General features: G+C 37.3%; 1 long non-coding RNA gene and 1 pseudogene across 1 annotated transcript; one reads left to right on the top strand and one right to left on the bottom strand.

Moving 5' to 3' along the window:
- The first annotated feature begins 48,174 nt into the window (after window positions 1-48,174).
- Window positions 48,175-173,473, top strand: LOC116664932. The gene is made up of 3 exons (XR_004321480.1): window positions 48,175-48,240; window positions 103,363-103,428; window positions 173,289-173,473. It is a non-coding gene; the product is annotated as an uncharacterized LOC116664932 (long non-coding RNA).
- On the bottom strand, window positions 86,575-86,948 carry LOC102518361 (annotated as a pseudogene).
- Window positions 173,474-220,803: the final 47,330 nt, after the last annotated feature.

Raw genomic sequence — 220,803 nt, 5'->3', positions numbered from 1 at the left:
TCTACAGGAAATCGCAAAAGCTCTTTCTGAGAGAAAAATCAGGATTTTGATCGAAATATATGAGTTTTATTTATCTGAGACAAGCTTTTGAAAAATTTTGGACCCCATATATGGAGATGTCTGTGTCTACTGCCATTTGGGCCAGATACCTATGATTGTGTGCTTGTTAATAGTCAGTTCAAATTTGGTGGGTTTTAGAACTTGCTTGACATTTGTGTTATTAGTTGCCTTCATAAATATAATTACAATTTCACTGCCACTACAAGGGAACATCTTAAACCACAGAAAGCACCACACCAGTGTAACAAAAAGTCCACGGCCCTTGGAGCCCTATTGAATATTCATATTTTTAAAAAAGTAGTTCATATATTTAAGCAGTTACCAATGCTCCTAGAAATCTAATTTTAAGTCAGAATTTATTAAAATGGTACTAGCTGGGAGAAGTGTTTTGTTCTGACTGGGAAAACATTTTTATTTTATTCTTGTGTTTGAATCTTCCTCAATTATATCACAGCTTCTGGAGATGTTAAAAAAAAATCCTCCTGGGCTTTACTGAACTCCAAAGTCAGGTTGTAACATTTGTGTAAGTTTCATTGAGCAGAGTTGAAGCTGGTGTTTGTGGTATGAGAGTATGTGTTTCTGACCCCTTTTCAACAGTGTTGGGATATTGACTGTACATCATATCTATTGACTAAGAGGATAAGGTACACTCTCATACTTTGAAGTAAGTGTGAAGTAAATTAATGAACTGCTTTCTTTCTCTGAAGGCTGACGCTTACCATAAATGTCGTGTTTCTCCCTGCAAGCCACTCTGAATGATTTTAGCGTGTTGAGAAGGCGTGACAGGCCAGCCCAGAAGGAGGAAGGGGTGGGTGAAGGAGGGAACTCTGTTTAACAAATAAAAAGAGAATTAACTTCATTGCTTTGGTCTCCTTCTATAATAATATTCATTTTAAGGACCTAATAAACAGTTGTTCAAATTTAGGGTTTAATTCTAATCAATACCGTCACCCTTAAAGGTGGAGAAAAAAGCTTTAAGGGAAGACTTCCTTCTATGAATAGTTATTTATTTTATCTTTTTATCCTTGTATCTCTGGAAGGAAGTGAGGCAGGACTATTGAAAAGTTAAATGCTGATTCTGAGAGTAAACAGAGGCATTAACCACTGTTTCCTTAAAAAATGTTAGGAATTAGAAAAACTCAGCGTCATGTGATTACAATTTTGAGCTATCTACTTCTAAGATTTTATCTATATAAATTCACTTTAGAATCATGTAATTCTGACTATGACAATGGATCACAATGTTGATATGGATTTAATAAATATACTGGAGTCTTCAATTTGCATAAGATTGGCTTGCAGCATTTGAGGATTTTCACAAAGGTTTGTATATGCACCTTTGTTCATTAGAAAAAATACACTGAAGTTTTCAAACACATATATTCCATTTGCTCTCATTTTAAAGTTAGGTGTTTATTTCATAGTAGTATTAGTCAAAGGGCATTTTTTTCTTATCCTACTCCCCCTCCACCCCATCAAAAGAATTGGTTAGTATTTGTCATAAGGCATAAGACAGAGTTAAAAAGAATGACATAATTATATAATTGATTAAAAATTAAACACCAGTAATCTTGCTTCTGATTTCAATGAAACTGGTCTTAATGGCAGCTCTTTCCCCACTTTGGAAAGTGACTATTATTTTTGAGTCCCCCACAAGAGGGAACATCTGTAATCCATTGTAGATACAGCCTGTACAGCAAAGCATTTCATGGCACATACAGTTCAGTTTACCTTTTGTGATATTGATCACTAGTCTAGAGTATTATACCTCAACAATATAGAGATTGGAAGGGGAAGGGGAAGAAAGATAGGAGGTACAGGCTTCCTAACATTAATTAAAAGTTTCCCCCACCCCATATGAAGTTTAACATCCTGGCAGGGAGAGGGATAAATGGATATTCTGCTGTTTCTTGCAAACCTGTGGGATCTACTTTCAATAAAGCTAAAATCTATTAACATTCTGTATGCATCTGCAGCATAAATTTCATTTGAATTTCAAATTTAATAAACCAGGAGGTTTTTAATCATCCCTGGTTTTATTTGTTTGATATTAACATGCTTATTGACCGGGTCTGGTGACCAGTTTGATCATTACAGGACAGCAAAAAGTTAATTAAAACGACCACAGCCCCTTAATCATATCATCTGTCTCATCCATGTCGCTCTCTTTATTACGGGTGATGATGGATAGTCTCCCAGATTAATTTCTCTGTTTCTTCGATTTGGACAACAGCTTTTGGGACCTAATTTACATCCTGGGAACAACTTGCTCAAGTATATCTAACACCTTGCAGCCACAATATACATCAACATCTCCTTAGATGGAGTACGGAAGGGGAGCTTTTTTGCAGGCGGGTTTGAAGACTAATCAATGCTGCGATTTGGGGCGCTTACGCTTTCACAACCAAAGAAATAGAAGGTCCTAAAAGCAAATTAGAGGCCTCGATAGTAGCTTTTCCTTTTCAGGGAGTGGGGAGTGAAATATGCCTCTGCTGTTTGGTTAAATAGATTAAAATGTGTAGATACAACGACAAGTAAATAAAACCATTTGTAACCATTAAGTACAATTAGGGATTTATAGTCGAAAACATCAAAGTTACCCAGGCTTTCAAGTGTCCGGCACATCTACACCAAATAAGGTTTTGAACGTGTTAAGCGTGGTCCGGTATACACACAGTACTGAAAAAGCCTAATAGGGAGGAAAATGCACATGAACTATATAATAGGCGCGTACCTCTGCTGGGTACGTTTAAGCCGGGCTCTTCGCATCTCGGTTTCCGGAGCGTTGGCAGGGACGCGCAAGCTCTGGAAGCTGACCTGCCCGTGCCCGCTGCAGACCCAGGTGCCCCAGTAGGCGCCTCTTCCCAAATTGGGAGACAGCACCCAATCCCAGGCCAATATGTGGGGACCCCGCGCGTGGACGCGTTGGCTCCCTAAATAAGCGTGGAGAGGTGGGGGAGCGAGCCGAGCGCCGCCAGCGGCTGCGGGGAGGAGAGGGCTGGGCCAGGTTGCTGGTGTTTCCTCCCCTGGAGCTCTCTGGTCAGTTTCTTTCCTGCTGAAAAGAAAACCTGGCCAGGCGTGAACCTGTGGATTCCAAAGTGGTGCCCTTTTGCTGTTCACTTCTGCTTTCGGGCGGCTTTACTAGGAAGCTGCCTAACATTTCCTGGGAAGGGAGGTAATAAAGCCCCTCGCTGGTGGCAGATTGTTGAGCCGTAGGTGGGAAGGGATCAGTCGGCCAGAGCCTAGAGAGGGCTGTGTTTTCCTGATTGGAAAATGGGAACTTCCAAACTGAACAAAAGCCCCTATTAGTGAGGTTATTCGGTTTCAAACTGTCCGGCCACATTTACAGCCGAATCCCTACTTTCCTGGTACTGCTTAATTGGATGCATTTGTTGACCACAGCGAAGCAATAGTGACTCTTGATCTTCTTGCATAGGATCTCCTGCTAAATGCAATGCATTGCCTTAGTGACTCTTTTTAAATAAATGGGACCACTTGAGAAAGCATATTTTATCTTAATTGACTCGATTTTTTCCCACATCACACTGCTTAGTATTTATTCCTCTCTTCCACTTTAGAACATTCAAAAGTTAGGGACGTTTTAAATAAAAGAGACTTAACTCTTCTAACTTAGGATATTATATGCTTTGATTCCCTTTAGCTAGGGCATTCAAATTGCATATATTCAGAGGACGAGGAGGACTTTTACCATGTATCAATCATACAAATGTGTTGGTAAATTTATAGATAGGAAAAATATAAAGTTATTTACCAAAATATGTATTTCTTCCTATATTAAAGTAAGAAAATCATAATTCCTTATTTGTTATATTCATGCATAATGTTCATGTCCTCATAGTATATTGATATGATCGCCGCATGCTAGTTCTACCAGCAAGTATGCACTCTATGGTATATTTCATATTCATCTCCCTGCCAGCCCACAGATAGCATTGATAATTAATTCTACAGCACTTTGTATTTCCCCTTCATCATGTAAATGAAGGAAATACATGTAGGGAAAAGAGAGTTTGCTCATTTGGGGTAAATGGTTGTGTGTGTGTGTATTCTTGTGCAAGTCAAGAGCAAGAAAGCGAGAGGCTTAGACATTCATGTAAGTTCATTCTGATATTTTCCTATAGTGGGTTTTTTCTCCTTTGGTATTATATATCACTTTCTCACAGCTAACATGCAGAGTTAAAAACTACTAAATTCTTATCCTCAACACTATTGATTTCTTTTCATTTTGTTCTGTTACTAGAGGAGGTAATGCTCCCAGATTACCCCGTCGTCTCCTCCGGACAGTTGACAATTGCAATCGCTGTTTCAGGAAGGTAAATGTTACTTTGGGAATTGTGTTTAATTATAAATAATCTAGGAGCTGCACTGGGTCTCTGGGTTTAACCACACATGTGTTCAAGTCATTGTACAAGGTTTACAAATGGGTAATATTTGTGAAAGGGGATACAGTATTTACTTTTCTAAAGTCAGGGGACAAACTAGGATGCTCCCACTTGGGGTCTGTATAGAGATAACACAGACCAAAATAACACCAATAGCAAAAAGTGTAGGGCCTCGAAGTACTTGAAAGGTTTAAAAAATTCATTGGAGTTTACCTTCAGGTCAATTTTATTAAAATGAAAACCTGAAAATAAACCAGCCTTTGTTGACTTTTAAAATCCCTCAAGTAAAACCATTTTTTGTAGAAAGCATTTATGAGTTCACATATTCCAATTTCTTTCCTTTTCTTTTTTTTTCTTTTTTCTTTTTTCTCACAGTCCTGTAGATTTTCCCTGAAATAGCCCAATGGTTATTTTTTACAGTTCCTCTTGTAACTCAGCTGCTACCTTTGTGTGTCTGATTCTTTGCTTATATGGCAGCTCAATTAGTGTTTGTGTGTGTGTGCTCGCTTTTTTTCTAATAGTCTTATTAACAAGAAAAAAGGTGGCGAACAGGTTATTCTCTTAACCTGACCTGGCTGTAAGAGTAAGATGAGCAGCACTGAACAGATGTCCCCATTTAAGCCGTTCTTTTCCCACATGCCTGCTGGATATTGCAGGCGCGCAGGAAGCTCGCTTCAAACCTGGCCCATTTCAGGCCATAATGGCCACGTTATTTCGGCCCAGTGAACACGAACAAAATCGCGTGCTTTAGAATCATTCGACTCTGAGTCCAGGAAAAGCAGGGGGTGTGGTGGCAGTGGGGGTGGCTAGGGAGGGGTGTGTATGTGGGGGAGGTGGGGTGGGTAGCCGATTTCATCTCGGATCGCAGGAAGAGAACTTGCTCAAAAGAATTTTTCCCCAGCAAATATGGTATAATTTACAGCGCAATTTAATAATCCGAGGGGCAATGCAAAAGCCCTTTGCGTTGTAAACCGCTTCTAATTACCTGCCAGAGCAATTAGCTGACTATCACGAAGAAATTAGATCGCTCAATGTAGCATAAATAATGCGAATAATTTTGTAAGAAGAATGGAAAGCGAGACCTGGTGTTTCTTTATAAGGAAATAACACCTCGTACTGTACGAGCCTTCCATGAACACATATTAATGTCTAGGCATGCATGGCAATGAGTCCGAGCAGGAGCCCTCTGGCTGCGGTTCAGCACTTTTTCCGTTTACGTATGCGGGGTGAAAGTCGGCTTTCAGGCGTTCGATCTCCTGCCTTCCAGCTCACAGTAATTAACACATAGCGACTTCAATGGGAAAACCTGTTTTCCAGATGATTTTTACAATGCAGCTTTATGTCTCATTTGGCAGTTTAAATAGCTGGAGTTGTTTTCTGGCTTCATCTCTACTATCATCTGTTGAGCATATTTTGCTTAGAATATTGAATCCCACCTAAAACTTGGGTGCAGGGTTTCTCTAACTTTTTTTTCTTAAGAAGTGGGGGTACCAGAAGCCACTTTGAGGACATTAGGGCAAAGAATTCTCGTGGGGACGTGAAAGATATCTGCTTTCCTGAGCGAGGTTGCACAGTATACTGAAATATTTTTGTGTGCTTCGCTTGAACTTTTTTGTTTAAAAATCTACCTCAGTCATATTACTTAACTCATTTCTCTTGTCTGTTTCCTATAGGGGATTAGTATAGTGAGTTTACACATTTCTGAGCGAAGAATTTTAAGAGTAAAGCGAAAACCTAATTTTGGAGGAAAGCTGACAGTGCATTTGGGTGTCTGATGACACTATCAAGCTCTTTGAAATTTACTGAGTTTGTAAATTACAAATGAGAAGACAGCTTTAAAAGATGTTTGGAAATCGAATATGTGCGCCAACACCTACACACAACACACACACACACACACACACACACACACACACACACACACACACACACACACACACGCTATTGCCTAGAGCTCCACGCTTTCCAGTGCTACCAAAGTGAAGGGAATCACGGGCCCCTCTTTTCCTTGTGAAAGAGATGGGTCACACGTTTAGGTCAAGTTGAATCAGCCCGAGAGCTTCCGTGGTAATCGAACTGGACGCCTGTATTGGTCACTGCAAACGGTGTCGTGTGAAGCCGCGATTTGCTTGGTCCCGCACTGCCGTCGGGGTGAGTCCCGCCCCCGGAGCCCATGGTAGATTAGGGTGAGCGCCGCCACACCCTCACACCCCGCTTATCCCTACACACCGAAAGCTTCGGCCCAGGTCATTTCTGAGCACCCCTCACGCCTGTTTTCAGTGAGTTTTACAGGACTTCTCAATGGTCTTGGCCCGACCGCTCGCACACGCCCAGTTTCCTCCATCTGAGAAGACAGAGACAATCTGGCTGATGACTGGGGAGTTGTAGATGGAAACGGAAGGAATCTCAGTGATTAATTTCGTCAGCCCAGGCTACAAATTGGGTTACTGCTGTTTATGGCATCACGCCTATGCTGTCCTCCTTCCCCTTTAAATAGACAAGCGCTAGCCACCTTAGGTTCCTTCGCAGGAGCTCAGGGCTGCTGGGCTAGGAGGAAGGGTATACGCCTACAGAGAGGGGGACCCACTTGGCAGATACCGTCCGCACTTCAGAAAGCGTTCGAAATAAAGTATCTACATCAGCTCTAGGAATTTCGAGACGTGATGCGCTAATCACTAGGTTCAAGGGCGTCTACCATACCCTGTGTGAAGTCTCCCTTCCAAATCCAGACAGGAACGCCCATCTAGACGGGAAAACGGGACACATTTTTAAGTCTTGACAAGTATCGACTTCTGTACTCAGCAGAGGTTACTTTTCAAGAGGAAATAAAATCTTGATTCTTGCTTATGGAGTCTGGAAAAATAATAAAGTTTGCTCAGAGAACGCAATTTCCCACAATTGCCTCACCGGAACAATCCAACTTACTGAACTGCGTTTTGTAGCTCGGTTTCTCCCGAACACTTAAGCGTCACCCCTCCCCCAACGTTGCTGTGAGGATTCTCTCTCTTAAATAACAAGGACCCTGCTGGCCACCAAAGAAGGCTGCTGCTCCATTTTAATTCAAAACAAGGACCAGGACTACAGGATTTAGAGTGGGAAAGTGAGGTTCGAACTTTTTCTCCTTGAGGTGTCTGAACTCTTAACCCGCAATAGCCAGTGTAGTCCTTCTTTCTTTCTCCTTTGTCTTTATGTAAAAGTTTCTTTCTTAAAATTTTTGCAACCTTTCTTAAGGTGAGAGAATAAGCCGAACTGATTGTCATGCTTGTAATTGCTCTAAAAACATTTTCCAAAGGGGCCTCATAAGGCAAACACTTTGGTCTTTGATCAACACTGAAGAAAGCAAACATTGGAAGGACCAAAGCCCACTACTTTGGTTTCCACACTCTGCATTTACAGCCCTGAAATGGAATGCCCATTACCTTCAAAAGGACAGCAGCTATTAACGACAAAACGTTCTCATTTTTCGGTAGATGGTGCTTCAAGTAGTTTTTCAAGATTATACCTATTCTAACATAGGCATAATCCTGCCTTACCACCACCACCGAAACGATTTGACTAGTACTGTCCAAGATCAGTTTATTTGAAGCTTTCTGGATAAAAAGACTGGAAGGACTAAGGAATCCACTTCAAAACTTTTTCTGGTCTGGTTCAATAAGAAGCTTAGAGAACAAAAGGAAGACAAAAGTGATTTCCACAAATCTGGCATACTTATCAATTGGAACTCTAAGAAATGTGTAGCAAACTAATAAATACCAAAGTCAAGCCAAAAGAAGCATTGTTTGTTGTTGTTAAGACACCTGCACTATTGATTTTATTGACTGACTGGTATTTGGGCGTTAAAAAGAGTGTTTTCCTCAATTTTAGTGTTTTAACAGATTTTAGCAGATTTAACTGGAAATAGACCAATTAATATATGGTATTTAAAGTTTCAAAATAAACCTTAGGTAGATATGCACAACTAGTTTTACTAGGTGATTTACTGTTGATTGACCAAATATGTCAAAACTATTCTTTAATTCAAGCTTCGGTAATTCGAATTTCCTTCCCCTTAACCTAAGATTTAAGAACAGAAATTCCAAAACGGCCAGAAATAGGTAGGAAAATTGTAGGTTTAGAAATCTGCGGGAGGAAATTACAACCTGGTGTTGACTTTCAAAAGGCCTGATATGAGCAAGTTCATCACTCAGTTGGAGGGGAGAACTTAGCGGACCGAGGGTTCCAGAATCACATAACGCATCAGCAGCCACGACGCTCCGCGCAGGGCAAGACCGCCGTCGCCACAGGAAGTCGCGAAGATCCGGGCGTTCCCGCGATTTTCCCGGCAACATCAGAGGTGCTTTCGGTTTCACGTATACCTGAGGTGTTTTGCCCTACAGAGTGTACCATTGGTCTCGTGTCCAAGAAACTGGCAAGGAAAAACCCAAGGCTGTAGCCGAGGGGTGGGGTGGTGGCATGGAAGGAAGAGGAGAGGCTCCCCCTTCACATCCACCTCCAAAGGTGGCAACCGCCCAGCGCTTTCCCGGAGCTGAAGCTCCTCAGTCAGCTTAATATCCTGCCTTTGGGGACTCTAGGATAAAAGGTGAGTAGCGGACAACTTTCCCCACCCGTCGCAGAAAGGGAAGAGAAATGAGAGACTCTTGTCTGGGAGGCGTTCAGGAAGGCCTTCCCAACAAGGGGCCGTCGGGCTTCCTGGCGGTCTTCCGGAGCCTGGAGTGGGATCTCCCACAGCTCGGCAGTTTCCGCACCCAGCAGTCACAATATTTGCACTCCCCTTTCTTCCCTCCCTTTCCTTCCGTCCTCCCGTCGCCCCCCCCCCCCCCCCCCCGCCCCGCGACACCCGGCCGTCCCAGGGCCTTTCCGTCAGCCCACCAGCCAGGGCCAGCCCGGCGCGCAGGCCTGCGCCTTCTCGCACCTTCTGGCCCCGGGCGAAGGCCGCCCGCCGGGGGGCACACGCGTTCTCGCCCGCCCGCGCGGCCTGGGCTGAGGCGGCCACGGGAGTGGGAGGCGGAGACGCGGGCGCTCGGCTCCACCGCGGCCCGGCCCAGTCCCGCCCCACCCCACCCTCCGGCCCTCCCCTCCGCTTAGCCGCGCTCTCCCGCCGAGCCCCGCCGCCGGCTCCGCGCTCAGCCCGGGTTGGACACCGCCGGCCGCGCCGGCTCCCGAGTTTGGAAGGCCGCGTCGGCTCCCGCCAAGGGGGAGGCACCACCCCGCCCCGGGGCGGTTGATTCGCGGGGAATCCCGGGCCGGCCACAAAAGCCCCTTTCCGCCGGCCCGGCTGGACTGTAGTCGGGTGTGCGGCGGCGGCTCCCCACCCCTGCACTCAGCCTCCCGCCCCGCTCCTCCTCCATCCCTCCCCGGTCCCTCCTCCTCTCCCACCCCCCGAGGGCTCGCACACCCTGCGGGCGGGAAGGTGCCGCCCTCGGGGCGGACAAAGGGGCAGGCAGGGCGGAAGAGGGCTGCGTCCGGCACGCGCGGCCGCGGGAGGGGCTCGCTGCGCCCCGAGCCGCAGACCAGACTCCTGCTGGGCGGCCGGCGCGGCCTGGGGGCGGAGGGAGGCGGGCGGTGAGGCTGCGGGCAGCGAAGTGGGAGCCGCAGGGGGCGTGTGTGCGGGAGGGGGTCGCGGACAGGTCAGGGGGCCTGGGATCCACCCCACCCAGGCAATAGTTGACCCCCCTACTCTGCTGGTCTCCCCCGCTAGATCTTGACTGGACTGGGCTTTAAAGTTCCTTTAGAAAATTTATATTCTCGTTTCTCTGTCAGCGATAATACATCAGAATCACCAAAAGGGCTAGTTAAACGCAGATTGCTGGGCCCCAACCCCAGAGTTTCTGCTTAAGTAGGTCTGGGGTGGGGACGGATAATTTGCATTTCCAACTAGTTCCCACGTGATGCTGAGCTGCTGATTCGAGTACCACACTGGAGAATCACTGCTACACGATTCCTTGCTCACCACTCTTACTGTAGAAATGGGGAAGGGATCTCCCGCAGGGATTCTCAAATGCCCTGCTTGTGCTCTCATTGCCGACGTAGTTTTACCTCTTTTGGAGGTTGAGTACGAACTGAATTTTCTCGCCAGAAGCTCTAAATTTGAGACTGACCAAATGCTGAAGTGTAATCCCAGCGCCAATGGTTCCTGAGAAAGTGAGGCTGCATTGATGTGGACCAGAGAAAGCCACAGTTCAGCTGGTCATTTCCCCACATTCAAAGCCAGAACCAGGGAGATGGGTCCTGCCGCTCCAGCACAAATGCAAAAGGGAATCAAATAATTCCCTTTTGATATAATGATAATCTCCTGCCTTCTTTTCAAGTTTTTTATTTTTTCGGGACTATGTTCTTCATTCTTCTATTGCTTTATATTTTACTGAGGGACCTAGAAATGTTAAAACAGCAAAAGAACTAGATGAACAGAGAAGAGTTGAATGAAACTTTTTAAAAGCCCTATTACTGTTGAAAAATTTTCTATTTTTTTAAAAAGCATATCTATACATTTAAATGGAACACAATTAATCTTGCAATTTTAAATGCACCCTCTGGCCTCTCAAATCTGGTTTCTCCAAAAATTTTGTTTGAAAATCTAATGTGAAATATATTTTGGCATTCCAATCCAGTGAGATTAGTTGAGGAAAACTCCCCAAAAAGAGACATGGCTAAACTTTTCTTATCCCCAGTGAGAGGTGTTAATCATCTGGTTTGAGCCTTGTAGTTTTCATTGTCAAATAGTTGGGTTCTCTCAAAGGGAAGAAAGTTGGGGACTTGCATTCACTGTTTTTCAAGAGGAGATTAAACACAAAATCGATTTAATGGAGCATCTGTAATCTTAAATACAAGAAGTCAAGAGCTAAGGCTATAATAGAAAGGTTAGCTTTCCTCCATTGTTCACACAATCGAACTCATATTTTTGGAACTTAATTATCAATAAAAGCTACTACATCAATGCAATGCAGTATAGGCAAATTACAAGAACCTTTTACTTCTCCCAACTGGGTTTAAATTGCAAATCTTAACAGTGAACAGTGTGCTTTTGGCATTGAATATTCAATACAGTGAAATGTGTTTTAAGTGAACCACCCAAGGGCCCAGGAACATTTGCTTAATAATGATACTTTGCAATTCTATAGGGCCTTTCAGGCAAAGATCTCAAGTGGAATGCTCTTTAACTATACCCTGCATGGGAAACCTTGGGAATATTTTAAAGTGCTCACTTAAGGCCTATTGGAAAGAGTCTTTAGTATAGATTTCACAGTATGGTTTTAAGAAATGAGGTACTGCAGAATTTTCAATCTCAAGGGTATCATATTCATGGGGGTTTGATGGGTACTGAATATTTATTAGTTATTTTATGTAAAGTTTAAAATGTATATTTCCACCAACTTTTTATATTGAAAAATTTCAAACCTACAGAAAAGTTGAAATAATAGTACAAGACATTATAGTTCAGTGAACACCCATATTCCTTTCATCTAAGTTAACATTGTTAACATTTTGTGAGAATTGAGTTTCTCTCTCTCCCTTTAGACAGATAGATGTTGACATACTATATCTAAATATATACGTAGATATCATGTAGAATAAAATTATTTGTTTATTCATGTACATGCATATTGTTCTCTCCCCACCCATTTAAATTATGAACAACTTTGTACTTCACTGCTAAATGCTTCAGCCCAGTCTCCTGGTAAAAGGACATTCTTCTACCTAACTATAATGCCAATAGAAGGAATATATTCTTATTGTTGATTTTTAAAAACATCCCAATTACTTTATTTTTGAGTTCAGAATGTCCATAAATATTATCAGTGTTGTCTATGAACTTAGGAAATGAGATTTAAGCCAACACTGATATAAACAATCTAAACTACCACTGTATTACTTAGGCATCTTGGGAATTTAAGAACTGGAGTAAAGAATTACTAGAGAAACAATATATACTAAATGTTTTGAAATCATATTTCAAAAACAATATAAGAAACAGAAAACCTTTTAGACATGCTTAAGAAACATGAGGAATATTTATATTTCAATCCAAGCCCCTCTCCCCCATCCCCAAATTTAATCTGCTTTTACTTTAATTAATGTTTGATTTAAATTATCAGAATAATTTTTTAATTTATCCATTTCATTTTGCTAGCTAGTGTAGACTTGACCAAAGTGAAAATAGCATTGGCAGTTGTGTACTTTGAGAAGTGTATGTAGACAATTTACATAATTTAGCCAAAATGGCCAATTAATTGGTGTAATTATGAATGTCTAGACTTAGCTTTTATGGGTAGGCAGAAGAAGTAAAACCTCTCCTCTTTTCAATGGTTGCCCTCCTCTAGCTCTAAAGATCCACATTTTTCTTGTATTGCGTAATTTTACATTCCTAATTTAAAATATTCTCATATTTTTATAATATAGGCATGCTAATTAAAAGTAATTATCCAAAGACTATCAAGTACACATCTTGCCTCTTACGAGTCCTTGAATTATGACATAACTTAATGTGTGATTTATCCCACTTTTGGAAATGTATATAATTACAAATTTACCGCTGTAGTGTTAGTGCCTTTTACTTAATATTCACTCATTAGCATTATTCTCTCTTCTATACAAAGTCAACTTCTAACCACATGAAATTCCCGAAGCTTAAAGCCATCTTACAAATAAATGTTGATTAATTTTTGCAGTTTTTTAGGTGTGAAAAACATACATACATTCATACAGCTTTATGTAAAAATTAGCGGGAACACTACATTTTATATATACAATTACCTTCTTGAGTCAGAATTACTGTTACTTTGATTAATTAAATGTATTTAATGTTTTCTTTAATTCTTATGTAATTCACATTTTTAGACATGTCTTTCTACTGTATTTTGATAGTGTTTATCTTCTAAAGCTATTTGTCAAGGCAAAGCAAAAGTGCTAAAGGTTGTGTTAATCCTATTAAACAAAGAACTGCAGTATGAATAGTTTTTATCAGAATTTAAGCTTCAGAAATGTACAACCTAAATTATAAAACATGTTTTTTGACAGCTATTGTCTCTATTCCCTGGGAAATTTGTTAATACTAATCAACTTAAAGAAATTGAGAACCAAAATACTCCTTCAATTGATATACTTTTCTATACATTTGGAGAAGCTGGAAATACAATAAATAGTGACTTATAAATTGGGAAAATAGGTTTTCCAGTTTCACTGATTCTCTGTATTAGGTTAGATGACATCACTGAACCTCCTGGAGCCTCAGTTTTTTATTTATAAAATAGAGATATTAGTTGGCCTGCCAATTCCACAAGATGGCTCTGAGGATCCAATGAGATAAGGTATATGAATCATCCTATTTACAGAGCACCTACTGTAGGAAAAACAACCCAAACCATAAGCAATAGATGCCTGATTTCAAGATATTTACAGTCCCTGAGTAGGACAGCAAAAGTGCAGGAAGTCACCAGCACAACATATGGTGGAGAATTGAATATGTGTTTAATGAGTTGTACAAATCATTACTTTGGGTCAATAGGGAGTTGCAAGAAGACAAAACCTAGGGGTCTTTGGTAGATTATAAGTAGATACATGTAACAGATGTGGAACATTCTGAAGATTAAATTTTTTATTTTTCAGATTTTTAATGGGTAAACCTAAGACAGATCTAGAGCAGCCCTTATTATTTGACATATGTGATAAAGCTATGGATGGAGCCGTAGCATATAATAATGTATATCTAGTAATATTATATATACAGAATTAAAAGGTAATAATGAGTTAGGGAAACACTAATTGTTGGTGTTTTGCTTGGATTATCAGGTGAAATGGTGTTCTGAGACTTAATGAGTAAATACTGCCTTGTGCCAGTATCTTATATGTTAAAAAGACAGCTGGTTTAAAAAAATTTTATTGGAGTAAATGGGGCTTCAAGACTGTCATTCTCTTTTGTTTGTTGGGGATGAGGTCCTGCCCACTTTGGGGCACTGGCTCTGCATCTGTCATTCCATTCACCAGTGAGTCTCAAAGTCAGGACACTACAGCTGTCCTGCTCTTTTCAGCCTTTTCTGGGCTGGAAGAGATGAGACGACTGGCTGGCTAGTCAAGGCGTCATCGCATATTCAGCAAGTCTGTACGAGCACTATCGCGTAATTGTACTGTTCTTCCCTTTACTTGTAGAGCAGAACTTTTCAGTCTAAAAGGTCATTGGAATGTTTATTTTACTATGTGTCCCTATTTAATTATTTTGCTTTGGGTTGTATTGTTAATAAAACAATGGTGTCAAACTGTTAGCCATAATTTATGTTCTACCATGCACATGCATGCATTTGCATAGCCAGGAACAGTGAATGGAAGAGGAAAGGAGAATGTAGCTGGAAGATTCCAGTTAGGTTTCCTTCCAGATAAGGACTAATCTGTTGACCTTCCAAATAAGACATGAAGACTTCAGCAGAGAGTCTTTTGTGTTTGGAAGTAGCAAATTCTACTAATTCGGCGTTACTGACTTGGATCTGTCACAGGAACTTGAATGTAGAGAATCAAATGATTTTTCTATCAGTTGATCACTGTGCTGGTTCTGGCTAAACTCTACAGCACTGAGTTGGATGAAATTGGTGGAGACAAAAATCAAAGTTCATTTGGGCTTTCTTTTCCTTGGCTGGTGAGTGTTTGTGTGTGTGTGTGTCTGTGTGTGCGTGTGTTTGAATTAGTCCTTAATCATCCAGATAATTCTGATGGAAAAGTGTAATTCTAATTTCTAGCCTCAGAAATTGAGATCACTCCACATATGGGTTTGGGGCAGCTCCAATGAAACAGACTTTATAGCCAGCAAACAGTAAACCAAGTTCCTAGGAAGACAGAGAACACACATTTGGGAGAAACACATGAATTCTGAGGATAGCTTCCATTTGGAAATTTGAATTTATTTTCTAGACCTAAGAGTATTTTCCCAAAGAATACCATGCCCAGCTACTTATCTTAGGAGACTTAGTGACATAAATAACCAAGAATGTAAGATTTCTATACACACTAATCTACGGAGATTTGAGCAGAGTAGCTGGAATTAAAACTAAGTAAAACATTAAATTAGAAAAAGAAAAATGTTAAGACTTTTATTATATCTTTATAATTGTTGGGAAAAATGAGAAGTCCTTTTGTTATTTGGAAGATTAGTCTGTCAGCTATTACTCTTGTACTGTAGATTTTAACAAGATGGGAGTCATTTAACCTAAACCTAGCTGTGACCACATTAGAACTTCAGCTTCAAGTAACTCTTAGGTTTGCATATTCTTTTCCTTTAAGCTTTGTTCCTATTCTAAACTGTTAAGTGTTCAATAGCAGAGATCAGAAAAATGCCTTAATTACTCTACTATGTTCTACCCAAATCCCCAGGAAGCATTGTAACGAGACATCTCTAAGGGTGCTATCTGATAGTCCTTGCTCAATTGCCGTGAACTTGAATGCATAATTTTGAAGCATGGCCATTACATCCTTTGGCTTCTCTCTTAAGTCTCAGTTGTTTTTAGCCTTGCTGTACTTTCATACTCTCTCGAGAAGGTTTCAGAAATCCTACTGTCTGGGCTTGACAGTCAGAGGTTAATTTAATCGATCTAGAATGTGGCCTGGGCATTGGGATTTTGAAAACTCCTCCAAAGAATTTTGACAGATGGTTTTAACCTATAGCTGAGGCAGAGAACCAGTGACTCAAGGATGCACTATTTGGAGTATGTTCAAAAGCTTACAGTTTGGTAGCTCCTCTTCAGGTCTTTCCTGCAGGTCTTCAGGTAGGGCTGACAATCTCAAATATCAATAGGAGACAAACAGGTAGGACTAGTTACATAAATTCAGGATGGAACTGATGTAAGCAGGATTCAGAACACTATAGTTCAGTATCTTTTCTCATTTAATTACCTTAATATCCTGCACTAAACACCTCCATTTGTGTTAAAACTGCTGTCTTAGATTTTAAGCTCTTTTTTACACATGTGGAAGTGTAATTGGTCTATGATACTATGCACAACATATTGATTTGATATTTCTATACCTTACAAAATGATCCCATGATGGCTGTCACCATAAAAAGTTATTACTATATTATTGACTACATCCCCTATGCTATTTTCACTTCATCTTCATTAACTCACTTGTTTTGCAACCGTAAGTTTGTACCTATTAATCCCATTTACATATTTCATTCTTCTCCCATCTCCTCCTTTCTGGCAACCACCTATTTGCTCTCTGTATCTCTGAGTCTGTTTCCGTTTTGTTATTTTTGTTCATTTGTTTTGTTTTTTAGATTCCACATTTAAGTGAAATCATACTGTATTTGTCTTTCTCTGACTTATTTCACTTAGCATAGTACCTTTTAGATCCATTCATTGTCACAAATGGCAAGAATTCATTCTTTTTATGGTTGAGTAATATTCCAGTGTGTGTGTGTATACACATATACATATGTATGTGTGTGTGTGTATATACACACACACACACACCCCACATCTTCTTTATCCATTTCACCTATTGTTGGACACTTAGGTTGCTTCCATATCTTGGCCATTGTAAACATACTGCAGTGGACATACGGATGCATATATCTTTTCGTATTTGTGTTTTTATTTTCTTTGGGTAAATACACAGAAGTAGACTTGCTGGCTTGTATGGTTGTTCTATTTTTAACTTTTTTTGAGGAAACGCCACACTTTTTTATAGTGGCTGCACCAATTTACATTCCCACTAAGAGTGCAGTAGGCTTCCCTTTTCTTCAAACCCTCACTAACCCTTGTTATTGTCTTTTTGATGACAGCCATTCTGACAAGTGTGAGGTGATAGCTCATTGTGGTTTTGATTTGCATTTCCATGATGACTAGTGATGTTGAGCATCTTTTCATGTGTCTGTTGGCCATCTGTAAATCTTTGAGAAAATGTCTATTCAGGCCCTCTGCTCATTAAAAAAATTTTTTTTATGTTGAGTTGTATGAGTTCTTTGTATATTTTGGATATTAACCCCTTATCAGATATATCATTTGCAAGTATCTTCTGCCATTCAGTAGGCAGCTTTTTATATTGTCAATAGTTTCTTTCACTGTGCACAGCTTTTTAGATCGGTGTAGTCCCATTTGCCTTTTCTTTTTCTTTTCTTTTCTTTTTTTTTTTTTTTTTTTGCTTTTATTTCACTTGCTTAAGGAGACAGATCCAAAAAAGTATTGCTAAGACTGATGTCAAAGAGCATACTGCCTATATTTTCTTCCAGGAATTTTGTGATTTCATGTCTCACATTTTAGTCTTTAATCCATGATGATTTCTTTTTTTTTATGGTGTGAGAAACTAGTCCAGTTTTCCCTATACTATTTATTGAAGGAGCTTTCTTTTTCCCATTGTATATTCTTGTTTCCTTTGTTATAGATCAAATGACCCTGTAAGTGTGATTTTGTTTCTGGGCTCTCTATTCTGTTCCATTGATCTGTGTGTCTGTTTTTGTGCCAGTATTATACTGTTTTGATTACTGTGGCTTTCTAGTGTAGTTTGAAATCAGAGAGCATGTTTTTCTTTCTTGAGATTGAAATGAATGTGTATGTGGCTGCTTTTGGTTGGAATGTTCCATATATATCTATTGTGCATCTGGTCTACTGTATTATTTTAGATTTTAAACTCTTAAAGGACATTGTCATTTCCTTATATAATACCATGTACCTGGAAGCACTTGGCAGATGTAGTTAAATAATAGTTATTTTAGCATTTCTTTCTTCATACTCCTCCCCGACTCATGTACAATAGCTCAACCTAATGTTGTTATTATTAGGGAAGAAACACATAAGTTGAATATTCCTCCACAGGGGAAGGAATCGTCTCTCAGAACTTTATTCATGGAAACCAAAAGCTTCCTCTTGTACTGTTGGTCTTTATCTTTTGCTTTATCTTTTAAAAAAAATAATCTTTATAAATTCTTACAGTTTTCAAGTTAATCCTCTGAGGTTTTTTTTTAAGTAGTTTACTAGTAATCATAATTTGGTCTCTTCTTTAATCATAGCTTATGACCTCTTATCTGTAATTCATTTTGAAAATGGCAAATTTGTATGTTTGGCACTAAAATCTTACTTGAATGAATGTGAAGTTTGTTTTTATGTTTCCTCTTTGTGTTCCATTTGTGCATTTTAATGTAGAAAAATTATTGATTATAGAATGCTGCATCAGTTTCTGTTATTACATGATATGTAGTAAGTTAACTTTTCTAAAATATGACAACTTTTCAATTCTGGAATATATCCAACTCCAGAGTCAAAGAAGAAATGTGGACTATATTTACTCCTTTATCTTGATGTGTTTAGTTTTTGACCCCTTTACATTCCTATTTAATGTCTAAATCCCAACTTAATTTTTTATTAGAAATCTAATATAAAATTATAACTTTTGTGAGTGCATTTGGCACTAAGTTTCTTTCTAGTGATAATGAGAATGATTTTGATACTTTTGGTGACAGTGAAGTTGATTTGCCATGTATCTTCAGCAGAGGGAATAGCCACTGATTGCAACAAAAACTTTGTGTATTAAAGGAAAAAAATGTATTGGAAAGAGTAAAGTTGACTAGAGCTTGCTTTTATTCAAACATATTTAAATCCCTCATATAGAATCTGGAAACTAGCATGAAATAGTTTGTCTTCACTTCAGCTAACTGCAGGCCACTAGGAAGTTATGTAACTGTATAGCAGGTGCCATAACAATCAAATTATATACATAATCTATTCAGTTAGACTTAACTACTGGTAGTGACTATTTTAAATTGCAGTTATACTCAGCATTTTTTTTCTTTTTTAAATGAATAAAGACGACAAATCTAATCCCATTATCAAAAGCTACTTCAATGTAAATAGTTTCTGAAGGAAATGAGATTTAGGGATTTCTAGTTAAATATAGCAAATTGGACATGTATTCTTTCCTGTCCTCTTTCCAGAAACCTATAAAAATCAATGGAAGAATATGAGAGAGCGAAGTAGAACCAGAAAGTAAACCAAGAAATAGGTAGTCATGGAATTCAGGAAACAAACCAACCAAGGAAAAGAAGTGAAGGAAAGAGTGACAAGAAGTATTAGGTTTAGAGAGAGCCACCAATCCAGATTGAAACAGGAAGCTATGGGAGGGAAGATTTCAAGAAAAAAATGCCAAAGTAATGGATTATTTGATGTGCATAAACCTTTAGAAAAATTGATGAGCATCTGACAAATCTGTTATAGCATTTGGGAAAAAAAAATAGCCATAAGAACAGAGAAAACTAAACCAACGTGGAATCGATGAAATTAATAACTCCAGGATAAACAAAATGGTTAGTGACAGAGGAAATATAATAAGCCTATACCACTTGGCTCAATAGTAAACAATATTTATGTGGTTGTAATAGAATAAATATCAATGATTGATCTAAATAACATTTTTGATGTACCTGTATTGGGAGGATGAGGGAGATACATGTGTATTTTTTTGGAAGGGAGGTGAGATGGCATAAGAGAGCTCAGCCATCGTCCATATCATTATCATAGAAAATCAATAGGTAATATGAAAAAAAATTTATATATTTACAATTTGAAGATTTGTACTTAATTACTAAAGGTGGTTGCTTTGGGCTGTAGGATTTTGTGGAGAGATGTTGGAGAGAAGTGGAAATGGGATAAGGGAGTCTTTTTAATAATATTTGATTTGTATACTATGTGCATGCACTAAAAAGATAAAAATTAAAATTAAATACCTTTAAGAAAACCAAACATGTGGTTTGAAGAAACACTCTCAAACTATTCTTCCACTTCAAAGCAGCTAACAGGTACATGTGTGATTTTTTTTTTAAAGGCTTCTCAAATCATACTATTCTTTTCAGATTGTTACCTTTGGGGATGCTAAAGCCAAAGTCCTCATAAATTCAGTTCTATAGGCTTAGAGTTCCAATCAAACTATTAAAAAAAATAGGTTACAACAATGGAGGAAATAATTTAGTTTTGGTTTTATTCAACCTCTTTGGTTTAATGGCAAAGTGCAATAGAATCAACATTCCTCAGAGACCAAGCTCCATCACTTCCTGATTTTGTGATCTTGGGCCAGTGGTTTAACATCTTTAAGCATTAGTTTCTTCTCTAAAATCAGATAAAGAGTTTCTATTACATAGGGTAGTTGTGGAGGATTAAGTGAAATGAAGTATATTACTTAGCAGAGTGTTGGGAACATAACAGACATTACTTAGTGCTAACTACTATTGCTCTTCCTTTCCTTTCCCTTTTTCTTTCTTCCTAGAAAGCAGCTCCATTAATATATATTATCTTCTACTGCTGGGTAACTAGATGCTTTTTAACTGCCCTATGAGGTAATTATCTCTTTATCTCTACCTACTTTTATAAGCACATGAATTACGGACCATTATATGCTGTACAACTGAACCAATTTCTTAATAAGTGTCTTAATTATATATTATGCAAGAACAGGTAACTAGATTCTGATGTTCTGAGAGAGTAATATTAATTATAATTATATAGGACTTTCATTGACAAGCTTAAATTACTATAAGTAAAAAATCTGATTAAACCTTTGAGTAATTTATTATCCCCATTTGGCAGATGAGAAAACTGAGGTTTGAAGAGGGTATATAATTTGTTATAGGCTATATTGTGTAGACCTTTAAAAGGCACTTTGTTCTGTTATAATACAGTACTTTATATGCCTTAATCCATTTTAACGCCATCATTTTAGCACTATCATAAGTGCGTTTGAATAGGTAATAAGACAATGTTTCAGAACTTGAATATACAGTCAGTGATAACTTTGTGCCACAAATTAGATGGCATTTTTGCATCCTAAAGAGCTGTAGGGCTACTCTTGGTTGCTGCAGAGTCTGAAAGGATTTTCCCCATTGATTGCTTTGATTGGTTTGTTTGTACACTTGTTTATTCAATACCTACAGAGTGCTTAATGTCTGATAGGCACACTGCTTAAGGCTGGGCATCCATAGATGAAAAGATATGATTCTTACCCTCAAGCAGTCCAGCGGTGAGATCTGTCTGTATACATTTATAACACAGTGCTGTCAAGGACATAATGTAAGTGTGATCGAGGACCCCAGTATAAAAAGCACCTAGCTGTAAACAGAGGAAGTCAGGCCTGGTTGTGGCCAGTCCCTCCTAGACTATCCAAGAGAAAGGGACCTCTCCTCTGGAACTTGCCCTCCTCTCTCTAAGAGGTGACCCCAGGCAGACTGCGTTGGCCTCACCCTTTTAAAGTACTTTCTCCATGGAAAGGGCAGCCACATTTCCTGATCCTTTCTAGCAGTAGCCCTTTTAACCCCACTCAGTATCTCTAGCATCCTCTACCATGTAGAACAGATTTGTAATCTGTCTTAGCAAATGGGCCTCTATTTGCTAAGGCACTTGGCTTGTTGCCTTTGGATACCAATTTTCAAGTGAGTAGCAGACTGAGATGAAGTTTCTGGGGTCCAGCTCACGGAGGCACTTGAGAAACAGGACTACAAATTCCATGCCGCATCACTACATTATACTACCTCTGACTCCACGTTTTCAGTGTCTCTGTAAACAGAAGGAATATGGGATCTCCATAATGACCCCATAATGACTATTAGCTTGTTTGTGTTGCCCTGGTCTGTCCACTGTCTTTGTAAATTCTGGAGTGCCACAGAGGGATAGAGTGTGACCACATTGGCTGACATACCCTGAAAATTTTAAGGTGGAGTATACTGGCTGAGAGTACAGTGAGTTGAATATTGGCTCTTGTTCATGGTCATTTTGGGTGAATTACTTAAATCTCTAATACTCAGCTTCCTCATCTTTGAAAGGAGAATATAGTAGTATTAATTTGAGACAGTTGTGAAGAATAAATCATTGTAAGTACCTAAAACAGACTGTTTGGCTTTACTATTTGCTCTGTCCTAGCAGGGCATGAATTTTTGCAGAGAATATGGTGGGCAGTGGTTGCTAGCACTTCTGCCTCTTCCCTCTAGTGTGGTCCCTCAGAGGACCATGCTGTTTCTCCAGCATGTCTCACTTTCAGAGACAGGATCTGCAGATGGCGACTTTCCTACTGTCCTTCCATCCCTGAAATTGCAACTACTGTGAGATTTTATAAGTAAGTCTAGGAGATGTATTAATTCAGATATTGGGAGCTGGTTGAGTTTCACTTGTCTGGTGGTTATTTCCCAGGAGGCCTTTTATATTTTTATTTCAACTTATATCCAGAAGTATATCGTAGCACCAAAGAAAATTTATACAGAGCCTCAAAAATAGGTTCAGGTAAATAGGTTCATAACATCATTCCTGAAACTGTGTGTTTAAATATCATTTTTATGTAGTATGAAACATCTAATAATTAAGAATGTGACAATTATTTCTTTTTATCTATTACACTAATAAGAGTAATGAATCATTGTGACTCTGAAAATACAAAAGCAATTTTTTTGCAAGTAAGAATATAGAGGGGGAGGGTAAGTAGTGTGTGTGCTTAGCATGCATGAGGTCCTGCATTCAATCCCCAGTACCTTTATTAAAATAAATAAAAAATAAATAAACCTAATCCCCCCACACACAAAAAATATAGAATGTGGAATATTTTTTTAACCACAGACCTTGTAGAACTTTATTTTTTTAACCATCTTTTAAAATTGAAGTATAGTTAATTTACAGTGTTTTGTTAGTTTCAGGTATACAGCAAAGTGATCCAGTTATATATATATATATACACACATGTTCTTTTTCAGATTCATTTCCATTATAGGTTATTACAAGATATTGAATATAGTTCCCTGTGCTATACAGTAGGTTCTTGTTGTTTGTCTATTTTATATATAATAGTGTGTATATATTAAAACCAAATTCCTCATTTATTCCTCCCCTCCTGCCCCTAACCACTTTCCCCTTTGGTAACCATAAGTTTGTTTTCTATTTCTGTGAATCTTTTTCTCTTTTGTAGATAAGTTCATTTGTATAATTTTTTAGATTCCACGTATAAGTGATATCATATGATATTTGTCTTTCTCTGTCTGACTTACTTTACTTAGTATGACAAACTCTAGATCCATCTATGTTGCTATAAATGAAACTATTTCTTTTTATGGCAGAGTAATATTCCATTTCATGTTGATGAACATTTAGGTTGCTTTTCTGTCATGGCTATTTTGTAAATAGTGCTGCTATGAACATTGGGGTGCATGTATCTTTTCAAATTAGGGTTCTCTGGATAAATACCCAGGAGTGGGATTGTTGAATCATATGGTAACTCTATTTTCAGTTTCTTAAGGAACCTCCATACTGTTCTCCATAGTGGCTGCACCAAAATTACATTCCTACTAACAGTGTAGGCAAGTTCCCTTTTCTCCACACCCTCTTCAGCATTTATTGTTTGTGAACTTTTTAATGATGGCCATTCTGACTGGTATAAGATGATACCTCATTGTAGTTTTGATTTGATTTTCCTGATAATTAGTGATATTGAGCATTTTCTCATGTGCCTTTTGGCCATCTGTATGTCTTCTTCGGAGAAATGTCTTTTAGGCCTTTTGCCCATTTTTTGATTCGGTTGTTTAGGGGTTTTTGATATTAAGCTATGTGAGCTTTTTGTATATTTTGGAAATTAATCCCTTGTTGGTAACATTGTTAGCAAATATTTTCTCCCAGTCTGTAGGTCGTTTTTTCATTTTGTTTATGGTTTCCTTAGCTCTACAAAAGCTTTTAAGTTTGATTAGGTTCCATTTGTTTATTTTTGTTTTTATTTCCATTACCCTAGGAGATGGATCAAAAAAAAATATTGCTGCAGTTCATATCAAAGAATGTTCTGTCTGTGTCCTCTGAGAGTTTTATAGTATCTGGTCTTACATTTAGGTCTTTAATCCACTTTGAGTATATTTTTGTATATGATATTAGAGAATGTTCTAATTTCAATCTTTTACATGTAGCTTTCCAGTTTTCCAAACACCACTTATTGAAGATACTGTCTTTTCTCCATTGTATATTGTTGCCTCCTTTGTTAAAGATTAATTGACTATAAATGCATGAGTTTATTTCTGGGCTTTTTATCCTGTTCCATTGATCTGTATGTCTGTTTCTGTGCCAGTACCATACTGTTTTGATTACTGTATCTTTGTCTGAATTCAGTGAGTATGATTCCCTCAACTCCATTCTTCTTTCTCAAGATTGTTTTGGCTATTCTGGGTCTTTTGTGTTTCCGTACAAATTAAAAATTTTTTTTGTTCTAGTTCTGTGAGAAATGCCATTGGTAATTGATAGGGATTGCACTGAATCTATAGATTACCTTGGGCAGTATGGTCATTTTAACAATATTGATTCTTCCAATTCAAGAACACAATACATCTTTCTGTCTGTGTCATAAATGTGGAATATTTTTTTGAATCATAATTTATATCTTAATCATAGATTCTATAAAAGTCCCAACATATTAATGCTAAAATTTCAGCTATAAAATGATCACTTGATTACTTATATTTCAATAATAGATATTTTATATCTCTTTAAGAATTTTTTCTCTTAAACATAATTTTTATTAATTATATAATTTTATTAAAACTTTAATCAGCAAGTATAATTTTCTTGATGTCTACTGAAGTACTTTTTCCCAGTTTTATTGAGAAATAATTGAGTATATCACTGTATAAGTTTAAAGTGTACAGCATGATGATGGTTTGATTTACATATATTGTGAAATGATTATCACAGTAGGTCTAGTTAACATCATCATCTCATATAAATAAAATTAAAAAAAAATTTTCCCTATGATGACAACTCTTAGGATCTACTCTTAACAACTCTTCTATATATCTCACAGCTGTGTTAATTGTAGTTATCATGCTGTACATTATATCCCTAGTACTTACTTATCTTATGAGTGTAAATTTATACCTTTTGACCATCTTCCTCCAATTCCTCCTTCCCCACCCTCACTTTTGGTAACCACAAATTTGATCTCTTTTTCTATGAGTTCTATGGTGTTTGTTTTTTTGTTTTTTAGATTCCACATACAAATGAGATCATACAGTATTTGTCTTTCTCTGTCTGACTTATTTTATTGAGCATAATGCCTTCAAGATCTATCCATGTTGTCACAAATGGTTGGATTTTCTCGTTTTTTTATGGCTGAAGTAATACACACACACACACACACACACACACCCACACCCACACATATATACCACAACTTCTTTGTCAGTTCATCCATTAATGTATCTATAAGTTGTTTCTGTGTCTTGGCTATCATAAATAATCCTTCTGTGAACATAGGGATGAAGATATCTTTCTGAGTTAGTGTTTTTATTTCCTTTGAATATAGTCCCAGAAGTGGAATTGCTGGATCATATGGCAGATTTACTTTTCTATTTTTTGAGGACCCTCCATACCATTTTCCATAGTGGATGTTCCAATTTATAAATTCCCACGATAGTGCACAAGGGTTTCCTTTCCTGCATATCCATCCCAGTATTTGTTATGTCTTGCCTTTTTGATGATGTCCATTCTAACAGGTATGGGGTAATATCTCATTGTGGTTTTAAGCTTCAATACTTTCTTAAAATAGAATTTCTCATGAGACAATCTTAAAAGAAGAATATATGATGGAAATTTGGAATATTTGTTCCTCTTGAAAGTAGATCTGGAATCAACCTGAGGTCTAAATGATGTATGTATGAGAGTCAAATATGGTGTTTGTTGGATTACCAGGAGGCTAAAATTAATCACTTCCTAGAACTTTGTATGTCTGTCTTCCTCACTGATTTGAAAGTTCTTTGAGAGCAGTGACAGTATCTTAGACCTCTTTATTTTCCTCCTAGCATACATTATCTTGCCTTGCACATAGAAAATACTAAATGAATACTTAAATGAATTAAATGAACATCAAACATGATGAAATTGAGGGCTAAAATTTTTTGGACTCTAATTTAATTTTTTATCTGGGACTTATCCATTTCATGTTTAACCTCTCTCACTTTTGTTTAGGTTGTAGATCAAGCTTTGAGTTAATTTGCAACATTTGACAGGGTTTAGCATGCTGCTTAAAGAAAAAAAGTAGTAAAGTCCTGGGTTTGTAGACAAGTTTTGCTTGGTGAAATATTTTGGTGAAGATATTTTTCTTTAAAATATTGTAAAATAATGGTTTGGATGAGCATATGAAATCATTTGTGTAAGGGAGACTGCTTTTAATTCTTTTGTTTCTTTTGTAACACTAAATATTGGGCATAATATAGGATGAAATTAATATCCAAAATATCTACTGTCTTTGGTTCTTTTAAAATCATGATTTCTTTCTTTTTTTCTCTCTTTCTTTTCTTTCTTTTTAAGAGCTACTGTAGCACTTGGAAAATCATATACACTTCAATCCCAGGAATAGTGGGATTGCCAAAGTAAAACATCTATTTACATATAAATATCCTCATTCAGCATGACTGAATACCTTTCTCATCTGTAATGAAGTGGCAACAACCACAACAATCAAATTCTAAGACAGAGATACTAGATTAAAGTGACTGAGCATATCTCAGGATCAAAAAACAATCTTTCAAAAAATTCAGCCTGGTCCGAATGTATAATCCTTCTTAAAGCTATTTTGAATTACTGCCAGATCCCTGGCTATGATTTTACAATCCCAGCCAAATAATTCATAAGACCTTTGGAGGAGAATATCGTTACTTCCTGCCTCATCCAGTGACACAGAGGGAATGTTGATCTATTTTCACTGTAACATCTATCTTTTGCTGAGAGACCGATAGTTTGAATTTATAAAGTGACCTATAGAAGTCAATGAACATTGTGGTTTTACATTAACCACAATATTGTCATTTCAAATGTAAAGTACAAGTTCATCACAATCCACTTTAACCCATTTATGTCCACAAGGCAGCAGGAAGCCAGTTTATGTGGTCAGTTAAATGGCTGTTGACTTTGACTTCCATATTTTGTATCATTCTCTTATCATTGAACTTGAAATATCTTTAAAAAACAAACCAAAACACGTAAAAAACTGAGCACAGTTTATTCTGCAATTTTTCATTTTTAAATTTAAAATAATCCATGTATTAATTTATTATTTAATCTTTGAATAAATGTCATTTAACTATCAATCTCACTGACAGTTTAGCACAACCTTATAAATCATTTTCCTCCTCTTATACACATTTTTGTATCTTCCATTTTTGACTCTTTATCCCTTCATTGATGAAGCATGATTTCATAAAACTGTCAAAGGGCTAAAGGTATCTTAAATAGTATAAGCAAGAAGAAGTATTGGTACAGCTGATTTTCATGAATTCTACAGTACTTTAGCTCCTATAGTCAATGAATTATTTATTTTTAAAAGAGATTCCATACATCTTTGACTTCTGTAAGTGATGATTTCTATAGAAGGAATGATAAATAACCTGACTGGGGTGAGACTGGAAAAAGAATTATTTTGCATGTTTGAATCAAGTTCATTTTTAAAGAATATAGGAAAAATTAGAAACTGAGTTAAAGAATCTGCCAAGATTGTCCATTTAATATTAATACTTAAAATTATTGGTTTTGTATTAATATTTAATCACAGTTACATTTTAGGAATCTAAAGTATATGAGGATAATTATTGGTTAAGGATCTACCATCTGATCCAGTGGTATGGCTGATATGCTTAGATACATGGTCTAAACTAGGCATCCCCAACTTTACCAAACAAAGTGAATAGGAAAGTGGTTTTGCTTAAGCGAGGATGAGGATATTTTGAGCAGTGCAGTTGGAATTAGTGCCAGCAAATTTACGAAAAAATTAGAGATGGAGGCCTCAAGGCCTCAGGTAACCCAATTTCATTGCTCTGATGATGTTGAGGAATGTTCTTAGAGTGCATGGCTGCTGCAGAATTGAGGTCAGTATAGGCCACCATGACAACAGTACAGTGGGGTATAAGCAGAGGGTATGGTCCTAGTCCACATGCTCCAGCATGATCTGAGAGCTGCCCCTGCCTTGCCCTTAGAGGTTTCCATCATCCTTTCTATGCCAACTTGTGCCCCATACCAAATACCTCTCTGGTAACGAACTTTTAGTGGACCCACATAAAGCCTGTGATAAAATGGCAGAACATCACCCCTTGTTAAATTTTGCCATTTCTAATCCCCCTACTCTGGAGGTGGACAACTGGGAGGAGTGGAATTCCTTTTAAATGACATTATGGGTGCATGAAAATGAGGATCATATGCATTAAAGCATGGAACCACCTATTGAGTTCCCCTTTTGACTTGTTTAATATGGAGTGAAGGGAAAAGTCTTGGGAACCTAGGTGAGACAGAGAGTGGTAGAATATGGACAGAGTGAATACCCACAGAAGAGGGCGGTGAAGGTCATTGGTCCATTGGAACCTATGTTGCCCTGTAGTGGAACATGCCAACAACCCCAAGCCCTGGACTACGTTCTTCTGCTGGAATGCCTCACTTCCTCTCTTGCTTCGTGGAGTCCTGCACATCCTTTAAAGCCCTGCTTGTTGACACCCTCTTTAACTTTCTTCTTCCTTCTCCCGTCCTGCCCCATCATTGTCTGAAGACTTCCAGCCCTATCTCTTGAGTTCTTTCATTGACTCATTTGGGCATGTAGTGTTAGTTGGATTACTTTCTTTTTCAAATTGAGGTATCCTTTCAAAAGAGACCTTATCTTTATAAGCATAACACAGAGGGTGACGTACAGTCTACACATGATCAATGTTCTTATAGTGAATAGATACTCAGAATAGCTCTTTGACTCCAGAGAAAACAGAAAGGACTGAATTGCAGTAAGTTTCTTCCTAAAATGTGGCATGTAAATATAAACTACATTCTTTTGTGAAGTACAGAGACCCTGTTTGGTCAATACCTGGGAGAAATAATTAGCCAATGCCAAAACCATCAGACTCCATTGTCAACTACTAAAGAACCCACTGAATATCAACAAAGACCTTTCCATTAAAAATCATTCCACCAAGGAAACTAACTCCCTGGAATTTAGATGCTGTCAGAGAGAGGTCAGTGAAAGCCAGATTTACAAGAGTTTGTTAAAGTTAAATGAATCAGGCGTTCCTTCAGAAAAGAGATCTCTTAAAGAATAGTAGAAAATAGAGGAAGGAAGGAAGGAAGGAAGAAAAGGATTTTTCTACTACTATTTTCCAGGACTTTCCTATCAACTATTTTTTTAAATAATAGCCTTACTGAGCTATAACTCACATAGCATAATATTCACCTATTTAAAGTATGAAATTCTATGGTTATTAGTATATTCATAAGGTTGTGCAAACAACACCACAATAAATTTTAGAACATTTTTGTTACCCTCGAAGAAACTTTTTAGCTATCACCTCCCAAACTTCCCATCACCCACTCTCCCTCAGCCCAAAGCAATTCCTAACCCACTTTCTGTCTTTGTAGATTTGCCTATTCTGGACATTTTATATCAATGGAATCATATAATATGTAGCCTTAGTGACTGGCTTCTTTCACTTAGCATAATATTTTCAAGGTTTACTATGTTGTAGTCTGTACTAGTACTTCATTCCTCTTTATGAATGAATAATATACCATTGTATGGATATATGACATTTTGTTTATCCAAACATCAGTTGGTAGACATTGAGTTGTTTCTTCCTTTTAGCTATTGTGAATAATGCTGCTCTGAACATTCAGGCACAAATTTTTGTGAGAACATATGTTTTCATTTCTTTTGGGTGTATACCTATGCCCTTTCCCCAGGTGCTCAGCAGGCAAGCAGCCTCTACACATATGGGCCAAGGCCCTTCTGTAAGTTCAGAGGGTTATCCCTGTGACTGCAAACCTGACAGAGTAAGCCAAAATTTTACTCAGCCTTCAAGGCCTACTTAATTCATTCAATATTTTATTCAACTCCTACTCTGTGCTAGGCACTATGCTGTGTGCTAGGAATGCAACAGGAAACAACAGAAAGAAAGTTATTATCAGACCATATTTATGTTTTGACAAATAAAATTCTGATAACTTGTTGAAATGAAAGAGGATGAACTAGGATTAGAAAATTTAGGTTCAAGTCCTACACCCATAGTCTGCCAATCTCTTTTTACATAACGTTGGACAAGTGATGGAATTCTTCAAATATTTCCTAATCTGTGAAATACGCATATTTTCTACCTCATGGAGCCGTGAGGATTCAGTTTAATAATATACATGAAAACATTCTGTGATGTATAACAGCATGTTGCTAATTATTGTTCTTTTTATTCTTTTAGTCCCGATGAGACAGAGGAGGGTTTCGGTTAAGAGGGCCAGACTATCTTCATTGGATCTTAGCTCTGCTACTTACTTGCAGGGTTGTTATGAGGGAAAAAATGAGTTCATACGTGTAAAATATTTAGACTAGTGCCTCACCCATGAAAAGACTCAATAAATATTAGTTATTATTTTCTATGAGGTAGATTCACATAGTAGAATCTTCCTCTTTTAAATTTATATTATTTTTTATACAAAAGCTCCTCTCTTAAAAAATTCACAGTATTTCCCCTCTCCCCAGTAACTGCAAGCGTTTTTCACAAGGAAATATAAAGCAGCCTCAGACTTGCTGTGCCACAAAATCAGGGTTCTCACTTGTTGCATGGCCTGCAGTAGATGAATGAGGCTGAAAATTACCTCAGTAAGTGCATGAGTGTCAGACTTGACATTTTCCCAGGCTATTTTTTGGATAAACTTGGAAGTCATGGTAAAAATTCCAAGATTGAGTATTTCACCCTGGCAAATTGTCAAATGTTAACAATTTTCAAGTAAGGTCCAAATCTTTTCATGTGTGAAACACTGATAGCATTTTATTCCCTTTGTTTCTTAGTTTCCTTTAACAAACTATATTTAATTTCTTAAGATAACCAAAATTCATTTATTAATATTACTAACATTTTGAAAGATTCATGGATGGTTAGCATTAATCGTAATTGGATACCACTGCAAATGTGTAAACTTTGCCCCATTTAACAGTTATGACCTATATCCTCTATCTGTGTTCTCATAAATAGATGACATTCATTATCATGAGAAAAATCTGAGTCTTCAAGGAAAGTATATTATATTAGGAGTAAAGATAAGCTGATGTAACAGACAGATGTTAAATGCAATGGCTTGAAGAACATAGATATTTGTTTTCCTCTCTTATAACAAGGAGAACAATTCAGGGCAGCTTGGCTCCATGAAGCCATTCGAGGATCCAGGTACCTTTCTTCAGCTTGTACAAGCATCCCCTAGGGCACTGTTGCCATCTGCTTGGTCAAAGTGGAACTGTCTCCTAACTAACCTTCTTCAACTGGAAAAGGAAAAAAAGACATGAGGAAACATGTCTAGTGTCCTAAGTCTTGGGCCAAGTGGCATTTATCACATCTCCTCACATTCCAAGGCAGCACCTAACCACAAGGGATGCTGGGAAATATCCAGCTCGGGAATCAGGTGCCCAGAAAATGAAGGAAAATTGATTTTGGCAGACTGCTAGCACTTTCCACTAAATATATTATTCTATCGATTTGCAGAATTGTATCGCAAAGATACATAGTTTTTTATTTCAATAAACTCTTTCTCTGATTCATAGCAATTTAAACCTGCTTTCATATTCCATTGGATTGCTATTTTATCATGCTATGTGGTAAGCAAAACTCTTACTTGAGAGTAAAGTACTCACTGATTTGGGCTGAGTTTTCTCAAACAAAGCCAGATAGCCAAGGCATCTTTTGAATGAAGAATACATTTTCCTCAGGGGCCAAAGATAAATACTTACTATTTGGGGATATCAAAGAAGCTATAGTAAATATAAAAGCACTTTGGAAAATGTAAAGCTTTGTATAAATGCAAGATTGCTATTATTATAGTAGTATTATCACTTAGGTTAAAGTGTTATTTTCTTATAGAGTAGTATGTGTCTTGGCTCAACAAAGAGGTGAACTCCATATAAAGTCATTTTGTTCTTGACCTTTCTAGTTCACTTTTCCAGTCTATCCTAAAGAGTTCTGTGTTCTCTGCAGAGGTGACTAAAATGTGATCATAAATATAACAGCCTTTGTCACAGAAATGAATAATATAGCTAAACCCTAAGTTTTCATAGGGTTTATCATAATCTGCATCTTTATGTAGTTTTACCTTTTTGTTCTGAACTCATAAACTCTTCAATATTGTTAATATACTAATTTCCCCCAAATTATGTTTATTTCTTACAATTTGCCCTTATTCTTTTAGAAAAAGCTTCTTTAAAGCTTACCTTTGTTTACTGTGATACTGGCTTTTTCATCCAAGATTCTTATAATTGTTTAGAATGTTCTTTGGAGAAGAAACCCTTAATTTTCTTACAATTCCATAGACAGTGCTCCCAACAAAAGGAGTGTGTTTGTCCTGTGGCTGTGTGCCTACTCTAGTGGGTGAGAAGAAATCAGTAAACATTTTGCCGCTTCTTGGGAAAAGAAAAAAAAATTTTTTTTAAATAGCCAATTTGTTTTTTCTTATAATATGCTCTATTGTCATTGTTAAGTGGTGTGATTGTTAACAATAATTACTTCTTATAATTGCCTATCATTTTTCAATTTTGCACTCTCTCAAGCTCCAGGAAAGTGAATGAAAGAGGAGCTTTATAGTAATAATCATAGCTTAAGAGTGCCCAAGAGTATAAAACAGTATTAGGAGAGTGAATTATTTAAATTTTTATTAATTAGGTAGTCCCTGCATATTAAATAGAAGCCATGAAGCATGAAGAAACCCTTGCCTTCAAAAAGCTCACATTCTAATCTTAGAAAAATTGGACCAAGCTGAACAGATGAATAAAAGTTAGTTTTGTCCCTCAGGAAAAAACATTGCTTTTAGAAAGTACCTTTCCTGACTCATGAAAACATTAGCCTGGATCTTACTTGGGTTAATTTTATACACCACTCCTTTTGTTTTAAGAATGTTTGTCCTCTACAAATGTCTCTTCTTTCAAAAGTAAGCCCATTTGGGGATTATGGTAATCTTTGTTTCTGGTTAAAATTTCTCTATCTTGTTGCTTTGTATTTTACCTTTCACAGTAGCTTAATCCACATTCTATGGTTTTGTGATTAACTCTGAATATGGAATCTTAGTGTCGATTTCATGAGCTTCATCTGAGCATAGAGCACGTCTCTTTGTTTCATTTAAAATTTCTGTAGTGGAGTTGATTTACCTCTCCTTTAGTTTTGTTCACTAAGCAAATAATTTTCTTTTGAGGTTTTTTCCCCCCTTTCTTTCTTAATTGGTCTGCTCTGGTGGGCGATTTTGTGGATTTTGTTGTTGTTGTTGTTGTTGTTGTTGTTGTTGTTGTTGTTGTTGTTCAAAGCAGTGATCAGTGATTCATAAAACTGATTTTCCTTTTTTCTTACATTTGCTATAAGAGGTGACATTTAGCCATCTATGAACCGTTCCCGTACTGTCCTTAGTGTTAAGATAACTGATTAGTTCCACAGCCCTGCCAAACACCTCCCAGCATTCACCTATAATGGGTCATAAACTTGAAAGCCTCCAAGGCCTCTTTCCCTGTCCCTGGGCGAGACTTGCAGGGTGGAGGAGGGGCACCAAGCCCAGCAGAGAATGAGTGAGAAACACTGAAAGAATAACAGGGGGAAAGGAAAAAAAGAACTTAAGAGGATTATAACAAGAAAGGAAGCATTTGGAGTCCTGGGAGGTGATGCCAGTCAGGATCTCTGAATTGCTAAGAAAAGAGAACATTTTCCTTTCCACTTCTACGCCTTGCTCAGGGAATTTCTTTTTTTCCCTCTCATCTCTCCTTCTATCTTTCTTCCTGAGAAGTGATGGTCCTGCACGTCAGGATGGAAGGGGCCAGGACAGCCTCTTCAAAGAAGGATGTTTTCTTGAAAAGCTGGCGTTGACCTTACATTTCCATGGAGTAGGAAGGAGCTATCAGGAGAGGCATGAGTTTTAGCCAGATAAACTGATGACATCAGAAAAAGGCAGGCCAACATGACTCCTAGTGGAATGTAGAAAATTGCTATTCAATTGTAGCTATTCAATTTAGGGTGTTCTGAGAAGGGCTTTTCCACAAAAAGCCTTGAACTTTCTGAAGGAAGGTCAGGCAACATGGATCATTTAAATGAAGATTTTAATCTTGAAGTGCATTTTGATCATATTAGATTGTCTAAGTCTTTTTTTTTCCATGAACATGTTGCAAATATTCAGTGCTAGAGAATATTGTAGTTTTGAATTTAAAAAAATGATTAGAGTTGTTACTAATCACATAATTTTCCCTCATGAGTCTGTTTCTAGTGCATGTAATTTAGATAACAGATTAGCAAAAGTAGCAGAAATTCTAAATATGTATAATTGTTAACTGCAGAGGTGAGAACTCTATTCTGTTTTTTTTTTTAAACTACAGGAGATTGCTAAGGATTTGCTTAAGAATAGTGCCAAATATTTTAATGGAAGCCAATTCATAAATACTTATGGTATTTTAATGTCCTACAAAATCATTTTGAGGGACTGAGACAGCAGCAAAGACGTAATTGTTAAACACAATCCTTCAATAACAGTGGAGCATTGAAGTAGCGATGGGAGGAATTCCACTAGTAGCTGACAATATAGGAATCCACAGGGAAATATCCTTTATTTGAGACCATAATACTAACAGACATGTATGTCTATATGACATGACCATCTTTCCTAGATTTTTTTTTTAATTAAGAATTTATTTTTTAGAGCATTTTTTTTAGGTTTATAGCAAAATTGAGAGGAAGGTACAGAAATTTCCTATAGACCTCCTGCCCCCAACATACATAGCCTCCCTCATTATCAGTATCCTCCAACAGAATGGCATGTTTGCTACAACTGATGAGGTTACATTAGCATGCTGTAGTCACTCAAAGTCCATAGTTTATGTTACAGTCCACTCTTGGTATTGTATAATCTATAGGTTTGAACAAATGTATAATGATATGTATCCATCATTATGGTGTCATATAGAATATTTTCACAGCCTAAAAATCCTCTGAGTTCTACCTATTTATCTCTCTCTCTCTCTCTCTCACCCCTGCACAATCACTGAACTGTTGTTTTTTTTTTTTGTCTCCATAGTTTTGCTTTTTCAAGAATGTCATATAGTTGGAATCATATAGTATGTAGTCTTTTCAGACTGGCTTCTTTCATTTAGTAATATGCATTTAAGATTTCTCCATGACTTTCATGACTCAGTAGCTCATTTCTTTTTAGTGCTGAATTATATTCCATTGTACAGATGTACCACACTTTATGTATCCATTCACCTACTGAAGGACGTGACATCTTGGTTGCTTCCAAGTTTTGATAATTATGAATAAAGCTGCTATAAACATTCAATTTATAAGTTTTCAATTTCTTGGAGTAAATACCAAGGAGCATGATTGTTGGATTTATGGTAAGAATGTATTTAGCTTTATAAACATGCACCAGAATATCTTCCAAAGTAACTATACCATTTTGCATTCCCCCCAGCAATGAATGAGAGTTTCTCTTGCTCCAAATCCTCACCAACATTTGGTGTTGTCAGTTTTCTGAATTTTGGCTATTTTAATAGGAGTGTAGTAGTATCTCATCATTTCCTTAATTTGTATTTCCCTGATGACATATAATGTGGAACATTTTTTTCATATACTTATTTATCATCTGTTCATCTTCTTTGGTTAGGTCTGCTAAGGTCTTTGGCCCATTTTTTTAATAGGTTGTTTGTTTTCTTATTGTAGAGTTTTAAAAGTTCTATATATACTTGGATAACAGTTGTTTATCAATTGTGTTTTTTGCAAAAATTTTCTCCCAGTCTGTGACTTATACCTTCTCATTTTCTTGACATTGTCTTCCATAGAAGTTTTTAATTTTAATGAGGACAGTTTATCATTTCTTTCATGGATCATGCTTTTGGTGTTATATTTAAAAAGCCATCACCATACACATCTTAATTTTCTCTTATGTTATCTTCTTGGAGCTTTATAGTTTCATATATATTTGTAGTTTATAGTGTAGGAATTTATATTTTTAGGTGTGTGATCCATTTTGAGTTAATTATTGTAAAGGGTGTAAGGTCTGTTGAGATTCATCTTTTTGCATGTGGATATATACATAAGCGTACATAATGGAGTACATTGTTGGTATTATTTTTGTGAACAAACTGTTATCTGTTAGATCAATAACGAATAAGAAAAATAAAAGTTTAAATTTTACCTTTACTTATTCTTCTTTGATGTTTTCCCTTTCTTTATGTAGATCCAAGTTTGTGGCCTATATTTTTTTCCTTCTCTCTAAAGAACTTCTTTTAACAATTTCTTGCAAGGCAGGTCTGTTGGCCACAAATTCCTTCAATTTTTGTTTGAGAAAGTCTTTATTTTTCTTTCACTTTTGAAGGATAACTTCGTAGAGTACAGAATTCTGGGTTGATGGGTTTTTCTGCTAACACTTCAAGTATTTCACTCCGCTCTCTTCTTGCTTACATGGTTTCTGAGGAGAAGTTGGGTGTAATTTTTATCTTTGTTCTTCTATTGGTAAGGTTCTGGCTTCTTTCAGGACTTTATCTTTGATTTTCGGTAGTTTGAAAATGATATGACTAGGTGTAGTTGTTTGTTTGTTTGTTTGTTTGTTTTGGAACTTACCCTTCTTGGTGTTCTCTGAGCTTCCTGCAACTGTGATATGGTATCTGACATTAATTTCGGGGAAATTCTCAGTTGTTATTGTCTCAAATATTTCTTCTATTTCTTTCTCTCTTTCTTTTGTTCTGGTATTCCTATTTCACACACATTATACCCTTTGTAACTTTACCACAGTCCTTGGATATTCTGGTTTGTTTTTTTTCCCCTTGTCTTTGTTCTCTTTGCTTCAGTTTTTGAGGATTTTATTGATATATCCTCTAGCTCACAGATTCCTTCCTCAGCCATGTCCAGTCTACTAATAAGCCCATCAAAGGTGTTCTTTTACAGTCTTTTTTTTATCTCTAGCAAGATAGGTCCTTTCTTAAGATTTCCCTTTTTTTACTTACATTCCTCATGTATTCTTGCATTAATGAGGACAATTTATTATTCTTTCATGAATCATGCTTTTGGTATTATATCTAAAAAAATCATCACCATACCGATCTAGGTTTTCTCTTACATTGGCTTCTAGGAGTTTTATAGTTTCATATCTGTGTATAGTTTACAGTATAGGAATTTATATTTTTTATAAACTCCTTTAAAGTTTATTCATTAGAGCCCTTAGTTTATTCATCACAGTTGTTATAAATTCCCAGCGTGACATTCCTGCCATGTCTGGTTCAGATGCTTGCTCTGTCTCTTCAAATTGTGTTTTTTTGCCTTTTGGTATGCCTTGCAATTTTTTCTTAATAGCCAGGCATGATGCATCAGGTAAAAGGAACTGCTATAAGTAAGTATTTAGTAATGGTGGTGGTGAGGTATTGAGTCAGGGGAAGGATTCTGTAATCCTGTGATTAAGTCTCAATCCTTTAGTGAGCCTGTGCCTCTGGACTGTGAACTTTACAAGAGTTTCTCAGTTTTTTCCTCTCCCATTGGGTGGGGCAGTATAACTCGAGAGGCTGGAGTTGGATATTTTTCTTCCCCAGGGTCAGTTAGGCTCTGATTATACACCAATATGTTAGGGTCTGCTTAACTAGTTTCCCCTGAGTACAAGCCCTGTTAAGAAGAACAGAGCACTCTGGCATGTTTCAAAATGGTTCTGTCCCCTGTCAGAAGCATGAAGGGATCTTTCTCCAGTATTCACTTTGGAAACCTGGTGGAACTCCTGGAGGTAAGTTTCGCAATACTGTGGGAGTCCTGCTTATGACTCCCCCCTGTAGTTTCAAAATCTCAGACTTTTCCATACTGAGCCTCCAGCAATTCATCAACTAACAGTTCAGGTTTTCCTCCCCCAGCACCTGCCATGGTTTCTGCTTGTGAATCTCTGCCTGGGGAAGTCATGACTCCCTGTATTTGCCAGTCTTTCTCTCCAATCTTGGGAACAGCAGTGTGACCTGTGTCCTCCTCGCTCTTATGAAGCCAGGAAGAGTTGTTGAATTTTCAGCCCATTTAGCTTTTTTGACATGTTGTTAGCACCAAGTGGTAACTTTCAAGTTCCGCTAAGTCTTAAGGAAAAGTTTCCTAAGAGCAGCATTGAGAGTATATTCTTATTGAGGCCTGGTTCTGGATAGATAATGAGGATGGAGGAAAACTTTGAAGTAGAGCCCCTGTAATTATTAAATGGGACAGGCTCCAGTAGCTGGACATTGAGGAACATGATCTACACTAGTGCCTGGCACATCCTGAGTGGTCACCTAGCACACCTCTGTTGACTCATCCTCAATGGTCTGCCCTATCCTTTCATACTGATTAACTTAAAGGTAATAAGGCATGGTGGTCTTGGTTCAGTGGGCCCTCGACTCCAAGTTCATCAGCTTGGTTGTGATAGTTGTCAGAAGCCTCAGGACACTGTTATCAGTGAATTGCACTTGATCAGCGGCTAGGCTGCGTGTTGCTGCTGGGGTGTGAGATGAGGGTGTGAGATGGAAGTAGAAGCACTCCCGCCCATCTCTTCCGAAGGTAGGCCCTGGCGCCAGCCTCCGACCTTTCTCATTTCATCTTATGTGATTTCCTCCTGGCACCCTCGGCTTCAGCCTCACCACCTTCTTTCTATTCCTTAAATGGGCCGAGAACATTCCTGCTGCAGCACTTTGCATCAGTTGTTTGCATTTCTCCCTGATTTTCCCGTACATAACTCACTCCTTCTCACCAGTAAGTCTCAACTCTAATGTCATCTTCTCAGAAAGGTCTTCTGCAACTAGCATGGGAGTCCTCCCACCTCTCACTCCCAGTTCTGATCAAATTTCTTGGTTTTATTTTCTTCATAGCACTTATGGCTCTGGAAATTTTCTCGATTACCTTTTTTTCCTTTCTTTTTCTTTGATAGCATACCCTATTAGAATGAAAACTCTATGAATGTAAGCTTACTTACCTAACACTGAATCTCTAGTACCCAAAACAGTACCTGGCACCTTAGTAGGACCCTCATAAATACGTGTTTAATAAATGATAATCCTCTTTAACTCTGGGCCATTGCCCCATTCTTGCCTTTCTCATTCTTGCCTTTGTCATATTGGATTTTACATGCTCAAGCCATCCATTTTCCCAACCACTCTAAACTAAAACAGGTGTAAGGAAAACAGCCTCAGATCTCCTTTCAGATTGGGGAAGGGGGGTGGGGTGCAGTGCAGTGGTCACCAGCCCAGTGAGGTTCTGCAGATCCCTCTCCCCCATCGGGGTACAGATGCTTGTAGGCTGTTCTTGGATCTGGAATTCTGTGTCCCCAAATGACCTTGAAACTCTGTAGTGGTCCCAATTGTGCCCGCCTCCACTGGTCCTAGTTTTCAAAACTATGCTGCTACTTGTTTTTCTAACACCTCCATGTCCCTAGCATGGGAACTGAAGCCCCGCCCTTGGCAAGGATCCCCCTCCACTTGGACAAAATGCCTAGATGAAAACCATCTGCCATCCACTGGCTCGCTCTCCTTCCTAGCAACCTCTGCCCACCCCCAATCCAAGTAAATTACTGCTGACAGTCCAGAAAGTGCCTGTAGGCTGGGGAAAGCAATGCCCTTACTCAAACTTGCTATGAGTCGCTTGCCTTTGGAGAGAAGAAAAACAAGTTGATAGTAAATAGCTTCAGTGAAGCTTGAAGTTCTTGCTTTGCTTTCGGAGTAAGCATTTCTGTGTTGCATTTACTTCATTGTAAGTACAGTGAATACATGCAGCATTGATCTGATCAGAAGAGTCTAACAAATTGATGTTAGAATTTCTGATTTTTCATTTCTTTCTATCTCTTGCTTTTTATTTATTTTTATACCTTAAGAATATCAATGTAAAAAGCCTGATTCTCTCCCTAAAATCCAGCTTGTCTTGATATACCATGCCCTTTATGTACTAGCTTCTTTGGCTTCTGGTGCCAGCAGGTAAGAGGGAAGAGAGTGAAGAAAGGTACTTGTTCTCCTAGCCAGGAGAACAGGCAGGCCACAGCTCCTGCCAAGTGGACTTCCAGAGCTATAGTTGCTTCTTCTGGGTTCTAGAAGAAGGGGGTCTTCCCCTTGTCCCATTAGACCTAGGGGTGGTAGTAGTGTCACTTTCTGGGGTGCTTCACCCTTGTTGATTCCTCTTTCCTTTTCCTACACCCATAAATGGTCACTTTATTAAGATTTTTCCAATTATCTGTTCAAGTGTGTCATTTGTTTCTGCTGAGAACCTCAGTACCTGGAATATGAATTTAGATAAAAGTATTAGTACGTAGCATGTGGTATATGTGTAAGCATTTAGAATAAAGCATAGGAGAAAGTCTTCAGGACCTAGGACTACTTGAAGTGTTCTTAGATGTGACACCAAAAGCATAATTCATTCAAGGAAAAAATGAATAAATTGGACTTTCTCAAAAAAAAAAAAGAATTATCCTGTTAAATAGATGAATAGGCAAGCTACAGACTGAAAGGAAATGTTTGTAAGGCATATGTCTCATGAAGAACTCTGAAAACTCAACAGCAAAAAAAAAGCAAACAATCTAGTCGGAATCATAATGGCTAAAATTAAAAAAAATAGTGATAACACCAAATACTGGCAAGGATGCTGATAAACTGAGTCACTCATACATTGCCAATAGGAGTGAAAAATGGTACAATAACACTGGGAGGTATTTTGGCAGTTCCTTAAAAATCTAAACACACTCTCACCATATGACCCAGAAATGACACTCCAGAGAAGAGCAAACTTATGCCTACATCAAAATGTCTATGTGAATGTTCTTAGCAGCTTTATTTGTAATAGCCAAAAATTGGAAATGGCCCATATCTTTCTATGGATGAATGAATGGTTAAACAAACCGTGTTGTATTCATATCATGGAATACTACTCAGTAACCAAAAAAAAAAAAAAAAAAAAAAAAACAAAAACCAAAAACCAAAAAACAAAATACAAAACAACTATTGAAAGACATGCATAACTTGGGTGGACCTCATGATAATTATGCTGAGTGAAAAAAAGTTACAAATAAAAGGTTATATACTAAATTTATTTATATAATATTCTCAAAATAACAAAATTACAGAGATGGAAAATATGTGAGTGGTTGCCAGAGGTGACAGACAATCCCTGGGAGGGAGAGAGATGAATGTGATTATTAAAGGTACCACTAGGGATCTTTGTGGTGATGAAACAGTTCTGTACCTTGATTGTGTGGTAGTTACACAAATCTGCATGTGGTCAAATTGTATAGATTCTCACACTCACGATAGTACCTATCAAAACTGGTAAAATCTGAATAAGGTTGTTTATTGTACCAATGTCAGTTTCCTGGTTTTGATATTTATTTATAGTTATATAAGTTGCTACCTTGGAGGGAAAATGGGTGAAAGTTACATGAAATGTGGCTATATTATTTTTGCAGCTTCCTGTGATCATATAATTATTTAAAAATAAAAAGTGGAAAAAAAATCAGTCCCAAATTGGGACCATTAACTTGAGAAATATGTTCTTTCAGTCTTTAGCAGAGGGGAGGCAAGGAGATGAGGGAAACACCATAAGCACTTTGCGTCATTTCTAAGCTATCCCGATAGACGTTACTTGGCAAAAGGACTAAAATCAAGATCCCAATATTCCCAATGGGAAGGTTTTAACTTCAATTTTTGTTTAACTTAAAAACTTAAGCTTTTTAAAAATGGGTTTCCCATATATTATCTCTTTGTGGAAGCATTTGTAAGAAAAAATATAAAATCCATAGAAAATGTCTCACTCAAAAAATATAAAATTTCTACTCTAAAATACTAGTAATGTGCTCCTTCAGAATATTCAAACTTGTACAGAGATTTTACCCAACCGCAGGAGCCCTAGGCACACTTACAGAGACTTTCTAAAAAGGTGTCACTATTCAGTTAAACACTCCTCTCCGCACAGTGAAGTCAGGGTTCTCCAGACATTGAGAAGCTAACTTTCTCCACCCAGTTCTAATCTTCTCCTAGGTTTGTAGGAGACTGTTGTTGCCAGCCCTAATATTTCTCTGTGATAATCAAAACCATAGCTGCAAAGTGGTATGAACAGAACACAGGAGTGATAGATACACCCACTGAGCAGCGTGGGGTTTGAGAGAGGTTGTAGCTGGTGCCAATTTGATCTCATTCAGGGTGATAGCTTCTCTCTTTGGCCACAGACCCAGGAAAGTTTGCTTTCAAATCAGATTACTGACCCAGGGTTTGGACAAGGCAGAAGGTGGACAACATTTCAAACATCTCATCCATTCAGATAAAAAGTGGGGGGACATCAGTCTGATTTCATTAAACCTTAGACTAATATACAGTACCTCCCAAAGGGGGAGGTATAATATATCCATATAGATCTATTTCCAAAAATAGATAAGAAAATATGTGATAGCATTTCAGGCACTTGTATGCATTATTGTCATCATGTAAACAGTTCCTTGACAGTTTTTTAAAAGACCTCAAAATCATTCCCTAAAAATTGTTTCCAGAGCTTGGGGTGCATATTTTGCTGGTACTGCCACATTCAGGGGTGCTTCTGCAGTGCTTCATACTAATGTATTTTTCAAAGAACATCAGATATTTTCCTTGCAACCTTTATCTTCTAGAGACACAGAAATTCCTCTTTTTTATATACCCATGTTTTCATCCATCCAACTTATAAATAACTAATTTTCTGAATGAATTAATTAATGAATGAATGGAGTCCAGAACTTACTAAAGAGTTCCTATATTCTCCTTTTATGCATTAAAGAGATTTTACCACAGTGAAAGAATACCTGGATTTGGATACAGACATCTTTATCATCTGTGGGACTTTACAGAAGTTATAAACTCAGTGAGTCTTGGTTTTCTTACTAGTAAAACCTACTATGTCACAGGTTTTTTGGAAGGATGAGTGAGATCTTAACTGTTGAAGTGATTTGAAATGTAAAGTGCTTAAATTAGGACTGGAGTTAGTGGACTAACTCAAAGATGGAAGTTAATGGTCCTGACAGAGATCGGATTTAGGTTTTCCCAAATGTGGTTCCTTGTTTAATGTCATGCTCATCTTTTAACACTTTCTAAAGCTGGTTTGAGGACAGCAAGTATAGTCTTCTACAACATGACACAAAGAGTTCCAGAGCAAGATTATATCTGTCACAGACGAAAATACTGTATTTACGTGTCATAGTAATCTATTCATTGCTTTATGGACCCAAAATTCTCCAGGGGGACTCACAAATCCCCGTAATGTTTCTAGGTGCCAGATTTTTCATTTGGAGCTCTGATTTAGTTGACAGATGTGTAAAAATCATATGTAACCAAATGACTCTTCAGTCAGTACCAAGCTGATAGTGCTGAAGACTGGTTATTCCAGCTAAGATTCACTGGAACCTCCACCCAGACCATGCTTTTCAAATCTCATACTAGGATTTAATGTTATTCTATGCTAATGCCAATGCTTTGCTTCCCAATGCCACATGTTTAAAATATCATGCTATTTTCTCATACAAACACTGCCTTACGGAGAGAGCTCTCTTTGAGGAAACCAGAGGAGATCAATATCTGCATCCAGCCCCTCAACAGTCTCAGTGAAACTGTGGTTTGGAGATACACACACAAATCAGACTGGGAGAAAGTTTCTATTTAGAATAATAAACTATCAAGTCTTAAAATATAAGAATCAGTTGGACATTAAAAATTGAGTCCCCAGCTGTGCCCCATCACCAATGAAGAAGAAGGTCAGTGGAGGTAAGTTGACTTGCCAGGTCTTGCAGAAAGTAACTGGTAGAACTGGAGTTTGAATCTGGGTCTTCTGAGTATACCAATTTGAGTCCTCTTTCTGCTCTTACTATCCTTTATGTAAAAATATTAATTGTAAGTTAGATAATTCTGACAAGCGCAGAGGTTAAATTAATGCCAGTAGGCGCAAAATTAAATATCAAGAAGTCGTATTAGTCAGGGTTTTCCAGAGAAACAGAACCAGTAGATTGTAAATATAGATTGTGTATGTTATATATGTAGATTGTATATACACCACACATATATAGAATTATAAGGAATTGGCTCACACAGTTATGGAGGCCAAGAAGTCCCAAGATCTGCAGTCAGCAAGCTGGAGACCAAGAAGCTGATGGTATAGTTCCGGTCCGAGTCCAAAGGCCTGAGAACCAGGAGAGCTAGTGGTGTAAGTTCTAGTCCAAGTTTGAGTCTGAATGCAGGAGGAGAAAATCCCATGTTCCAGTTTGAGGACAGTCAGGCAGAGGGAGCAAATTTCTCTCTTACTCTACCTTTTGTTCTATTCAGGCCTTCACTGGATTGGCTGAGGCCCACCTACACTGGGGAGGGCAAGCTGCGTTACTCAATCTACCAAGTTAAATGCTAATCTCACCCCAAAACACCCTCACAGACATCCCCAAATTATATTTAAAGTATTTGGACACCCAGATACTTAAATTAATCATCACAGAAGTGGACAAATTCCTGGGTTGTTTTTTCCAGTACCAGCATAGCCTCCCTCTGAAAAAACAACCAAAGAGACTAAATCCTTATATTGGTAGAATTTCAGCTGCTGTTTGGCCATAAGTGGTAGGGTTTTGCACTGAAGACAGCCACTGCCAACTTTGCCCAATACATATGATTGATTTGGTTAAGGTAAAACCATGGCATTGAAATAGTTTGTATTTTCTTTCATTAATAAACATTTTTTAACCTAGTCTATTTATTTACAGTTAATTTTTGCAAGGAGAAAACAAATGTCATAGGTAAGAATGGTTAAAAAAGTGAATTATTACAATATAATTTGGCATCATGAAAAAGAAATTCCCCTACAGTGTGTGTATAGGTATGTCTGTATTTTGAGCTAGGATTGTTACTCTTACCAATATCAGCTAGTTTGATGGAAAAGCTATGTAACAACTTATTATGAATGTTAAAAACTGCTCTTAGATTAAATCCAACAGTCTCTCCTGGATTTATCATTTTATAAGATCTGTTTTCAAATTTTAACTGTAAGATTATCTGTGTAAAAGGTTGTCTCTGATGGTGACCACCAGCAATTCTTCCTATCTCTTTACATGCAAGCTGCTCCTTCCATCAAAAGGTGGGGTCTTGTTTCCCTTCTCCTTTCATCTGGTCAGTCCATGTGACTTGCTTTGATCAATAGAATGCAGCAGAAGAGTCTTAGTTCTGGGACTAGGTAGCCCGTAAGAGATTTCTACTTCCATGGTCTTAGAAACCAGCTGCCATGTCAAGAATCTTGGGTTAGTCTACTGAATGGTGAGGGACCATGGGAGAGAGGGCTACCACCAGGAGGAGGACTGGACTGCCACATTTCTGGTCAGCACCAAGGCCCCAGACTACATGAGTGTGAATACGCTGGTGATTAATTTACCACAACTGTTGGACATTAGAGAAGATGGAAATTTATTGGCTGAATTTCACCAAAGACCTTCTCATACTATTTTTGGGTGGGGTTGAAAAATGAGCACCATGATTTAGTAAGTGCAGACCAGTGATGCCCTTCTTCCATTTGGGAAACACATACATTTGTGAAAAATCTTTTTGATTTATAAAAACCATGTATCAAAAGAAACGACTTAGAATCAGACTTTAAAATCCTGTCACAAGGTGTTAAACCAAAATTTGTGAAACTATTTAAGTGTATTATTATATTAATAATTTCATTAATATTATGTTTTAGTGAGAATCATGTTTTTATATAAAACAAAATTGACCAAAAAAATTTTAAAATATTGCATGTTGTATTATCTTATTCCATAAATTTTTCTATTTGTATTTTTTAGATGTACATGTATGTAATTTAAAAATGGATCATTGATTATTTGAAGTTCACACTTGAACATTTCTTGTTGGAATGTGCTATCTAAATAGTCTGAGAACTAATGTTCTAGAACATCAAGGATATTCTGTAATATCTACCATGAATGTTATTGTGTAGGAAATAATGTATTTCTGATTGTCCATTGATGGAAGGTCTACTGAGCAGGAACGTAGTTTTAGGCTTTTCATAGATAAAAGACTAGGATTGTGGCTTAGGTTTATCTTCTGGTAGATCACTTGCATTTGATACTTCAGCATCTATTCTATGCAAATATGGCACCTTATGAGATTTTGATTTAGCATACACTACAAAGGATAACACATTTCTGAACAGGTCAGCTACTACTTCTATAGTCTAGAACTGATCTTTTCTTCTTTTTCTTAAAAATAGACCAAGGGACAATGAGAACTGGACGAAACAGACATTTTTATTCTACTTTTCTCTTTTTCTTTTTCAGCCTGATGCTCAGGATGGGAGTGGGGGGAAGTATTATCAGGGAGACGCTTCATCCATCAGAGTTTTCTGGTCATTTTAGCCTTTGGGAAGGGAATCTACCTTTGTTTCCCATTGTTCTCTGGGAAAGCAGGGAGGGAGCGTTTTAATGTAAGAACTTTTCATCTATAAGGTATGTAACAAGGGCATTGCTTAACAGGGGCACATGCTCGTAGGTGAAAGTATACTTCAGTCAGTGGAATGAAGCCTTGCTGAATTGTGCTGAAGCAATTTAGGGCTCCTCTTCCAATTCACTACTGGAGAATTTCACTATAAGGAACTTGACAAAGAAGGAGACTACAGAAAAACACTGGCAAGCACTTTAGATGGCTTATATAGTGTTGAAACGCAAGCTTGCTTTCTTTTAATTGATCAGGAATTTTCCCTTGATATTACAGATGCTGTAAAATTGAAAACCACAAATGCTAAACTAATTTAGCTAAAATCTATGTTACCTTCAGAAGCGGAAGGTGTAATATAAATAAAAAGAAATACCTTTAGAAAATACTTCCCATTCACACTTTATTACTTTTGGGTTTTTCTGTAATATATTTAAACAGCTATTACAGTTCACCCTACACATATTTTAAAATGCGGTCACCCACATTGTTGTCATTTTAGCAACTAGATGTGTCAAATTAGTGCTGGTTATTTACAGCCTCTTCCCACCTGGTGCCTTTCTAGGCCAAGGAGGAAGGAACAATCCAGGAACATGTTTTCTACTTGTTTTGTGGAGGGGCTATTGGGTGAAGATACAAATTGGAGAAATTTCTTTAAGAAGAGGACAGAGACATTAAAGGGAGGATTAGAGTTGGAGGGGAAAAAGGAAGAAGTTTCAGGTGACAGAAGAGGGAGTATAATCTGAGGGATTCCAAAGAAAGATAAAAGGGATCAGGCATAGGAGGGAAAGAGTTTTAAAGATTTGTTGAATGATCTGTTATGTAACTCCTTTCTCAGCCACGCCACAGAACCTCTAGTAAAGTTCAGTTGTTGGTCCATGCTTTTGGAGTATTTATATTTGTTTATGGTTCTGGATGTATGTATGAGGCTGGCTTTAAAGTTGCAACGAATATGAGAAGAGTGGAAACCTTTTAGAGTTTTGGTTAAAATAAGCGCTGGTGTAGTAAGAGGCAGAATGCAGTCATCTGGTTTGCTCAGGTAGGAAGGAATATTTTGTCATGAACATCATTTAGAATTTTCTGTGCAGGGTGATAATAAAAAGCAGGCTGTTTTTTATTTGCATGTATTTTGTTTTTGAATTTGCTCTAAATGTGCCTCCTGATTACAGGCATCCAGGCAGACTGCTCCTCCCACCCTCCTAACTTGGTCTGTCATTAGAAATAAGCAAACAACTCTAATTTAAAGTAAGGCAGGTGTTGTAGGAATTTCACTCAGAAGCTTATCCCTCTTTTCTAGATGTTCTGTACCAGCTTAGAGGACATCGCAGATAACCTAAGTGACCAGTGCACTTCGAAGTCCCTGGTGAGTTTGGTCCTAATTTGGAGTTGTTCTATTGTACTTAGAGAGCCCAGGCAGTTCCCAAAATAGGGAATGTGGAGGACGGTGTTCCTGCCTCCCTGTTAGCTGACACTCCTTTGTATAATTTCTTATCACGTGGAAAGAGGTCTGAATAGATTATTGGGCTTGTTTGTTTTTTTATTTTTTGTCCCTTTTCCTCATTTCTCTCCTCTTTTTCTTTCTCTCATTTTAAGTCTACCTGTTCTTTCTTGATAGCTTTCATTTTCATACCTAAAATAGCATTTATTGTCTGAGACAGTAAAGTTATGAAGGGACATAGCTCATAGTGCACCCACTGGTAAATTCTAGTTTCTTCTTCATCGCTGGTCCAACTGAAGTTTGATGAGTTTCAGTCATCAGTTTTCTTTTCTTGGGGTAGTCAAAAGGAAGAGTCAGGACAAAAAGTGAACGTGAGGGAAAATGAACTAGCAAAGACTATGGCCATGGAAATAAAGGGTAAGGCCATAAAAGTTACATTACTCATTGTTTCCAATCCACTGTCCTCTCTTTCACCATGTCCATACTTGTAGAATATTTTCCTCAAGATTAGGAATCTTAGTTGCTTGCCTTTTTGGATGTGAACTTAGATTCCCTCCTGCAGTCGATGACTGTGTGGATTTGCCAACGTTGGAGTTTTGCTGCTGCTTGTGTGGCTTCAGCTCCAATGTTGTAAGGAGGAGAGAAGAGCCAGTGACAACAAAGAGATCCTTCTCATGGACTCTTGGGTCACTTGTGCCTTGTTTCCTTCTCTCTTTCCACTTTTCCACGTACTGCTGAGGGGTCCTGGTCCTTTGTCATGCACCCTTGCTCCTCTGATAGGATCTCACCGAACTGTTCATGTGAGTGGCCTCCCGTGGGTGTGGCTGGTGGCCTGAAGCTAGTGCCTGGGCTGCCAAGACATGGAACTCCCACTTTCCTTCTTCATGCCAAACTTTGGCTACGCTATTTTTGACTAGATGCAAACAACTGTGAACTCTTGCTACAACAGGGGTCATCAGACTTTTTCCATAAAGAGGGGCCAGGCTTTGTAGGGAATATAGTCTCCGTTGTAACTATTTAACTTTGAAGCACAAAAGCAGCCATGGATAATATATGAACAAATAGGTGTGGCCGTGTGCCAATAAAATTTATTAATGGTCACTGAAGTTTGAATTTCACATAACTTTTACATGTTATAAAATATTATTTTTTTGATTTTTTCAATCATTTATGAATATAAAAGCCATTATTAATTTGTAGGCTGTACAGAAACAGGAAGTGGGCTAGATTTGGCCTGCAGGCTATAATTTGCTGAATATGAATGAGAACATTATTCTTTGCCATGTTATTCTGCACCACAAATTTAGTGGTTTAAAACAGCAACTGTTTATTTATTTAGCTTGCCATTTGTTGGCCAGCAATTTGGGATGGGCTCAACTGGGTGGTTCCTGACTAGTTTCTTGCATGTGTCTGTTGTCGGCTGTTGGTCATATAGTTGACTCTGCTTCTGGGGGTTCCTGACTATTGGCTGGAGAAATCAAGGTGGTTAAAGGCCACGTATCATTCATCATCCAGTATGCTAGCCTGTGCTTGTTCGAATTGTGGTCCTAAGAGCAGCCAAAATAGGCAAGCCCTGACGTGTGAGTACTTTTCAAGGTTTTGCTGGTTCCACATTGCTGCTGTCTCATTGGCTGAAAGAAGTCACATGGCCAAGCGGAGCACGTGGAAGAGGACTGACTAGGGTGTGGATACAGGCAAATGTGAACAGTTAGTGTCTTACTGCCCCAAGCTTGCACAGAAGGCTCTGCCCTGATGGTGTATAGCCCTTCCATATATCAGACACATTCCTTCCTCCTAAAACCCAGTGAATTTCATCCAGTTACAACATCCAGCTCGAAGTCCAGGATCTCCTGATATAGAATCACATCTGAATGTGACTTTTTTGGATGCAGCTCCTTTCAATCCAGTTGCACTGAGAAGATGTAATGTACAGTGTTAAGACAAGAACACAATAACTACAAAAGAGAGAACTGTTCAAAAGGGGAAGAATGGGGGCTACATAGCAGTCACTGGCCCATAGAAGTTCTGAAATCCCGTCAGGCATATATTGCCAGGTTTCCCGTTCCCCAGGGAAATTTTACTTGGTGAGGCTGAGACTCTGCTTCCTGGGAGTGTTTCTCCAGTCTCTTGTTTTCTACAGCTCTCGGGGAGGGGTACCCTAGTCCACTGTGCTTTGCAGTTCTTGACTCTGACCTCTGTGATGTCCTTCCCTATTTATAAGGAATGGCTTGTGTGTGCACCTGCAGATCGTCGTTAGTCTTCTTCGTTCCTATGGAGTGTTGGGGGCCCAGAGGCCCTTTTTGGTTTGAGCTGATGTGGTCTCTCAGTCCAAGGTGGCTGTGCTTTTCTCCATATAATAGACTTCAACATTTTGAGAACATCCGATGAATCAGTCCTGTCCGGAAGCCACATCCAAAATTCTTATTGAGACAGGTTTCTTTTTACTTGGATATGTCAGTCTGCTGGGGAAACACCCTTAAGAATTTTATAAGTGTTTTTTTTTTTGGTCTAAGAACGTCTCCTGTAAATGTCCTTATAAACTTTAGAGTTCTTAACAAAGGGAGTTAACACTTCGATTTGATCTTTATCCTGAAGCCATTTATTACTTTGACAATTTTTTTTTTTACTAACTGGGAAGACTGGACCCTATCATAGGCAGCTAAAAGAAGCTGATGGACAAGTTTAACCTTCTGTGAGGCCATCTCCCTAGCCAAGTCTCAGGAGTTTATTAGTTACTACAGGCAACATTTTTACTCATTATTTCATAGTGACATAACTTAGTCACTATTTTTCTAGCCCACTAGAGCAGCGTCCTTATCACTTTTGTAGGCTCTCCTGAAGTGTGCTCACCATTTCTCCAGTCTTCATAGTTTCTTTGTGGCTTTTCCAGGCTCTACAAACCACCTATTCCAAGACAAATGCCACATGTGTTGGGTGTTTGTCACAAAAGCACCTCACTTCTTGGTACTACATTCTTTATTAGTTACTGTTGCTGTGCAACAGTGCATCCCACAGCTTAGTGGCTTAACACAATCATTTGTGTTATAACACATAACATGTGTGCTGGAAAATCTGAGCTGGGTGCAGCAGGGCGGAACTTCGCCAGTCTTGGCTGGGCTCATGTGTACATCTGCAGTCTTTGACAGAGAAGAGGCTTGACTCTAGGTGTTGGCTGTGTTGAGAGGGGCAACAGGGAGACTGGGCCGTGTGTCTCTCATTAACAAGCTGGCTAGCCTGGGCTTGCTCACACAGTAGTGATGGCAGGGGTTCCAAGATCTCCCAGAGAGGACAAGCACCAGTGTGCAAGCCCTTTTAGTCTCTGCTATGTCACTTTTACTGTTGTCACATTGGTTGAAACAAATCACATGGCCAAGTCCAGACCCAAGTGAGTGTGGGAAGGAATTATCCAGGGGCTTACATTGAGGGAAGGGATGAATTTGGAAAGGTATGAACAAATTTGGGGCTGTTACTGCAACAATCTACAAATCTTATGCTAAATGGAGTGACTGCAATCTGACACTTAGAAAGCCTGCCAAGTCTCCAGAGGAGTTATGCTAGCAGAAGAGCTGCCACCTTGCTAAAAGTTCACTAAGTTTGCTCAAGTTGCAAGTTTTGAGTGACTGGTTATGCCAGTAGTTGATACGAAACATGGAAAATCAAAGTTATGGTTCTCAATGAAACTTGCTGAATATCAGGCTTTATAGATTTCTGTAATGTGCTGTTGGAGCTTGAGCTACCAAAAATGCCAGAGGATGGAAAGAAAAATGCTTCTGAGGGTAGGCAAATACAGAGTGAGAAATAACAGAAATCAATGTTATCTAACATTTACAGGATATTGACTGTGTGCCAGACACTGTGTTAGTAGCTTTTCATGAATTATGTCATTCTCTCTTTTAAAAACAGGAAAATTACCATTGAGAATTTTTTTTAAACTTTTTTTTTTTTAAGATCTAGGGAGCATATCCTGCTTTCAGTAAAATGGGAAAGCGTTTACAGTGTAGTGCTAAGGATTAGGGGGTCTCTTTTCAAAAATTGTTTGTTGGAGGTTAGAATTCATAGTAAAGTGTTAGTTACTTTGGAGTCTACAGGTCACTTGCCCAGTTTCCTAATTGCATAAGTATTACTGTTTGGGGAAGTTTCTATCTTTATAATGAATCCAGCTGAAACTCAAATCTTTTCCTTTTGCCTTTACTAAGTAAGACATCCTAGTATAATAATTGGCTCTCGGGAAGAGAGCTTATTGTGATTCTCTCTGTGTATTTCTCATCCATTCTTTATTGATCCCGAAATGCAAAAGAAGAAAATAACAGATTTTCCAGAATAAACTGTTTTCTTTTCATAATTAAGTTAATTTATAAGAATCCACAGGAAATTCAGCAAAGAAATGACAGGAGTTAGACTTGAGTTAAAGAGTAAAGAGGTAGAATTATTGAAGGTGTTTTTCTTGGGAACCATAGGTCAAAGTGGTGATTAAGGATGGCTTTCCTTTCAATGGGTAGAAAATAATGTTAAAACTCTCTGGCACACACACACACACACAGACACACTTGAGATTGAGAGATGGATGGATGACGGTGAAAGAAGTTTCTGTAAAGACACAAAACTGATAACCAAATTTTATTTTTATATTTAAATTCATTATGTTGGAAACAGTACTTTCCTCTATGAAAGAAAAAGGATTTTTTTTAAAAAGTTTAAGTTAAGTTATAGGCAAGAAAATAAAATTTGAAAAGTGTCTCAGATGTTCAAGTTTATTACTCTAAAGTGCAATCTGTAACTGGCTAACTATGGCAAAAGTAAATGAGGAACTTCACCAGTTAAGGAAGTACCTGAATTTCATTGCTTCTTGGCCTTTTGGCTAAGATCAAATAAAGAAAGTACCTGACTGAACAAATGGAAAATTCTTAAACCCTTACTGAAAAGTAAGCACATTGACAATATAGTTCAATGTTGAAGGAAGGGTAGTAAGTCCACTCAATTGTAGAATGCATTTTTTTGCCTTGATTTTCTCCTTTTCTTCAAAAATATTGATGCATTTTTCATTGTGATATGATAAGCAGAAATTCTTCTTATACTTATTAATTTAAAAAAATTTCAAATCTTAAGAAAAATTATAGAAAACTTTACAGAATTCTAGAACATCTATTTACACTTCACTCAGATTTATCAATATTTTCTCACTTTTTAAAAAAATTGAAATATAGTTGATTTACAATGTTGTGTTAGTTTGTAGTGTCCACCATAGTGATTCAGTCATATATACACATATTCTTTTTTATATTCTTTTTCATTATAGTTTATTCAAAGTATTGAATATAGTTCCCTATGCTATACAGTATGATCTTGTTGTTTATCTATTTTATATATAGTAGTTTGTATTTGCAAATCCCAAACTCCTAATCTATCCCTCCTCCCTCCCCCCCCGGTATCCATAAGTTGGTTTTCTATGTCTGTGAGTCTGTTTCTCTTTTGTAGATAGATTCATTTGTCTCATTTTTTTTTTGATTCCACATATCAGTGATATAATGTGACATTTGTCTTTCTCTGTCTGACTTACTTCACTTAGTATAATAATCTTTAGGTCCAGATGTGTTGCTGCAAATTTCATTCTTTTTCATGTATAAGTAGTATTCCATTGTGTATATATATACCACAACTTCTTTATCCAATTATCTGTTGATGGACATTTACTTTCATGTCTTAGCTATTGTAAATAGTGCTGCTATGAGTATTGGGGTACATGTATCTTTTTGAATTGGAGTTTTCTCCAGATATATGCCAAGGAGTGAGATTGCTGGATCATATAGTAACTGTATTTTTAATTTTTAAAGGCATTCGTATACTCTTCTCCATAGTGGCTGCACCAAACTACATTCCCACCAATGGTGTAGGAGGGCTGTCTTTTCTCCACACCCTCTCCAGCATTTATCATTTGTGGACTTTCAAATGATGGCCATTCTGACTGGTGTGAGGTGATACCTTAATGTAGATTTGCATTTCTCTGATAACTAGTGATATTGAACATTTTTCATGTGCCTATTGGCCATTTGTATGTGTTCATTGGAGAATTGCTTGTTTAGGTCTTCTACCCATTTTTGGATTGGGTTGTTTATATTTTTGTTATTGAGTTGTATGAGCTGTTTCTATATTCTAAAATTTAAGCCCTTGTCAGTTGCATTGTTTGCAAATATTTTCTCCCAGTCCTTAGGTTGTGTTGTTTTTTTTCCCTCGCATTTGTTTTACCTCTTTAGTGAATATGTATACAAATCATCTATCTATCTATCTGATCATGCTAAAATATTTGAAAATAAGTTGAAGATGTAATGACTCGTCACCCATAAATACTTATAGCATATATGTCCTTATAGCCTCACATATTAACTTAATATTAATTTAATACAGTTTAATTATCAAATTCAGGAAATTTAACATTAATATAACACAAATCATCTACTGTACAGTCCATATTCAGATTTTTTCCAATTGTCCTAATAATATTCTTTAAATAACAACAAACAAAACAAAAATCCTTTTTTCCTCTCCAGACATCAATCCAGAATTACATATTGTATTTAGTTATTGAATCTCTTTAGTCTCTTTGATTCCGGACCAGCCCATCTCTCCTTTTGTTTTTTTCATGACATTTGGAAAATAACAGGCCACTTATTTTGTATTACATCCCTAAATTTGTGTTTGATCATTTCCTGGTGATGAGATTTCAGGTTGTGCACTTTTGTCAGGAGTGCTGTCTATGTGGAGTTGTGTTTTTCTCAAGCATGTGACTCCATGTTGCTTGATGTCAGGTTATCTCATTGTTGTTGATGCTAACTTTGCTACCTTCTTAGGATGTCTGCTACTGCCTCCACTAAAAGAAATCATTCCCTTTGCTAATTAATATGTAGACCAAGAGGAGATATTACATCCTGTTCCTCAACTAACTTTTGCCCAGAGGCTATAACATTTAATGATAATTTTTGTCTAAATCAATTATTACTATGTTAGCTACTAAATATTTTTAAAAAACTTTTGATCAAGCAGAAAATTTAAAGAAAAGAATGTAAAACAGATTCTCACAGGGGATTAATACATCTGTAGACAATGAGAAGGGCACAGTATCACTCTAAGTAATTAATTTGGAAAGGCAAAAGTAAAGAATAATCCCATCAAAGAACAAAGCTATTGCAACAAATACTCTGAATTTTTCATCAAGCAGCAGAATGGCAATGAGTTAGGTCTATGAAGTGAAATGCATCCTTCAACATTTTCCCCCTGCATAATCTTAAACTGCTTTGCATTTATACACAATCATGCACAGTAATAATCAGGAAAATGTTTGGACTGTACAAAAAAGAAAAAAGAGCTTGGCACTAAGTACAATAGAAAAGAAATATGAAAACAAGGGAACCAGGTAGGGCAGTTAAGATTAGAAAATGTTTACATAAAATTTCTAAAGCAGTTGATAAATTATACTACTTATATTTCTAGTTTTTCTTTCTCCAATTCTGGCTCATTTTATTAATATACTATGGCTTTAGGTTATTCTTAGTTGCATCTAATGAATTCAAAAAAGAACAACTCTGCAATAAAGTATCTATCATGTCTTGCTGAATAAAATGTGTATTTTGTGCAACATGAGATTGAAGGCTTTCTAAGCTTCTTGGAGTTTTAAATCAGACAACCCCCTACTTCTTGCAGACACAGTTGCTTATTTGTCAGTTTGGATTTGATTTATCTCAAGCAGGAGCTAAAATTGTATTAAAATCTTCTGTTAAGCATGTAAGATTCCACATATATAGAGTCAGTAAGTTAAACAGCTCTAATAAAAGACAGCTGCGTTCTCATTGGAAGCAAAAATAGGGTAGAAAAAGATTTGTTTCTGTGAAGGATGATATGAAAAGTATTAGAATGCAGGTGGCTTCTCTTTATAAAATGGCACTGATATATAAGGCAATAAAAATATTTTTAATGATTTTTTTAAAGTGCACATAAAATAACCAGTGTATCTGTGTATTCAGCTATTGATCAGTTTAGTGATGGGCTGAAAAATTAGTGAATTAATGAGTGTCCTCTGCTTTATTATTATTTCACTGTATTTTTTCTTTCTCTTTGCATCTATGTGAGAATAAACCCAGAACATAAAGTTATAGAACATTGATGATTTTATAATAATTGCTTCCATATAATTTCTGAGATTATTTTGGCTTCTTGATATTTTTGTTTGCTCATTTATGAACATATTTTTAATTGTAAAAATCTTATTAGATAATTTAAAAATGTTATGAGTATGGATTTTTAGCCTTAAAGATATGTACCAAAGAGAATAACCCATTAACCCTAGAGTTGGTATGATATCTAATTAGCTATCTTGTAAATTTTTGTTCATTTTTATACCATCATATACATGAAAGGAAACAAAGGTAATAATTAATGATTTCATGTTAAGAAACTTTAGAAAAAATTAAGGCAGCATGATTTGATTACAGCTTAGTCTTTGCAATTCTGTTTTGGTTCACCTAATTATGGTGGTGCACTGAAATTCTAGGATTCATTCATTCATTCATTCATTCATTTATCTAGAACATTTATTTAGTGCTGACACGTAGAAATTATTTAATGACCAGTCATTATAATGTTTTTAATGCTTTATACAAATCCACACACATCCATACATGCATATTGCTGACTCCTCATAGATTGAAATTTAAATTTTGTTTTTATAATATATACAGTATGTTTTTATGTTTATTTCATGCATTTAGTAAATATTTTGAGGGCCTTCCATGAGCCAGGCACTGTACCAGTCTCCAGCAGTACATCTCTGGATAAGATGAGTGGACTCAGCCTTCAGGGAGCTTATATTTTTGTAAGAGAGACAGAAAAAACCCCCATGTAAACAGGTAAACAACATAATTAGGTATTTTTATGAGTGTCATGAAGAAAAGTGCCCAGGGTAATTGGTCTTGGTAATTATGTGTATGTGTGTTTGTGCCCCTGTGTGCTTGTGTATCTATATATATGTATGTGTTCTGTATGTGCGTGTGTGACCCTAGAACAATGTGGAGGTCAGAGGCACCAACTCCCCATACAGTCAAAAATCTGCATATAACTTTTGACTTCTCCAAAACTTCACTATTAATAGCCTATTGTTGACTGGAAACCTTATCGATAACAAAAACAGTTTAACACATATTTGGTATGTTATATGTATCACATACTGTATTCTTACAATAAAGTATGCTAGAGAAAAGAAAATGTTATTAAGAAAATCATAAGGAGAATACATTTATAGTACTGTTCTGTATGGATACTATAAGTTTACATCATCTGTTTAACAAGATGAATTGTCTGCCAGTACCTGTGTCAATATTGTGTTATAGGAAACAAAGCACTGTAGTTGTTATACCTATTACTAACACTAGACATCAAACAAGAAAAGATAATGCAAAAGATAAATTTATATTTATTTACAGATGTAATAATTCATACATTGATAATGAAGAAGCAGCAATACGATTGGTAGTGTAATCGACACAACTGCTTCCCACTAGCCCAGCCTATACACTAGTGAATGGTTATAAAATTTTTTTGGCATACAATATACAGTCATGTTCATAATACATTTTTTTGGAAACATTTTTTTAAAACACCACTTACCTGTGATGGTAGGCTGACATTCTATTTCTCCTGTTACGAGAGAGAGGCATACTGTATGGTAATATAATTCTTTGGAAGTAAAGTTATAAAAAACTAATAAAACGAACACATTATTCATTTTATATTAAATATCCCTCACCTTAAGCCTAAGTAAGGATAGGCTGTCCACTTCAATCCAAGTCTTGCACATGATGCTCTGCATGATGAATACTTGGGTGATGGTGATGAAGGCACAAAACATCATACAGTTGAAGCTGCACAGTTACTAGATTTTCACGTGAAGACACACACATAACATAATTTTAATATCTGTTTATAATGTGTTAATAAACACACATAACAGTTTATCTTTAAAAAAATCTTTTTTGGGGAGATTATTAGATTTATTTATTTATTTACTTACTTATTTTAATGAAGGTACTGGGGATTGAACCCAGGACTTCGTGCGTGCTAAGCACACACTCTACCACTGAGCTATACCTTCCCATGGAAGTGGGTTATCGTAAAGGTCTTCATCCTCATCATCTTCATGTTGAATAGGCTGGGGAACAGGAGAAAGACTAAGGAGTGGTCTTGCTATCTCAGAAGTGGAGGAGGTGGAGAAGGTGGAAGGGGAGGTAGGAGAAGCAGACACACTCAGTATAACTTTATGAAAATACACCTAATTTCTGCCTGACTTTTTTGATTTTTCATTTCTCTAAAAATGTTTCTATATGGTACCAGTCCTTCTTCTACCATTTCAGTTTTAGCTTTAGTTTCAGTGCCTGTATCATTGAAGGTTCCATGTTGTAAAAAAAGTCAAAAGCAGTCTTGAATAATTGGAAGTCTTCTGCCAGATTTTCTCATGCCAATTTGTTTTCTGGCACTGCTTCTTCTACATCTTCTTCCCTCATCATCTGGCACTGGTTCAGAACAGTCATCTCTGTCAGGTCATCTTCTGTTAATTCCTCTAGTGTAGTGTCTATTAGCTCTGGAATTTCTCCAAAATCCATAGCTTGAAACCATATACTCGCCATCTTTTTTGCCATAACCACAATCTCTTTCATGATATCCTTGACTGGCTCTATTGTAAATCCTGTGAAATCACGCACAATCTCTGGACACAGTTTTCTTCAGCAGGAGAATTTATTACTTTGGATTTGATGGTTTTCATGACTTTTTCTATAACAACGATGGTGTCTTCAATGGTGTAATCCCTCCAGAGTTTTATGGTGTTCTCTCTATCACGGTTTTCTTCCATAGCATTGAGAATCCTTTCCATAGAGTACCATGTTTAATGAATCTTAAAAGTCCTTAGGGTCCACTAATCTGGAGGCTCCATTGAAGTTGCTGTGTTTGGGAGCAAGTAGACCACTTTGACACCTTCTTTATTGCACTGATGGGGTTCTGGGTGGCCTGGGGCATTGTTTAATATCAAAAGAACTTTAAAAGGCTATCCTTTACTGATAAGGTATTTCCTGACTTAGGGACAAAGCATCAATGGAACCAACCAAGAAAAAGCGTTCTCACTGTTCAAGCCTTCTTGTTGTAAACCAAAAGTCTGGCAACTGGTGTTTGTCTTTTCCCTTCAAGACTTGAGGGTTTAGCAGCATTATAGATAGGGGCAGTCCTGATCATAAATCTGACTGCATTTGAACAAAATAGTGGAGTTAGCCTGTCCCTTCCTGCCCTAAATCCTAGTGCTTGCTTCTCTTTGTTACTAAAAAATGTCCTCTGTGGCATTTTCTTTCAGAATAGGGCACTTTCATATGCATTAAAAACCTGTTCAGGCAGAGGTATCTTTTCTTCTCAATGATTTTCTTAATGGCATCTAGGAACTCATCTGCTGCCTCTTGGTCTGCAGAAGCTGCTAATCCTGTTATCTTGACGTTTTGGTAAGCTAAACCTCTTTCTAAAATTATCAAACCACCCTTTGCTGGCATTAAACTCCCCAGCTTGAGATCCTTCACCTTCCTTTCACTTTAAGTTGTCATGTAATGATTTTGCTTTTTCTCAAATCATATTACTGTATATAGGTATGCCTTTCTTATAGCAATCCTGCTCCCACATAAGGCTGCATTTTCAGTACAAGATTAAAAGGTATTTTGCAAAAAGTGCAAGGTTTTCATGGCTGCTGGCATAGCTAGATGGACAGCTTCACGAATTTCCTTTTTTTTCCCTTTTAACAATGGTCCTTTCGCTGGATTCATTTGTCTTGAAATGGTGGGCAACCACAGCGGCAGACCCCAATCTATGGTGCATATTAAGCAATTCAACTCTTTCTTGTCATGTCATGACTTTTCTCCGCTTCTTGGGAGCATTTCCAGCATCACTAGTGGCAAGTCATATGGGTCCCATGGTGTTAGTCAAGGCTTACAGTATTGGACTAAACACAAAAAGTTAGCGAGAACCACAAGACATCACTTTTTGCTGTGATAGACAATTCACTGGCAAGACAAACTGCTCACGTGGAAATGATTAGTGTCACGTGGCATTTTAAGTAGATCTTTGCAACCCTTGAGCTCACTGCAATAGCAACAGGAGGTGGCTGTGAAATTATTACAGCAGTACAGGATATACCATAGTTACTTTTATGCATTTATGATTTAATACTGAATCTGTGTTTACATTTCTCTCAATGTCAGATGGGATCATGCACACTCTGTAAGTTTTTGTGTGCATAAGTTTTGATAAATGGTAACTTTTATAATTGATTAGTGCATATTTTATGGCAGTAAATGATAAAATAGAGTAGTATCTATATACGTATTTTTGCATTCATAACATACTTTTTTCTTATTTTTTTTTGATATTTCTAAGCTACGTAGTTTGCCTGTGAGTTTTTTTCAAATTGTCTTAAATCTCCAAACATTTTTCAAATATATTTGTTGAAAAAATTGTGTATAAGTGGACTTTTACAGTTCAAGCCTGGGTTGTTCAAGGGTCAACTGTATTTATGTATGTGATACTGTAGATTGGGTAGTCAGGAAAGTCCTCTCCGGAGGATGTCCTAATGATCTGAAGAGTGAGAAGAAAATCAATTACATAAAAAGGCATAGAATATTGTTCCAGAAACAATCCTCAGGATTTAATATGACTTTTATGATAATTTTAAATTTGAAAATAACCAAATAACTCATCTAGTCCTCCTGAGGCCCCCAAAGTTCAAGTTACCTACCCAAAGTTGCATTAGCCGAGACTGGAACACAGGGAAGACTGCTACTCCTTAAAACAGAGTCAATTAAGTACGTAGAGACATAAGAGCAGAAAATTATCACATGCAGTATTAAGAGAATGCAGTCGGAAGCTTAGAAAAACAGATCTCTTGCATCTTCACATTTTCCATTTCATCTAAACTCAGTGAAGAGTTTAAAATTGAATATAGGTAAGTTGGCTAAAAAACTATAATTCTGAGTCATCAACAGCATATCTGAAAGGAAAACACAGCCAAGACTGGCAGCTCCTATTTTTCAGATTAGAAATTAACTGCTATGTTGTCAGGGTGAAATGGTATGTTTTATTATTGAAAAGGCAGCTCTGTTAGCTTCTTTGGGCCACAAGGGCCCATTTATTTAATTACTTCTTCCAGGACACTAAGTGGATCCTTAGTGACCAGGTCAAATTATTGTACCTTAAAAGATGAGTGACACATTCACTTTGACAGATGGTAGGTTTTCTTTACTTTCCTTCCATTTATTTATTTTTTTCACTAAATGTATTATATAAAGGAAGGAAGCCAGTTTCTTTTTACCTCTGCTGAAAATTGCTTAGGACCAGAGCATTTTTTATTCACTTTTAATAAAATTAAATGATAGCTTTAGAAGTGAAAGGTAAGATAAATTCTCTAGACAAAGAACACAAGATTTGTTTTAGATTCCTATAAAAATTTCTTTAGTAGACTTTATTTTATAGAGAAGTTTTAGGTTCACAGCAAAATTGAGAGAAAGATACAGAGATTTCCCATATATTCCTCTGCAACTTCCTCTCAGCCTCCCCTGCTATCAACATCCCCAACCAGAGTGATTCATTTGTTACAATTGGTGGTCCTACATTGGCTCATCATTATCACTCTAAGTCCATAGTTTACATCAGAGTTTGCTCTTGGTGTTGTACATTCTATGGGTTTTGGTAACTGTATCATGACAGGTACCTACCATTCTAGTATGCCAAATAGTTTCTTTCACTGTCCTAAAAATCCTCTGTGCTCTGCCTATTTATCCCTCTCTCACCCATAACCTCTGACAACCACTAATCTTTTTACTGTTTCCATCATTTTGCTTTTTCTAGAATGTCATACAGTTGGAATCAAAAAGCAGGTAGTCTTTTCAGATTGACTTTTTTAACTTAGTATATATTTTAAGTTCCTCCATCCTCTTTCATGGCTTTGATAGATCATTTCTTTTTAGTGCTGAATTATATTCCAGTGTCTTGGTGTAAGATTTCTTTTTTCAATGCTCAAAACCTAATAGAGATTTTGAATGATAAGATTTAAAATCAGAGAAGGAAAAATAAATTAAAATTATTATTTAAAAATTATTTTTACAATAAACCGTGAAAGAATACATGGATTCTTATAATTAAGCATACAAGACTATAAATATAAGTGTTGTGTTGTAGAATGTTTTCCCTTCATTAACAAGGTTAAGGTAATGGTAAAATCTCAATGGAGTCAACAGAAAGGAAAGAATAATTATTAAGATATCTTATAATGTAAATGTAGGTAATGGGTAGATATCATAGTAGGAGAAAATCTATATCTTGAAGATATTTAATTGTGCCAGCAGATAGCCTTTCAGGCAAAGTTTCTTTCAAATTCTTTAAGTGTAGTTGATATTTAAACCTTGCCAGTCCAGTACTGAGCACCTCTTACTAATGGCTTCTGAATTTCATCCTTTAATTTTTAATTCCTAATTTCATATCCTATGAAACAGCGACAATTCTAATCCATTTAAATTAGTTTTCTTTGGTACTTACTTTAGTTGTTTGGGGTAAAAATATATAATATCTCATAGCATCCTTATGGAGAGGAATGAAATCCTTTCAGACATCACTACTTTTCAGAACCTTCCTATAAGGTAGGTGGGATATATTGACCACAATTCCTATTAGATGAATTGGAAAGCATGTACACAAGCTGAGAGCCAAGCTCTGTCAAGTTAATTCATAAATCAGTAGGGATAAGTGAGAACAGAAATTCTCTATTTTGATTCTTGGGATCTGGTGTTTTGCCTTCTGAATTTTGTGTTGTTGACTTCAGTTACGTACCAAATTGGCATGATTTGTATTTCATTAAATCATAATATATGACAGCTTTGGCAGCCATTTAAATTCTATTTGATTTTCTTTCCAATGGTGGTGTGAAGGTGATTTGGCATATTGCTTATAATTAAGGGGTCCAGTTTTGGAGCTTAGGCTGAAATCTTGACTCTGAAACTTGTTGAGAGTGTGTCTTGGGAAAGTTACTTAGGCTGTCCAAATCTGTAAAAACAACAACAACAACAACAACAAAAAACAGCAAGAGAGATATATACAACTACATCATGTAACACCTGTATCATAGAGTTTTTATGGAGATAGAACCAACTATTGGTTATAAAATACCTGTAGAGCACAGTGCCTAACAGATTGAAATGCCCAGTGAAGATCAATTCTTATTAAAATCAGAAGGTAGAAAATATTGTTGTTTTATAGATCATAGGTTCCTTCAGTAATAATGATTTAAATTTTAGCTTAAATGATTTGAATATAGGTATTTCTATAATTTTTAGAGTAAAAAAAAATTCTTCTTTATCTTGCTTTCTCTTTTGCACAGATTTGTGAGATTTGTGGAGGGAAAAAAACCCTCCTCTAAAACCCTTTTTTGTTCCTAATACCATATCCAAGGAATCTAAGCTTTTGTATTGGAAAAAATGTCTGGGTGGAGGGTGGGAAGGGATAGATGGGATTTCAAAATTGTAGAACAGATAAACAAGATTATACTGTATAGCACAGGGAAATATACACAAGATCTTATGGTAGCTCACAGAGAAAAAAATGTGACAATGAATAAATATATATATGTTCATGTATAACTGAAAAATTGTGCTCTACACTGGAATTTGACACAACACTGTAAAATGATTATAAATCAATAAAAAAAAAAGGAAATGTAAATAAAAACCACAATGAGAGAACAACAACAACAAAAAGTCTTTGTTTTCTCACCATCATGGCATAATTAACATTTTAACTACTGAGTATTTGTACAAGCATCCAAATTTTAAAACATTATATGTTACGACTTGAAGCTTGATTGGCTGCAACTAAAAATCAAAATTATGATTCAGGTAAAATGGACTGCAACTTTTATTAAGTATTTTAAATATTGGGGTCAAACAGAAAGCCCTAGTCTAAGTGATAAAATCAATGTGTTAATTTTAACACTAAATTGGTGGGGTTTTTTTTCACCGTTTAAACCATTTAAAAGTGTTCAGTGGCATTAAGAACAGCTTACATCATTGTGCACCCATCACCACCTCCACAACTTTCCATCATCCTCAGCTTAAACTCCACACCCATCATTAACCAGTGACTCCTCCTTTCCCCTCCCAAGCCCCTGGCAATGGTGTTTTTTTTTATGTTGGGAAAAGAATGCATCCCTATAGCCCCAAACAAATTAATGTCCTACTTATAATTTATTAACCTAAAGGCAGGACTAAATCCCACCTTCCAGTGACTGTCATTGACTACAAACTCAGTGAATATTTGTTGAGTTGGTTTAACATAATTCCGTTGTAAAGGGTTGACCTTATTTTATGGAAATTAGTCTTTAGTTCCCTGTTCAAATCACTGTATGGGCTCTAGGAAGACCTTTAAGTGGTTTGTTTTGTTAAATTGTGGCTTATCTGTTTTGCAACATAATTCTTATCTGATTGGTGGAGGGAGGTGAGGATGCTGTCAGGAGGAGGCCTCTTTAGGGAACTGACATTGAAACTGAGATCTGAAAGTTGAAGAGGAATTAATTAGTCCCAGAAGGCGGAAAAAAGGCAGTTCAGGCAGAGTGAATAGCATGTGCAATGACCTCAAGGCAGGAAAACCTTGGCATATTCAAGGATATGGATAAAGGCCAGGAATGTTGGCGTCTTTGACCAGGCCAACTCATGAACATGGCTGGTCCCTGATAGGCTATTTTCCTGTGCTCTGAGAAGCCATGGTTTGTCTTATGTGCAGTCCTGCTTATCTTCTAAGCATGTAACTCTTTTTCTGCTGATTTGTATAGGCCCTGTTCCATAGCATTTGACTCAGGGATTTTGCTCTTAAGGGATTTTTGACCAGAATCTGAATGGCACACATGCTGGTCACCTTGCAGCAGAATGATTTTGTTTCCTTAATAAAAGCTCCTTGTATTCCATCAGTGTTGCCTTTTCTCTTTAGTAGCAACAGGAATCTGAGGCCCAGAATGAAGTTAGTAAAAGAACTATGAATAGGTGAATTCTAGGCTTCCTTTGCATAAAGAATGACCAAAAAAACCAAAACAAAACCCCAGAACAACTCTCTTCAGGATAGCAGGTAAACTTTCAAGGAAATTTAAATTAAATCCATTTCTTTGCTGTCTTCTAAATATTGCCCACCAACCAGCCATAGCCTTAAATAGAGGCACAAACACTGAACGATTGAAGTCACACATGCCCCAATGGGAACTTAGAACTCTATTATAGGGCACTCATCCTTTCATAATAAAGAAATGCAACCCAAACTGAAACCAAATACTTTCATGCAAATTAGTCATAGGTCATAGACTATGAATTGCAGAAGAAAGCTCAAAGATGATGAAATTAAAATCCCCTCATTTTGTAGATAAGGAATCCCAAAAAGGTAAAGTGACTTTTATCTATGGGTGTAGATTAAATGACTTGCTTAAGGACACATAGTTTAGTCAGAGATGAGCTAGCTCTGGAACCAAGTACCTTAATTTTTTTTCTTTCCTTTTTTTAAATTGAAATATACTTGACATATAATATTATATTAGTTTCAGGTGTACTCCATAGTGGTTTGATGTTTGCATACATTATGAAATAATTATCATGATAAATCTAGTAAACACTTGTCCCCATACAAAGTTATTATAATATTATTGATCATCTTCCTTATGTTGTATATTATATCCCTGAGGCTTATTTTATAACTGGATGTTTGTACCTCTTAATCACCTTCACCTATTTTGCCAAATAATAGGGAGGTAATTTGATTTATTTATATTTATTTATTTATTTAACAGAGGTACTAGGGATTGAACCCAGGACCTCGTGAATGCTCAGTACACACTCTGCCACTGAGCTATACCCTCCCCTCCCCTTAATTCATTTATTCTAATCATTTTTGATAGCATCTTTAGGATTTTCTATATATAGTATCATGTCATCTGCAAATAGTGGCAGTTTTATTTCTTCTTTTACAACTTGGATTCCTTTTGTTTCTTTTTCTCGTCTGATTGCCATGGCTAGAACTTTGAATACTATGTCGAATAAAAGTGGCGAGAATGGGCATTTTTGTCTTGTTCCCGATCTTAGAGGAAATGCTTTCAGCTTTTCACCATTGAGTATGAATGTTGGCTCTGGGTTTGTCATATATGGCCCTTATTATATTGAAATATGTTCCCTCTATACTCACTTTGTTGAGAGTTTTTGTCATAAATGGATGTCAAAATTTGTGAAAAGCTTTTTCTGTATTTATTGAGATGATCATATGGTTTTTATTCTTCAGTTTGCTAATGTAGTGTATCACATTGATTGATCTGCAAGTATTGAACTATCCTTGCATCCCTGGGATAAAATCCCACTTGATCATGGGATATGATCCTTTTAACATATTGTTGAATTCAGTTTGCTAAAATTTTTTTGAGGATTTTGGCTTCTATGTTTATTAGTGATTTTGACCTGTAATATTCTTTTTTTGTAATGTCTTTGTCTGGTTTTGGTATCAGGATGTTGCTGGCCTTGTAGAATGAGTTCAGAAGCATTCTTGCCTCTTCAGTTTTTTGGAATGATTTGAGAAGTATAGGTGTTAACTCTTTTTTAAATATTTGGTAGAATTCACTTGTGAAGCCATCTGGCCCTGGACTTCTGTTGGGAGTTTTTTAAAATTATTGATTCAATTTCATTGCTAGTATTCAGTGTATTCATATTTTCTGTTTCTTTCTGATTCAGTCTTGGGAAATTGTAGGTTTTTAGGAATTTACCCCCTTCTTCTAGATTGCCCAAATTGTTGGCAAGTCATTGTTCATAGTAATCTTTTTTTTTTTTTTTGTATTTCTGTGGTGTCAGTTGTAACTTCTCCCTTTTCATTTCTGATTTCATTTATTTGGGTCCTCTCTCTTTTTTTCTTGATGAGTCTGGTTAAAGGTGTTTTTAGTTTTATTTATCTTTTCAAAGAACTGGCTCTTAGTTTCATTGATCTTTTCTATTATTCTTTTAGTCTCTATTTCATTTTTTCTTCTTTATACATATTTTCTTATTCATTAATAAAGAAATAATCTTTATTATTTTCTTCCTTCTACTAACTTTGGATTTTGTTTGTTCTTCTTTTTCTAGTTGTTTTAGGTATAAGGTTGGGTTGTTTAATTGAGATTTTTCTTGTTTCCTGAGGTAACCTTGTATTGCTTTCATCGTCTCTTTTCGAACTACTTTTGCTGTGTCTCACAGATTTTCAATTTTTGTGTTTCCATTTTAATTTGTTCCCTGGTATTTTTAAATTTCCCTTTTTAACTTCTTCAGTGACCCATTGATTGTTTGGTAGCACATTGTTTAGACTCCACTTATTTGTGTTTTGTAGTTTTTTCCCCTTGTAGTTGATTTCTAGTCTCATATCATTGTTGTCAGAAAAGATGCTTGATATGATTTCATTCTTCTGAAATTTAGTGAGACTTGTTTTGTGGCCTAATAACTTGTGATCTCTCCTGAAGAATGTTCCATGTGCATCAAATGCCCTAGTTTTTAATCCAGTCCTTTTCCACTAGGCCTTACAAATCCCCAAATAACCAAATTCTTATATCAACTTTTAAAAGAGGAAAACACTTATTGAACACAAAGAAAATGATTCCTAGGATTATGCCTTATCTGGGGTATCTTATTAAAAACTCATCGTGAACACATGAAATGCAATTTGTAGACATGATTGCCAGTTTTCAGATTTTGAAAATACTGATCACATCACACAGATTGTCAGCATTTTCTCATAAAATAGTGGATTGTATATGTCTGTGACTCTATGAATACCTTTCCTATGCCTCCCTGTCCCCTATCCTGGTCACTCTATGTACTTTTTGGCTCATTAATTTTCTTCTTTTGTTCAGAGGAAAAGAAATTCTGGCATTGTTTATGCTATGATGAATCTTGGCCTCTTAATCCCACCCTCTACTGATTTCAGTAATGTTATGAACTCTCAGAATAAAACCCCACATCTGAAACTACACATAATCTAATGTCAAGCAAATTGACCAAGTGGAAGTGTCTAGCATTATGGGTCATCATCTGTAAAGGAAATTGCCTAATCATATTTTTCATCCAGTTGTTGTCTTTAAAATTTAGGAAACTGACCATCTCTCAGGTATGTTTAGTGGACAAATACATTTAAGATTAAGGAAGTAAATTGAAATGAGATGGTTTTGTTTTATTTAGCAACCCTTAGTCAAATTAGGTCATATTACGACTATTGCATGAGCAGTTTTTTTCATTGCTTGAATATCTATATATATCTATTTTTTGAAGTATAGTTAATTTATAATATTACATTAGTTTCAGATGTACAACATACTGATTCAGTATTTTATAAATTATGCTCCTTTTAAAAACATTACAAAATAATGGCTATACTTTTCTGTGCTGTGCAGTATATCCTTGTTGCTTACCTACTTTTTGCATAGTTGTTTGTATCTCTTAATTCCATACCCCTATATTGCTCCTCCCCACTACATGTGTGGTTTCAGTGAAGGAAGGCATCACTCACTTCCTGATTGGACCTGGTGGGAAGATCTGCCTGTTTGTGCCCAAGTACCTGGAGGGTATATCTTGGGTATGCACAGTAGCCAGTTGAGATTTGCTTCAAAGTTATCTCTGACTCTGCATTTCTTCCATCTATTGCTTCTGTTCAGGGCAAGGGTTATTTGAAAAAAGTAAAACAAACATATCAATAAATATTCTCATTGAATATGTTATGAATTAATATTTTATAATATAGCATGGCAAATCTAAACTTCAGATTAATACAGACCTTCACACTCTCAGTATCTTCAGCATATTTTATGCAAATAGTTGTTAAGAATAAAAATTCTAATTTCAAATGAAGAAAATTCATGACATGCATCTTGGGTTGCGGTTTAATCACTGTATACCTAGGAAGGTATCGACAGTTGTCCTGTGGAAGCTATTAAAGTTGCTGTCCAAGGTTAAATAAAATTGCAGTTTATCAGAGCAGCATTGAGAAAATAAGGGAATCTGTTCATGGCTCTTGATTAATGCCAAGCGTGATCAACACAAGGGGGTTCATTAAGCCATACATCATGTGGGTAATTTAACATGTCATTGTGCCTGCTGTCTGCTTTGACTGTGCATAGCCCTGAGTTTCAAAGTTGTATCTCTGACACCACTGAGTTCCTCACAGAAGCATCCTCTTACTTCTTTTGCTACACATTTTTCATTAAGCATACTTATTTTTTAGGTATGTTAAGCATTTCTAGAAATTATTTAATATATTTTGGAACAAAAATATATTTTGTTTTTGTAACGGGTTTCCCTCATACTATATATAATAAAACTCAGGAAACTCTTCTTTTGAATTTTTCTTTTCCTTTAATCATATATATATCTTAAAATCTGATGTGATATGGAAAAAGTATTGAAATTATTAACTCAAACTATGTTAATTTTAATACTCTATTTATGTGCTGTGGTTAAAATATCACTTTCACAGTACATATTTACAAGTAATGTTTTCTCATCATTTTCTCTTCAGTGATTTTCTCATTACTCTTTGCTTATATAGCACCCCATTTTTAAAGTTGATCAGGTTTGGGCAAATATTAACTGCCAAATTATGACATGAAGTAGATTATTAGTAATTTTGTTATGTGTTGGAATGTCTGTTAAAAAGTAATTGCTATTGCAAGCATTTCCATGTCATTTTAGGAAATATACCAAACATGATAAGTGATAAAATGCTTTGTGTTTATATGTTTCAGAGATTTATTTTTCAATGATTTGAATTTTTCTGGACATAATGAAGCCTTTATCTAAAAGTATAAGAGCTATGATTTTGACTTCCAGTTTTATTTAATTATCTTCAAAATTAAATTTACTTTTTTTAGTATTGAATATAATTTGACAGCTTATTAAAGAAATAAAGTATTTCCATGTAAAAGGCTAAAAAACTATAATTGATCATTTCATATTATTTATTTATTTGTTATCTAACACATGGAATTCAGTATAATCATGCTTCATCACTCTGACTTAAAAGTAGACTCTTCCAGTCACCGAAGATTTATGGAATACAATGAACCTCTGAGGCCAAAATCTCAGCCATAACATCAGTGCCTGGTGCAAGGAAGAACATGGCAAGGGATGTATGAACATGGTTGAATGCAATTTGGATATTAAACTTTGTGGCTGCTGGAATTTAGTTAGTGGGTACCATGTTGTGCTTTTTTAGACTCCTGTGAGCTCATGCACAAATTGGTAATCTGGACAGAGCCCTAAAAACTTCCTAAAATATTTCGGTATGAGTTGTATACTGATGACCATGGTTTGGAATTTCCCAGTGTTTGGATTTATATGTCTAATGTCTTATAAAATTGGAAGCTTTAAGTTCTGTAAAAAATGGACTCCCATATGATATTGTAATGCTTTTAAGGATCAAAAAGCAAGGTAAATAATTTATAGGACCTAAATATACATATGAAAGAAACTATCATCACTGACGTGCAAAATATTGGATTATGTTTGTTGGGGGGTGATAATCTTGTTGGCATCTACTATTCTTAGGAAGAGATTAGAATGCCACTTAAGAGCTGATGAGACCAGATGCTTTTAAAGGCACACCTGAATGATGGAATGCTATTTCCATTTCAGTCTCTGCCTCCCTCCCTCTCTCTTCTTTACTTATTTATTTATTTTTTTGATGGATTGTGAATGCATTATCTATAATACCCTCAAAATAAACTGATTATTTATAATTGGGGTGTTTGAAAATGTATTTTAATTAGGTCCAAGACCAAATTAGGATGGTGTCTACTGAATACCAAGCATTTTCAAAAACAACACAGCATAAAGTGTTTTCTCTTCTGGTATGTAATGTGGGGAGGATGATTTCACTTGTCAGCTCTCAGTCACAACTCCCAGCCATTTATTGTAACTATATGGTGGGTTCCTCCCTGAAAAATGTGGCAAAGGTCATTCACATAGCCAAGGTTCTGTCTTTGAATACTTTTTTTTTTCCAAGGTACTCATTGTATTGTTTTCTGCTACCATTAATTACCAAGGGTTTATGTACAAGACAATAATTAATTATACCTCTGGGAAGCTCAAGAGTCAACATGAATCAAAGCAGGCTTGATAAGGAACATGGAAGTCTCACATAATTAAGCAGAGCACTGGAGACCAATTGTTTATAGAATGATTTTTCTGGAGCTAATTGACACTAATTATTTAATCTGATTTTCTTCTTCCTAGTAACTCTTCTGCAGAGTCACTGCTTTCTGCTCATGAAGCACAGGGAACCATCAAGGTGCACTATGCCTCCATTCGTTGTAGCTTCCCCAGTAGGAAATCGATAATACTTAGATAGTTTCCTAATGTGCTACAGAGTGTTATGTAAAACAAACCACAGAAGAAATCAGCAAGTCATCCATGGTAAAATACATACCAGGCGGTCACTTATATTGATGGCTATTACCTTTTCCTCATATAAGACTAATCCATTTTTCACTCAGGTTTAAGTTTAATTCATTTAAAATTTAAAAATATATGTAAACAATGAACTTATAGTTTCCACACAATTTTTTAAATGTGTGAGATGAGGTGGGAACTTTGGTATGATTGGGAAAAAAAAAAAAGCAGTTTATAAAATTGCTTAAGTAAAAAGAAATATTCCAACTGAGCATATAACAAAAACATAGGGAACTAATCATCTGCAAACATGCTACTTTTTACACAGGATTTACACTGATGGGCGAATGAAAACTTGAGACATATGGTAGCTAACTAAAAAGCATACAGTGTGAATTTCATGTCAAGTATCAGTGTCTCTGAATTTCTGCTTTTTCATCAGTTTCCTAACTTTCCACCCTATTCAATCTGCTATATTTTGTGTAAAATTCAGGCTCTGAATAACCTTCTGGCAAAATTAGGAAAAATGGAATCTCTGCCACCTTTGTAGTATTGTGAAGAAGAGTAGGTGTATTTTTGGATCCCTGTTACCCACTTCATCCTCTCTCCGTATTCCCATCCTTACCTTTCTAGTGATGTCCTAAGCTAGTCTGTACTAGTCTCTTTGCCAAATCATCCTCTCCTCCCACTTTATTTTCTTTCTCTGATACTAAACGTTACATATTCTATAATTTATCCCTCAATCTCCCATTTTCTGTTTTCCAGAGTGACAGGCAGCTAAGGAGTCCATGGTTGATTTTAAAGTGCCCATTTTCCCACATCATTGCTTGTTCAGGATTTTATCAATATTTTGTTCACCTTAGAGTGCTTGGAGAACTTAGTGTAGTGGTAGGACTTAGATATGAATAGACGTCTTTTAGGATATTTTGAGAAATACAAATGGTAGATTGCAGAGTTCAGAGTCCAATGACGTTTACCCAACCTGGGGATCAGTTAAAACATCCTATAAGTCGAGGAGCAGTTAGTCTCTCTGCTTACCTCAGAATTCAGTAAGCGTGATTAAAATCCATCCCTGAGTTAAGGACCTAAATAAACCAAAGAGACTTCAAAGGCAGTTCTCTTCTAGAAGATACTGGGAGACATAGTAATTGCCCTTTTTTAATGCCAGGCTCTGTTCTAAATGCTTTACACTCCTATATCAATTACTCTTTCCAACGGTCATATGTGGAACACAATTTTATGTATTTATTTAGTCATCCCCATCTTTTGAAAGCGGAGGCATTGAGGTTTTATGTAACTTATACAAGATCATATAATTGTTCAGTAGTGGAGCTGGAATGCAAAAGTGGTCTGGCCCCAAAGTTGAGCTCTTAAACTTGGTGCCTGAAGGGGACTGGCTCATATTTTTATGCCTGTGTCTTTGGTCAGTCTGCTTCTCAGTCCTGGATTCTCTTTAGAATTACTTCATTGGGGGTGGGGGCAGAGGCTGGATTTTAAAAGAAAACATCATCTCTGAGGGGTGGGGTCCAGACAAGGGCACTTTTATAACACCCTCTCATCAGCTCGCCCCCCACCCCCCCACCCCAGTGATTCTAAACTGCAGCCAAAGTTAGTAAGTCCTGCTCCAGGCCCTGGAGTGGGAGCCATTCTCTTCCCACCTCCTGTCCCTGCCCATCACCCACAGTTTCTCAAGGCTGTGAAAGCATTGTCAGTAATCCTCTGGCTGGAAGCAGTTCCTCAGGTGCCAATTCTCAGTGTCAGTGAGTTTAACTCTATAGATCCCAGGTCTCTGTATTTGTGAATAGATCAACGTTGTGGTAATGGTTAGCTTAGGACAGACCCAGAGAGAAGGCTTCCTAGATGTCTAGCCTGATTTACCACTGGTGTAATTTCAACAAGCTGGTGACCCTGGGATCCCTGGGCCCTTCTCCCTTTTATACCCAATCATTCTCCAGTATATCCTAACCATTTAATGTGCAAATGTACTTTGCACAGGTCTATGAAGATATCTTAGGATAAGGCCTTTCTAGGTAGGTAAATTTAAGTACACTCTCAGAACTTGATTTATTAATTTCAGAGGACTCTTTAAAAAACAATACCTTGTCACAACCAACATAATTTTAAAAATTGCTTATTAATATGCTTATCAAATTATGTCCAAAATGTCTTTTTAGAGTTAGTTTGCTAGAATCAGGATCCAGATAAGGTTTTTGCATTAAATTTGGTCTATGTGTCTGTGATATATGAGTCCCCCCACATTGGGCTGTTTGTTGAAAAAATTGGGGAGCATTTCTCCTATGGAATTACCTATGTTTTAGATTTGACCGATTGTATCCTCCTGTCATTCAACACACTTTCTATTCACTGTATTTCCTGTAAATTGTTGATAAGATCTAGACCCTTGACTAGATATGGATTCTGATTTTTTGCGAGCATAGTTCATAAATATGTGTATTTCCTACTGCAGCACAGCAGGAGGCGCATAATACCTGGTTGTCCTGCTTTAAGAGGATGGTAAGATTAATCAGTAAGTTCAAGAGTTGTCAGTCTGAAACCTCCGTTATAAACCTTTTATCTAATGGCTTTTAGACATTGAAGATGGTTGTGGCATCAGTTAATTTATCAGGGGTTGCAAATGGTGATATTCTAATTAAACCATTCCTTCTGCATTTATTAGCCACATTTTTTTTGTAAAGGAGAACTTTTGCTCATCAACTAATTAATCAATTTGTGCAGAAAATGCAGTAAAATTCTTGATATTTTGCCCATCAATTTTCAGAGTAATAAATTTGTTATCCTGGTAACTTATAAAAGAAACTCAAATCTTGGTTGTTGGTTTTTGTTGTTGTTTTTTTTTTTTTGGTACCATTATAAACTTATGGCTTTTAATGCATTGCATTGCAATCATATTCTTTTTGATACTTGTATTATCCCTTTTCCAACTGGAAGAACCACTTCAAGTTGATTGTTAGGTCCACTTGGTGTGACTCTAGTAGACCTTGATAGCATCCTTGCTGTTAGATATCCTATATACATTCTGTTTAATTTCTCCTCTATCCATAGAATTGACTCTGGTTTCTTTTCAGTGAGAAACGGTATTAAAGGTCATAATCTAGGCCCTAGGGGTGCTCATTGCTGTTGGGTTGTCATTGGTTTTATATCTTTTTATTTGGCAGATAAGATATATTTTTAAGAAAGAGAGAAATAGATTATAAATGTGGTACTGATATTTCCAATTCAAATATAAAATTGCTTATTTTACTTAATCCTTTTGATTTTATATTGGTTTCTTATCTCTCTTAACTGAAAATCTGGTTTCCTAATAACATTAATGTAATCCATAAACATTTATTTGCTTTATCCTTCCCCCTTCTCCATTTGTATACATATATGTATTTATATGTGTGTAACATGTATATAGTAATTTTACTAACAGATCTTAGTAAAAGACTCTTAAACTAATGCAGTTTAATATTTCATTATGGTTTCTTTTGCTTTTTTGATCCCTACTACCAGAACTGTAGAATTACTTTGTTTTAAAATGATTTTAAGCAATTAATATGGCCATACTACCACATTAATAAATGGCTAGATTGACTTTCAGTATGTTTTCAATTTTAAAGGATTCTCTTTTTAAAAAATTTTATTTTGAATTATGTGAAATAGTAATATCGTTCCTGAATCAAAACCGTAAGACAATTCAGGGTGATTTAACTTCTGTCTTTGTTCCCATCTTTCCTTTTTTTCTCTTCCCAGATAGGTAACAATTTTTATTTGTTTTTTGTTTACCCTTCCATAGTTTCTTTAGTAAATATAAGCATACATATACGTGTGTACACACACACACGCACATACAAACACACTCACAACACAGAATGCCCTTTCTCTGTCTTACATAAAGGGAGCCTGTAACATGCATACTCTTCTGTCTTTTGCTTACTCCACCTAATAATACATTCTGGGGCTCGCTCATTCCACTGTAGTGTTTAGAGTCCTTCCTCTTCACTTGTCGAAGCTGTGTGGTATGGGTGGCTACGTCAGGCTGTCAAGTCTCCTAGTTATTTTTAGTTCCAACATGATCTCTCACATTCAGCTCCTTTAGCCTCTGAAGTAGCCCAGTCTTTTTGGTCTGCCTCCACTTTTCTTGTCCAAACTGCCATCCACCACACATACAAAGCTGCAGCATTTTGCCTAGCTCAGAGTAGGCATTCAGTACATGTTGGGTGACTAGAATATATGCAACAATGATGTTTCCCTCATTTCACTCAGAGGGTCCCTGAAGTTAAGACTCACCTTTTTTTCCCTCAAGCTGCCCCTTATTTTACAGCCTGGGTGTCTTTACAATAATCTTATCTTTTCCTACTCTCACTCTTGCCTCTTTCTGAACCTCTCCTCTCTCTGGGCTCCCTTCCCCACCAGACTAATGGCTCTGATCCCACTTCTCCATATTCCTGGGTGGTAACAGATTTCAGGATATGGAGGGGCTTTCTTTAATCTTGAATGTTTCCTCACGTGTCTAGAGTCACCCCTCTCAGGAACTCAACCCTTCTTGGTTACAACATGAAGCTATCTTAAAATTTTTTTTTCAGTATTTATATATCTCTAGCTCATTTCAGAGGGGATTTTAGGCACTTAACTGTGACTATGTTATAGTTATTTAGAGACTGGTCAGAATATTGGAGGAGGATTTTAAATTATGGACACAGAAACTCATACATATACACCAGACAAATCTATCAGAAGCACTTTGATATTGAAATAGTTATTAAAGTGCTATGTAGTTATTACTAAATGAAAAAGCCATGTCAATAGTATAGATAATCATAACGTGTGGCTTCTAAAATTTTCATAACTCTTTAGAGGAATGTAATTCCTAAGGTTAATCAGAAGCTTCTGCAGTCTGTCTTCATCTTATCATAGTTACTCATTCATCTGAGTTTGGGAATTTGAATTATCTCAAAAGCTAAACTTTAACTAAATTCTTCAGTGGACTTATAAAAGACATTCTTGAGGGTAATTTAAATTTATTTTTTTCAAAAGAAGCTGCTTTTGTAGTGGATATAGAGACATGAAAGTTGAAAATATATTTGTTTTATTTTCCTGTAAAGAAATGTAAGAGAGCACCTTTGTAAGAATAATTGCTCACATTTTCTTCCCCTAATTTTTTTAGTTATGACATTGAAGAACTGCTAATGACACCTCTCCTAAAAACAAGAGCAGTCCTTACCAGGCCATCCACCTTCACCCTCAAATGGAAAGGGACAACCACTGATAGAAAGATCTCAGAGCAAAGTTTGTTTTACTGCAGTGGTTCTCAAATTGTAGCATGAATCAGAACCATGTGTTAAAACAGATTGCAAGACCCTATCCCCAGTGTTTCTAATCCAGTAGGTCTAAGATGGAGTACAAGAATTTGCATTTCTATCAAATTCCCAGAGATGCTGATAATGCTGGTCCAAAGACCAGACTTTGAGAATCCCTGGCCTACTGGATTTGAAGGACTCTTCACTGTAATCACACTGATGCCTCCCATTTGAATGAAAGGTGAGCTAGCAACAAGATGTTAAGTAGTGTTTATAAGGAGAGGTGAAGGGTGGTGATTACAGGTAGGGCTGGCAATAGATATTCTATGGAGACTAACCCAGGGAGAGGCAAAGTAGTGCAATAGAGTATGTGGTAGTTGAAGCTTAATAGCTGAAGGGGGGATCCTTGTGGCAATTGGCTGTCAGAGATGTAGTAGCTAAGCCTAGAGAAGAAGCCACCAGGTTAAGAGGCTAAACTGGCACCAGCAAAAGGCTCTTTACAGAATAATAATCTGTAGGTCGGTTATACATTGAACTAGTCAAATATCAGCTCTTATCAATTTATACCTTTCTCAACTAGTAATGCTACCTCTAGTTTTCTCTGATAATAGAAGTAACAGTGATAGATTGCTAATAGAGTGGGCTATTGTGGAACATTGGCAGGCAGGGAACATCTCCTTTTCTTGCACTTTTTTTTCCCACATAAGAATTTTTCATATGTAAATGATCTGCATCTTGAAGTACCTTCCACTTATAAAGGGAGTTCGATATACATACCGCAGTTCCCAGGAATATGGACAGGAGGAACTCTACTTCTCTACTTTATAGTTTTTGTCTCCTAGAGGCACTCCCTCTTGGTCAAGCTGCAGCCAGAGAATCAATGAGGAGCAAACCAGAATCAATTTTAATTGATTGTTCAGGTTTTTAAATAATTGGCATTCTTCCCTAATGCTTGACAGAATAACAACTGGAGTCTGAGGCTCTGTAATTTTAACTCCAATTCTAAATGCCTATTACTGCCTAGTAACTATGGCACCTACAAATAGCATGCTGCCCCGATGGTATGCCAGGGGACATGGGGGAGCAGAACAGAGAAGAAAAGTGACACAGTTGTGCTTATATGTGGTTGTTTACATACATGCACTCAAACACGTGGGCTCCAGCTACCATGGTCATGGCCAAGTTGTCCATCGCTGGTAATAAAAGAGCGTGTAGAGAATAAACTTTTGCAAGTATTAAATTGATATGCTTTAACTTACGCCTTAATTCATGTTTGCATACTTCTATCTTCAAGATTTTGTCATGAGGTTTATTGTTCCAAGGCAGGAGAGAACAGGACTAGCAGTAGTCTTGAAACCAGATTTGGATACTAGAGGACATTGGAAATCCCTTTAGCAAACGCGGCAGACAGCGTTGTTGCTTACCCATCAGCCATCCCCCCTTCTAATCTTGCTGACTGAATACAGACTTTGGAGTAACCGTTGTGCCCAGCTTCAAGGGATGAATTTTGAGTGTAATCCAAAATGACTGAAAACTACCCAGAAGGAACTGTATAAATCAGTGGTTCTTCATCTTGGCGATATATTGAAACCTGGACTCCACATCCATAAATACTGATTTAATTAGTCAAGAGTGAGACATAGCTTAACAGCAGCTATGGAGGAGAATCATTGGTTTAAGTTTTTGAAGTCATCAAATTTTAAAACAAATTTAGTTCCCCTTCGCACTTCCTGTTATAAGAATATTTAGAGACGAGATAGTGAAACCTGTGCTTCTGAGGTACGGTGTGAGAAAATATGTAGACCTTCCTAAATAACACCCATTTTTGAGTCCTGTCATTGATATTTTCCATATGCTCTCATTAAATTCTTACAATATTACAGAAAAGTGCAATTAATATCCCCATTTTATAGATGAGAACATTGAGGCTGCAGTTAGTGAAGTCAAATTAAGATTTCTTGAGCTCCAAGGTTCACAGTCTTTCCACTCTACCAAAACGCTTTTCAAAGACTTTCTCTTTCTTCCACTTACTCCCTGTTTATACAGAGCAAAGCCAAGACAGTAACTTGGCATTTCTGACTCTCTAGTCTGATCCTGCAACTTTTAAATTTAAGATTCAATCCAGTCATGACCCAGTCTTATTAGACTACCTTTTAGAATCAAGACTGTATCTATCAGTCCAAATCCTGAAGCCCAAACTCTTCAGCAACTAGGAGCATTCCAGTGCCTCCAGTCCTAGAGGCACAACAGAGATTCCCATAAGCTTTTTAATACAGTTTTAGAAGCTGCTTTTCACTTCTGGAAACTTTTGTTGTGAATCAACAGGAGTTAAATTCAATAGCACATTGTGTCTCAGTCCGCTTCGAGATATTAATGATCAGGATTGACTGTCTACATTCAGCAATTTGACTGGATAAAAATCAGATTTTAATTTTAATGAACTGTACCTGTTAATGCATTTTGCAAGGGAGCCCATGTTGTTCCAGGGCAAATTTGGTTCAATGTCTGAATTTCTTTTTTTTACCGCTAGTGGCCAAAACACACTAAGCCATTTGTTATTTGTATTTTGCTTAGCTGTCAACTAAATATGTTTTACCCATGATAAGTGTACATTTCTTGGGAAAAAAGTTCTCAAGCTGATATTAACTGACTTGATTTATTTTGTTTCTGGTATTTCTCTTTTCATGTTTCAGTCCATTGCTTCTAAGCTGTTGAATTCTATTAAGGAGGCCTATTTTCCAAAACATCAAAGTAGTTGTGAAAAATATTACAGTTAACATGAATTGAGGTACTATATTGTTCGGAAAGTTGTTTTGCACTCACTGAACATGCTGTTTTTTTACTGTGTAAATATGACAGAGGTATATTGATCTCTTCTCTTAAGTGCTTAATCAAACTCTATTAGTACTGCTAGCCATAAACTATCAGAAAGGCATAGTTATGAAATATTTGCATCTAATCAAAGTTAAATGAAATAATTTATCACAAGACTATTTTTTCTGGGCCTCCTGGGAGTTGATCCTAGATTTTTCATGCTGTGTTATTAACTTGCATGTTGGCTTTGTGTAATTCTATGTAAAGTATACTGATTTATTAGAATGCTCATTCTACAGTGAACTATAATTGGATACTCTTAAATAATGAGTTTCATTGATCTAGTCAATGACCACAGATATTACTGAAGTTAAACCTTTTAACAGTGTAGGGGGGTATTTTGGCCATGATCAATGTTTCTGAATCTTCACTTTCATTTTTTTGTTTTGTTTTGTTTTGTTTTATTTAGTACTATTTACATTGATTTAAATCTGCAGCAAAGGTTCAGTGCTAAATTTATCTTGACACAAAGTTTCATTACTTTTCTGAAGATGCAAAGTTTTCTTTGTTTATTATAGATTAAAAATCTTCCCTGACAGTCTTTGAAAATAATCTATTTGTACTTAAGTCAATATGCATCAGCAATCGACAATGAGTAAAGTGAAAAATTAAAGACATTGCCCTTAAAATAGTTGAATTGTTTCTTTAAAAAATTGCAGTTATCTACTTTTGTGCCTTCTAAAGGAATTCTGAATTTTCTAAAAACAAAAGGTCAAGTTCAACCGGTTTGAATCTTTCCTATATGCCTATGAGTGAGTAGAAATTGACAAGTGATGTGCTAAAGAATGAATATTGAGTCTAGTCTTGAGACAGAGCTCTTAAGAACCAGCTTTTATCACAGAGTGTGCTGGCTTTGCAAACAACTTTCTACCCTATTTAGCAACATTAAACCCAAAGGAAAAAAATCAGGAACTAGTCCTAAACAATGTGGGGTGTGTTTCAGTCTTCTGAATTTTACGTCATGAAAAAATGTAAAATATACAGGTTAGTAACATTTTATTAGAATTATAAGACAAAGAGGGAAAAAAAATCCCCACAGCATAAATACTACTGGTTAGACTAGAAATTCCTTGAGAGTGTTTGAGTTTTCTATCCTTCATTTTTTTGGGGGGTGGCAGAGGAAGGTAATTAGATTTATTTATTTACTTACTTTTGATGGGAATTGAACCCAGGACCTCTTGTATGCTAGGCACACAATCTACCACTGAGCTGTACTCTCCCCATCCCCATCCTTCATTTTAATGTCTGCAATAAGGTTAAAAATTTCCCTGGGTCTAAGAAAATTAAGGGGTATGATGTTTATTTGGTTTTCTTCTAGGAAGAAATATAAGCAGGCTATACATGCACACAGTGAAAAATTCAAAAGGCAGCAAAAATATTGGAGGTAAAAGTAAGCCTCTCCTATCCCATTCAGTAGCTAGCTACATAATCAACTCCCTGCAGGCAACTAGCTACCTGTTCTTTGTATATACTTCCAGAGACACATTCAATGCACTTACAACTGTAGTATCTGTATGTGTGGGTATCTACAAAAATGGTAGCACGTTGCACAGTGTTCTCCACCTTGATTTTTTGGTCTAACAATGCTTTTAAAAGAATTTTCCATATCATCACACCCAGAGCTGTCTCATACTTTAAAAAGCTGCATGATAATCCATTCTATGGATGTACTAAAATTTATTTAACCAGACCTCCACTGGTGGACATTTAGCTGATTTCCAATCCCTTGTTATATTGAATAATGTTATAATGAATATCCTTTTTCATAAATTATTTCTTGCAAGTGCAAATATATCTGTAGGTTATACTCAGGAGTGGAAATGTTGGGTCAAAGGGCATGTTAAACTAAAATTTAAGCAAGCAGGGTGATATCTGAATATTTAACAATTAGTACAGAACAGGCTCCAATCAATCAGAATGGGTGCCAGCTGTGGACAACTGATGAAGGTTGGATGTCAGATGAGAATACTGTCAAAGTGCCCTCCAAAGACATACTGATTGATTGGTCTGCTCTAAATAATCTTTATGAAACAGCATGCTCTTCCATTATTATTTCCATTTATAGAATTTGCTTAATCTCACTGGTTTTTGTATGAACATTGTTGCCCAAAAAACGTTACCTAAAGACACTGGTGTTTTGGAGTGGTAAAGGTGCTACATTCAGACTACATATTAATGTAGTCTACTGTGCATACAGTGACAAAGTCAGTATTGTCTGTCAGTATTAACACTATGCAGAGCTCCCTGCCAATGTGACTGAGTAGGTGACTAGAGTAGAGGTCTTACCTGCCTCTTCTCTTAGAAGGTAAGCTTCATGGAGCAGGAAGTTATTTTTATTTCCTACAATATCTTCAACACCTGGAAAAATGCCTGGTGGTAGTCAGAGCTCAAAAAATGGGTTTCTCTACTTATTAAATAAATGAATATTGAACTGAGAATCAGGAAGATAGGGAATCTTCCCTACAAGAACAGCGAAAGGTTGTGCATATTCACAAAGTAACATTTATTTTTCTAGTTATACCTATTTTCTGATTCCTAACGATTAGAAGTGGGTTACTCATTAAAGATGTATCCTGAAGTCGAAATTATAAAACCTAGATTTCATCATTAGATCTTTTAATTCAGCTCCTTGAGGTAGAGTATCTGTGTTTGAATATTCTTAGACCATGATTATTGCTAAAATTTGCACATTTTATAATGTGGTAATTGTATTTAGCTAGCTGATGTCTTTTGTTTGGGAGGCCTGGGGTGTAGATACTTGCAAATGTAGAATTTAACACCTGAAGTAGTAATTATATGTACTTAGAAATTACAGGGTAGGAATTGGAAATTGGAATGGAAAACGCAGGTTATAGAAAATAATATGCAATGTATAGATTTATGTGTTGAGTACTGTGGGGACACATAGCAAAAAATGCTTGCGGTACCTTAAAACAAAGTTGTTAACTTTCTTAATTCTCTCCCGCCTCCCTTCCACCTCCAATTCATGAGAAACAATGGGCAAAGTCATGCGACAAGATGATGATTCCCAAACACTACAGTATTAACATGGAATTCAGTGCTGTCTCATGAGTTCAGATTGTCTGGGAAAAGCATGTTCCGGAAATATGGTGTCACATAGAATACAATGTCTTCATAACAAACTGAATTATTTGGACTTCCTCTGTCCTACATAAATATAATACTATATTATAAACACAGGAACTTGAGATGACTTGAAAAAACAGCTCACAATTTCAGATGAGTGTATGTAATATATAAATGTCATAGTAAATGTATATAGAAACTCTTAAAGAGCATGAATGCTATGCAATTTTCTGGAAAGGCTTCCATGGTAAACTCCATGAGGACTGGGTTTATTTGGTTCATCGCCAAATTTCAGTACCTAGCACCTGACTCACAATAGGTACTCAACAAATATTTGTTAAATGAATAGGAAGAATATTCTTTGTGAGGCTAAAAGAGGGAATTGTCAGCAAAAGCAGCAAGTGGTCGGCATTTTTTAAAGTGTTGAACTTCATGAAGCAAAGGTGTTGAATGTTGAGTTATTAAATAATGCCCGTGATATCAAGCCTGGATCCCATTAAACCCCAGGCTAAGGGGTGAACAGTTAATTTCATAGCTGCACTAAATAGTTATATTGCATATCAGTCAAGGTGATATATGCCTCTAAACTCCTTGGAAAGCACCCAAGGGCAGAGGCCAGAAATCATTATAAGCTTGACTTGAAAAACTGCTGATAAAGTGGGTCAGGAAACTTTTTTCAATGCCAAGAAAATAATGTAACTAATGAGATTGCGTCTTTCCCCTTTTCCTTTGAAAATGCTTTTAGTATTAGGATCTGTTCAATCAGAGGATTTAGGAATAGTCTAACCGTGAGTGTTTCTGTGTTTAACATTCAGTACTTACTAAAGTGGATGCCTGATGAGTTGTATTGTCAGATTAAAATCTCTGTGAATCAAAGAGGAGAGAGAGGGTAGTTTATTTGGCTTCATAAAGATCTTTAAATTAGGAAAACTGATAATTACTAAAGTTTTATTTGAGGGTAGTAAATGGGAAGGTTTTCTGTGTGAGAATTGAATGTAGAAAGATAATGGAAGAACATTTAATAGATAAGGCTTTAGAATTTTACAAAGAGCTTTCTGTTATAATATGCAATTAAGCATATTGGAAAAGCTATTGAAAATAAAGCATAGTTCTATATTGTTAAAGAAATGAGGCCTGGAAGCAATATTCACAATTAACATCAGGTTAGTTCATCATTCCTTGATTTACAGTGATTTAACGATGTAGCGTGCACACATTTTTCAAAATCCAATTGCTAATCTATTTAAGGTCTAAATGAATTGGAACACTCTTAGAACTTCATCTTGATGTTCTGACCTGAAATGGAAATGCATGTACCAGTGCTCTCAAGCTTTCATTATTTCTGGCCATTACATATTGTTTCTGGACTGTGTCTCATCACGACTGTGCCTCACTGCCTTACGCCTTTTTATTTCTGGAAAAAGTAGCATTCCTTTTGAAGTAAAGGGCAGTTCTGCATGTGAGATCGTTGTGAGTTTCATTATGCATTGGGATTGAATAGGAGTAATTGGGATGAACGTAGAGTACTATTCCAGTCCTTTCTGTGTTCCTATTCTACCCAAAAGCATCTTGCTGAAGTACTTTTCTTCAACTTTGTCTCTTCACCTTCAAAAAGAAAAAAAAGGAAAAAAAAAGGCAATTGGGTGAATCAGATTTTCACCTCCTTAGCAGGAGCGATGTCAGTCACAAGGTGATTTAGCAGTTTCCAAGGATTCTTTGATTTTTGCAGAATGTGTTGAGAAAAGTATTGAATTCCCCACAGGCAGTTTCCCTTGGGACCATGTGGTGCAGGTGTAGCCTTGTTAACTGGTGAATGAGGCTGATTGACTGGAATCTCCTTGGAGTACTGCATCCAAACTTGACTTAATCCCCCCAACCTAAGGTTACTGGTTTGTGTGATGTAAAATTGTGGAAAGTAAAGGAGTGAAGACTTAACAGCTGGCCCCCAAATGCCTTCTTAGGTATTTTTAACGGCATCTGTGCTTGCTCCTTTAACAAGCAGAAAGAACTATGTAGGCACGTATCCATTTCTCCTCACAGCTGCTGAGCTGATGTAATCAATTTTAAGACATTCCAGTTTATGAAAATCCAGATTTAACCCGGTCTTCACAAAAGAATCATCCCTTGAAAGTCTGTGAGGAATTAAAAAATCTGAAGAATCTATATCCATTTACTTAGTTCTGAAGGGTTTTCTATGTTTTAAAATGTCTAAGGCTACTCTGAAGAGGTGGGGAGGTATGTTTCAGTTTGTTTCAGCCGAGTGCTTGCAGCCACCAGCAGATGTGTGGCTTTTCCCCACAACTATGGAAATCCAGCACTTCTTGTTGGATGGTGTTGGTAATTTTGGGGGTTGGGAGGTGGGCAGGGGGAATGGCAGTGGTGAGGATGTGAGAATCAGCTAGAAATAGAGTCCTGGGTTGGACTTTGGACCAGAAGGAATTCCACAGCCCTTTCTGCTATATAACAAGATAAATAGTAGTACTTCTTCAGCAGGATAAGACAACTCTTAAGAGCCTGGGAGGCTGAAAGGGGACTTCTCTGTGGGTGATTTTACTTTTCTCTTTATGGACATCAGTTCATGAGACTCAGAGGCAAGGACACCAAGCAGGGAGGTTTGGCTCCTACTCATGGTACTAGGGTAGATGATTAAAGAGCTCCAAAGTCAAGAGAGAGAGCAAGGGCAAGGTTAGGGACACAAGAGTCCACAGGTTTTGAAAGCAGAGCAAAGGCAGCTTGTCCTGGCTTTTATTGGAAACACACAGCAAGACCCAAAGTTGGAAGCTTCGAACTCTTTTCAGAGGCTGGAGGGGATCATGGTTTTGCAGGGACTGAAGCTTATGTAATTTTAGAAATACAAAATGGGATGTGGCATAGGGCCTCTACACTGAAGGTCTAAAAAGCCCTGTAGTTTTGGCTCTTGTCTAAATAGTTCTTCTGGTGAATTTCCAGCTCACAATTTGGAGGTGAATTTTCCTTAAGAGCATACAAAGTGCCAATATCTTCCATATTAATAAGCTGTTACATTATAAGTCCCACTGATTCACAATATAGTATCATATACCCTACACACCCCAAATTTCTGTCTTTCACAGCACATTAACAGAGTTATTAGGGAAATGGGACTACTTGTACCATTATGTGACAGAGGACACACAATTCTGATAGGGAAACCCAAGATCAAGGAGTGGTTTTCTTTAGTGAGCAATTCTACTGTATGGGAATAAAATTAATTTAAAGTGTTCAAGACATATTAAACACACAACTGTGACTCCAAATTGCCATTTGGTATGCTTCGTACTATAGGGTATAAAAACGCCCCCCTCTCCTTCTATGAAATGTTGGGCTGACATTGAAGACCATCAAAGCTTCACATAATTCAGTATTTCACTATTTTCTGGTTGTACCAAAAAATAAACTAGGAGCAAATAATTTCAGTTTCTACAAAAAAGCATTTACACTTAAAAAATACTTTATTGAAAGTATTTCTATTAAAAACTTCCACTAAAAAAATAGTTGACTAAAAATATTCCTCTGGGTTGTACAAAACTAGAGACAGGAACCACGGATAAGACCTGTCATATGACATTAATCAGATTTAGCTTCTTTCTGTCCTGTGTCATCCAAGGCTGGACCCTCCTCATTTCTAGTTCCTCGTTTTTTGGCAGGTGAGTCTTCAGTCTCTTGGTTACACACTTCAGCCTGTTTTCCCCTTTCCCCCCTTTTCCTTTCTGTAGTTTAGTCTGAAGATTTAACCTTTCCTGCTGCCATTTTTGGTTTCATTTCCGCTCTTGCAGGAGTAGGTTTAGCTGATAATCTCACAGTCTCCTCTCGGGCTTCTTCACTGCCCCTTGGCTGAGCTGACCTTCCTACTGGGCATCCTCCTGGTGGGGTGGCCCTGCTGGGTGCCTGGTGCAGAGCCTTTGTGAAGCTGGGCTGCCTGGTGGCTGCTGTTCCTCACCACCCCCCCAGGTTTGTTTGATAACGCCCATTCATTCATTCATTTGTTCAGTCAACAAATATTTTTTGAATGACCATTTGATGTGAATGACAGTTCTAGGTGAACAATGAAAACGAGCAAACTATCTCTTGCCCTCATGGAATTTACAATCTCATTTGTTAAAAACAAGGCAGTTTATCAATGCATAGCTGAAAGTTGAATTATCATTCACATTTTCCAGTATTTATTTTTATCTGTACTTTCAGCATTCACTAGATTTTAAAGGTATATCATATATATGTCTCTCTATTTTGTCTTCTGTATTTGTAATGTTGGGTTTTTTTTTTGTTTGTTTGTTTTGTTTTTGTTTTTGTTTTTGTTTTTGTTTTTGTTTTCTTGGATTATTGAATCCTTGAGACTAGGAATTTTTTTTCTGTCTCTAGTGGAACCCTGATTAAAACAAATATATCTTAATCAACCCTTGTTAATGACTTTGCATTTTAGATTCACACAATTTTAGCCTTATAAGATGACTTAGAGACATCTATTTTAATCCTCCTATTGTATAGGTGAGACAATAGAGGCTCTAGGTGATCAATTTTTTTTTTATAAAATACTGGAAAGCGCTTTGATCATTAATATCATTGCCAGGTCCACATAGCTAGTTTGTTCAAAAGTGGAGCCAGAATCTAGTTTTTCTGGATTTGGTTTAAGGTCTGTTATTTCCTAGCTGCACAGTTTTTTGCCAATTTCTTAATTTCTCTGAGCCTCAGTTTTGTCACAGATGAATTGGAGATAAAAATAAAGCATTCCTCTGAGGATTTTGATGAGGATTAAATAAAATATGATATGTAAAGTACTTGGCATACAATAACTCAAAATAGAGAGCTCTGATTGAATGGATGGCCTGATTTCAGTGTGGCTGCCAAATACTGGTGACAGAAGCCATGTGGAGGTGACCAAGGACATAGGTAGGCTCAGCATATTCTCTAGCTTTCTCTGAGAGACAACGGGAAACAGCACTTCCATCTTCAAACTAACAAAGTTAATCTGATTGTTGTAAGTTACAGGGTCTAACCTGGATACTGCGAAAACTCAAGTGACTGATTTGAATACTAAAAATATGTGGCTTTTTTTGTTCCCCAAGAAGGTGAGTTGCATCATACTGGTTACAGGATGGCTTTAACTACCATCAGTGGTTCATTCTAGCATCTTTCACCACATGGCAGGGATCATATGCCTGTCTTCTAGCAGATCTGAAAGTAAGCTTAAGAGGTATGACTTAGAACTATGAAAAGATAACTATCAATTCTTTCTTTTCATTGGAAGTTTTCATTATCTTATATCTTAATCTCTGAAATTGTTTACTGTCTTTTAAATAAACAGTACCAGGGAACTGAAACACAGAAACCTTTATGTTTAAAATTGCCTGATTATCCAGGCCTTTATTTGGAGGAGGAAGGAATTTGGCTGTGAGGAATAAGAAAGTAGGATATACTTGTCAAATGAAATAATATTTTTTTTTTCATTATCTTTGTCTTCACCAATCACCTAATCAAAGGCTATTTCTGAGAATGGAAATATTTAAAATATATCTATATAAGGTCAAATATGCCTGAATAAATAAGGTATAGTCATTCAATGGAATACAAAATTGTCTGAGACCTACCTGCAGTGAAATACTAAACAAACTATTAATGTGCATATGTTTCTAGATTAAAATGTTGAGTGAAAATTTTCATTGGATTTTTATTAATATAAAAGTATAAAATGCAACTATAATTTAGGAAAAACATATTTAAAAAATAGGTAGAAGAGAGGCTCATCAACTTCAGGGTGGTGGTTCCCTCAGGGGATGACAGGAATTGTGTGGAGGAAAGAAACAGAGGCTGCTTCAGTATACTTTTTTTTGCATTTTAAAAATATGCACTTAAAAAGTACCTTAAGATACCTTTAGAATAAAGGAAGTAATACCTTTAGAATAAATAAAAAGGAGATGTTTAGACTATCGGTCATTTTCTATGTTATTTAGATTAGAGTTGTCCCATAGAATTTCCTGTGATGATGGAAATATTCTATCTCTTTGATGTCCAGTCAGGTAGCCTCTAGCCTCACATGGCTACTGAGCTTTTGAGATGTGGCTAGTGTGACTGAGAAACCAAATTTTAAGTTTTGTGTAATTTTAAGTAATCTAATCTTAAATTCATTTAAATTTTAATGTGTCTAGTAGCTACCTTAGTGGACAGTGCAGATTTAGACCACAAACCTTCCATTTGACTTCTTTTGGAGAAGACCCTATTGCATTGTTTTTCTATTATGAATGTGAGTGTGAATATTTGAAGAAAACTCAACGATCTCTCGGTAATATCGAATATGGCAAAGGGCACCTGAAAGTTATTGAGGTATTGGGGGGAGGAAGAAAAAGAAATCTTCCTGACTGTTTACGTTTGTACAGTGGCATGAGTAGAAAGGTCACTATGCAGTTCCATTGGGTGTCTATAGAAAAGAAAGAATCAAAGCCCTCCAGGTACTCATGAGGGGTACTTCAGATTTGGTAACAGATTTGATAACTGAAGACTTAATTTCCCTAGTGACTCAACTGATACGGGAGGTTTTATCTTTTTCAGAAAATTAAGAGTAAACTGGCTGGCTCAATAGGCTTACTGACTCCAGTGAGATAAGTATTTGCTGTGTTTATTAAGTTGTTTATATGGTGTAATAATACAAGTGATTTAATAAAGATAAGACTTCAGATAAATGTCGACACACTTCCCACGCTGCAGCTGATCCATTTCAGGCAGTTAAAATAAATTAAAAGATAAAATACTGCTCTCAGAAAAACTGTCCAAGGGAAACACTTAAAATTGAAGGAAATCTTCCATTTTCAGTGCACAAAGACATATGCATATGTGTAAAAAATGAACCTCTCTGGAATCTAGAGAATCTTTACCCAGAAGGACAGGGAAAGGAAGCAATGTTGTGTAGGTGTTAGCCATAATGAGATGTAATTAAAAGATATTTATAGTTTGTAGACAGGTATTAATGACCAGTGTTATTTATAGCACAAACAATGGAGATCTCTGAATTAGATAAAATAAATGTTATTAATCCTGTTATTTATCCATCTTTAAGTACATAAAGGCACAGCTAGTGAAAGTGTAAGGCTACAAAATGTAGATGCTGTCACTGGAATTTAATGTAAAGTGGATCTGAATTCTACCCAATCTTCACTGTTTACATTGCTTTAAAAAACTTATGCTTTCACTTGTAGTTTCTCTAGGATATAATCTGATATTTGAAAAATAGCATAAAAGGGTGATAATGAAGAAAAAGGATGTATCTTTATGGTGGTCAAATCATTATTTCTTTTGTCTTCTAGATTAGGATGGATGAGATTCCTTTATTCTGTTCTCTCAAAGCACTCAGGAAAATTCTCTACCATTTCTTTTTCTTTTAATTTTTATTTTATTAAAAAAAATTTTATTGAAGTACAGTTACAATGTGTCAATTTCTGGTGTACAGCACAATGTCCCAGTCATGCATATACATACATATATTTGTTTTCATATTCTTTTTCATTAAAGGTTGTTACAAGATGTTGAATATAGTTCCGTGTGCTATACAGAAGAAACTTTTTAAAAAATCTATTTTTATATATGGTGGCCAACATTTGCAAATCTCAAACTCCCAAATTTATCCCTTTCTACCCAGTTTCCCTAGTAACCATAAGATTGTTTACTATGTCTGCGAGCCTGCTTCTGTTTTATAGATGAGTTCATATTGTCCTTTTTTTCTTTTTTTAGATTTCACATACAAGTGATATCATATGGTATTTTTCTTTCTCTTTCTGGCTTACTTCACTTAGAATGACAGTCTCCAGTTTCATCCATGTTGCTGCAAATGGCATTACTTTATTCTTTTTTATGGCTGAGTAGTATTCCACTGTATAAATATACCACATCTTCTTTATCCAGTCATTTGCCGATGGACATTTGGGCTGTTTCCATATCTTGGCTATTGTAAATAGTGCTGCTATGAACATTGTGTTACATGTGTCTTTTTGAATTAAGAGTTCCCTCTGGATATATATGCAGAATTGGGGTTGCTGGATCATTATGATAAGTCTATTTTTAGTTTTTTGAGGAATCTCCATGCTGTTTTCCACAGTGGCTGCACCAAACTGCATTCCCACCAGCAGTGTAGGAGGGTTCCCTTTTCTCCACACCCTCTCCAGCATCTATCGTTTTTGGACTTTTAAATCATAGCCATTCTTGCTGGTGTGAGGTGATATCTCATTGTAGTTTTGATTTGCATTTCTCTGATAATTAGTGATATTGAGGATTTTTTCATGTGCCTATTGATCATTTGTATTTCTTCCTTGGAGAATTGCTTGTTTAGGTCTTCTGCCCATTTTTGGATTGGGTTGTTTGTTTTTTTCTTATTAGGTCATAGGAGCTACTTATATATTCTGGAGATCAAGCCTTTGTAGGTTTCATTTGCAAAAATTTTCTTCCATTCTGTATGTTGTTATTTTGTTTTGCTTATAGTTTTCCTTTGCTGTGCAAAAGCTTGTAAGTTTAATTAGGTCCCATTTGTTTATTTTTGCTTTTATTTCTATTGCCTGGGTAGACTGCCCTAGGAGAACATTGCTAAGATTTATGCCTGAGAACATTTTGCGTGTTTTTCTTCTAGAATGTTTATAATGTCTGTCTTATATGTAAGTCTAAGCCATTTTGAGTTTATTTTTGTGTATGGAGTGAGGGAGTGTTCCAACTTCATTGACTTACAAGCTGCTACCCAGTTTTCCCAACACCACTTGCTGAAGAGACTGTCTTTTCTCCATTGTATATTTGTGCCTCCTTTGTTGAAGATTAATTGAGTGTAAGTCTGTGAGTTTATTTCTAGCTTCTCTATTCTGTTCCATTGATCCTTTTGTCTGTTTTTGTGCCAATATTATGCTGTTTTGATTATGGTAGCTCTGTATTGTCTGAAGCCTAGGAGGGTTTTTCCTCCAGCTTCGTTCTTTTTCTTCAGTATTGCTTTGGCAATTCTGGGTCTTTCATGATTCCATATAAATTTCAGGATTGTTTGTTCTAGTTCCGTGAAAAATGTCCTGGGTAATTTGATAGAGATGACATTAAATATGTAGATTGCCTTGTGCAGTATGGCCATTTTAATGATATTGATTCTTCAATCTAAGAGCATGAGATATCTTTCCATTTCTTTAAGTCATCTTGAATTTCCTAAATCAATGTTTTGTAGTTCTCTGCATATAATTCTTTCACCACCTTGGTCAGATTTATTCCTAAGTATTTTATTGTTTTGGATGTGATTTTGAAATGTATTTTTTCTTTACTTTCTTTTCCTGCTAATTCATTGTTAGTGTAAAGAAATGCAACTGAATTTTATATGTTATCTACCATTTGTTTATGCCCTTACCTATATGTTCTATCCATAGAAAATATCATAATTCTGTACATATGGTACCTGTTCAAAAGGGTATTTAAAGCACAGCATTATTTAGAAGTGGTCGCCCAGTAAGCCCATGGTGGGCTCTTGCTGAATTCTGAGCCAGGTGACTTTTCTTACAAGACACCAAGGTTACTGTCACAGAACAGGAAATATTGAATTGGAGCATGAAGCATGAGGCCTATGACATCAAGTTCTTCGTTTGATCAGGAAAAAATTATTTACCATAGCTCTGGATTACTCTTTCTTTCTTCTTGAAAATTGTATGGAATATTTAATATTTATAATATTGCATGTGGTGTTTTTCAAATGCTTGATGCACAGAGAATCAGACATTTGCCATTTCAAATACCAGGAATGAGACGTCCACATGCCGTATGAACTGAGAAGCTGACCTTTGTGGCCAGGTTGGTGGATTGTTCAATGGCCACAAATTCCTCCAATCACTGTACTAGGCCCCTTTGCAATATGACTTTGGTGTTCCATTCAGAAGTGGAGTCTTTCTCTACACCTTGAATCTGGGCTGGTCATGTGATTTATTTGACCAATAGAATGTGCCAGAAGCAACACTGGGTGAATTCTTGGGGCTAGGACTCAACAGGATTTGTAGTTTCTGTCTTTGTATTCCTGGAATGCCACCCCGAGACCTCCATGTGCAGTGACTTTTGCTTGCTGGGGGATGAGAAGCCATTGGGTGAACTGAGGCTTCCCAGGTGACAGCCAGGACCAGATATCAGACATGTGAATTACATCAGCTTGGACCTTCCAGCCTCTCTGATCTTCCAGTTGATGCAGTCACATGGGTGAGCCCAGGCAAAACCAGCACAGGAAATGTTTTAATCCATTAAGTTTTGTGGTAGTTTGTTGTGCAGCAAAGGGTAAAAAGACACTGAGGAAGCAACTTCTCAAGTGAGGTTGTTGAGATAGCATACAGAAAAAGAACAGGGCTGTATTATTAGTTTCCAAGTCCCTTTGGGAAAGGATCTGAATTCCCTGATGTAGAGAGTGACATGAATAACTTAGTAGTGAATGACAGATATTTTAATTCATACCGTGTATAAATGTAAAAAGCAAATTATAAGATTAATGTCCAAACACTCTTACTAACTTGTCTATTTTGTTCACACAAATATATTTTGTACAACATCTTTTTCATGGATAGAAATTAAAATTATTTTCTTTAGGAATTATGAGAATTAAATCACTTGATAAATGATAATAATAGTGATTGATTGGTATTTCCAGAGATTCTATACACAAGAATGACCCATCTCAATTTCCCGACTTATATGTTGTTCACTTGCATATTTGTTAGCCATAGGAAGGTGAGTGTACTTGAAATATTTGAAATATATTCATACCTACCCACACGTCTTGTCACTTTTCTGTGATGGTGGTTTCAGATTGCTTTGGGTATCTAAATGTAAAAATTTAAGATTTTTTTAAAATAAAAAAAATTGAGGAAAGATTTGTTGAGAGGCAGAAAGGTGAGGTAGTAGCAAAATCCGCTGCTTAGTGCATCTTGCTATGAGAGAGCAACCTAAAGGAAGGTTAAAAATTGACTAGTGAACCTTAAGTAAGCAGTTTTAAAATATGCTCGCATTAATCAATATTTCTTCAAATACCATAACAGTGCAACATTTCAACAAGAATAAGTATCTTTTCACCAAGTTGTAGGCAACTGAAAATGCTTCTCGAGAAAACATTTTCCAGTTTCAGCTCAGAGAAATAATAATCTTATAAACATATAGTGTTTAGAAGGTTGGAAGAAAGAGCACAAGATTGCAAACAAGGCACAAGAAGTCTTCCAGCTGTAAGAAAGTTCAAAAAGTCAATAAATGAAGTGAAATACTAGTCTTCTAAAATCATTTTTCAAGTAAGATAAATAGGGTCTTCTCACCTTAAATTCTCATTTGGCAGTATCCCAGCACATGTCTTGGCTATTAATACACTTGGGTAGCCTCAGGGAGACTTTCAAAAAGTGGTTCTTAAGATACTGATACTCTTGTCCCCAGACTCATGAGTCATTTGGACACAAGACTGAATTTAAGAGAATTCCTCACTGTTGAGGAGCTCATAGAAAAAAGATAATTATTATATTGAGGATTCTATAAACATTCTTTCATTTTCAAGGTAGATTCTCACAACACTATTCTGAAATCTTTTGTGACTAGGTTTTCTGTGAGGAAGGAGTAAGATGTCTTAAATTTGTCCCTCGACCTGTGGCTCTGGTCATCACTGCATACCCCTCCCCAAATGAAAAGGCAATGAGGGAAAATACGGAACAGGCACAGCTACTCTGCCTTAGAAAAAGACAAGAAATTCTATTCACTGGGAAATGGACTCTGTTAATCTTTTTTCACATCAAGATTTCTGTGGCATTGAGGCTATTATTAGTGGGTATTTGTTGCTAGGAGAATTCTGCACTCCCTTTTTGAAAGATGGATGTGGAGGAGTTGGCATTTTTTAGAAACTGCTGAGATATTTCTTGGTCTTGGTTTAGTTACAGAAGATTAGCTGAAACTGAGCTAGGAAATTGAAGGAAATCTTATTTCTCTTCAAAGGGGGAACGTGGGTGTGTGTGTGAGTGTGTGTACACGTGTACACACAATCATGTGCATGCAGAGCTTCAGAGAGCTGGTTCTTCTGTACTAAAAATCACATAATTTAAGATGATATGAATTACACATCCACTGCATGTCAGGCACCATGCCAAGGGTGGCCAAGGAAGTACCATCTTTCCCCTCAAGGATCTTACAGTGTAGTGCATTTATAATGTCTGTTCTTGTCTTTGATATTAAGTTATTTGTACCCTAATAATAGTAGTCCTTATTTGAATGTACATATAGTTTCAGTCACTAACTACAGAAATGGCTTGGTAACATGAAAACGCCATATCTGTGACCAGTTCATATTCAGTTGGTACATAACTTCCTTTGGCATGAAAGAATGAGTTAGTGTACAAACCAATATTTAGTGAGTGGACAAAGAGAATAAAATATTCTATTAAACTAGTATGTAATTTCTGCATGTTACTTACAAATGATTTTTAATTTATACCAGAGTAGGTAAGAAGAAAAAAATGTAATCTTTTGAAACAAATAAGAGAAAATTGTGTTAGGTCTCTAATATTGCCATTAGGAAAAAAAATTGGCACACAACTGTGGTGTTTTAATTAGTTTTTCATTTCGTATTGTAATGACTCCTGTTACGTGTCCATGGATTTTATGCTGAGTGGTTAAGTGACTCAAGAAACAGTTTTGTGGTAATATAATAGTTTTGTTTAAACTATAATATACATAATGTGCCAGGCAATGTCCAATTTAATGAAATATACTTTATGAGTGAAAGGATCTGTGTAATATCCTAAGGTGCCTTAGTCAAATTTATGATAGCCAATTCATAGGCAGGCACAATATTACCCAATTAGCAACCTTGGCTCTACGAATCAATTGCATTATGTATTTAAAATTTCAGCATCTCTGGGGGTCAATCATCTTCCCACACTGAGTACTCCAATGCAGTTTCAAAATGGAGAAGCCAGAATCATTGAGCAGCATAGCTCCTTGGCCAGTTGTTTTATGATGCTGGTTATTGAGAATGTTAATATGTCTCTGTTGATGGTAACCATGTATTTCTAACAATGCTGCCATCAAACTAAATATTAGAGAAGTTAGCTGATTTGTGTGAAATATTTTTAGGCAGTAATTATCGTATATATAAAACAACTAAAACTAAAACTTTTCAATGCAATTGTTTTATTAGTTTTCTCCCTGTGGGGTTCCCCAAGTATCTAGTGTATTTGATGAAGAAAATGACACATTTTATTCAGTAGAAAGCTGAGCCAGGCCCACATGTCACTCAGTTCAGTTTAATTGTACAAATTCATTTTAAAAAAATAAACTAAGATAAAAGTTGGTTTAGAAAGAAGATGCAACAGAGACCTAGAACAACTGTCAATTCATGAACAACTATATTATTTGAGTTTACCTTATGACCAATTTGTCTATTGAACAAGTTATTTTAGAACTCAATCTTTTGTTGAGTGCCTTTGCAAAATTGTAAGTTCTCTCTCCATATTTATAGCTTTTATAGAATTAAAAATAGACAAAAAATACAACCTAATTTGACTACAGTGATTCTGCTTCACCTTATGTCTTTTATAATATATATTAAGCTGTTTTGTACACTTGTGGACTTTTTATTTTTTAAAATATCTACTATGCTTTTTAATGTTAGAGCTTTTTAAAGTCTGAAGACCCTTTCTTCAAAGTTTAATTTTAAGGGGATCTATTTAAGGTGGGCTGAGTATACTGAGAAACTTTCCTAGTACAGAATTTTTAAGAATGCTTGGATAAAATTTAAAAAATAATAATTTAAATGCATGACCAAATTGAATGGAAAGTAAGGACTACTCTTACAGTCCAGGGGAAAGAGGAAGAGAGAAGAGAATGTGCAGATTCTTGCCCATATTGACCTTGGCTCTGGGTAAAGAGTTAAAAAAGAAAGTCTCCTCTGAAAATTGATTCTCAAAGCCCATTCTCCTGAGTTTGGTCCAGAATTCATACTACCATACTATTATGAAGAAAAATCAAAAACAGTATCTCGAACTGATAATGTAGGTTAAAGGTATTCAGGCTGAGATGGTCTGTGGCTCCTGGAAGAGGCACATACAAATACATTTTCAAGCAACACAATTTAAATGTAGAGGCTGAAGTGATAAACTCTGAAGATGGAGAAGAGAACATGAAGCAAGGAGCGTAGGCAGCCTTTAGATGGAGAATTCTCCCCTTGGAGCCTCCAGAAAGAACGTGGCACTACTAACACCTTGAGGTTAGCCTCCTAAAACTCATTTCAGGCTTTTGACTTCCAGAACTGTAAGATATTTACAGTTAAAATCACAAGTTATTGTTATTGTTAAAAGTTATTGCTAAGGTTAAAAATTTGTATTGTTGGAAGCTACTAGGTTTTTGGTAATTTGTTGCAACATCATTAGGAAACTAATATAATGGTGATTAGATGAATTGGCTTTAGGAGAAATGGTTTTAAGTAAAGATGTGGTACCAGTCAGAACCAGCAGAAGATCAGGATAGGAATCTGTACTTAGATCGAGGGATTGAAATATCTGTTTAGAATGTTGTATTTATAAGGTATCACTGATGTCTGTAACTTATTTAGAGGCCAAATTTTTAAAATTTTGCACATGCAGAACACAAAGCTTGAATTTTAGGACTCTACCAATGTACATATACATTTAGGCTGATGAACCCAGACCTACAACCTAGAATTGCTTCCTGACAACAATGTGTGATATTTTTTTCTGAAATTCACCATGTACTAAATTGCTGGCCAAACTTTGCTCTTAATTCTTCGGTGTTTAATAGAACTTCCCAAAGCAAGTATAAGAAGGAATTGAGGAAACCGGGGCCCAAATTATTGTTTTTTGTCCCTGATTTCTAAAGTTTATACCAAGAGATACAATAAGACAAAATGCAAAACTAAATAAAAGGGAAAGGGCTGAAATACAAGGACTCACATTTCTCTCTCTGACCAAAATATTGTAACTCAGTTATTTCTAGTAAGTATTTGTCCCCTTAATCAGCCACTTTGTCATAAGATAGGAGACCTCGGACAATATCAAGACACTTACCTGGCAGTGCTTACACATCAATGCAAAAACATATGTTAGGCTATTTTTACAATCTGTCATTCGGGTGAAAGTCATGATATACCCTAAATTAAGATTCTCAGTGGTGAAGGTTGGTGAGTAAAAATAAACATCTCTCCCGATCAATACAATCCCTCAGTTTGATCTTTGTGAAATATGTTTCCACTTGTCAGAAGATCATGTAGCATCATTTGTTCATAGTGTTTTCTAAATATTATTATTTGTGTAGGTTTTGAATTTGAAATATATGAAAACCCGTGTTAAGGGAATTGAAGCTATCTCAAGGCAAAAAATATTCTGTAGGAAATCTGGTTGAAAATAAAAGGCTCATTTCAAAAATCAGTATTTCAAATCCCACACTTTGGGTTTTCCATTTGGAATCTGTTTCTGATTTTTCTTTAGATCCCCACAGAGTATCTTACACAATGTCTGAACCCTAGTAAGCATTCAGTATTTGCTCTGTATACACTGTCACAACGCCTATAGTCACTTGTTTTAATTCCGATTCCTCTTTAATATTCATGAGTAACTGACTTATGGGAGTTGCCAAGATGTTTCCTTAAGAAGTCTCAGGAAGACAAGAGTGTGACTATAAATGGGAGAAGAGCAGGATATTTCTCACTCCTTGGCCTCTGCACACTCAGTTGTTCTGTGTCATGCTGGGGATGGGTAGGGAGGGTTTGTTCCTTGGCTCATCTAATGAGTATGCACGAGACCACTGCAAGACAGTGCTTATGTGACAAAATAGCTGAATAGGTATGTGCTGAAGTATTAGTGCAGCTATAATTGGAGAAATATGGACAATCATTTCATCTAAGACTAGAAACAGTTCTCTAGTACTAAAAAAGAACTTTTTGATGTGAGGTAGTATGTTCTTCTTAGGGTCCCTGCAAGCAGTGATGAGAACCATCAGCATGGTAATCTTCTGTACCAAAGTAACATTCTATGTTATCCTAAAAATAATAATCCAGACCGCAGAGCCTACCTTTCCTTCTATGGGTATCTTAATATTCAGATGAGCATAATATTACTGTGTAAAAGTAAGGAGTTTTGGGAAAGAGAGAAAAGTGAAACTGAAGCTGCAAGTGCTATCATTATCTTTTAATATTAAAAAAAGTTCTTAGAAGGGACTTGTAAAGGAAAAAGCCGTAGCCACATCATAACAGACCACCACCTTACTACCCAATTCAGTGTGGCCTGCATATCCGTGAACTATAAAACTGAACCATAAGAGAGTAGTTAGCCAGAAAGTTAGTCAGATTAATAAGCATAATTTTCCATTATCAATAACAAAAATATGCATGCCACATATCAATATTTATTATATACAATCTCCTTGTTCTTCATCAAGTGTGCAAAATGATTGAAAATGTAGCTAGACTCTATGTAACTCTTGTGCAATTCTGGGATGGCTGTGTCCCTGGCTCAGGAGCAGAAGTGGAACTGTGTGCATATGTAGGTGTCAACAAGAGAGGGGTTTGGTCTGCTTTTGTACTAGTGATGTGTGTTTACTGAAAAATAGCTCTAGAGTATAGCACAACTATTCCCAGCTTGCCCTTGTTGCACAGAATCCTGGGCATTTTATACTAAAATGCTCATTTCACATGTAGGTGTGTGAGTCTTGTGAACAATTATGATACAGTTGAATATGACTATGACCCTCATATGGATGATTAACTCATAAAGATTGCCTTTAAATTTTTTTAAATTAAAAAAGTTGAGATAGGCATGTGGCAATCTTTGTGTTAGAGCAGCACCTACTCTATTGTTTTAGTGTCCTGTTGGTCAAGTGAGAGTTTATGTCTATCAAAAATGACTATAAGGTTCATTTTAGACTGACATTTTTTCTTATATGACATTCCATCATCAGAGTCACTGGCCAGAAAAAAACTGTAGATACTTAAAAACTGTAGAAAACTGTAAATCCTCAAAAACTGTAGATACTTAAAAAGAGCCTTCAAGTCATCTGGAAGCCACTTTTTGACAATGTGTTCACCTTTCTTGTCAGCTCCTTCTCAGTCCCTTTAGCTCGTTGGCTTTCTCTTCTTTGATTGTGGTTGGGTTCTGCACAGCTTTTTTAGTGTGCTGTCCAAAACAGGATACTTTCCTCCCTCTGACTAATGGGGAGGAGAGAAGAAGAATTATGTTTCAGCCTTGCCTACTCTACTTCTATTGATTTGTGCTGGTATCATATTGACTTTCATCACAATAGCACTGAATTGGTGATTCATATTCAGCTTCTAGCCATCCCCTAGGTCTCTTTCTGTTTTATCTGTTCTTACTTGCTTTTCCCTATCATGTCTTTGTGGTGCCTGATAATTTTTCCAGGGTATATTACTCTGTTCTTGCCCTATTAAATATTTTTCAGCTGTTCCTAATAGTCAAGTGTTATTTCTTCTAACAGCAAAATATGGGCATGCTATATAAGACACATTTATCTCTTTAAGTTGTTAGCATACTGATCTGAACACATAGCTAATTTTGCATAGCTTTTTTTTTCAGACCCACATAATGTCTGATTCCCCCGTATGAAAATTTACCTTTCATAGTATATTATTTATTTGTAGTGATAGTATAGTAGATGCTGAATAAATATTTATTGATAGTTAATGACCACAGACTATGGTTATACAGAAACCATTCCAAGAGCTTGCAGGAAACACTGATTTTTAAGAAAGCATGCTTTGGTCTTTCTTTCCTGTTTACATTTAAACAATACGATGAAAAACTACAAGACAGAGGGCTTCTGCTGTTCTCAGTGAATAACTGAGATGGTGTTTGGTAGCACACTCGCAAGGTTTGTGGAAATTAACTTCACACCAGGAACTCTGTATTGAAATAGATTGTTTAAGAATAATTCTTCTCTTTGAGAAGGGTGAGGGATTAATCTGCAGAAATGTTCATGCTAGAGCTGTGCATGTGTTGAAATTTGTCAGGGGGAAGATAAATGGGCCCTCCTTGAAAAGTAAATCGCATCACGGCTAATCCCCTGGGAAAGCTGGAGAATTGTTATGGTAGCAAAAGCAACCTCGAAAAAGGAGGCACCATCATTGTTTACTTAGGAAGGAGGAAGATGAGGAGAAGACATGGTTGTAAAATGAGATGAAAAAGTACTTGACTTTAAAAATATATTTATTCAAATACTTACACGGGATGTAATTATATTTTGATTCTTCGGGGACTCATTTGTATGCTTTAAATTGAGAGTTGTATTTAGGGACGATATTAAAAACATTCAGCGGCAGTGTATATAGGCACTGACCAATCAGAATGGATACTGGGGGAGGTACCTGATCCTGGTCTTGGTGACCCTACCCAAGTGCCAGCTGTTAACCCTTTAGTTGCTGACGCAGAAGAAAGTGGGGGAAGGTTGGAAGACCACTTAGGAGGCTCAGAGCAGTGCCTATTCCTAACGTATATGGTAGATATTGATATTTTAGGAAACAGTATGGCTCTCCTAGTATGTACCATCTGAATATCAGCCCTTGTTATAATAGAAAATTCTCTAGTAATTTTACTGAAAAAAGAATGTTAATTTTCTCAAAGAGATGGTATATATTAAAGGAAAATTCATGAAATGTCCATGAAATCTGAATATCAGATAAACAGCAAATAAATATTTTAAGGTTAGTATATCCTAAGCTTATTTATTTGGGACAAGCATTAATAATAATATAATAATTAATAATAAAATGCTAATAATATAATGATTAATAATAAAACATTATTTATTACTTATCAGATATTCAGATTAACTAAGAGCCCTGGCAATAAATTTAGCAGGAATTTAAAGAATACATTTAGCAGGAAATATATCGGTATCCTATTGAACGTGTTAAAAGAAAGAGAGTGGAAAGGAGCCCAGCACACACTTGAGATCACCTGAGTACACTTGACAAAGCTGCTCTGGGATTCCAATGATACAGCAAGAAATGTTCAATGCAGAATTATAGAATATGGATACAAAAGTTGCACATAATAAAATTCTTTTGAAATTACACTAAGAGGAGATATAGTGGCACTTGCATTTAAAAGAGTTGTCTTTCCCAACGAGGAAAAGCTAATTTAGTCATCATTGAATAGTATTAACCAATGCCTGTCTGCATGGGACGCTCTGCAAAGGGTTTTACACAGTGAGAAAACCCACATGGCGGATAGCCTTCGTCAGCCTATAACCTAGACATCTATCTACACTGAGACGCAGTCATAAGGGAGATAACTGAAGAAATGTTGATCACAAATCCAGAACCTTCCTCATTCACTTAATGGGGAGGAGAAAAGTTAGTCTAATTTAGAGGAAAGGGTTTTGATAACCATTTAAAGATGCAGTTTTATTACAGCCAAACCTTAGTATATACATCTAGCGTACATGGTAGATTCAGAAATACATGCTGTTGAGCAGAGTTTCTCAGCCTTGGCACTACTGGCATTTTGTACTAGATAACTCTTTGTTGTGAGGAGCTGTCCTGTGCATTGTGGGAAGTTTAACAGCATCCCTGGCCTCTACCCACTAGATTCCAGTTACATGCCCTGTCCCAGCCCTGCCAATCAAAACCATCCCTTGACATTATCAAATGTACCCTTGGGGACAAAGTTGCCTTGAGCTGAGAACTACCGCTCTAGGTAACTACAGAAGGGCGATCCCCAGCCATGAGGGTGGGGGGTTGAGGTAGGATTGGGAAGAGGGCTCTTCACTCACAAACATGTCCATGAAGGAGTTAGTTTTAAACATCTGCAACACCCAGAAAGCCCTCATATTCAGTCTCTACCTCACATATTTAAAATACCGAGACCTGGCCCCACCCCAGAGATTTTAGTTTTATTGTTCTGGAGAAGGCCTGGACAACCTTACATTTTAAGAATGCCCCAGATGATTCTAGGTTGAGAATTACTCTCTGGACTGGTGGTCCTTAAACCTAAGTGGGCAGCAGAATCACCTGGAAGGCTTATGAATCCAGATTGTTGGGCCTCAGTATTCCTGATTCAGTACTTCAGGGTAGGGCCTGAGAACCTGCATTTCACACAAGTTCCCAGATGCTGCTGATGTTGCTGGTCCTCAGATCACACTTCGAGAACTGCTAGTTTAGAGACAGACTCCTGGTCTCTCTCCACTTCGGCGCACGGACCAGGGCACATGGATTGATGAGTTGTAGAGGAGGAGTAGGCCCATGGGATTCCATCCCTGCTGAGTCCTTTTCTGAATTTTCCCTTTTGCAGGCTGAATAAATGCAGCTGTTCTCTGCAGTGCAGTAAAGAGGTCAGCCCTGATACCAGGACCTGGTGGTGAGTCTAGCCAAATTCTAGATTGCAATTTGGAATCCAGCTGTGCTTGGTCAGTCATGAAGCTGACAATGTGCTCTTCCTCTGCCGGATTGCCTTATCTATCTCTCAGTTGGTTCTGACCGTGGATGGGGAAGAGGGTAATTCATCAGACCCCTTACCTAACCAAGCATGTCCTAATTCAACCCCTTGGACTTCTGTCTTGTTCTCCAGCACTAGAGAAGAGAGAAGAAGGTAGGACCAGAGGGCAAACATGTAATCCCTACCTGAGTTCCTCACAGAACTCTTGATAAAATGTGTAATTGTTGGAAACACCACAAAAGTATGACAAATGTTGGGAAGCATAAATCTTAGGCTTTGGGATTGTGGCAATGTTAAGTTTGTAAATGTTCATTAAGATAGAAAATGAAAACAAAGAAGTCCCAAGAATTTCCTAGAATGACCGACCATTGTCAAGGTTGCATTTGCTGTACCCATCCCTTTGTTACTCTCTCCACAAACAAACCAGGTCTGCAAACCTCACTCTCTTAGTTACAGCAGGTAGGATCCTGGCACATACTCATGTTTCTAACTCCAAGTCTTGGTAATCTGCCTTATGTTTTGTTTCCCCGCTATCGTGTGCCTGGAGATACTATAATTCCAATTAATCAGGTTAAAAGTTGGCCTAGAAGAGGGTCATGGGAACCCACTGATATTTGCTCACAGAACACTGCAGCAGTAGTCTTTAAGGGAATTGCCTGCTAAAGTTCTAAACATATTAGAGCCACACATAAATATTCATATATTCACTGATGATGGATTGCATGAATAGAATAATGGACAAAGGTGGTTAGGAGAGCTAGTCTATTAGAAAAAATTAAAATACAACCCTACTGTCCTACATGTAGAACTTGAAAATTGCTGTGCCAAGGGTATTTCTCATCTTCAGCCTTGTCACTCTATGCAAATTCTGGAAGACCCAAGGGGAATGCTAACCCTGTCTCTCTACAAGGGACACTAATTCAGTATAAGTTCTTCCTCCATGAAAGATTCCCCCTATGAAGTACAAGACAAAAACAGTAGGTCTTAAAAAATAGCAGAATATCTGGTAAAGCATTTTGTGTTTGGACATCAGCTCCAAAGAAGTGAACTTTCTGAGTTGTACTTTTCTATAGTTTGAGTGATGCACACAATCATATATAAGTAGAGAATAATCATGGTCAGTCCTAGATTTCTGTGGATATGTTTTTTTTCTTTTGCATATATTAAATCCCACCTCAGTTTAATTTCTAGACATTCCTCTGGACTTCTAAAAATGGTCAAATAAACCTATCAGAAGGAAATTCATGGAATGACTCAGCCCAAATTCTACCTCCAGACACGATCTTTTCCCCAGGTTTCAGGAGAAATGGATATTCAACCTGACCCTGAAGTTCTGCCAGAACTGGGTCTGCCCTTGTTACCTGCTTGCAGTACCTAATCACCCTTGTTGTCCACTCTCTTTCTTCCTGGCTAGCCTGTGCATGTAAACCTGTCTTCTCTGCCATGTGCCATTTAACTGCTCAACACCTCCCTCTGCGTACTCCTTCCCCTTCTATGTCTGATTGGCAAGTCCGCCTGTTGTTCGTTTCCTGAAATATGTAATCTAACATCTTTCATGGATGACTGTAGTAGTCCAAGTTCACCTGAGACACAGAACCAATAGAAGAGAGAGAGAGAGAAAAAAAAAAGAAAGAGAGAAAGAGATTTACTGTAAGACTTTGGCTCACACAATTATGGAGGCTGAGAAGTACCAAGATCTGCAGTCTGTAAACTAGAGACCCAGCAGAGCCAGTGGTATAATTCCAGTCCAAGTCAGAGCCTAAAGGTAGAAGAAGACTAATGTCCTAATTCAAAGACAGTCAAGCAGAGAGAAAAAATTCTTCCTTACTCAGCCTTTCATTTTATTCAGACCTGCAATAGACTGGATACAGCCCCCTCACACCAGGGAGGACAGTCTACTTAGTCTGTGGATTCAAGTGTAAATCTCATCTGGAAACACCATCATAGACGCACCCAGAAATAAAGTTTAACCAAATATCTGGATACCCCATAACCTAGTCAAGTTGACATATAAAATTAACCATCACAACGACACATTCCAACCCTTACACCAGCATAGTCTTCCCTCAGTTATCTCTACGATCTTAAAAGGTGGAGACCAACACTTGCCACAGCATGTGATGACAGCTGGACCCAGCTCAGAGGCAGGAAGGATTGTTTCCCAGCCTTGAAAAGGCAAATCCCTGTTAATACAAGCTGCCACCAAAGTGTGCTGAAGTCGGGAACCCAGAGAGGGAAATGGTCCTCGCTCCTTGCTCCTGCCAGCCACAGAGAGAGCCTACTGATCTGCTTTTACTCCCCTGCAAGCCTGAGGGTTCCCCTTTCATTCTATATGGCCCCAAGAGACCTGCAAGTTTCAGATCTGGACCTAAGACCTGATCTGGGCACTACTGATGATAATGGTGCTGGTACTGCAGCTACTCTCTATTGAATACCTTAGTGCCAGACATTTTACACGATTATCTCACTTAGTGCCCCTGTCATCCTGCATGATTGGTATTTATTACCTTGCTTTCATAGATGAGAAAAGTGGCTCTCAGACAGGTAAATAACTTACTTCAGGCAAGTAAAAATTCTCTAATTCATACCCAGCCCAAACTCCAAAGCCTGTGCTCTTTTCACAGCAACCCGACTTGGCTAAGCAGGAGGACACCCATTGGGTATCCTAAGTTTAGCCAGTCCTTTCAAAGGATTCTGGACCAAATGAACTATGACAGTGGATCATATTCAGACCTGGGAGCTTCTTTAGCCCAGGATTTTAATTGGAGAGTCGGTTTCTAGGAATAAAAACGGCTAATTGATCTTGGCATCCTCCACAACATCTGCCAAAGACACCTTACACGTAATCAAAAAATATTGATTGATTGATTGATTGATTGATTGATTGATTGTTGGGGTGTATGGAGCAGGTCCATTGTAACAATACTCACTCTTCTGATTCTGTTTGTGGATCAAATTAAACAAGACATTCTGACATTTCACCTTTGTGGGCACTTAGCATGATACTTACATTCCCGCCCTGGCACTGTCAACCTCAGGCCAGCTCCTTAACTCTCTAAATTTTGCTTTCCTCCTTTTTAAAGGAAAAGATGGAACTGAATGTGCCCCTTTCCTCACAAATGCTCCCTAGTTAGATGACACAGTGAGACTTTAGCAGTTGATATGAGGGCCCCTAAGTTACATGGTGACCATGGGGAAGAAGACGGAAGCTAGCGTCTCCAGCCTCTCACCCCTGATGGGGGCTCCGGTCACCTATAAAATTGGGTTACGACTAGTCATGGACCATTGACTTTCTGGCAGCTGAAGATTGAAAGAGGAAGTTGTGAGGCTGCAGATCAGCTTAAGTTGGTGCTCCAACGGGCTCAGCAAGTGGGGCAGTGTTCTGTGCACAGAATGCAGGTGCTGCCGCCCCAGGTCCCACAAGGCCTCTGGTTACTGGCTAAGGCAGCTTCTTGGAAAAGGGCCTCCACAGAGCCCTGCAGGTCCAACCTGGGGCTATTTCCAAGCAGTAAGCAGTGTGCTCATTGGGCAGGAGCACCGGCCAACAGACCTGTATTTGCATTCTGACTCCCCTGCTTACTAACAGTGAAGTGGGGGCCTAAGTTTTTTCATTGGAATAATGGGAATAATAATAAAAGTTATAAATAATAATTTATCCTGCTTAGAGTTATTCTGAGGCTAGAATGAGATAATAAATAGTAGGTACTTAGCACAATTCTTGGCTCACAGTAAGCGTATGATAGTGGTTAGCTATTACTCCTAAGTGACCTGGGGTAGTTAGGGTTTATGCCTCTAGCAGATACGGAGGTCAGACTGACTGAGGACGCAGGTCATTGAGCCTTCCCTGTTTCTTCAGCCCTTTTGTGCATGTGACTTTTTGAAAATTGCTACTGAGTTTGAGAAGGGAGAGGTGTCCTGTAGGATTTGAGTTTAGAATCTCAATATTGGAATTACTTTTTCCTTCCTTTACCCATTCTTTTTTTTTTTTTTTAACATTTTTTATTGATTTATAATCATTTTATAATGTTGTGTCAAATTCCAGTGTTCAGCACAATTTTTCAGTCATTCATGGACATATACACACTCATTGTCACATTTTTTTCTCTGTGAGTTATCATAACATTTTGTGTATATTTCCCTGTGCTATACAGTGTAATCTTGTTTATCTATTCTACAATTTTGAAATCCCAGTCTATCCCTTCCCACCCTCCTTTACCCATTCTTAATGCAATCAGTAAACTTTCTAATATACCAACTTTGTACTAACTGCTATGCTGGACATGGGGGATCAAAAATGAAGATACTAACTATGCTGTCAAAGACATTATCTTTAATTTTTCCATTATCAGGCACAATGGGTTATTTAATTAGTGAGGTTTTTTTTAATCACTTTTAAAAAATTGAAGTACAGTTGATTTACAATGTTGTGTTAGTTTCTGCTGTGCAGCATAGTGATTCAGTTACACATATATGTGTACATATATCTATTCTTTTTCAATTTCTTATTCTATTATAGGTTATTACAAGATACTGAATATAGTTCCCTGTGTTACAGAGAAGGTCCTTGTTGTTCATCTGTTTACATAGTAGTGTATCGCTGTTAATCCCTAACTCCTAGTTATCTCTCCCCCCTGCTTCCCACTTTGGTGACCATAAATTTATTTTCTATATCTGTGAGCCTATTTCTGCTTTGTAAATAAGTTCATTTGTTTAGTATTTTAGATTCAACATAACAAGTGATGTCATGTGATACTTGTCTTTGTCTGACTTACTTCAATTAGTATAATAATCTCTAGGTCCAGCCACATTGCTGCAAATGGCATTATTCTTTTTATGGCTGAGTAATAGTCTATTTTATATATATTTTATATATATATATCCCACATCTTCTTTATCCATTCATCTGTTGATGGACATTTAGGTTGCTTTGCTGTCTTGGCTCTTGTAAATAGTGCTGCTATGAACATTAGGGTGCATGTATTTTTTTGAAATAGAGTTTTCTTCTTTTCCAGATATATGCCCAGGAGTGGATTGCTGGATCATATGATAACTCTGTTTTTAGTTTTTTAAATCACCTCCATACTGTTTTCCATAGTGGCTGCACAAATTTACATTTCCATCAACAGTGTAGGAGGGTTTCCTTTTCTCTACACCCTCTCCAGCATTTATTATTTGTGGACATTTTGATGATGGCCATTCTGACTGGTGTGAGTTGATACCTCATTGTAGTTTTGATTTGCCTTTCTCTAATAATTAGTGATAATTAGTCTTACTGGCTATCTATGTGTCTTCTTTGGAGAAATGCCTATTTGGGTCTTCTGCCCATATTTGGTTGGGTTGCCAAACAAATTTTTTACATGACTTAAGCTTTCACATCTTACTTTTCTGTAAGATTCAAGTTCAGTATCTACATCCATACAAATGCAGCTATACAAGCTGATATAGTGTAAAACGTCAGGGATACAAGGACGTAGGTTTTGGGGTAAATGAATATTCTAACAACAGCTGTAATATGTACAGACAGTTACAGATTGTGAAAAGTGTCTTCTGCCCTTAGGATTAACTGGTTTAAAAATCATTTTGATTAACTATGTCATATAACAAAAATTTTCCACAACACTGCAAAAATAAAAAGTTACTTTGAGGTGGAAATATTTATCACAACATGTTTTTTGATAGAGATAATGGGCTTTATTTTTAAACACATTCTGCTATTTGCTCATATATTTTTCTTTGAGCCCTTAGAAGAAAGTTACTCTACAAATTCAAGTTATTTTTATTGACTCCCGTGTTACAGTGGAGCTAGATGAATAGAGTTTAAAGTCAAGTGTTGCTAGATATTTCCAGGCCACTTGGCACCTCAAACAGGTAAGCACTTTTTCTCAAAGAAAAGTGTGCGATGTATTGATCTTACTCTGCTTCAGCACTTGGCAACTATATGAAATTTTTAGCATCTCTTTAGAATTCCAGCTTTTTCAGGGCCAATTTCTATTCAAGGTATTTATCGCTATTCTCTTATGACATCTATCATTCCAAGCATTTGAACATCCATATTAACTCTTACATTTGCCTTTGCCATGCATTTTTTTCCATTTGCTTGTCCAAGCTCATTCTTCAGACTGTAAATTTCTTACAGTCAGTGATTGTGTGTGTGTGTGATTCTTTAATATTACTGGGCTTTGTCCACAGGGCAGGTTCAACTCCTGTTGGTATGGGGAAAAGAAAGCCCAGAACCAACCCTAAGGCTTCCTCTGCCAAGGAAGAAGGGTCTTTCCTTCTCTTTTTCCTTGTCTCACACTGATGCAAAAATTCTAGATGTCCATTCCCATGGATCCATGAAATGCTTACTTCTTGTTTTACCCTCTCTTGTCCCCTGAAGAGTATGTATTCTTCCTCATTTTCATCCCTTATCACAGAAGTAGAGCAATGCTTGACTCTGCGGAGTCACATCCAGCCCACCATAACTAGTCACCTTAGCTCACTGGCATATGTGCACAGGACACTGAGGAGAGGAGAGAAGTTGGAAGGATATTCTACCTAATATCCTAAATTTTCATGTATTACCTCCCAAGGAAATAGACTCTGAGACAACACAAAGTTCCAATCTAGATATGCCATTTACTCACTGGTGACCCTGAGCTAGTTGCTTAATATCTTGGAGCTTTAGTTTCCTAATCTGTAAAATGGGAATAGTCATACTCCCTGCTTGCCTTGTGGGTGTATTCATACAAATGTAAGATAGAACTATTTGGGGGCCAGTTACAGTGATCATGTACCAGCCTTTAAGATGGTCAACATATTTTTGTGTGTTCAGACCATTCTCCCTGTTGACTCCCTCACACTTCAGCCCAGGGTGGGCAACCTGGCTCCTTGTCAAGGCTTCTGGGACTATGATGCGGCTGATTCCTCCTGGGAGAAAAAGGGCTGTGGTGGATTGTAAAGACATCCACTTGAACAGAAAAACGCATGCTCATCAAGTCTGCACTGCATGAAATGACTTGGTAGGATATATTGAAAGGAATCAATATTGTATCATGACGTTTTACCCAATTTAGGAAATAGTTCCTAGGGAGTGTCTCTGTAGCATGTTCCTGAGGGGCGTCTATGTTGTGGAGCTTCCTTTGAGGAAAGACCCTGAATGTGGCAATTGTTTGATTGAACCACCTGAAATTACAATATCCAACCATTTTTGACCCACAAAATGACAATTATGTGAAATTCAACCTGATACCTCTTCTTACACTACCACGTTCTGCTGGGGATTATGGAGTCGTAGCCTGGTCCCAGGGATCTTTAGTCATGATGAGAATAAACTTCTGCTGAAGGGAACTTCTAGCTGTTATCAAAAAACTATTTTCTTCAAATTTTGCAAAACTGCCATATGTCTTTCTTTAATTTAAAAACAAAGACATGAAAAGTAGCTGCCATGCGTCTGGTAGAAACCTGTTTATGCCTGGAATTAGTAAATACCAAGGCGCCTCTTTACACTGACTGGCAAAAGCTGCAAAGGTAAAATACGTCAACAAAAAAGAACTCCATGGCTAGGCGGGTGCATACTCCAAAAAGTATTAATTTGCATAATACATAGTTCAATATTCAGGAGATTATAAAATAGCAATTACTGCTGTGTTGCTATATTAGGGCTTGCTAACAAAAAAGACATTTAAAATGCAATAGTTTGCTTTCACAAAGAAGTTCTCCTAAAATCTTTATTCTGAAACAAGATTTTATTTATTTTTAAAGAGTTTTAAAATCCTTTGCACAGTTCTTTGGAAGAGAAGCAGGGATATTCTAGCTAAAAACAAAATGAAACAAAAATAGTGATAAACAATTTAAGGCTAAAACAAAACAGCCGTTAATTTTCTTTTATCTGTTAAAAAAAAAAAAAGTACCTGCTGGGGAGAGTCCTTTTCCCCATGTGAGAAGAGTATACAGAGACCAGTGGGGAAGTGTGGAGTCAGAACGTTCAGTAGTAGGCGGTACAGTCAGGCAGGGGGTAGAAATAGAAGTCATTACATATGAAAAAATCCACAGCCTACTTATGCTAATAGGAAGATCGACTCCTTCTAAAACACCATCTGTTTTTCAAAATGACTCAAGTGTTCCAGGTATTGTATATCCAAGCACAGTTTCTACTTGCTTGACATACTGTAAGCACTTAATATTGGAAAATAAATAATAGCTCTTTTAGTTGGTGTATTTTTCAATAAATGTCATAGTTTTAATGCCCTTATGTAGAACTTAATTTTTCAATAACCTTGGGTTTAGAGATGTATATGTATATATTACAGTAAGCCATTTGATTAAATGTTTAGCTACACATATAAAACTTTTTATAAATCTATTTCCTGCTATGAAGAGAATGTTGTGACATCAAGGAAAGGTTTATCTGAGGAGACCCTTATTTAAAGGAACATTCTGGAGTTGGGGTAAGCTTCATTTGTTAGGCTAGTGGTTAGCCCAGTAAGTAAAAAGGAGAAGACCAAGAAAATAATATTAATTGAATAACAGTTGGGTGCTGGGAACTGTGCTGAACAGTGGAAGGCTCGACTACACGGTGTTAGGATCACGTTACACCCCAAAGTTAGACACATCGTCACAATATTCCCAATAGCTCCAGGGTTTAAAAACTCTCAGGGTGCCAAACAGAGGGAAAATTTATCTTTTGGTGTGTAGAAACCTCCTCTAAGTTAAGGCACCATAATTATCCCCCGTCTCATTAGGAGATGCATTTCTAATAAAAATTTACTTTTTATATTTAATAATCTTTAGCAAATATTTTTGAAATATATTGTTTTGTTAAATTGTGTGCTACTAATACTTAGAAAAATCCCTCCATGCAGAGGAATTTTTTTTAATACTTAAGATCTCATGATAACAAGATACTTCTTAAGTTAAAAAATCCAACTTAAAGACTTTTTTTTTGCTGCAGAGAAGTATGATAACATAAACAAAAAGGACTTTCAAATATTAAACACTTAATATAGTAAGATAAAATTGTACGAGAAAAGAGAAATGGAAACACAATTTCAATGGGAAAAAAGAATCATGTAAAATTTGCAGCTATTTAAGAATACTTGGTTGAATCTATTTTTCAATGGATGATGGTAGGTGTAAAATCACTATGGCATTTATGTCCCATTGAATTCATTGAAAAGAGTGATTTAAAGTTGTATTTTAAAGTGTCAATATTACATCCTTTACAACTATTTTCACTTATGATTAATTTAAGATGTCAACTTGAAATGTATGAGGATACATAGTTTTTCAAATTAATGGGCATTTTCTCCCACCCCCTTATATGTGTTGCCTCAAAGAAGATGCCCCTTGAAGGCTGAGATTTTAAAGAAGTTTAGACTTCAGTTTATCTTCTTTTGACTATTAAAAAAAACCACCCTTCAATTTTTGGTACATTGCAAGGTAGAATATAGATAAATACGATTTCTCACTCATTTCTACCACCAATCTCTGTCCTTATTCTGCATTTGCTTGTTGCCTTCCGATAGCACGTGAAGTCAAAGACAGTGTCTAGTTCAGTGGTGGCGTTTTTGGAGTGTTTAATAACTGTATTTGAAAGTTTGGCTCAAATAGTCATCTCTTTATGGCCTGAAAAAAAAAAAACTTTTTTTTCTAATGATAACTTACCTGCTTGGAAGTTCAGCTCATGTGATTAAATGTTTTTTTCAGATGTAGATGAGTGACATTCTAGTCTTGTGCATTGTGCAAACTGAGTCTGTCCTATTCTTCTGCAACCATGCATGCTGGCTTTGTCTTGGTGACTAGGTGTCTCCTTTTCTTTACTAGGATGAGCATTTTCTCCATTGCCACATGTGGGGAAAAAAAAATCAGAGAAGTCAGTGCCTTTATTACAGCTTGTCTGTCCTTCCAGGTGCTCTTAAAATCTTAGCCACTGTTAGCTGAATCGTCTTTAAGTGATCACCTTTACTCTATATTAGAAGATAACTAACATTTGGTCTTTGTGTCCCATTGAAGTCGTGGTACTTCCAAATCTTCATTCTATATCCTGTTTGCTAATATTTCACATTTTGCCCTTTAACATTACTGTAACTACTAAACTGATACAAGCTAAATATAAATGCAAAGTTGTCAAATCCATAAATATTGTCGCTAGGTCTGATCTAATGTAGTCAGAATTGCAATTCTGCTTTATTGTAAAAGGAAGTCTCAGATGCCATCATAAAAACATTTTTTTTAATCATAAAAATCTTTTGAGCTCCTCGAATCATCAGATTATCAAGCATCAATATTATCCAGTGGAATAAACTTTATTCATTACATTAGTGACTTTAGCACATTTGTCTAATTCAGAAACTCCTGGGTTATGAATATGAAGAGGATTTAGTGACATAACACTGAAGGACATGAAATACGAAAAGGCCATCAGATATCAAAGACAAGTTTTCAGTTAGCCCTGCTAACATCTACTCTTCTCTTTCTTTGCACCACAACGTACTGCGTGAATAGGCGACAGCAGTGGACTGAGCAGGGCTGAAAGCAGCACTAAAGCGCTGGGATGCACTGGTCGCCTGTACTAGATGTTAAAATACTAAACTGATTTTGCACCAGTTGATAAACAACCACTGGCCCAACTCCATGTGCTCCTGTCTCACCTCTTTTCCTGAGCTGCCCTGGCTTCAGTTTGGATCCCTAGACCCACGCAGGATCTGAGAATTAACCTGGTAGTCCCTGGCCGGGCAGCTGGTCTCACAGATCCTGCTCCAGAACCTTGACCAGCACCTGTTCTGGTGGGTCAGTACCTAGAACTTCTAGGTGCTAAATATTTTAAATATTATCCGTGGTTAAAAAATATCATGCTTTATACTCTTAAACTTCATTTTTGGCCCTTTGCCTTTTCCTTTCTCCACAGAACTGTTAGGCCCAATTTTTCACAGTTTGAGAACAGGAATAAGTCCAGGGTTGATAGCATATCCTTGATTTATGCACATTTTCATGCATTTGCTACTTGTTCCTCAGTTCCGTGTTTTATGATGGTGGTGTCACTGTTTCCTACACCATCATTTCCCCGCGCACTTCACTGCTCCTTCATCGCGCAGCAAACTGTAAGGGTCAGTGATCTTCGGCGCCACCACTTCCATTTCCTCATTACAAAAATTGACCTTCTTTCTGTTGTTTGAAAGGGCTCAGGCCACTGTCATTCAGATTTCAGGACTGGTGAACAGTAATAATAGTATAGGAGGAACAGGCAACCACCGCAGCAGCTGGGCATTGTGCTCTCTTCCTGGATCCCATTTTGGATTTCTTAGTCTAGCCAGCAGGCGCTGTTTGCTGCCTTTCGCCAGCATTATATTTTACAGTAATTCCCTACTTGTCATTAAACCATTTAGTTGCATTAAAGCATTCTGCTCCACTCTGTGAACATTTGCCAAGGTTCTTGTGCTTTCTAGGCAATTTCATGCTCCTAACTCACATCACGCTACTCAGTATGTACCACTAGCATCACAGAAAGATTAACGAGTTAGTAATTCCTGTTAAAGTACCAATCGCCTTCTCATCATCTGTGAGTTTGGTGAGTGTGTGTGTGGAAGGGGTATTAGTGTGAAACTAGTTCAGAAATGAAAAAATAAAAGCCCTCACCAAAGCTGAAACAAGGACTCTCGGGTTTTTCTGATGGGGGCTACACCTATTTATTCTTTTATTTCATATCTAGTGCAATCCTACTGAGACCACTTTCTATAAATCTAGTTGCACTTTGAAGAATTTTACAAATTGGAAGTAGGGTATTAGAATTCAAAATGATCATTATTAACTTGAAAGCAACAACCTCTAAGTACTAGGCAAAATGTTCTGTCTTAATAGTAAAAATGACTTTTATGATAAGATCCATTATTGGAACTTAGATATATCATCCCATTCAATCAAAAGAAGACAATTCACTAACTCTGTATTTTAAGAGGAGGTTGTATCATTTCTCCCATTCAGATGAATGTAAAGTCATAAGCATATAGTTTAATGCTATTCTTTTTAAAATAAGAATTCCTTAGGTTTTAGAATCATGGAATCAGGAGCTATTATGTTCTTTTCTTTCATTAAAAAAAAAAAAAAAACTCCCATGTGCCACAGAGTGTGTAGAAGATAAAACAGTAGAAAACAATCTTAAAGGATTTATAAAAGGTGTTTATCTTTTACAGTAATATTTTTCTTAAATGTTAGTTTTATGATTTATCTTGAATGGAATACAGTAGCTTTGGAATTTAATTAAATGACAGATAATTGTCCCCATCATAGAATGTTGTACATCTAAAAGTCAGTGGATGGCTAACCAGCTGAACAGCTAGGTTGTGATAATAAATGAAATATAATTCAACTGAAAATTCATTTTAAAAGAATTCTAACTTTCTGAGTCTTTAACTGAAGGCTTAGAAAAATGATTTTCCTATGAGAAATTGCAGCCTGGGGGTAACTAATTTCATTTCAGATTCTCTTCATAAAAAGCCTCAAGGTATAGTTTTATGGTGAAACAAAACTGAAACTTTTGATGTATGATGTTATAAAAATGTATGAGACTTTAAAACATAATCTTTAAGTTTTGAAACATGTTGTAGTAATATATTGGTTCCTTTTGTATTTAAAAGTCTTTAATAGTTTTTAATGCAGTTTACTTTAACAGCACCGAGTATAACGATTTGGTAATAATTATTCAAATATTATCTCTAGCCAAGAAACTCCTTTCATATATACATTTTTTACTCCTTGTGTTAATGTGCACGAGAGCTCAGCTTAGGCAATTCTGAACACTATTAGCATCTCTTATTTGAAATGGGGCTTTAGAATACAAAAATATAATAATTTCCCTAAATAATAAAAGATTAGTTATGCAACCTGAGGAGAGAAATAAGGAGCAAGCAGGTGTAACACAGGCCCAGGAGGCATGTGTGCAAACGTACAACGACTCTCTATGTGATTAAGGAAGAAAAACAGAAGTCATGCATTTCATATTTCTAGAAGAGCAGTTCTTTTTATCAAGTTGAGGAAATCCAGTACATATCTGCATCCAGACTTTGTACATGGTCTAACTCTAGCCAAGGATTTAAAAATAGCTTATTCTATGGTCAGAATCATGTGATTTTCACCAACCGATATGCGCTGTTGGTGGAATTTTCCAACCAAGGCTTTTTATGTGAACCAAGGGGTTTAGGAGCTAAAGGAAAATGAGGCAGTTAAACCTCCACATCTTAGTCACAGATTTTGTCATAATGACCATTAGCAGCAAAAAAGATTTCAATGGGCTCCAGCAACTCCAGTCAGAAGCCACTTCCCTTTTGGCTGGTAGAAGCAGGAGAAGGGATTCCCTGCAGAATCGAACTTGCTCCTTTAATGCCGTTCCTTAAAAGAGGAGACAAGCATCTACTTGGGGAAGAGGGTCTTGCCAGTTTTTAGGGAGAGGTTGGTTCCACCCAATTTGAACATTTCTATTACTTGGTCTTTTTGGAACAGAGTTATCTGCCATCATTTACTTGTCATCAAGAGTGAGTAAATTAGTTTGAATTTATTTAAGAGAAGGTTCTCTGCCATGGTTTTGTCTCTAAAACTGGCTACCAGTTGTGAACAATATTACTTTCTAAAAAAAAAATTCTGAAAACCAAATTTGTTTTCAGTTTACTGTAATTCTTTCATTCGTGCCCCAATCTTGTAGGAAGGGAAAGTGAAATTGCCTCAACAACAGTGGGGATATTATGGTTGCAAAAATGAAGGAATTAACTATATTAAACTAAAGACACTTTAAAAATGGAAATGCACATTAATTTTTTTTCCTGGGAGGCATGCCCAGAAATTTGAAGTAATAGCTTTATTATCTATTCTTTTGACAAAGTAACTTTAATTTAGAGCTGGAACTGCAATGTAGGAAAAATACTTCTTTCAAATTACGCTGGATGGAAAGATTCCCCCCAAAGCCACAGAGGTGAGAAAGCTATCTTGTTTTCTACTTCTCACTATAAAAAGAATGATTTTCCTCCTTTGTTTTAAGGATGCTAATACCTTCCTTCCCAAAGGAGAATGCTGTCCAGCGGAGAGAAGTTAATCAATTTACTTTCTTAACTGAAACACTTGGTTCTTCATTCTTACTTGCTCTGACCAAGAGTGTGTATTAATTGCTGTAAAACAATGATTTTCAAGTCTGTTAATCTGTAAATTAATTCAACACAACAAAAGGCCTTATGCCACCATTAAAATATTTCACTAAGATAAGAAAAGTAGAACTTCCTTTGATTATCTCTACTCATAAATGAGGTGATTCCTATTTTTTTGTCAATAATTATTACAAAGTTAATAGTACAATAGTACAATTTGCCTACAGTCAAATCATACATGAAACATGACTGTTCCAAAATAAATATTTCCTACTTACAGGTTCAGCCCTGGGTCACACTGGCACTCTGTATGGCTTTTATAAGAAAGCAATGCTACTTTAAATGAGTTAAAAGAAAAAAATCCCCTGCAAAGCAAAATAATAGAAATGGTGCCTTGAGATGGGTTTATCCAAGCATAAATACGATTGGAATAAACACTGATATCTGAATAGAGAAGAGTAAATAAGAATTTATAGACAACATTCTTGAGTGAGTTTTTGTATGCAATTGTATCATATCATCTTGTTTAACCAGCCTAACAAACTTACGAAGTTTCTAACAAGAAATTAAATGTTAGCACTATTAAGAATGCTGCCCAATGAAGTGGCAGTGGGTCTAGTTCTGTCTAAATATAATTGCCTTCCTCCTCTCATTCTTGTTTAGGACCTCTGAGATAGGGAGATTGGAAATAAGCAGAAAATACAAGATTGGCATATAAGAGATATTTAGAAAATGACAACAACAACAACAACAACAACAACAACAACAAACCCTCTCCCTTTCCCAACTTTTTGGAAAAAATAAAACAGACAAGAATCCTAAGAGTTCACCCTCATAGAGATGATGGACCATCTATCCAATAATTTGCACTTTTGTGATGTTGCTTATTTCATCATACAAAAGCGGACAAAACAAACACTTTGAGCCTATCAGATGATGTGCTGGGGAAAATAATACCTGTTCCTGCCCTTTAAGTGTTTGTCTTCAGTCTAAAAAGCACAGTCTAAAAAAGGATGAATTTCATCAGAAGGAGGACGGTTAGGAATACTGAAAGCAGAGCCACGTGCTTTGGGTGCTCACAGAAAAAGCACAGTGTCAGCGGGGGCTCAGGCTGATTGCTCAGCGACCTAGCGGTTGTCCCACCTTGCCATGGCTTCCTTGAGCAACTTGGGCACCATCAACTGTCTCCACACTTCATTTTTTTAAACTTTATTCTTTCTCTCTTGTTCAGTAGTTGCAAGAATATTGTGCAAATTGAGAAGATGTCTGTAAGTGCTTCAGGGTTCTTAAAAAATGTAAATAAGTACAAAAATAACTGTGGGGTCCTAAGCAGTCCATACTGTCCTTTTGCATTTGACTAATAAGGAAAACAATCTCATCACTTAAAAGTATACAGCAAACACATTTATGATTTGGATTCAGGTTCTCACAGAAAATGCAAATGAGAAATCTGTTACATAAATAAATCAAAAACAGGCAGTAGTTTTTTACCAGTTAAACCAGAGTTTAGAATACATCTCTCTTAATTGTTTTGACCTGAGAGAACTATAATATTTGGGGTACAGACTGCAAGATTCAAAAAGTGGGAAAGGACTTCTAGGAATTATTTCTATTAGAGGAGAAATAAGTTCAGGGTCAGATGGCCTCCCAACACATCACTGAGTGCTGAGAGTGACAGTGACTGACATTTACATTTACATTTACAGGTATTTTGTTAAGTGTTTAAATGCAGTATCGGATTTAATCCTCATAGCTGCCCTACAAGTTAAGTACTGCTATTGCCTCCATTTTGGAAAGGAGGAATGGAGGTTTAGGTAGTTTACTGACTTGCTACGGCCACGCAGCTAGTAAGGTCAGAAATAGCATTTGACCTCAGATCTGCCTGATTCTGTATCCTCTGCTCTTAAACACTATGCTGTGTTTTTCATTCTTCAGGTTACTTAGTAGTAAATGGGAAAACCTGGACTTTCTATGTCTTTTGCTTCCTCTGCCTCCCTTTCTTCCCTCTTTCCCCAAAAATATTTCTCTAGAACGACACAAAATAATAGTACTTACCTGATGGGTCACACTCATAAATGAGGCGATTTCTATTATTTTGTCAATCACTAGATAATAGCATATCACTTGTCAATAGTACAATCACTATTATAGAAGACGGCATGGGGCTGAACCAGACCTGTACCACTGTTCCAAAATAAAATTTTCCTGTTAGAGTCAACCCCCATGTTATAGACTCACTCTGATAAGCTACTGGAAGATGTCCAGTTGCTATTTGGATAAGTGTAAGTTATCGGGCAAGTTAATGGCATTGTTTTCTACTCTGAAATTCGAAAGCAGAATTGCGGACATAAGGAAGACATTGAAGGATTAGCCTTTCTACTGATAAAAGTGGATTGGAGAGTGTGGCTTATACTCAAAAGCAAAACAGGCTTCTTAATACTTTGCTTTCATCATCACCCCAAGCAAGCCCACCAACAAATCAATAAACAAACCAAAGCATTGGAGAATAAAGGGCTTTGGTCCACAAAATTCAAATCACCATCCTTTCAGAATATCCTCATTTTTATACCGTGCCCTTATTTCCACCCCACTCTGAAGGAGGGGCTGCTGACTTGACAGGGAAAGTTGGAAAGAGATTCAGCTGAACACAGGCGGCCTCTACTCCCTTTGACTCCTTCACTTAGAATTCACCTGCTGGTAGGCTCTGCTCTCTCCTCTCCTTTGCTTGGTAAGCCTGCTGGGGCAGAGGGTTCCTATCTCACTTTACTGCTAATAAAGCTGATATTTGCATCCCTGGCTACTTTGTCTGTCTTCCAAATGGTTCACAATGTAAACTGAAGAGAGTATTTGGCACTTTCTTCAAAAACTCCAGCAGCATCCAGGCTACACCAGGTACACATTCCATGGGGCAGAAGAGCTGTCAGAGAGATCAGTAGGTAGTCAGTTATCAGAGTTAGTCTCACATCAACTCTTATGCCCTAAGACCAGTCAAGATTGATATTTGCTGTAAATATTGTTTCCCACTTGAAAATGCTCTCAATTGATTTCCCAAAAGAATTGTGGAAAAGGCTCAGTACCTCAACCCTCTGGCTTTCCATCCCAAAAGGAAAACCCATCTGTTTTGCTAAGGGCCGAGTTCCAAGTGCCTCACAAAATCGATTTCACTGTATATCTTTTATTTCTCTAACCCTTATCTTTCCTCTCACTGAATACCATTATTTGCATGTGTGTTTTGAATGTGGTAACCAGATACATTTAGAAAAAAATCTTGGTCTGGAAGCAGAGACAGGACACACTGTAAGTACAATTGGCAGCCCTGTGTTTCCAGCTCGCCACAAAGAACATACGGACTCTTTGTGCCTGACACTTTACACAATATGCTCCTCGGCTTTAAGAAAACATTATTTCATGTTCTTACTCTAATCAGTCTTGTCTGCCAGCCTCGAGAACTGAGAGGTTCATTGTTATATGCAGCTGTCATTTGTTCCATCTCAGGGCTCTCTCTGCCTTCAATATCTTTGTGGTATTTAGTGAAAGTAATTTTCAGTTGGAAATCTGCCCTTTCAGTAAGTGCAAGTATAGCACTTCATCAATGGCCAAAGAATTCCGAGCTATCTGGGATGTATCAGGACAGTTGATAAAACCTCACGGAGCAACCTATGATAGTACATCCCATCATAAATTAAAAAAAAAAAAGGCAGAAAGGGCCTTTGTCAGTGTTTATCTGAAGCGCTTTTATTCTTTGCCCTTGATTTCCTCTTCAGAAAATTGATGCGCCCTTAAATTGAAGCAAGAGGCTTGACAGGTGATGGTTAGTGTGATAACTGCTCAGATTTCATCAGCCAGTGTTTTTCTGGTGGTGCAATTGTCGGAACTTTCAGCTAGATTACCTGTCATCCACTACATCAGATAAAAGAGGCAGAGTTGAAAGATGCAGTTTTGCCACTGTACCTTATAGGAAATGAAAAGTGCAGGTGTGGTCACAGTAGCGAGAAACAAGCACAATTATTTTCTAATCAGCCCATTTCTTTGAGAAAGTTGGTACCTAAATTGGCCACCATTGGGCAAAACCATGACTAAATTTGCCTTGCTAAATTTACAAGAAAAGAATGAAAAGAACAGTCAGTTACACCGTAGGTAGTGCTGCAAGCTCTCCCTTCCTGATCCATTTTATTTGTTCCACAAAATGAAATTGTCGTAGTTTATTTTTAGATACAAGAAGAATGTTCCTATTTTGGATACATCTCAATATGCTGTTGTTGAGTGTGTATTTTGATCCACTGTTAAGCTGTTTGAAATGGGGAAGGGAGACATTATTCTACACAAAGTTTTACGGAAAAACTTTTCAGCTAGAAAGATTGGAAATAGTACATTTTGGAGGAATTGTGCAATATAGTCAGAATAATTTTGTGACAAATGTTTTTTCCAGATTTTAAAAGCAACATAGGGTGTTAAATCAAAATAGGAAAGACTCTGGATAAATGTGTTTTTATTTGTGAGATTATATTGTGCACTGTTTCCTAAACATCTGATTATACAGAATGAGCTAATTTCATCCCTTTCAATCTGTCAGTTCTTCAGAAGAGGAGAGGTATTTGAATACAGCTGTCCTGTGACAAATGGAAATTTGTTTTACCCGGAAAGTAAGAGGGGCACCTTGCTTCTTGATAGGATGAGAGAGAACGATACACTGTGATTTTTTTTCCCCATTAGATAAGGCCTCTTGGGAGCCCCCCTAGAAAAGACTAATTTTCAGAGTTTCCTACAATTGCCCATGATCATTTATTTTCCAGAGTCAAACTTAACATCCAAATCTGGCTTTTCGTAACAAACGATTGTTTGTTATTGGGACAAAGTAATGATTTTCTATAGCATGGTCCTACACACAGTTAGACCCTCCCATTTCACTTCAACTGCACATATTCAGCAGAATAAATCTTACCAAGAAATGTTTATCCCCACATTTGTGGAGACTCCTATTCAGATGAGTTTAGTTTGTTAATTATTAATCATATAATATGGCCAGTTGATACTTATTTACCATGCCATTTCTAAAGTTTCCTTCCTTCCTTCCTCTCTCTCTCTCTCTTTTCATTTGGAGATAGTTTGCTATACTGGAAAGGAGGCAGAACTAGGGATACCACATAACATAATGGTTAAGTATTTGGGTGTTGCTTGGAGAAGAGTCTAAGGCCATATGCACCAAACTGGAAACCTTGTTCACCCCAAGAGGAGTGGTTGGAGAGAGGAGAAAGGCAGATTTCACTAACTTTTTCATTACATATCTCTGTATTGTTGGACTTGAGTTACATTTGTAACTAAAAATTAATAATAAAATACTTTAAAAAACATTTTTAAAAACAAACGATCTGAGAAATGGAAAGCTTTGCTTTACATCCTGGCTCCTCCCTTCTCCAGCTGTGCACTTTGGGGCCAGTCATTGTTCTTCTTTGAGCCTCAACCTTCTCATCTGTAAGTGGCATTAATGATAATACCCAGGTTACAGAATGATTGTAAGAATTAAATTACATAATCCATGTGAAGTGCTCCATACATGGGAAGTAACCAATAAACATCAACTTTTTGGAATAAGGAGGCCCAAAGAGCTATTACTAGTTAGATATAAAAAGTGTTTCTCAAATAAAAAATTTGAGCTTCTTTTCTTTTTTTTTTTCCTTATGAAGTGGGTCTATTAGAAAAGATGGCATCTGAGGCCCCTTTTCTAATTTTATGATTCCATTTAAAATGTAGTTGGAAGAGTGCATGCATGTTGATTTCATGGAAAAAGACTCAAGTTGAGATCTTAGTCTACCATATATGTCCTCATCATAACCGTTAGGTTGAGTGTTATGTCCAGGAATAACATTTCTTTAGACAATCACAGCCCAGATGTGATGTTATAGTTGGTTCAGAGCTGGGAGGCACCTTTAGATTATACTTCCCGTTAAAAAATAAAAAAACAAAAAACTCTGCTTCAATCAAAATGAACAGCTTGCTATTTCTTCCTTGGCCAGGATCCCTTTTTTCATGTTTTTAAAGCACAAAGCCTCTAACCATTTAAGAAACCTAATGTATGCTCTCAATGATAGATTTCTAAGATATATGAAGTGAAAAAAAGCAATGTGCTGAACAGTGTATATAACCCTTTTGTTTCAGCAGAGAGAATATAAATGTATGTTCTATCTTGCATAATGATATTATTTACATAAAGAATTATGCAAACAAACTAATAAAATTTGTACTCTGCTTGGAAGGTTGTGGTAACTGACAAATGGGGGCAGTGGTAGAAGCAAACACTTTCATTGTAAATATTATAATATGTCTTGATTTTTAAATTATCCAAGAATTTTTTAAAAGGGTCTGCCTCTACCTCATTCAGCATTTCAGTACTTCAGTTATTAGCTGTTTATTTGTTTCAGGCATTCGGAGTTTGCATTTGCTTATTTTTTTCCTTGTTAGTGGTTTACTTTGTAAGATTTGGTCTCAGAGTAAAATCACTAAGAGAGCCTCTGCCCATAGCATTTTCCATGCATTGCAATATGGGGAGGATTGGCAGTCACAGGAGGAATGGTATTTTTGATGTGCTCTCTGCTCTATGGTCAGTGCTTTTTGGTAAACTGATACTTGCTGGGGTGGAGAAAAAGTTCCAGGACATAAAAATAATTAAGTTGTTGCTCAAAATCAACATGCTTTTGCTTTGAAAATGGGTTAAGTATTTCTGGAATACACATAGGGTAGTAACACTGGAAGTGGATTTAAAAAGAGAAAGAGAGAGACTTGAAGTAAGTAAAGAGGGAGAATGAGATGCCAGAGTCAGCAGATACAGGCAGATAGATGGGATCTAGGAAAGTCTAAAGAAACAACCCATCCAAAGGATAATGCGGGAAAAGGAAAGGACACTGATCAGCAGGGAAATACAGAAGACAAGAGGCTGTTAACACTGATTTATCTAGAGGTCATGACTGAGGAATAGCCCAAAGATCCCCAAGAGGTAGATGTGAACTATTAAGGCTGCACTATTGAGATGCCTTCATTTTATAGTCAAGGAAGGCAAGCCCCTAGGCTGTGAAGAGACAGTCTAGGCCCACACCAAAACTACATCTGAGACTTCCAGCCTAGTGTTTTTGTTTTGTTTTGTTCTTTACTTGCATGTTTATTTTTGTTTAGTATCTCTTTCTAATTCTCCATCTTATTTCATTTGGATGCTCTCATTTTAACATGAATAATCACTGTATAAGTTTCCAGAAAATAAGAGAAGGGTGAGGAAGAAGGGGATGGAGGGAGAGGGAGATTAAATCTTGTAAATGCAAGTGAAGTGATAACAGCAGGTAGTGGACATACATATGAAATAAACAAATAAACAAAAATATCATTTGTGCTGAAAGTGGGCCCAGAAGAGCTTGTTCTGGGAATTAAAGGTCAAAAGGTGCACGATCATGGCTCTGTACCCCTTTCATTCAAAAAATGATGACAAAGCATTTTAAAAAAATCACCCTCTCTTATTGTCCGTAATCCATGAAGAAAGGATTTTTGCTGTATTATATGTACTTAGCTGCAGGTATCTTACAAAAATACTTTCAGAATATTTCTCAGTGTGCTTTTTTTAAGGCACAGTTTTACCCCCAAATTGCTGTTTAATCAGTTTGTTCTTCATATACATTTTTCTCTACAGTAGGCTAAACAGTGTTTGAAATTTTGTTCCAGAAATAGGAGGATAACACATGAATATGAACTTTTTCCTCCTGACGGTTGGAACAGAAATATGTTTTCTATCCCATTTCCTGAATCTCCATCACACAAAGGTTCACACCAAGGATATTTACAACCTTTAAATGTGATTTAACAGTAATATTGAATCCCTAAGAGCACTGACCAATTCCAAATAGTTGTAATGCAGACCATTTTGTTCATTTCTGGCTTAAGCCTCCGAAAAAACAGAACAAAACAGAAAAGATGCTACTCACCATAGCCACTTAATTTGCCATTCAAGAAAATATTTAACATTCTATATTTTTATTCTAAACTAAGTAAGTTCCAAATATCCTGAAGAATCACGGGTACTTAGGAGAGATCACTTTTAGGACTTTAAGGCAGAATTCACTCCTGCTCCTTCCCTAGAGTAAGATTAAGCTCTAAAGTAACATGGGAATTATAAAAAAGAAACAAAAAAACAAAGCCCCTAACCTTTTGTAAATGTAGAAAATCAGGTAAATACACTGATTTAAAATTTAGTCCTTTCCAATTTTGTGCCATCTACCAATTTTTTTTTTACAGGCTTGAGAGGACAATTGATTATGGTAACTGCAGACTGATCCTCATAAACATTCTCTCTATAGGAAGCTATAAGAAAGGTTGTGGACTTTCATTATCTCTGATGACATTATAAAATTACCCTTTTTACTTAATCAACAGAGAAACACATAAAACTGGGATCTCCTCTCTGCAAATCTCTTAGGTTCCACTTTTTCTGCTCCCTAAGTTTAATAATAGAGTACCTAATCTCTAAATAAAGTGATAAAGTTGATACTGTATATAAATTATGTAATTATTAAGTCTTAAAAATCTTTCATACTTTCAATGATTTGTTAAAAAAATTTTAAACAGGACACAGTCTGTTTCAGGAGCTGTCTGGTAAGCAGCTATTTCTGTGTTTAGCATGTTCCCCTCTGCCCACAACCTTCATCCACATTCCTAACTACTTTCCACCTCCCACCCCGAGTGCTGTGCTTATGACAAGTCTCTAAAGTTTGTGGCAGTGTTTATTTGTGAGTAGGCTTCAGTTCTAAATTTTCAGAGTCAAAGAACAGACCCTGAGAAGGAATGATACAAGGTAGATCAGGATTTCCAAAGATCTAATTGCTGTCATGCCGTTAATTCAAGGACATCTGTGATGATAGCTGCCATTTAGTGGGAGGCTACTGTAAGCCAAGCATTCAAAGACATCTAATCTTGGAATGACCCTGTGAAGTTGGTGCTCTTTTTCCATTTCACACATGGCATAAATGGGGTTTTGGGAGACTAGGTCAGTTGTGCCAAATAATGATAATAAAAACAATAAACTATTAAATATCAGAATGAGGGTTTGAGCTTGCATCTACTGGAGTACAAACTCCTGCTCTTTCTACTCTTACCATAGCTGCCATCTAAAGCCCAAGGCTCCTTTGATTCTCAAGGGACTTTTTGGACCTGTGGTTCCGGTTCAGGTAAACATGGAAATTTCTTTCTTGAGTACTTTCAAAAAAGATGAAATCATACTAGATATACTTTAGTGTCAATATGCTTTATCCTCATCCTTTTAAAATAATTAATATTAGAAATAGAAGATTGAACAGAAACCATAGTATTACATTAGCTGGAATGTCATACTTCTTGATGATTATGTATAAATTGGGGTCCACCCACCCATCCATCCATCTACCAGCCTATCCATTCACCTACCCATCCACCCATTTAACTAATCAAGAACTAATGGATCAGTTGCTATTCTAGTCAGTGGTCAGAACTTTCTTTTGCTCTCAAAGATTATATTCTAGATCAGCACTGCCCAATAAAAGTTTCTGTGAGGTGAAAACGTTCTATATGTGCTACTGAGACTAACAGAGGAATGGCATTTGGTTTAATTTTATTTTAAATTTTCTTGGTTTTATTTCACTTTAGTTAATTTAGACTTAAAGAGCCAACTATGGCTAGTGGTTACTGTATTGGATATCACAGTTCTAGAGGGTTTGAGGAGGTGGGGAGGCAAAATAAACAAATAAGCAAATTAATTTTTTTATTTTGGTGAGTGCTATAGAAAAGATAGGGTGACTTGGTGGAGGTGGGGGAGTGGTAACATTAATTAGGGTTGTCAGGTAAGTTTTCTTTGTATACGTTCCATCTAACGTATTCCTGAGTGAAGATGAGGAGGCAGACATGCCAAGAACAGGGGGAGGACATTCTAAATTAAAAGGAGCAAGTAAAAAGCCCTGTGGTGAGGAAGACTTTGGTGTGTTCAAGTTTCAGTAAGCATATCAATGCTAGTTAGATCTTGGTGGACAGAGAACAGAGAGCAAGTGACATGCAATGACATTGGGAAGTAGGAGGGACCAGATAATGTGAAATTTTGTGGGTTGTAGTAAAGGGTATGGATTTTATTCTAAGTGAAATCTAAATTTATACATAATATTTTAAAAAATTAATTTATCCTATAAAATACTTATGGGCAATGTTGACTTGTTTAAAGATGAAATGGGTAATAATTTGGAGCTTTATTATTTTTACAAGCTTTTCCTACAGTTTAGTTCAAAATCTGCCCCATGCTAAAGAGCTGCTGGTGGTTACGAAATTGTCTTAAAGATTCAAAGATTCTTGTTCTCAAAAGACTGGAATTAATGATGGCAAACAATCTGCTTACATAGGCTATCCAAAGGGAGAGTGATAGAATTGAGGCATTTCATTTTTAATCTTTGGTGAAGTGAATTTTTAATACGTCTCAGGGTTAATTTGCACAATTATGAAACCCAGATATGAAAACCCTTTTCTAGGTGTGGCATGATTTGTCATCATCTGGAAATCTGACTTTTAAATACTTGGTCTATGGCCAGGTCCCAGTGGATAAGTCATCACATTAGAAAAACATATCATAAAAATAGTACACTCACGTCATAGCAGAAACTCCTAGACTCTCTTCTAAGTCCTGAAAATGCTTCTGTACCTGAGAGTGGATTTTAAAGATATTATTTTTGAATTTACCAGATGATCTGAGCTACTGATGCTACTAATTAAGGACAGTATGTTTAGAAGTCACAGGTCCCCCTGGGCCAGCACATGAAAAAAGGGTCAATGGTAACCTCATCACCAAAGAAACTATTTTACCCACCATAGCTCTTTTGCCAAATAAAGTATAATTCATGTTACTATTAACTGGTTGAAGTGGTTGAAGATAATGCACACAAATTATGTATCATAAAATAGTGGGGAAAACTGCATAAATGTTACTTAAATAAGTAAATCACTAAATTACGTAGACAGTACAGATTACTAAAGCCCTTAAAACCCGTCTTTACTGTAGAAGTCACAGGCTTATATTCAACATCTTCAAATACAGACTTTTAATATTTACAAAGTCTTATTTTTAAATTATGTGAACTTTTCAATATTCATAGGGTGTTAATAGTTGTTTTCCTTATTTTAAAAAAACAACAAATTGTAAAACTAAACTGTCAAAGAAAATGAAGTTTCAAGTTCATATTTAGGACTCTTTTCTTATAATAGAAGGTCGGTTAGTACTTGAGATGTAAAGGGTGAGGCAGAGAGAGAGAGAATGGTTTCATTCTTAACCAAATTAGTTTGTGCTTATGAAGATGTCAGACCTTCATTTTACCCAATAAAACATTTTTGGTGTAGTAATGATGTTCTCCCTGGTGTATTTACATAAAACTAGAATGATATAATAATCCAGCGTTGTAAACAAATGTGGACCTGTGATTGTTTAAAACTTTTAAACCAAAAGCAAGGCACCGACATGGTTTTTGTCTTAAATGTAGAATAAATTGAGAAAATACATTGATGTTCTTTGTTTCAAACACATTTTGGAACCCAGCAGACCACATTCAACCTAGTTAAATGATCTGAATGGATTTGGGGGGAAGAGAAAGGAGTCTGTTCATTTTAATATACCTTCAGAAATATTTTACTTCTTGATGATGACAGCAGCTCTTGCTGACAACTATTAATACATTATAAACACCCCATCAGAGTTATATAAAAACATGTCAGTTTTAAAGAGAACATCTTTGACAGCAAATTTTCTGATTGTGAAACAGCTGTGCCTTCAGTACAATGCATTAAGTAGTTTATTCCTTTTAGATAGTTAAATTGTGCATGAAATGTTGCTGGCGCAAGGGCTCCAAATCTGGCCTGATTAGCGAACATCTGTTACATTGGAAAAATTCATGTCTACCCTAATTAGCTGTCAGGCTGATGTACATCAGGCCTGATGGTGAGGGATCCTGTGCTGTTTAAGTCAAACCAGGTTCCTCTCCTCTCCCGTCACCTGCCCTTTCAAAGCTCTTCCTCTCGTGTGTTGCTGTAATTAGAGATGGTTGGACATACAATGGAGCAGGCTACGGTCAGTTATAGTCCCATCTGTGCAATATTTTTATTCCCACCAAACTTGGGAGCCGATAAATAAAGTAGTTCAACAGCAGTGAGGCTGTTAGACCTGTTAGGTCTATGACATTTGATCATCCTGGTCCCAAGATCTTCATTTGAAAGACTCTTAGAATCCTGAAGTCACCATCTGTGGTGACTGAAGGGTAATCTACAGCTTCTGAAGAATTGATCTTTGTTTTGTTTGTTTGAAATCAGGGTAGTTCTCAGCTGATTTTGAAACATAGCAGTGTACCATAGAAGTGACACACATGGTATGATCAGGTATTAAAAAGGAACAAAAGGAAAAGGAACAGAGTGCTCTGAAAGTGTAATTTTCATAGCTGAATATTTTGTGGTTATAGACAGCTACAGGAGGCAAGAAACCAAAAGATGTGATTCTATCACGTTTATGAGTCCAGTGTACACAGGGTTTTCCAATGTCAGTAAAAACTTACACTGACCTGTGGATGGGCACAAATTGTAACTTCCTGTTTGAACTAGCAGTAACCTGGAAAGTGCAGTTTGAAGTGTTCCTGAGCTGGTGAAATCCTCATTTGCTCTGTTACAGCCTTTTCTATAAGAGCTGCCCTGCCTGGGGCCAAGTTCAGATTCAGCCTGAAAGATTGAGGATATATAAGATTACAACATCAGATTTCATTAGAGTGTGATTTGACCCAGGAAGAATGAAAAATCAGCCCTTTTCTGACTTTGTATCTTCCTTTCAAGATAATTCAAGTACAGGATTATTATTATTCCCAAGCATACATGAGGCATAATTATAAAGCATGCCAAAAAGTCAGTAATTGAGGACATGCTTTATGAAATGCTTCATGTGTGAAGTTATAAATGGGAGAACTCATTTACCCAGAGCGTTCAGGATTTTTAGGTGAACTCATGCAGGATCACATGTAGAATTCTGAATGTTTTTGTTATATAGCACTGTAGCCAAACTGGACTTGAATTTTCTGACATAATTGGGCATCCTCCCTGCCCCCCTCCCTCCTTCCATTCCTTTCTTCCTTCCTTCCTTCTTAGGCTCTTTCTTTAACCTTGAAATACCTTCCCTATCCATCCAAAGCTTACTTAATGAAGCCGTTAAGTGTGGTCTCAAACACTAACTTTTCTATAACACTATCAACCTAGTTTAAAGGAAACGGCAAAGTTTAGTGAAATTACTATGCTTTATACTATGATTTTACTTGCATCATCTACCTCTTCTCAAAAACTGACATTTTGTACTTCTTTTATGGTGCTTGACATTTCTGATCTTTCATTTAAGTATTTGTATACCACAGAGTGCCTTTTATCTCTTATGGTGGACTATAAGCTACTTGGAGGCAGAAGCAATTCATTATTTATGTATCCCAAAAAATGTAGTTCATAATATGGGGCTCAGTGCATGTTTTCTGAGTGAATGTAATTTGGCTCAGATCAGCAGTAATCAAAAACAGTGATAGATATCTGGGTGAAAGTGTCCACAAGAACTAAGCTCTGTGAGCCATGAGGACTCTCGGTATCTCCAGCTGCCTGGAGATGGCCACCACAAGCCAGCTGGGGGCTGAGAGAGGCTGGTTTCAGAGATTTTAGATGTCTTATAATTACAGAATGGTCTTTGAAACATCTACCAGCATTCCACTAAAGTGAAGCATGGCCAAACTCCTTCTAATAGAGCCAAACAGAGTTCCTAAAGCATTCAGAATTGTCTGGTTGCTCTAGAGCCATAATCCCTGGGGGATACTGTGGGTCCTGCTGGTCTTGAACTGATCCCAGCTTGCTCAGGGCTTAGATTTGGGCTGCAGTCCTGCTTCGAGGTTCAGAGATGCTCTAGAAGAGATTGGGCTTCCGTCCGATTTCCTCTGTCCTCCTTCATTTTCCCACACCATTCTCCAGAGTTTTACACACTAGTTTATAGGTTTATCAAGAACCAAGAGTATAGGGAATACTATAAGGATAGAAATTTTATGCTTAATTTTGTGGATTTTAAAGAAACTAAACAATTCACACTTTAAAACAGATGCCAAGCTTTTGGAATTTTGTTCATTCTGCTTTGAAAACTGCTTTGTAGTAATTCACCAAAAGACAAAGAATTACAGTGTGAGTTCACTGACTTGAAAAGTAGCTTTTGAGTAATTTCTTTTCTTTCTGAAAACAAAGACATATTAAGAGTTTCTTGAGTTTTATTGCACATGAAAAAAATTTTAATAGGTTACGTTGCTCCTTTGAATGTAGTAGCTTTTTACCCATTTTTATCCCTGAACGCATGGTCTGCACTTGAAATGCATAGAAAACACACTCAAGTGGAAGCTCTTGGATGCTCACCAGGTTAGATTCCCAACCGTCATCGCCATCATCATCACTCACAATCAAAACAACAACCACAGTCATAATAACTGATGATCTTTATTTAAATATCTCGTATATGCTGCTTCCATGCAATCGTCTCACTGCTCACAGGCTCTGGAAGATTTATTATCTCCATTTTACAGATGACAAAATTTGGACTCAGAGAGATTCCGTGATTTGCCGAAGGCTACACAGCTAATAAATAGCAGAGCCAAAATTCAACTCATGTCCTACCCCAAGGTGGTTGCATAACTGCCACTCAAGGAAACTTTTTTTTCATATTTTAAACACTTATTATTTTATTTATAAGTATTTTTGCTTCATTGTCTTTTGGAAATATTTTGAAGAATAAGAATATTTATTTGGATAAATGGCACTGTTTCTCAAAAGGGGCTGTGATTTTTATGTACTTTGCTTGCTTGATGATAGCAAGTCCAATGGAGTCGTTTTACAAGAATTTACATGGTGTTTTATTCATGTTATTACATTTGATTGGGCAAGTCTAACCAATGTATATATGTAGCTCAACCCAAAGTAGGAGGAAACCTCTTCTTTGGGAAGTTCTATCTTTTAAATCCAAGTCTCTAAGGCCTGGATTCCAGTAAATTCTAATCCTCCTGTGAAACAGACCATGAGGACTCTAAGAGGAGACTTGAAAATAGTTTCGATGATTCTGACACTATCTGCTTTATGGTCATATAGTTGCTGTGTGTGATTTTGACTAACTTGATAAATAAAATCAAAGGCTTTTTCTGCAGTTAATAAAGAGTGATACAACAGAAATATTTACTATGCACTATGCCAGCGACTAAATTAACCAGTAATAATTGTTTTCGGTGGTACCAATCAACAGCTGAGAAAAAAAACCCACAGGTCATTACATTTAGCAAAATTAACCATAGTTTCTTCCCACCCTCCTGTATACCACTGCCTTCATCATGCTGCATTTCACACACACACACACACACACACACACACACACACACACACACACTCACGCAGACACACACACACACACACGGAAAAAAAAGATAGAATTCTTCTCAGTGTTTGTTTCTCTGGAAGCAGTCTTACAAACTTTTGAGTATTTTGTATTGGTGAGATAGGCAAATATCTTATTGCTATTCCAAGCCTGTAATTTCCTCTTGAGACTGCTGGTGCCATACTTTCATAGAGCCATCCCTGTTGTGTTGCAGATGGCAGCAGGAGGTCACTCCCTTCCTGGAGCGACTTATTCTCCAAGTCTGTTGGAGAACAGATGTCATGTGCAGAAAGCCGTGGCACACAGACCACCTAAAACCAGGGAGGGAATCATTAGCTCCTGCTGCAAACTTCACCATGCATTAGACATAGACCCTTCTAAGAGGACCGTGCAGCTCCCACAGAGGCTAACCCTTCAACGTTAGCTGAGCAGTGAACGGCTTCCAGAAGAGTGAGCGTGGCCATCTCTGGGCCCCGGTCCTCTGGGCGGTGCTCCCCATGTTGGGGGACGGCAGCATGGACGGCAGCCCTGGAGACCCTGTCAGCAGGTATTCCTTGCTGATGGTGATTCAGATGATCATGGCAGGGGGCCGCTGACAGACCTTCTCCCTGGAGTTGGCAGGCTTAGTTCAGAGTATAGAGAGTAAGGTGCTTGCGGGGAGTAACTGTTGACAGAATGAAATGCCTCGTTAGTAATGACATGAGGGGACATCTGGGGAGGGATCCCAGAGTCATGGGTCCCCACAGCACATTAGGTCCCATAGTTATGGACAAATCTGGGTTCTGGAGGCCAAGTCTGAATTCCCTGTAAAGAAATGATTTTCTGCACACCTAGAAGGAGTGAAAGATGAGCCCTGGTGTGCAGGAAAGGCTGATCGTGGATGGAGTGGCTGTTATCACAGTGGGTCTTTTCACCAAGTTCATGATCAAACTGTTGACTCTGAACTGTGAGCCTCACATATACGCTCATGTCTGAGACTCCTCTGTCTTTGCTCCTGTGGAAATTATGGTGTCTAAACCCAAGCAAGGCAGGAATGTTCATGTGGGGAAACATCCAACTTTGTTCTTAAGCCAAAATGATCAGTTACTTCGCTCAGAACTGGAAGATGGGCCCGCTCTAGACACAGCCCTAAAATAGCTCTCACAGTCAGCCAATCTAGAGATGAAAATTAAACTTAGATTTTCTGACACTCCACTCTTGTTTTCTCACCACTAGATCCTCCCAGTTCACTGAGAAATCATTAGGTTTACACTATAAGCCAATTCTCCTCGAAGCCTGACAAATTTATGGCTTCTCAAAACATGGACACCAAAGCAGAAGTTATCTATTATTTTCAAGGTGTCTAACTTTTATCTGGGAATACGCTGATATAGATATGTGATGGCATCAGTAATTCCAGCCAGTCCTCAAGGGAATATCCAGGGATGCTTTTTTGGAGCCCTCTCTAAGATAATAAAATAGATTCTGGTCAGACACACTGTACCTCACACAGTGTAACAGCTTTCGACATAAATCTGGAACATGATTTACATTTGAAAGCAACAGATCAATATTTGAGGAGGGATTATTTTTTATCAACTTGGCTCTAATTCTCTGAAATATAAAGTTATTTTTTAAATGTCAAGATCAACTACACCCACACTGGCATGGAATGGCTTTGTCGGAAAAAGTTGGAAAAAAAATTAAACATAAATTTTGTGTTGACATAATCCAGGTTAAATCTAAAAAGGAAAAATACTTACTTTTGTAAAATGAGAGGCTATTTTATCACTCAGAGAATGTCACATCAATTGTAAAGCCATCAGCCCCAAGGTTTGGTGGTGATTGCTTCATATTTACTGTTAGTCCGGCAGTGGGGATGGTACTTTTACAGTCTTTGGACAGACTAGTGAGTGTGACATTTAAAGTGTTGATTTTTGCAGCACTTATGTTAATTGTTGTAATTTTCCTGATGAACCACCATTCTGGTTTCCTGATGCAGCCAAGATAGTTTTACATTTTCTATGCAGGGCCTCTTTGCCATTTGGTCTGTGTAGTGTCAGCTTCGAGTGCTACTGAAAGCAGACAAAATTGCAAGCAAATTGCATCAGATTGCCAACATTGTGAAAAGGTAAATTGCTTGCAAATCTATTTAAACCACTGCCCTATTTTCATCAGCTTCAGTACTTGGTATTCATGATTGCTTAATTGGCGACCTTTCCTATTGTGTAGTGCTTTATGGTGTAATGGAAAGCGATCTTTACCAAACCAATTACCCTTTTTTTCTCAGCACTACATTATTGCTGTGATTGCAACTGCCAGTCCTTTGTAAATGAACTTTCTGATTTCAATGATGTTTTTAAAATGTAAGATAGAAAAAAGTGGCATTCATATTGTGCGATGTTCTATTTTGAAGCCTCTTTGTAGCCACTATTGTCTGGGAAAATGGACTGAAGGGTTACACAGTACCTACAAATATCCATGTAACTATTATTAATATTATTATAATGTCCTCCTTTGTACTGCAGCTCAATTAGGAAAGGATAGGAGAAATATTTTGTCACCCTGTCAAGTGCACAGGAAGTGCATTTGAGGCTTCTTTTTTGACACATACATTATCTCTAGTAATAAGACGAGTTTTTTTTTTTAATAAGGAGTGGTGATGAAGATACAAAATCAATTTAAATAAAATTCACATTGCTAGTTCGACAGCCACTCAACATTTTAAAAGGAGCCTTAAATGACTCAAATATTAAGACTTGGACTAAAAGCTTAATTTTATAAAAGAAAGTTGTGAGCAAGCTGAGAAGAATGAATTTTTAAGATCTCAGGTTCTGAATGTAGATGACAAAACACAGCAAAACATGACTATTCTATTCGTTCAGAGCTAAAAATATGTATAATACAGATATATAGCCTGAATTGTAACAGAACTAAGAAAGCCTCTTTTTCAACCATTCTCCTGAGAAATATTCTATCAAGTTAGTGTCCACATGAATTCTCATAAAGATGGGGCATAGAACTGTACTGAATCCTGTTTATGTATTTTTATGTGATTTAGAAAATTATATCATTACTCATAAGTGTATGTGTGGAAAGGGAGCTCCAAGTAATTTAGTCATTCCCTAATACAGTAAGTGGAAATGGATGCATCATTCTACCCCCTACAGTTAGAAACTCTATTGTCTGAGGGATATTTTGCAAAGATTTCTTTTGCTCTCCCCTCTCATTTAATTAGGAAAAAAATGGAGTTCAGACAAGGCTTGCCAATGATAATCAGGTGATTGTTGATTTTAGTACCTTTGATGTAATGTAATGATTTATTTACAGCACAGCATCCTATTCTTTGAAAGCAAAGAAATGTGTTTATTATCTGCTGCTTATGAAAGTGTTCATAACAACCAATTTCACTGTGATATTGAGGTCTAATACAGTTATTATTTTGTATCGGCCACATATATTCTTTTGGAACCGTTAGACTCATGGTTTGATTTCCCAGCTTTAAATGAGTGTCCTGCTAATTGGGAATGGCCCAGAAAAACTCTTACCTTGTGGAGAGACTTTTAAGACAATTTTATTTTGTTGATAAGGGGAAAACTCATGGATTAGCAAAGACTGCAGTTATTGCTGTTGGTGTTACTATAAGACTGTGAATGATCACTCTCACCATCCTTCTTTCTGGACCAGTACTGAGTCCTGGGATGGTGAAATGGGTAACAACCACAACAGCTAACACAGCCCAGGCTTATGACGTGTGAGGCACTGTGCAAGTACTTTAACTGACTCACATCATTTAACCCTCCCAAGAGTCCTATCCAGAAGGTGCTATGTTTATTCCCATTTTACAGATGAGGCAACTGAGGCTGAGGAGGTTTAGAGACTGACACAGGGCATGCTGCATCTGGGGTGTGGGCAGTCTGGCTCCAGAGCCCATGTCCCACTGCCTGAAGAGTTTAGTTTCCCAGCTTCTACTGTTCCTTTTTCAAACTAATGAAGGAAAGCTAGTTGGCTGACAAACACTTACGTAGAGTCTAAATAGCTGATTTTCCAGAATATTTTAAGAATATTGAGGAAATAGATAGAGTGTACCCAGAAGTCATTTAATCTTTCACTCTTTTCATCTTTTTTTATATGGCATGGATTTGGCATTGATAGTCATGTTTTACACGCAAAACACAAGAACTCAGATGTTCTGATTCAACTTTTGCATGCAGAAGGAAGACGTCTTATGAATGCCAATGCTCCCTAAGGGTCCTGCAACTATTTCTCCTTCTTTTTCTTCCTTTGGAAAGAGAGACCTGAATACTGTAGGCATAGTAAACATCCAGCCAGTCCATCTTATCACCTCTGTTAAATTATGTACTCCAGACTTCGTTGCTGGGATTTGTTTGTTGATGTTCGGAACCGTATCATTTTAATCCAAAGCTCTTTCAAAGTAACAGCAGTAAGGGTAATTAACAGATTTCTTCCTGTAATGAGGGGGGGTTGGTGGAGGTGGTTTGGGGGCTGGAATGAGGTTGGGGAAATGGGAGTTGTTGGTTCCACTTCAAGTGATCTGCAAGTGAATTATGGCATGAATGAAATGTTCTTTGAGACTGTACATGAGACATTTGTCACACTGATTTCGGGGAAAAGCTAGGTGTTTTCTTGCTTGATATCCCAATCCCCACGCTGCTGTGGACAGCCAGTGGGACGCTTGTGCACATTCCCTAACCTTTAAATCACAGGTAACTATATGTTCTCTCCAGGGGGTCAGAGATGAGGCCCAGTGATCAAAATGTTAGGAAAGCTTCCAAAAGGCGAGAAGCTGGAGAGCATTCTATATCTTCCCCTTTGCACAGACTCCTATACTAATTTCTGGATTTATCACAAAGATTAATACAGGGTTGAAAGGTTGGTAGGGGGAATACTAGCTTAGAAAAGGATCATTTATATAAGAATTTATGATATGTTTATTTAGTAAATATCCTGAGTGAATTTAATATATTATTTCTTTTTTTAACTTTCTTTTTTATTGAGATATAGTCAGTTCACAATGTGTCAATTTCTGGTGTACAGCACAATGCTTGTCATACATGAATATACATATATTCATTATTATTTCATTTATAAAGAAAAAATAGTGTATTTGGAATTTTCAGGTTGCCCACAATTTTAGGAACCTAGCTCTCCTGTTGTGTCCTTTGTGCTGCACTCCTGTTGCAGCTCCTTCCACTCCTGCAGGGCATGAGTCTCTGAGGATCACTTGTTTTCTCTCATCACATTCTCCTTCATAACAAACAGCATCCATTTACCCCAAACAAAAATCAGGAATAAACTAGATTGATCATGTAGGGACATACTGACTCCTCATGGATATTGAACTTTTTTTTAATAATTTGTATGATGCAGTGTGCTTTCATCATTGATAATAATGATACTAAGGAGGTGGAAATTCCCTGAGCTTACTTGGCGTTCATTCCTTCTCTATAAGAAGGTAAACTATGAAACCTCTCCACAAAAATAACCCACAACTCTTATTTCAAATTAATGAATGATTTTTTCTGAGGTGCACCATCAGAAAGATCATACAATTTAAAAACAAGTGGAAATGGGATGCTGTAGAGTAGAAAGTAAAATTTATGAAACAGGATCAACAATCTGAGATAAAGGTTTAGTTCATTAGCTCTAGGTATTTTAGGGAAAATGTGTCTATTTGATATGCTAGTAATAATAATCATGCTTAACATTTATTTAGGGTTTATTATGAGCCAGGGACTGCACTAAGTATGTGACATCTATTAATCCATTTAAGGGTCTCAGTAACTCTGTGAGGTAGATACTGTTACCATCCCTGTTTAACAAATGAGGAATCTGAGATTCAGAGAGAATAAGCAGCATTTCTAAACTGGTTTATAAGTGGTGGATCTGAGATTCTAATAGGGATAGTCTGGCTGTCATAACTGGCTTCCAACTGAACAAGAAGAAGGAGGAGAAGCAGTAGGGGAAAGAGGAGGGGGAAGGGAGGGAAGGGAAAGGAAGGGTGCATTTTAGAAATTAAGAAATTAAGAAATTAAGGGCTGTGTTATCATTAATAAGCTCCCAAGTACTTGATCATGCACAGTAGGATTTAGACCTCCCTAGAGGTTTCTGTGAGGTCCTTCTTACTGTACATCCTCGCCTGTGAATTAATATAATTATTGACTTTACAGTGTTTTCTTCAGTTGACTCGATCAATTGAAAGATTCCTTACATTTCGGCTTCTGGGTGGCAAATGTTATTGCCAATCACAAGATGGTGTAAAAGATGGTATTGGTATCTCAACAGAAGCAAATTTCCACCCAACAAGAAGCTATTGATGGAGACCCCCACAAAGAAATACATCCCCTTCTCTCTCTTAAGAAGGATTTTTCAAGGGCTCATCTTAAGTAAGCTGAGCAGCAGAGAGAGAGAAATGGCATGACTCAGCAGAGAGAATGGTGTTAAAATCCAGGGACATGGACCCCAAGACAAATTTAACTTAACTGCTTCTGCCTAGGTCCTGAATGATAAAAACACTCATTCTGTTTAACATGTACCATACAAGAGGATCTTTAAGGAGAGAAGTTTTTGAGATGCCTTCCACTCATGCTTAGCTATTTGGGAAGCCATTCTAAAACTAAAATGGACAATGTGTTTTCTCACATCCAAAAATGTGTGTGAACCAGAGTGATGATTTCTCAGCAAGGAGAATCTTCAATCTTGGAGGCGTGGGTGGAGGAATCCTTTCAGTCATTCCGTGAACATTTGCTGAGTACTCTTCATGAGTTCAACATTGTGGGGACACATAATGAGAGTCACAGCTCCTCTCTAAGAGCCTTGTATTCTGGTGGCGTGCCTTAGATTCAGCTACAAAGACACTTCTTTTAGAACGCAGTGCTATTTAGAAGAAAGAATTTTCTTTTAATTAAATAAGTCAGTCTGAGAACAATCTATGTTTAAATGGCAGTGGGAAAAAGCAGAAAGTCGCAGACCCAGGAATAGAATTTCGCATTAAATGAAGACTTGCCTTACCTAGTATGGTTTATCATAAAAATTGTGCCAATACATTTAACATGTTAAATTTCATATGGCAATATTTATTTTACTTATCATTTTAATAGATTCAAGGGAAATTTCATAATAATAATTTGTTTAAGAATATAGTTAACTTTGATCCCTAAACTATATTTTGACATTCAATGAATATTTAAAATTTCAACTGGCCTGTGTCTTAAAGTATTTGCAATTGAGGTTAATATTTCTAAAATAAAAGATTAAGACTTTCTTCCTCTTGATAACCTTCTAATATGAAACACTGAACGCTTTCATTACTTTAGGATGAAATTATCTTATTTTGGTTTATTTATGAATGTGAGATAGACTTTTTACAGCACTCTTTCTAAGTAATATCATATTAGTCTTCATGGAGTGTTGAGTTTTTACAGCCTTGCTGACATTTTAAAAAATATCTATTTTAGGGATATCTTACCAACTTAGAGCATTTTAATGAGCAACTCACTATTTGAAAACAACATTTTTGAAATGAACCCGGTAGTCAGGTGTGCTGAGCAGTGCTGTTTCTGGAACCCTGAGCACCGTATAACTCATGAGTCTGGCCACCATGAGACTGAACATGAAATGTCACATCAAAGACCTCCATGCCTGAGGATCAGAGATGAAAGGGCAAAAGAGAATGCACAAGGCAGGCGGAGTTCTTGCCGGTGTATTCGGAGACTTGATGGAGTTTCTGCAGGCCAGGGACCTTTGCAGTTGCTGCTCACTCTGGAAATAACAGGCTCCTCTGGTCACAGCTGCTATAATAGAGGCATGATCCCTGAAAGACCCAGGGATACCTTGTAATCAGTGGCCTGGACCTTGACGCGGTGCTGGCTTCATGGACTTGCAATCTGCGCCGTCTCACACAGGGCCCTGTGCTTAAAAGGATTCCATGCTTGGCTTACTGTTCTGCAGTCACTGTTCTGAAATTCTTCATAATTTTTGAACAAGAAGCTCTTTATTTTCGTTGTTTAGCTGATCCCAAGAGGAGGTTTATTTTAAATTGAGGCCATCTCATTCTAAGAAAGCCATTGACAGCATCCAGGATGGAGGAAAGTCTAGAAATTATCACAGGGGAACTGGTAAAGAAATGAGGAATGGCTAATGGGCAAAAATATAACACGATCAAGGGATAATGCTTTATGGCTCTCTTGATCTAGTAGAACTAGAAATGGTTACCTAACGAAGGAATGAGAGCTCGTGGCTCTGTTATTGGCGTCTTCATCTTAGAATAATGGCAAAGGGGTTCCTGTGTATCACTGGTGTTTGAATTTTTTTGATTATGACCCACAGTAAGAAATACATTTTATTCATGATCTTATATATATGTATATGTACATATGTGTGTGTGTATGTACATATATATATATTTTTTACACATTTATATACAAGTTTCATGAAATAACTCCTACCTTTATCCCACATGGTATGCATTCTGGTAGTTTCTGGTTTTTCTTTTTCATTAAAAATATATGCTGGCTGCTTCCCACTGAATCAATCTGTTGATCAACTAATGGATCATAGTCCACAATTTGAAAAACTTTGTTATGTAGCATGAGTGGTTGCGTTTGATAGCCCTTTACGTTTTTCTAGCTCTAAGATTATAATTTTCAAAAGCTAAAAATTGCAAATTACTCCACAGGTGGCTGAGTTTTTGCCTAAGCAATTGAATGACAAAGTGCAAAGAGCCCTAGATGAATTCTTAGGAGACCTGGGTTTGAACTCTTGGTGTCTACTATTTTAACACCTTAAACAAGTCTATTTATTACTCTTTCTCAATAACCCTATCTGGGAGAGAAAAGATTTTTTTAACCCAGAGAGTTTCTTCCTTTAATAACAAATAGCAGAATGCTACCATCTCCCAAATAAAAAATATTTATAGTATATGAAACAGTTCAAAGTGGAACTGTTACAGTGGAATCTGAGGGGGAGGGTCAGGGTCTTACTGTCCATCACTCTCCACTCTTCCCTGTAACTCCCATCCAAAGAGCTGTAGGACTCTAGTGGACAGAGTGCGAAAACCACTCTACTCATTGATTGAATCTTAAACTTTGATCTGGGGACTGCTGGTGAGCCAGCAGTAGGGGTCAGAAGTGAAACCAAAGAGTCCATGTCTTTCTGTGTTTCTCTCAGTTCAATGTTTTACTGTCAAGAGAGTGCAGACACAGCAGAAGGAAGCTCTGTCTGTCTGTCCAGTTCCCTGCTTTTTCTTCAACATCTAGCCCAGTACCTAGTATATAACACGTACTCAACACATAGGTATTGAACAAGTAAGTCACTTTTAAAAAGGTATCAAAGTAAAAAGTGTTCAGTGGGGGGTTACTTATGAAAATTCTCAGTTAGTTAACAAATAGAGATTTTAAGACTCAGGGGTCATACCTTATCAGGTTCTTTTTAGTAATACTTATTTTTGTTGTGAGATTGGACATTGTTATCTTCATTTCGTAGATAAGAATACCAGGCCCTTACGAAATTCAGTGTCTTCTTGGAAGTGACCTAGCTATTTGCAGGCAGGAATTATAATCCATAGCTACTGAATTTCTGATCTGTTTACTTGTGAGCTCTAGAAGGAACCTCCATGAGGACATCCTAGTATTCAGCGAGTGAATGGAGTGCATCTTAGGTTGTGACTTTGTAGAGCCCTTTAAAACACTGGTATTTTGTTGAATGGTGTAATTGATAAAAAGAAACTTGGACTGTGCCCATCCCTTGCTTCTATAGGCTCACCTATTTCACTCCTGAATATGACAGCCTCACTGTTAGTAGCAGTTTGTTTCATAATATTGTGGTATGATTGAAAGCAGATAGGAAAGAAATAAGGTCATATGGATTTTTTTTTTCCCCCTTAATGGAATTACTACTCAGAAAAAATGTGGTGCTTTGGTTGGGTAAATCCTTATCATACCGAGTGAGCTCTTCAAAATGTTATGTCCCATTTGTATCACTAACTATATTTTTAAGATGACAAGAGATGAATGAAATATAAAGCTTATGGTTACACAGGGTACTCATCTTCATGCACAACTTCAGCATTAATGTAACCTTTAAAATGTAACCTTTAAAAAGCACAGTAGTTTTCAGCAGCGTGACCCATATCAAACTGGAACTGTCTGTCAAGCCTTGCTCATTTGATGCATGAAAGTTCTCTATTTTCTTTCATAGGCATACGTTAGCGTACCTTTACTTTGGCCCGCACAGCATGCCAATGCAGAATTTCCATAATTGTAAATTCTGAGCCATGAGTATAACTGCTGGCATCTATCTGTTTAGATGGCTCAGGATACCCAGATGCTTTGAAATTGTTTCTTACTTAAAATGAAATCAGAACATTCTTTCAACTAACATGAACATCTTTAAACTAAGTTTGAGCATTCGTATTACTTTCCTTTAATACAATTTAGGATTGTTATAAATGTACTTAGAACCTCCTTAAATTTGGAAAGATATTTTATTTGACTTCATGCATATGCTGAGCAAAAGCCAGTTAACCAGTTTTGACATGGCAAACAATATTTCCTATCCCAAGCCTCAAAATAAAAACTGCTCAGGGTACCAAAACACATCAGAATAGCAAAATACTCTAAGTGAAGAGGGCCAGAAAAACACCATTTTCGCTATTGAATAAAGTAAATTAACTTTGAACAACATGAAATTGCCAGCTTTCAACCATTTTTGACCCATAAAAGTGGCGGTTTTATATATTTCAATCTATATTTCTAGGCATTTTTTGCTTGTTCTCCTGTTTTGGTCTCCCCAGGAAGTTGGAGTTGCCCCTAAAGTGGAAAGAAAACAGGGAGTTCAGATATTCTCCATGGATATCACCTTGCCTTCACAGGAAGTCAAAATACTTAAATAGATACTTGGTAGATCTGTTTCTCAGACCTTCAGTTATTCCTGAAAGAAAGAGTCCCTCTGTCCTGAAAGACAGAATCCCTTAAAAAAATTATCAACAATTTCTTTCACCAAATATTTTTACTTTCTAGGAAGTACACTGGGGAAATAAGATTACACGCAAAGCTTAGTCTACAATGTTAATAGTTTATAATACTAAAGTTTGAATATACCCTCAAAGATCAGTATTAGGAGCTGGGTTAGATAAAGTATAGCCCTTCAATAATAAAAAAATAAATAAATAAAAGAATATATTTATCAAATGGGAAAGATGTTGACAAAAAATTATTTACTTTAAAAAGATGTGAAGTAGCTTCACATTATTATCTTATTAAAACATAAATATAGACATATGCAAACATAGACATATTTAAACACATGTAAACATAATGCATAAAAATACCAGGATTACATACACTATTGTCAGTGATTATTTCCTGGTATAAGGTTAAGATTTACAGATGCTTTTGAGATCTTATTTTTCTTTACCTGTATTTTCTACAGTGAACACATTTAATTGCATGATAAGAAAAAAAGACTAAAAATAAAATAACACCAAGAATATTTAGTTTATTATTCCATTCATTTTTAGAAAACATCTGATTTGCAAGTTAAGGCAATTCCTGAGTATTTCATCATGGGAGACCACAGCACAGACAAAATCAAATGGAACATTATCCATATGGTAGTTTCCCTAGAAGTTCAGGAGAGTCTGAATCACCAAGAGAACAAAGAACATTGTTGAGAGGCAGAGAGATGAAAAGCAAACCTCTGGGAAAGGACAGCAAATTAGTGAATTTAGGTAGTTTTCTACATCTCTTGTGCTTTTTAAATTCACCCACTGGGATTGTTTACCTTATACCAGTCAGTAGTAATTAAGTTGCTAAAGAAGGCAAACAAATGTAATTGGTAAACACGAAGCATTTTACCTGGGAGAAAACTAAGTGGGGTTAGTTGAACTTAGTTTAGGAAATATTTTGGAAGCATTATTTCTTCTGCTAGCTCTTGCTACAGAAAGAATGCTTTAATGGCCAAAAGGCACAGTAAAACATTAGAACCTCATTCTGAAAAGACAATATATAGATCAAATTGATAAAATAATGATTTCATAAGACAAATGAACATAATAGGACAAATGAATATGGCAATAGAATTTTTATGAGAAAGGTAGTGAACATATGTAGATATCTCATAGGATGAAAATAAAAATAGGCTCCAGTAGCTGACTCACACTGAGAACACATGCAGTTCTCAATATACATTTATGAGCTGAATTTTTTAAAAAAATGAATGAATTAATATAACCTCATCTCATCACCTTATGGACCAGATCTTTTTACTTTATACACAGTAGCACTGAGTTAAACTAGGCATGAGCATATGCTTCATAGCAAAATATTATTAAATTTTGTGACTGGGCTCTGGTTATGTTAACCTTAGGATGCCAATTTATCAGTTCAATAGTTCTTTCTCCTATGCAACTACAGACTTAATTCAGAAGTTAAAAAATGAAACATATATACACTATAGAGTACATAAATATGTAAGAAAGAACCCAAAAGCCATAAAGTCATAATGAAAGAGAAACTGTCAAGCATTCATTATTTCAGAGTATTTACTACAAACAATGTAGTTTTCATTAATATAGTATGAATTGGTTTTCACAAAGGAAATGCAGAGAAAAAGATTAACTCATTTACCATTTGGCTGGGCAAATGAAAACATCTGTGTATTTCTTTTACAAAAGTGAAAAGCTTAGAGGTAAAATACGTACTTGCCTTTATTTGCCTGTATATTCGTGAATTGTTCAGTATCATTGTTTCATGAGTATGCAATTCATTTGGTATCGAAACAAGCTAAAGCATGGTTTAGGTGGCAGTGGTAGCAGTCTGCAGAAATCAGTCTTCATTCTCAAGGTGTGTCCATGTTGTAGCATGTGTCAGAATTTTATTCCTTTTTTAAGGCTGAATAACATTCCATTCTATGCATATACTATGCTTTGTTTATATATTCATCCATTGATGGATGCTTGGTTTCTTCCCTGTTTTAGCTACTGTAGGTAATGCTGCTATGAACATAGGTATACTACTATCTGTTTGAGTTTCTGCTTTCAATTCTTTTGGGTGCATACCCAGAAATGAAATTGCTGGATCACATGGTAATTCTATTTTTAATTTTTTGAGGAGCCACCATACTATTTTCCACAGCAGCTGCACCATTTTACAGTTTTGCCAATAGTGTAATTTCTCTGTATCTTTCCCAACACTTCTTACTGTCTGTTTTTTCTTTGGGGGTTTTTCTTTGGCTAGTAACCATCCTAATGAATAATACCTGGAAATTTATCACGGTATCTCTTTTTGCTAAATGAGCATAAACCAGTCACAAAAAGATAAATACTACATGATTCCATTTAGACACAGTCAAAATCATAGAGACAGAAAGTAGAGTAGTGATTGGCAGGGGCTGCTGGGGGGGAATGGGTAATTATTGTTTAATAGGTATATAGTTTCCATTTTACAAGATGAAAAGAGAGTTCTGTGGATGGATGGTGGTAATGGTGGCACAACAATGTGAATGTACTTAACACTACTGAAATAGTTAAAGTGGTAAATTTTATGTTTTTTTTTACCACAATTATAAGTGAATGAATGAATGTAAGAACACCACCAAGTTAAAAGGATCAATCCTCATGTATAAGAAGAAATTGAAGCAAGATCAGTGAGTTACATGACTGAAAGTTGCATCATAACAAAAGTACTGGTTACCTAGCCATCATTTTGGAATGATAACATAATGATGTTTGGTTATTTGAAACTGAACACTTAAGGAAGGGAGACTGAGTCTCCAAGCCTCATGAATCTAAAGGTAATAGACACCATTATTGTTGTGCCATCCATTTTATGACCATTAATTTTATTCCAGATAGTAGTAGACTTTAAAATATTGTGACACATTTAATATATATTCAAGTATACTGTTGAGATCTTGTGCTAATAATAAAAAATGAAACAGCTAAGAATTCAAAATGGAATTGTTACTTTATAAATCAGACTCAATCATTCAATAAATGTTTATTGAATCCATACCATGTAAATGCTAGACAATTATTACTTATTAGTTTCATTCTTAAAGCAAACTTCCAAATGTGAAATCTACCAGCGCAGCTGGTTTTCAAAATAAGAATGAATTTGTGAAGCAAGCCTCTTGAATTCTTAACTCTCTTCAAAAGTGTTATATGACTTATAACCACTTATTTACAGTTTAAGAGTTTATAAGTCACTTTTACTGTATAATATACTCAGTAAATGTACATGATTGAGTTTGAGGTTCTCAAACTATCTGAGTTGTGGCCTGGGAACTAAATCTAAGTTCACTCACCTTCAGGTAGAATAATTTGTAATATTCTAGAGAACAAGAGAAGGGAAAAACTCTGCTGCAGTCAAAGAAACGTGAATTCCTCTTCCAGTCTTTGCTTTCAGAAACCATTGTTGCCACTAGGTGACTCTTTTTTGAATTTGAAAAGGAGTCGGTAATGTAATGAAGATATTTGCATGCAGAGTAGGAAACAGCACTAAACTGGGGTGTGGAATGGAGACTACAAAAGTCTGGTACACATAACAGAACTCTCAGTCAGATGAAAAGTATACAATAACAGACCTGCATAAGTTACAATTCTAAATTCAGAAAAGAAAAAGATAAAAAGTTAAAAAGACAAAAGATCTATAGGGCCACTTCTTAACCCTATTGCATAGAGAAACCTTTTAAAGTTTCCTACTGCATGGTTCCTTTTTTTTTTTTTTTAATTGAAGTATACTCAGTTTACCAATGTCAATTTGTGTTGTACAGCATAATGTTTCAGTCATACATAAGCATACATGTATTCATTTTTATATTCTTTTTCATTATAGGTTACTACAAGATATTGAATATAGTTCCCTGTGCTAGATAGAAGAAACTTGTTGTTTATCTATTTTATATATAGTAGTTAATATTTGCACATCTTGAACTCCCAATTTATCCTTGCCCACCCCTTTTCCTCCTGGTAACCATAAGTTTGTTACTATGTTTGTGAGTCTGTTTCTGTTTTACAAAACAGTTCATTTGTGTCTTTTTTTTTTCTGTTTTTACATTCCACATATGAGTGATATCATATGGTATTTTTCTTTCTCTTTCTGGCTTACTTCACTTAGAATGACAATTTCTAGGTCCATCCATGTTGCTGCAAATAGCATTATTTTATTCTTTTTATGGCTGAGTAGTATTCCATCATATAAATATACCACAACTTCTTTACCCAGTCATCTGTTGATGGATATTTAGGTTGTTTCCATGTCTCGGCTATTGTATATAGTGCTGCTCTGAACATTGGAGTGCATGCATCTTTTCGAACTAGAGTTCCCTCTGGATATATGTCCAGGAGTGAGATTGCTGGATCATATGGTAAGTCAATTTTTAGTTTTTTGAGAAATCTTCATACCATTTTCCATAATGGCGGTACCAAACTACATTCCTACCAACAGTGTAGGAGGGATCCCTTTTCTCTCCAGCATTTACCATTAGTGGACTTTTGAATGATGGCCATTCTGACTGGTGTGAGGTGATACCTCATTGTAGTTTTGATTTGCATATCTAATACTGATAATTATCAATACTGAGCATTTTTTCATGTGCCTATTAGCCATTTGTATGTTTTCCTTGGAAAATTGCTTGTGTAGGTCTTCTATCCATTTTTGGATTGGGTTGTTTTGTTGTTGTTGTTGTTGTTAAGTTATATAAGCTGTTATATATTCTGGAAATTAAGCCCTTGTCAGTTACATCATTTGCAAATATTTTCTCCCATTCTGTAAGTTGTCATTTCGTTTTGCTTATAGTTTCCTTTGCTGTGCAAAAGCTTATATTTAATTAGGTCCCATTTGTTTATTTTTGCTTTTATTTCTATTGCTAGGATAGACTGCCCTAGGAGAACATTGCTAAGATTTATGTCAGAAATGTTTTGCCTATGTTTTCTTCTAAGATGTTTATAGTGTCTGTCTTATATTTAAGTCTTTAAGCCATTTTGAGTTTATTTTTGTGTATGGAGTGAGGGAGCGTTCTAACTTCATTGATTTACAAGTGGCTGTCCAGGTTTTCCAATACCACTTGCTGAAAAGACTGTCTTTTCTCCATTGTATATTCTTGCCTCCTTTGTCGAAGATTAATTGATGGCAAGTCTGTGGGTTTATTTTTAGGGTCTCTGTTCTGTTCCATTGATCCTTATGTCTGTTTTTGTGCCAGTATCATCCTGTTTTGTAGCTCTGTAGTATTGTCTGAAGTCTGGGAGGGTTATTCCTCCAGCTTCATTCTTTTTCTTCAGTATTGCTTTGGCAATTCTGGGTCTTTTGCAATTCCTTGTAAAGTTTAGGATTATTTGTTATAGTTCTGTGAAAAATTTCCTGGGTAATTTGATAGGGATCACATTAACAATATTAATTCTTCCAATCTAAGAGCATAGGATATCTTTCCATTTCTTTAAGTCATCTTGAATTTCCTTTATCAATATTTTATAGTTCTCTGCATATAGTTCTTTCACTTCTTGGTCAGATTTATTCCTAAGTATTCTATTGTTTTGGATGCTATTTTAAGAGATTTGTTTCTTTATTTTCTTTTTCTGATATTTCATTGTTAGTGTAAAGAAATGCAACTGATTTCCAGATGTCAATCTTATATCCTCCTACCTTGCCAAATTCTTTTATCAGCTCTACTAGTTTTTGTGTGGAGCCTTTAGAGTTTTCTTTGTATAGTATCATGTTATCTGCATATAGTGACAGTTTTACCTCTTCTCTTCCAATTTGGATCCCTTTTATTTCTTTTTCTTGCCTGATTGCTATGGATAGGACTTCCAATACTATGTTGAATAAAAGTGGTGAGAGTGCTCTTCCTTGTCTTGTTCCGGATTTTTAGCAGGAAGGCTTTCAACTTTTCATTGTTGACTATTAAGCTGGCTGTAGGTTTGTCACAAGTAGCTTTTATTACGTTGAGATATGTTCCCTTTATACCCACTTTGGTAAGAGTTTTTATCATAAATGGGTGTTGAATTTCATCAAATGCTTATTCTGCATCTATCAAGATGGTCATGTATTTTTGTCCTTTCTTTTGTTGATGTGGTGTATCATATTGATTGATTTGAGCATGTTGAACCATCTCTTGTATCCCTGGGATGAATCCAACTTGATCATAGTGTATGATCTTTTTTATGTGCTGTCAGATTCTGTTTGCTAATATTTTGTTGAGGATTTTTGCATCTATGTTCATCAATGATAGTGACCTGTAATTTTCCTTTTCAGTAGTGTCTTTGTCTGGTTTTGGCATCAGGATGAGTGTGGATTCATAGAATGAGTTTGGGAGTATTTGCTTCTCTTCAGTCTTTTGGAAGAGTTTGAGAAGGATTGGTGTGAGTTCTTCTTTTTATGTTTGGTAGAATTCCCCAGTGAAGCCATCTGGTCCTGGACTTTTGTTTGTAGGGAGGTTTTTTATTGCTGATTCTATTTCACTTCTAGGGACTGCTCTATTCAAATTATCTATTTCTTCATGATTGGTGGGCTGTATGTTTCTAGAAACTTTGTCTGTTTCTTCTAGGTTATATAGTTGTTCAGGGTATTCTTTTATTTTTTTTTTATATTTCTGTGGTGTTGGTTGTAATTTTTCCATTTTCCTTTCTTATTTATTTGTGCCCTCTCTCTTTTGTTTTTGGTGAGCCTGGCAAAAGTTTGTTGATTTTGTTTACTCTTTCAAAAAAAATCCAGCTCTTGGTTTGATTTATTTTTTTTCTATTTTTTAATCTCTATTTTATTTATTTCCTCCCTGATCTTTTATTATCTCTTTCCTTCTGCTGACTTTAGATTTGTTTGTTCTTCTTTTTCTAATTCTCTTATGTGATAGGTTAGGTTGTTTATTTGAGATCGTTCTTGTATTTTTGAGGAAGGCTTGTATTGCTACGAACTTCCCTCATAGGATTGCTTTTGCTGTATCCCATAGATTTTGTGTTGTTGTATTTTCATTGTTGTTCATATAGGGCAAATTTACATCAAGAAATTTAGACTTAACCTGGAAGGATACCAGCTAGTTATCAGAATATCCACCCTAAGGCAGAAAGTGACTTGAAGCAGTTTGGGAGACCTCCCTGAAAGCAATGATCAACTTATTTCACTATATTATAATCTTTAGATCTAGATAATTTTCCCATTTTGCTAATTTTGAAATCTTCCTTCAGATTTGATGAAGAGATCTAGCAATTTAGATGCTAGTCTAAGCACTTAATGTGTTAACACATTTGATCCTCCTATAAGCTCAAAGTGTAGGTGTCATTATCCTGTTTTACAGTAGACAACACCTGGCACAGCCAAGCTCAGCAACTTGCCCAAAGTTAAATCACAAGAAAGAGGTGGAGCTAAGTGCTAAATCGAATCATTATGGTTTCAGAGTCTGGGCGTCCAACCACTGCACTCCCTCACCTCACTTCTCAGAGATCAGGGGCCTTTTGCCTTTATCTAGAACAAGCACAACAAAATTACTCATAGGGAGAAAAATGGGTATTTATAAAATTTGAGCAGGAGAAGCTAATCTGTCCAGATAAAGAAAGCATTTAGGGATACATAAATGTAGCAAACCCACCTGGAGATGAAAGCTCAATCATCCCTTGCTTGAACTATCTCAACCGTGTCCTTGTTGCCTCTTCAGTGAGTTGCCTAATGGAGCCATCCAGTTTTGATGCTTTTGCTGGAGTTATTATTCTGGGAAACAGTCATGCTCAGTTCCTGCTAAACGGGTTCTGTGTATGTGTGCGCATGTGCATGTATGTATGTGCATGTGCATATATGCACGTACACACACACACACACACACACAGAGCTTCCTTGTTGCCTGTGTTCCAGGAGACCTATGAACTGAGCTACCCTTCGTTCTAGCTGTTCCTCTGCCATCCCTCTTTGTGTTGGCCTCCCTCAGTACTTCCTGTTGTGGGACCTGGACACACTCACACCCTCCTACCTCTCTTTGTTCATGCTGCCCCCAGTGACAACCACACCTTTCTTCCTTGTTCTCCCAGGTCACTGGAAAATTTCTGCTCCTCTTTCAGGGTCCAAATGAAGTGCTATTTTCTCTTTGTCATTTTCTTGAAAGCCTCTTTCTTCTCTAGGCAGTTTTGATCCCTCTCAATTGTGTTTATATAGCACTGCACACTTTTATGGAAAGCTTATTACAAAATATTAAAATAATTGTTGACATGTCTCTTTCTTCCACTTATATTCAGCTAAGGAAGTGGCCGTAACTTCCTCATCTGTTTCCTCAGAGCCTATCAGAGCTTGGCACACAGGAGTTTTTCAGTAAATACTTTTAAATTGTATTTGCTGCTCTTGAATATCATTTTATAGATATTTATTATCTCCTGGCAAAATAAAATGTCAAGGCCCATGTGTGGGTATTTTATGGTAAAAACAAAACAAAATAAAAACCTTATCCTTGAAATATCTTGAACCTTAATCCAATGGTATTTTCTCTTATAGGAGGTTAGAGATATCCTTTGTGAACTTACCTTCTTAACCATTTCTAAGATTGATACATTCTAGTGTGCAGGTTTAAAAAAAGATAACTTCAAGAATTAAACTCTAGGGATTATGGCATTCCTCCTTATAGGAGAGAATGTGTTGCTCTTCATATACATTTTAAAGTTAGTTGTGGTTCTGTTGTGACATAGTCAAATACGTCAATCAGTGATTTCAAGATCTCCCATACTGCTCCAAATCACTTTTTTTGTTAAGATGGACAATCTGGTACCTAAATGGTTTCATTTCCTTTATGGTAGCAACATAGAATATCATCATCCTATTATATATTGTTGGTCAATTAGTCATAAAGAAAATGTATCGCTGGACCTATTCTATTTTCTTTTATTCAGTGTCTGCATCTGCTGAGGTTTAGATACCACATGCCTTGTACGGAAGCAGATCTTTCATTGATCCAGGAAAGGCTTTCCCTGGAGTTGAGTGGTTGGCAGATACAGCCCCATTCCAGCCAGATCCACTCATAAAATACTTTTCCCCCAAGGAACTGTTTTCATGTTTTCCCTCTGTCCCTGTTGAGCAAATGCCTCCCAGAATAATTCTCTCCACTGTCACACTGTGAGCCAGAGCCTCTCGTGGGCTTCGAAGGGGAAACTCCATAGACTTTCTCTTCAGTGTGTCAAGTCAGAGCATATGCGGCCCCTGTTACAAGATAAATAGTGCTGTAGAAACTAGGCAGCTTAGCCAACAACTGCCTGAGCGCCACAGTCAGTGTCTTTTCTGTAATTATTGCATTTAATACAGCTAGTTACTTGCACAAAAGAGCTTCCGGATACAGCAATTTCCACCGGGGGCTGTTTAGGAATGTACAGGCCCATCATTTAGCCCTGATATTGTTGGGTTGTCAGAATTGATCATAGCTCTTGACGGAACACCTCTAGCTTTTTTTTTTTCCCCTATGGAGTGCCTCCGAGTGACATTTCACATTGTTTAAGTAGGAGTGATCTGTTAGTTTATATTTTATCTAAAACTGCAGATCAGATGACCTCCCTCGGGGCCTAAATACATGAATCCTTTTCTCATGTTATAATTAATAGTGGAGCCCAGAGAGAAATTCATAACAAGGGGCCGAAGAGCTGGGCAGAGCAACTTGTCAAAAAGAAGGAAATTCCACTACAGATTAGCTTATTTTTAAGCATGTCAAGCTCTACATACAAACATGATCTATTGCTTCCTTGTAATGTCTGTTTGGGCCCCCGTGCTCGGGGCGGTGTCAGAGACTGCTGTAAATTTTCTCTGAGTCAGGGCAATTCTGATTGATCTCTGAGTGTAAAATCGATAAGAAGACACTGTCATTTTCTTAAAGGATGAGCTAGAAAAGGAAAATAAATTAAGACTCCACTGAATGTCTATCTCCAGTGCTCATTAATTCAGTGTGGTCTGTACTTTGTTAATGTTATGGCCACAGCTTTAATCTTCCAGGTGCTCTTCCTGTGGCTACTTGCCAGCGGCCCTTTCTGATGTTATGTATATTTCATCTGAATTGGGGGTTACAATGGCTGCCCCGTTTTCTCTCTTGGCTCCTGCTTAATCTGTTTTATTATTTTGGAGAAATACATCACCATGGATACTGATTAACTTTAAAATAAACGGAGCCGTCCTCTCTCTCTCTCTCAATCTCTCTCTCCTTTTTCTTCTCTGTAACCCCCCCCCCCCCAATCAGGAGATAGACTCATTTGTCTTGAATAGTTTGGGCAAATAATAACTAACAAGCATTTTGCTTTACATAATAAACTCCATGAAGATTTACTTTCTTCTATTTCTCCTTTTCTCTTCCTCCCCTTCCCCTTCTATCTCTTTCTCTTTCTTTCTCACCTAAGGCTTTTTTTCTGCACATCTTAAAAGTTGTTTTTGTAGACTTCCTAAGTTTTAAAATGTCTAGCACAATAAGACTTCCCCACAGTGTTTCAAGAAACAATTGCTCTTCTAAGTATCCTAATAAAACACACGTGCATGAGTGCGTGCGCGCGCACACACACACACACTTTTCAGTTTTGCATTTTGCTCCCCAGGAAGAGAGGAAGGGGAGGGCAGGGCAGGTGCGATATCCCCTCCTCCTTATTTGTATTACCAATTAAATATCAATATCATAGCACTTTATGTTTCCCTCTGCTATAGAAACTGAACATTTAGTTTTGTCTGTACCTCTGTCTTTGGCTTCTATGAATGGAGACGGTGAATCAAGTGTTTTTCAGACATTGCTCATTTCTGACACATTCTGAATACCTTGTTCATGAGTTATACACTGTGGTCACATCTCCAGTAATTGTTCATGGAAAACCACGAATAGGAGACTAGTTCCAGAAGCTTTTTATTTGTTTGTGAAAACCATACGGACTATATAGAATTCTGTTAGGTTTCTCAAAAATACAAGGTCCAAAAAGAATGAAGAGATGGTTAGAAAAAACCTAGATCTCTTTGCTTCAAAAGACATTAAATTCATATTCATGAAGGGTGTTTTCTTTCTTTAACAAAGCCCAGCACATGCCAATTAATTATTTCTCAGGAAAAGGTCACTTAGGGGACTAACTCTGTATCTCCCGTCTTCCCAGTTGAGCATACTAAATGAATAGATTTGCAAATTTAATCTACAAGTGACACATACTTGGCCTTGAAATTATTTGTCTTATTCATCTTCTTTTAAACATTAGTCTTTACTTATTATGGAGACCATGATACAGTGAGATAACATCTTGAAATTTGTAAATAATATATAATTATTTAAGGATTAAATTTAAGAGGAAACCAGGTACTGAGGTAATATGTTTCCTATGTGACCCCTCACCCCCGCCCCATCACTATGACACTGTTGTAAATCTTTACCAAGGACACTGCTTTCAGAGAGCTGATGGACATCTGAAAATGACTGGAAGTGATCACTTGTATTTTAAAAATTTCCATTTGTTTCTTAGACCTGAATACTTCAGGGATTTTTCTGAAGGGAATAACTTGGATGAGATAATTGAATAGCTATTTTGTATCCATATGGAGGCCCAGTTGGCTGAGGGTTATAAAAATGGGATAATAATTCTTACCATGCAGAACCACTGTGAATTTAAGTGATAATGTGTTTTTGTGGCAGCTCCTGATGTATACCATGCACTCAAATAATATTATTTATAATTATTCCTATTTTTGATTGGGTCTAAAGAGTCTGTAGAACATCCAGGTAGAAATGTCTGGTAAGATGTTGAAAAAGGAAGATCGGGGCAATTCACAAATTTTAAAACTTTAATTGCATAAAGCAAATATTCGGAACATATTGTTATGGACCAAATTTTTGTGTCGCACTCCCCAAGATTTGTATGTTAAACCCCTAATGTGATGGTATTGGGGCCTTTGGGAGTTAGTTAATTTATGAGAGTGGAACCCCCATGATAAGATTAGTGTCCATATAAGAAGAGGTGGGGAGCCAGCCCTCCCTCTGTTGTGAAGATACAAAGAGAACATGGCCATCTGGGAATGACACTGGATCTGGCCGTGTTTTTTGATCTTGGACACACCAGACACTGGATTTACTGACACCTTGATCTTGGACTGCCCAGCTTCCAGAAACATTAGAAATAAGTATTTGCTGTTTAAGCCACGTAGTCTCTGGTACCTTGTTACAGCAGGCCCAGTTGAATAAGGTACGTATTATATTCACAAGCAATTGTAAGTAGAGACAGTTTAGAAGAGGCTAAGGCATCTCCTGTGAGGCTATTTTCAGATTGCTACTGGTATTTCCGCATTCACAGCTTCTGCATTAACTTGACTTTGATAATTGAATAAGCCTTTGGTAGGAAGTCAGGACTTTCAGAATATTGACACATGCGTTGTGAAGATAAATTTACTTGTTATGTAAGTGGTAGTCGATTTCATGCCACAGCCAACATCAGAGACTTCATACTGGCCAGAAAACCCAAACAGGTGAGGAGTGTGGGAAAATCCATTTGTTTAAACTTTTTAACTGCACTGGGTTAAATTTTCTTAATACCATTTGACAGGCTTGTAAAAGGATTGTTTTTCTCAATATCAATCTAACATTTAAATGTGTGTTCACTTTGATTCAGAAGTGGTTCTTTGGGGAATTTAATCAGAAAAGGTAATTTAACAAGTGTGCCTAGATGTACAAAATGGTTATTTACTATAGTTTTGTTTATGGGAAAAATTGTTTTTCCATAGGCAATTAAAAATAGTGATTCATAAATGCCATTGGAACTTATGCATATGTTTAAAATGTTTATCTTGCTCTATAACTGTCTATACCTAGGATATATCATTGAGGTTATCTAGAAGAATGGCCACTAATATGCCAACAAAATACATCTCTTATGGATGAAATTTGTAGTGATTACCTCTGTAATTCTCTGTATTGCTTGAATTTTCAAAATAATTGCATATAATTTTTATAATCAGAAAAAAAGATTATTTGAAAAAAAAGCTGTGCCTCTGTCTTGTTGAGTGGATAATTTCAGTCTAAGTCAGTGGAAATGTGAAGAGGGTTTTCTTTGGGATGAAGAGATGGTCATCACACCCCTAGAAACTCCTCTTTAAATCCTAGCCCAGCATTGTGGCTTGTTTGTTCTGTGCCTTTAAACCACCTCAGCATTCTCCACTGGAGGAAAGCTGGGAAACTAGCATCTTCAAGACCTGCACTCTTTCTTATCCTCACCTCTTAACTCGTTTCCTCCTGGCTCCCTTGCCTCCTGACCTGGGGGGCTCATTTCATGCTTATGTCGTGGTCTTGACACAGTTACTTGTTAGTCAGACTTGGATTGTTACCAGGGTGACCTCGTCTAAGCCCTGAGCACGAAAGGGGGTAGAGGCAAATGCACACACTTTTACTGAAATAATAGAATAACAGAGACATGACTTCAGAGCTTCTTGTATAGATGCTTCTCTCTTAGTCAGCTCAGGTTCCAAAATAAAATACCACAGACTGGGTGGCTTAAACAACAGGAATATATTTCCTGCAGTTCCAGAGACTGGAAATCCAAAGCCAAGGTGCTGGCAGGGCTGGTGTCTGGTAAGAGTTCTCTCCTTCTCACTGTGTCCTCACACGGTCTTTCCCCAGTGCATTCACATGGAGAGAAAGCTAGGAAGCACGCGTTCTGGTGTCTTCTCTTATAAGGGCATTAATCCCATCATTCGGGATTTAGACCTCCTCTAAATTTAATTACCTTACAAAGATCCCATCTTCAAATACTACCTTATTGGGGGTTAGGGCTTCAACATGTGGACTGGGATTGGGGGGCACAATTCTGTTCATAGCAGCTTCTTAAATCTGAAAAAGTAAGACTCTAAGCCTAGTAGGCTCTCAAAGGAGCTGCAGGCTCTCAGGAACATTCAAAACAATTTTGTGTGTGTGTGAACTCTGTAGGGACATAGAGAGGCTGTCTGAGGAAATACAGTCAGTTCCCATTATTTACGATAGTTATGTTCTATAATGTCACCTGGAACCAGAATTAACAAATACTGAAACTTTGCTGCTGGAGGAAATACAGGATTTGTTTCCTGCAAGAGTCTGGTCACAGCTTCTTTGTCAACTTGTCAATATAGGTTAACAACCTCGTTTAATGTGTGTTTCTGTTTAAAGACATATTTAATATGTATTGCCGATTCATTAACATTGAATTCACACCAATAGCACTGTAACTCATGTCTGAATGAAGCATCTCGAATACACATATTTTTTCCTGCAGTCACATCACAGCCTTCTTGTGCTGAGGAACACTAGACAGCACATCAGCACTGTGCTTAGGAACCACTTTCAACAGTGAGATCACTAACAAAAACACAAAAATTTAGCACAAAATAGATTGCAAATAGGACTTTAAGAGTAGGAGAACTGAAATAAGAACACAGAGTTGTTGCCTTGGTCAAACTCACTGGGGAGTGTGCACTGGGAAAAAGCAAACATTTTTTGCTTCTCTGCACACACACATGGTCTATGAATGACCACAAAAGCAGCAGGAATATTGATTTGGGGGTTACAAATAAATTTTAGAGAGTAGGAATATTCACAAATATAGAATCTGTGGCTAGTGAGGCTCAACTATAATTGCAGAATATTCTTATTGGAACCTGCGTTCTAAGTGATGGTTCTCAGCGTGGCCCACAGCAGTAAGAATATACCTACTATGGTTTCCCCTCAATGTGGAACCTCATTTGAAAAATTTGGTATTACCTTATGATGCAGCAAAATTGTGAAGAGTACAAAGTTTTACTTTGGATTGATCCTACCTCTCTTTTTAAGCAAACTTTCTCCCCACCTCCTGCCCACATGTTTCAGATTTGCATCTCATTCCACCACCTCGGTACTCAATTGACCACACCTTGAAACTAACCTTACAACTCAGTCCTGGAGAAGTTTTATCTAATAAGCACATAAGGTGTTTGAACCTCAGGAGGAAACCACAGAGGGAAAATTTATATTAGAAATCTAATAAGTTAAACTTGAAAGCAATCATCTGTTGAGGCCCTCTCTTGTACCAGGCACTTCCATAAGCACTCTGTTATTGAAGGAGGAAATATTAAGTGGTGGTATGATTGGATTTCAAAGTTCTTATCAGAAAAATGAGAGAGTCACCACCCTAACACATGTCAAATCACATTGTATAGGTAGCATCTACTGATTCTGTACAAACATTCTATTCAACCTAGTTTTTCACATACATCTGCCTAAACAGAATAAAGGGTGGGGCCATAGCCTCTGTCTTAAAAATGTAGATGCTCAGTGTAGGAACTAGAGAATTTCAGGAGGATACAGAATGTGACAAAGAACACAGCACCCTTTAGATTAAAGCAGGCAAGGTGACAGGAACTGAGTCAAAGTGGGGGACTTCTCCAGAGCAGGAGCAGATGCATTGTTTCCCAGTATGGTGTTCTCAGGCCTCAGCATCTCTAATGGAAGAAATTAGCTGCCTAGGATGCTATAGGTACAAAGTGGGGTCCTGCAGGGATGGAAAGGCCAAATTTCTTCTGTGTCACTGTTCTTTTATACCCAAGATTAGATTACTACTTTGAAAGAATTTATGCTAACAATCGATGGGCTTCCATTTAAGGGAAGGTTTTCATACCTCCATCATGCCTTCTTGGTTCTTGAATCAAACTGCATCATTGAGTGGGCAGAAAGCAATCAGTGTCCAGGAGCCCTCTAGCTTTCTGTCATAGGTCAGGTTTCCCAGAAATCAGGCTCTGAGACTTTCAGATTTATATGAAGGTTTACTGGGGAATGCTGTCAGGAATAACAGCTGTGAGGGGAGAAGGACGTGGGAAGGGGAAGAGGAGGAGTTAAACCACAAGGCAGTCGTGGCCGAGGGTTCAGCCTATCCGGTGGAGAGCTCTGGACCTAGGATAGCACTGCAGAATTGTCCCACTTTGAGGGGCCTATCCTTTTTAACCTTTTATGAGCAGTCACTGGACTTCCCCTGGAGGAAGGGTGTGAAGTTGGACATGGTGCTCTTTGGCTGTGGGAAGGTCCTAGGGAGAGGCTGAGCCCAGGAAGGCAGGGTAAGGAGTGTCTCTATCTCGTAGGGGGATCTGGGTGGTGTAGCACAGCATTCATTCCACTTCCCTTGCAGGGATCAGGGCCTGTACTAGACACCTCATCAAAGTCCATTTTCCTCTACTTACTCAACAATAAATACTTCGCTAGGTGCTAAGGGAGATACAGAAAATTTTTCTTTGTTGTGTTAAAGTCTAGATGAGTATTAGACCTGTATGCCTATAAAAGGTGGAAGGACAGAACAGTAAAAGATGAATATGTGGTACAAACAACGAGTACTTCAGATTTTCAGAAGATAGAGACTTCACAGGGAGGCTGGGTTGGATCTGGGACTTAAACCCTAATGGTCAAGGGGCTCAACAGAGAATATGCAGAACGGACCAGTGGTTCTCAAGACATGCATCTGAATCACCTAAAGGGCTTTAAAAATGCAGAGTCCTGGGCCCACCCTCTAGGTCTAGGATTCAGCAGGTCTGGAAGGGGACCCAAAAGTTTGCATGTCTAATGAATTCCCAGATGATGCTGATGCTTCTGGTCCTGGGACAACACTCTGAGAATCTTCAAGTAAAGCACTGTAAAAACAGTCCATTACTTACAAAGGAACACATATTTGTTTCAAAGACTGTCTAAAGCAGTCTGGCTAGAATCCAGGAAAAGTGAGACATTTAGGTAGAGTTTTAAGCTGGAACCAGGTTATGAATGATTCCAAATACCTTATTAAGAGATGTAATTTTTTGGTTAATAGAATATCATGGAAAGTTGTAGAGCGGAGGAATACCAAGATTAAAAGATTAATCTTAAAATGATATGTAAATAAAGACAAGGCATCATGGAAACAAATATCTTTGGAGAGGACTTGGCATCAACCCAGAAGTAAGGGGCTGAAGCCCTGATTTCTTCATCAACCCTTATTTAATTCCATCACAAACTGACCCTAGTCAAAATGGCAGTTCAGAAACTGCCAGATTCTTTTGGCGAAAGTTGGCAGCTGTTGGTGTCTCGAAGGTGCCTCCCCCATATCATTGCTACCATGTCATGGCATAGTATAATAAAAGCAAATATTAGTCCGATGCCAAATATATATCTACTTATTATCAAGAAGGCACAAAAACAGTTTAAAAACCTTGTTATTATAAGATGATAACATCTCTGCTTTCTATCCTTAAACACTCTAACGAATACTTTGCATGGAAGGTTCGCCCCAAGATGGAGACAAGAAAATTCTCTGGGTAAGAACCACCAGCTTTGTAATTGGTTTCTTTGATAGCAATGGGGGGGAAATGGACCAAATGGAACTCTGGTCTTACTGGGTAGTTCAGTGTTTGGCTTTTGGTGCTCTCTGGGTTTTTATAACCTGTTCTAATCTGCCACATGTCTTCAATACCACCCATATCACCACCACTACCACCAACAAGAGTTATTTCTAACATTTCTTAGGCTAATAAACTTCTGGTGCAGAGTTCGTATACAAATTATAACCATCACTTGAGTATACATTCATGATTAAGTTGCTTCAAATGCTAACTAATTGCCCCTATTGTGTGAATTAAAATGAGTTCACGAATGTGCCTACTTTATATTGATATACCTCAAAGTACATAATTCCACAGAAAATATAATCACACTCATTACTGGTTTTTTTTTATAGCTCTCAAATTTTGTCTCTAACCAGAGATGTGCTGGTAGACTACTTGAAGAGGTTAAAAAACAAATCTGATTTGTAGCCTTTGCTAATATTTATGGTATAAATACTCCCACGTTGGCTGGTTTTAAGTTACAATATTTTAACCATCAGCACACAAAATTCCTCCATATTTAACAACCAAATCTAGCAAGTTTGAAATAGGCTCTGGCATATGACTGTCTCTAACCCAAGCTCTTCTGTGTATTAAACCTGAATTTGCAAAAGACTTGCAGATCTCTCTCCAGTGGCACTCCCTGAAATACAGAGCATTTTCACTGCTCTAAAAATCCTCTGTGTTCTTCCATTCGTTCCTCCCTTTCCTCTAACCTCTGGAAACCAGTGTTCTTTTTACTGTCTCGATAGTTTTGTCTTTTCAGAATATCATGTAGTGGGAATGATATAATATGTAGCCTTTTCAGATTGGCTCGTTTCAATTAATAATATGCATTTAATGTTTCTCCATGTCTTTTCATGGCTTGGTAGCTCATTTTTAAGTGCTGAATAATATTCCATTGTCTGGATGTACCACAGTTTATTTTCTATTAACCTACTGAAGGATATCTTGGTTGCTTCCAAGTTTTGGCAATTATGAATAAAACTGCTAGTGAGATTAACATTTACCATATTTATTACTGTTTTTTGTCCACTGCCCTTTTTTGCCAAAGTATTTTTAAATTGAAGTATAGTCGATTTGTAATCATTGCCCTCTTTTTCTTTTACATTTATGTATTTCAGATTCTTTTCCATTACAGCTCATTCCAAGAAATTGAATGTAGTTCCCTGTGCTATGCAGGAGGTCCTTGCTATTTATTTATTTTATATACAGTAATGTGTATCTATCAATCCCAAATTCCTAATCTGTCCCTCCCCCTTTTCTCTCCTGGTAACCACAGTTTGTTTTCTATGTCCATTTAAGGGACTTCATATGATATTAGTCTTTCTCTGTCTGACTTACTTCACTTCATATGATAATCTCTAAGCCTCCTTTTTGTTCCTGTTTTAGTCTTCTACTCTTTTCTGTCTTGTGTGGCTTTAACAGCATTTTATGTGCTTGTTTTTCTCTCTTTTTTTTAGTATAGCAATTCTACTTCTTTTTTACTTTTTTAGTGGTTCCCCTAGAGTTTACAATATACATTTACAACTAATCTGAGTCAACTTTCAAATAATACTACCCTGCTTTAAAGTACCTTATAATGACAAAATATTCCTAATGTTGTTACTCATTTCATTCATACATAAGCTATAATCATCAAATACATATTACTATTATTATTTTGAGCATACTCTTATCTGTTAGATCAATTAATAACAACAAATAAAAGTTTTTATTTTATCTTCACTTTTTCCTTCTCTAATGTTCTCCCTCTTTTTAAAAATACAGATCCAAGTTTCTGACCTGTATCATTCTCTTTCTCTCTAAGTAATTTTTAACATTTCTTGCAAGAGAAGTCTACTGGCAACAAATTCCTTCAATTTTGTTTGTCTGAGAAAGTCTTATTTCTCCTTCACTTTTGAAGGATAATATCACAGGATACAGAATTCTTGGTTGGTGGGGTTTTTTTTCCTCTTAACACTTCAAATATTTCACTTCACTCTCTTTTTGCTTACACGGTTTCTGAGAAGTTGGATGTAGTCCTTATCTTTGCTTCTCTATAGCTAAGATATTTTTTCCTTTGGGGTTTTTTTTTAAGATTTTTTCTTTGTCTTTGATTTTCTACAGTTTGAATCTGATAGACCCACATGTCTTTTTTTTTCCTTTTATCTTTCTTAGTGTTCTCTGAACTTCTTCAATCTGTGCATTGGTGTCTGACATTAATTTAGGGAAATTGTCAGTTATTATTGCTTCAAATATTTCTTCTGTTTCTTTCTCTTTTTCTTCTCCTTTTGGTATTTCCATCATGCATATATTACCCCTTTTATGATTATCCCACAATCATTGGATATTCTGTTTCATTTTTTCAGCCTTTTTTCTCTCTGCTTTTCAGTTTTAAAAGTTTCCGTTGACTATCCCCAAGTTCAGAGATCTTTTCCTCGGCTGTGTCCAGTCTGCTAGTCGGCCCATCAAAGGCATTCTTCATTTTTCTTACAGTGTTTTTGACCTAGCATTTATTTTCTTAGAATTTCCATCTCTCTGCTTACAATACCCATATGTTCCTACCTGCTGTCTGCTTTATCTGTTAGACCCCTTAGCCTATTAATCACAGTTGTTTTAATTCCCAGCCGGATACTTGCAACATTCTTGCCATATCTGAGTCTAGTTCTAATGATTACTCTGTCTCTATAAACTGTTTTTTGCCTTTTAGTACACCTTGTAATTTTTTGTTGAATGCTAAGCATGATATACTGGATAAAAGAACTAGATAGGTCTTCAGTGATGTGGTAGTGAGGTATGGTGGTGAGGTGAGAGGAGGGGAGAGGGGAAGCATTGCATGGTCCTATGGTTAAATCTCAGCCTCTTAGTGAGCCTGTGCCTCTGGGCTGTGAACTTCACGAGGACTTCTCAGTATTCTTCCCTGTTTAAGAAGGACAGAATGGCTAGAGGATGCTAGAGTTAGGTATTTCCCTTCCCTCACGTTGGTTAGGCTCTAATAAAATCCCGATCCACTGGGCTCTGATAAAATAGTTTCTCCTGAGAGCAGGAGTTATTGAGAAGAGTATTTCTTTTTTTTTAAATTAAAGTATAGTCAGTTTACAATATTGTGTTAGTTTCTGGTGTACAGCATAGTGATTCAATTGTGTGTGTGTATATATATATATTTCTTTTCATATTCTTTTTATTATAGGCTATTACAAGGTATTGAATATTGTTCTCTAATATTTGTGAGAACCTGGTAGAGCTCTGGGAGGTAAAAGCTGCAGAAGTGTGGGACCTGCCTTATGACTGGGACTCGCCTGGAGTTTTTAACTGTCAGATTTGTTCATACTGAGCCTCCAGCAATTCATCAATCAGTTACATTTCAGGTTTTCCTACCTCAGCACTGGTTCTTACAGTGGTTTCTGCTTGTAGGTTTCTACTCCAGTAAGATGTGATTCTCTGTATCCTTTTGTCTGTCTCTCTAAAACCCTTGGGACAAGGGTTTTCCCTGTGACCTCACTTCTCTGAGGGATCTAAGAAAACTTCATTCTTTAGTTTGTTTAATTCTTTAAAAAATTATACTTTTTATCTATAATTTTTAATGTATGTAAATATAAAGCCTCATTTAAAAAGTTCTCCATGGGTAAAGACTTGTGGAAACATCTTTTTATGAGAAATTTTCTGTCCATATCAGTAATTCCCATTAATAGACAATGTCTCTGGTCATTGGTATATTCTTAGTTTTTAGAATAGGAGATATATTAATACCATAGATTGGGTGGTTTAAAACACAGAAATTAATTTTTTCACAGTTCTGGAGGTTGGAAGTCTAAGATCAAGGTGACAATAAGGTTAATTTCTGGTGATGCTTTCTTCCTGGCTTGCAGATGGCTGCCTTCTCGCTGTATCCTTACATGGACTTTCCTCTGTGTGTAGGTGGTGTCTCTGCCTCTTCTTATAAGAACATCAGTTCTGTTGGATTAGAGACCACACTTCTGACCTCTTTTAACCATAATTACCTCTTCAAAGACCCTATCTCCAACACAGTCATATTGAGATTTAGGTCTATAGTGTATGAATTTCAGGGGTGACACAATTCAGTCCATAATGGTAGATTTTATTTCCATTTGTTGAGAGAGGGTGCTAGAATGTGTAGGAGTCATGATTCTACTTCCTAGTGTTAGAAACATAGGTGTTTGTGTGTGTGCATAGTTTTTTTTCCTCCAAGTTTTAAAACTGTGTTTTATGATTCAGTTATACCTTTAAAATAAAAAAAAAATTAATGACTAGAAAATAACTTAGATTTGTTTCTCAAAGTGTAATTTGTGGACGATGTGCATCAGAATAAATTAGTGGCCTTATATAAAAGGTAGATTCCTGAGTTCCACCTTGAAATTATTAATTCAGAGTAACTAAACAACTTGGCCTGTATTCATGTTCCCCAGGCTAGGGTTATATTCCCCAGCCATTAAAGGGAAGAGCCAGTCCCTTCTGGGACATACGCTTAAGTGTCATGACACTTCTTGTGTATAATATCATTAATTATCCCCCAACAGCAGTGCGTGGAGAGCAGTAATACGTGTAAATTCTGTCACAGAGAACCATATTGGCTCTAGATGCTCATATTTTGAAAATCTACTTTTGTATTCACCAAGTTCCCTATTATTTCTAAATTTCCTATAGCATTATTATCTTTTCATCTTGTCTTCTATTTTCTAGGCTACTATTTATAATTTACTCCTACCCTGGATTTTAGACAGTAAACAAACATTTAAAGAGTGTGCTGAAAGTAGAGCTTTCTAGACTGACAAGGAGAAGAGTTATTGTTGTTTTTTGGTTTTTTTCTGCCAGGTCAAGGAAGCATGGGCAAGCTTGGGGTGTCAGGGGACCATATGTGGTTTGACATGACTAGGGCAATGATTCTCAGGTGCGCTGGCATCCCAGAATTGTGGGCAGCACTGTTTAGGAGGTGAGAAGACTTATGGCAACACTAAACAAATCAGCAGTAATCATAACCCCATGGGCACTGCACTGTAAGAAGATTTCCCAGCATATATAAAAGTGCCCATCCTTATCACACTACTCAGGCGGTCACTCTTCGGCTACGTGATTATATTCGAGTAGTTTACTCCCCTGCTCATGAGTCAGAACCGCCCCATATTTCCATAGCCTCACTTTAGAATAAACTTACCTCTACTTATTACAAGACACCCAACATCCTCTCAGCTGAACACTTCACCTGATAGGCAGTGGCAAAACACCATACACTGTCAATTGCAGCAACAACAAAATTTGCATTTTTGTCAAAACTGGGTGGTATATTTTGTCTGTGGTTGCCAGGAGGCCTATTGGGTATCATTGGGCTTGAGGAGAGGGAATATATGGGAGAATACAGTAAACGTAGTTTAAAAAAAAAAAGGCAACAACAGTAATAATTGATAAATGATAAATCTTATTCACATTATATCTAATCCTCATAACCAAATGCAAAGTGTTATTATTAATTTCTTTTATAGAAGAGAAAAGTGAAGTTTATAAAAGTTAAGGATTCAAACTCAAATTTATCTAGTTCTATCACTCATGCTTTTTCCCATTATATTTCTAAAATTTGATGAATTCAGATCACAAAGTTCCTCATACGATATGATGTTGGAAAGTTTAAATACTGTGGCCAGCATTTGCTAAAGTACACCCTGTGTAGTAGTAATTCTTCAGAATGGGAAAAGTTGTTACTCTAAAGGAACGGACTGTATAAATCTGAAACTTGGCCTACGGTATCCTGAAATTACCTAGAAGGAAGGAAATAGACTACAAACATGACAATTTAACTCTTGCTTTATTTAATAACTAACAAAACGAGAAGCCACCATTACTCAATCTGAAGAGCTTACCTTCTTCATATAGATAGGCTTATGAAATGCTGGGTTTCACCAGCCAAGCACATTCTCCTGCCACACATCTCTTAAGCAATGATGTCTAGGCAGGAAGCCACTGTTTGGAGTTGGGGAGTATTCTGGGGCCACGGAATAGAGCTTCTGTATGTGTGATGCTGAACTCGTCCAATCAGAGGTTGAACTCATGGCCTTAATCTCATGAGCAACACCATTCTAGATCCATGATATACCTTTCCAACCATTCAAGTAATACATGTTTACTTTGAGGATACATTGAAAAATTCCTTAGAAAGCGTGCTTTATTTTGTTTTTCATTAAAAAAAAAATCTTATCTGTTAAGCCAGATTATTCTAGACTGTTTAAAGAGTGCTTAGTCTATAGAATTTTAACTGTATATTTTAATATATAATTAAATATATGTGTATGTACATGTTTGTATCACACAGAGTAAGCTTCCAGTTTTTTTATTTTTAATGTGAATTTTTATACATGTATATGAACACATGAGAAAAAGATTAGAAAGAAATATACATAGCAAAGGGTGAACATTGATTATCTTTTGTGGCAGTATTACAGATGATTCTCATTTTCTTCTTTGTATTTTCTAAATTTTCAAAAGAGTATACATTATTTTCACAAGGAGAAAAAAAATATTTCCTATATGTGTCTTCATTGCCTAATTTAAAAGTGTGTTGTACTGCTTTTGTTTTTGAGTCTATCTGGGCATGTGTACCTTTTACATATTTTATTCATGGACTAAAATCCTTGTCTGACTTTCACAGGGAAATCAGCTTTTTAATGCTGAGAAGAAATACTAAAATTTGCACTGAGATTGACTGAATGATCTTGAGCATGGTAGTACTCTTTGGAGTGTTTGACTGGTGTGTGTGTGTGTGTGTATGTGTGTGTGTGTTTTGACTGCATGATGGGATATGAATGAGAAGAAATACAGAACAGGGGTTAGCTCAAGCAAGAGATGGAAGGGAAAATACACAAGGGAGAGGGTGGGGAAAGAAGCCAGAAATGAGTAAAATACAGACAAAGGCTAGAAAAGAGGTGGAGAGCAGTAGCCAAAGTGAGTGTGAGGGTTACACATTCTGGAGCATGCTACAGAAATCCCAAGTTACTGGGTGCTACTTACAGTATATTTCTAATAGAAATTGGGACCATCCTTTCTCTTCTGTGTTATTTATTTACTTATTTGTTGCTAGTCTCCAGGATTCTTTTTACATAAAGGGTCAGACTCCATTGCTGTTTATAAGAATTCTAGGTTACTGCTTTAGACAATTCTAGTCCTATAACATATAAGTTAATAGTAAATTTTAATTAACATTATTTTCAAAGAAGTACATTTTGGGGATACTTTGACTTTAGCTTTGTGATGCTCAAAAACATTTAAAGGGTAAGAAATGAAGTAGTCATATTTCTAGAACTATGGGTAACTCATTAGTTTTGATTTCTATGGCCTAATTTTATTTAAATTTACTTAAATTTATTTGTTGGTGGTAGTCCCTTTCTTCTTTGGGGGAGACTTGTACATCCAGGGTCTTGAGCCTGTATAAATCTGAAACTTGACCTGCAATGTCTGAAATTGCCTAGACCCACATGGCTTTCACTTGAAATTATGAAGTTGATTTGTTTCCCATAAACCTACCTGAGGTGTCTAGATTACCAGTTGTCCAATTACGCATTACTTGGTTTGTGTGCATTAGTTCTTCTCAAATTTTTATGTATGAGGAAGTTAAGCTCTTCAAATTGAGTAATGGTCATTTCTTTTTTTAACAGTTATGAAATAAAGGGAAACAAACTGTCATATTTATAGTATATTTCCTTCTGGGAAACTTTTTAGGGAAAAAAAAAGAAAGCTCTGTATCTTTCTAGAAACAAGTTACACTTGTTCATACCTGGCCAATAAGTAAGTCTTCCAAACAAAGTGGAAACACAGCTACAGCATTTAATGTTGTTCGGATCCTATGTTGAGAGAGAGGTATGACCATATAGAATTATTTCATGACATTCCACAATTTGGTCGAACAAACATTCACTTAGGACTTAGCAATGTGCCCATCACTGTGCTGGTTCCAGAAATTAAAGACAAGTCCAACATGACCAGGTCCTTCAAAAGCCAAGTCTTACGAAGAAGACAGGTGCATAGACATGTAACTAAAATACAAAGTCATCTGAGCTCGTTTGCAATATAATAGAGTTGAGGGGCATCTGAGTCTTCTGTTAGAGGCTTCTCCAGTTATCACCAGCCAACCAGATGTGCAGAACTGTGCCTCTTCATTTTCTTTCATTTTACTGGACTTTTCATGGTATGTTTATTCCAAAAATTCAAGTGAATTAAAAATATTTTAAAAATATCTTTGAGGGGTAAAATTTTTTGAACATCCCTTGCACTGGAAATACCCCAGAACAGTGGTTTTCATACTTTTTTTCAACTGAATTCCTTCTCAAAAGAACTTGTATGTGGAGAGTCAAAATGCAAACACATGAAGCCAGAGCTACTCTAGCTCATGTCTCCTTCCTTCTCCCTGTGCCTCCCAGAACTTGGGTTCAGCAGGGGGCATTTTGAAACCCACTTCCCTAGAGATCACGAAATATTTGAATTTATGTTTTCTTTCTTCCTTTCTTCCTTTCTTTCAGTATAGTCTGTTATAATGTGTCAGTTTCTGGTATACAGCATAATGTCCCAGTCATGTATATATACACATATATTCATTTTCATTAAAGGACATTACAAGATATTAAATATAGTCCCTGTACTATACAGAACAAATTTATTTTTTATCTATTTTTATATATAGTGGTTAACACTTGCAAATCTCAAACTCCCAAATTTATCCCTTTCCACTCCCTTTCCACTGGTAACCATAAGATTGTTTACTATGTCTGTGAGTCTGTTTCTGTTTTGCAGGTAAGTTCTTTTTTTTTTTTGTTTTTTTATTCCATATGTAAGTGATCTCATATGGTATTTTTCTTTCTCTTTCTGGCTTACTTCACTTAGAGTGACATTCTTCAGGTCCATTTATGTTGCTGCAAATGGCATTTTTTATGCCTGAGTAGTATTCCAGTCATCTGTTGATGAGCATTTAGGTTGCTTCCATGTCTTGGCTATTGTATAATGCTGCTATGAACATTGGGGTGCATATATTTTTTCAAATTAAAGTTTCCTCTGGATATATGCCCAGGACTGGGATTGCTGGATCATATAGTAAGTCTATTTTTAGTTTTTTGAGGAATCTCCATACTGTTTTCCATAATGGCTACATCAAACTACATTCCCACCAGCAGTGTAAGAGGGTTCCCTTTTCTCCATACCCTCTCCAGCATTTATCATTTGCGGACTTTTGAATGATGGCCATTCTGACTGGTGTGACATGATACCTCACTGTAGTTTTAAAAATTAGGTTGAATCAATTAAATGAGATATTGCATATGAAAATGGTTAGCACAGTACTTGGAATAAGTGGGTACTCGATGGTATTTTTCTTGGGCAAACTGAAGCAGGGAATGGCTATCTTAAGTTATCCAGTTTGGCTGAGGTGGAGCCAGGGAAAGAATTTAGAATTCTTGTCATGAAATATGTTGCCTTTTGTTTTCTGTAATGGACCTAGAAAAGGAGGCTTGCCTGATTTTAATTTTTCTCTTTATAGTATTGATTAATGTGATGATTATAAAATGGGACATACAGTCTGGCCACAATTTTGCTATTAAATGATAGTCATGCTTTAAATACAGTGAAGCCTTGTCTACTCTGAGCACCAGTTAATGTACTTAATGTTTCTGAACCTCAGTTTCCTCATCAGCGAAATGGGTTTGCCATCACTCACCTTGTAAGACTTGTCTCAGAGTTCAATGAAAGACTGTACATACTGTGTCTAACACATGGTCTGACCAAGGATTTCTGCTCCAGGGAGGGAATTATAAGTTTTTTTATTTTAAAAGAATATAAATATTTTTTGAAATATTTTAGTCCATTTATTAGGTAATTTCTGCCAGCAGGTGTCTATGTGATAGATTCAAACTTGAGAATTTGGTTCATATTTTTAGCTTTTCTGATTAGACATTTTTAATGGCTGCATCCTTAAAAAATACATAAAAGGGATTTTTACTCTATTTGCTATAAGCTTTCTTGTTATTTGGCAGAGAAGATTATTTTACACCATCCCTTAAAGGATCCAAATGAGAGTAGATATGGCTTCTGAAAGTCTTGGGTATTTTTAATCTTCTAAGTCTTCAACCAATTGTCATTTCATTAAGGTGCCCTGCTGAGATGCTCTTTCACATACCATCATTAAGATGAATTGTAGCTCTGCTCTATAATACATGTATTACAGGCTCAGTCCACATGTGCTGAAATTATAACTACAGACACGATTCCAGTTCCTGGAGAGGAGCACAGAATCACAGCTGCTGTTTCAGGCAGCTTTGCTGTCAGTTTCAAGTTAGAAATCACCTTCCTAATGATAAGAACGAAAGCCCAAAATAAGAATTAAAAAGTTGGCTCTTTGGCAAAAACCAAGGATTGAAGTGAATATCAAAGATTATTATTTTTAAAAATTGCTTTTACTGTGTTAAAATATACATAAAATATAACATAACAATATACATTTATCACTTTAATCATTTGTAAGTGTACAATTCAGGAGCATTAAGTACACTCACAATGTTGTGTAACCATCACCATTATTTATCCCCAACGTAGACTCTGTACCCAATCACTTCTCCTTCTCCCTATCCCAGATCCTGGTAACCTCTATTCTACTTTCTGTCTCCATGAATTTGCCTATTCTAGGTACCCTACATAGGTGGAATCATGCAATATTTGCTATTCTGTGTCTGGCTTATTTCATTAATCACACCACCATGTTATAGCATATATCAAAATTCCATGCCTTTTTATGGCTGAATAGCATTCCATTGTCTATATATATCACATTTTGCTTATTCCATCATCTGTTGATTGACACCAAGTTGTTTCCACCTTTTGGATATTGTGAATAATGCTGCTATGAACACTGATGTACAGACATCTGTGTGAGTCACTGTTTTCAGTTCTTTTGGATATATAACTAGAAGTGGTATTACTGGGTAATATTATAGATCTCTGTTTAACTTTTTGAAGAAACAACAGACTATTTTTCACAATGGCTGCACCATTTTACATTTTCATCAGCAGTGCACAAGGGTTCCAATTTCTCCACATTTTCATCAGTAGTTGTGATTTTCTAGTTTTTGTTTTTACTGATATTATAATTATTGCCATCCTAGTAGGTGTGAAGTGATATCTCACTGTGATTTTGATTTGCATTTTCCTAATGACTAATGATGTTGAATATATTTTTGTGTACTTAAGGACTGTTTGTCTATCTTCTTTGGAAAAATATCTATTCAAGTTCTTTGCCTATTTTTGTCATGTTCTCCATTTTTATTGATTTTCTGAAGCACAGAAAATCCAAGTAATTAGCTCAACATTACTCAGGAAAAGGCAAAGATAAGATTTGACTCCCTTCTGACTCTCAACCCACTTTTCTTTCCTCTGGAGTCTGGAGAGTTAGCAAACCACCCCTGAGTGAAATGTGTCTGCAGAAGCACATCAGAGACTTTTTAGTGACTCTGTCTCAACATGACCCCTTCAACATATCGTTTGGAGCTGACATTATACTATGGCTAGTTTCTCTGGGTCACCTTTGCCTATTTTTAAATTGGATTGTTTGTTTTTGTTGTTGTTAAGTTGTAGCAGCTCTTCATATATTCTGGATGTAAATTCCTCATCAGACATAAAACTTGCAAATATTTTCTCCCATTCTATAGGTTGTCTTTTCGCTTTTTTGAAAGTATCTGTTATTACACAGAAGGTCTTAATTTTGATGAAGTCCAGTTTATCTCTTTTTTATTTTGTTGCCTGTGCTTTTGGAATCATAGCCAAGGTTACTTTTTAAAATTTCAAATAGAATTTTAACACTGATTTCCAATAATTATTTTTACAAATTGCCTCCTGTCTTCTGCTATATGCTGCCATGAAAAATGTTTTCTTGGTTTACAGGTGCCATGACTGGTGACTAATCCCTTTTACAGTCAAAGTCATATACCGTGGGTTTCTTCTATTGACTCTTCCTCCAGCAACTGGTATCATCTCATCCTTCTGCTCTGTAACGCAAGTGAGGATAAGACAAGGTAAAGTCTGCCCGTGATATTCAGTATCCAGACTCACAGGTAGGACTGGACTTGTTGTTGTGACATACTCACATACTGAGAACACTGTGCCTGAGGAACATGTGCTTAGCCTTGCTTTATTCCTTCATTGTCAGAGATCAACTCTATTTACTATTTATTTAGCTGACAGAAGACAGGACCCAAAAGTCAGTGCTGAAAGCCACTCTCCCACTGTATTAACTGCTTATAAAACTTCACTAAACTAAAGCTGATTTCATAATATATGCATCCAACTATTACCTTGTTCCCAAATTCTCATTTTATTCTTCCATCGTTTTGGTCCAACAAAGGGAATAATGAACAGGAAGGGAAAAGGTAATCAAAATGCCAATCTGAGATGTACACGGGGACCTAGGAGATCAGAAACGTCAGTGCCAACCTCAGAAATGGAACAAATAATCCAACAATCCTTTGTGACCCTGGACCACCAAGCTCAGCAACCAGTCTATCCTTTCCTTGGGTTTTTTGGTTTTTTTTTTTAATCAAACTCTATCTCTAAAATGGTTCTGAATATGAAATGCCTTGAAACTTAGATCAGGGCTTCAACCAAAGCTGAGAGATCAGAAAAGCGAAACACCATGTGAACATGAACAGGTCAAAACTACCACACCCATTGCTTACTCACTGACTATAAAGATTAGTAAACACCTCTAAGATGTGTCATCACTATGCTTTTAATCCTTTTTTTCTAGTACAGATAAAACAGCCCAGACACAAGCAATGCATACAGTTAAAAATACACACTCAGCAATTGTGTGGCAGACAATTGGCTTGAAAGATCTGAACCTCAAAAGGAAACAAAGAAATATCACTCAGTGTAGCCGCATTAGAGATGTACAGAACAAGCGCTTGTGGGAAAAGTATGGTTAAGACCCAAGGAATTATCTCACTGAGAAATTATACAGGCATATAGAACACCAGCAATTCATGGCCAGGTCCGACCGTCTTCTGTTAGGTGCCTTATGTATCTAAGCATCAGAACCTTTCCTCTCTGTGCCCTGGGATGCCTCAGGGATCACCCATTCTGTTCACCTCCCACTGTCCAGGCCTTTGTGTCTGTGTCCTCTTTTCTGGAGTAAGGGTTGGCAAACTTTTAAAGAAACATGTGGTAAGTATTTTACACTTGGAGGTCTGAGAGGCAAAATCCAGGATACTGTTTAGGGACTTGCATTACTATTTCACACATGTAATCATTTAAAAACATAAAAACTATTCTTAGCTAGATTTGGCCTGTGAGCTACACAATTTGCTGAGCCCTGTTTTGGAGGATTGATCAACATATTAGGCTCCACTGTGTGAAAGAGCAGCAGTAATACGTCATGAGCACTAGGGTGAATTTGTTTATTTGGGGGTTCTCTGTTGACATAGGGACACCTTCTAAGGACATGCCCAAACCATAAAAAGTTCTCTTCCATGGAGGTGCTCCGTCATGTAATGCTTTGTATCTCATTCCTGATGGCTAAAGTTGCATGATAAAGACTATTCAGAAATAGCTGAAAGTGTCTGCTAGAGTTTGGGAGGTGTGACGCTTCCCCTTGCCATCTTGGCCTCATGAGATGTTGTGAAGTGGAACATGACCATCTTGTTAATATGATCAGGCTAGTGACTGACGAGCAGCACAGAAAGGTTGTGAGAACGAATGAGATAATGTCTATGAAGTGCTTTGAGCTCTTGAGAAGAAATTTTCTTTGTAATTAGAAAGTAATGCTGCATTATTACAGTTATTATGATTATCATCATTATTAAAGGTAGAGCCAGAAGACACGGCCCTTCCAATGAGAAAAATTGTGAATAAAGACCAGCAACTCATAAAGGAAATGGTTCATGCACCAATTATGAGCTTCCAGTTTGTAATTACAGTGTCCTGGGTGGTTTTGCATGCACCAGTTTGTTATTCATTTGGAAGAACAACCCTTTGCATGTGTAACAGCTCCCAAAAGGTGCCCAATATAGGGCAAACACAAAAGGAACAGAGAAAACCTGTGTGTGACCACTGAGTTGCAAATCTGAAATTCAGTTACCTGTTAAGGATTGTCTTTAAATTTGCACAAAAACATGATAAAATTTGCTAATGAGAAACTTCAGTTAAGAAAAGAAAAAAACGCAAGCGTGAGTCTTACATACAGACAAGAGGATAACAAAAGAAACCATATACTCACTTCACTCTCCTGCCATATTACACATTGATAAAGCCTTTATTAAGCACTACTGCTGCCAAAAATATAAGAGTTCAGTTTTACCCTCTTTCATTGGTTCTGAAGTCCTCCTTTTATTTTGCCATATCTCTGGTCCCATGGAGTGTAGAATGGAAAGGAACGGAAACAAAGGATAAGGAGTAATCAAAAAGTCAGCCTGAGGGGTCTATAGCATCCTTGCTTGGCCAGTGCGAGTCCCTGATCCAAACCCAGATGGCCACTGGGACACTAGAGAACGTGTCTAGCAGCCAGCCTGTGCCCTTCTACATTTGTGCTCTTTAAACTCTGCTATAGGCACATTCTGGGCATAGAGTTTAAGCTCTGGCTAACCCAGAGCTCAGAGATCTGAGGCTGGGAGGCAAAGCACAATACTGAGAACACCAGAGTCTCCCTGCTTCCTGGGCAGGGTGTTCCTGTGGAAAGGGTTGGTTATTAACACTCTGACACTCGAAGTGACCAGTCCTGGTTCCTGTAATTTGACCTCTAACCCCATCCAGCACACAGCCATTCACATTTCCTTTTAAAGTTATTCATTCAGAATCCATGTTCTCTTACATGGTCACTGATGGAGGAACAGACTTTGTTTAAGCCTGGTGAAGTGTGCAAACTATGCCACCTGAAACTCTGGCACAGGGATCATTTTGCAGATGCAGAGTGGGTGCTCTGATGAGAAGAAGGTAAAATGGCACATGGAAGTTGTCCACCCTATACCAGGAGCAAACTAACATTATTATCACCAAAGAGGGGAAGTTGAAGTAGAGAAAAATTTGTACAAACAAGCCTTGTTAAACTAACCTTCATCTTCCTGGTTACTTTTCCACCATTGACTGCCCTCGCCCAAGCCCCTTTGTTTAACTGCATTTTCATGGTTTACTACTCTGTCCAATTCAGTATATAAACACTCAACTCTAACTGGGTCTTTGGGTCTTCATTTCCTTGTGAGGGCTCCCATGTCAGGTCAAACTTACATTAAATAAATGTGTATGCTTTTCTCCTCTTAATCTGTGTTTTGTTACAGGAGCCCTAGCTAAGAATTCACAAGGGTGGAAGGAAGGGTTAGTTTTATGCCCCTATACTGTGGTGAGCAAACGCTGTTACAAAGGCTAATTCAAAAAAAATAATAATAGATCTCATTTTTTTTCTATTCAAAATAAGCATACTTATTAAGTCCTAGAAGAAAAAAGTTTGCATTTGTTCTACAAATTATACTGCTGACCTTATTAAATAAGTGAAAGTCAATGAGAAAATTGGCAGAGCCTTTTAGACAATAAAATGTTAAAAAGCCAAGCATGTTTGAGGAAGAATCAGAAATTACATTTTAATCTTTCAACCTTTATATTTGTAAAGTGCCTTGGAGTTCACAGATGATGGCCACATGTCCACTCTCATTTCAATATTTGCAACACATGAGGTACATATTATTATCATCTCTATTTTCCAGCTAAAGAAACCAAGGTTCAGAGAGGCATACTGATCCATGTGGGATCATATGTCCATTTAGTGGCAAAGCTGAGGAGAGAAACAGTTTGCTTCAATATCAGGTTCATACATTGAGAATTATGGTTGGATATGAGTTTGGCTCCTGTAACAAAGGGCCAAGCAAGAGAGTTTCTTTCTTTCTAATTCACTTGGCTGTAAGTAGTCTGTGTACAAACAAGCCCAGGGTGATAGAACAGCTCCCCCCTGGTGAGGACCCCAGCTCCATCTACTTGGTCCGCAGCTCCTGGCATCCATTCCACAATCTAGTGCAATGGTTTCAATCCCATTATCTCCTCTTAATTTCAACTGGCAAGAAGGAAGGGGAAAGGGAAAAAGGGCTCACTGTTTTGCTCTAGGAGCACAGTGTGGAAGTTGTGTACACTATACCTCTTCTGCTCCCATTAGGCAGAACTTGAAAACACCTAATGGCAAGCAGCCTTGCACTCAACTAAACCAGGGCATTCTGTTAACAGAGGATAAAATACGAAATGCCCATTGGGGGACAACTAGCACTCTTTGTTATTTGGGCACCTATTTTGTGTTCAGAACTAGCTAATATCCTGGAATAGAGAAAAGAAGAAAATATGGCTACTGTCTGTCAATTTAAGCCAGTCTGAGCTTTTTTTTCTCCTCTGCTTAGAAGATTCCTCTCATCCGCAGCTAGGCAGGACAGTCTGAACCAGGTAATCAAAAACAGGAATAATGGTGCCCAGAGATGGCCACATCCTAATGTCAAGCAAGAATCTATAAATTAAGAAAAAAAAAAAGTCTGTGAATGTCACCTAATATGGCAAAAGGGGCTATGTGGATGTGATTAAATTTAGGATCTTGAGATAGGGAGATTATCCTGAATTGTCTGGGTGGGCTCAGTGTAACCACAAGGGTCCTTATAAGAGAGAGGCAAGAGATCAAAGTGAGTAGTAGGAGTAGGCAGTGTGGTCACAGAAGCAGAGGTTGTAGTGATGTACCACAAGCCAAGGAATGCTGGCCGTCTTTGAAAGCTGGAAGAGCCATGGAATTGATTCCCCCTAGATCCTCCGTAAGGAACCAGCCTTGCCAACATTTTGATTTTAGCCCTTAAAGGCTAAACTTCTGACCTTCAGAACTGTAAGATTGTGTTGTTATAAGCCTCTAAGTATTAATAATTTGTTACAACAGCAATAGGAAACAAAAACACCAGGTGAATGTGAGCCCAGGTGCCATTAACTTCTCACAGAAGCCAGATGCCACGACTCAATTCTGTATGATGGAACAGCCCTGGCACCACCTGGCTGAAAGGCACATGTCTAACTTCCTTATAAATATGTTGAGCACCTGGAACCCTTTTCCCTTTTGAATCCTTTTGCTTTGATATTAGATCATAAGTCTTATTGTAAAGCTGGGCAGTCGATATGTGGCCTGGCAATCCCTATTTATCCATATTTGGTTGAAACCATCTGTGGAGGTTCTGTTCTTTGCAATCATTTCATACTAAAAGTGCAAGGTTTACTTGAAGCTGCACTGTCCGTGTATACTTTGTTTTCAGAGATGGGTAGCCCTGTAATTCATTTTTTGGAAAGTAGTAACTCATATATTCCCAGAAAAACTTAAGAGAAACTTAGAGGAAGATAGCAGACTAGAAAAGTATAACCCACAGTAGGACACCTTATCAGTGAGTACGTTGAATTGCCGTGGTCCTTGGCTACCGTCATAAGAAACATTCCTGCTGCAGTCCTCCTCCTTCTCATTTTGAAGACACGGAATGGTGAGTCAGGAATGGCCACAGGCTCCATCGGAAACAGAGGTGAATGAATGAGGCGTGGCTCTAATATTTCTAATGTGAATTGCTTAGGGATGAATGGAATGGTGCCCTGAGCTTGTGCGCAATGCACTGGATAAACACAGCAAACTGAACCAACAAATTGAGAATTAATTTGTTCTTATGGAGAGAAGCCAGAGTCAGATGCTACATCTAAAGGTGCTAGTCAGCTCTTCTTGGTTGACAGTTCATAGAGAAAGAGAGGATTTAAAGGATATATCTATGGTAGTAGATATTTAAGAGGATTGTCTTAAATACATTGGGATAGGTGGTTAAGGATGAATAAATTCTGATGACAAATATTTGCATCATGCTTTGGAATGAACAAAGCATTTTTATAGGTATTGATCTCGTGTCATTATTGCAATAACCCCATGGTCTTAGTGTCATCCTTCTGGTTACAGGTAAAGAACCTGAGACTCAGAAAGATTAAGTAGCTTGTCTCAGTTTACTTAATTTTGCCAGGGAGAGCCAAGACCTGAACTCAGAGCTTAAAACTCTGAGCCTGGGCTCTTTCCACTGAAACGTGAGGCCTCTGTAGTAACATTGAATCTGGTTGCATTGGTAAAGGTGTTTCAGTGCACGTTGAGAGCTGCAGTCACACAAGATTCAGGGATTATTTTAGCTCTGCATGTGTTTATTGGGGTAGAGCTAAGGAGTGTCTTTGGATAGGCTGTCCTCAGACACGTTCTCAATGTAAGGGCAACGCTGACTTCACACCTTTTCTCTAATTGTCTTTCTCCTTGACTCCAGGGCACCCATTAGCATACATCAGAGGCTATAGGACTTCCCTAAGAAACTCTGGTGACAGTTTTTGTTTATTCGTTCCAACAGTGACCCTGTCAAGTCAAGTAAATTCCCCAGTGCTACCGTAACCAGCATGAACAAGACTTCTCGAAGCTGTGCTGTTGATTCTCCCCCGCATCTTCTCACTGCTGCCTCCTTCTCATTGTTTTAAGTCTGCAGAGCAGCCTGGCCAGCAGCCCTCCCAAAAGGACCTGCCCTATTCCAGGCACTCCATGCTTTGCCATTTTTTTTTTCTTTAATTGCCTTTTCCTTAACTTACATGTTCTTTTTCAAGTTTATATTCTCTCTCTCAGTAAGAATATAATCTCTTTGAAAGCAGACCCCTTCTCTATAGTATTCATAGTCATAGCCCCAGGGACTAGAATCATGCCTGGCATGGGAACAGATTCTCAATAAATATCTGTTGAAGAAATGGGTGGAGTGAGATTTACGTGAATGCCTCCAACTTTGAAGCTCTGAGTTCTGCCACTGGAAGGCAGCCTAGTCTTTTCTCCTGGTGACTCCTCCCAGATATTTTTGGAAATCTCTTCTGGTCCTTATATCTGCTTGCAAATCCATCTTCATAATCTTTGCTGCCTGCCAGGGCACTAAAACCCAAAAACTCACCTCCAAGCTGGACTCCATATCTGATAGATGCTTTGCTAGTTTTGAGAGGGGAATTTACTACTTCTTGATTCTCATAGTTTGTGCCAAGTCAGTTGTTCCTTTTAGAGTGAGAGAGTGGGCACATCTTCTATCTGTGTTATGATCAGCAAGAGGCACCCCATAGGGCTCTGAAGTGTTACTGAACTTCCATTTCATGTAAAAACTGCCAGGATCACTGGGTCGAGATGAGTTCCAATATCTGGAATCCTCTGTGTTCCATGATGCGTAGGTTTTTTTTGCTTAAAGTTATCATGCTGGTATCCTTCCTGAATATACTGGAAAATTATAATTAGTCCTCACACCTATGCAGAAACTTACATTCAATACCATGAATGGTCTAAGTATGACTGTAACATAAAGATACATGCAGTTCCAGAAGTGTTGTCAAGAAAATTCTCCCAATGTTTCCTGGTGCCATACTCCATGGTCCCTTCACAAAGCTGAGATCCTTTGCCGGGCACTCGTGCTAGCTCTTCACAAGAGAGAGACTCGGGAAAGTCATTCTTACACCCACTCCATGGTGTTCTGTGTGGTAGCCTTATATCTCCATGTATGTTGTCAGCTGTTTTGAGGACCTAACATTTTATTTTTTATTCTATTTTCCCAGTGTCTGAGTGTAGAGGAGCTGCTGATCATTATGATGCTGTGTGATGATTCATGTATTTGCATATTATAGTCTGGAAACTCCAGCAAATAAACCTGGAGTTGTGTAACCTGCTTTAGTTACATTCACACCCATTATTTAAGCATATTACATACACAAAATGTTTAGCTGTATTAAGGTAGTCAGTTTAATCATGGGCCAGATTGGAAGAGACAAGAAACAATGCAGCTGAAAATGTATTGCTTATCAACCCTTGGCAAAGACCAGAACCTTGACCCAACACATTGACTCCCCTTTGCTTTCCTCTCACTACAGACCCAAGTCTCTTCTTATTCTTGTGGAAATTTAATTCTTTATTTCTCCTGACTAATTCAGATGACCACCCACCCCAACACCCATCCCAAAAGGCTCCAAAGTGTTAATGACCTTCCATTTCATGTAAAAACTGCCAGAATCACTGGGTCAAGATGCATTCCAATATCTGGAGTCATCCATGTTCCATGATGCGTAGGTTTTGTTGCTTAAGGATCAACCCATCACCCAACATCTCCATCATCCCTGACCAAATTCTTCCTGGATCTGAAAGATTCTAAGAAACTTGTTCAGCTTCTTTTTCTTTCACACACGCACAGCTTCTGTTCTCCACACCAGCCAGACCAACTTCCCTCATGAGCACTGAGCTGCTTCTCACACCAGCATGCCACCTCACATGCTTTCGTCTCTCCATCATCAGTCTGTGTCCTTTTTCATTTAACAATAAGCTCTATTTTTAAGTATGACATCCTTACAGAAAAGTGCACAGATCTTAAATGTAAACTTTGATGAATTTTCATAAAGTAAATACATCCATGTAACCAGCACATGGGTCAAGCAAGATTATTACCAGCACACACGAATCACTCAAGCTAATCATTATCCACCTCTAATGGTAACCATATCTCAGCAGCCTGACATCTTGACCTATAGATAAAAGATCCTATTTTAAATTTTTATATAAATGAAATCATAAAGTATTTTGTGTGTCTGGATTCTTTTGCTCAAAATTATATTTATGAGATGGAGCTCTGTTGCTTACAACAATAACTTGTTCATTCTCATGTTATATAGTGTTCCATTGAGTATATAAGTGACAATTCATTTATTCATTCTATTCTATCCATTTTATACTACAGTTGATTTATTCATGTTCTCCTGTGAATAGTCATACATGTCTGTTAACCATATGCATTCATCTGTTGGTCATATAACTAGGAATTGAATTACTGTGTCTTAAGATTGTCAAAAGAAGATTTGTAGATTTGAAGAAGAAAAGAATAAGTTTATTTGCAAAGTGGTAAAAGGATTCAGACTTCAGAAGGCTCATGAAAACCAAAAACCAAGAGGTTATTTGAATGGGAAAAGACCCTCAAGATTTCCAAGTTTACATTAGTTGATTCATCAATTCATGGTGGGAAAGTTCAACTTTCTTGCATGACTACCATATCCACAAGGTCATGGTCTGTTTTCAGATATCAGTATCACAAAATTGAGAGATAAAATTGTTTTGCAAGGCAGGCAAGCCTTATAGGAATTGTTCAAGGTTTTATTTAATTTGAGTCCCAGAACTGCACAGGCAGCCCTATTACATTTGCAGTATCTCAGGGTGCAAATTATTTCCTCGTCTCTGTGTAAGTGATACATATGCTTATTCATTATGGTAGCAGGACAAAGAACTGGATATGCTTTTATAGGAATGTATGTAGTCAGCTTCAGGTGATACTGCCAAATATTTTTTCAGGGTGATTGTACCAACTTATACTTCCACCAGAAGTGTAAATTAGTTTCAGTTGCTCCACATTCTTAGTACTATTGATATCGCCTGTGTTTTAAGCTTAGCCACCTTGAAGAGCATGAAAGAGGTATCTCACTGCAGATAAAATGTGCATTTCTCTGCTTTCCTGTGCCCACTTGGTAATCTTTTGTTCAGTGTTATGTAATTTTACCCATTTTTATTTTGGGTCATTTGCTTTCTTTGTTGTTTTGTAGGAGCCCTTCATATGCTAAATATGAATTCTTTGTCTGATATATGTTGTGCAAATAATTTCTACCACTCTTGCTTGCCTTTTCCTTCCCTAATGGTGTCTTTTGATGACCAGAAGTTCTTAATTTTAATGTAATCCAATTTATCCTTTTTTTATGATTAGTGTTTTTCTGCCCTGTTTAAGAAATCTTTGCCTATTCCAAGGTCATGACATATGCTCCTAAGTTTTCTCCTAAAAGCTTTATTTTTTTACCTTTCACATTTAGATCTACAATCCAACTAGAATTGAATTTTATCAATGGTGTGAGATAAAAGGTTCAACATTCATTTGTTTCCAAATGGATATCCAATTGACCCAGCACCACTTATTGAAAAAAATAATTGTTTTCCTTTCCCCATTGCACTGTAGTGTCATCTTTGTCAAACATCAGGTGACCCTATGTGTTTGGATTTGTTTCTGAATCCTAGTCTGTTCCATTGGTTTATTGTCTGTTTTTGCACCAACATCAAATTGTTAGTCATCGCTATGTCTGGTAGTTTACATCTTCAAGTTATACTCTTCAAGATTGTATTGGCTGTTCTTAACCCTCCACATTCTGCATATATTTTAGAATCAGCTTTTCAAATTACACAAACACATACGCACACACACTCACACACACCCTGGCTATGATAGTGATTGAGATTGCATTGATTGTATAGGTCAGTTTTGGACTGATTTGGATCCAATCAGAGAACTGACTTCTTTAGACTATTCAGTCTTCCAACCCAACAACACAGTGTATGCCCCCATTTATTTAAGTATTTAGTTGATCTTAATAATGTTTTGTAGAACTTAGTATAGAACCTTTAAATATCTTTTGTTTGATTTTTTTGTCAAGCTCTTGATATATTTTCTTCTTTTGTAGGTGAATAATTTTTAATATTTTATTTTCTATGTTTTTATTATTGGTATATAAATATAATTGACTTTTGTTTAATTTTGTCTGAATAGTATATCTTTTTCTATCCTTTTACTGTTAGCTTTTCTGTGTACTTATATTTAAACTGAATCTCTTATATGAAATCTATTATTGGGTTATTTTTTAAATCCAATCTGACAATCTGTGTGTGTGTGTGTGTGTGTGTCTTGCTTATTTTTGTTTGAACAACATTTCAGGATAGGATGTATAAATATACATAATTATTTGATATGACTATAATTTAAATAGGGTACCTACTCCATAGGGGTTTTATGAGAAATAAGTTATTAATTTTAAAAAACTTATAATAATACTTAGAATATAGTTAGTACTCAATAAACTAGCAATTATAATTTTTATTAGAGAAATTTAAACTTTTCCTAAACCTTTGCTATTTCGAATAATCAGCCATGAACATCCCTGTGCTATTGTGTTATTCTGTTATTGCTACAGTACTTCACAGTTTTGTTGTTAGATGTGCATATTTGCAATTTTCATAGATAATGATGAATTTTTTTCTTTCTCATATAATATGCACCAATTTCATGAGTTAGCCTAGAAAACTTTTATTTGTAGTAACAGACTCAAAAATTTCTTCGCACTTACAGGTAACTCTCTGATTAGTTTATGTTTAGTGAAACTGATCTGTCATCTGTTTATGGAGCACTTATATATATCAGGCATCATGGAAAGGTTACATCAGATAATTGGTAAATGTTGACCAAGAATCAAATGTAGTTTGGTTTGTGTCCAGAATGTATGGTCTTAAACATTACGCTATGATTCTTCTAAAAGCACACTTCTCATTGTATTCTTGCAACAAGGGAAGACTGAAAAGTTAAGTGACCTGCCCAAAGTCACCTGAAAGATGACTTTCTAATTTATTATCTAAGATTTAATTTTAAACTTTTTGTCAGCAGTAACTATGGCTTTCTTTGTATTTCCCAAACCACAGACGTAGAGAAAACCCGATAACTGGTAACTCCTTGACTGACTGACTAATTTACCATACAGGTTCCGCAAGACCCTTGCTGTAGATAGCTCACATGTTGTCCTTGAGCAAATACCATGACCTTGGATCTTTTAGTTTCTTAACAAAAATGAACAAGTTGGTGCCTGTGTTGGTAAGTTAGAATGAAAAAATAACCTACATTACTTATAAATACATCAGTTCATTAAATAGGAAGGCACATCACAGCGTAACTCTATCGATAGCTGTTACTTCCTCACCTAACTGGGAGTTTGCCTTCCCCTAATCATGACAATCCTTCATGCTTACCTTGGCTGAGAGGGTAAAACAGAGCTGGGGTGTCACCCCAGGAGTCTTATCACAGTTCTTATTTTATGTCCAGGTTATCATCTCTGTTGGACATATTGGTCTCCAAGAACCTCCTTAGTCAGAAGTCTGAAGTAACTTAATTTGTTGACAACAACAAAAATCTTTCTCTTTCTCTTTCTCTTTTCCTGAATCAGTAGGGTTTCCCCATTCTTACGATATAAACCTACTCTCTGTTACCAAATGCCATAGAACATTTTGAGCTATAGCATTTCCCTCCAAATAAGCCATTTATTTATTTATTTATTTATTTATTTATTTATTTACTTACTTACTTACTTACTTACTTACTTACTTACTTACTTAAACTATGCTTTTTAAATTAGGTCAGGAGGAATTATACACCTCACGTGAAACTGAAAAATAACATTCACTGCCTTTGAGTTGGCTTGGTCATTGCATTATAAATTCCTGCCATAGAGGAGGATGGTAACAGTAGTATCAAGTCCCACCCATTCTTTACCATCTAGAGCACTTTTCATGTTTCTTGCTTATTTATAATGGTATTTTTAATCATTGTGTCACTCAAATATGGCAAGTATTGATTTGGTATCTAAAATACTTCATTATTCTGGAATACCTTTTCTATTTTGGAAGCATCTACAGAGGTTACTAGTTTTTCTCTTGAGGAGAAATAGAATGAAAATTCAATAGACATGTTGATTGTCACAGATATGTTCCTCCTCCTTTATAGTTTTCCATAAAACATGAAGAATCATGCCCTTTTCCATCCAACACAGTTTTGATAGGTAGAAGTTAAAGTATTTGCTCATCATTAAGAATTGATCCACCACTTTTTAAAAGGAAATGAATGGTTACACTTACATTAAAGAGCAGAGCTTTATTACTAGAATAACAACTCCATTCCAACTCCTTTGATTCAGATATTAAACTGATGAATTAATTTGATGAAGTGAAAGAACAGTGGAATAGAAACTAAAATACCTGAGGAAAGATTCACTTTTACCAACAACTTGGTGTTAACTTTAGGAAGTTACTCAGCCTCTTTTCAGCTTTTTGCATCCTCACCTGTAAAATGAGAGGGTTCAATTACAGAAGTCCCTTCCAGTTGTGAGAGTCCATACCATTATTCACAATAAAGAAGTAATCCCCGTAAAAATCTTAGAATTTAACATTCTATCTTTGAAACGTTTGATTGCTCTTTAACCCAGAAATGAAGTAATTGAATAACTGTTACCCCACTAACTGTTGCTGTTACCAGGATTAACAAGTATAACATGTCTTACCAAAGCTACAACAATTCTACTCTGGTGCCACTTCTTAAAATTTTGCCTTAGGCTAATGAGTTATATTTTCCAATTAAACCTTAACAATGTATGTATAGTAAGGAGTCATTAAACATTCACTCAGCAAATACAAGTCTAGATGTTTGTTGAAAAAAAAAGTACGTCTGTAAAGTCAGTTTGACCTAAATGTGAAGCACGAATTATCAATCTGTCTATCATCCATCTATCTATCTATTGTATGTTGTGATTGTTTATTCAAGTTTTGTTGTATTGTATTTCAGTGAAGATTATAGACACTTTTGTCATTTGATTTACCCACCACCTGAGATAAAAGTGACCCCATCATTATTTTCTTCCTAGGTCCATCCTTTCTCCTGGGGTTGTAGAAAGAATAGGATCATCAGGGAACCTAAGTGCAATCTCAGTTTTCCTGTACCAAAGGCAATTCACTAACTTCCGGCCCACCTCATGGGAATATTAGGGGAGTGAATGAAATAAATGAATGCATTTCGTACATTGTAAAGTGACAAACAAATGCAAAGTACCCTAATACCAATTGTGAATTCTTCACTCAAGCTGTTAGTTCATTCACACACACTCAGTAGATATTTTGAGTACCTGGTATATGGCAAACACTGTTCTCTGCATTAGCAACCTGCAGTCAGAAAGGCGGACCACAAGGAAAGTCTGAGAAACTGTCACAGTGGAAAGGAGCCCAAGTAAACAGGTTAACTAAATATAATACGTTATCCTGGATGGGATTCTGGAACAGAAAAGGACATTAGGTAAAAACTAAGGAAATCTGAATAAATGGTAAACTTTAGTTAATAGTAATATATCAATATTGGTTCATTAATTACAACAAATGTATTATATTGATGTAAGTTATTAGTAACAGGAGAAACTGTGTGTGAGAGAGGAGAGATGGAGAGAGAGGCACATGGGAACCCTCTGTACTATCTGCACAGTTTTTCTGTAAACCTGAAAGTGCTGTCGAAACTAAAATCTCTTATAAAAGGCAGACAAGACTCTCATGGAGCAATGGGAAGAAAACCATTAAAAGGTAATAAATGATTTCAGAGAATCATGACTGTTACCACAAAAATGAAATAATGTGCTAAGAACTGTGGGACAACTGTAAGTGCTCCTCTCTCTGAGGACTGATTTCCCATCTGAAATCTGGATGGAAAGACAGTGCCAGCAAGATCACTTAGGGAAAAGCATTCCTTTCCATAGGAGCAGCACATACAAAGACTCTAAGGTGGGGACCAATTTCAAACGTTTGAGAAACAGAAATAATCTATGAGGCTGGTGTATAATGAACACTGGCAAAGGTGGGGTGAGATAAGTTCCGAGAGGTGGGGCTTGCATTCTCCAGAAAGCCACAGAATATACCAGAATTTTGGAATAATGTAGATGAAGGATGTTGTTCACATGAAATGGTGCAGCTATTCTGTCCTGAAAAGATTTAGAGCAAATCCTGGGGGCAACTGCCCTATACAGGTTAATAAAAACTTCATGACACCTACATGCCATTTCCTGAAGTCTTGTTTTAGGGAAGTTGGACTTCAAAGGAGAAATCATAACCAACATGTTTTCATCATTAGCTGAAAGCCAGTTTCCTTTGTGTAAGGACCATAGAAGAAGCTTCAAATGTTCTGCCCAACAAGTTTCTCAGACAGCATTTCTATTCATGAGAAGGTAAACTACCGAATGTCTCAAGTTGTCACCCTTGCGGCTACATTCCCCTGGCAGGTTTTTTTTTTCAGTAGTAGGTGTCACTAGGAGGTCGTTGGGGAGCTCCAAGACCTGCTTGCTTCAGAGGACCCTTGACTTATTCAGTCCATCAACCACAACAGCGCCCTACTCCCTCCTTCCCCTTACCTTGCCCAGCACAGACTGAAGCCTGTTTTTAAGAAAGGCTGTGTAGCAGCAGCCTTTTATCATTGCCTTTGCCTTGGCTCCCTGCCCTGGCCTAGCAGCACCCCAAAACCCTGCCTTGGCCAGCATGCAGATGCTTTTCACTTCTGTAAGTCAAATTCTGATGATTTAACTGTGTGTGAACAGTCATCAAGAAGAGAGGCAGCATGAGAGAGTAGCGAGGGCACTACACTGGGAGTCAAGAGAACAGAGTTCAAGTTGAGGTGCTGCCACTTTCAAAGCCTGAATTCCCTAATGCTCACAATCAGGATAAAAGTCTCTCCCTGCTGTTCTGACACGATGTGGTGGGAATCATGTAGCTCCTGTCGGTGGAAAGTGCTTTGTGAGCCTAGGCTGCTAGATAAAAATGGAAATAGGGAGAAAAGGAGTAGTTTCAAATTGGTGAGTTTGTTTTAAAAGACCATCAGTTATGGGAAGAATGCTAAGGAAGCATGGCAGCGGGGTGGGAGCATGAAAAATAAACCTTTTGCCATTAAGGGGGCTAGGAATTATATTACAGAGCAGAGATCCATGCAGTCAGGGGCCACTGAAATACACAACTCCAGGAGGTGCCATTTGCTTTGTAGTCTAAATATATATTTAAAAGAATTAAGTAATAAGGTAAGTCCACCTCAGTTAAAGGATAAGCAGGAAGTACTCCAAGGAGCTAAGTGGTTGGAGACATTGAAAAAAGATGACTAGGAGGGATGGGACTTCAGCTATTTGGTAGAAGAGGAAACATTCTCATGGGAAAGAAAACAGAGACAAAAGACCTTTGGTAAAATTAAGAGCATGAGGACAATTGGGTATGTTTTCATCAGGAGTAAGAGAAAATGGTGTGACTTTTTTCTTCTTAAATTTCTGTTAAAAATACGAGAATAGTTTAGGGACTTAAAAAAATATTATGGCACCGCCTTTTCTTTTCCAGTTCAAACACTACCCTAAGTATCTGTTCTAAAAGCCTTGGGAAAAGCCAAGAAAAGAACAAAGTGCCAACACCTAAAATCTTTGTGTTCTTTTTATTGTCTTTTTATTGACCCATGATCTGTTGACTTCTGGTTCCTCAGTCAATATTGAAGGGAGATGTAAATGTCTTTCGGAACTTTTATATGTATTCAAACTCAGAAAATGCCTTTTGGTTGCTGTTGTGCTAAAGATTCAATATCTCTTAGAACATACTTTTCAATGACACTGGTCCCTGGGAGTGTGTGTGTGAGTGTGAGAGTGTGTGAGAGTGTGTGTGTGTGTGTGTGTGTGTATGAGACATGCTCATTTGCTATACTACATCCCACTGTCCATGAGAAAGGTCTTACTTTTCAATAAAATAAAGACATTTGGGGCTTCTCTAGGTCCAACATTTTCTTATATTATAAGACATTAGAGTTGAATTAAATAATTTAGCTGTGATTTTAATTACATTATAATTCTTAGAATTAAATTTTCCTTGAGGTGTATTCCTGCGCTTGAGTAAATAAACAAGTGTAAAAGCCCTAAGCATTTCTATAAAATGGAGTCAGTCGAGACAAATTTTTACTGTAGCCATTTTTTGACCCTTTTTTATTATATGGCCTTTGATTTTTTAAAAAAATCCCCCCATTTTGTGGTTGATGTTTTATTTCAGAATGTGATGTGAAAATAGCAATGTCCATATGAATTTTACAGAGAAATCTGCTTTTTTTGATCATAGCTTCTCTGCGTTGGTAAATTGTCTGGGAGTTTTTCTTCTGATCATTTTTGAATTAGCCATGAGAGGGGAGGGAGACAATATGAACCAGTATTCTGATGTACTGAGGATAAAGATTTGGCCATAGAGTTTTGTCATCACACCTCCTTTCTCTTCCTCATTGGAGTTTTCTGCACAAGCTGAAGCTGTGACTTTATTCAACACCTGCATCTTTAACAACCAGAGCAGAGCAGTATAATTACCTTTCTTGAATATTCTATAGAATTGTCAAACAGCAATTTTCTTTTAGAAGACAGGCTTTTAAATACTGTCGTTTACATACAGAGTTTAACATCTCTTAAGCTAAAAATCTAATTACAAGAATCTGAAATTTATCGTATGCTTATAATTTGATCTTTACAAAATTGCTAAATCAGGGCACATTTAACAGACATCATAAAGCAGAAAAAAATACATATAGTGAGACAAAATTAAATATTTTGGAATTTCTTGAATATATGTTAATTTCCATTAATATTATTATATTAACACTTTGGCATTTTATTGCATTTCTCTTGATTCAACCTGTTTGTGGAAAGAGGTGGCTCACAGTGACATGATTTATCAAGATCATTGGATGTCATCATTTCCTCTTTGTTAATGAAAAGTTTCAATATTTTAAAAAGGACTGCCATCATACCTAATGTATAGAGGATAGATGGCATATTCAAGCAAGCTGAGACAATTCTTCCAGTGGACGCACCAGATAGTAATGCCAATACTAAATAATAAGATTAGGATTTAGGTAATGTACTGCCATTTGATCAAGTGACTCATGCCCAGATTGTATAAGCACTTATCATTTTTGTCATCCTGATTTTGTAATTTTTGAAGTGCAAATGGGATTGTCAACCATTGGAAGCGGTGGTAGTCAAAATTCTACTACAAGGTGAATGTTAAAGTGGAAAATTTAACATATCACCATTTCATTCTGGTACAGGCTCTAAATTAATGTTATGAAATGTTATGAGCATACCAATAAAACTACCGCTTGCAAAAATTAAAGAGTATCTTTTATAGTCTCCAAATTGTCACTCTGGCAATTCCTCTGTTGCCCCACATTATTCTCAGAATGTCTAGTCTGCTACATTTTCCTTCTGTGCTTCTGTTCAGGATTTCTGTTCTCTATGCCAATTCCTGTCCAAGGCTTCTGCAAATCTTTTGTATCTTTTTCTAAGCATGTTCTTTATCACAAAGCTATTCAGCCTGAAGTCTAATGTACAGCCTTCCCAGGCTCTTCCTCAAAAGCACACTCGAACCATTACTAAACACACACACACACACACACATGACACAAATTAAAAAAAGAATTTTAATAGGGTCTCACATTGCATTGTTTTGAATTTCCGTCAGCTGTCTAGATAACTAGAGTTCATACTGTTCTGTAGAAATATAACTGTCATGCAAAATAATTTTTGCACTCTTTGTATCTTGGGCATATACAGTATGATTTTTGTGCTTGAAATCTTAAATATGCCAGTAAGAAGAATCACAAAGTCTGAAATGCTGGAAATGTATTCTTTTTGCTGTGATACTCAGTGTAAATCTTGACATTTCCTGTTAGGAAAATAACATTTGAAAAAGGAAATGATACTCCAAATATTCCACCTATTCATGAACAATTCTCAATAGCCATATTTTATTATGTAAAGCGTGTGGCAGTCCCTCTTTCTCTCCTGTATTTCTAGGTCCTCCATAAAATATGCACGTATCATGGTAGATTTGTGTGTACACAGGTTGTGTATGTTTCACATGCAAACACCAGAAAACAAGAATGTCATTTTCATTCAACTTATATATGGATATAATATCACTAAAGTAACAAGCAATTCTCTCTCTCTCTTTTTTTAACTTTGCCTTCTCAAGCCATGGCTTTATATTTTATAGAGTTTCTCCTATACCATTTTAACTGGATTACAGAGTAAGGACAAGTTTTCTCCATTACAAAATTCTCATTTAATCCTTATCCACACTTAATTTATCAAATTAAATCAGACAAGATTGATGCCGGGGCTTTTCAAGCTGGACATTGGGTGTAAAATCGGCAGACAAGGGTTTGTAAAGGGTGCCCACCGTGACTTGTCACAGCATCTTGCCTCAGCCTCAGCTGCCCTTGCCTCGATCCAGGCGGGGTCAGGATGCTTCTTGGTGTTACACTGTGGGCTCTGCGGGGAAACAGAGCAGCTACACAGCCTCCAGCAGAGTTACTTATTACACCCTCGGCCCCCTTCACCTGCCCCAGCCATTCAAAATAACATCACACCATAAAATATTCATGAAGCGCGCAAGGCTGCAGCCAGGGCTCGCTACTGCAGGTGGCTGTTACATCAGTAATTGTCCAATACCTCCCTCCACAGCGTAAAATTGTTTTCATTATGTGTCATGAACACAGAGCCAAGCAAAGCCCTCTTGAGTGGTTTCCCAAGGGCTGGAGGGAGGTGGTACTTAAACAGGCGCTTTTTGGCTTAGATTTCAAAAAAAGAGAGAGAGAGAGAGAGAGAAGCCAGTGAAAGCTCATCATTAACTCTCCTTCTAAGTGCAACAAAAAGCAGAAGCTCATGCAAAACTCCCATAAAGATTATCCTAAATGTCTCAGTTACGAGGAAGAGCTTTAGGGGCTTTAGTGGGTCTTACGATACTTCAAGCTGCTTCAGCAGAGAAGAGAATAACTTTCCACCTGACTGAAGTTCCCATGGAGTGCGGAGCTGGGGGATAAGCAGGTTTCAGCAATAAACTCCTGCATTGTGAGGCAATAATGCTCAGCCAGGTCCCCCCATTTTGATTCAAGGGTGTCTTTTTCTTTCCCCCCTGTGGAGGACTAATCACAGCGCCACTTTGTTTAATTGCAGCAAAGAGAGAAATGTGTTTAAGAAGTCATTCTGGACCCCTTTAAATGAATGCTGGGGTTCTTCAAGGACAACAAACAGGATGCATAATAAATAAGATTTAATTTTCAGATCAAAATAGGCAGAGTTAAAGATTTTTAGTGACTGATCTGCGAGAGATGCTGCCGGAAAGAGAATAGAAACTGGGGGTTAAAAATGTGGGGGGAGCAACAAGTGGGATTAAAGTCTGGGTTTTTATGTAGCACAAGCTGCTTCTGCACAGGAAGGGGGCGGTGGGTGGGGAGGGTCCTTACAGGAATAAAACCTTTACAGAATCTGAGCAACTAGTTTTCCCTAGCATTGTGATTCTGATTTAGAAAGAAGGAAGGAAGGAAAGAAAAAGGAGAGAAAAGGAATGAGGGGAGGGAGGGAGGACGGAAGGAGAGGGGAGAAAGAATGAAAGGGAGGAAGAGAGAAAGAAAGAAGAAAAGAAAGGAAGGGAGGAAGAGAGATGAGCGGAAGGAAAGATTCTGCTTATGAACAACATCAAACTTTGATAATACAAGACACTTGCGTACCCTCATTTTCCTGCTCAGGCTTAGCAAAGTCGGGTGCAATGTGTGCCTGGAGATGGTCCCAGGGTCATGAACTCCCGGGGTGGAGGGGTAAGGGAAGGGGTTGGGAGGGAAAGTATTTATCTATCACCTGCTTTCTTTCTGAGTTTGACACAACTAAGACACAGACCAAATGATGGGGAAACATCCTTTTTCATTAATTTAAAATCTATTTATTTTTTCCCACTCTGACCTTCAGAGCCTCTCCTTAAAAGAAAGCTAACTATATCCCCCTTGTAAGATGTGTATTAGCTGACCTATATCACTATCTTTAGAAACTGTTTACTGTGGATGAGGTGACAAATCATTCAGTTATTCAGCTATCGTAAATGGTCTTATCACACTTGAAAATGTGTAACAGGATGCGCCCATGTTCAAAACCATGACTTTTGCATTGTTTACTTATCTTTTTTTCCTGAAAGGAGTTGTCATTAACTCACCTAGAGAGAGATTTTAAATCTTTAAAAGAAAAATTTTATGGCACAATTTTGATAGTATTTTCTTTGACTAATATGGAATCCATCGATAACAAATTGACCATAGACAACTGTCAGCATCATAAATTGAAGACAGCAATGGGCATAAGACCTCTCCCGAGCATCTGCTGCAGGGGGTTTTCCTTTGCGTTAAATGGAAGATGTGAGGTTATTTAGCATCTAGCAAAAACAATGTAGAGTGTATGTGTGTGTGTGTGTGTGGTGTGTGTGTGCCCACCATATACATACGTATCATGAATGATGGATTTCCTTTGCATCTGGTGACTAGAAACTTTTTTTTTTCTGAATACAGCAAATGACTGTTTCAAAATGAAAACCCACTATGTGTTTGAATGTTGTATTATGCCTCGCCCTTTTTTGAGTGAAAGGCGGCTTTTAAAAGTTAGGTATATCATTGCCAAAAAGGGGCTAAATAGTATTGTCAGCATTTCGAGAAGGAATAGGTCCTTTTTCCCCCTTCCTTCTCAAACTCCTTTCTGGACAGCTGTTAGTGACTTACCGAACTTTTCATATGGATATGTATGTTAATGGCAGGCAATGAACTGGAGATGAAGAGGCCCAAACACAGGCCCAGCTCTTCAGCACACATCAAAAGCCTTTACAAAAGGAGCAGTAAAAGAGGCAGCGATGGCGGAGCCTTCACTTTTGTGCCCTGAATTAGTTCTGCAAGCAATGAAACTGATCTTTTCTCCTTGCCAGAAAAGTCTGCTGATTTTTGTGAGTGCTCATTAGCACAAGAGGCATTTGTGAAGATAATTGACTGACGCTGATACTGCTGGCTGTCACAACAGTGCCAGCCAGCAGTGTATGTGCATTTTAATAGTTGTATTTTTTTTTCTTTCTTAGACTTCATGGTTTCTAAAAGCTCCCCGTCTTCCAAAGGTTTACACTCTTATCTGAAGCAGAGATTTTCAGATCTGTCCTTTAAAAACGGACAGCCAAGCTTACTTTAAAAGATGTTGTATCTCTTGACATGGTACCTGGTGTGTACATGTATGCATAATTGAAACGGTCTCATCTATTAAAATAGGCAACTGGGCAGAAATTATGCCCGAAGGGGACCCAAAGTATTTGCTGTCAGATGAACATTCAGGTCTACCATAGGGTTCCTGGAATGCCAACTGTCATTCTGGAGAAATAATAAGCAAAATGATATTCTGTTATCCTAAGCAACCACAATGAGTTAATACATTTTCAGTCTTTTATGGTTTTTGCTTTGGAGACATTCTCAATATTAGGAAATTTCCAAAGAAGATACGGGGGTAGGGGATGTGTTCCTGGAAATCCTAACTTGCAAGGCTTTGACATGAGGCCATCATCTGTCTGATGGTACCTTCCAGAATGGACTTTGAAGTATGAAAGTGTAGATTTCAGGGGACAGTTTAGTCTGTGCACTCACAGTGTTGAGGAATTCAACATCAAAGATGATGCAAATGTTCCTTTTCACTGAGTTCTTGGTGACAATTCACATTTTGCAGAAACTTGTTAGTTGGTTGACATATGCCATCTCTCTTTTCTAAAGGAACTTCTAAGACATTTCCTTTAATTATACATTTATCTGTTCTTTGTGTAGGAGAACACATCTGGGAATTTGTGTGTCACTGCAGCAAAATACAGATTTCTTCATGTGTCTTGTCCCAAATGAATGGTATATCATAGGGATATGCTAAGTCTTCTGTAATCTATACATATATTAAGCTGTTTGAGAACTCCGTATATTGAATATTCTTAGAATACCCTTTTTCTAAAGCATTTCAGAAGCCTTCCTAGTTGTAACATTCTACATAGTGTTATCTTGAGAGAGACATAAGTTATTTCCTTAAGGATGACAGAATGAGTTGAGTGAGCGTGAGAGTCACGTCTCCACAGTCACCCCTTAAAATGAAAATGTGTTGTCAGCTCTGCCCTCCAGAATGTGTGTTCCTGGCAGCTCAGCTCTCTGATGAGCCAGGTTGCTCTGAAAGGCCTCCAGGGGAGGGTAAATGTGTCGGTCATTCTACTAAACTTGCTTATGAATCTGCTCCTTGATATGCTCTTTAGACGTAGGCTCTTGATTTCTCAAAATGTAACCACTGTGTCAACATTTTCTGAAAAATTCGCTGTTGAATCCTTGATGTTTCACCTTAGTGGGATTCTATGTGTTCACAAGACAGACAAATACCACGTTAAAGTATTTCAGAGAAAGAATGAAAATTTTCTTGGCATTTTTTCCCACTACTTGGCTTTCCTTGCATGATAATCTGAAGCCGGCCATCCTTCCAAAGATGAAGGGTGGGGTGTGCTATGCTGGGGTGTTGGGGACGCTTCCATTTCTTTGGTGGGGAGGTAATTAGGTGTATGTATGTATGTAATGGAAGTACTGGGGATTGAACCCAGGATCTTGTGCATGCTAAGCATGCGCTCTACCATTGAGCTATACCCTCCCCCGGGGATGCTTCCATTTCTGTGCTAAGGAATGCAGAGAGGAGATGTGAGTGACAGATCAACGTTTTCTTTATCAAACTATGATATAAAATCATATTTGAGAAAAAGGTGCTCAGAGAACAGCAATCCACGTGGGATACAGAGGAAAAGCACTGTGTCTGAAAACAGCAAATAGGAAAAACAGATAAACAGGGAAAATGAGAAAATGCCCACTTTGTAGGTTTTTATGCTTCCCTCTTCTGAGATACCTAAGCTCATGTGGGGAAGTGTAATGGGGATAATGCCTTTAATGATTATTGATTCTCTTTCAAACACAGTACTCTGGTTTCTCTTCACATTGCATAAATCTTTCACCTTTTACAAATGTCAGATTTTGGAACCTGAGATAACAGAATTGCAGTTATTCAGAGATGTACAGAGCCATTCATTCATCTGGACACCACTGAAGGTACTGGGACAAAACAAGTCCGTTTCCTCATGGAAACTACATTTGGAAGGGGACATGGAAGCATAAACAGATGTCGGTAAATATGTGTCAGGTAGTAGTAAATGGTATTAGGGAAAATAAAGCAGAGTAAGTTAATAGCTAGTGGTGGGGCTGCTCTTTTATGATTGTCCAGTAGGGTCTTTCTGAGGAAAGGACATTTGAGTAGAGACTAAAAGAAGTCAGGAAGTAAGCCATGTGAATATCTGAGGAGAGAGCATTCCAGGGTGAGGGAACAGCATGTACAGATGTCCTGGGGAGTGTGCTTGGAGTACTCCAAGAGTAGTAAGGTGGGCATAAGGCTTTCTAAGTAAGGCTAAATTTAACTATATCCAGCACGATGCAGTACAAATTGGAGTGACATTGCTTTCTTAATTTTTTAAACCTGCATGGCATGAATGTTGCCTCTTCACTGGTGGAAACCTTTTTTTTTTTTTTTTTGTACAGATGTATTTTAGACCAATGAGCTCTGAGGTCTACAATGAAATCTTTATGTTAGGGCAACGTGGTAAAGCCTTGTAATCTTTCTAATATTGAATGATGTAACTTTCACCACCAATTTTCTAAATGAGTTTGTTGTTATCATCTACTTCTGTTGAGGGTTTTATTCATTTAATAGATAGAGATGCATATATAATAGATTATCTTTATATTTTTTAATGAAGAAAGAAGATACCGACCGATTAAGAGAAGTCAGATATGAGAGAAATTACTCATCTGATAATTAGAACACATTTGCTGATAGATGAAAAATGGGGGAGAGTCTTTAAACATGGCCAAATAAACAATGTATCTGAACATATTTTTAAGCAGAGAATGTATTCTGGGAAAGATATATATTTGGTGAATTTACATAGTCCAAGTCATAACACAGATACACCAAGAGAACTTACTGTGTTATGTAGGATTTGCAAACCCCCAGCCTAGGACACTAGAACAGCAGCATCAATGGAAAATACATACTGTGTCTAAAAGCTCCAGCCTCTCCTAATTCAGTGAAGGATGGAGAACTCAATAATCCAAGATTTTCTGGTTTTTTGCAAGGAGTCAGAAATCTGGTTTAATTTTATGTGAAATCACCTGATTTTTAACTGTCGGCAGCTAATTTTAAAATATACACATAAAACATACCTATGGGCTGAATTCTGCTTCTGCCATATAGTTGGCAGCTTCTGATTTAGAGACGTCTTATACATGACATTGTTTTCATGTAAACAAAATTCTATAATGGAAATAAATATGCCCTATTTTTAAATTTTAGTATATATTTTATAAATAAATATTTTAACAAAGGAGTATTTTGCACGAGTAATGAAGCATTTTCATGTTCCACTGGGTGCTATGTGCCTGTCTAAGCACTTTTCTGGTGCTCATAGAGACCATGAACAATGAAAGTTTTTGGCAAATTCAAATGGAATATGGTAGAGATGATGATTAAGACATAAATCATTAGCATTTACTCCATCATTTCACAATGTTTTAGTCCAAATGATTGAAATGTGAAAAGCCCTTGTATCAGTTCTTTGATTTTCCAGAACATAGTCCACAAAGTATGTATTTCCCCACCACTAGCAAGTTACAGACGTATGTGTCACAGTCCCTGTCCTCAACACATTGACAAATCCCTGATAAGCATGTGTGCACACACGTGGCGGGGCTGTGTGTGTGTAAGTGTTCCACCATCTTGCTAGTCACAGCATGGTCACCTGGGAGCTTATTAGAAATGCAGTATCCCAGGATCCACCCTAAACCTGATGAACCAGAACCTGCAGCTTAAAAAGATCTCCAGGTAGTTTGTATGTACAGTGAAGTTTGACAAGATTTGTTATAGCAAAAGTTGTAACAAAGAGCTAGCCACTGAAGGGAGAGGTCACTTCCAACTGAGGGCTGTCAAGAAAATGTCAAGAGAAAGTTGGCCTAGAGTTAAGAAATGAAAGGTGGTAAAGGCCAGAGAAATGCCCGTTCTTATGTGGATTCACAAAGCACTGAGGACATTTGATTTACAGAAGTCCTCAACTCCAATTCTGGCCACCCATTTCAGCTACCTGCCAAGAACACTTCCACTGACCCTGCCCTTCCTCCTGTGGTGTCAGTGCATCAGCCCAGGCAATAGTGGTTTTGTTTTTCACTCCCAAAAAGGAGTTTAATCAGTTGACTTAGTTGGTCTGTTGATAACATCATTAAATGTTTTAAAATGCCACTGAGCAAATGGTATGTATCAAGTTTCCAGACACATGTGTATACTCCAGAGCTATAGAACTTTCAGTGACATTAAAACAGCTCTGATTTAAATCATAAACTTATATTTAAGAGAGTATCTATACCAGTGACTTTCAAACTTACTTCTATCTCTGTGTGTGTGTGTGCGCACGCATGCACACACGCACACACGTAGATCTTCCTCAACTTATGATGGGGTTATGTCATGATAAACACATCTTAAGTTGAAATTAACATAAGTCAAAATGTATTTAATACACCTAACCTACCAAATACCATAGCTTAGCCCAGCTTGCCTTAAAACATGCTCAAAACACTTCCATTTAGCCTACAGTTATACAAAACCATGTAATACAAAGACTATTTTATAATAAAGTGTTGAATAGCTCATGTAACTTATTGAATATTGTACTGAATGAAAGTGAAAATCAGAATGGCTGTGTGGGTGCAGAGTGGTTGTCAGTGTATGGGCTGTTCACCCTCTTGATCCTGTGGCTGACTGGGAGCTGTGCCTCATGCCCCGCCCAGAACCATGAGAGAGCATCGTACTGCGTACTGCTTAGCTGTGGAAAAGGTCAAAATTCAAAATTCAAAGTTCAGTTTCTCATGAATGTGTATCACTTTTGCACCATTGTAAAGTGGAAAAATCCTAAGTTGAACTATTGTAAGTAAGGGGCCGTCTGTAATATGTATTTTATATGATGTAAATGTATGAGTTTCATACTAGAATCTAAGTCCCATCATGACAAGAGCCTTCATCCGTTTTGTTCACCTGATTTTAGTGTCCATTAAGTAGACACTGAATATTTGTTGAATATAACTATTTCTTTTTCCACAATATAACATGGATTCTTACTATGTGTGGAGTACTCTGTTCTCTATCCTGTTTTATTTCATGAGGAGATACTGATAGTGGTCTCTGGAAGATCACAGGCTGCAGGCTTGCACTTATGAGTCTGGGTTCTACAGCTGTGGGCCATGGACGCCCCAAGGGACGAAATTTGTAAATCTTCAGTAGAAGTGTAAGTCAATATCTTTTTATCTTTAGTGGCAAAAAACCAAACTCATCTTTCGGTGTTTTCAAATTATGTTGGAGATAATGAATGGCCTAGCAAGACATTTTGGATCTGAATAAAAATACCAGGAAAGTCCCATATTGCTAAACTTTAGTTATTTTCTCAGTAAACCCATCAGCAGTCGGTACCACCTGTTTAAGAAGTTACCATAATTTTTCAGAGAGACAAACAACGGTGCTGATTGATACCATCTCCTTGTCTTGTCTCTTTCTTACTGTCTTTGGAGGTGTGCCACAGAAATAATGTCTCTTGACAAGGGGAGAAGTGGAATAGCATTTTTAGCAAGAAAGTAACTAGTTATGAGTTTTGATTCTAAAAAAAAATTGGTTATCCTATGGCTTGGGCATATCTGACTTGTTCTTCCTTGGGATCCTAGCCCTTCTGCCTCGAGTATGCTTTCCCCAGATCTCCCCATGGCTTCTTATCATTCAGGTCTTACCTCCAGTGTCAGATGGAGATGCCTTTCTTAAGCACGTCCCCGAGGTAGCTCTTTCTCACCAGTACCAGTCCCTGATCAGTGTCTTCTCTGAACTTCTGGTTCAGGCATTGTTTTTCTTACTCCCGCACTAGACTAGAAGCTTCATGAGGGGAGCTTCCCAGTGCCTGAAATGTGGCTGGCACACAGCATGTGCTCAATAATATTTGGAATGAATTAATTTATGTGAGGTTTATGGCATATTGAGGTTTCTGATAATGTTCTGCAAGTCAGACTTGCTAAATAAGCAACCAATATTGTCTTCTAAGCAGGTGGCCTCACATTTTTAAGTGACTTCTCTTCTCAAAGACCACTTCTAGATCAGTTGTTAAGATTGAAGATGAATTTTCCCACAGAACCGCTGCTTTCAAGGTGGCTCTGTGAGCAACTGATACAGCCTTGTTACCCAGAGTGGACAGAATTTTCACTGACAACAGTCTTGAGCCCCAGGTCCCAACCTGAGTCCAAGTTGCTGAGTTGGGTTGTTTCTGAAGCAGCTCTGAGGCCTGAACCCCAGTTCCCACAGCACTTAATTTAATCAGGTTTTAAGACTCTCTCTGAGCTTTAGAAGGAGTAAAGAGATAGAGAGAGGGGAACCAGGGGCTGGTTGGAGGTTTGGAGTCTAAATGGGGAGCAGGGGAGAGAATTGCCAGCATCAGAGGAGGAACGAGCAGGGGCAGCCGTGCAGAGATTCGGGCTGAGTCAGGGTCCTGGTTGCCCCCCCCTCCCCTGGCATTAGGGATGATAATGGGATAGGACACCAGAGGAGGGCCATGGCTACAATCCGGGCCTGCTGGCAGGAGAAGGCTGCAGGAGGGGTCAGGAGAGAGAGGGCCTCACAATTATGAACAATCGTGTCTCAAGCATTTGCCAGGTATTTTGCATATGCTACTTCATTTAATTCTCAAGACAGTGGTTTTAGATAGTTGTATTTTCATCCATTTTACCAGCAAGAAAGCTGGAGTTCAGGGAAGTTAACTAACATGCCCAAGATTGTCAGTAGCTGGACTTGAAACAAGGTCCCACAGGACTGCAAAACCTGTTCTCTTAACTAATTCATGACTCACTCTCTTCTGTTAGAAGAGTAGGGTGGATAGAATTAGAGGCAAAAGCAAATAACAGTATAACAAAGTTTCATTGATTTGGTAGCCAGTTAGATGTGTCCGATTCTTTCAATTTTATGATTGTTATCTCTTGATTGACTCTTCCCCCAGCTTTATTAAGGTATAATTGACAAATAAAAATTGTATATATTTAAGGTATACCATGTGATGATTTGATATATGTATATATGACTAAATGATTACCACACTCAAGGTAACTAATACATCCATCATCTCATCCATTACCACTTGTGTGTGTATGTGTGTGTTGAGAACACTGAGGATCTACTTTCTTTGGAAATTTCAAGTGTACAATACAGTATTATTAACTATAGTTACCATGCTGTACATTAGACCCCCAGAACTGTTTCGCCTTATAACAGGAAGTTTGTACCCTTAGACCAATATCTCCCCAATTCCTCCACCCCGCAGTCCCCAGCAACCACCGTAATACTCTCTGCTTCTGTGAGTTCTACTTTTTTAGATTTCATATATAATTGAGATTGTCTTTCTGTGTCTGGCTTATTTTACTTAGATAATGTTCTCCAGGTACATCTATGTAGCTGCAAATGGCAGGATTTCCTTCTTTTTATGGCTGAAAGATGCTTCACTGTATAGATATGTATGTATTTCATATATATATTTCATTAAATATGTATATATATATATATATACACACACACACGCACAAAACATTTTTTGTGTCCATTCATCCATTGACAGACACTCAGGTGTGTCCGTATCTGGGCTATTGTGAATAAAGCTGCAGTGAACATTGAGGGTGCAGACATCTCTGAGATACTGATTTCTTTTTATTGGCAGTAAATATTCCGATATATAGCTGCAACATAATTTGTTTAGATGTTTCTCTGTCGATGAGCATTTTACATTGTTTCTATTTTTGCAAGCACTAACAGTGCCACCATGAACATCCATGGACATTCCTTTATGTACAAGCATATTTTCATGGGATAGATTTTTGACATGAAATTGCTGTGTTATGGTATTTTAGGTTTGTTAGAGACCAACAAACTGCCCTCAGTGAAAGTCCATGATAATTTACAGAATGAGTAAACCTGGTTAGGAGGAATCAGAGGAAAGTTTACTTGATGTGGTCCTTGAGGGATGAGTGGGATTTCCATAGGCAGAGTTGGGGAAAGGAAGGGCCAATAGAGGACCTGCAGGAGGAAAAGGAGCAGAGGCGTGAAGCCTGCAGCCCGCTCTTATGAAGGTGAGCAGGACTGACTGGAGGATAAGGTGCAGGGATGGAGAGGGGGAGACAAAGCTGGAAAGCATGTTTAACTCATGGGTCTATTCTTCAGAATATAGGGAGAACATTGGGGCTTTTTGTTGTAGTTTGGTGTCATAATTAGGTCAAATCTGCCTTTATTCAGGAGACACAAAACTACCATGGGCATTAGTCACTTTTCTGCTGGCTGCAACCATCATATTGGTTTTGAAATGTTGCTCTTTTGTTCTATTTTTAATTTCTGTTAGCCATCCAAAACAAAAGTCAGGATTCTTTTTATTACCTAGGAAGAATAGGACCAATGTGCCCTTTTGTATCAGCAAAAGTTAAAACAACTATACTTCCTTTGTTATTGTTGCATTACCACATTTCTAAAGAATATGGATTTTTCCTCTGGCTATTTATTTATCTATGGAGGCAAAGAGAATTTCTGAAACAATGCCTTATTATTCTTCCTACAGTTAGGATTAAATGAGTGTATTTTTATATAGTGGGGTGAACTGGATTGGAGCAAATCCCCTAGATGTTGAAATCACTTGCTTGTTCTTGTTGTAGGTCTTAGACAAGGGAGAAAAGGGGGTTTGTACGTAGAGATTAGCATCCCAATATGCGAGTCCTTTGGCATTAGCTAAGCAAGAGACATACTGAGATCCTTCAGTGACGTCTCTGCTATACAGTGTTCCAGGCACCAATAGTCTTTCTCCAAACACTTCAAAAAATAAGACAGTCTGGGAACATAGTTCAAATCCAAATAGTTGAGATAATGTGGAGAAATCTTAAGGATAATTTCTCTCAGTTACATTTAACTGGATTTGTATTCTTTTGCCTGTGAGAACTTCTGATGTAAATAGGGGTGGGTGGGGTAGAGCTGGAAAATTATCACTGTAATAACTGTAAGAATTGAAGGGAGGGTAGGATTGGACTTTTTTTGCTTAACTGAACATCCACATTCAGCATTATTACATTTCTGTTTAATGATATAGTTATTTATATAGCACAGCAATTCTCATATTAGATAGGAAGCTTCTTGTGTGAAGACGGTGGGTAGGATTCCTTTTTGTGCCTCCCAAACAACCTGACACCGTGTCTTGCATATTGGAGAAACCCAATAAATATTTGCTGAATGGTTGACTGAATGATTAAGCCAACGATTGGAATCAAAGCTGCATTGTTATCTGCATCTGTTCCATCAGGTCACGTGCTATGACATTCATTTCCTCTTTAGGGCAGTTTCCTTCCTGGGAAATGGACAAGTCTAAAAAGTGGCCCAGAAATAGGTACAGTGCTGGCAGAGACGGGCTTTTCTGTTCTGTTGTTGTGGCTGTTGTTATTTTGGTTTAACAAGCACCCTGCACCTTAATGAGATGAATGCCAGGCTGTTTACCTCTAATGTTTTGGAAAACAATGTACCTGATACTGCAGTTGCCATTTATGTAAATGTATTTATGCAAATTTAGAAAAGTATAACTTCATTAAATTAAATCTATTTTATCACAATCAAATGATTGAGGTAATAAAGGGGCAAAGAAAGATAATGCTGAATTTTAATGGCTAAAACCTGTGAGTGAAGCATCATCTTGCCGCTGCTGTTGTAAGGACCAGTAATTGCAGCAGTCTAGACATGGGAACAGATGCAGAGTAGAGCGTTATTATATCAGACATTTGCCCTACTACGATACAGTCTAATTGCCCAGAAAATACATTTCTACATGAATTCTTCTTAATTTGATTTGAAATAGGCCAACTGTTGTGTTTTACAGAACTTTATCAAATGATAACATGGAGCATTAAATTTAAGAATAGTTTCTCTTCAATGCCAGTGCTTTTGAAAAAGCAAATGAAGTCCTCAAAGATGGAGATTATGTAAACTTTTCAAATAGGTAGGCTATTTGCTTGGCGATGCAATTAGAATTGTGGTCATCAGTCTCACCTGCCTGGTTTTCTAAGTGTGAAAGTTACTACTTCAGGTAGTCACTCCTGGTCTTTCTGAGTATGTCATCTTTAAAACTAAAGAGAAAATCGTGTTCCCTTATTGAACGTGAAGGTTCATTGAAAGCAAAGTTTGTTTTTTAAAAAAAATATAGTGCCTCTTTTTAGAATTACTACTTGTTCTCAAAGTGGTTGATAAAGTTAAATCCCTTCCCATTTCAATTCTAAAAGATTTTTTAAAACTTTCCTGAGCGTTCAATGTGAATGGTTTTTCTGAAGGAAATGTGACCCGTATAACCAGTTCTTTCTCTAATTTTTTCAGGTCCATTAGAAGTGAGTAATTCTGTGTGTCTGTAACTTTATGCCCGTATTTTTCAGAAATTCAATTCAATTTTTTCTTTCTGCTGGCAGTGAATTTTAAAAGTCTTAAACATGCCCAAACATCTCAGAGGATTTGAAGACAATTATAATAGTAACTAGTTTCTCCCCCCTTCCCTAAAAAAAATAGAGCCCACTACTGAAATTATTTAAATGGACTGAGCCTTTTAAGCGAGTAAACACATTTTAACTAGGTTTTTTTCCCAATCCTTCCATTCATGCCAACTATAGAAATTAGCCTTCACTCTTCCTTCCCTTACACATGGATACACACACTTGCATGGACACAAGAAAAATTTCTTTTCTCCTGTCAGCATTCCTCCTTAACAATGGTTAGATTAGTGGCATGAAGGCGGCCGCAGAGAAAGGACATTCAGGCCAGAAGGCTCCCCACAGGCACAGCTGGTAGGGGTTAATGGCGGCTGAACCTCCCAGCCAGGGCCTTTTCTCTATTGTGTGTTCAACTCCTGGGAAGGAGGGAGACTTGTGACAGCCACTGGGGTGCAGCGGATCAGAGGTATAGCAACTGGGTCACAGAAGCAGTGTTCAAGGGGAAGGAGAGTTTCAGGCTGCGGGAGAAATGAACTCTGAAATCCAAATGGCTTTCAGTGTGTCTCTCTGCACCCAACTGCTGCGGTAAAAATGCAAAGCGTTGTTTAGTAACCCGGCTGATAGCCTTTTAATTCAGATTGTAGCCTTACCGGAACAATTGGGCAGGGACGTTGAATTATTCATATTGGAAAGTGGTTGAAATTTGAGTCAAAACCATACAGGGATGGCTAATGTATGTTATTAAAGTTTGTGTGCTCCTGTCTGGGAGTTCTCTTTTCAAAAGCAGGGCGCTCAGACACAATGGTCGGGGTAGAGGGAAAGCTGGGGCCACTTGATAAAGAGCAGGGTGAAATTTAAGGAGAGAGTGATTAATACGTGTGTGTTTCCAGATCAGGTAGGTGGGCTTGAGCGTGTACCATGGGGTGGGAGCGGCATGCAAGCAGGTCCAGGCTTCTCATTTATCTGTTGAATTAAGAATCAGGCAGAGCAATAACCACAGCAGCAACATGGGAACGACTCTAGACATCACGTCACTTTAAGAGACTAACTCGATAAATGAGGCTTCGCTGGCCAAACGTGTCTTTTCCAGAGAGGCTAAATTGCTTAAAGAAAGAGAGCTTCACAACTTTGAGGGACACTTATCTGTGAGTGTCATAGAGGTGGGTTCTGTCACACAGCATGATCCTGTGGTTCAGGATCTGGCAGACTAAGGGTCTGCAATAAATACTTGTTGAATGAATGAGGACCCCACAACCACAGAAGCTGGCTCTGCTGTTCACTTTTTGCATAAGATGTCTACTTGTTTGCAAATCGGAATCAGGCCCAAGGAGGATGCTTTTTGTATTGGTGAAGTGATTTTGTTTCTTTTCAAATGGCTGAACATCTCTACCAAAGGATGTTAAAACAGTTCACTTCCAAATTAATGTTGATCTAATTTCTTTTCAATAAACCTGGCCTTAAGAGCTGTCTAATTGGGGACCTGGTTTTTGGCCACATCGAGGCACTGAATGCTAGAGGCACCCTTATTCTAATGCATTTGGCTTGGTTTATCTAATTTGAAATTTTAATGCCACTTGATGAAAATTTGCCCTCTACTTGAATTTGTTTTGACTTATTGTGCACTGGGAAAAGGAAGCAGGGGGCTGGAGAACCGATTAGGGCCCTCAGATTTTACCTGCAGCATCAACATTTCAAACTTCCTCAAGTCACAGTCGTTTCTTGGGAGAAACAATACAGCCCAATGAGCTCATTCAAGTTGGTCTCTTTAGCTTGTGACAGGGGAGGAAAAGCAAGGGAGTCAAAGCCCTGGTGTTACAACACTTTGAGGCAAAGTGAAGAGGTTCTGCTTTGCTGAACCTTGACATGTCTTCTTGGAAGGGCTTGGCATTCAGAGTTCACAAGCCTCCCAGGCATCCCTAATCCGAGCCAGCAGCACGAGAGACCACCTTGTTACAAGCATCGTCATCAATGCCTGGAACCTGCTAGAGGATTTGTACTCTAGGGCAGTTGGAGTTCAATCGACAGTCTGGAGTAACACAGCTATATTTTTATATGCCAAAATGTGCTTCTGCAAGGAGACAAGATCACAGGTCAGTGCTATTTACAAAATTCATAGGTGTAAAACACCACGCATTATTTGCTTCACAAATATTCATTTTCTCCTTATCACTTCATTATAAGTGTTGAGGATTACCCTAACATGTGATCTTTTAAATATCTAGAAGTAACAAGATGGAAGCTTTTCTAATGTACACAGTAAAGTCAGCAAGAGACCAATAATGTATCCCTCAGCACATCCGTGCATCACTAGAATGAGCTCCTCTCTTGAAAGCACTTCATTTTCTTTTTTCCATCTTTTTTTTTTTTAATTTGAGGATACAGGTTTTGGCAAACAAAAACAGTCAGAGGATGCTAAACTTCTAGGACTGTCTAACCACCAAGGAATCGTAAGGGTTAAAGTCCATTCTCTTTCTCTAAAACTCTAAGCCCTTTGACCCCAAACTTAACTTTCTCTTGTGTGTGTGTGTGTGTGTGTGTGTGTGTGTGTGTGTGTGCGCGCACATGTGCGCGCACCTACCATCTGTCTGTCTGTCTATATACTTACATTTCTTGTTAATTTGAAAGAGGGAAAACAAGTCACACCTGGACTGAGACTTTTCCCTCTTGCCAAGTTTCAACTCACATTACCTTTTTATGACTGTGTTGTTCTAAATCCCAGAAAATAAGGCTAGCATGACCTTGTATCAGAACTTGCAGGTGCTGGTGTAATAAGATACATTTGCATTCCCTGTTTTTTTGAATAAAAGAGAAGGTAAGGCTAGGGGAGTTTGTTGACCTTATTGCCCTGGTATGTGTATTAAGCATACAAAGATACAAAGAAATATTAAATTAAGAACTCAGAAAGAATGGATTCAAATAACAGCCTCACACATTATGGAGGTTTTGCATTTAATCAGCTCCTGATCTCCCTGGGGTGAAGTGATTGATTCAAATAGTTTGTTGTCATATTTTTTTAAATGTGAGTAATTCCATTTTCAAAAACAAATTTAATGGAAGATGCTGTTGATAGAAGCATAGCACTGTTTTTAAACCACTCGCTCCAAGATTGTACGATACAACTACCCAGGACATGCTAGGGAAAGGGTTAAGCTTTCCTGACTTTCAGATACAATGAAATTATGACAGGAAGAAAATTGTGCCATTTTAGCATGAAAATGCTTGTACAAATACTGTCGTTCCTTCCTTCTTACTTTCTTTATAATGCCTCAGCGATAGCTAAGATGACAGACATTTGACAGGTATCTGTAAGCATACGGCCCAGGCAGCTCATTAAAGTTTTTCTTTCTATGCATCAGCGTTCACAAAGGCAAAAACCCATTAGCATTGACTATTTTGCAGATTAGAAGAATTAAGGGCTTCAAACGTTGGCTTATACCAAGCAATGTCATTTGTGAAGTGATGTTTGCTTTATTATTTCCCTTTCTCTCCCTCTGAAACCAGACTGACATGACTTTAGCTCAACGTAGGGCGTAATGGGCAAACCAAAGACTGGCTCATCGATGAAAAGAAACACATTCCCTTTTAGACATGACTGGAATGGCAACGAGGGGAGACTTTACACGTACTATTTAGGCTCATTAGAGGACTGATTATGATAGTTCTCTGGTGTAATCTTTAATCGACTTTGACACTAGATTTGCCCCGTTACAAATCCTGTCATGCAAATTAAGTCATTTGTGTTGTTTGATATGGAAAGATCTGCTATGAAATGAAAGATTAGCTCGCAGATGAGGCACAAGAGACCGCTGCCCTCGTGCACTGTGCAACTGATTACAGGGATGAGAGCGTCCGTTTCTCTGCTGCTGTTAACATTCAGGAAAGGAGATTAAATTAACGTGGCTTTAGGTAGTCCTGCCTGAAGATATTCAAAATAGAGGTTCAAATGTGTTCATAGCCGTTATTCTTGGGCTCTCCCTAACAGGTGCTCTGAAGGCAGTGCTGTAACGTCCAGTTATTTTAACCTGTCTTCCACAGGGTGGGTTGTACATGTGGACGCTCATGGACGGCATCCTGTTCTATACAGGTGGTTGGTGTTGACTGACTAAATGGGTGGCTTGATAAACCAGGTGGGAGCTCCAGTGGTTCCAGCGAACCATAATTTAATTTGGACCTTCTACTCCCATTCCCCCTTCTATTTTAAATGTTGGATGGTCATACTCTCAGGGTTTTGGTCTAATTGATTATAAAATGGAAAAGGTAGTGACTTGTAAGACTGAAGGAGAGTTTTCTCAAAAAGTTTCATGTGAAAAACTAAATCTTGTAAATAAAACCATAACATTAATATGAATGCTATATGACGACTCAAGAAACTGAAATCTTTGTCATTTCTACAGTCTGGTTTAGCTTTGCTGGGTATGTCTGGCCTGAGAATACAAAGTAAATATTGTCAGGAGATGGAGAGGAGAAACTAGATAGAATTAAAACTGTTTATCCTACAAATACATCACAGAATATACCAGTTTGGGACTTTTTTCTTTTCAAAAATCTCTTCTGATTTATAATAAGAAGTTCACCATATTCAGAACAAGTCAGACATGGCTGATAGACAAAGACATCTTCTTGGCAAGGAATGTTCTATGGTGAGTTGAAAGAAAGCATTGAGGATGGTTGACAGGAAGAAATTCATAAGCAGTGTAATCCCATGGGGAAAGATGCATGTCTTGATGCATGTAATGGTCACTTAGCATTACTGTACTCAACAACCAGGGGTGAAAGTTGAACTAATTCCTTTCTCCTATGATGCTTCAGCCAAAACTGATCAAGAAACTTGTTCTTCCTGAGACTGCTTTGGGGGATTTAAAGAAAGTGCCACTTTTCTGTTTATGCTGATAATTTGGTGATTGTCCTTTATGAAGTATTATTTTAGGTTAAACCAGATCTTCAGGAGTAAGGAAGTAGCTATGTACATGAAAAGTTTTTAAAAACTGTGTTTTAAAACATTAGCCATATTTAGTATTGGTTTAAAATAATTTTTAACACTACATTTAAAATAAGAATTCAGTTATACACTTACTAGGCTTAATTTTGCTTCACTGAATTTTTTTTTTAAATTGTGACACAATCAAGAGGCCCAAACCAAGTATAATCCAGTTTTCCTTGCCTTCAGTTATTTCTTATTTATTAATCTATGGCTTGCATTCTATTTCTTTTCCCAAATAGTCTGTAAATTAAAAAAAAAGTGACAAAATAGGATTATAGTTTGCTGTTATATGAAAGGTCAAATACAGTAGAGCAGTCAGCTGGCTGGAAAGCATGTAGGTGCTCTACATCTTAGGCACCGGATAAATATTCCATGTCATTCGGGGTCTTCATAGAAGGACCTTTGATTGAATACTAATGTAAACAGTCATTTGAAATCCCTTTTAAATGATCATAACACAGGTTAGAGTGGCCTCCAGCAGCTTCATCCATGTATCTTCTTTTGGCACATTTTTAATAGGCCTGCTTTGTCTTTTGAGTGAGTCAAACACCTCTGTTTTGATTAATTCTGATCCAATTTGGAGATTTCATTTCTCTTGAAGCTGGGTTGAGAACTAGCCATTTAGATATCATTGAAAGGGATTTTAATGAATGAATAACCTGTAGGTTTTCCTTGGCAATCCCCAGGAGAAAATTAGTCTGTCATAGAATTTAACTAAAGATTTGAGAAAGTTTTCATTTTCTCATGCTTACCTCACCAAGGTACAGGAACCTGTCTGTGCACATAGATTTCATTCCCCTTGATATTCATGAAAGACCTAGGTGCATTTTAATCATGTGAATTTGTACAAAATCATAAAAGCATGGAGGAAGGGATCCTAAAAAATGGATATGGGAAAAAAAATAAAATATAAGTTTTGCATAATAAAAGAAGTTGAAAGGTCAGTAAATTAAGAATGGATTAAATACTGTTGCTTTTATTACTATTACACTGACATTTATGGGACTAAGGGTTCCTACAGTTTATGAACAGTGTTTCATTCATGAGGTATAATCATTGCTATTAATGTGTACTTTTAATTTAACTTTGTAGCACAGTAAGCTAAACTGTTGCTATTTCTCGGCCATTCTTTTGGCTTAGGAACCTAGATGAGGACACTGTATAGTGTGAAGCCACGCCCAGTGTCAAAGGGCACGCTGGTACTTTTAGACACTGGGTGGCCATTCTCCAGCTTAAGCCTGCATTAAAATCACCTAGAGGGCTTGTTAAAACACAGATTGCTGGGCCTACATGCAAACTTACTCATTCAGTTGTGGGGAGTGAGATTTTGCACTTTGAACAAGTTGATGCTGATGATAACTTGTCCAGGGGCCACACTTGGAAAACCTTCGAAATGGGATATGATAGAGATTTCTGAGGCTATGAGATTTTACTATGGGCAAATCTCTGAAGACAAGGGAGAGAAGGGAAATAAATTGCCAACCGACTTCTTTAAAGTTTTGTCTTTCCTTTCCCTTTATTTATTTAATTTTTTAAGTAAAGGTAGATTTATTTAAAGAGATACATACTTCATAGAATGCAGCCTGTTTCAGAAGGCAAGAGAAAGGCCATGGAGTATGGGGATTAATGTAGGAAATATCCAACTTTAGTTCTCAGAATATATTTTTTAAATTTTTTAATCAAAATTCAGAATTTTTTTTCCTTGAAGAAGAATACAATATCTAGGACAGAATAAATCCTTAACAAATATTTTTAACTGTGTTTCATTCTTAGGCTAGCCCAAAGAAAATATTAAACAATAATGCTTTTGATATATAAGATTATGTGGTGCTGATGATTAAGAAAATTTTAATTTAAACAACTAATATCATCATTCTGTAGCAAAATAGATTTTGAGTTCTGATGGCAGAGGTCTCCACAGTGAAGTGAGTGAAGGGAATGGGTTTGGGGGTAGGAAGGAGTGGGTGTGGAGAAAAGCAGAAATTCTTTGATAGCAGAGATTTCAATTTCCAACTACAGTCCTTTCAGCAAGCTTTAAAAAGCACTTATTATGTGCAGGTCCTGGGTTAGCAGCTGGAGGGATAGAGAGATGAGCTCTCTACCTTCAGGGGACCATGATCTTATTTGCTCTCTGTACCCACTTAGATTAAGGAAGAGCCAGCCCTGGGTGAGGATTGGAGCCACAGTGGTCCTAGGCTTGGTCTGCCACTTAGTACTTGGGAGATCTTGCATCAGTTTAGTGACTGATTTTGAGATTTCTGTACTCCTCCAGAATGACTATTTATCACATCATTTTTTTCCATGCTTTTGACCATCTTGTCATATCATGATTTTACTTAATTTTCACAGGTACCCAGAAATATAGGCATTGTCCTCATTTCATAGCTGTAATCACTTTTCTGAAATGTTGATAATAAGGTCTGTCCTGTACTTTGCAGAAGACTACTGAGGGCCAAAGAGATGATTCATGGGTAAGGGCTTTGCAAAATTTAAACTGCCCTGCAAATGTGAGCAGTCACTGTTCACTACACATTGACATGTGTTTGTAAGGTTTTTCTCTATGCCAGTTACCTTCAGATGTTCTAAATTAGAGAGAAAGAAAGAAAAATAAAAGCATTTGCCTCTATGAGTCTTGAGTTCCAAGACCCCCACATCTCTTCTCTTGGTTACTGAATACAGATCCTTTTTGAATTGAGTTTCACATACAAAAAGACGGCCTGAACTCTCTGTTTATGCCTGAGTTGCTGGCTAACTTACAGTAGTGCCCTATTGGCATTTCAGAAGTGGACCTCCAGCCGTGTTGTATCTGCCATCTTGTCCCTGTCACTCCTAGCTTAAGCTTAAATTCCTCTTGGCTGTCATCCCTTTCCATGTCTGTACCTCTGACAAGACTGACATCCACATTAATGACCCTTTAAATGCCCACAATTCCCTGTTCCTTGATCCCCCAAATTTGATCATTACAGCCATTCACTACCTGCAATATACCTTTTGCCTTGCTGTTCTAACCTGCTCCATGTCCAAAATTCAAAATTTCAAATCTTCAGATACTACTTTCCAAACTCTTATACTTCTAAACCCCTCACACTTATGTCTTTACTCATTGCCTCCATTGTGACCTCCTCCCCTGTCCATATTACACTCCCTGATTTTGTTTGTTGGGTTGCTTATTTATCTGTACCTACAACGTGGTCAGCACTGTGCTAAGCACTAGGGGTAGAGGGACAAAACAGAGTCTTCCTTCAAGGTGCTCTTGACCTAGTGAAGAAGACAGTATAAGCCAACTAAACCAACAAGTATGAGATGAGGTGGGAAGGGCCATGGTGGAGGTATGTACTGGCTGTTGCAGAACTTAGATGAATGGACAGTTTCCTGGATGTGATGCTAGAGTCTTAAAAGACAAGGAGAGTTGGCCATATGTGGATGCATAGAAAAGATGTAAGAGTAACAGAGCAGTGTAAGTGATGACATGGAGACCTAGGCAGGTTTGGAATGCTTGGGGAAACTTTAAGTAGTTAGATTTAGCCTCAGCATAAAGTGTAGGTGCCAGATGCCTGGAAAAAGATGAACTCTGGCCTGGGCAGGTAATCAGGAGTCGGATCATGGAGGTACTTGTGTGCTCTGTCAAGAAGACATATTATCTGATTTGTGTGGTCATATCATAGTTAGAAAAAACACTCTGGGATCAAGACTTGTGGCAGGGACATCACTTAGGTAGCATTACGTTCATCTAGTTAGGAGATGGTGAGGATCTAAACCAAGACAGAGATTGACTGGACTCCGGGTTTTGCTCCTCTCTCTTCCCCGACTGAACTGTATCATCAGTCCTGCTAATGCTTTTGGAGGGTTTTGACTCCCTGATCCAGCATTTCAAACCTCTGAAGAAAGATACTACAATGCCAAGAACAATGTGTAGAGGCACTCACCAAATAAATTATACAGAGTGATGATGAATAAATTATAAATAATAATAGAGTGTGATATATTACCAAAGAAGATTTATTTCTCAGCTACATAAAACTTTCTGGGACATGTTTGAGTATCTGGCCATTTTAGTAAAACTGGAATGTTACAGAAAATATATCCTACAAAAACTGAATCAGTGTATTTGAAAATTGACCATTTCCTACCCAAGTAATCTTAAAAGTCTTGGGAAAATGTAGCTCTAAGCCCCATTGGAAACAAATATACAGATACATAGCTATAAAGGCAAAATACATATGTTTGGAAAATTAAAGTATTCTAGATCACTATAGGAGTGTAAGCAAAATACAGTGTCATGAATCAAACTTGCCCTGAACTCAATTTAATATGAAGTGTAAAAGGGGAGAAATTGATATATGATTTTAACTTCATTTTAGTATAATTCTGTAACGACAATGATGATAATTATTGTATGACATAATTACTTGTTACAAAAAAATTAGGAAATCTAGCATAGAGACCTAGCATATGGGTCCTGGAACACAGCAATAAACATTTCTTATTGTATTGACAAAAGATGAGATTTGAAAGAATAAACTGTTAAGGTGATTTACTCTACTTAGCATTCAATAAACTGCACATTAGCATGCTTAGGCCTTAAAATATATTGATTTGAGGGAACATTTGGAAAAGATATATGCAATTTTAAAAGTTTCATTGAACTAAAATAACATAATTTAGTCAAAATTCAGTTTGATGAATAAAAACTATATAAATTAGTATATTATCCAAAGTTTAAAACACTGTAAAATTGACTAAATTAAATTCAATGAATAGCAGTAAGCATAAGTAAGTCACACATGTACAATATTACCAGTTAGACATTGAATGGTTGTCATTATGTGCTGCGTGTATGTTGAGTTCTCTAGTCACTGGCGTATCATTCAATTCTAGTAACAGTCCTTTGAAGGGGAAACTAATACCCCTATTTTCAGACAAGAAAAGTGAATTTTCAAGACTAGCCTCTAACCATGCAGCTAAGGTTGTCATTTGAACTCCATATCTGCCTATTTCCAAGGCTTATGATCTTAACCACCATGCCCTCAAAAAGCACGAAGCAACCACCAAGAGTGAGAAATCGAGTGAGGCAGAGACCCTTTTATTTGTTCAGGGGAGTGTATATCATAAAGCATAATTGAATCATCTTTCATAAAGAAATGAGTGTGACCTAAAGAAAATCATGCACATAGTATGCCTCATTTGCTACACAAAATAAGCTTTCAGGGACAGTGAATGAAGATGAATCCTCATGGTAAAGAATTGTGCCTGGTAACAATTGCCAAATGCAACCTTTTATATAAACTGGAGTTTATACAAATGCAGGATATTAAGAGTCCATATTCCCCTGTTCTGTTACTCAGTACTTGCAGTTATAAATAGGTAATGTTAAAAGGTACATTTAGTGAAAAATGCAGGCTAGCATTCCAGTAGCTGCTCTACCTTTCAGGCAAATGCATTTTTCTAAAGGACATGCAGGTTTTTTAAGTGGCCCCGTCTTCTCATATTGGCACATTATTATATGTAGTTACTCTATGTTTATAAATCCAATTGCTTCTTACCCCTTCAGAATTTGCATCAAATCTGAATTCTGTTTCCTCTTCCAACCCTGAGACCCTTGCTCTCTCCACCAGGCAAGAGATGGAATGGGGAGAGGGAAGATATGCATCTTGCACCAAAGTTTCCTTCAAATCTTCCCCATAAATCTACACATCCCCAGAGAGAATGCTTAAAAAGCGTATGGAAGGAGGAAAAAAAATGTACAATTCCACTCATATCATCTTAAGAAGAGCATCCAGAGTTCTAAAATTATCAAAGGGCACCAACTTGTTTGGTTCCACAAATAAAATAACATGTAAGAAAGAATGAAGGACCAGAATTAGGCCCCTTTCCAAAAAAAAATATGACTTGTCTTGAATTGTCACCTTTTTCCAGGGTATCCTGCCTGTGACTTGGTGACGACCCATTGAGAAACACAGGTAGGAGGGTTTTCACGTGGGGCGACTCTTTACTAATGAGAGCTGCTCTCTGCCTCCTTAGCGCCGCAAACCACGCTCCTTGTGGCTGCGGGCTCTGAGCATGACCTAACCCACAGGCCTGCACGTTGCATGTCTCCTGTTTCCCCTCCTCATTAGCAATCATTTAGAGGTTCCCCTGTAGGACTGGGTCAGAAGTTTCTCAACTGGGGAAGACTGATTAATCCCTAGAGAGAAACTCCTAGATAATTTGGAAACCCCAGTCCTACAGGTACAGTGCTTTAATCTTTACTGCCGAGTCTCCAAGGAGACCATTGCTATTTGTGTCTCCATTTGGAGCTCAAGAAGTAATTCTTACCTGCTTTCAAAAGGCTGGCAGTGTCATGACAGCTTCGAGAGGCTGTCGCTTCCACAATGAGAGCATCTGTAAATCGATTATTAATGAAGCACTGCCATATTTTAAGTGACTCTGTTCTTTGCGGGAGTGTGTTTATATTTAATTATTGAAATGTGAACTGTGCAGTGGCATCGTAGCACAAAAGTCAGCTATTATCCCCCCAAAATGGTTCAAAAATCAATCTTCATTCCAAAACCCATAATAAAAAAATAAAAAATAGCAATTTATTGAGAAAAAGTAAAGACATCCTGTGTCAGAAAAGCTATCATTAGTTGTGCTAAAACTAATATGTACACATTTTTAAGGAGAGATGTGCGTAATTATGCAAAGAATTTTAAGTACTTAGTGAATGGAGGACCCACTGAACTGTCACTCTCATTGGTAGTCTGACACTTGCCCTGCTTCCGCCTGTCACACCAACCATGGAGGCAGCTGTTATTAGAGATGTGTATGAATAGTAATAAAAAAAAAATCTACTCGGGTTACCATATTTCCATCCCGTCTTGAGTGTGATCAGCTTGTGCTAACAAAGTTTTAACCTCTTCTAGCCTCAAAAATTTTGCCTGGAGAGCTGCTTCTGAAATTCTCTGATAGACAGATAGAGGGGCGTTGGATAGAGAGTGGGAGAGTGGGGTGACAAGTGAACCTTTCCAGTTGACAGTTGTGGCCTCGATATTTCTATATAAAGGGCCTGTGGCTGCAATCTGAATGGAAGATGAGTGGAGAATGTGAAGTAGCATTCATGTAGCATTTTACATAAAGGTGAAAAAGTATCAATTGTTTTTTATCAAAGAATGAATGGGCACAGATTAAATGTATGGGAAGGCTAAGCTCCCCCACCCCACCCCCTATGCTGTCGCTGGCTCCTCACACCTGGTTGCTATGTTTTGGGAGAATGTAGGGCCATTGAAGTCTTATAAGTGGTGTGTGATGTGATCAGATCTGTATTTTAGAAAGATGCCTCTAAGACTAATCAGGTGGAGACATACTGCTGTTGTCCAAGAAAGAGGATAATGACCTGGACTCAGGAGGGCAAAGGCTACAACCACCACCACAACTGTCATTTCCTATGAGAGGCTTTTCAAATGCCTCACTTTATTTACTCTTCAGAACAACACTGTGTGATAGTACAATGATGTTCATTCTAAAGAGTCTTAGGGATGTCACGTTAGTTACACAAGTAACATAGCTAATAGGTGGTAGAGCTGCTTTAGTTTAAAGCCATGATGTTTCAACTGTTAAAAAGGCAGAGAGCACTAAAAAGGCAGTAAGCAATTGTTTGCACATGATGGTCAGGGCATCGAGGTTGACTCTGAGGCTTCCAGCTCAGTTTATAGGTGGATGATGATGCTCCTTAGAGACAGAAAAGAGAAGAAGAGGGACAGCGTATTTGGAAGAGAAGATCATGAGTTTGTTCAGGAAATAGTCATTTTTTAAGTCAATGCAGAGGGTGTGGAAGGAGGCTCACAGAGTGTCCTAACAGGAGAGTGGAAACACAGTCTAGAGATGAGGTTTAGGGACATCTGGAGGTTGCAGGTAAAGCAGCAGCCATGACAGTTAGTAAAACTGCCCATAGGTATTAGGGAGAATAAGAGGAGAGGGGAAGACTCTTGGGAAAATCTAGTTGTACATTAGAACCTATTGGGTGGATCATAAGAAGTATAGGTGCCCTAAATTATTCCCCAGATCAATTAAATCTAATTTCTAAAGTGGGGCCCAGACAGAGGCAACCTGTAAAAGCTCTACGATGCCTCTAATGTCCCACATAGGCTGAAAGTGTGGTCTAAGCAGTGGGCAGGGTGAATGAAGGCAGAGTGATGTGAGGTCGGGGGGCCACCAGGAGAGAGTTACAGCTCATCACAAGCCAGGAGGGGTCTGGTAAAATGGAGTCCCCAAAAAGGCTGCTTTCAGGAACAGTTTTAATAGGATTATGATAGAGGAAGGCAACTGCCTGGAGAAATGACCAGAACGGAAGCAGAGAGTGTGACTTCTCTTTTCAAGGATTTAGATGGCAAACCAACATAGACAAGGAATGTTTGTGTGTGTTGGGGTGGGGTGGAAATGGCAGAGAGTGGCTGTGTCATTTTTATTGGCTGTGCAGAGCCATCCAATGGAGCTGAATAGACAAAGGAAGATATAAGATAGAAGAGACAATTGAGATCCTGGAGGAGGTGAATGTTTGGGGATTGAGTCAAAAACATAGGTTGGCCTTGAGAAGAAGGGGGCATATTTTTCTGTTGTTAAGATGAGAATAAGTAAGGATGCATGGAGATGGAGGGGAAAATGGAGGGAAAATCCGTTTGGAGTTCACACCTGACTGTCTTTATTTTCTTGAAATAGAAAGCTGTTGGTTCTCTCTTCCCTAAAAAGCCACACCCAAAGATCTCTCAGCACAGTGGGCTGAGTCCTGGGGTGGAGATTTGGGCACCTGTAGCCTCGTGATTGTGGTATGTGCAACTGAGGGCAAATTCCACAAGTCAAGTTTTAAAGAAATCAGGGATTTAAAGGCAAGAAGTCTAGATAGAAAGAGGAAACAGAGGTATAGCCCTTAAGCAGCTTGAGAAGCCAGGAGACCTGATTAAATAAGTGGTCAAAATGGACAGCAGGCAAAGGGCCCCAGGCTGGAGGGATGCAGGGTCAGGTGCCCACAGTAGCTGTTTGTGCCACTCCTGCACTGCTGGCATATTCTGCTGGTGCATCCTAACAGAGCATGGAGGCTGAGCAATTTCCTGAGAGTGACTGGAAGTCTGGCAGACTGTGGGCCTCAACCTCCATCCCCAGTCATCATCACAGCAGCCCAGAGCCGGTTGCTTTCAGAGGCACGTGGTTGGGTAGATAAATGCAACAATCCCTCCCTTCTTCCATTTTGCAATGTGACTGTCCCACTCCTCCCTTCAAGAGGTGGTGTTTTGCCTCTGTCAGAAACGAACTTCTATAAAGTGAAAACTTTTATTTCCTATTTCATGCATCATCCATTAACATCTATGTACAGATTTATCTCCTATACAATAATTAAAATTAAGAATGTAATACTTCCTTTAAAAAGATATACCTATTTGAGTTTCTACTTTTTTTTTACATTTTTTATTGAGTTATAGTCATTTTACAATGTTGTGTCAAATTCCAGTGTACAGCACAATTTTTCAGTTATACATGAACATACATATATTCATTGTCACATTATTTTTTGCTGTGAGCTACCATCAGATCTTGTATATATTTCCCTATGCTATACAGTATAATCTTGTTTATCTATTCTGCATATGCCTGTCGGTATCTACAAATTTTGAAATCCCAGTCTGTCCCTTCCCACCCCCCCGCCCCCTTGGCAACCACAAGTTCGTATTCTATGTCTATGAGTCTGTTTCTGTTTTGTATTTATGTTCTTTTCTTTTTTTTTTTTTCAGATTCCACATATAAGCGATTTCATATGGTATTTTTCTTTCTCTTTCTGGCTTACTTCACTTAGAATGACATTCTCTAGGAACATTCATGTTGCTGCAAATGGTGTCATGTTTTCATTTTTTATGGCTGAATAGTATTTCATTGTATAAATATACCACTTCTTCTTTATCCAGTCACCTGTTGATGGACATTTAGGCTGTTTCCATGTCTTGGCTATTGTAAATAGTGCTGCCATGAACATTGGAGTGCAGGTGTCATCCTGAAGTAGGGTTCCTTCTGGATACAAGCCCAGGAGTGGGATTCCTGGGTCATATGATAGGTCTATTCCTAGTCTTTTGAGGAATCTCCATACTGTTTTCCACAGTGGCTGCACAAAACTACATTCCCACCAGCAGTGTAGGAGGGTTCCCTTTTCTCCACAGCCTTTCCAGCATTTGTCATTTGTGGACTTTTGAATGATGGCCATTCTGGTCAGTGTGAGGTGATACCTCATTGTAGTTTTGATTTGCATTTCTCTGATAATTAGTGGTATTGAGCATTTTTT

This window comes from Camelus ferus, chromosome 7 (genome assembly GCF_009834535.1).
Source record: "Camelus ferus isolate YT-003-E chromosome 7, BCGSAC_Cfer_1.0, whole genome shotgun sequence".
Classification (NCBI taxonomy): Eukaryota; Metazoa; Chordata; class Mammalia; order Artiodactyla; family Camelidae; genus Camelus; species Camelus ferus.
This window is presented reverse-complemented; position numbering and strand designations above follow the sequence as displayed.